Source organism: Scomber scombrus, chromosome 4 (assembly GCF_963691925.1).
Source record: "Scomber scombrus chromosome 4, fScoSco1.1, whole genome shotgun sequence".
NCBI classification, from domain to species: domain Eukaryota; kingdom Metazoa; phylum Chordata; class Actinopteri; order Scombriformes; family Scombridae; genus Scomber; species Scomber scombrus.
In genome coordinates, this window is record NC_084973.1 from 2,893,251 (window position 1) to 3,181,608 (window position 288,358).

Genomic DNA, 288,358 nt, shown 5'->3' on the forward strand with positions numbered 1-288,358 from the left:
TGTGGCACATCAATAAATAAAATATTGATCAAATCATACCATAAAGAAAAATATATGTGGGAAGATGGTTAGGAGGCATTTTACCATAAATCACTAGGGGGTTTCATATGTAATGTAATGGCCCAGATTTTATTTATTTAATTTAGTTTAATTTAAGTTAGTAAATCATTCTGCCCACCAATTTAATCTTTTCTACCATTATCAAATATCATAAAATGAAAAAAGTCCCTTTTAACCTTAGAAAAATATGTATCATCACTTAACACAAAACAGTAATCCTAACTAGTAGGCTACTATACATTTAGTTTTTATTATCACTCAAAGAAACAATCACAGAAATTATCACACAAAGAAAAAGTATGGATTTCTTTTTGCTCTCCTTAAAATTCTGCCCTTCTCCTTCTCAACCCATTCAAAAGAAGAAATTCTGAATGAGTTATTGGATTTTCAAGTGCTTTTGGCTGCAAGATGATAATTAAGCTAATGCATTCTTATTTTGGTGTCTGCCTCATTTCGGAAATAAGAGGCACAGAGCTGCTCTGTATATGAAAATGAAGTGGAGAAAATGTCCATCAGGTAAGCAGTTATAATTATAATTTATACTATTTTATTATAAGAATTTAGAGTCATTGGTTAATTATTATGTCTGTGGCAATACATTAGCAGATATCCACACTGTTTAATCATCCATTTGTCCTCGACTACATATCCGAATGTACACAAAAGCAACTTAGAACTGTTGTGGATAAAAGGATTTTTGCCTGTCAATTTCTTTCTTCACTCTGCACTCGTTAGTAAAATTGTATATGATGTAGAATGGTTGAACACTGATTACAAGAGAGCAGCATAAATAGCTTGTAGGTCTTTGAACTCTTCACTGGACTGGACTCTGCTGCCCCCTGGTGTAAGATAGATCAGGACATGCTTTCCTCCAATAAAGTGGCACACACTGTAGAGCGCTGTGGCCAAGTGTAACAAATTCAGCTTATGTTCCACTTCATTTATATATAAAAAAAGACATGTTTAGATAGCTTAGCTTTGTTAGGTCACCGTCTCCTCCAGGATTTTCTCCTCACAGTCAAAGACAGATTAGTGACTCTGCGGTACAGCTTTGGCAGTGTATTATTTTTTAAGTGAACAGGAGGAAATCAGAGCGTGTTATGTATGAGCGGAGCTGTGGTTGTCTGAAACGAGACAAAGACAGCCAGATTGCAGAACGGTTAGTTTTTGCCAGGAATCTTTTGGCCTCTAAAACACTCACTCGTGCGTGAAGTGTCTTGAATATGAAAAGGTTTAAGACAAAGAGAGAGCAATGAAAGTCAGGCAGGCATTACCATTTGTGGCTTTTGTCAAGGTGTGTAGCATTTGATCGTGTTCCACTCTTCTATTCTTTTGCTCTCAGCCATTGCAGCATCAGTGTACATCAGACCTTTCATAGCTGAGAAAAATATGAAACATCAAGCAGTGATTGATCATGATCAGTGTTGCGTGAATTATCTTCATCCTCTTTCATTTTTTCACTTTTTCAAGCCTTGGCTGCCACAGTTTTGATCAGGGGTCATGTGTCACCAGTCTGCGTCCCACCTTGTGTCTTTAACGTTCACAGATCCCCTGCATCGGTCCCTCCTGTGTATTCCTGTGTTTAAATGCATGGAAACCACCTGGGCTATAAACAGGACTTGTATTCTAGAATAGGCTCTCCGTCATCTTGAACAGGCGTGATGAGTCATTTGCCAGTTTAGAAAAACGCTTCTTTACTTTCTTGTAGAGACTTAGTGGTTTTAGAGCCAGGAGACACTTAACGTTTAAAGACTGTAAACAGTTAGCCAAGATCTAGCCAATGGTTTTAAAAAAAGCCTACCATCACCTTAATAACACGTTACATCTCATTTATATAATACAAATACAAAAACAAAAGTATGAAAGGAACAAGTTGTGGTTTTACGCAGGAACCTCTGCTAGCTGCCTGACAAAACCTCACAATGATGGAAAGAGTCCAGGAAGACCAGCTGTTCCACCACTTTAAGTCAGACTGAAATGTCTGTCAACTATTGATGGATAGATGATAAAGACATTCATGTTCACCTCATAAACCGTCATAACTCTGGTAAGTTCCTAAATTTTTCTTCTAGCACAAAACAATTTGTCCAATACTTTGGTTAATGACCGAATATCTATTGACATTTCCATTGGCGTAAGCTATACTTTGTGTTGAGTACTACTTACCATTATGCTAACTCTCCAAACTAAGATAGTCAACATGGTGAAAATGAACTAAAGGGAACATATTCTGCTTTTTGTGGTTTTCTCTTATTAATATACTATTATGAAGTCAGTCAAACATGGTCAAAGTTCTAAAACTTGAGGCTAGCATAGAGATGCTCCTGGAAAGTCAAAAACCAGGGCTTCAGCCTGCTCTGAATTCTTTCTTTGCAACATTTTGTTTTTCTACCAATGGCTATCCATTCCATAGCTTTGGTTGCTAAAGTTTTTCAATGTGTTGTTTGCTGTCCACTCTCTCATATTGAAGTTTTGGATTCCAGCTCGAACATGTACGGACATATTTGAGAAGTTTATATTTCAAGTACAGATGGAGGAAAAAGTAGTGAAAGTATATATACTACAGTTAGTTTCATAGTTTGCTGACGTAACCTCCCGAGGGGCAGCTTCCAAGAACTAACCAATCAGAACAAAGTGGGCTCATCAGGAAGGGGGCTTAAAGAGACAGGAGCTAAAACATCCTGTTTCAAACAGAAGCTGAACTGAGGGGTTGTGTAAAGGTATATGTGTACACGTAAGGATTGTTTGAACTGTAAATAATGCAGAGATATTTTAGTGTAGCCCCACATTAAAAATATATAGACCTTGAAATGTGCAAAATAAGTCCCCTTTAACATCAGTATGTTAGCATGCTGACAATTATCTCAAAACCTCGAAGATGACATGTAACATGTTATCTAATAAGCTTTCAAGGTGCTGGTTGGTAGATTTTTCTTTTTACCTTATGGCAGAACTGGGCTAGCTGTTGTTTCCAATTTCCCTCATTTGCAATGTTTATGCTAGACTAAACTAATTGTCTGTTGCTGTAGCTTCCTATTTAGTGTGCACAAATGAGCATGGTATTGATCTTCTTAGCTAACTCTCTTCTAAAATTTGCATACTCGCCCCATTATGTCTCATCCTCAAGTCCTGTCAGGTTACAACCAGGAACTGGACCTCTTCCAAGGAGAGTTTTTTTAATCCTCACCCAGTGCTGTCCTGCTGTAACCTCTCACTGCAGGAGTCTGATTTGTAGTTTACTTTTCTTCGAGACATCTGATGTGTTGCAGTGGTTTCATTCGAATGATTCTATGTCAAGCCCTGTGGTATACACATTGACTGCCTTCTTCCCCCCTGGGTTTTTCCTCTACTTCTGTTTTTTTTCTGTGTCTTTGTCAAAGCACTTCAGCAATTATTTATTGTCTGACTATGACAGTAAACTTTGTACAGTCTGTCTGTGGTGGACTAGGAAATGTCATAGAAGAGATCAGCCTATTCCAAACTGTGGCTGCCTTTTGTGTTCATGTTCTGTCAAGTCATGTTTTGACTATGCAGCCAGAATATATCTCATAGTTGAAGGAAATATTTCAAGGAGTTTTCAGAGGATCATTCATCTGCGTTGTTTTGAGACTCAAAAGAAATCTGCATGGCAGGGTTGAGTTAAAGCTCAAAGTTGATAATCCTTCACACAGTATGACAATGTAAGAAGTCCTCTCTCCTGAACTCACTCACAGCACTCTGTTTGGAGAGATGGGAGCTGGCTCAGACACCTCGATTGTTTGCTTTCATTACAGTTTTTGGAAGAAGATTAAAGCTGTTTCCATGGTTTCCCCTCAAAGTCCTCAAAAAAGGCCGGCTTCCAGCAGATCGACCAAATCGATGGCACATTTTGACAGATTCTTTTATGTGGATACAGATGATTTATACATCAAACTGCATTCATAACTTGGTAGTTCTGGAAAACAGGTTGATGTGTAGAATACAGATTCATGAGGGATACCACAATTTGATTTCACATTACAGTGCAATTGGATACTGAAAGAAGACAAGTCATTTACTACATTTTCATTATGATTCATGATGCCACAAAAATCAATCTAAAGGAGTCATTCCTCCACACTGTCCGCATTCATTTAATTGAAAAAGCAATGGTTCAGTCATAGATCTAAGTCAGGCATTAAACCCACAAAATGAAGCTTGGAGATTTATTCTTAACCTTGGGAACATTTGACTGTGGTAAAATATCCTAAATATAAGTTTTAGATACTGCATTTAGCTTCTTCTGGAGCTTTTCAATTGTTTTCTTCTGATGTCATCACATGACCACAGCACAAAACTTCACTTGCATGGGATAAGATACAAGATTATGACTCATCACGTGACCATAGACTGTACCTATGGTTCATATGGTGAGTGACCCCAAAAAAAAAGGTCATGGTAGAAAGCTTTAGGCAAAGAATCAACATGAAACAACACCTTCATACTGCAACAACCAGTTAAAGAAACAACTTGGACAATAATTGATCAAATTAAAGATGAATTCCACCGATTTTACACATCCAAGTGTGTTTACGGGAGTTGGGCAGTACTTGTATAAAGTCTGCTTTAGTTAGCTGTACAAAATCTAATAAACTGCCTCAGCATTGGTTGGGTATGAAGACAAGACGTTTGAAAATGAAACAAATTAGGGGCCGTGGGGTTAGAAAGAAGTGAGAGTACCGGACCTCCGTAGCCCGCTACTCATCTCTGCTGGAGGCTAACAGCTCCAGGCTACATTAGCTACTACTAGCATATTAACACACCAGAGGCTATAGAGTGGAGTTACTCAAATTGAGTTGCTTTTGACAAGGAGGAATAATGCAAGGAATACAAATGACATTATCTCAGGTTCTGCTGCCTCCACTTCATCATTTTTTTAAACCTAAATATGCGGAGTTTGCTTTTAGACAGTTCGGCAAAGTAACTCTGGATTCATAGAACGCAATGAAATCGCAATGAAATCTTGAGAAATGAAAATAAATGCAGTAACATTTATCAGCAACTTCCATTAACAATATGCACACTTTTGTATTGTATATGTATGCTTTTTCAAAAGATCTGATGTTATGAGTGTGTAGATTAGTGGTGCCCAACTGTTTCACCTGGTGACATTTAAAAAAAAAAAAAGATTGATGACTAATTCTGATTTTTTTGAACCTCACAAGTCATATCATTCTGAAACTAACATTTAAATGAAGTGAAAGCAGCATTGCTTACACAAAAGTCTCACTCGAAGGTTTCAGTGAATAAAAATATTTCTCTGAGCAGATACCTCATGCGGTGTTCATCGCAAAAACCTCAATATTTGTCCCAGTTACAGCTTTACTGCAGTAGGTAAAAGCTCTGATGCATCATGTACAGTAACGACAATCTCCCAGCTTTAATTTAACACATTTTTATTCTTATTAAGCGGAAAAGCAATCTTAAATATACTCTCAAATAAATATTTACATTCCAAACACACACAGATAGCAGCTTTTACATTCAGGTTGGAACATTTCAATCTTTAAGCCACTTGTTATCTGTGATGGTTGAACTGATTATTCATGGACGGGTTTGATGCAGTAAGCAGTTTTCAGAATTCCTTTCATTCATTTTCTTCTTGAAGCAACGGCTGAGGAAGAGAGAGAGAGTAGATAAGGATTATTTAAAGGGGTTATTATGAGACTCTTTAATTAAAATAAATCCTCTAATCTTCTTTAATTACATATCAGCTGCACTGATATCCTTACCGAGTAAGACATATCTTCAGGCCGTGAGTCCGGTCTCTGCCATTTAGAGTTGGACAGAATCTTCAGGACTATCAAGCCAAAGGCGACAATCAGAACTCCTAATGTATTTGCTAACAAAGCCTCAGGTGGAAGTTTAGAGTATGGCTGAGTTCCACTGCTGTCTCCTTTCCTATGGAAAAAAAAGAAGGTTTAGGTTTTAAAGAGGAATTATGCTTTTTTAAATTATTTTAAATTCATAAAAGTGACACAGATGGTACTCACAGAACAAAGAAGAGTTTCTCATTGATGCCAGAGATGCAGGCGGCAATGCTGAGCCACAGTATGCTGCCTCCCATCCACACATGGATAGGTTTCAGGAGCTTACGCAGCGATATTGGGGAGCAGGGAAGGAGGAAGCCAGCCATACCTACCGCCCACTGGTTGGACAAATGCATTGACATCCACAGATAGTGAACACAGAGACCTCAGAATAAATGCCATGAAGAAAAAAAAATGTAATTCCCACCTGCACTGACTAAATAACTTGTACCTGCATGGCGAAGAGAGCTACAGCAGCGATTCCGATCCAGCTGTGTAAGGAGTAGAGGTTGGGAATGTTTTTGGCGTTGTGGAAGTCGAACACAGCGCAGAGTCCCACCACTGACAGTATGAGAGAGAGCAGCATCAGAGCAGCATGCAGCAGCTTCCAGGGAAGTTTATTGTTACCCCAGGTCAGGGGGATGCGGTACACCACAGCTCCTGCAGGGAGAGACACATCACACAAAAAATGCTCATTTATTAACATATGATGAATGGTTATGGTTAATTGTGTATTTACAGATCACACCTGCTATTGCCCCAAGCATTAAAGCAACAATTTAAAAGACCTACCTTTTTAATCTGGCTTTAAATTGAACTTTATTTTATTTTTTCATTTGCCTTTTATTCTATGTTTTTGCCTGTTTTACCACTTGGCCTAATGTTTTTAGTCTATTTTTTTTAATTTTCTGATTGTTTCCCACCTTTTATGCATGCTTTTACTTCATCACATTTCCTCTTTAGTTGTTTATCTTTGTTTTCCATTCAGTACCCAACCTCACATTTTTGGTTTTACACACTTTATTTTATGGCGACTGATGATTTTATCATTCATTTATTTTATTTTATTTGGGTATTCTGAATTTTTACATTTTTATCCTACTTCTAGTGTTTCCTCACTGCAGATTCATGAGGATTATGACAGTGTTTCCTCAGTTCCTGCTTTCATTGAGTCATTATTTAGTCATCAATTATGTTTCTTCACTTCCTCATTCATTATTTTTTTTACTTACTATGAATGAAACATGCATACAAATCTGTTTGATGGACTGAATGTAATCTTTGCTAGTGGTATTATCAGTGTAATGACAAATGCTACAACATAATGTACTAGTAGTACATGTAAAGAAGAGCAGCTACGTCACTGGTCCACTGAGCAGTAGAGTACAGGGGCTGCTTAATTAGCCAGGATTCATAATAGAAGCAAGAGAAAAGTCTAAAAATGAAACATACATGTTCCTAATCCCTAATCTGTAAATCATCTCAGGTTAATTTTGTGACCCCTTGTGGGGGTCCTGAGTCCAATAAAGTCTAACTGACTTCATGGAAAACCTCCAAAAACTCTCATTATGAAATATCATACAAGTGATCAGTATGTTAAATTAGTTCAAAGCATGTTAAAATGGTTTCATAAGCTCACATATAATTATAATGTAAGTCTATGAGAATCCCTGTGCTTTTTAAATATTGCCAACATTTCATTTTATGTCATGTTGTGTGAGCAGTACATTTTAGACTAAGACGTTTGATGACCTCTGCCTACATTAAATTAAATTCACATACTTATTAACTTTTTACACCGTGTATGTCATGAGGTCGGTGTCACAGTCACATGATATACTGCTTCACACAAATGAGGCTAAGCATTAAGCTCCTACATCTATGACAAAGTATTACTGGTGGAATTTAAGGGAAGGGTTTAGTTCCTACTGTGTATTAAATGACAGTGTTCAAATGAATGCCTCCAAACACAGATGACTTTCATTACTACAATATAATGTCCAGTAAATGATATGCTATAGTGTAGGGATATTAATGTTGCTTCTTCATATGATCGCATTTCATATTTTAAATCCAAAAAAAATCTGTGACTACAATCACTGAGGTGTGGCACTTAAAGCAAAACAGTCACTCTGGACTTTACCTCACATTTATTCTATTACAATGATGCATCTAATTATACAGTAGGTCTCTACAAAACCCTCGGTATATAATTACCTTAATACAGTGTGACTCTCAGACAGAAGAACAGAAGTGAGAAACGGAAATGAAACTCTGCGGGATCCAAATTTAAAAAGAAATGCTCACCGATGCCGTACAGCACCACCAGACCCGTCACCATAAGGACCGGGTGCCAGTTGAACTGCAGGGCCGAGCCGTCCCACGCGAAGCCGTTACGCCACTGGCTGTTCCACAAACACACGCACACCACACAGGCCAGGCCCAGGCCCAGGCACAGCAGGTAGCACAAGTAGAAGCTCACGACGGACCTCATCCTGGAGAGACCTGCAGGCTAAGTCAATAAAAAGAGAACAAAATGAGAGAGAAACAAGGTGAGAGGGCAGGGGATTGGTTAGATAGAGATGGTGTCATGCTGCTGGCAGATTCCTCATTCAATGACTTGAGTTAGTCAGTGACCGGTAAGCACTTATTTGAGCATTTGCAGTGTGTAAATGTAAAATGTAGGGTAAATGTCAAGATTTATAGCCCTTTAAAAGCTCACCAAGTCAATGTTTGCTGTGTAATGAACCTTCTTGCTCACTCTGTGTAAACAGTGATATATAAGAGCAGCTGCCAACTACATAAAATTAAACTAAATTAAATGAATACTACAATACATTTAAAAAAAGAATATTCAAGCTTAAATTCCATTTAAAAAATCCCAACAAATGCTTTTAATCTTTACCTTCTACTTTACCTTTACTTCAGCATCATTGCTATAAGCTGGATATTAGATTAAACATGTGTTGTGGTGTGGTGTTGCGTGCCTTACCTCGTCCGCAGCTTCTCTAACACTGACAACACTTCCTGCTCTACACAACTTAACCCTGCATCGTGCAGGTGTTATCCATCGCCTGAACTCACAATCAACCCTCAGTCAATCTCTGTCTGCTACTCACTGTGTTGTTTGCTCTCACTTCGTCTTTCTTTTGTTCTGCCCGAGTCTCACTTCCACATTCGGCTGTGTTGAGGTGACCGAGGGGGAAGCAGTCAGAGGTGGAGGAACAGCTGGGTGATGAAGGGCCAATAACAGGCTGCATCTGCTGCCTATAGATAAGATAGAAAGTGAGAGAGGGACATATAGGGTGGATTAGGGTAATGTGGGAAACTTTTTACAATTCTGACTTGTTCACCATATTTACATATGAATAGACATTATATCAACATTTTATATCATTATGAAATCCCTGAGATGTTTGCTTATTTAATCAGAAGACAGTTTTTAGATATTGTACTGAAAAGGAAAATGGCACATATATTAATGTCCCTTGTGTCAAATCATTTCAGAATTTGTAGATTTTGAAATCTGAAACACTATTTTTCAGGCTTAGAAATACTTTGATTTATACAAAGCAGCCTTATCTGCTAAAGCTTTCTGATTCTGAACTCTCTGCTTGTTTTGTTTTTTTTGCTTTCTCATCAGAAAGGTTAAAAAAACTAGCAGCCTGTATGTTGTTCACATGTGTAATGTTACACAATATAACTTACAGTACACATATACTAGTTAGCTTTACAATAACTCAATAGAAAAGTGATAAATGCATTGGAGCTTAGTTGTCCCACATTATTTTAATCCACCCTAAGTGCATTTTTTGGTTGCTGTTGAGTAATTTTGGGCATCCAGCATCATTATCTTCTTCTGTCAAGCAAGCATAACAAACATATTAACTTTATAAAAATAAAAGTGGAGCTAGAACTCACTTTTTGTTTGTCCAACATGTGATTAAATAAGCAAATTAATGCTACAGGAAGAAGGTAGTTGCTTTGTGGTAGTGTAATTCATTTATCACAAAATAAAGGTGACGCATTCAGTATAACGCGACGTAAATTTACTTAATTAGCTATTTCAACTTCTATAACTACTTAGTCATTTACATTTAAACAATGTTTAAAGTGTGCCGAATTAAAGAGTGTCATTCCTAGTTTCCTTAAAAGTCTTCATTCATGTTGCAGAATGTGCGTATCTTCTCTCGAATTGAGGAAACTTTAAATGAGCGTTTTTTTCGAACGAAGTCTTGTCAAACTTTTGACCTTAGTTACGTATTTCTGCTAACGTATAATAAAACCCGATATTCTACGTGTTCGATAAGGTCGTGCAGTTCATTTACAAACATTAAACATATATAAAGACGACTAACACAATGTAGGGAAGAAACGCCGCGTTTAAAGTCACAGGTAAAATACCCAAATATCAGGAAGCAATATTTACCCATCTCATTTCCTTATTGAGAGCGCGTGGCTTTATGGGAAATGTAGTTTTCCTGGTTACTGGTTTCTCCCGTGCATAATTAACACCATATATGCATCATTCTATTATTCTACATTTGTACAATTGTATTATTCAAGATAATGAGCTTTATAATTTGATGCTATACCTCTAAGTTCTTCTAAAGCGATTTTCTTTAGCTCTGAACAGTCTAAATGATAAAAACCAGATGATAAAACTTTATTGATCAACGTGGAGAAATATGCAGCACTCAAAACTAAAGCTCGGCAAGGAAAATAAAAACAGAATGTAAGCACACAGATGCAATATTAAAACAAACAATAAAACAAGGGAAATAATGAAATAATACAACAATACAGCTATAAACTGGTTATGTGGCCGATAAACAAGCCTCAGGTTGTATAAACACATGAATACTGATGGAATGACTCAGAATACTTGCTTTGCCTGGCTGGCTGTGTGGTAGATCAGACTGTATGCTATGTGCTGTATGTGCTGTATATTATGTGTAATGCTGCAGGATAGCTGACCTGCACAGATCTGTAGTCTTTCAGCCCCACCTGGAGGCAGTGTTAGTCAGTATCTCATTTGCACTACTCTGTATTAAACAGTCTGTCTCATGCCTGTGATGTGAATTACCTTTTATATTGCTCTCAGAGCTTTCTACAAAGTGTCAAAGCTATAAACTTATGCTGAAGTGTGTTTAGTCATAAATGACAGCTTTTTGAAAAATAAATTCTAGGGTGTTACAATCACATTGTTTTTGGTGGATTACTTTTAAGAGGTCAAGAGTGGTACTGCAGCCTCGGTATAAAGGTGAAAAAAATACTCAATTGTTGTTCAGTGGATTCATAAAATAATTTTAGGAGGAAAAAATATCTCTTGGTAGTTTTTTAGGCACAAAGTTGGCACTGAAAATGTAATATAATGCAAAAAAAATTAAAAAATGTGATGGAACATGTGACTGCCCTCCTACAGCTAAAAATACCTATATTCATAAGGAGATGGACACCTGTTATTCTCTACCATGGTTAAGACTTTCATTCTTTATGTGATGTTTGGATTTACGGTGTCTATTGGAACCCTATGCAGTGTTATTTTATTTGTATGTAGCTTACATATGTGTGGAATGAAGCCCAACCTCAAGGTTTTGTTCTGTACAGCTAAAATTGCCTTTTAATGTTTATGAATGGCAATAGAGTTAAAAGAAGAAAAAAAAGAAAGAAACATCTAACATTAAAGCCCCCTATCATTTCAGTGTGTATTATGTTTAGTTGTGCCAAACAAATTTGCAATCAGTCACAAAACTAATTGCCACCTGTGGTCTTTGGGCACCCTGAGGGTCTCGGGCTGTTGGGGCAGTCGTCTGCTTTTCACAGTTCATAATCCAGCTTTAAATCTAAAAGCTGAATTATTCACTATGATATAATATTTCACCCAACTTCACCTAACTGTTAATATCATTCACTTGGTGTATTTTAGAGGCTGATAATTACACTTTAGTGTGATTATTTGGAATATTAAAAAACAAGCATTGTACTTCTATTAAAACTTACCTCTCCCCGATGGGCCATTGATTCATTTTTTAAAAGGGATTATTTTGGAAAGTGTGCATAAAAAAAGTGTATTTGAACAAATGTAATAACTAAGCTCATGAGTGCTTGAGAGGTACACTTTGGAGGTTTTAAGTAGCATTGGCTCTGCTCATGAAAAACAGCAACAAAAAAAGTAGGTTTTCAGTGCTTGCATTCATCACCTCTCTTACAGAATATCATGGGAGCACTTCTCACATTATTTCTGTGCCAATGCTGATATCATTAATCATCTCATTTGATGTATAGCAGGTGTGTGTGCAGGGTAGCTTCTGTTGTTCGAGTGTGGACGTTCACTAAGTTCACACTGCTTCACCTTCACACAAAATAATGCACGTACTGTACACCACAGTTCCACCACGTTTGTCCTGCACATATTCTTACCTCACATTCCTCTCTCGTGAACTCTGTGTCATTTTCCTCAGCATGTGCAGATGCAGCAGATGGTGCAAGCTTTCTGACTGCAAAGGAGCGTCTGAAATGCTCGATGATTTTTATCGTTGTCAACCACACTTTAGTTTCAACCACAAACATCAGGTTGAATCATTCATAGTTTGTCGGAGATAATTAGAATAATTCGCAAGAAAAGCCACAGAGGGGTTTATTGTAATCTGTAATCTGCTTCTGAATCACACGCCCTCTGCGATGTTCTCTAAAACAGACAAGAATAAAGCTGTTAGTGGTTGCAAGTCTCCTGCCCTTATATTATCAAAGTCTCTCACATCCTCTGACAGACTGCTTGAAAGGCTGTTTTCAAATGCTTCTCCCAGTCCACCCCTCAGAGTGAGCACCCTCAGCAGCAGCAGGGGAGATGAGGATGAGGATGAGGATGCTTGGGTGGAGAGGGCAGAGTTGGCCGGGGTGACACGGTGAGACGGCTCAGGGCTTTTGTTGGGGGAACATCTGAGGTTGTGTGATATATTCTCTTTGTTCCTTTTTTGGAATTTGTGTCACCGTTACGATCCTGGGATAGGTTTATGAAGACAGAGCTCGATGACAAGTGATGCACAGTCTTTGGACAGCTTTTTTATAACATAAAAAAAACAATAATAAAAGAAATGTGTGTGTGTTTTAAACCATATGTTTTGGATCAAATTCGACGTGTTTGGATATTTTATTAAATGAGGAAAATGACCTTTAATGACATTCTTTCACCCTGGAATTTGATGACTTTTTCTCAAGTTACCCAAAATACGTAAGAATGGAAACATTTTTTAAGATTTGAGATTTTCACACAAATGCTGTTTTGGTTCAAATAACCTGCAGGCTATTTACTGAAAAGATTTTTTAATCAAGAATAGGAAGGACGGGGACTTTCCAAACATTCTCACGGTTGCATATTTTTTCATTGAGACATGAGGACACAGGAGGAGGAAGAGGAGGAGGAGGAGGAGGAGGAGGAGGAGGAGGAAGAGGAGGACCATGACATTGCTTGTGTTTCCACGGCATTGCTGCTTTTTCTGCTTTTGACCTTTAAGGTATCAGATATAGTTGAAACAGTGAAAGAGTAAAACTGTGTATCATCACAGAGAGAGAGATACAGAGACGCTCAACTGAACCTGCTTCTGTCATGTCTACAAAATAAAATCTTATACAGTGTAGCCAAAATACTAGCCTGGCTGTACACTTGTTTCTCCTTTTACAAGTGATGTAAATCCTGCTCTTAACTTTAATTAAAGGGCAGATTCACAATTTTTCAAGTGAGTCTTAAACCAGCAGTCAGGTGTCCATATTAACAATGAAAGAGGTTTTCCTCTCTGTACTCATTCCTCCTGTTCATAATGACTATTAAAAGATCTCATTCTAATGTGATTTCAATGGAAGTGATGGAGGACTAAATCCACAGTGTGTCCACGCAGTCATTTAATAGTAGATGTGAAGCTTCTATTCATCTTCAGCAGTCTGAGTTAGTCATATCAAGTGATATCTGACACATTTACAGTCTTTTTAGCATCAAATTACGTCTGTGTGTTTCCCTGTTGAGCTGTGGTGGAAGTATAGTGACAAAAAGAGGAACTTTGGCACTAAAAACACTGTAACGTTGAAACATAGAAGACTTGATTTGACTCATTTGGACAACTGACGCTTCATATGCAGATACATTTTTTAAAAATACATTTTTTGCACAGGAGGAGGACTATTGATTTTCTCCCCTATTTATTTTAATTTTATTTATTTACATAGTCAAAAGAAATTCTAATAGTCAGTATGAACAGGAAGAATGATTACAACAAGAAAACTGCATCTGACTGTTGTTTTTAGACAGCCTTGAACAATTGTGAACATGTCCTTTAAGGGTTAATAAGCTATTAATGGTAAATAGGGTATTTAATTGTGGTTCAAAATGTGGTATATATATAGATCACCTATGAGTGGAAGTGTGGGCTGGGTGAAAAATGAGCCACTTTTTAGGCTACTATAAAGACACTGAAAGTGAACAGTGTGTAAATGGAAACTGTCTTTAAATCTGAATCCCAGTGTGTGTGCACTTATTAACAGGATGCATGAAGGTTTTGTGCAGAGCTACTGCAAAAAGGGTTTGGTTTCTGTTTTGACACCATTAACCATGCTGACTCATAGTGAGATCCCTTTTTGTAATTTACACATACAGTATGCATGCCAGCAGAGCGATGGTAAGACTGGGTGTGATTCTGTAGCAGGGCAGGTCAGGAAGCTCACCATCATTGCAGACTGGGCGCTGGGAAACCCCCCTCCCCCCAACCACACACACAAACACCCGTACCCCACCAAAACCGATATTCGGGGTTATTAGTAAGTGCAATGAACGATTCTGTCCTGCAGCAAATGAAAAGTCAAGACTCAAATCTGTGATGTCATACTGATCTACAGCACCGAGCTTCTCATTTTTTTTTGGCAGTGAATAGAAGGCTGACTTTGTGAATCGGAAATGAAATTATTAAATTATTGCCGGAAAAGTCATCCTGAATTCTGTCACGGTGACCTTTTCTACCTTCTTACAATTTATTCTCTGCCGCTGAGTTTTTACATCACAAATTCAGATTAAGGGGACAGGGCTAAATCTCCAGTTTCCGGCAAAGTGGGCGATATATATATTTTATACTCTCTCTCTCTCTCTCTCTCTCTGTCTCTCCTGGAGCTTCATATTTTAAGGCTACATTTCACTTTCTGCTGTCGTTTGAGTCATATAGCTCTGCTGGTACCGCAAAAGGCCAAGAAAAGTAAGATTAAATGCTTTTTTATTCCCTTTTTTAAGGCTGATTAACAGAGCTTGTGCTATGACTTGACAAGCTGTTTTATCTTCTTCTTACTTGGCCCGAATGGGGCGATCATCATTGAAAATCAGGCCCTATTCACTCCAAATTACACAGAAGAAATACCCAGCATCCTTTTTGGAACAGGGCTTAGATGAATGTTAAAGGAAGATCATTCTGGAGGATGTAATTTATTATTCTAGCGTGAACATAAATGCAACAGTTACAACAATTTGTTTTCAAACTGAAGCCTGTTGTTTTATAGGTGTTATGTGGTGGCAGTGGGTTGACTATGTGAAAGTGCTTACATCACCACTGGATGTCAATGTGATCCCAGAAGCCTTTTTTTGGTTCACCATCACCAACCCACTAGAGGTTTTGGGTGTCTGCCTTGGTGTTCCATGAAGCTCTTGGCAGCAGTAGAGAGTCAGTGGATCTGTTATCACAGAGTGGGGATGCATTCTCTGGAGTGGCAGCTGGGCTTTTTTGGGGTCTTACCAATAATCACAGGAAACGGCAATCAATTTAGTGAAGTGATGTTACAAAGAGTGGAAGTCAGACTCATACTGAAATCACATTATAAAGCTGCATTCAGTGAGTTTCTTCAGCACTTGGGGAGCACAACAAGCTGTGAAGGGATTATACAAACACACACATTTATATAAATACTATATAGTCATATTATCACCTTATATGTTGAGCTTCACCAAACTACCAAAAGATATCAGAGAAGCCAGCTGGCTAAATATTATTAAGAGAGTATTGTAATTTACTTGATTTTATACATTGTTTTTATTCTATTTTTTATTTTCAATCTTATATCACATTAATGTTTTTATTTATTTCCTTGTTTGTTCTATGCTCCTTTTATGTCCCTTTAATGTGAAGCACTTGGTATATGTAATTGCTGTTGTTATAAAGTACTTTGAGCTGCTAAAGGTGCTATACAAATAATATTTTTTATTAACGTTGTTTACAGTAGTACCTCATCCAGCAGACACAACCAAATTAGCATTCATTTAAAATTGTATTTCTATCCATCCAGTGAATTTTAAGTTCATTATTCTGATTTGGTCTCCTATAACTCCTAAAATAAAAAATAAAAAAGATATATATAATAAAATACCTTTATTTTCTGATAGCATTGGAATCTTTGACATTAGACATGTGCTGAAGGCTTCCTCCATTTGTTTCTCCATCTCCTTTTTTTTTTTTTTTTTTACAATATAAGCTTCATATTCATTTATATAGACAAAGGCTACACAGACGTCGAAGGGGACAAGAATAAACAATGAACTCTATATCACAACCAAACCATGACATCAACAAAGATTTAAATCAAGAAACTATTTACAACCAAACTAACTGTCAAACCATAAAAAACTCAACTTAAAGTCCCAAAATCATTCAAATGACCTGGATCCCAAAAAGGCCACGCTCAAGGGTAATAATACAAGCAGCCCAGAGAGGTATAACTCCAACTTCAAGTGTAGGAACTCTGTGGAGCAACTTTCTAATCATTATCATCCACAGCTGCCCTACATTCCAACACCATGAATCACACTGTGGTTTTTGGAATTAATGTAAAGTATAGGTATGAAGACTCTACTGTATGTCTTGGGATTGTATTTGACTTTAATAACATCTGTTTAAAATTTGAATGAAATATTTGAAGAGCAGAATTTCTTAGTAGTGGTTTTCTGGATGATTTCCTTCATGCTGAGTTTTCAATTTTGATTTGTGTTCTTCTTCACTAGGCTGATGGACGTTTCATACATTGTCTAAAGCTACCCCCCCCCCCTGTTTTAAAAATGAATAATAATTAGCGTCTGATGTGGTTTCCCCACAAAAAGTTCAACCATGTGGTTAAACATTTTTCAAATTACATCTGCTCTTCAAAAATACAACATCTGATATGTAAATAGTGTTCACTTCAAAAGTTGAACTGCTGGATGCAAATGTCTCCTACTTTACTTCTCGGTGTACAGTATGTGCACCAGAGGCTTCAAGTTGTGTAAGCAGTGTGTCTGGCTTCCAGACAAGCTGTGATGTCACAAATTATGCTCTTAGGTGCATCAAACTTAAACTCAGATCTAAGTTGAGCCCAGAGAAGTGTTCTCCCATCAGTAGATGAGCCTTTAGTGTCGAACTCTGCACGTTACATCAATCTGCACAGTGAAGCTCAAACATTCAAGTAAGAGAAAAAGAAATCATTTTTGAGTGGAGGGGGACTTTAAGAAATTCCCAAATTGTACTAGCCCCTATCCAATAAGTTCATACTGGATAAATGATGGTTTATGGGTCAATGATGGTTTTTTTGTGTCCATGTGGTTTAGTTTAAATTTAAAGGGTTAAAATGTGAAAATAAACGTATGAATAACTTGCACACATTCTTTTTTTGTGGACTCAGCATCAAATTTCTGCTTTTAATCCATTTTGAGAGAATATATTAGAGCAGTGGTCTCCAACCCTGCTCCTGGAGAGCTACTGCCCTGCATGTTTTAGGTATCTCCTCACTCTAACTCGTTATCAAGCAGCTGAGGCTCGTCAAAGGGCTTGATAACGAGTTGATTATTAGAATCAGGTGTGTTAGAGTGAGGAGATACCTAAAACATGCAGGGCAGTAGCTCTCCAGGAGCAGGGTTGGAGACCACTGTATTAGAGGATTATGGCAAAAATGTCTAAGTGGTGTAACCATAAAAAACTTTGTACCAAATAATTCAACTTGCTTAAAAACAGTAAATTGTCAATAAAACACCATATCAACTAGTTTGGCATGATCTTACATTATAACTTGTTATATTAAATAAAGGTAATGGAATACAATTGTTGTAAATATTACATTTCATCTGGTAACCATGGAGATCAGGAAACATTTACATGTTTTAAATGAAGTCATTATTAGTATAAGTCCACTTAAATACACTGTTGGTGATAAAATATGTAATATTTATCATTCTTTTGTGGTTACACCATTTGACATTTTCAGGAGCATTCAGTCTTACTTTTGGTAAAAAAATGGTGCAAATGTCATTTCAAATGATATAAAACCAACAAAAATACTAAATGTACATTTTAACAAACCTGATGCTGCTTTTAAAATGATTTTGTAAGATATTTTTGAATTGATAATCTTGCCAACCCTTATTTGTCACTGATGCATGAACTGTATATCAATAGATTTTCTGTCTAAGGCAGAAATGTTATACTGATTTCAATGTTCAAAGTCAAATATGTTTGTATTTCAAGTACACAGCCACTGAGCGGCCGAGCTGTCACATATTTAATACATGCCTTCCTTCAAATCACCTTTCCTGAGTGCTAATTTGGCTCGGTACACTCGATGACCGCGACGGAATGTTTAATATTGTTTGATGCATGATTTAGAAAGCTGATTTATTACAGCAGAGGTATCATTTAGCCCAGTGTTAGTGTGACACTTCTATTAAATCCTCATGCTTTGAGTATATACACACCGTGGGGCTAGTATCTGAAATGACGGACACGGCGATCCCATCAACATTCATAATCATGGTAATCTGAGAAAAAGATACTTGTCATGAGAGTAAATGAACAGCGGGTGCTGTAGCGTGCTATTCAACCTGCTGACTGAGGAATGAAGGAGAAAATAAGGCGGCAAACGGCAGAAATGATGGCCACATGTGGGGGAGGGAGGGTGACTCATTAATGTGTGGATGTAGAACTTATGTGTCTGTAACAACTACAACAACAGGAGCAATGAGTGATTCAGATAGAATGATGTTAATGATCCTTAACAAATCCTTTGGGCTGACCTCAAACACAAGAAGCATCCACCTATCAAGCTCGGCCGGTTACAAGAAGAGAAGCGCTGATGTCTGTGAGCTCAGCGGGATGCTGCATGTCCCCGACTGAGTCGCTGACACAACATGTGGCAGATGTTACAGAGGCCGAAGGTACACAGTCAGTACTCAACCCTTTTCTTTTGTTCTGAGCACTGATTGTGTTGCCCTGTGGTGATCTTATAGCCTGACTGTGCTACACTCCTGCTGGTAAATGACACTGTGGTCACCAGGAGGCAAATTCAGGGTTACAGTGGAACTACAGCAGGTGTCGCATCAATGAGAAACACGTCCTGTAATTGATAAAAAAAAAAGGTCAGAAGATTCCGATCATATCGCAACATCGCTGCTAGATAAAGATTGTTTGTACGGTCAAGAGTGAAGTCAACTTGTAAGCCTGATTCCTGTTAGTCAGTCATCATGCCTGCTATGACAAGGGGCAGCTTTTTCAGTTTCATTATTGTGGCATTCATCTTATGACCTTACAGCACATTAACTGGTTGCTAAGATTTCACATGAACTGTTAGTGGTTATAATCAGTATGACAGCAGCTGATTAACTAGGTAACCACAGAAGTTATCCCCCATTCAAATGAATTGACAGGAACTTTAATGTTGTCAGGGTTCTGTAGAGCAGCCGTAGACTAATACCTGAAACCACCTACGACATGGTGCAAACCAGTTTAGGTTACGAAAGCCAATTCAAATCCAATTCAAGGCTAGAAGCTCACGTTAGTGCCCAGTGTTGTCATTTCCTCACATCTCTGGATATTTTCTGAGGTGCAGTGTTTGAATAACTTAAAAGAAAAAAAAGAAAGCAATACAAGATAAAAGGAGGAAAATATTGACTTTATTAGTTTATCTTCGAAACACTCAAGTTTGTAGAAATTTGCCATTTATCAGACAATCTTCACATTTCATATTTCAGGACACTTTAACCTTCAATCAGTCTCTGAAGATCATCTCCAGATCAGATTTAAGATATAAAAATGATCTGACAATTGTATTTTTGAACTAAAAAGTCCAATTAACTGATTGATAATTAAAAATGTATCCCTTCTCCCTCACTGAAACATATAAATGTTCATTTCAAAAGTTACTTCAATGAAAAAGTTGTGTTTGTGCAGTGGAAGCTTCAAGTTTACTCATCACAATTGTAAAAGTTGCATATGATTAGCCTCCAAGCTAGCTGAGATGTCACAAATCATGCTCGCTGGTACATGTTTTAAACAGAAGGTTTAAGGCTTCAGCAGATGAATATGGTAACAGCTCAAACATCCAAGTGAAGAAACATTTTTGAGTGAACTTTAAAATCCCTGAATAACTCTACAGCCAGTTAGTTCTGATCTGCAGGTTAAAACAATTACAAAGGAAAAAGAAAAACAGAATAAAAATGAATAAAAAATAAATCAAAGTGACAGATAAGCAATGGATAAATATGTCAGCATATCATAAGTGCAGGCTCAACGTAACATACTGTAGTGATGAGCCTCTTTGTAAGACAGACAGTGTTACAGCATTAACAGCCATACACATCTGTATCAGACAGAACCATCTAAAGATGGAAGAGGGGTAGTGCATAAATATACTCTTTCCCTCTATACAAGTTAAAGAATCAGATCAAATGTAATGCTGTAGTGCATTCAATTGCATCTATTTTGTTTTTGTACACCTCCCAAGATGTCGATGTGATCATGATTACCTGATGCAACAATGACCAGAAGCACAACGCAAGAGAGGAGACAAGAACAAATGATTCTATTTTGATCAGGTGCTTCGAGCAAGCCCAACTGGAACATACTCAAAAAAACCTCCACTAAAAAGGTAAACAATACAGTCAGGCACTGTATTGAGATAAATTACTTTCACGGCTTTCCACCATAATAACTTAATAAACCTTTTAGTAATCCCATTGCTCTCTAGACATTTTGTTTCAAATGTTCTATTGACATTCATTCCTGAGGACAGAGTTTGAATAAATAAACAATGCACATCTTAAGGAAGGAATTTGCAGTGACGGTCTAATGAACATCACAGTTGCTATTTAAAACAATCAAACTGTCTTGGGCTCATATTTCAGTATAACGTAGTCTTGTCCACTTGATACACAAGACAATCAATACTTTTTAAAAATACTTTTCCAGCAACACTTAAATAGAACTGAAGGACATAAACCTCTTTCAGTCAGATAACAGAAAATAATATTCCTGCTATCATTCAAAGTGTGCTTCACGTCAAGCAGTCCTGCTTGTCCTCTAGCTTAACCAGCCAGGTTGGACATAGCAGGATCCTGCATCAACACTTTGAAACTGTACAGTACAGCAACACTCCTGCCCTGAAACAGCAGCACCAGTGCCAGCAAACAACAAAAACTAGTAGTTTTTTTTGTTTGTTTTTTTCCTCGGCTGAAGAGTTAGCTACTCACGCCGAGGCGTCACTATGGGCGGTAGGCTTGCTTGTACTCCAACCAGTATTTGATGGAGTGCAAGCTTTCAGCAGCCAGGACCTTCATGACATTCATGAGACAACATTAAATCATGTAGTCTCATTACTTTTTTTTCTTCCTTGAACAGGACAGATTCACTTTTAACGAAAAGATCATTATGAGTGGAAGCCTTGTGCATTCTTACGACCGCAGTAATTACATGTTGTGTAAGAATTGCGACTATGCGACAACATAGGTGGTCATCAGGTGACTATATATTGCCTGAAAACTGTTCAGACAATTCATTCTCACATTCTGTGTAATGGCCGTGTTGAATAGCACACTGCCTGATATGCTCAGCTGTTCTCCTTTGAGACAGATCAAGCAGTGCCTTCAGCAGGTCATTCAAACTGGCCTCTCTGCCCTTTTGTTCCATCCAAATGTTCAGCAATTCATGGATCCTGTCTGCGTATGGAAGGTACTCTTTGCTTTTGATAACGTTGTCGCTAATGCCGATGTAACGGAAGAATCTATTGTGGTAACAGATGTCCACTTCCTCAAAATATTCGAAACATTTCTGCAGAGACCCATCTGAAAAAAACCAAAAGATTATAGATGTTCATTAAAAGCTTCCAAAAACTGAAGGTGTGTCGACTGCTGTGTTTAAGTACAGGGTGTCACACTGATCCATGTGCATCAAGTATTCTTTTAAAAGAGGGAATAAAAATGAACACTTTACCGTTCACAGGAACAAGCTTGGGAAATGACTCCTATAACACAAAGAGAGAAACAATCATTAATATCCACAGAAGTCTGTTGAAACTCTTCACGAGCCACACCCACACCCACATCCCTGGTGAGTACAACACATCTCTGATTCAATTACTCGGCATGTCCAAAACCCACATGCAAGATTTCTTAAAATGAAAAGATGTATATCAGGTTTGAATGGAAAAAGAATATCAGAGCAACAAGAGTGCAAATAACATTCTCTGGTGATGTTAATCTTTAACAGGTACAACAGTGAACATGTGACTCATTGACCCACTCCCAACAACACAACTCTGACCAGCACAGACTAGTAACAAAGAAGCAGTTGATGTTTCAGATCTTACGTGTTGAAATACTACATTTCATGATGTAATAGACATAGGGTGGGACTTTTTTTGGTTCCGTAAACTGTAAAGACGGAAGCAGCTGCTACAGTTTATCTTCAGTAAGTCAGTGATTGGTCAATAACTACAAACACTGATTTCTGTGCAACAGAGGCAGGTGTAAAGCCTCAATTCACAGTCAACAGTAATTAAGTCATAAAGATAATATCACAATAAATTTGACACATGTCAGTGTTGGTCAGTAGTTTAGTGTAGTGAGTATGCATTCATGCACTTTGTCATATACATTCCAAAGTAGGAAACTGGAGGAAGGAAACAGACCAGAGGGTGGAGGGTGTCTGCGGTTAACACAGCAAAGCATGAATCAACACAACAAAGCAGCAGTGTAGGTCAGTAGTTCAGTGTAGAGAGTATGCATTCGTACACTTTATCACATAAGCTCCAAATTGGGAAACTGGAGGAAGGACACTGAGACCAGAGGGCAAAGGGTGCCTGTGGTTAACACAGCAAAGCATGAACCAACAGAAAAAAAAGCAGCAGTGAGCAGGTGAGAAGGGAAAAAAGCATGGATGGAAGCAAAGAAGGAGGTGCGGGTGTTGATGAGCTGTTGCTCTCACCCTCATGTCGGGCTGCCTGAGGAAGATCATGGGGCTGGCTTGGGGGGGAGATGCAAGGAGCGCAGAGGTGGCCTGGATGGCTATATTGTGCTGGGAGTTACTGGCAGAGCTGCAGCTGCTTTCGCACAACGCTTCACACTCATCCTCCACAGTGTCTGAGGATCTGGCTCTCACCAGAAAGCTGGGCATTCGGGTCTGTCCGTTTCTCCCTTCCTCAGTGTTACGCTGGAGACGATGAGAAACATGTTCAAACCTTCCAAACTGCCTTTACGCAATTAGTTACAGGCTGCTGTGTTCATCAGCTTTGAATAAAATCTATCTGGTAATTTTGTGGAAACTTAACTCTCTGCAATCAGCTTATTCTACTGCTCAGTGCTTGTTTTAAGTAATCCTACTGTAATGCCAAAAATATATGACTCACCTCTCCAGGTTTCAGCCCATCAGGTCGGGAGCTCTGAGAGTCTGAAGGCAGGATGTAAAGAGAGGATTACACAACCTTACAAAGTAGCTATTTAACAGCATTCATGTGACTTTAATTTACCTGAATGTGTAAATCAACACTGAATAACAAACAAAGGTGAAGGAAAATGCTGCTGTGCTGTGCTCTTTGGGTGCTAACATCTATTGGGTCCATTGGGTGTCAGACATACTTTCTAACATGCTTTCCAACAAGTGAAAACAGCACAGTTTTACACTTGATCTACATAATAATTACAGACACAGTTGTACATCATCTGCTGTTCCACCTGCTGCTGCGTGATCGTCAGCGGAGACAAATCTACGTCACACCTGACAACTTGCAAGCCAGTCAAACACGCTTCTGCTGCTGCACCTCCACAAAAACATGTAGCATGTTGGTAAAGCTGCCAACAACAAAACAGGACCAAACCTGCTGTGACATCACTGTTCATCCTGAACCATTCAGTCCACACCTTGTTTTCCTTTGATACACCCTGTGAATGAATTACAGCCAGACTGTAATTCATTCACATTGCTATTGAAGAAGATATATTTAAAAATGAGAACATCCCACCTGAACAACTTTAAAAGTCTGTCGTTTATTAGCTGAACCATGCTAGTCCTGTTAGCCACTATTTTGTAACTTGAGCCAGGTTAGTGAGATAACATTAGGATCACCTGAGTGCTTCTATCACTGAAGTGAGGCGAGGCCTGCTCTAATGTTCCTCGACATGAGCACAGTTTTTAAACTTTAAAGCTATAACAAGTAGTTGATTAATCATCTAATTGCTTAAGTCAGTTTATAACTAATTGTTGCTGTAAAATAGACAACCATTCCCTTGTTCCAACTTTGTGACAATTTGCTACTGTACTTTGTCTTGCGTGATAGTAAACTTATTATTTGTAGGTTTTGGAGTGTTGTTAAACAGGTCTGACACCCAGCTGTAATTGTCAATAAGGAAATACCATCACACCCACTGCAATGCATCACAAGATTCATGCTTGGTTCTAACTAATAGAGAGCAGTGGCGTTTCCAGCATTGCACAATCTAGTTCTGTTTTACCTTCACTTTCGTTTTACTGAGAAGAGAAAGAAATCTATCTTCTTTGACTGGCTTTAAACATTTACGGTTAGAAGACGTGTTTGTCTGTCTGTTGAGGTTTCTTTAAAAGGTTCCAGAGTTTATTATTATTATTAGTGTCAGTACCCAGAAAAGGTGCACAGGTATAATTCAGTGTCTTTACATTCTGCAATTGACAAGAATATCATTAGATTTAAAGATCAGGCCTCAGGATGACACTTAATTTCCTGCTATAAAGAAAGACGTTTCTTCATCCTTTAACAAGACAAGTATTTCCATACGGCACCAAATTTTAGTTGTCAGAGATGAAAATGTGTCATGTCTTACTGTGTATTTTAATTTCCTTTCTTTATATCTAATGCCAGGTATTCATTGTGTGTGCCAAATAGTTCAACTACGGCAACTTTTAAATGATTCATTTCAGTGTCCACTTACCTGATGCTTTATGCTTCTTATACAAAACTGCCACAACAACAGCTATTGCCACCACAATAAGTGATGCGCTGAGTGATGGCCAAAGCCAAGTGTTTCCTGATTGAAAAAGGAAAAGAAAAAAGACAACTATTAGCACCATATTATGGTAATTTTATATATAATAATGTGGTAATAAAAAGGCTGTAATTTGAACCAGTTTACAGTCTGTGTGACTCTTGCTACAGAGTATGTTTGCTATATATTTCAAAGATGCTTTCTTTCATTGTAGTTTGGGTGTACATTTGTTCAACCAATCACCCTGAAAATATAGAAGTTGTAGAATGTGTTTCTGTGCTGAACAGACCACAAGGTGCTTTTCTATAGGTAGTTCAGAGTATAATATATGAGCAACTATCTTAATCTCACTAGCGAAATGTGTGTTTCATTTTCTTTTTTTTGGTAATCATGTTTACAAAAATGATAAGAACGGATATAAATATGTGTGATCACGCATTGTCAAACTTTTATTATAAAGTTGTGTGTGTCTACTTTCAACCTTTAAACAAATATGGGATATATATATATTATTTTAGTGTAACTATAAGCCATGAATGTCTGTAAAGAGGATTGCTTGGAGCTTTTCAGGTGACATTAGCATCCACTGTCTGTTGTACTGTACCTGAGGGTGGGGGGGACTGGATTTTCTTGCACTCCGTGTTGGTTGTAGAGGTGCAGTTCCTCACTATCACTTCATCCTTTTCACATCTAGTGTAGAGGCGGGTGAAAAGATAAATTGAAAACATGAAGGACTTCAGATTAGAGGTTTTCTTAGGAACACTGTCCAATTGAAAAATAATTGCTGATAAAAAACTTTATCCTCCCATCAGTCACTTGAATGAAGGGAGCGTCAGGTGTTGTCTGTTTTTTTCTTCTTCTTAGACTCACCTTGAACACTTCTTGCAAACTTCACATGCTTGGTCATGGGCGCAAAATCTTCCCGCTTTGCATTCACATTCGGTATTCTGAGTTTGAATACACGGCCTTACAATTATCTGATCTGAGAAAGCAACATGAAAAAGACCTTGTTAAATCTTTTTTAATTTATGCTCAGAGCACTTTGAAAAAGGTTGAATATTGACTTTTTCTTCCAGTCGTTCTAATCCATCGTGTAAAGCCATAGAGCAGAATTACCTGGGCGACACTGTGCACACTTGAAACACTGTTTCAGGTCGTTGGAGTGCTCAGTGAACGTCCCATAGTCACATTCCCCACACTCCCCCATCTCCCCGTGCTTGGTGCAGGGTGATTTCATATGTGTACCTAATGCAGAAAAACAAAACATACGGTTACCCCCAAATCTCTTTCTGCACCTATTTAATTGAGCCTTCAACATTTAACTGAATGTGTCACTTAGATAAATAATAGCCAATCACAATGAAGCTCAACCTGTTTCATGGCTCTGGTGAAGGCTTTTCTGATTGGAGCTGGCGACAGAGCGTCACCCTCTGAGGTTTAACTCAAGTGTAGCTGCATGTGGCTTACCAGCTGGGCAGTTTAAACAGCAGATGTTGTTCAACGATGACATGTCTGTTCCGCAGGGCGCACCTCGCCGACTCCTGCTGCCACTCGAGTCATGACCAGACTGTGGAGACGCCCACGTGGATTTGAAGATGAAGATCAATGCAAGGAAAACCTTTGAAAAAAAAAAAACAACCAAAAAAAAAAACATGACAGCAGTTAAGACTCCGAACTGATTATATAGTTATTGTTTGCTCACTTTTTTGTAGTGGATTGGGAACTACATTGATAAGAGCAGAAAGCACTATTTTAATAACTGGTTAATGATTTTAGTAACTAAAGCAAAACAGACTAAAATATGCTCATTTTCTCTGACTTTGCTCTGGTGGATTTCCTGTTTTATAGACATTTATATAATATTGAACATTTTCTGATCAAATGATGAATGGAGCAAATGTTTGACAAACTAAACTCATAATGAAAATTGTTGCGGTTATCCTCTAAGGCTTTTTTTCCTTGAAGCAAAAATGACAGATTTTCTGGTTGAGCTTCTGTTTGCTGTTACATCAACAACGTTAGACTCCTCTGGGAAATTTTAACAGACTTTGTTCACAATAACAAACAATAATTAATTCAGAAAGTTATCAGCAGATTCATCAATAATGAGAATAATTGTTAGTTGCAGCACTAAACAATTAATTTTTGTTTCCTTTACTGTAAGTGTCTTTTTGCTTTTCATCTCTTTTCATAAATACATGGTTTCCACTTTATCTGATTAAGTTAAGTTAATACCACCAACATGAGACAGGCTAAAACAGTCTCCACTATTTAACATTATTTATTTTTATACATTATTATTAATGTAGTAGGCATGAGTTTCCCTCCCCATTCTGTTTTAATCCTTCATATTTGCTTATTTGATAGTTTATCTCTTTAATGGCAGTGTAACGTCCTTAACTAAATAGAAAAATTCCCCTCAACGGAAATGATTTACCAATAGGAATACTTATCTAATATTTATAATAACGCTAACGCCACAAAAAAAAAACCCCATATGAGTTTTTATGACCATGAGGTTAAACAATGATGCAACACTTCATAAGACTGTATCCGATCAATGGAATGCACTTCCGATCAGGCCATAAGTTTCAGCAGGTGGATGTGATCTGTTCGGACATGTCTAAAACTGTGATAGAGGCGGAATAAAGAAGATCAAGTTGATATTAAAAAAAGGCCATCTTAAACAAACAGACACAACAGCTACAGAGTAGTTCATGCTGTCACCTGTACACAATCACAGCTTATTCAAATACAGTCACTACCTGGCCTGGTTGACTGAGGAAATAACCAAATAAGGTATTAACCAGACTACTGTACACACCCATGGTTTACTGAACTTAACTCACCTCCAGATCACATGCAATGGCATCTCACCCCCCCACACACACACACTAAACCAATTACAAGCATTTTTTTTTAACCCTTATTATTACAGTACAAAGTCTTGCTTACATTGTGTTTAATAATAAACAAATACAAGTATTTCTCACATGTCACTCAAAGTAGCACATTAAAAATAACACTGACTGACACAATTAAACGACGTAGTAATACATAAAAAAAAACTTCACACACACAACTTCATACAACATATTGTAATTCTCTATGATTCACTTCGATAAAATAAAATGTACTTACTACTTTCCAAAGTGAGTTTATGAAAGAAAAAGTGATTGACAAGCAAATATCACTTTTAAACACCAAAGCAAAATATCACTTGTAAACACTGGAATATTAACTAAATTAATCAGTTAAAGTGGATTATTTCGGCGCCGAATTCAAGAAAGATTAGTAACAATTTAGAAAGTATTTTTTCCTCAGGAGTTTAGGACATGTACATGTTCTTATCTGTAACAGCAGCTTGAATTGACGCATTTTTAATTGGACTTTGGGATGACATATGAGGAAGGCGTGCGGTAGACTATGGAGTGTGAGTATAGACATAATATAGGTCGTTAAAGTTATTTTTCATTCAGTTAGAGTCTATTCACCCTGAGCACAACTTCTGAATAGAGGGACACAGTTTAAATGAGTGTTACTTTTTGGAAGCATAAGAGGAATTTCGCACCTGGGCTCAATGCGTGAGTAAGAGGGGGGGGGGGGCTGGTGGAAAAACAAGCTAGAAAATTCCAAGACTAATTATCGATATTAACCGAATACAACATAAATATAGCCTGTTTTAAATTCATTTAAAGAGGAAACTTTCCGTGTTTTAACGGGCGACTGAGAGTCATTGAAAGTTTCGAAGCGCTCCATGAATTATGGTTCCACGCAATTGTTTTTTCCGCTTTCAGGAAATGTCACAAACGTCTCTCAACAACTCAATTAGCTACTACCAATAATATTACAAATACAATAAAAAACAGCATAACACTTACCGTAAGACGTGAGAAGCTGCGCATCTTTTATAGAGTTATTTCTCCTCAAACTTCCACGACGTCTCATTCCAATATTTACGTTATGTTTTTTGACAAGCTCTCTCGCGCTGCTGTCCAGTAACGATCCACAGGTGTGATGATGGGTCTCGAGGTGACGTGACGTAGTTATATAGCGGCTGGGCGGGGTTTGAGTAGTAGCCTATCACAGAGCAGCCTTTACCACGATCACACAAAGCCACAAGTATTTAGTTCAAAGTAAAAGTTCTAGTAGAAGAATGTAAAGTTACTTGAGGCACTTTGAATGTGACAATCCAAAATATTACTAAAGTAGTTACAGACATTATCAACAATATTTACTGTAAGTAGGTGATAGAAAGTACATTTAATGCAGAAAAATATGGAAGACCACTACGATTAAAAAGAGGAATTATAAAAAAGGGATTTCAAAAAGCAACTTTAAAATAGTCATTTAAAACACCATTTAGAAAATACACTAATGAATTCCCAAATGAATAACTGAATTTCAAAATCAGTTTCAAAATGCATTTTGAAAAACAGAAATAAATAATTGAATTTCAAAATCAATTTCAAAATGCAGTTTTAAAAACAGAAATAAATAAATGAATGTGCAAACTGAAATAAAAGATACAACTTTTAATCAGGTGTTTAAAAGGACAATTCCGTTTTCTATTTGCATTTCAGTTTCCTTATTGCTTTACTAAATCCGATTCGAGAATAGATTTGCATAGTCTTCTCCCCTTTTCATTTTCAAATTCCGTGTCCCTTCTGGTCCTCCACGCACGCTTGGAAACTGCAATGCAAATTGGGGACATGGCCCTTTAAGTGATATACTATAACATATGTCATTATTAGACTGTTAGTCCTGATGCATCAATGTGTAATGTGCTGCTCCCATGGAGACAGTTTTTAAAAGGTTTCACAGTTGTTTTGATTCTTTCATAATGCACTTACTTGTAAGTGCTGCAAGACAAAATCCACAGTCATCCCTCTGTGCAAAAAATGTATTTAAAAATGTACCTGAACATAGTATGAAGCTTCAGCCGATGAATTTAAGAAGCCTGCACGAAACCTTCATGCATCCTGTTAATAAGTGCACACACACTGGGATTCAGATTTAAAGACAGTTTCCATTTTCAGCTTTCAAGTGTGTTCACTTTCAGTCTCTTCACAGTAGCATGCAATGTTTGTTTTTTTACCTAGCCCAGGCTTCCCCTCATAGCTGCCCTATATTGACTTATATAGCTACCACAAATAAATACCTTATTTGTCATAAATAAATAGCCTATTAACCCTTAAAAGACAGGTTCACAATTGTTCAATGCTGTCTTAAAACAGCAGTTAGAAGCACAAGTGAACACTGAAATAGGTTTTCTTGCTGTAATCATTCCTTCTATTCATACTGACTATTAGAAGCAAAATCCACAGTCCTCCTCCTATGCAAACATGGATTTAAAAGTTGATCTGAAACTAATATGAAGCTTCAGTTGTCCAAATGAGTCAAATAAAGTAGATATCTTTCAATGTTAGTGTTTTTAGTGCCAAAGTTCCTCTTTTTGTTACTATACTTCCACCACAGCTCAACAGGGAAACACACAGAGGTAATTTGATGCTAAAAAGACTGTAAATGTGTCAGATATCACTTGATATGACTAACTCAGACTGCTGAAGCTGAATAGAAGCTTCTGATCAACTTTAAAAGTCCCATCACTTGCATTGAAAGCACATTTGAAGGGGATCTTTTAATAGCCAGTATTACAGTGAGGAAAACCTTTTGCACTGTTGTTATAAGACAGACAGATAATTATGAACTTGCCCTTTAAGTACTTTATATGCAGTTAAGGAATAAAGTCCAGAAGATTCCAAACTAGGGTTCAAATTCCAGGTGGTCACAACATAGGGTCGTGAGATAATGGCATAAGAAAGTGAGAGAGAAATGGTATGTGTGTTCTTAAAAAATTGCCTTTTCCCTTTTTGTTTCAAAGCATTGCATTTTGTAAAAATGAAAGAAAGAAAGAAAAAAAGCATTGCATTTTGTTTTCAGACCACATGTTTTTTTTTATGTAGTCTGAAAACCATAGCTAGCAAATATCTGTAAGGTAGTGGAGAACAAATATTAAAAAAGTACAGTACTTGAGTAAATGTACTTAGTTACTTTCCATCACAGCCTGAACGCCAATTAAATAAAAATTAAACTTCCTGGAAAGTGGATTTTTTTTTTTTATGTTAATCTTCTAAATTGAGTTTTTTTTGGTAAACAAACTGTAGTTTTACAGGGTCCGTATTGTGTAAATGTTGGAAGACACACGATTGCTGCAAGTTAATGATGACTCAATACTGAGTCATATGAGAAAACACAAGCACACCCATAGCTGCACTAATAATAGAGAGATAGATCATGATAATAGATAACACAGTAGATCACAGAGGGGAGTTGCATTTTTTTTTTTGTCAATCACGGTATGTCAATTGTACAACTTTATTTTCATGATTTCTAATTGCTTTTTTCCACCTGCAGCTATTAACTATTCCTGGTCATACTGAGCTCTGAACTGCTCTTTGTATACTTTCTCCCATTTTCCCCTTGAGGTCTTTGGAGAGTTTTTTCTTCAGAGCTTGGGCTTGATCTTGAACTATTGATTTCTGGGTCCAAGTTTCAATTGGATCCAGTTGTGCCAAGTATATGGGTCAATGACGTATAAGGATTTAGAACAACTCAATTGTAGAATAATAAAAACAAGCATATCTAATGCAGTAGTTCAAACATTCAGAATGTTGTGTACCTGAAGCTCCATATTATACATTTGAAATTAAGTGATTTTAATGTTTTTTTTCAAGAATAATTGGCACTGGCCTTTAAAAAGAGTCATGTGGTGCGACCATGATTCATCTTGAAATAAATTAATTTACTTAACACGCTTCACATCTTTTCAGTTTCAGTAAAAAAGTGTTTGGAAACAAAGTATTTGCATTTTTTTTTTTTAATCTTTGTAAATTATCGTCTTTTATTTATATAAGACATTTCAAGATGAATCATGGTCGCACCAAATAACTTTTTTTTCAGGCCAGTGCCAATTAATCTTGAAAAACCACCATTAAAATCACTTTCAAATTGTAATATGAATTGTCAGGTACACAACATTCTGAATGTTTGAACTACTGCATTAGATATGCTTGTTTTTATTATTTAAAATTGAGTTGTTGAAAATCCTTATACGTCATTGACCCATATACTACATTCTGCATACTGGATGCCTCATTATTAAGTAGACTTCAGCACATACTATGTCATATATGTTATGCTCTTGTGCTCTGTGATACAACATCTGTAACTGTGACTGTAGTCATGTAGTTGTGAATAAAACAAAGTCGCCCCTGTAACATTATAAAGTGAATAAACAAGGGCCACAACAGCCTTTTCTCAAACATTATAACAATATACGTTACAATATTTGTTGCACTGATGCACTTTATAGTCACATTCATATTTATTTCTTTATCTTTGCACTAAATGTTACCTGATCTCTATTGTCTGATGTACTGTTGTTGTGTTTTATGTGCCTTGTAAGGTGTCCTTGAGTGCTTTGAAAGGCACCTTAAAATATAATGCATTATTATTATTATTATTATTATTATACGTTCATAGCTATTTACATAGTGATTGTAGCCCTGATGCAATAAAAGCAGCTGATGACTCATTGAAGCTTTTCTGAGAGGTAATATGTGTACACTAGAAATAGTCTAAATGTACTTTGTGGATAGGTTTGTTGACATTTTCAGAAAGGTGATAATACTTCTTGATGTTTATTATTGTAGTCATAGTGCATGGTGGAAGTGTACTGCAGGGATTTATGTTGAAAAGTGTTCTTAATTGTTGTCCACCCCATAAATACACATCACAGGGGAGGGGCGGCGGGGGGTTTTGGTTTTTGCCAACCAAAACTGAAAATGTATACGTTTCATAAGCATAGATTTTACTGCGCCCCCTCCCCACACACACACTCATTTGACACGGTCGATTGAGATATATTAGTAGACTGGCTGAAAAACTGTGTGGGACTCTGACACAGTATTAAATAGGCTTGAACCTATTTACACAGGGAACAGGGACTACTTTGTGTTTCTAGGTAAATACACATCTGAGTGGACAATAATGACCTGTGGAGTTCCCCAAGGCTCTATTCTGGGGGCTCTTCTTTTTAACATCTACTGTACATGTTTCCACAGGCTCAGATTATGGAAAACAACAAATTCTATGAGCATAATAAAGCACACACACACACACACACACACACACACACACACACACACACACACACACACACACACACACACACACACACACACACACACACACACACACACACACACACACACACACACACATTTACATAACAACATCACCAGAGGAATATGGTCCAGTACAAGCATTAAGTAAGTGCATTAAACAAATCAGTGATTGGATGTGTCAGAATTTCCTTTAATTAAAACAAAGACAAAAATGAAGTCATTGGAAGAACAATTAAAAGTCAGTAATCCACTTCAATCAGTAATATTAAAAAAACACAAACCAAGACAGAAATCTTGTATTCATGGTCTTAGACCTGAATTTCACAATATCAGGATTTAAAGATTAAATGGCTTTGGAAAAACGTGTTCATGTATTTATCTTCAATAGACTCGATTTGTAAAACGGTGTCTTTACAGGTCTCCCCAAGAAGCAGCTGACTCAGAACGCCACTGCTTTACTAAGACCAAGAAAGTGTCTCATATATACCTGTCTCGTTCTATTATAGCTTGTTTTTGTTTTCTGTTCTGTTGAATAGCTTAATTGTAATGAAATGCCAATTCATTGTGTATTTCTTTTACACTCTGTCTCTGTGCATCTTTGAATTGCTTTGCTGCTGAAATGTGCTTACATAAATAAACCTGCCTGCTTTGCCTCTCTGCTGTTCGGCCCTGCAGGATAATGGGTAGAACACACAGTTGCACGAAGCCTCTCATCATAAACTGCATGAAGTCAGCCATCATCACAGTTTTAAGCAAACCTCATTCTCTCGTGTGTGCCGGTTTAACATTATCTAATGAGCGGTTGTCTGCGGCTCACTGATATGAAGCCAAACAGGAAGGGGCGGGTCTAACAGAACATATTCGGAAGGGCAGTGGAATTACAGTATGTGCTGATGCAATCCGGAGAACACACAGGGTGAGCTGTAGTTAAAATGGTCCCACCTAATTGATGGTGGTTTGAATGATGTGTTTCGACTAAAAAAATTGGGTGACTGATGGTTTTACAGGCTGCTAGGCAGACTGAGAACTAGAGACAAGACGTATGGCACCACTGCAGGGACCATGAGCCTACTGGGCACTGCAGCTCATCAACATCCAATTCTACAGTTCACAATACAACAGTGCATTTCCAATTTTATGTCCATAATCAGTCTATGCTGCATGTGGGAGAATTTCTGCACCGTTTACCCCTGGAACTTGTGTTTTTGATGATAAGGCGAGGGGAGGAGGCTGAAACCTCTGAGCCACTTTTTCCAAGATAAGACATGAATTTTGCATTCGGACAGACTTTACTGCTTTCCGCTCATCTGTTGCACTGAGGTCAAGATCAATTCGAACGATACGGAAAATATATTTTTTTCTCCTTCTCTTTATAGGCTCCTCTGTGTGGACTGAAAGGAGGAAGGTTGTGTTTTGGTAGGTGTTGGGATTTTTTTTTTCACACGGTGCAAGGGGGGTACACCAATTAACAGACCACTCTCATTTGTATAAGAGACAACCACATGTGAAACCAAAATCCTATGTCTTCATATACACAGGAAACGAGAAAATATGACTAATGCCGGTGATTTTAAGACAGCAGAGCTCTTTGTCGGTTATGCTTTTCATCTCATGACAGATGCGGTATTAAACAACTGCACACAGAGTGATGCTGAATAGAGCTTAAGCATCTGTTTAAGGTGTCATGAAACATTTGTATTTTTTTTTACAGTGGGCAGCATCAAAGTGATGGAAGCTGCATGGAGGCTTAGAAAAATGAAACACACATAAATGCTCTCCTAAAGAATTCACCTCTAAATCTACTGGAATACTACTCTACAGTATATGTCCAAATAAAACATGACATTACATAAATATAAAAAAAAATACTTTGCATTATTGCTAGACTCAAGGACCTTTCATGAAGTGAATGAATGCAGTGCATTTTATTTAACCACAGAAGCTTCTCTGATAGCTCTGCTCTCTCACACACACACACCTAGAAGCTGCCCACGTACGAGCATGCTCTGATCTGCCTGACACTGAACAGGTTCGTCTGAGAATTCTGGGGGTTAAACGCTCGAGAGCGAGGGCGTGGTGCCTACTTGTCTGTGCAAAAACGCTAGAAAATGTTTTTATAATGAATTTAAAAATGAGTTTAGAGGAACCTTAGATGATGATATACACAGTCCTTCCAAATGGTTTAACACTGTTGCACTGATCAACAAGTGTTGTGTCTGTAATGCCCCAAACAAATGTATCCGTGCACCAGCAAAGGAAGAGAAGAAGAAGACATCAAGTTAATAAACATGGATGTAAAAAAAAATGCAGGATTTAAAATAAATTGGCTTTGGAAATGTTTGATTTATACCTCTAAAACCAATAGGGCTGAGTATTGTGCAAAAACATATGACACCAGTACCATTTCAGGTACCCTTAAAGTGATACTGATACCAATTGAGTATGAGATCCCTCTTCATTAAATGTTTTAGTGCCAGGTTGGCTCAGCTGCTGGTCTTCCCTCTTCAGTCACAGCCCATTGCGATGCTCTCCCAACCTCCGGTCCAGCTGTGTAGCACATCTTCACTTGTGCTCCTTTAACTTCAATGGTATTACAGTAAGTGCCCTCCACAGTGATTGTTCTCATGATAGTTCAACTTGCTGTATGTCAGTCCTGACTTATTCATGATTTTTTGCTTGATGTTTGATTTATTTAAATAGATTTTATTCAGTTCATTTGCATTTGTAAAATATAGTTTTGTGACAATTGATGAATATGAAAAATAAAATAGAGTGTAAGGTTGTATCATTCCTATCAGCATGCTGCTTGTGATATGACTCTATTCTGCCATTGTGTGTTTAATAAGGTATGGTATTTTGTCAGCGATGATGTAATGTTTCTCACAGTGCTGGAACAATGTGCTATAGAGCAATACTGAGTGTGATTTGAATAATACCACGTCACTCACATATTTGTACATTTGGTGGGATTAACAAGTTTGGTTTATTAATGTATTTACAGGAAATGGCAAATAGGTTAGTGTGATGAGATTGGAAATCACTTAAACCACAGACTTCAAAGGTTTTCACTTCTCAAGAACGGGTGGCAACAGTCATTGCTGTAATGATTAGGGTGGACGGTTTTTTACTGAGTCATAGTGAAAAAGCAGTGGCTTTTGATCCTCGGAAATTTAATGTTTAATTAATTCTTTAATTCCCCGACTCAGCATGATATATCAAACTTCAGCATAAATGTGGACACACATAAAGCGTGATGTCAAGTTCTTCTTCGCTAAGCTAGACGTAATTTTTGCAGCTAAACAATTGTTAAAAAAAAGAAAAAGTGCAAACAGCTGCTATCAGCTGGCATGACAGTTGACGATAATACAATTTGTTTTTTCTTTTAACAAATGTTTATTGAACCAAACGTACAGTAACATGTTATAATATTACAATGTAGCTAGTGTCCTGTCACTGTTGAGATATCAGCTAGGTCTTTTTTTATGAGCTGTGGCTGCTACTGTATGAATGTTACAAATGTGACATCAAGCTGATTCATCACAACACTGTTCTATATTGGCTTAAATGACAATAGCTTATCCAGCCAGCAGTTAGAACTACAACACAGTCATTCTTCTGCCCCATGTGTAAAGTCAATCAATAATGCCATGGTAGTTCATCTTGCTGTATCCTTAAATGCTGTCTCATTAAGCATACTGGAGCCTTTATCCTGTTGTTCCTGGGATGGAACCATCAACCTACCAGAATCAAGCCCACCTTAAACTATAATGAAGTTAAGATGCTTTGCTCAAGGAAACTCACTGTATGCAGCAACTTGAGGTTGTTATTCAGATTTTTGTTGGTGATATTAATCATAGACTTGATAATACTAGTAGAGACACTCCACCCACAGGACTAAAGCCAATGCTTTGTTTCCTCATCACTTTTGGAAAGGTATGTTATCTTGTCAGCAATGATGTCATGTTTCTCACAGTGCTGGAACAACGTGCTATAAAGCAGTACTGAGAAGTGTGACTTTCCTTTTTGAAGATGTATTTTTGGGGCTTTTTTTGACAGTGGGTGGCATAGGAGCCAACAGGAAACAGAGAGTGGAATGACCTACAGCAAAGCCTGTATGTGGCAAGTAACTTAACCCCTCAGGTGTCGAGTCACGCAGAGAAGTGTGATTTGAATAATAACACATCCCCCACAGGGTTTTCATGGATTAATAAGTTTAGTTTCGTTATGTATTTACGAAAAAGTAGGTTGAAAATCGTAAAAGTGAAATCACAGACTTCAAAGAAGATTTTTACGTTTCAAGAGTGGAACAGGTGCCAACATTCTGTAGCTGTAATGACTGGGGTGGACGGTTGTTTACTAAAGGAGGAGTATACTGGTGAAAAAGTAGGGGCTTTTGAGCCTTGCAAGTTCAATGTGGCCTTATTAAGTCTTAAAGTCCCCATTGAGTATAATATATATAACACCAGCATAAATACATACAAAAAGCATTATGTTTATTTCTTTTTCGCTCAGCTAAATATAGATATAGATATCATTTTGGCAGCTAAACAACTGCTAAAAAAATATTTATATTTAATTCATTCCTCTAATAAGTGTTGATGGTCATTTGGGTAGATTTTTGTCAATTATTACTCTTAAAGTCAGATTATTATATCAATATTTCACTAAGTTTATTATTACTCCTAAACCAATCGATTGGTCGACGGGCAAAAAGTGATGTTCATATAATATAGTAAACAAGCCAAGTTAGGCTTCTGAATGAATGCACGCTAACTAGGTTAACAACATAATACGTTTCTGGCACACTTTGTCATTAACAAGCGATATCTAGTTTAGGCAACATTTTTTTAGCCGACTTGAAATATCAAACAAAGGTCAGAGACTGATGTTATATTGTATTAAGTCGCTGTTTACATTTATGTAAACTCATCACGCAGAAGATAGCTCGGAGCCCGACAAGCCCGGTCAAGGCCTGTCTGTCTCTGGGCAGCTCTCCTGCTGCTGTCTCCATCTCAGACTCTGGATGACCCTGGTAGAACAGCTGTTTCCTGTGTAGCACTATCTCCTTTTCCTTCTTTCTGCAGTGCCTTTGGCGTGTCCAGTGCTTGTCAAACAAATGCTAATGTCGACCAAACGATGACCAATTGACCAGTGGACTATAGCCCTAGATTTAACAGTTATGTAGTCAGTTATGGGTTTATTGAAAGCATTTACATGTGCACTAGTATTCTGGTTATGATCTGGGTTATGGAGAATCCTGGTTATTCTTTGTGCATATGAAACCTGGACAAGGCCTTACCTCAGTTTTGAGAAAACTTGATATGCTACTTGGAGTATTCCAGTAGAAGCCAGTATACTGTCACATGTAAATGGGTTTCTGAACAGTCTTCGTTGGTATAGAACATAGAATCTGAGATGGTTAGAAATCAAGACACAACTCCACACAGATGTATTCCATGTAAACGCCATATGCACAATATGATCAAAACCAGTATAAGACTCATGACTGCATGTAAAAGCACTCAATGTTTCATGACTTTGCAGTTCTTACTGTGAAATTAGCATTTAACCCGTAGACTAGAGTCTAAATGAAGTTCCAGGGAGGTGGTTTTACTCACAGAAAGTATCAAGCATCGTAGACAGTTAATAGAAATAAAGAAGACAATCTTGTGGAAGGAGGTGCCACTCCTTTTATAGATATTTGTGTGTTTAGTGGCCTCGGGCTACAAACCCAACCTTTACTTAATAAGCCTTCAGTTGTACCGTACAGTTTTTTCTTCCTCATGTATGTGACGCCTCTCACAGAGTCTTCTACCGCCTAGCAGTACACACCCTGCAGTCCGGAAATTCAGCCTACGCTGTCCCACATTACTGATGCATTACTCACACTTCAGATGGATTAGTAAGTTTGTTTAGCGGAATTTAGAAAGGCTTCAGTCTTTCACATCAGGGAGTGAAAACCTTTTTGAACAGTCACTGTTTTGTTAAGACACATTTAAAATATTTAAAGTATTTGTATTTGTATATGGGGCCATTCTAACGAATTGGTGCAAAGTCAGGGTTGGAAAAATCCTGAACTTTTTTTTTTGATGTATGCAAATGATATAATATCTAAGGTTAATATCTAAGGTGTACATTTATAGTAATTGTACACTTAATCCTCACATTGTATTTTCAGAATGTTTTGGAATATTTTTCCTTTCCCAGAATGTGTCACTACCGAAACACACAACATATAGTATAATAAAAAGGGTTCTATTAATTATATTTTTTATCTTATGTCATTTTTTGCAATTTTATTAAAAAGTGTTCAGAGGTAAAACAATAACAATTCAAATTTTAACAATATTTTTAGTGTAATTTTTGAAATTCATTGGATTTTGAATCAGATTTTTCTTTTGTAAAGAGAATAAACTTGATCATACTGATTTCAAACTGAGGATAGCAGACACACATCTGACAGTAAATCTCAAAAGAACATGTAATTATACTTAGATGTCCAATTACACCTCACTGACCAGCTATTGGATAGTTTGGGTCTTGAGGAGGGTGGAAGTGAGGAGAGGTTTTTTCTACATAAAAAAAAAAAAGTAGACAGTTCAGGATCCCTTACAGGTTTATTTTAGTAGATTCTCCAAATAATAGACAGTTTAATAGATAGCTGATTTTAAAGCATGAAGTCACTACCAAAACAACCATGTCACAGCCCCCAAATTTCACCATATGTTTCGGTTGTGACAAAAAAAGATATTTTTGAGTCTATCTCACAGATGCTAGACAGCACATGGTTAGTTAGAACAGTTCTGAACAGCGGTACACAAATGAAAAATATATTTGATCAAATAAAAGTTTAATTGCAGAAAATGAGTGTTTGGTAGAGATGCTTCTTGAGGTTACACGCTGACTTTTTAGACTTTTGAACATTTACTTCAAAATGATGGAACCTATCTGCTCCACATGCAGCCGTGAAAAAGATGGGGGGGGGGGGGCAGACATACTTCCTGATCATGAATGTAGGGGTGTGGCTAAAATCAGTCTCAGTCCACGGACTCAAATGTTCAGTGTTTCGGTAGTGACATATAAAATTGGGGACGGCATTTTTTACATACAATTTCCTGAATCACAAATGATGTATTATTAATGACTTAAATGTATTTTTTTTTTAGACTTTACTTTCAAAAATATCAAAAAGATCTTTTGAGAAACAACAATGGAAAAATCTGCAAAAAATGATTTCATTATCATTTTCACTCATTGAAATGTAAAGGTTAGGGTTGGGGGTAAGCACCTAGAAATGATGATTTTATTACATTTACTGCTATCTCAAATATTATTTGGGGTTTCAATACATACTAGAAGGATCTTTTTAAACATCTGAGATTTATAAACTTACATGTTTTTTGGGGGACAGCAGTTTGCACTCGTTCGGTAGAATGGCCATATATAAATATTTGAATTATTTATTTTACTAACTTTAAAATTCTTCATAAAAATGCAAGTACACAAAAAGACTGTCAATTAAACAGAACCTGGCAGGTGTCATGAAGATAATGAAGTACTTTGTGCATGTTTGACATATGATGTTCTGTCACTTCCTACAGACATATTCAACCCTTTTCTCTCATTTTATTGAATTTGGGCTCACATTACACCAAGGCTGGATTCTCAACCGGGCAACATGGGTAACTGCCCCAGGGCTCCAGACTCCACAGGGGCCCAACTGCTAATATTGCCCCAGGTCCTCTAAATGGCCTGATTAGCACTCTGTAATCAGGCCATGAATTATACAGATGTTCTTAGAATTTGGATGCCGCAACTTTGCAAGCATTAACTATTAACCTGTGCACATTAATTATTACTATTTTACATTATTATTTAATTTTTTTTTGACACCTGCTGGACTCTGTAAAACATTTCTAAAGTTTGGAAGCGAGTGTAAAAAACGATCAATGTATTTATTTTATTTATTTTTTACCATTTTGAGATTTATACACATTTTAACCGCACAGTGCAAAACAACTAGCCTTTACCCAAGTTGAGATCTTTCAACTGTACATTTATTTCCAAAAGGCTGCATATACATTTGCAAATTCTACTGTACAGAAAACATCCAAAATGTCCATAATTATAGATACAATATACCACAAAGCTGCCCTGGCATTACCAAACATAGATGTTCAGCACTAGAAAAGCTCTGCAGCCTATTTCAATATTATAATCTTAAATACTTTTTCAACTAATACCTTTAAATGTATGTCAGTATCATTAATTGTTCTCTTTTTTTTTTTTTTTTTTGTCAATCCCCATCTGTACTTTACAACATTCACCATTTACAGTAGTTAAACAAGGCACGAGAATAGTGATATGAAGCCAAAGGCCATGCGTGAAGCGAAAAAAAGAGCATGGGACCGACCAACTCAGGTGACAGAAAAAATCATAGACACGACATGTGAACTTTTTTTTTTAAGCTCCTGAAACAGGTTTAGTCTTACACCAAAGCATTATACATAGTGAGAATACATCTGTGTGTGTGTGTGTGTGTGTGTGTGTGTATGAGCTCCACTCTTAAAAAACAGAATTTCACCTTTATGAGATACAGTAGACACAGCTGAAACACATTCCAAAATGAGGGTGAACATTGAGTGTGATGGGAAGGGGGGTGTGTGTTAGGGAGTGGGGGGGTGGGGGTGGGGGGGGGGGTGGGAGTGTACCGCACAGACAGGATGCTATCTATGCAACATAAGCCACCGCTAAGCGTTACAAAAGCACACATTTCCATTTTTTTTGACACTCTTTGCTTTGCAGGAATGATAAAAAAAGGAGAATCCAGTTAGTCACAATTAAAGAAACAATCATAATGGGAGGAGAGAGAAGAAGAAGAAGAAAAGAAGAAAAAAAAATTACCTTTCCCCCATTCTTGATAGGCCTGATATGAGGTCTATTCGACGGGTGTTAATGCTGGGTATCGGGTGATAAAACGTGGTGATGCGGCTCCCTGGCAGTGGCAGGAAATGATGTTTTACAGTTGCCTCCCTCTCTATCAGTCTGTGGAGGAAACTGCAACAAACTGTAATGCCACAGTTTGAAATCTCACTCTGCCACATTAAACAGCGACCGTGACTTTTTTTTTGTTCATGTTCATGTGTGAGAGTTCAGTTTAGACTCTCAGACTGGAGCCGATATCACATTATGAATCATTTATTCATACGACACTGGTTCGCTATTGGAAGTCCCTAAATCTCCCTAAAGCAGTGGATTTTTTTGGGAATTTTTCTAAGAGATGAAAATGATTCAATTTAAAAGATACTTGGCTTCAAGAGTTCACAATCACGACATTTAAGCAATTTTTAGCAGCTTCCATTTAAAAATATAATGTCGAGTGCCAAAAAAAATAAGTAGCTTCTAATTAAACTGTCCTCATTCATCAGGTGACACAGGAATATGGTGTTGAAATAAAAATTAAAAATCAGATAAATTACAGAGGTGTCTCTGAAATGACGACACAGTTATATCACCTTATTTGCATATAAGAACTTTTATGCAAATATGTCCAGAGCTATGTGGACCACTGGGGACGGGATAGGAGGAGATTCCCCCTCTCTTCTAACACAGATTCAGAAAATAATGCACAGAAAAGTTCAGAAAATTCACCCCCTGTCTATCCTCCTCTTACCCTCTGAGCTGGAAAATGAATACACACAAGGCGGGGGGCGGGGGGGGGGGGGGGGGCAGCCTTCACTTAAAATACAAATAAATTAGAATTGAACGTTACAAATCAAAGTTAAAAGGGCAGAAAAACAGATTTACAGTCCAGACAGATTCTTAAAAGAGAGGGTGGTGGATCCACAGCGTGTGACGTCTCGTCTCGCCTCGACCTGTTGTGATCGGTCGGCGCGTTCGACCGCTCGCTCGCTCGCTCGCTCGCTCTGTCGACTCGCCGACAGCCTCGTGACCTTCCAGCGCACCACGCCGCAGTGTGTTGTCCATCACTGGTCGTGTGTGTGTGTGTGTGCGCGTACACAGATATGTCTTAGCGGAGTCAGTTCTCCCTCACCGTCTCTTGCCTCTCATCCTGTATATTCAGGAGCAGAGTCTTCCGTCTCATGACTCGTTAGCTCGCCCGTTCCGCAGAGGCTTCCCGCTTGTATGCGATTGAAGTCGGATTCCGGCTCTTCCTGCTCCTTGGGGGAGATTTTGGAGTGGATTTTGCCAATCTCCTCCAGGGCGCTGGCTAGAGAGTCAAGGTCAGCAGTGTCCTGGTGGCGAGCCTCCCATAGGCTCAGTATGACCGCTGATGGACTCCGCTGCTTTGCGAAATAACCCAGGTTTCTGTAGAGGAGCATATGAAAGCTGGATTAATGAACAACGGGAGAAGAGGATTGAAAACAGGTGGAATGCTTCATGTTGACTTCAGATATTTACTGTATCGTTGTATTTATCCATCCTGTAGCAGATACGAGTCAAACACAAGCTGAGTCAGCATTGATTCATGTGCTCAGTTCATACATACAATTGAATACAACACCATATAAAAAAACCCTATAGGCCATGAAAATATAAGAACTATTGCTTTAACCAGGGGGGTTGGACCAGTTAAACCATTGCATTATAACGTATAAATAGTATATTATACATATTATAACTTCACTGTAGTAAACCATGTAGGGATCCCCTGTAAGAGATACTAATCAAATGTGTCCAAACCCACAGAGGCACATCTGTCCTTCACATCTGGATCATACTACATACAGAGTCAATTATCTTAAGTTTGACGTCCACAAGAAAGATAAAAAAGCCTTCACTGTGAATGCTGAGTGAAAATAAGTTAAAGAGGGAATATTTAGTGAATTTTATTGAAAAATTGGAATTAGTCTTCTGCAATGTTTCTACTTTGTAAAGTGATCCAGTGGGCAATTTGAACCCCCTGGTGGCAGGTCCATGTTTGACACCCCTGCTCTAAACATTTTAGAGTCTAACTGAAATCCCTTTTAGCAGTCAAGATAATGTCAACATGCTTTTTAAATATACTGATATAAGGTTTGTATTATTAGAATGAAGAGTCTCGTGGAATGCTCCTTTTAGTCTCAGGCAGCTGAAGGGCCGTTTCTGAGTTTGATTGACAGCAGTTAGCAGAGTGGTTAGAGTGCTGGTGTTACACTGCAGAGACACATTCATTTATTTATTTGTGTTTATGCTTTCACTGTTTCTAGCCTGATGAAGATCCTGTGAGGTTGAAACCATTTGGTGTTTAACATGCCTGAGGAAGGATTTCTATACAGACAATTTCCCCATCAGTTTGACACATCATGACATATATATTGATAAACTCACATTTACCATAAAACAGGAATATATCCATAGCTGTGGTGTTTTGTGTAGCAATTTAGCAGCACTTCTCCCTGCAGGAATATAAACTGTCAGAATCCACTTTGCTCTGTGACAGCACCGCTATCTTCTTACATAACACAAATGATATTGAAATGCTGCGATATGCTTTATTGTACTGTATAATTATGGTAGAGTTGTCATTATGTTATTTCAGAAAGGCTTAAACATTTTGATAATGAGATCTAAATAACCTTTACAACACAGATAAATAGAGTAGTTGTGTTTGAGAACACCAAAAATATAATTCTAGGGTTCTTAGGAGGTCAAAGGTGTCAATTACAGGGTCTGAGCCTCATATTTCACATGATGGTTCCATCATCTGCTCAAAAAAAAAAAAAAAACTATAATTATATCTATTTGAATTTACATTTAACCCTCCTGTTGCCTTCATGTTGAGCATACAAGTCTTGTCGGTTTTACATCATAAACCTTTAATTAACAGTTGTAAATTAAGTGTAACCTAATATCTCATCCATCAATGCAGGGTCACTATTTGGCAAGATGAAGGTATACTATACTACTGCATATTTATCCATCTAGGTTAAATAGATCAGATTTTGCTATTTTGTCACTTTGTGAGTCAGCAGACTAATTACTATTGTCTGATTGGCTGGTGGGTCGCTAACTCGGGACAGCTATGAACACCTTGCTTTTCATTTCTGAAAATAATACATTCATTTCTGTGTGTGTGAGAAATGACTGGGGTGGTCTGTGAACTGCTTGAACTGTGTGTGTCTCACGGTCGATACGTGAGACTTGAGACCCCTGATGTTACCCTTTTTTTTATAACAGCTTATTAATGATTTAGAAAGGTTCACAACCTGATTAACAAGCCAATTCTAAAGCATTCACAAAGCCTGTATAAGGGCAGACTTATTGTCCATGTGGGCCCCACATGAGTTAAATGTGTGCTACGTGGGTACTGAGTGGGCATGGGCTTGAACTGGGCAAATTCTGTGGGTCCCACATGGTTTCAGAAACATGGGCCCTGCATGTGGGAGCCCCATTTAAGGTCCATTCTGATCCCACTTATACCCCATATGGGCAAACATATGGGGTCTACATGGGTCTCACCCAGTTGGGTTCCACCTGAAACCCAGTCAGAACTCACTTGAATCCCATATTGGAAAAGACAGGTGGGGTCACCATGGAAACTGTGGACAAACCCACTTGGGATCCATATTTGGAGCCCAAATTGAACCCTTACGGGGCCCACATGGGCATGCTGGCTGGGCAGTATGTTTAATAGGCCTCATTTAAATGAAATTATACTTCCTTTTTGACCTGAGGACAAACTGGAGGGTTAAAATAATCCAAATTAGAGAATGTGCTGTATAAAGAAAGGTTAGTGTCCCACAACACTCTCATCATCTCTCCAGGCACATGTCAGTACTGAATCAATATTAACAAAACCCTTCCACCCAGATCCTTGTCACGTCACTATTGAAAATCCACCTTTTGTATTTGTCCATACCTGAAGATTAACTTAACACAGATTGTATTATCTTGCAGTAAGCGCTACCATCTGCTTCAACATGTAAGTAAAAAAAAACAAAAAAACATGACCTTTAAAGACTGTTAGAAATGTAATCAAGAATACATTTGCATCACAAATCTCGAGTAATTACTGAGAAACACATTTTTATTCTCAGGTGTGGGCCAAAAGGTAAAGAAAGAAGGGGAGCTTGTTGCCATGCCAATATGATGCCTTCATGTAACCATGTGGCTGTTAGTCCAGTTGGGGGCACTGTTTCACCACCGGCTTCCTTTTTGGTGCTCTTCAGGGAGAAATAACAAAACAAGCAACGTAAAAGGATGCAGCCATTGGTCACATCAGGCTCGGTTCAAAGCCGCCCCAAACTTGGAGAGGAAAGCTTATCTGGATAATTTGGAAATCCCGAAAGACTCTTAGATACCAGAGTCTCATGAATCATGCACTTAACGGGAGATTATAGGCGCCACAAGCTGACACCACGCAAATACAGAGAGGGGATGGAGTAAATATCACTATAGGCTTTCATTAGAAATTGCATATATCTATTAGATAGAGCAATGACATGTATGTTAGACTGACTAGTGTGTGCTGATAGACACAGACAGTAATGTTAGAGGTGTAAATGATATAATGGTCCTTCTTGTTCAAGAGGAAATTGCATATTAAAGCCAGTCGCTGTGTATATTATAAGCAGTGGCATTCAACAGAGAACACAATCACTTATGTGCTGTACGGTTAAATAATCAGTCCCGTCTCCCGCTGCTGAGAGAAGATGAAGAATAAAACATTAATATATAAATAAATAAAAGCACCTGGTAACGAGCCGCTGTATGAAGCTGCGTTCACCAGCTTAATAACACTCACAGGACTGTTATCATTCTCATCAGCGCGTGTTCACGGCGAGGCCATTAAAGAGGAAAAGGGGCGAACACTCACACTCACACTCACACACCACATGATCTCAGATACTGTAGGGTGACACACACACACACACACACACACACACATCTCACCGATCTAAGTGGAGTTTCTGGGCTAAGAGTTGCCAGTCCTTGCCCTTAGCGTTGGCAGTGTCGAAGGTGGCACAGATCCTCTGGCGGATGGACAGGGGGATTTTGAAGGCCTTGGGCCCCGTCTGGGTTGTGATGGTGCAGTCCGTCTGCATAAAAAATGGAATCGAATCCTTTTCAGTCTGGAAGAGAGGAGAGCAGAGATAGACTGATAGACTGTGATCAGACCAGGGGGAAAGGAAGGAGGGGAGGGGGGGGTCAGATAGGATTTTTTTTTACAAGTACAGCTTGGTGTTTGTTTTACACAGCTTGGAGAGCCAGATGGGTGGGGTTTATTTCCTGGGTCGGGAGAATTCAGACGAGTATGCTTATGGTTTAAAAAACATTAGTAGATATTCTGTTAATAAGAAAAATAGAGAAGTGGAGCCGGTAAAGGAATATCTTATCTTATCTCTATCCAAAATGATGACATCTCTCAAAATGACTCCAATACAAAATCTATGTATTGATTATCAGATGTGGATTTTAAATGTGATAAGCTTGAATCCATATCAGGTACAATTTTTCCAAAAAATGACAGTGTGGTTTAAATTCTCTTACTCCATTGGTCAGATCTACTTTAATCCAGCTCACTTATTGGCTAGCTTGGCAACCACGCCTCCAGCTTATGTATTGGTTTGAATTTCTGCCGTTTCTTTTGATTTTTAGACTAATTTGCTCTCAAACCAACACTCAAGATACTCTGAGTGAGATGAAAGAACAGGATTCAATATCAAAAGAACTTGAACCGACTGCATGCTTTGTCTCCTGTCAGTGTTGTGTTTAAAATATTCAAAATGTAAAGTTATCACTTAAAAGTCATATTTCCCATTTTTTTAATCTGGCAGTGATTTTTCTATCAGGCCTTTCATTATTCTACTTTACCACTTTGACCCTTTGAAGAACAGCACCCTGTTCCTGTTCTGTCCCAGTCTGACAGATCTTCCACTATATCCAACTGTGGCACCAACAGCTTCAGTGCAAACCACCCACATTTCCTGGATATCGCTCCAATATATCGTCTTTTTTTATCCTTTACTGTGTCTTCTTATTTTTATTTTGTCAGCGGGGAATGACTAATAACAAGACCGCCCCTAACTGGAAAGGTACGGTCCTCCATTTGACTTCAACTGAAGCACACACGCCTGACAAATTCAATCCTATGGTTCTAGTTTGAGTGCAGACACACACAGCTAACATCATCATTCTAGTGTGTGCCATCAGCCTGTTTTTATCACACTAAGAGACTACAAACTGCAGCACAGCACATCACATTTATCAATTAGCCACTGGAATGATGACATCACATCCTTTGTCAGGGATTAGTGCTGGACAGAAGGCTAATGTGCACTGTACAACCTTCTGAATATAATAAGCTGGGATGCAGAGGACAATGTAGTGGAAAACTGTAGCATAGCTTTATATTTTACTTGTACATATACTAAAACATGCCTAGCAAATACTGTAAATATTGTCTCTACAACAACAAAAAAAGGGATAACAAAGAGTTTAAATCTTGTTTTTTTTTGTCCCTTTAATTCATCATGGGTTGCTTTCAGGTTATGGAGCTGACAGCCGTCATCCAATCGCATTTGTCGAAAGGTCAACGGCAGCGTTGAAATTGACTGAACTTTGAGCACAGCCGCGAGACAAAGTCTGTGCAAGGTAGGATTTTTATCCTAAGTTTAAAGTACTGTTTGAAACGTGAAAAAAACTTTAAAAGGTCCCTCCAGCCATGTGCTGAATAATAATTTGTGTCAGAAATCTGTATATATATCAAATGTGAAAAAATTAGCTTCTGAAGCTGTTGTCATGTCATGGATCACGCTTGTATGTATACACCTTAAGCTGAGATTGAAGGTGAGTACACTAACGTTCTCCTTTCAGCTTTAATGTGAAAACTGTAGATCATTGGCTATATGATCACTCTTTTGTTTGTCATGAGCCACCGTACTTATGCACAGCCTAGCCTATCAGTGTGCTTGTAGCTCCATCTAGGTGTCTCTCTCGGTGTATGCATGTTGCAGGTTCATCCTCGGGGGAATTTTTTTTTTTTTAAATGAACGTTTTTTTGTTGTTGCTTGTGTGTGTGTGTGTGTGTGTGTGTGTGTGTGTGTGTGTGTGTGTGTGTGTGTGTGTGTGTGTGTAATAAAGTTGTATTAAATGTGAGTCCTTGCCTACGCACCTTATCAGTCTCTTAACACATCCACACAAAAAAAGTTTTTAAAAAAAGAAAAAAAAAGTAGGGCACGATTTACGCTACCTACGTTAGCGCGTATGTTGGGGTCAAATGCGTGACGGGAAGTTGACAACAGCAGCTAGCGGCTAGCGGCTAGCGTCAACAACATGGCTAAGGCTAAACGAGGCAAAATCTACCAATTTCACACTGAATGGTAGGAAGAATATTTTTTTTGTTTATTCTCATTCAAAGCCTGATTGTCTGATCTGTGTGTGCACATGCGTGTGTGTGTGTGTGTGTGTGTGAGAGAGAGAGAGAGAGAGAGAGAGAGAGAGAGAGGGTTTGTGCTACAGCGCCCTATGCATACTGGCAACCGTGTGAGAGGAATTTGTGTATGTGTGTGTGTGTGTGTGTGTTTGAGAGAGAGAGGAGGGAGGGTTTGTGATGTGATGTCAAGTGGTTGTGGGACAGTGTTGTGAGGTTAGTTACTGCAGGCTGGAAAACGATGTGTGTGGGTTTGGGATGTTCAAACTGGACTGGTAGATCTCGGGAGGCTTGCTACTTGAAAAAGTAGATCTTGGGTCAAAAAAGGTTGGGAGCCCCTGATCTAAGGGTTCATATTTAGACAATAATCATCTGTTTGAATGTGAAATTCTCAGTATATAAGAGCAACAGCATGTTTCATGTACTCCAGCGTGGGTGTTTATAAAATGCATTGTCCATCCAGTTCTCTGCATGCCCTGTTACCCTTCAGTAAGCTTGGCTATTTTTGTTTTTCTTTGCTGAAGCTAAATGGAGTTGAACGCATAATTATGGCACCAAACTATCTGAGAAGTAATGTAATGAAACCCTTTAGATTTGACATCACACACAGATGGAAAATGTGTCGATAACTGCCTTAAAATAACAGTTTATCACTCAAGTGAAGCACTGAAATGAATAGAACAACATTCATTCTACTACATAGTTTAAGATAGGAAGTAATACATGATATAGTGACAGTCCTAAACACACATGTATATCATCTCAGGAACTTCTGCATATTGCACATTTATATATTGCACATTTATTTACACAGAGATTGTTTACTGTATTAAGTGTTTTTTTCTTTTATCATAAAGATATATCTTATCTTATCTTATCTTAATGACTAATAGTGCAACATAGCTCTAAAACTACTGAGTTGAGGCTCTGCATGTGGGTTAGTGACGATAAGGGTTGGCAAGAAGATTCAAAAATAGCTTTAAAAAGCAGCATCAAGTTTATTAAAACGTACATTTAGTATTTTTGTTGGTTTTATGACATTTAAAATGACATTTGAAATGAGATTTGCACCATTTTTTTCTGAATTCTCCCAAAAATGTCAAATGGTGTAACCACAAAAGAATGATAAATATTAAATATTTTATCCACCTACAGTGTATCTAAGTGTACTTATACAAATAATCACTATATGACATGATACCCCAAGTTTAAATGTAATATTGAGATCAATTGTATTCCATTACCTTTATTTAATATAACAAGTTATAATGTAAGATCATGCCAAACTAGTTGATATGGTGTTTTATTGACAATTTACTGTTTTTAAGCAAGTTGAATTATTTGGTACAAAGTTTTTATGGTTACACCACTTAGACATTTTTGCCATAATCCTCTAATATATTCTCTCAAAATGGATTAAAAGCAGAAATTTGATGCTGGGTCCACAAAAAAAGAATGTGTGCAAGTTATTCATACGTTTATTTTTACATTTTAACCCCTTTAAATTTGAATAAATCACATAGACACAAAAAACCCAAATAACCCACAATGTAAAAGTCAGTGTAGAAGCCTCCAGTCTCCTCTACATAGCTGTGTCTATTGACTGTAGTGCCAAAATCAATATAGTGATGATCTGAATTCTACACACTGCTCCTTTAAACTCTTTTATTTCCAATTCATATGTACCGAACCCCGACTAATCGAGATATGATTCAATCAAACCTGACTGTAACACCTTCACCGTCAGTTTAAATAGTGCTGGTGGCCTTGAGGTAGGACAAGCACGTTTTTGTGACTGGTTGTGAAAAAGCAGTTGGGTAAAATCAATGAGTAACACTCCCTCCTGCCTTAACAACTACTGTCAAGGTGCTCTTGAGTGAGGATTTCTAACTCCTCGCTGCTCCAGTGGAGCTGCTCAGCGGCTGACAGAAGACTGCTGTTACGCCGGGGCAGCTCCCAGGTGTTAATGCATGTGAATACGAAGCAGGCTATTTGCTGGGACACGTGTCTCCCCGGATGAGTAAAAAGGTTAGAAAATACATATACGGTAAACACGGTGAACAGCTGGATCTGTGTTGTTTGTGCTCACAGCGTTTAGCATAAGAATTAAAATATGTGACTGTTTTTTTTGTTTTTTTGCTCTATTAATACACAATCCGAGCTCAGGAGAGCTGGCCCTGCTGTCAGCGGACGCACTCTGTGGAAGGTTACATAAAGGTTGTGCGAGAAAGTAAAACCCCCCCCCCCCACAGCTGCGGAGCCTCACCTCGGCCACCGACGTGTAGACCTGCAGGATCTGCTCGTGGCCTTTGACCTGGCGCACGCTGATTTTGCAGGAGAGCTGGGCGGTGGCAGGGCTGTATCTCTCCAGAGAGAAGGCACAGTGCAGGGGCTGCTGGTTGCTGCACCACACTTGGGGGAAGGAGAATTCCTGAGGATGAGGATGAGGAAGAAGAAGAAGAAGAGGGACATAAGCGACATACAGTAATAATAAGACACACGCAGCACTCTTAACATGGGCTTCAAATGAGATGATTCAGCTTCCTCTCCTGTTCTACATCTGGCCACGCTGTCACATGCGAAGCCAAACACACGAGGCGAGATAAAAGGTACGAGTTGGCTTTGAAGTCTCAGTGATTCCATGGCTTGATATATTTATGCATGGAAATAACTATTGTTGAGAAGAGAAAGAAGAAGAATTCTCTCCAGCTCCAATCCCTCTTACAGTAACTCTGGTAGCAGAAGCAGCTTGCGGGCAGAGTGGTGTAAGCAATATACTGTATGTGGGAATACAGGGAACAGGGAAAAAGATTGCCTTTGATGTTTAATTAATTTCCGGAGAGCAGGCACATCTGTAGGGAAACGTCCTTGACCTCTGCTAGACTCCGTCTCCGCCATATCTACATATTAAAAGTGACCTGTAAATGATTCTTAGTGAAGACCAGAGCATTAAAAGCACCGACCTGCTTGCCTACTGAAGACTTGACCCTTGTGGGTTTGATCTTTGCTGTCCGATGCAGCACACGGCAGCAGATAATGGAGTCGGGGGAGAGGCGGCGGCGGCGGTGTAGGGGAAGAAGGGGGGAGGAGGTGATGGACGTGGAAAGCTCGGATGCTCCTTAGCACTAAAAGCTGACTTGATGTATGGCACGCCGCTCGGCTATTATTCTACACCTGCTCCGCCGAAGCGGGTTTGCGGTGCCTGCCTGCCTCCCGAGGCCCTCATAAATAAGGCCGTGGAGAGGGGGGGGGGGGTGTCTTTAAAACAGCGAGCTTTCACCCTGCATTCAGATCTTTAAGCAACGACGGCGTACAGTGGGGACACAGCTCAGCTGCTCTGACAATGGCAACAACAGGTACGAAACAGCATTCACTGACTGTGGCGCCGTGCTCCATTTAACAGCCTACTCTTTGCATCTTAATGCTCCTGAAGAGAAAAACAAACACAAAGCTATTAATCTCTAGTCGCATCCATATTTATGATCCTCGACAAAGAAAATGTATGTGACAGCAGGATTTACACAGTTTTAAAGCACAGAAGGGTGCACACAAACACAATTATAAAGCAATAGCAGCTGAATGTCACAAGCTGAAGAGAAATTATTTTCATCAAACAAGGTTTAAACTGCCTCGTCCTCTTTGTAGAATATTCAACAGCATTGAATACCTAACATCGAGGCAGACAACCTTCAATGTTGTCGTTGCAGACTGAAATATTAAAGAGCATTTTCCGAGTGAACTATTAAAGGGGACCTATTAAGCGTTTCCTTATTTTCAGTCTTATATATAATGTTAGAATGTCGGATGTTCATATTAAACGAGGTAAAAGGTATGTAGTGAATGAAGTAATCCTTTTGAGAAAAAAAGCACAGACTTCAGACTTCTCTGAATGCTCGGTTCCCCGCACTTTTTCTACTTTCTTTATATGGTCATTTCACTGCTCTGCTCCGTTAACATTATGGCATTTTTCCCATTGTTTAGGGGTTAGTCACGCCGAGCCATGACTCTAGTGGAGCTGGCATGCTGTGAGTGTTTTTCCATTACACAGCAGGCCAGAGTAAAATAAGTAGTTTACCTGTTGGAGGTGTGCTGGTTGTCTGCAGCTCTTCATCAGACATCATCATCACTGTGTCTGGTTCTGTTTGTACTATCCCTCCCTGTATTATTTCTAACTGAGCTCCAAACTTCTCCATGTGCTGTTTTGTAGACTAGTTTTTAGTGCTGCTAATGAAGTTCTGCTAATTCATTTCCCGTAAATTCTACACAGTAAAAGTCTAACTGATCCAGTTAGCTGGCCAATCAGAAGAGAGTGGGCTCATTGTGAGGGGGGGGGCTTAAAGAGACAGGAGCTAAGACTGCCTGTTAAGAGACAGAGGCTGAACTGAGGGGCTGCATAAAGAGCCAGTATAGGATAAATAAGCAGTTTTTTGAACTTTGAATCATACAAAGCTACTCTGGTGGTTCCCAGAATATAAATATACAGCTGCAAATGAGCATAATAGGTGCCCTTTAAGCTACTTTGGCTGCAGTTTATTTCAACCTGTGCTCATTTTGACAAAGCAATCAGGTTCAATTCAGCAATGCAGCTGCAATTTAGACCCCCTGTTGAAGATAAGTCAAATAAGTTCACTTTCACACCGGCGGTTCAATTTATTTGGTCCAACTCAAGAGGTAAAAAAGAAACATTGTTGCCTTTTGTTTCTGGTGCAGTTTGTGGTCAACCTGACTTTTTCCATTCTAAACATATAGTTAACTATAGTTAATGATGGAATCCTGCATGGTCAGTACGACATAGTTTCTACATTTAATTCTAGCGACAGCACATTACATAGCACTTTAATGATTATTATATATATCTATGTTTTCCAAATGAGTTTAGAAATAACTGATTATAAGCATTATTATTACTAATAGACTGCAAACCCACCACAATGGCAGGTAGAGACAGGCTGAAAAAGAGACGTTTTGAACAGCAATATCACACAGGTATTACTCTGGGATCGGTATGTCACACACATGAACTACTTGACTTGATGCGCTCAAGTGTTGATGTGTTGCCATGGCTACCACATCTTCTGCATAAATGTATACATCACTTATACAGGTCACTTATTATAAGATGTTCTTTTTGAACAGTTCACAATCAGGAGGTGGATTTAAATCTATGCCATAATCATCTGTTACCACAAGAAGAGTCTGCTTGAAAGTGGCACAGAAAAAGCCTTGACATTTTCTTTGTGTTAATCTACATCTGAATATGCATCTTCAGGGCTGGTGGGATCATTGTCATCAACCTACTGGTACATAAAGTGGGAATATAATAGAAAATGCATTTCAGAATATTAACAGTAGCATTTTCTTGCAAGGCACCCTTCATAATGGTTTAAAAATGGTAGCTTATAGGTATATTAACATTAACAAATCATTTACTAACGCTTACAATGACTTCAAGGCCTAGTTTGACCCGGTGTGGACCCTGAGGAATGGAGGACATTCCCAAACATTGTCCTCATCTGTATAGACCAATGGACTCATTTCTATATAATGAAGATGTGTTGGATCTGATTATATTTGGGCATGGTTCAGTTATGACATTATCTTTGTTGCTTATTATAAGGCTAACCCTGGAGGACCAAAACTCCAGAATTGAAGGGAGCGTCAGGACAGAACATACACTGATTATTCTTTCATTCTCCTTGATCAAGTCTCAATAAACCTTTTCAGCATAAGACATCTTAGACTGCTGATGTATGGGCTGCAAATCTACAACACTACCTTAAAATGGTAATATGACATTAATAAAGACCCTCTAATTATAATAAATGAAGTGATGATCTGGAGGGCAATTGTCATGTGATTCTCTTAATGGAATTAACCTTGGTATTTGTAGTGTTGATTGTGTATGTGTGTGTGTGTATCTGTATGAATGTGTATATGATTAATGTACTTTGCATACTGAATGATGCTTTTGTGAATTGCTTCAAACTAATCTATAAAGTATTAGTAAATGATTGCCTGTTAATAAATCCTACAACTTTACAAGTCATATATAAAGAGCCAATCAGATGGTGGTACCAGATTAACATTACTGTAAAATACATCACATAATACACAAAGTATATAGTGCCAACTAGAGAATCATTGACTTGACCATAAAAAACAGGCACAAACATGTCACAGCCCTCTTCACACTGTTTGATTGATAAGTGAAACAGTGCGGAAACACCACAGTAATTATAATTAGTAAGTCATTGTTATTAGCTGCAAAAACGGTGTATTGCAAATTAGCACTTTCATATCCGATCTGTCTTTGTTAACTGCCGCTGTTACCTGACATGTGGTAAAGGGTTTGATGCTCCACAGGAAGTGGGGAACATCCTGGATGGACACCTGGAGGCTGAAGGTGTTCGCTCGGAAAGGCAACATCTTTGGCTCCTCGAGGAGCTGACCCCCTCTGATCTTCTCTGCGGCCACAACTCCCTGGAGAAGGAAAGGGAACAAAGAATAAAGGGGTTAGAAAAGAAGAAAAAAGGGGTCTGGAGAGAGAGAGAAAGGCAACAAAAGAGTAGAAGAGAGAGAAATGAGATGACTGCGAGAGGAAGCATATGAGAATCCTTCCCTACCTTTGCATATCAGCATGAACACCTGTTGCTAATCTGTCCCTCTGTCACATCCGCTAATTGACTCATCACAAATATTAACACAGAAACATGCCGCCAAGAAGGGACGTCGAGTCTCGTCGCTGAACAAATCGTACAACTCGTGCTCTCCATTAGCATCACATTTCCAGCCTCGACATGACAGATTGAAGCTTGAATTTAATGCCGTGGTAACGGGGTGCGTCGTGGGGGCAAACGCCTATCTCCTAAATTGAATTTGCGATGATGAAAGAGCACTTTGATTGTCGCTCGCAGGTATTCATCTGTCATCATTGTTCAGTGTCCCGGTGGGATGGTTCAGTGTCTGGCCCCCGTCTATCCTTAGCCATCTCAATCACAAAAGGAAAAAAAAGAAAGGGAACAGAGATGTAACTAATGCCAGACCACGCTGATTGATTCTGACTAGGTGTGCAGAAGCTCTTGTGTGTGGTAAGCACTTTTTCGCATGTGTTTGCAGAAAAGCGTGCCCGGGGCGTTATGCATATTGTCATTGCTGTAGGTGTGAAAACAATCAACTGCTGGCAAAATGATGATGAAAGGCGCTCATAGGAAAAAACAAATGTGACAGCCGGGAACCTGAAATATGGCATTCGTCCTCTACCATCTGCCTCTGTCTTTCAAAACTGTTAGACGCTGGGCAGAAGGACAACGTTTGGGTTTCTTTTTGGTTTTTTTCCCCATACAACGTAGCTTGGATGCCGATGCTGACTTTGTTGAAACTCATCTGAAACTGTCAAAATGCCATGATTGAAGATTTGTGAAGAATGTCACTGTGCCTGATCTGCTGTTTGACACGTCATATGATTGATTGATGTGTTTTACATTCATGTTTTACAGATAAGAGAATGCTGCAATGTCAATGGAGAATGTGAAATCCAACAAGAGAAATAAAAGTTGAAAAATATGCATAGACAACATGTGGCGGCTGGACTTATAGGGCTTTTTCTAGTCTTTTTACCACCCAAACTAACATTCACACACACATTCATACACCGTTGGCACAGCCCTTGGGAGTCATTTGGGGTTCAGTATCTTGCCCAAGGACACATCGACATGTAGACTGGAGGAGCCGGGAATCAAACCACCGATTTTCCAAATCGGTGGACGACTGCTCTACCAGATGGGAATCAAACCACCAATCTTCTGATTAGTGGATGACTCCCCTACATCGTCTCCAGTTGCAAATTCTCCTTAGACAACGTGTTGTAGGAATGAAGGGTTGGATTGGTTGAAACAGTATAAAAGATAAGCAGCTGCATTGAAAAATATGCAGTTCTTCAATAAAAAGTCAAATGCAAAGTGCATGACAATGTAAGGAGAGAAGTAACCATGACTCCCAAAGTCCATTTCAGGTAAGAAAAAGTTGAACTTCTGTCGGCAGCACCTCTAACAGTGGTGCGGAAGTTAAGAAATGAATTTGCTTCGTTGATTCTGTTAACAGATGAATCTGCTGGATGATTCATGCATTGTGCTCTGAAGGGTCTCCACCAGTAGAACTCAGTTAGTGAAAGTGCAGATGTTTGGGTGGATCGCAGTCAGAAATTGCACCCTTTAGCCTGCGTTAATGTGGAAGATATTCAGTCTCCTGTAGAGACAGGGTGGAGGTTTCTGTCATAACTTTATCTACTTCCAAAGGTGCATGGAGAAGGGGAAAAAAGTCTGAATGTAGTGGTGTGATGTTGTTTCGCCATATTATGAACAAGGGAGTGAAACCTTTTATTTAGAAGGGTAGCGTTTTTGCTGTCATGTTTTTCTTTATTCCTTTGTAGGAAATTGTGTAATTGTATAATTGTGAATGTTCATGCAAAATGTTTAATTTGCATTTTATTTATTTTTGCTTATGCTATAGTGCATAATACGCTCTTTGCGCTGTGATTTTTCCCAGAAAGAGCACAGAGAGCATGTATGAGAGAACCTGTGAACACCTGTGAATGTTTATTCTCCATAATGCAGGCGAATAAATGGTGTTGAGACCATTCAGGAGTGTGTCTCTGCCTACTCAATAACACAACGCAGAATTAGACCCACTGCATGAACATAGGCAAAGCTACGGCAACACTAGCATAGAAGAACAGACCGGCGCATTTTGGCTTACGGCCTTCATCAGGTTCAACATGAAACACATTAGAAGCAGTGTTTAAATAGAGTATTTAAAAGGCAGAAAAAAAAAACTATTACTACACACATATTGATATTCAGTCTCCAAAAATGAGTTAGAAACTGTTTACGACACAGGCTTTTGATGGCGATGGTAGATGATGATAGATCGTATTTTTAGAAAGTGCCTTCCATTTTCCAAACAGTTTCCCAAGAAGAGTTTCTCAAATGGTACCGTGGAACAAACCTTTTGGCACGTCAGGTTTGTCACATTTGACGTTTTCTGTAGAGTGTGACGGTTACCGATCTGCCGTTTGACGCATTATACACACAGTGATTTTGAAATGAGCGTAAGTATGAAATCCAGGAGGTAGAGCAGTTGTACTTTGCCATTGTACTCTAAAATCCTTCATTTTTGCTTCTCATTTGAAATAGATTGAGTGTTGATGATTGATGAGAGAATTCAGGACATTGTAGAAACGATCCTTTGTCAAGACTAAATTCTGAAGGTTGACGTTGACAATATCTGGTATACTGGAAGGCAATGTCTCCAAGCAGAATACTACGGTAATATCGGTGGAATTTTCAGGTAGGAGGATTGAATTCATTGTTTCTTCAATACAATCTGAAAAGCTATGACCTTGAAAATGGTGGAGGATCACTATTTCTATCCTTTCCTAAGCAGCCAGACTTTGCCTTTGTCTTTTCTGTCACAGCTGTCACAAAGAATTCACATTATTCTTTTTGCGATTTTCGTGTATTTTAAGATCTGAACTCGTGTTGCATCAATCTGAACGTGAAAAATTCTGAAAATTTGACTTTTTCAGAATTTATTTTTTTAACAGTCAAAAAGCGTAGTTCAGTATCAGTGAAAATATGTGAAAACTGTCACTCGTAACAATTTCTTAGTCTCCGCTGAAGAAAAATGCCTTCCTCGCACACTTTGTTTGTGTTGCATCCAGTCTGTGATTGACTTTGTGCCGGAGCTTGGAAAACACACAGCAGAGAGATGTGGCGCTAACAGACAGGAAACCCAAGGGACGCGCAAAAGTCTGGCATCTGCTCAGCAGGCTGGGAATTCATAAACCAAATCCAGAATGCATTTTTAAAGCCAGCTGCCGCCGACGGCTGCGACATGGCATAAAGGCGGTCGGGAGGCAGAGTCAGTCACGAGGCTCACGGTGCTCCTCTGTTAGTCTAGGCTCTCGAGGGACGACGAGAGGCTTGATTTCCCTGATGTTCGCTGATGAGATCTCAATGCTTAAAAACCCTATAGGTCGCTGAAGGATAATCAAGTCAAACAAGTAAAAAAAAAAGAAAGAAAGAAAGAATGATTGGTTAACATTTCAATGGCAGTGATTACAGTATGGCAGCTTTTGTCTCGGTCTATTAAAACCTCTGGAAGAGAGTGTGTCTGTGTCCCTACTGTCTGCACTGCAGTATTGTTTCACACGGGTAATGAATCTGCAATCACTCACATGCTTTAACTGGTAGACAGCACATGTTGAGGTCCCTGCTGCCTCAGTGAGCCCAGGCACACACACACACACACACACACACACACACACACACACACACACACACACACACACACACACACACACACACACACACACACACACACACACACACACACACACACACACAATGTTGAATCTAGGGCACAACAATATGTACTTCCTAATGGAGTGGAAATTGATAAAGTGAAACAGCGTGTCCTTGTATTTTTGTCAGTGACGTTAGCGATAGCAGAAATGGTGATGGACAGATGCAGCAAGATTGCTGAATCTGCTTGTTGGGAAGATCTCTAGCAACTCAAAAAATAATAGTAACATTAAAGTCGCTCATTTTAAATTAATTTAAAGAGTCGCAAAAATATTTTTCACTTATTTCCAGCAGTATCTAATCATGCAGATTGTCTCGGTTTTATTTTAAATTGGTACCTGAGATTTCTAACCCCATGTCATCACTATGGAGGTGAGTGGGATTTCATTATAGCTGCTAACAGGACACATATGCATACAGACTTCACTGCTGAACAGTTTTCATTGGAACTATCTACTGAAGAAATAGTAATAATATTCGTAGAATAGTAAAATGTTGATGGCCTCTGTAGATTATCCAGAGTGGACACCATGTATGGGTAAAGATGGTGCTTGTTTGAAACATCATCACAAACAAATTTCCATTCACTTAGGTTGCAACTGAATTCATTGGTCACTCTAAAATTGCCTGTAGGTGTGAATGTGAGTGTGAATGGTTGTTTGTCTGCTATATGTTAGCCCTGTGATGGACTGGTAACCTGTCCAAGGTATACCTTGCCCCTCAGCCAATGACAGCTGGGATTGGCTACACCCCCCCACAACCTTAGAGGATAAGCGGTATGGAACATGAATGAATATCTCAAAACTTGATCAATAAAACTAAAACTCTCTGCATGGTCAGATCCCTGAAGGTAAGAAAGAAAATATGCTTTTCATCATATTTGTGAATCGGTGACACAGCAACGACATATTATCACCTTTAAAAGTTTACATGGCATTAGCTAACAGTTGCTATAGCTTTATACATCCAGCAGTCATGTGGAGATATGTTCCTGATGTACAGAGAGTAAGTCTGATATTAACTCTCCTTGTAACTCTGTTTTGGTATGCACTAACTCCTCTGTAGCAGCTAGGATTTATTACAGCTGCCTAATGCTGTAAATAACACTGATGAGAGCCATGAGACTCAACCAAAACAGTACAGTTGCGGGAGGGCCTATTATGTTATCGATTTATCGCACAATAAAGTAATAATCTTACCTCAGTATTGCCACACTTCACATTAGCAGCTAAGGGCCTGATTTACTAAATGTTTATGTGTGTAGAAACGTGTGCAAACTTGACATCACCTGCAAAAAATGTGCAAGCTGATCTACTAACGCAGCGCACTGAGGTTTGCGTCTTTCAACTGTGCAAGATAGTACGCGCTGTCCATTTAGTACGTTTACCATAATGAATGTAATATGAGACGTTTCAACCCCAGTGTGTAAAATACAGGGAGGAGAAAATGCTAATATGTTATTTAGCACACGCATTGTGATTTACCAAACCTGAAGGTATTATTTCTGACGCTAACTGCGTCTATAAATAATACCTTTGAAGGGCAGGTATTAACCGGCTGTTACTATGGAGACGGAGGCACAATGACAGGATAGTAATAGAAGAGTTTTTCCACCTGTGTTAATATTTTTGGAGTGGAATATTTGTGGTTTTACTAACAGCATTGACTTTGTCACTAATACTCTCCCATATGTGGGTTTCTCTGGTAATATTAGTTGTTGTTATAACTCAGTATATTAGTTAACCTCTTCCACTAGAACCTGATCACATTTCATTCCAAACTCCATAAAGACACAAAACCCTCATTTAAATACTGCTGTCTCCACCCTGTTGCACCTGTTTTCATTCACGCAGTTATTCTTAGTAGATCACCTGCAAAACGCACGCAAACGGCACGCGCAATCTATTGCAACGTGCAAGCAATTTAGTACCCACTATTTGGGATCTTAGTAAATCAGGCCCTAAGAAGCTATTCATTTCACATTGGCTAAGGAAGTAGTGTCCTCCATTCCTCACTGTGCACATCCTGAGTGGAGACTGCAGAATCAAGCGGTGCCGCTTATATGAAATTAAAGGTAAATAACTCTGTCCTGGCCCATAATGGCAGTGTGTGTTTTTACAGAAGCATTGCGCCTACTCTCCAATCCCAGCCCAGAGCTTGTAGCTCTGTTTTGGTATCCACTAACTCCTCTGTAGCAACTGCCTGCTGTAAATAACACTGATGCTCTGAGACTCAACCAAAACAGTAAAGTTGTGGGCCAAACCAAAACAATGAGCTAAAAGATGCTAAAATGCTCCACAGATCTGAGGGGGGAAACTGCAGAACTGTGTGATAATTCTCTGTCGGGTTCATCACCACGAGCCACTCCTTTCCCATTACACCATCATCATTTAATCAATTGTTAATATACAACTATTTAGCAGAGCAGGTTTAAGTCTGTCCTGCAAGTGCTTGGCCATTAGCTGCAGGTTTTAAATTAAACTTTTAGCTCCATCTATATTTTATGGAGGCAGTGTGCCAAGCAGTACAGAGGGCAGTACATTCTGAAGACAAATTCTTCTGAGGCAAACTGTGCCTACATAAAATTACAGCTAACAAAGTAACTACTTATGAAAAATTCATTTCCAGGGTAAACAAATGAACTCAAGCAATGGCAAAATAAGTAAATAGTGTTCTCCACTTTGCATTCTTGATCACTTCAACAAGGGATCTATTATGAAGCTTTTGGGAAATGTAGTCTTGTAGACGTTCCACCTCGCCACCTAATTTTAAATTAAGCAGTCTAGCATTAAATTAGCTTTACCCTGTGAATGAAAAGGTTTATAAACTCAGACTGGGCTTTAGAACACCAAAGCATGTACATGTACCACTCAAGCCATTAATACTGGTTACATCCTCTTCATGAAAAATGAAAGTGTGAACATAATGCTGCCGGAAATGAACATGACTCATTATTTGTTGAATAAACCGAGCACCAAACACTCGACCGGTATCCCTCCCCCTACCTGAAAGGCGTGCGGCGTGTCGTCCACACAGTACACCCGCAGGCCGTAGCTCACGGAGCCGGCCTCCATGCTTCCAAACACAGCCAGCTTCAGCCTCTTGACGGCAGCCTGTGTCAGGGGTTCTCCCACCAGGGCGTACGAGCCCGGCTGGTCCAGCAGCAGGTGGCAGCTCGTGGAGTCCATTAGGCAGTAACAGGAAGTGGATTCATCCTCCACTGACATCACGTCCTACAACGAAGAACACAGGAGCTGTTTACCTCGGTGTTAATTACCATCGATAGATCATATCATATGATTTGTTATGTTGTTTTGTAATATTCACTATTTATTCAATTTCTAGCAGATATACAGCACAAATTCACTTCATACTTCATTTGAAGTCCCTGTTTTGCATTTATAAGCAGCATACAACGGTTTATAAATAAAGAAGAAGAAGAACGTTTTATTTCAGACACATCCATAGGTCCATATCAATAAAATAAACAGAACTCATGATAGAAAATTAATATAATAATACATCACAGCATCACAGATATACACAGGGTCATGACAACTGGTCGTGACAAATGTTTATTACACACTATAATGTTATAAGTAGATGTGTTTATTACATATATATACATATATATATATATATATATACATACATATATATATATATATATATTAATTGTACAGTATTTATTATCAATTGTAGCTTTTCCTATGAAGACATATTATCATTTATTATCTGTTTATACAGCAGCCTACACATATGGGGAGGAATCATAATTGTTTATATGCTGTTTATAATGATAAATAAGGGACTTGAAGTCTATAATCACATAAATGATCTGTCATTTTATGAATGCTTTTCCACCTTCACAAAGATTAATTTAACATTACTGAAAGGAGAAAATGACCATGTTTCAAGTTACTGAGTTAGGGCTTCAATTAAAAAAAAAAAGGCTGGTGCTACCTTCAATTAAATCTCTCTTATCACTAATCTTAACATCTTTAAAAGATATATTATATTCATTATACTTCAAACATAAAATGTGTTCAAATATTCCTTTATGAGTGTTCTGTCCACTGATGGTGAATGTGACATAAGAACATAAGCCAAGACACTGAGCACAGCAGCTTTATCAGGTTATTTGCAAAAAAAAGGGGCAAACATTCTGCATATATGCACACAATGAATGGTATAAATTAAGAAGAGTAATACCACCGGGATCTCCTATCAAATACAATATAGTACAATTATAATAATATAATTAACCAAAAGTACGTAGCGTTGAATCATCATGTAAATAGCCTATATATTTTCTTAGATACACAAATGATGAATACTATGCACAGCTTTATTCTGTATTAATTACACTAAGGGTAACTGATAATTACAAGGCACATTTTATATGTTATATGTGTTACTGTCACCTAAGAAAACACTTTACAGAATAACTCTTTTTTATTTTTTACTTCTAAAATGCAACAAAAAATTGCCCAACCTCACTTTCCATCCAACATTGTCCCATCTATTTGCTGAAATGTATGGAAATTCACTTCTGTAGAGGCCAATTGGCGCCACAAACTGATCAAAAACAGATAAAATTACCCAGTACAATTGACTTAAGCTCAAGTTGACATCTTCAAATGTCTTGTTTTGCCCAATTAACAGTCCGAAAAAACCCCTGAAATTATTGATTTACTTTCATAAAAGACAAAAGAAAAACAGCATCAAAAACTGAGAAGCTGGAACAGCTAATATTTGTTATTTTTCACTCGAGAAATGATAAGATGAGAGAGTTTTGGCTGAGCATGAGTTAAAATAAATGAGCTCAGCCTCACAGAAAAATGGGAGAGATTTGGATAAGAATACAAAAAAAAATGCATCTCAAGAGACTTCCTGTATAAATAAAAGTTTTAATAAATAAATAAATACATGGATCAATTAGGAAACAGCCTCCAACTAATCAGAATCCCTTGCATTAACGCCTTAAATATACTTACAGTAAATGTCTGTTAATGTATACTCAAACTAGCACCCGCAGTTTCTTTGCTGACGTCTATTATGGAAATAAATATTCATGCCCAGGGCTGCACTGATATCATAGAAAGCATGTAATTGAATGTTTTATGGATTGACTACAGCTACAGTGCTGTTGAATAACCGTGTACAGTAGGCAACGTTACACAGGTTAAAATTACAAAGCAAAAAATCAACATACAGTGTAAGCAGCCTCCTGAGAATGTACAGTAAGAACCATTTCCTACATGAGAGATGGTGTTAGTACATAGGAAAACACAAAATAGTCATTATGAACAGCACTGAGTGTTTTTATTTATGAGACGACAACAGCAGCTGTGAAACACTTCATTATTTCCAACTGGAATGAAGGCTTCTTTTTTTTTTAACATGCTATCCTTTTCCTTTCTATCATCAGATATTTAACAAAAGACATTACAGCAAACCCAGCAGGACGTGGGAGTACTCTTATAGCAATGGCAAGTAATGACACGCCCAAGGAAATACCCAAAAATACAATTGGTGATGACTCATGTTTGTGAAATGATAAACCACGTGATATCAGTTCTGCTTCAAAAGAAAACAAACGCTGCTAACCTACTGCCTTACTGTGTCTCATTATATTAACATGTGGTTTGACCTAATGATAAAATATTGCCACAACACAGAAATACAATAACGAATACTTTAAGGTGCAGTGTGTAGAAGTTAGTGGCATCTAGCATAACAGACTTGGCAGGAATAGGATATAATATTTATAGGTATGTTTTAATTAGTCTATACCTGAAAATAAGTATCGTTGTGTTTTTGTTATCTTAGAACAGGGGTCGGGAACCTTTTTTTCCTGGAGAGCCACTTTTTTTTTTTTTTAGAACCAAATTTAATCAAAAGACTGTAATGCGGGGTGGAATTGCGCAATTCATTTGCAGTCTGGACGCGGAGTGGTGTGGGTCGATACGTGCTTTCACTTCAGAGTCTCCAAAACACCAGCAAAGTCTCCAATAACACCACAAAAAGTCGCTATATTTGTCGTTATTCGCTTTTGAGAAAAAAAGTCGCTAAGAGGATTTGGAAAGTCGCCAGATTTAGCGAGAAAGTCGCCAGGTTGGCGACACTGTTCTTGTTGACGGAAATGGAGGGAAAGCTGTGATTTTGTTTGATGTTGTCACGGCAACGAGCCACGAATGTAACAATATTGTGCATGCTATGTTTACTGAATCAAATGAGGTGGAAAGTGAAACTAAATTTCTCAGATAGACCTACGTATTTGCCACGAAGCCTTGTCATTTTAATATAAGTAGTATTGACTGTTGTTTTAGCCTTCCTCTAGGCCTATGCTTAGCCCTTTATTTGCAAGTTGTTGTTTTTTTCGCCATTCCATTTCGTCCGAGAGCCCTGGCCGTCCAGCTAAAGAGCCACTGGTGGCTCGCCAGCCCCAGGTTCCTGACCCCTGTCTTAGAATGACCCTTTATATCTACATAGGGAGTGGGTGCTCTTCTATGGAGACTGCCATATTATTCTGCCATGTTTCTACAGTAGCCCAGAATGGACAAACGAAACACTGGCTCTAGAGAGGGACTTCGGCATTTTCCACAAGTTTTGGGGCCACGAAAGGTTCTCCTATGCACTAAGAAGCTCTGTAACCTCACTGCTAGCCACTAAACCAGGCATGTCCAAACTATTCCATAACGGGCCATGTGTTTGCAGGTTTTGTTCCAACCAATCGAGCACATGATTCGACCAATAAACTGTCTGAAGCCTAAGATCAGTAGATGAGTCAAGCCTGATTAGCTCCTGTTTGGTTGGAATGGAAACCTGCAGCCACATAAACCCTTTATGGAATAGTTTGGACATCCCTGTCCTACACATTTGGAATGGGTGGGGGAGGGGTATACAGTTAGTTGCACTCTGTAACCTTACTACTAGTCACTAAATCTACTCACTGGTCCTTTAAAACGTAAGTCTCATGATATTCCTGATGTCCAAAGTGCATTCTTGACTTCGGAAACAGCAGTTGAGAAAACAGTCTCACCACACGAATGAACTTAGAACCCTAGCGTTCAAGCCAACATGTATGAGAAGATGTTACAGCTACAGTTCTATGCCAACTGGGCAAATGTCAACCGCTGATGAAAACCATTTGATATGATCCAGAACATCTACTAAATGGATTGAATGAGATTGTTTCCTCAACTGTGTTTTTTTCTTACTGTCAACATAAAGAGACCAGAACCCTAACAAGTATTGTCCTGCTGCTGTAAATACTCACTAGATCCACAGATTCGTATTCATCTGCAGTTGAAAATAGTCCCCAACAAATGCACCGTTTCCTCCTGTGTGCTATAATCTACAATGACCAATTGTTGAGCTATTTTTATAACTAAGACAAAGAGTCTGCAGCAATGCTAGTGGCTCTGTGAGTCTGTACTGAAGCACAGTGGTGCATTGAGCTAGATGATAGTGTCATAACACAACCATGTCTACAATGACAATGCTAACATGCAGATGTTGAAATTGGTATGTTCACCATGTTCAACATCTTAGCTTTTGCAGGGTAGCATGATCATTTTTGTTAATTAGCACCTAACATTAAATACAAGTAAGACTAATGGGGATGTCATTAGTTTAAGTAGGGCTGGATTAGTATCCCTAGGGGCCCCTGGGCACTGTGTTACAACTGGTACTGTTCACTTTACGCTAGTTAATCATTTTCCCCACACACCCATTGATACGACCTAACCACACTGCAATGTAGCATGCTGACCAATCAACACTTGCCCAGCCATCAAACTGACAAATAAAACAGTCAATCATGAGGTCTATTTTTTTTAAATATCAAAAATACTCAAAAATATGTTTTTAAAAATATTTTTTACACATATAATGTAAAATGAGCTAAATCAATAATTGACACATGATTAGACCTTAGAAAATAGATTTTTCATTTAGCTGTCTGTAAGAAAAATAAAATGTACAGTAATATAACAGCCGCCTCATCTTTTGACATACTGACATGCATGCTGGGATGTAACAGCACAATGTAAGTACTTAGAGCAATGTTCCAGCTCAGTGAATAATGAATAATCTCGGCCTGGCTTGGCGTCGGACCAGAATTGTATGACAACTCATCAGAATATTAAAAAAAAACCCTTACAGAATAGTCTGAAGCCAAATACACTCCATACACTGGGCCCAATTTATTTTAATGTCTGCGAAAGCCATGTCCTACTCAATACCATGCAAGAAAAGAAGTGGGACATTTTACCACTTTGTTGGCAATGTTCATTTCAGGTGTAGATTCATTCTATAAATACTTCATATCGATGCATTTTGTATGTTTTCTGCCTACTCGTGAGCTCAGCTTAACACACTGTAATATGGCATTACTGCTATAGCTGTGTTACACTGTAGCTGGTAGCGATTAGGAGTCTTCTGTGGGTAGGGTGTATTTTAATGACAGCTGAAATGAGGGTGTTTTAATGGCATGAGCATTTGCAAGTATTAGGCATCTTCAAAATGCTCCCCTCTCTCTCTTTCTCCTTCTCTCTCTCTCTCTTTAGGTTAGCCTTCACTGGTAAGTCATTATTTCACACCAAGGAGCTTTGAGGATCTCTGCGCCCTTTTAATATTAGAGTGAAATCTCAAAGCGACATGAATCTTGTATTCATTCATATTCCCTCCGGTCTCCTTCCTTACTTGCCTTCCTTATTCACAACACTGGCACATCTTTGAGAAATTGCCCTCTAACACTGAAAAGAAACCTTTCTTTTTTTTCTCCGTCTTTTTTTTCCGGTCACACAATAGCAAAGCCAGAATGCTTATAAAAGACAAGGTTAGGTAAACATGAGCTTGAACTCAAAGCGAGAGGGGGGGGGGGGGGGGGGGGGAAACAAATTGACAAAGTGGTGACACCTCTGTAAGCAAACAAGACGGTCGGTAGAAGAGCTCTTCAAAACCACATTAATCTCTGACTCCGTGAATCTCAAGAGAGTCGACGTGGTTTCTAATCGGCAGCGGCGTCTCACACAGAGATTATTATGGAGGACAAGAGGGGACAAATGACCTGCGGCTCCTGTTCTTTCTTAATCGGGCAATCACCAATGTGAGATTTCATTACATTATCAAATACTAGTGAATGTTTCCTTAAATGGTACAGTACTAATAATCTGTCTAATAGTAATTTACCATTTTAACATTTATGCTAGAACTAGAATTTCTATTTTTTTTGACATAGCACTAACTGGTGGTGCAAACAGTAGCACCAGAATAAAGAAAACAGCCACAGTAGGTTTATTCTGATAGTAAATGATCCAATTGAAAGACCCCAAGAGTGTAACAGCTTCCAACTGTGAATGGATTGAAGAAATTGTATGTTTTTACTTTATTACTTTGGAAATAGTCCGAGTCATATAGAATGTCCTTTCATTTGGGCACATGAAATTTTAATTCTGAGTGGAGCATTTTCATGAATCGTCATTAAATCCTATCCAACAAAAAAGGACCACAGTGCACAGACACAATTTGCACAGAGTCCATTTGTGAGCAGGCAGGAGAGGGGGTGTATGGATGCTTGGTACATATTAGTATGTCCATGTATGTATATGAACATGTATCCATGTGTATATCTATATGGCACTAGTCCCCTGTTTGTATACTGGCATAATACATCCTCTGACCTTAAATATGTGTATCTGATGAACTAGTATTAGTTGCCTTTTTTTGTATGTTGTGTCTCTTGACTTTGTCCTTAGTTGTTGATGTTGTTGTTGTCAATTGCTTTTCTATGCTCTGCAATTCCAGCATCATTTTGTTATATAATGTCTAAAAATGCAAAAAAAGGGACTGTTTCTACAATGTTTGTTTAACCTCATTTGATTAATCAGCATTTTCATCTGATGTAATTGCTTTAAAATTAATCAATTTTTGCTTTATTATTGTCAGTATTTTATTTTCCTTTCTTTCTTTCTTTCTTTCTTTCTTTCTTTCTTTCTTTCTTTCTTTCTGTCTTTCTTGCTTTCTTTCTTTCCGTCTTTCTTGCTTTCTTTCTTTCTGTCTTCCTTTCCCCCCTCTCTTCCTTGGAGTGGCCTGTATGGCTGTCTGGTATTGGGGTACTGCATGTTGTTCAGTATTCAGAGACTGCATTCAAAAGCATTTGTGGTCAAAAATTGATAAACCAGTCATAGAATCACCAACATGGTCCTAAAAATGGAATCTAGTATTCCAATTCCAAGACCAAAATCTCAGCGTCTCCTCTGAGAATTGTGAATGTGACAGTTATTTAAAAAAAAAATAGACTTCTGACCCTGGGTTTGGATCTCGGTGCCTCGGGTTTGATGGTACCAAACATATCTCGCAGACGGAAAGCAGCAAATCAGCGTTATATACAAGCGGTGCACTGCATGCAAAGGCTGCTGCATGCTCTTGAATATTCTTTACAGCAGCCATCTCCGTCGTTTACAAAATCATTATTCAGGACAAAAGCAGACGATGTGAAGAACAGGCAAATCCAGCCGGTCTTTCCTCTAAATAACAAGCTCTTTTAAGCGCTGACAAGCACCACAACAGCCAGGGGGCAAACCTGCCGTATTCATTATTCTGACCCGTGTTCGGGCTTGCCAAAACTTTACGTCAGATTTACATTTACATTACCGCCTGACTGGATATTCTCTTCGTTATTCACTTCTCTTGTTATCATCTTGCTGGTTACTGCTAAAAAAAAAACACGAGCAAAATAATGCAAAGTGACGACAGAGATTGGGCTTGTTATGCCTTTTGGGTTTGGGGATTAAGCTCTCACGACTTTATTCAGACCAGCAACAAAAAAAAAGAATCTCCTTCAGTGGAGAAAGAAGAAAACAGCCTACATTGTTGGAATGAAAACACACAGACATAAAGAAGTGGAGGAATACAATGTGTCCCGCTCCGAAGCATCAGAGCGAGGCTAACAAGAAAGGCAAAATATTGGGTTAAAGTTCCATTGCTTGGTTGTGTTAAGTGTCTGTCGATAGTGCATTATGTGTGTATGTGTGTGTGGGGGGGGGTGGGTGATAGGGTTGGGGGTGCTGGAAGATGTGTGTGAAGGCAAATGGAGAGTCGTGGTCAGCAGAGAAACAATCTCCATGACTCTCCACCCGATTGCCTCATGTCTAAATCTACCGTGCCGTGTCTTCCCTGATCCACTAATCAATACTTCCCTTGTCTAACGGCTCCTCATACCCCCACCTCACTATTGTAACTGCCCCCTCCCCCCTTCCACTGACTGACAGCAGCCATGCCTCTTCCTGGCCATTACACGCTGTAATTGTTTCTTTATTTTCCTCCTGCCGCACCGGCGATCCTACCGTCGCGTGGCCTTATGTCACCCTCTGGACCCACAGAGGACATAAGGCCGGATCAATCATCTTGCCCACAAAGCTCCAGCAGTCTTTTATGGCTAACACATAATTCACAAGGCATGTGTCACACTGACTAACTGGGCCTTTTATCACATGGAACACATAGATAAAAGGTCAACCAGCAGAGGGAGAAAACAGAGTCAACAACCCATGGAAACTTCTGTCAAGGAACATGACTCTAACATCCATTTACAGAACTCATCGTACTGTACGGTTACTGTATCCAACGGTAAATATAAAAACAAACAGACAGAAAACAACAAATAAAACAACGGGTCAACCCCTGGGTAAATAATGACGTATCTTGATGTCATATTGTAGTCTTGTAGTTGAAATCGCAGCATCTAACAGCTACCAGCTGGACTGTCAGGCAGAAAATATTCTCAATCATGCCAGAATATAGATCATTATTCAAGACAATGTGATCAGACAAAACTTACATGAAGCTGGACACCTCTTATGTAAAAGCATACCATGCCTATAGTAAGATTTCATTGCATATCGTCCAACAAACCCGCAATTAAAATGGGTGTGGTGGGTTTAAAAAAAACCCAAACTAATCTTTGCTAGGGCTTGGTATCGGTACTCGATACCTTTAAGGTTTAGACTGAAATAAATCAATATCAAGTAGTATCGAAACATCTCCCATCAAACGATACCTACAATCAATCATTTTTTCACCCAGAGCTAGAAAATATGACTATTTGTATGGACCTGCTAACAGCCAATCAACGCAATTATTTTTTGATTTAATGTGATTGGCCAAATGCCACAGCAGCTACAACCTGTCTATGGTGGTGAATTTTCCGTTTAATGCTTCTTTTCACATGATGGGTATTGAATGAAGTACTCAACTGGTATTGGTAACACTTTAAAGATACTTGGATTGGTACTGGTATCATGTTTTTTTTAAAATGATATCCAGCCCTAATCTTTGCAGAGATAATAAAGACTTTCATATTTCAAATATCAACATTGGACATTCTCTAAGAAATGGCATTTGGGTTCGTTAAGCAACAAACTTGACTGAAATTATAGATATCAGCAATTAAAATGGCTGTGGTGGTTTAAAAAAGCTAATCTTTGCAGAAGTAATACTATAAATAAAGATTTTCCTGTTTCAAAAATTAACTTTAGACATTTCTTGAGAAATTGTAGTGGCAGAATACACAAACCTTAAAGACCGTGTAAAGTGAATTCAGACATTTTCTTCTAAACACATTAAATAGGTCATAAATGTATTTCTAAAAAAGGTGTAAAAAGCATTTCAACCATTTAGATTTGAATTGTGGAGCTAGGCTTCACAAACTGTGTTTCAAGATTTCTGTGTCTGGATTTAATGGGCGGGTCTGAAAATCTCCGCCGGGTTACGTAAACCGGCGATTACGTAACCGGTAACCAATAGCACGGTTACACACCGGAGCATAAACCCGCCCCTGCTGCTGTAGAGGTATAAATACATTCAGCGCACACTACTACTACTACTAAAGTCTACAGATAGCCAGTTAGCTGAGTTAGCCGCCGAGCTAACCGCCAAATTAGCCACCGAGCTAGCCACCGAGTTATCAGCTGAGTTAGCCACCGAGCTAGCAGCTGAGTTAGCCGCCGAGTTATCAGCTGAGTTAGCCACCGAGCTAGCAGCTGAGTTAGCCGCCGAGTTATCAACTGAGTTAGCCACCGAGCTAGCAGCTGAGTTAGCAGCAGAAAGCTCTCAGGCCTAGCGTCCATGTTTCTGGTAGAGGTGGTGACTTTGATTGACAGGTGACACTTGGTAGGGGGCGGGGTTTCAGCAAACTCGGCGGCCACTCCCACAGCGTTTGGGAGAAGAGAAATAGGCAGACTTTTACACAACTTTGAAGCCTAATTTCATATATTTGGCGATTTTTTTAATCATTCAAATTTTGCAGGGTGGTTAACAACACATTTTTCTGTGGTATGTCAAACTCAGAATACATATTCATTTTTACTTTACACGGTCCTTAAGCTGTAGTTGAAATTAAGTGAAAGGTCGGTGTTGTAACAAGGGATCTCTTATATGATTCTCAGATGAGAATAAAGGTGACACACTCTGTCTCTGGGATTTTTTAATGTGTGTTTTGAGTAGAATGATTAATCTGTTCATTTTTATGACTTGTGACAGTTGTGTGATACTAGCCTATAAAAGAAGTAGCCAAACTGAGAGAATTTGCTCTAAGTCGTGGACTCCCTAACTGGAGTGTGTGACTGATTGACCACTTGCAAGTGTATTATAGATCCAGAAATACATTCTTTTGTTTGTGAGTCTATCCTTACAGACATTTCCATCACAGAAATGGCATTTGGGTTCGTTAAGGAAGATGTACAACTCATGGAGTTCCTCATTAAACTGAATAGAATCAGTTAAAGCTGCATCTATCAGTTTTACAACCACTTGGGGGCAGCGTAACAAGCTGAAAACACAACATTCAAATATCACAGACTCATAAACTCAGTGGATATACACTAAGAAAACACAGAGTGGTGAGTCTGGCCACCTGATGAATATAAATCCACCAACTCCTCAGTTAAATATCTATATTTTTTCACTTCTAAATCCACTATGTTCCCCAGTTAGTTGCTAACTTTTTTATCTCTGCTGAGCAGCTAGCAGTATGAAATGCTTCACTGAAAACATCTGTCTATTGCTGCTGGATACAGAATTAATGAGAGCAGAGTTTACAGGCTTGTAAACCAAAACAACTATCCAAAAGAGACCCAAAAGAGACCAAAAAGAGGATAGACTATAGAGCTGAAGGAAACGGATATAAAAACTTTCTTTATCATTAGCATTACTCAGAAAAGTACAAAAAAAAAGTGAAAAGCACATTTGACAGGAGTGTTTTTAATGCTTTGCTCTGGTCAAAATAGGCCTGCAGCAGGTTGAGCATTTGCCATAGTTGCATGAGCTCATTAAGAACCAGACGGGCCCCGTTGTCTGAGATAAAACCTGAACTGATGGTAATGTGTGCGAGAGGTGCAAACACATTAGCAGCTGTTTCTTTATTTACCTCCTTTTTTATTTTTTATTTTCTTGGTTCACCAGGTTGTTAGATCCAGATGTTGCAGAGGTAAGATCAAGGTAATGTTGCACAGAGATGCACGCTATTCATAGGCATGTAAAACAAATGAGCTGGGGCAGTATAATAGTCATGTAACTGTAATTCCATTATTTTACCATTGACAGGTAGTTAGTGGATGGAATCTGGTCCTATTAAACAAATGATAGTTGGAAAATGAATGCTCCGTTATTGTTTATAGACCCAGAGCAGTGATTCTGGCCTTCAATTTGGCAGCACCTCAATAGTACTTATTCTTTCAGTTTTTATACTGCTTTGGGATGGTACTTGTCCTGTTGTTTAATGTGTATATAAAATCAATGCACCTGCAGAAACAGTGGAGTTTGGTAGGTTTTTCCTCCCTTCACTCCTGTTGGCATTTAACCAGACGAAAAGAATAGAGCCATCGGGGAGGGGAAAAAAGACAACAAAGGAAAGCCAAACGCCATGTCTGAGCCCAGCTAAGATCTTGATGAGCTGTACTGTACTTGACAGGTGTGGGTCCGCAGCTCTTACCTCCCATTTGCTGTCCTGGGTTCTCCTCTTGAGCTGGATGTTCCAGTTCTCGGCGTCCACCTCGGCGCAGTGAGCGATGGTCATGGCCACTGGGCAGAAGAGGTCCAAGCCTGGAGGACCGTATGTCACCTCTGGACCCAAGAGGATTTCACAGCCTTCAAGTGTTTGGACACTAAACACACCGTGACACACACACAAACACACCCACACACATATAGAGTGAATCAGACACAGTGTAAAAGATAGAAGAAAAGAAGTCCTGCAGAGAAAAACAGCTATAGTCTGCATTTAAATGGAGTTGTGCATCAGCAGAAAGAGTGTAATTGTGCCTTTTGATGCTTGTGCTTCTATAACTGCATTTTCTTTTCTTGCAGGTATGTAAGGAATTTCGTGACACTTAGTTATCTGAACAGCTGTCTTCTTACTTGAAACATAAATGAATATACAACAGGACTGTGTGGGCAAATTCCTTAATGAGTTCTGTGCTTTCATTATTTTTTTAATTTAACTAGCATGATCTAACATGATAATCTGTGATAAAAAATAAACTCTTAACACTAGCCACATTGTGCCTGGTGTTGTACATGGCAGCTTTTACCTTTCTGTAAGTACTGTTAAAATGACACGCTGTGATCTCCACATAACTTTCCATATTTAAGATTTTTCTAGCTATTATCTTGGAGCCATTATATGTGCTTAACACCTCTCTTAGAGCTGCTGCTGGTGCTGCTGCATGAAAAAAAACAACAAACTAATGAGAGGAGCTTATGAAAAGAGGTGGGCTGCAAACAAAACATGCCTGCAGGCTCGTGGTTCCGGGTTTGACTCACTCGCTGCGAGCGCTGTGGACTCTTGCTCCTCGAGTTCAAGTTATTGCTACACGGCACCGGGCTGCTGGAATGTGTTCCAGCGCAGGTGAAAAAGTCACTGCTATTTGCCGGGCGAGTTGGAGTGTGCTCATTAAAAGCGGCTTAGAACAAACAGGTCTCTGCGGTGAGTGGTGGCAGCAGCAGCAGCGGCGGCGGCGATTGGTTTTAAGAAAAAAAAAAGGGCAGTCGGGATCATGACAGAGAGCGACGCCTCAGCAAAAGCTCTCTAAGCTCATATCAGTCATCGGAGATCAGAGATCTGAGAGCGCTGATTTGTTAAGATTTTCCTCCACTGAATGAGAAGTGATATATGGCTGTGATGGGAGCAGTGGCTTTAGAGTACAATAGACTATGCAGTGACTTTAAACTAACAGGTAGAGATGTGTTTGAGGATTAATGTGCCTTTAAAGACAGCCTGCATACTAAAGGACAATTCAGGTTTATCATCATCTTGGTCTTATTTGAGTATTTTGGACGATCATCTCCATCAGTTGTGATAGGATTATACTCATCAGTGATGGTCGAAAGGGTGAGAAGCAGTATTTGGATATAAAGGGGTCTTCCTACCAACACTAACACCCCTCACTAAGAGGGGGCCAGGGGGGGGCTTTGGTTGCAATGTCGTAACTCACAGTATTGGCCAATCAAAGTACATTACAGGTAGAATTCTATACTATACTTCAATTTTGAGGGTTAAACTCTAGGATGGTGCTCCATTTACTCATTGTCAAGCTATAGCAGTGAGGCTCAAGGGATGGCAATGTCGGTTTGTTGGTTCATCCAGCACTCTGTTCCAGATTGATATAGCTCAATGACTATGAGGTAGATTGCTATGAAATTTTGTACAGATGCTCATTGTCCTCAGAGGATAATTTACTGACTTTTCCTCTAGCATCACCAGCAGGTCAAAGTTTTTCTTTGTCCAATACTTCAGTTCATGACCAATTACCTGTAAATATTAGCATGCTGATGTGCCCAAATTACAGCCTTGAAGAGCAGCTTGTGTGCATATAGACTCTTAGCTGTTGTAATTGTGGTTTAATGATGTGTGGCTTCTGGTAGAACTATTAGTGAGCATGCCTGAAATGCTGGTGATGCCAGCCTCAAAAATGATACTCCAGCTTTATTTCTTTCTTTTGACATCTGCCCCCTTAACTCTTGAAAACTTCTCTGCTTTTCATTAAGAAACATGTTATATAAGCACTCGACTATTACATTAGCTTATCTGAACTAAAAGCTGCTTCTGTCTCGAGGTGACATCTGCTCCAGACTTCCCAATTACTGCCTCAACATCTGACCTGGGGTGGAGGGGAAGGAGGTTGATATACTCATTTTCTTTAGCTATCAGGGCATGCAGGTATCACCTCATTACACAACCACCTCACCCCTTTATCCCTCTTCCCCCCCTGCGCCTCTTAGCTCACAGTTTTTTCTGTTATGTCAACAGCGGCTCTTGACTGGTCCGGAGAGAGCTCTCGATCCCTCGGCCAACAGCGCTGAGGCCTGATCACACATTTAATGCAAAGTGTAGGCAAGGAGCAGATTACCTGACCCTTAAGCCGCCTGCGGTTCATCCCGCAGGGTTCCGGCGGCAAACCTTAAAGCAGCGCCCGAGGCTACGACGGCTTTCTTTTTCTCAATGTCATCACGATTAAGGACTCTACACGGCAGCTTCTCGAGCCCCGGGACGAGGTGCATTATTTAAAGTGAGCAATGACTCACTCCTCCGGGGAACCGCGGAGCCGTGCAAAAGTGGCAGATTGGGCCCCGGAGAGGAGACGGCGGGCTTAATAAATGCACGCATTAGCACGCTCCATTAGCATCACCTTTATTTGCTTGTAGTCTCCCACCTGTTTGTCCCACTGTGCTTTTGTCCATTTTTAAGTTGATGCGGGTTCCTTATGTGCCGCACGGACGCATTAATCAAACGGGCATCTAGAGGTGAAGTTACGTGTATCGCCACCATCTTTAGTTCTCTTGCTTTTGATGGTTGGCAGCATCTCTCCTCTGCTTCCTTCTCCTTTTAAACTGCAATGTATTTACTGCTTTAGAAACTCAAGGACTGAATAAACGAATAAACTAATCAGCACAAGGTACTGCACCTTAATTGTTTTTATAACACCGTCATAATAAACTATTCAACTAACTTTCATACCACTTGATGTCTAGTCCCACGGCTTGGTGTACCACAAAACCACTTGACTGGTAAAAATGAGTGATATGTAACAAGGCTAATCACTTGAAACAACTCACCACACTATTTGGTCACTTATCATTGAGAGTCCTCCTTAGGTAACTATAAAAAGTCTGAAATCACCGAACAAGTCAAATAAATGCTGGAAGCACTCGTTCGAGGTGATATGTCTGCAATGTCAAGGTGGTATTGCGTGTTTGTCTTGTGTTGCTTTTTAGATTTGAAAGCTCAACGGGCAAAAAATACCTTTATTTATACATGGCTGCAATTAAACGGAATAAACTTCACTTCCAGTAGTGCTCAAACTCATTGAAGCACAAAGAGATTTTAAGTAGGTGATGAAGAAATGGCCGACAAATAGTCTGTTAGAACAGGGACCATGCAAGAATTGACTCATGTTATTTATCTTATGTGATTAGATGGATATTTAATGATGTACGTTCATTCTTGCCGGGCCTGGCGTCATCCCTTCTTCTTTAGAGTTCCACGATGGAAATAAACCTGTGGTCTTGTGTTATCAGGTGAAGCAGTATTATGTGTATTTTATGATATGTCAAATAAATCTATATCCAGTATGATCATAAAAATCAAATGTCAGGCAGTTACTGTTAAAGCCAATTTCTGGCTAATGTTGGACAACCAAATGATATATTTATTACTACTACTATTAATATTAATCATAGCAAAACATAAGTGTGTGTGAGCAAGCAGGAGTCTGAACACCAACCAGTCAATTGTTCTCTCCAGTGTCTGTTCTTGTTTTGATAAAGTCAATAAAGTACAGAGATGTGTGTGTGTGTGTGTGTGTGTGTGTGTGTGTGTGTGTGTACGGATGTTAGGTGAGTCATAGGTCTATTTCAGCTGAAAATGAAAAAGATGATGACCACACTGAAAATCAATGTCCAGTTTAATCCCTCTCCCTTTAAAACAAACTTTAACATTTCAACTTTTACAGTTGATATTACCTTCAAAATAAAGGGTGGAATGAAGGTTTTATTTTGAAAGGTGTGACCAAGTCAAAACCAAGACCGAGAGAAAGTTTGCCCTCGTATACATCTAATGGACAGAATAACATGAAATCTATTTCATTTATTCATTCTTGCCTCCCAAAGAAGAACTACTTACCTTACTTACGTATGTACTTATCACCCATTTACCTCAGTGATCCAATCTTAGTAAGGATTCTCATCCAGTCTCACAACAGGTCGAGAAATAGCAACGAAATTAAATCTATTTATTCGTGTCCATTTACGCAAATGTTCTATTTTTTTGTGTCGCTCGCACAACTTTCAAATATCCAAATCCAAATATCCATATCAGCTAATTAGCCATGACAAATATCTATAGTGATGTGTGCTTTCACTGTTCAAGCTCCCATTGCTGCCTAAATTAAATGTGTCAAAGTGTAAACATGTCTATTGTACTGTAATCCCAAATAAAAGTTGCTTTTCAAATAATGGCCATGTCTCAAATAGTAGTAGAGTCATATATAATGATATAATGAGAGGTCTTCCAAGAACAATGCTACATCACATACAGCAGGCAATGTGAATGCCACTGTGCTCATTGTACTGTAGACGGGTGAATCGAGATCAATCTGAGATCCTTCTTGATTTTGATGGAGAACTTTGACAGCTCTTATCTCTGATGTGTAATTTTACCTCGTAGGGGACACACATTTGGACGCTCTGGACTGTAACCCACGACTCACGAGCAATGTGTCCAACCACAGATGTGTGCTGTGAGGTCTACAGACGGCTTAAAGCAGGAGCTGCAACGGCTCTCCATCCAGAAAAACACATCAGCTGGGTCAGCCACTGTGTCCAGCGTGGACTTGTGACTAGAGGACGACTCATCCAAGCAGGGAGTCATATCACACCTACGCACCGGTGCACCTCTACTGACAACCATGTATTAGATGATCATTTTTAACCCCTCTAACTCTATAGAACTAATTCTACACAGCACTTTACAAAATAGATGACTCCTTTTTCTTCTGATTTATGGAATTAAAATGTGAAGACGAGGCAGCTAGACACCAATAAATAACCTACATTATTATGTCCCAAATGTTCAACTCGACCTCTTTTATAAAGCACACATAGAGAAACTAGTTTCATTATTAAAAGCAAGGCAAAGCTGTTCCTGCTTCAATAGGTTGACGGATTTGTCTCACAATGCAACGCGTTCTTAAAAACCTTGAAGGCAAAGGAAATATATCTGACCTAAGCAAAACTGTGCCTTCAAAAGATTTCTTTTTGAAAAGTTCGAGAGCACATCTGTAAAAAAGAAGAGCTTTAATGGGGCTCTATGAGGGTGCGGAGATGTCGGTAGGACAGGGGATTAGAGGGGGGGGGGCTGGACACAGCATATGGAAAGGATGCTCTGTTCTCTGCGTGTGCTCCGGACTGCCAGGATGTAGACAGTGATTGACAGCTGGCCAGATGACAAGCACAACAGACCACAGGGAGAAATGAGTGTCTACAGTAAACATCTTTCCACTCATACAGAGCGGTAGAGAAAGAAAAAAAAAAAAAGCACCTTGAAAAGCACCGCTGTGGCCAGAACCAAATACTGTCAGGTTGGAGCCTGAAAGATTTTGAAGTGTTTCAAAGATGGATAAACCAGTGGGAGACACCAGATGCTTTGCGCTGGCAGGTAGGAATCTATAACGGGAGATGAAGGTGGCTCTAGACCTTCTTGTAAAGATTTACAAAGGCATCATGGATTACACTTGCAATACATTGCAACAGAGGATTTGCCACGAAAGCAAGTGATTCATGGATGTAGTACACTGTATATATTCAAAGCCTGCATGTTGAGAACAAAGCAGAGCTGCTTTGCATTCTTTGAGGTCAGTAAAAACACATCATAATTCATTTAAGAGGGAAAACCGAGCGGCCACCGAGCTCAAAAACGGACGTGACAGGCGTAACTCTGTGTATCCACGGTTGCCACGCATCTCATTATTTCTTTGTTGTCGAGGCGATCCCCGATCCCTGTCATTTTCACTGCTAATATGTGTACGTTGTGGAGGTCTTCCTTTTTTCTTTTTGCGACTTTGTTGAAGCGGAGCGGTGTGAATAAATAGCGACACTTCAGAGGAAACTGGAAGGCCCTCATGGATCACCGCGGGGGAAGACCGTGCAAAACGCCCCCCGGAGAGAGGTTGAGTCCATCCAAGGGTCATTACATAGCTGTGATCAGAATACATAATGCCCGTACCGCCAAGATGAAAGGCCTCGGGAGACGTCTGCGACTTCCATTCCGCCGCGCGTGTGTCCATCACTCTCTACCCGCAGTGCCACATTGTTGACACCGAGCGGAGAACATAACTACATATTGACTCTCTGCAGAGTCGCGGGGATGAGAGAGAGAGAGAGAGAGAGATTGGAGGATTGGAGGTTTTGACTTTGCTTCCTACGAGTCAGTTGGCTAAATTAAGGACTCTATTGCCGAGCCCCCCCGGGGGTCCCCACGGCACCAGCTTGAGTTTCCGCCCCACAGCAAGCCGGGACATCAAAGCACAGACTACCACCTGTGAGAGGCTTCTGGAAATGAACACCCATATCGTGACACAGAGGACTCCTATAGGGGGAGAGAGAGATAGGCTGCAGAGCTGGCTGGACCCATCAGTCACACAAGCCTGGCAGTAAACACACAGAGATGCGGGGATGGTCACGGGGAGGGTCATACATACTGTATATACCCTCGGTTTGTCTTACCTGCACTGCTGCCCACCAATATATTTATGATTTATTTATTTATCCTTTGAGCATGATATGATGCTGCTGCACTGGAGCTGCCCACAGATTTACCTTGGCTTATATCCAAATATAATAGAAGCTGTGAGTCTTAGGGGTGTGAGGACCATAGTAAGGTGTCAAGAAATCATTTATGACTTGAGGCTCTGACTTTGGGAATGCATGACCAGTGTAAAATGTGTACATTTTCTATTGGGTAAAAAGGTATAGGCTGATATGTTTGACCAATCACAGATGATTTCAATAGATGATGTCTATCTTTGCTTTTTGAGATGAGCTGATGTCTCTCTGTGTGTATGCTGTCTTCTTATTGGACAGTAATAATTGTTTAATCTTTAACCAAGCAGTGTTTTGTGTATTATTTCATATTTGTTGATTATTAATCATGAATCATTTAACCTAAAAAAGCCCAAAATGTAACCAACTAGCAATGACTTTCATTACAAACTGATTTATTGAATCAATTTTACCATTGGTTTATGGTTTATGAATTGAGTAACTGTCTATATATATATTTCTATTTTTTCATACGTATATAATAAGTGAAGAAGATATCAGTACCATATAATACTGTTGTAATATGAGATAAATGACATTAACTCACAATATATGTTACAAAATGATACAAATTGAAAGTAAAGTTGAATAAAATGACATAATTCAATAGTGGTAATGTAAAAGAAATATTAGTTATTTATTTTATATTTTATATTATTTTAAAAACTGTCAAATATTTACTTAAAGGTCACTTTCAGTTTCATATTATACCGTCTTGCGGAGTTCTATCACACTTCTGCTGCCTTCATGAAATATATATTTGGGATAATCTTTAACAATGGAGGCTTGTTTTTTATTATATACACATATTTGGAATTGGTTAATCAAGCCAATTAGTATTACATATAAGCTATGCGACACAAAGACATTGTAAGAGACACACTTCCTGTCAGCAGCTGGAGATGAATGTTTGTTTAAAGGCTGATGGATCTCAGTGGTCAAGTCTACACATAACATTCTGTTAAACTGTGATGAAGGCTGGTGGTATGAGATAATATGTTATATATATACCACCACCAGTATGCCACAGCACACTACCATTTAACTAGAGGCCAGTGTAGTGAGAGAAAAACTTTTGAGACTTAAAAACACACATTTCACCGAAAGCTCAAAATTGTTGTGATGTCAAATAAATGGAAAGAGGCTGCATTTATATAACGCTTTTATCCAAAGCGCTTTACAATGTTTCTGCTGCTCACTCGCCCATTCACACACGCATTCATGGTGGTGATGCTACCATGCAGGGTGCTGGCACAACCGTCGGGAGCAATGTGGGGTTCAGTATCCTGCGTAGGGATGCTTTGGCATGTGGACGGGAGGAGTCGGGAATGTGCACGATCTGTCTCTGGGCATGCCTCGTCTACTATGTAGCATCGGTAGCCCAAAACAGCGTAACCTGCCTCTTCTTTCAGCTCCACAAGCCTTAAATTGTTATGACAGCTTTTCCTTTTCATCTATTTTATGTCTGGATCAGCCTGATAGTTTGGGATAGGTTAGTTGTGGATCTCTCTACGTTGTCCTCCAGCTCCCAAATTCAGGGTTCTGCACTCTCTAATCTGCGGAGAAATGGTTCAGGTCCATTTAGAAATGTCTTCATACCTATCCTTGTTGTCCACCTGTTGTTGCTTGGAGGTTTAGGCCAACTTAGCCATGCTGGTCGCCACATTAACCAGCTAAACCAAACGTGTTTGAGTCTTATTGTTTCTGGTCATTCGGTTGATTTTGGTCATTCCCGACTTTTAACAACATGTCACCGAAGTCCGGCGATTAAATCTGTGTCCACGAGGTACATTTAGAGCAAATCGTGAAATGCAGGGAGCCAATTTGGCATTTGCGCGTCGTTCATTGTAAAGTAGTGCACATGAAGCAGAGGCATTAGCAGTAGTAACGTAAGTAGATGACAGTGAGGAATAAGGTTTGTGGAAAAGTCGGATTAAGGATGCAAACTCTTAGAAACATTGCATTTAGGGCCTGATTTACTAAAGGTGTGCGTGTGTAAAAACGTGTCCAAACTGAGGTTTGCGTCTTTCAACTGTGCAAGATAGTACGTGCTGTCCATTTAGTAGTTTACCATAATGAATATTTAATATGAAACGTTTCAACCCCAGTGTGCAAAATACAGGGAGGAGAAAATGCTAATATGTTATTTAGGACACGCATTGTGATTTACCAAACCTGAAGGTATTATTTCTGACGCTAACTGCTAACTGCTAACTGCTAACTGCGTCTATAAATAATAACTTTGAAGGACAGGTATTAACCAGCTGCTCACTGGGCACAGATGACTTTTGTTACTATGGAGACGAGGAGACGGAGCCACAATGACAGAATACACACAGGACAGAGTTTTTCCACCTGTGTTAATATTTTACTGAGTGGAATATTTGTGGTTTTACTAACAGCATTGACTTCGTCACTAATACTCTCCATATGTTGTTTTTTCTGGTATTATTTGATTTGTTATAACTCAATATATTAGTTAACCTCTTCCACTAGAACCTGATCACATTTCATTTTGCTCTTGCAGCTTTCTGCTCGTCCAAACTCTCCATAAAGACACAAAACCCTCATTTAAATACTGCTGTCTCCACCCTGTTGCACCTGTTTTCATTTACACAGTAATTCTTAGTAGATCACCCGCAAAACACACGCAAACGAAACGCGCAATCTATTGCACCGTGCACGCAATTTAGCATCCACTATTTGGGATCTTAGTAAATCAGGCCCTATGTGTACTAAATGTGTTACTCTTTATCTTTCAAAGAGGCACTTAAATGTAACCAGGTTGATTCTCCTGGTGCTGCTTATGACTGGGATTAATCTGGAAATGGAGGTAGGTAAGTAAGGTGTCTTTCATTACGTTACTTATTACACTAGCCTACTTAAGTAAGTACGACTAGGCCTTCTACAGTGGAAGAGGGTGATGTTCCATAGCAGCTCACGTTTATTGCACTTCATTATAAATTGATTGGATGGTGATATACAGACTAATGACTGTGTAGGCCTGAAACAGTAAGTGTGAGAGCCGGTCTTCTACTTTTTTTGGTCGGCTTTTGTGCAAAAGTGGCACTCTACAACTGACGCTGAATACAATGTCTAAAACCCTCTGATAACACCTGTAGACTATGAACACCTTTATGTAACGAGTAGCAGTGTAGGCTCACCACGCGATACAATACCAATCACTGTTATCAGAAAAGCTTTCGCCTTCACTGCCAACAGAAATTTTTAGAGCATAATAGAACACTTATTTCTGTTCCTGCTGCTTCCCGACGCATAGATTGCACTTGACCATTATCTTCTTGTCCTTGTATAGCCAATGTCGAAAAAATGTAGAGTCTGACTCTGCGGCCATCAAACTTCAGGAACAGGAAGATAGTCTCGGGGGATTTTTTTTGCGATGTAGATTCATTCTTAATAACAAACATTAAGCACATCATTTCGTGTGCTAACGTGGATGCTGATGTAAGCTACTTGACATAGTGACTGCAATAATATTACTGAAATCCTATATGTAACACGTAATGTTGATGCACTACTGCTAAAAACAACATATTACTGCAATGGCATTACTTTTGCAACGTGTTACCCCAACACTGATTATTATTATTATTATCATATAAAGACAAATGGGGGATGAGTGACTAAGTAAACAAGTCGAAGAGAAAAGAAGATATTTAAGTACTTCGGAGGGAAATTGGACTGGAAAGAGAGGATTATTGTTATGCTTTCGTAAAGGTGAACAGCGGTAGATGGTAGATGGTGTTGCCAACACATGTTCCTGTCAACCGTAGGCATAAAGAAGTAGTGTTTTTTTGAAGTGGAAAGGAAGAAGAGGGACCCCGACTAGGCTGCGAGAGTCACCTCCACACATTGACATTATTTTTTAAAAGCTAACCTTCAGGGTCCTTGCATCATGTCAGCATGTTAATGTCTGCTTTCATTGACATGCGTGCATCAGTCCGATTTGGTCACTCTGATGAGTGTTTCAGATTTAAGATGGTTTAAACACTACTGTTGACTATTTTGACAATTTGCCTATGAATTATGGCAATTTCAGCCTAAAATAGTAAAACAAAAGTGTCAAAACATGTGATAGTTTACCATCTGAGTGAGACAGAAACACACTTGAGACTCACGTATGCCCACTTTCAGTCACGAAAATTAAAGTACGTCCATTTATAATGTTAAATAGTTCAATAATGACTACGTAAAGATTCATTTGTGTTAATAAAGGCATCCAATTACAGTATTTTAAGTCTATTTTATAAGTTAGTTTCTGAGGAAAAGTGTATTTCTTGCTCAGAAATGGATTTTTGAAGATTCATGGTTTTCACTGGACAGCCAAAAAAAAGCTTCAAAGTCATTTCATTTAATACACATTTCTTTGAGATCAGTGTGCTGGAATCTAATTCTAAAGTAATAAAGCCACCAGTGATGGAGCATATTCAACTTTAAGAAAGTGAACTGAGAGTGAAGTGAATGCTGCTGCTGCTGCTGCTGCTGCTGTTGTAATCAAAGTAACAGCGGATGGTAAATAATGAGACAGGGAACAGGACAGTGAGGACAAAGGATGGAGAGTCAGAGGAGATGGATGATAAGATAGAGGGAGACTGACAGACAGATAGATGCCTGAAATGATATTTGGATAAACTCTGGCCTCACCTTGCCTCTCCCTGATTGATCACCATGTACATCTCCCAGGACATATTTTCAGCCACGGCTCCGTGCGGCACCAGCAGACTGACCCCTGGAAAACACACAAATGTGTCAACAGCAACAACTCGGGCAGCCTGACAGCGGAGGGCAAAATAAGGGCTTACAGCGTGTAGTACATGCAGGGGTTATAGGAATATTTACGAGAGCTTCATTTTTCTTGATATCAAAGAATAAACTAAGTAGAACATATAGGGACCCCAGTAAGTATAAGTTATAGTATTTATCACAGGCAAATACTGAAAGTGAATAAATTATAGAGTGAAAGAGGATGTGACTAAACTATTTAGACAGCTCAGAGATGACAAATGTCAAAGCATTGTGTTTAAACATGAGCTTCTGAAAGCTTCTGAACTTTATTGGCTGTTAAGAGAATAACAGCATAATGTGACACAATGTTTTGTTTGTTTTGTTTGAACATTGAGCTTTGTTTGTCAGTCAAAACGGTTACAAATGACCATTATCATTTTGGCTAATGTTTAACCCTTACATATTGTTCATATTCTACATATTCAATACACGATCAAATCATAAGAAGCACCGAAACTGTTTTAACAAATGAAACACATGCATGTTGAGATGATGTAATGTCTAAGTTAGTTAGGAGGTAATCATTTAGTTTATTTAGGAGGTAATGATGCACATAGGAGTCTGCCAAAAATCCATTTGTCTTCTTCCTGTCTTTATTCATTAGGTGTATGTTCCTTAAAGTGGAACAGCATTCATTGTACACATCAAAGTCTGTCGTGATAAGCTTAGAATGTGGACTACACTGTTCGTTTGATGATGGGTTTTTTTTATTATTTACTTCATTTTATGTATTATTCATTTCCCCTACTCCTTTTTGTTGTTTTCATAGTTTCAGTCTTTCCATTTATTTTCTTTCTCTCCTTTCTGCTCTGTTGTATTGTTGTTCAGACACGGGTCAGACACACCCAAATCTCCTCTTACCTAACTGTCGGTGGCTCAATTGCATCGTGGGTAATGTAGGCACCAGGAAGAACACATGGAATAAAATAGACAATAGCTTTGATCCTGCTGCATCAGATTTTGATCCTTTTAAAAAAAAAAATACTTTACAGACATTGTGAGTACAACAATGTCATATGTGCATTGGTAAATATGTCATTTATTCTGTTAAGGTTCAAAATGATGCATAAGAATAAATAGATAATAAAATCCTACATCTTGCATCAAGCTCACTCTCAAGGAGGGGACTTCATATACTTCAATTTTGATTAAATAAGTTCTTACAAGTTTTGTGTATACTATGATTTGTATTTAGCAGATACTGTGAGCACATTTAAACTACATTTGACATTTCCAAGAGTGTGTGTGGTGTGGTCTGCTGAATTTTGACCAGCTCGCTGCAGTGATGTTTGCTCCCTGATCAGTCTGACCTTATAAATTCAGACATGACTTCAAGCCAATACATTCCCTCTTTAGTGATGTATCTCCATTTGTTGCCCTTTGCAATCAGGAGTTAAGAAACATTTCACAGAATATGTCTAAAACTGAGCGACCTAAAGAGACAAAATACAACAAACACATTTTGTCAAGGGAGTCTGGAAATGATCAAGAGTCTAGGGAGGGAGGGAGGAAGGAAGGAAGAAAGAAAGAAAGGAGGGAGAAAGGAAGGAGGGAAGGAAGGAAGGAAGGAAAGAAAGGAGGTAGGAATGAAGGGAGGAAAGGAAAGAGGGAAGGAAGGACGGAGGAAAGAAGGAAGGAAGGAAGGTAGGTAGAGAGGAAGAAAGAAGGAAAGGAGGGAGGGAGGAAGGAAGGAAGAAAGAAGGAAAGGAGGGAAGAAGGAAGGAAGGGAGGGAGGAAGAAGGAAGGAAGGGAGGGAGGAAGGAAGGAAGGGAGGGAGGAAGAAGAGCTTTTCTGAAAACTGAAAGAGTTTGGTGTCCTTTACTGAAAATGTGATACTATTTATATTATATAATAATATAAATATAATAACAAATTTCAACCTATTGAAGCTTCATGTGATAAGCCTGAATAGGAATATGGGTACAGAAAATAGATGGATGCTTTAGATTTAGTTGTCTGTTGGAAGAATTTAAACAATCTATTTATTCTGATCTCCCAACCAGCTGATTATACAACATCTTTCAAGAAGCGAGTGGAGATTTATCAACGGGGTGCCGCCATTGCTCGACGCTATTCATCTGCTGCTGTGTAAATAGAAAAGCATTCAGATCGAAGAGCAGGGAGCATATACAAAGATCTGCTTTACAAATAAAAAGGTTCAAAGGAGCATAGATGGCAGATGACAGATAAAGATGGCTTTTGGAAGCTCAATGGAAACTGGATACCAGCCACCTCTGAAATGTGCATTTTAACTAGTGAAAAACATGAAATAAATATTCTGTGTCACATGTTAGCGGAGGCTACTCCACGTTTGCTAGCTAAACGTTCTTCTTCTTTGCAGGTACATTGCTACGTTACTTTGTACATGACTGCCACGAACTGTCAATCACTGGATCAGCATTAAACTGTTGGCAAGAATGTGTATCATGTCGTCTGTGTCCAGTTTTGTATAAAAAATAAGCACTGAATACAGGCAAAACAGGGACTCCATCATCAAGACTCTATAGTGGTAAAAAACTTACTGGCTGTCATCACTAAATATGGCTAACACGGTTGTACAGCTGATATATCGGATAATATCAGAATCATACAATAAAAAAATGAGCAATGACTAGACAATTTTCCTTCATCGAGTCTTCCAGAAACGTCTTATGTAAGGTTTACGGCTTTCAGTGTTTCTGTAACTGCTTTGGTTTAATTGTAGATATAGTTATCAGATTGGTGTGTGCAGCTCTTTTACTGAATATGATGTTATCAAACTGAAAAAAACATCTTCATTTCCTTGGTATTTTGTCTAATTTCATGTACATTCTTAAATTGAAGGGCGCTGAGCTCTTTCACCTTTCCTTACTTACTCAGGGACCATTTCTTCAGTACTAAGTAGTTCCAATTAAAAATGTTCAAAGTGAGGTCTGTGGATTATCCAGAGAGCCGGATTACTATTTGTAGAAAAAGAGGATTTTTTTTTTTTTGCATGTCAATCCAATGCTTTGAACACCTCAAAAGATTATGTTCCACATCACTGCAATGGGATATAGGAGGCAGAAATCTGAAAAGCTGAGGAAATAAGACTTCACCAGGTGACAAAGAAAATCTCATTTTAGTTGTTTGTGTGAACTGGCCCTTTAAAACTTTCACGGCTGAGTTAAAAACTAGTTTGAACTGTATAAAATGTAAAGCTTGTTGCTATATTGGTTCCGTATCACTAAGGTGACCGCATAACTCTGGTAATCTACAGTGAAGTGCTGTGTATGGCTGGCTATTCAGTCTAATGAATAGCCGTCCCTGCACACAGTGTGCGTGTGAGTGCTGCACTTGACAGGAGTGACTCCTCCACTCATGCCCCCTCAGCCTGAAAGACGACCGCGGGAAGCTGATTTTTGCGTCGCCTCTCAACGCCGGCTGAGGGCCACCGCTACGTACATGAGGACCGCACAAGAGGCCTGTGAGTGCAACGGTTTGCACGGACTGTTGAACTCTTGACAACTGCAACGGTCCCTGCAAACTCCTCCATTTTTGTGTTGGCGGGACACGATGGCGGCGTGACCCCTGTTTCCTAGAGAGCGCCTTGCGAGGATGCAGAGAAACGACTGCCTGTCTTGGCAGCGTTGTTACGGATCCTACGGCTTTTCTTGGCAAGACGCACCCTGCGCAGCATCGGAGCGATAGGATTGGCCAGCCGTCTATGTCTGCTATTTCTTAACTGTCTGTGGTCTGATAAACAGTAAATCCATCATATTCAGTGCCTCATAACACCATTTTCCAAGCTACACACACTACAGCCTATATGCTCCACTCAAACTGTTAACTCATAGTCCTTCAAAATGAACGTTTCCCATCATTCAACCCCTATCACCCACTGAACATACAGTTAGGAAGAAGCAGCATGAACACCTGGCCAATCCTAGCCCTTGAAAGCTACACCTGGCATGTTTCGCCAAGAAAAGCAGCGGGATCCACAATAACGCTGCCTTGGCAAGAGCACTGATGGATCTTAGCAACGGCTTATGTGACGTGTAAGCAGTGGAGATGTATCAAAGTTCAAGAGGTATGATATTATAACAATATGTCTTCTAAATGAGGCCCGAACTGCACTATCACTATTATCACCAATTGAAATGTGTGAGTGAAATCACGCTAAAAACTAAGCATAAAAATGTTGCCATGTGCTGTATGTGTGTGTGTGTGTGGCAGAGTACAGCAGCTATAACATTCCATAGGTTATTAGTGCATATTCATTCATTATGTCAATTCTCCTTCAGTTTACAATCTGTGCTGTCCATCCATCTATCCACCATCTCACTGTCAGCAAGGCAAATTCTAACCCTTTCTAGAGGCTAAAAATATTTTTTTTAATTATGCATGTATGTATATAAATATGCATTCAGAGTGAGTCAATTTATCTTGCATTATATATCTAGGTATCTGAATAACCCAATCCACTTGGTATTAGGTCTGTCACGATAACTACTTTTGTAGGACGATATATTGTCTCAGAAATAATCGCGATAAATTATATTATTGTCATTTGAAGATCATTTCATAAATAGTCAAAAATAGTGGGGGCAGACACCTTTTGTTGTCGTCTTTTAGCATGGGATCCATGTTCAGAGCATGTAGAAGTTGGATGCCCTATCTAGCTTTAGGCCTGTCACAATAACTACTTTTGTTGGACGATATATTGTCTCAGAAAGAATCGCGATAAACAATATTATTGTCATTTGAAGATAATTTTATTGAGAAGAGAAAATCTACCACAAAGGCTGCTGATCAACTTTTACCGTTGTGCTATCGAGAGTGTGCTGACATACTGAGTAGCTGCCTGGTTTTTTTAACTGTACGAAGGCAGAACATGCAGCCATACAGAGAGTCATTAAAACAGCTGGAAAGATCATCGGGACTGAGTTGCCAAACATCACAACCATCTCAACCTCCCACTGCCTGCCGTTTTCACTCCGGATCATCAAGGACTGTTCTCACCCTGCTCACCCCCACCTGTTCCAACGTTCAGGTATGTAAGAGCGAGGACTTCCAGGATGACAAACAGTTTATTCCCACTAGCAATAATAAAACTCCTCAACAGCTCCACCATACCCCCCCAATACATAACTTGAACTGACCTGCTGGGGTGTTTACTTTAGCGGCAACATTTGCAGTCAGGTCTTGCACTTTTTTAAAATTTCTATTGCACTTTATTGAATTTAGTCCTGTATGGTGGCATTTATTTATTTAGTATTACACATTTCTTACTTTTATTACTTATTTTCTAGAGACGCTGTGCTGTCTTGTTCTTGTAACAATGACAAATAAAGCATTTTGAACTTTGAAATATTGTACGATAAGTCGATAACGTAATAATTGTGACAGGCCTTTCTACAACTTTACTGTTTCGGTTGAGTCTCATGGCTCTCATCAGTGTTATTCGCAGCTGTTATCAGAGAAAAAGGCTCTGATAAATCCAAGCTGCTACAGAGGAGTTAAAGGACACCGAAACGTAACTACGACAGGCCTACTTGGTTTCATTGTTTGGTCACATGACCTGCAGACTCAGCAGTGCTATAATAGTTTGTACATGCTGCAAAATATTTGGGAGATCTTAGACAAGGACGAGTAAGTGATATACTGTCAAGACATGAAATAAAGCCAAGTCATCTTACTCCCTCAGTCTTAGCATCTACATTATAGGGGGCTTTTGGAAACCAACATGCAGTACTTTAGGAAGTCTTCCTATTCCAATCGGCCTTTTTAAACTATAAACACACTGATGTGCAAATCCTACTCCACAGTATTTTATATTTTTGTCACTAGTCTAATAATGTCCAGCTAACATATTTGTTCTAAATTCTACATGTATTGAGCTATAGACCATTTTCTGATTCATGCTCTCTGATCTGATTTGGATCTTTTTAAAAAAAAAAATCTCCTTCCAGTGCAGAAAAAAAAACTTTTAGTGAGTCAACATAACCACAACAAAAACATTACTGTACTTTGTTGATGCAGACGCCGCAGAGTGTTTACAGTGAGCAGCATGGAAGTACAGAAAAATTGGTGTAAAAAGTGTTAGATGTTTGTTGTGTTGCGAAACTTTCTGGGGAGGCTACACATCATGCTAAACAGTGCTCGCTCATGACGGCTACGATAATGAGGAGCTACTGCAGCCTCTCATTACCGAATCCGAGAGTGTGTGTGTGTGTGTGTGTGTGCTGCTTTTCATTATCAACACAAAATGAGACTGTGGCGGTGTGTTTTCTGCTAACAATCTCAAGCCGGTGCCTTTATCTAACTCCTGTGAAGCTCACCGGTGTTTGGCACCACCAGGCGTCCTCCCGGGTGTCCGAACACACCGGTCGTCCTCTGCTGCTCTTTGCTGGCGCTGATTGGCCCGTTGAGGGTGAGCAGACCTTTCTTGCGTCTGTCCACGGAGCCGCAGTAGTCCCGGCTCAGGTCCCGCGGGAAGGTCTCGGCGGGTGCCTTGGCGTGGAACTCCGCCCGCTCGGCCACACCTAGTGAAACCATAAAGGAGCTCTGAACTTTGACCTTGATGTCTGGCAGGGGGTCAAAGAGCTCTTTGTCTGCGCTGTCCTGGAAGCAGAGGGGGGTGCTGTAAGTCCGTCCCACTGTTAAGTCCGGCTGCATAGAGGAGTTGAGAAGCAGCGGGTTGCCTACGGAGACGGAGATACACACACAGTCACACAGTCGCACCTAAAAAAAAGCCCGGTTCCCCTGAGACTCCCATTATGCGCCGAGCTCGTTTAATTACTGAATCAAAGAACCCAACCTCTGTGTTTCCTGCACAGCACTCACATGGGATTATGAAATTCACTGGTGTCCCACATACAAGAAAATAAGGTCAAAATTGCATTAGTTTCTCTTTTTCCCCCCCTTCTTCATTCTTTCTGATTTAGCATTGCAAAAGTTGAAATTGTAGGATAAACAGAACATGACAAATTCTTTTATTTTTCATGACGAGAAAGATTTTTAAAAAGCAGAGGCAGAAGAAAAGAGAAAATGTGTCAGTTTGCATGGATTAAACACTATCAGAGGATTTCAGTGTGCAGCACAGAACAGTACATTATGCTCAACAGAGTTGTTGTACACAAAGCAGACGTAGCACAGATTAAAACCATGTTTAATCTCCAGAATTAATACAAAGTCCAGGATGTCCCCAGGTAACATTAATCCGGTTCAAATCAGGTTCAAGCCCTCTTTTTTTTTTTGTTCATTACTCCTACTGAAATGTTATGCAGCTGACCAGTGAAGCTCCAGCACCAATTAAAACAACATGTCTGGGCAGGTGACCAGCGCATCAGAGGTAAGGGAGCACAACCTGGACAGAAGGTCCAGGGCTCGGAGCCACGGTCAGAGCGTTAGATTTAATTACCAAGCACACACAGCTTGATCTCCATAATCCATCTGCTGGAGTCAGCTCCTCTGGACACATGAGTTGTCCTCCTGAAGGACAGAGTGGGGGGGTTTGGATGGCAGGAGCGGTGAGGGCAGGAGGGGTCTAGGTGATTGCTCTGTAAATGAGGGGAGTCCTCCAGGTCTCTGTGTGGACCTAACAGCCTGTGGAGGAGGGTCTTCATCTGTGGCCATTAGACTGCGAGGACGCTTGCCAAACAGAGCGAGGAGCACGATGCATCGATCTGGCAGACTCAGACGTGCGGTGCCCCCGGAACGAGCCGTGCCAAGATAACGGCGAAGTCGCTGAGTCCTTGCTGCCCAGCTGTTGCCTGGCGAGGGGCGCGAGGCGGGAGGCTAATGTTGTTTTATTTTTAGGGAAATCGTTAATTACGTGATTGGTGATGAGTGTTTTGGGCTGTGTTAGCTTTGACTCGCTCTTCAGAACTCAACTTTTTCTCCGGTGTTTCACTCTCCCAACTGAATTCTTGTCATATTGAAATATGGAGACTAACCAGAAAATGTATTTACATTTTAGATGCTGTGCTGCAGCTTTTTCTACAGAGCGAATTACACTGAGCGCTGCTGCAAAATAATGATTATTTTCATTATTGATTAACCTGTCATATATTTTTTGATTAACTGATTAATCATGAAGTCTATTACAGTTTCCTCAACAATATTCATTATGCACAGAGCCACTGAAACACTAAACCTTTAAAAACATAATGCCGTGCTTACATAGAAAATGCAGAGTACTAAATCACATGTCCGTCACCTGATAGTAGCTCATTTGTATTCTTCATTACTAAACATATGGATCCTCGAATCATTGAATCACGTGCTACATCGCAAGCATTTTTCCACATTTTAGAAACATTTAACATATTATCTTGGTGAGCAGCATTGAAACATGACCGATGTTATTACTGTGATACATTTCAAAGTAAGAAGAAATGGAGAGATGAATGCAATTTTTCTCCAAAGCGTCTGTTACATTAGTGAAAGTGTGATTTATTATAATGTATTATAATCTTTAGTATTACATTATTACTGTACCTGACCACATTTTATATTAATTGACTTACCAGTGATTCAATTATTTCATTTATTATTTATTTTTATTTAGATTGGAGCTTTAAATTTAGAAAAACCCCACAAAAAAACACCTTATGGTAGATAAAACAAAGTTGTGACTCCACATTATTTCAAATGACTGCAACACATTTCCATAGTTTTCTCATTGCTATTTGTATAATCTTGAGGAAGTGATCACTGTGAGTCAAGGCTGCATATGTACCCTCAGGGGGCCCCTGGGCACTGGACCTCATGTCCCCCAAACAAGTTGTATTTTATTCTGATTGGATAACGCTGCTGTCAGGTGGAAAACTTGTAACTCCACTTCTGACAGTGACTTTAATAATCAACATCAAGAGAATGGGTCAAGCTTTGTGTCATATTTCTGTAGAGCCTGACAAAAAAAGCGAAAAAAACAAACAAAAGAACACACATTTTTGCATCATCATTGAGGGCCCCTTTCTGCTCAAGAGCCCCTGGGCGTTTGCCCAGATTGCCCATATGGTGGCTCCGGCCATGCTGTGATTCTGTTTGGATGAAAGTGAGAGTTACTGTTTGACTGAATGATATGATTTCATTGTGTGAAGTATTACAGTGCTTAATTTGATGCAGATGTTTTTAATTTTGTATGCCATGTTGTATTTTGAGGACAGAACTAGGAGTGTACCATTCTGGGTTGGGAGTGTTGCAAAGTGAAACTCTATGGTAAAAATAGAGCTGAAGCACTCAAGCAATAAAACACACTCAATTTAGAAAATGGTGCATTTTTAAAAAATGGCTTTTTCTTTGTCTGACCAGCAGTGTAAAAGCTAAATATATTCAGGTTATAATGATTTAAAATCTTCCCTTCTGAAGAGTATGATCCAACTACTTCTCTTAACAAATGACTTAAATGGTCCTATTCATTTCTAATGTCTATTCATTTCTTTCCCATTAATCTTGAATTGCTTTTATCTCCTTTAAATATGGTTAGTCTATTCTTGCTTTTTCGTACACTGAAATGTTTTTTACTCATCGAATTGTTTTTATTTGTTCTCTTTTATAAACTTGATAATTTGTGTATTTTGCTGCCTTGTGAAGCACTTTGTAACTTTATCATTATTATTATTGTTATGTAATCTACTAGTCGTCTGAGCTCTAACAGTGAGTATGTTACATTTCACAGTATTAGCATTGTCGCAAGGGATAGAACCTGTGACATTTCTGTTATTGCACGTGTACTCTATCTACTGGGTCACCATGCTCCATGATTACACCTGCATTATGAATGATACAAAGCAGGAGCAGATATGGTTCGCAATAACATTTTCTGATAATTGCTTCTATGACACTGTCCCATAAAAAAATGGATGCTCACTGGAAAATGAAAAGAAGCATTTTTCATCTCTAAACGGTGTAATAGTGACAGCGAACCTGCCGGCCACCGTGCAGATATACTCCACCTCCTCAGCCAGAGCTGCAGCCCGGTGGACATTACCCCTCTGCAGCTGACATTCGATCACTGCTAAATTTTCTCCCCTCCGGTCGAGTGGAGAATGATCTGATTATCGCTTGAGTGTGCATCTTTAAGAATGGCGCGGCGAAAATGGAATGGCAGTGGTGAGATGAGAGAAGTTAATGAAATGTACCTCAGGTTGAATACCTTGAGGGATAGGTTTGGAATTGGGCCTCTGATTAAAAATCACTCAGAGGTAGAAGTAATGTGGACAGACAGGGTCGGGTCCAAAGACTCATTCAGCACTCTCCCTTACAGCCATCCGAAATCATTAAAGAACTTCTTTAAGTGTTTAAGCTTTTTTTGAACCTCCTTTTTTTAAAGTGATTATAAGGCATGAAAATGCTACTTATTTGCACTTAAACACACACTTTAAGCGTGTTCCTCCCCCCTCAGAGGAAGTGTTTAATTTCCTGCTATGTTTATGAAAAAGGCGGCAAAATGTTAATGCAATCACGGCAGAAGTGGGCTCGTACATAATGCCTCGACAACTTGCTCCAAAACAAACTGGGGCTTCCAGAGGAGGGAAAAAGGAAGTGTTCCACATTTCATGGGGAGTACTCAGCCTGGCTGATAAGAGAGGAAAATGGAAAGGAGTGATTGTGGCCGGCGGAGGGCACAGCAGGCAGGCTGCGGGGAGAGCTGGCCTATTTAAATAGGATTGATGACCTGCTGAATGTGGACCCGGCTCATGCTCGTACCACCTCCCAAACTCACCCTTCCCGCTCCCCTCACATCCCTTCCAATCACGCCACTAGGGGCGGGGCTTCCCCGGGCTCCTAAACGGGCCTTGAGGGAGCAAATGGGAGCGCGGTGAGGGCTTCTCGCGGTGCTGTCACGGCGGTGGGCGAGGATGGATCACCCATCGCAGCGATGGCTATCACTTGCGCTAACCCAGAAGTGTCAGTGACAGTAATACGAATGCCTGTAGCGAGGCTGGCCGGGACAGCCGCAGTCACATACCCAACAGAAGTTATTGCTGTGCACAACAAAAATGGAATTGATGTTCACTGTTCCATACCCCTCGCATTTATCCAACAGAGGCTTAGGCCGGTGTAATCTGATGGAGGAGATTGGTTGCCTGACAGTCAAATGTGTGGTCCGTGGGGAGGGGTGGGGTGTAGTGGCACTGGCATCTATCGGAGATTGGTTATTGTGATGGAAATCTTGAGGTGGTTGATTTCAGAAGTATAAGGAGACCCTCAATGTCTTGGGCAAAAGAGCCTATTGACAATTAATCCATTAAGGAGACCCTGGGATGCACAACTCTGATGCACAAAGTTAACATTGTGAAATGTTACCCAAAGGAACGTCTAATTATCTCCTCTCCACATCCAGATAAGGATTGGTTTAGGAGGCAGCCTTGGCTTGAGTCATAACATAACAGAGACCTTATAGGCTTGCTTATAAGATTGTTTACTCGAGTGCTGGATCTCATAAGGGCAGACAGCTGGGTCCAAGAAGTGATATATGAATAGAAGAATGGGATGTTTTTATATATATATTTATGTGAATGAAAATTCTTTGGAAATGATCTCCTGCTCCCCCCTACGTTAAAAATAAAACCAGTTGAAACCAGTTTAAGTACCATTTTCGGGTTTGCAAACTCAACTCTCCACTTTTGCTCCTCTAGCTGCAAATCATGCCTTTCCTCCCTCCATATCAGATGGTGCTTTTTCATTATGGTCCAATCTTGGAGTTAAACAATTCATTTATATATTGAGAATATATTTGCTTCTTTTGCAACAACTTCAGGAACTGTTTTCTTTTCCTAAACAAAACTTTTTTTACCAACAAATTCGTAGTTTTGTTTCGCAACGTATATGCCCGGTTTCCTACCCTTATGGAAATTCCAGTCATTAAAGGTATGATCTCACATATTTACAGTCAATTTCTAACCTCATCCTCAACCTCTCTGAACGCTGTGAAGGCTCTTTAAGAGGAGGAATTGGGGGAGGGCATTTCAGATGAGGCATGGGTTAATCCAATGCAAGGTTGTACTGTACTCACTGGAGTACAGTTAGTCTTTCTAAAATGTATAATAAAATTGATCCATCTTGTGAAATGATGTGCTGCTTCACAATAACAGAGAAGCAGGTCTGTCCAAATAGAAGCACAGGTCCTCTTATATATCTTATGCTGCTCGATGCAAACAAATCCCATCAATCACCAGTGTGGCCCTGTCACAGAGGTCTTTGATGACACTGCCTTTTTGGCATTGTGGTCGTTGGCGTGTGTCGGCGCAAAGTTGATGGCGCTCTCTTGCTTTCTCTCTTACCTTGCCTGGTGGTCTTGAAGTTGAAAGACTGGAAACCCCCGGTGAGAGCCGAGGAATCGATGACGTCCACGCCATACTCGCTGTGGTTCTTTCTGTACAGCATGACGGCCACCACGAGGATGGCGACCGCGATGATGCCGGCTCCGAGGCCCGAGTACAGAGCCACGTCGTTGGATCCGTCCATACCTGAAGCACAGAAGAGAGACACACACAGGAACAGCAGCCTGTAAAATGTGTTCTTGGAAGATTTCTCCGCCAACTGGATCTTTTTTTTTTACTGGCTTTTTAAAAAGTTTTATTGATTGTTGTATTAATAAAGACCCAGAAACAGTGAGGAGGAGATGGAAGACATTGCAGTGGAGACAATATTGTTATTATGTAGACATCCAAGGGCAAACAAAGTCAAGAGTTACAATGTCTTATACTGAATACAGTATGAAAATGAAAAAAGAAAAGAAAGATGGGAAGTTGTAAGATGGAGCAGACCATCTGTCTTATCGCTCTATGCTACATTATGCACCACAGATAGGAATAAATGAACATGTCCAGCCGTTACTCTAAACTGTTACATATCACATTCAAGCTGCTAACATGGGAGGGTGATTAGCCTAAATGCCTTTAGACCCACTGGTCTATATCCAATAGCTATGATGGATATCTCACAGTGAAGGCAATCAGAGCCCATGTGGTGTAGCCGGTGGTCACCAGTTGTCGTAAGGACCAATCAGAGGCAAATTAATTTAGACTATTCCTACCAGGGTGATCGCTTGCCAGATACCAGCTTAATGCACTCTCAGCTCAATCATTCAAGCTATCCTTAAAGCCTGCGAAGAAGGCAGTAGGCATGACTTTTACACTAATGTGGAAAGGCTAATGAAAGCACTCAAGCTAGTACCTGACAATCACTTAGGCTGGCTAACTCTGGCAAGTGATTGAAAGCCGCCACAGGAATGCGAGGACAGCGCCGTAAATTGGTCAAATTAGCTCGTTTGCAGTGATTACAACCCATTAATCCTCCACAACATAGCACATGTTCACTTGTCCCAACCGATACATCTCTCGGCTCAAAAATGGAAACACAGCTGTGATGTCACGGTTGTCATAAAAGTCAGGGCACTGAATAATGACATGAATGCTTAATGAGCAATTGCCGGGTTAAAACAGGAGATGCTCAGATCAAGGTGAACTAAATGATGGTAATTCATGATGTTTCCAGAGTATGCGGTAAGAGAATGCAGAGGACTGTCACTCCTTTTTTTCCTCCCCCTGCTAACTTCTAACTTAGAATATGTCTTTTCTTGCCCCCAGAATTCAGGGCATTACTATTAGTGGCAGGTGGGGAAGTTGAAGATGAAAGAAATCCACAGAGGAAGACTCACTTTGAGGTTTAACGTCATGTAGCAGCTTTCGATCTGCAAAGACAGAGAGATAGAACGAGACAAAGAGGAGAGAAAGTGGTGATTAAAGTCGAAGCCTCTGTGAAGTGACTCAAGTGTGGTCTCAGATCCAACAGCCCTGAGTAGAGAGATGCTCTTCTGCTGACTGTGCTATAGATGATATACAGTATGTGATAATGGCCAGGCAGGCATCATTACTGTCCTCACATCACCATAGATAAAGGTGCTGAGGTGCAAACTGCTCAAAGGCTTGGAAATGCCTCTAAGTGGGGTAATTATCTCCTAACACAAGCCCAAAAATAGGTTTGATTTATTTGAGAAGGAGGAAGTCACTCACTTTTGACTACCAGACAACCAGAGGAACCAATTGAACACTGTAATCATATAGTAAATCATATTCTAGTAGGCCCAGTTGTGATGTTTTTCACCATTCTTTTGTTATAATTTTCCATAAACGATATTCCAACCCTGTATTGATGGTGGATTATATGATAATTAACATTACCAAGCTATATTACAAGCTTTAAAAAATACGATCAAATGATGCATTTAAATGTTGTAGAAGGGTTCTTTTTTTCCAGACAGGTCAGTTAAAGAAAATCAACTTATACCCCTTTTTGACCGACAAGTTTCAGGAGATAAGGAGCCACAGGATCTAAACTAAAGGGCAAAGCTAGGAAATAAAAGTCCCTTTTGTGGGTTCCTTAAAGAGTAACTACACACCCTAATTCAGCTATCTCCCCCCGTCCCAGTATATAAACATATGTAGCAGAGGACTGCAAGGCAACGACTGTAGGGAGTGAGGCCTCATGGCTACATAGTGTGTGACTCAGGAGGTAAGGGGACACCGACTGACCATCGACCAGCCATGAGTAGCTACTGTCAGACTCTTTTTGTCCACACTGGAAAACATTGAGCTTTGACCGTCACTAGAAGTACATTCATGACCTTTTGTAAAAACCAAGAGGCTCTCCAGTGTATGTTTGTCTGTGGGGGAGTGTCATCATGTAGCCATTAGGGTAAACATTCTTTTTTTTTAATATAAATTCCATGACACAGATAAGTCCAAAATGGTCCACTCCATGTCAGCGTTGGCCTTTGAAAGATTCAGGGCTGATTTAAAACAGCAGAAGGGTGTTGAGCCGTTTTCAACCCAATATGAATACTAGCATTTATGTGTTTCATCACAAATTCATTTTACAGCTGTTTAAGTTAGCAGTACCGTTTTAGTTAAATCTGTAGAACCATCGAGATTACGCAAGTTAATCTGATAATAGATTAGCAGCATTTGAGATGCGAGCAGGAACCTTTTCGGTGCAAGAAATGATGGCTAACTAACTACTTTTATTCGTATCAGCAGTGTTGTTACAAGCTAGGTTTCTGTAATTCCCAACAAAATGTAATTAAAAACAGAAAACTGTATTCATTGATTACAGAGGCATAGTTGACCACTTTTGCTGGTGAGTCATGTTTTAATATGTGTTAGGCCACCACTAATGATACTGTAGATGGCGCGCTAATGTAGCTACCGAGAGGACCAAGCTACTTCACAGTTTTAGAGCTTTTACTGTACATGATGAGTTTAAACCTAAAAATGATACGATGTACATCAAAGTTTGACTGGGAGATTAAAAAAACAGGGTGCTATATACCAGCTAGCCTGTTATGCTAAACGGCTAACTCATGGAAGTAGCGTTGATTAACCGCAGCTAATTCAGCAACAGAAGTGTTTGCTTGGAATAGCTGTTGAAACGAACATCACCTGACAAAATTTACATTAAGCAGCTTGTTAATCAAATCCATTAACATTCATGTACTATTAATGCATTCAATAACCCAAACTTCTTCCCCGGAGTTGTCCTGTGCTTTCTGGTCTCACAGGTAATCTGGGCCTGTAGACGTCCGGATGACAGATTCTAGTCCCAGACCTTCTAGCTTCAGTGTTGATTTTCAATGTGCTTCTCTCTTCTATTCTTCCTCTCTCTCTCCTCTCTACCCCAACCGGTCGAGGCAGATGGCCGCCCACTTTGAGCCTGGTTCTGAGGTTTCTTCCTTTTTTTCTTGCCACTGTCACCAAGTGCTTGCTCATGTGGGAATGTTGGGTCTCTTTAAAATGAAACCTGACGATGTGTAAAGTACCTCGAGATGACTTTTGTTGTGATTTGGCGCTATATAAATAAAGATTGATTGACTGATTGCTTGTGACATTAATAATTCCAGTTATATTTCAAGTGTATTCTCTTTAAAACTGCAATTTTGACATCCAACCATCATATTTCAGCTTATTAGTGTTAGTGATAACACTGGTGACTGTCGCATTCAGGTTTTTAAGTCATTGCATGTGCATGACCCGAACAGTGCAATGACATTTCATTCCAAACGTCAAGCATCAGTTGAAGAGTGAATATCTGCACTTTTTTTTACCCCTTGACAGATTCAGTGTGACATACAATATGTCAAGTGAGCAGAGAAATAGCGCTGACATTATCATGCAGGAGACATCTGTGTCAATCCACAGCGTGATCCCCCCCCCCCCCCCCCCCCGCCCCCGACAAACACCTCAAGTTCAAACATGCTTGTGATGACTTGCCATGTTAGAGTGTATATATGATGATGATGATGAATGATAGGAAAATGATGTGAATGATGGTGATGATGATGCCCTAGCAGGGAGAAAGGTCTTACTCTGGGTACACAGCCCATCTGTGCAGTTCTCGGTGGCCTCGCTGTTCCCTTCACACATCTTCCCTCGGTGTCTGGGTGTTGGGGAGTTGCATCCGCGACTCCGCTGCTTCTCGCATTGGTTGCTGCACACGGTCCATTCGCTCCATTCGTCCCAGCCTCCGTCAACTGCGGCACGAGGACATGTACACGTATGGACAGAGAGATTAACAGATACACTGCATGTGTCTGCAAACACAGAGAAAAGGCAAATAGAAAGACTAAGACCAAATCCTTTCACAGATGGAGGTGCACAGGAGGCAGCCAAGTTCAAAGGAAAGCCAAAGAAACACAACATTACAGCAAAGCCTCTAATAGTAAACACATATCTTACAGAAATACTTCAATTTATATATCAAATATCAAAAAACCTTTTTATGCAGGAAGATTTTTTCATATTAGCTCTTCTTCTTATTTTCTTTATGTTGTGTGTTCAATGTTATAATATCGTAGCACTTTGAGTTTCACTATGAATTAAAGGAGCAGTACAGACTAAATGCATTATTATTTATTAGTATGTGTTTAGAACAGAGCTGGAGTCTGGAAGTGATTAACCTAGCTTAGCATAAAGACAGCAGGCATGGGGAAACAGCTAGCAAGCTTTATTCAGTTTAAAAAAAAAAAAAAGAGCCTATATCAACACTTTTAAAGCTGTCTTATCCGCACAGTGTATCTTGGTTAAGCACGTGTCTAAATACAAATATAACAGGGCAACTGGTGCCTTTTCCGGATAAACAAGAAGTGATTTCAACACTAATATCAGCGTGTGGCTAAAATGCGAGCTGCCAGAGACCAAAACTTAAAAGCATTGAATTAGAGACAGGATTCAAAAGGATTATGTGGTTAGATATACTACATTATATGGATCATATGTACTGTGAAAAATAAGATTAATGGGTCTGTCACAATAATTATGTTATCGACTTATCATACAATTCTGTAATTATCAACATCATCATGTCTATATATGGACTTATCGTATGATACATGGACATAACCTTGATCATTTATGACCTCAGTATTGCCACACTTCACATTAGCAGCTAAGAGGCTATTCATGTCACACTGGCTAAGCAAGTAGTGTCCTCCATTCCTCACTGTGCACGTCCTGAGTGTGTTTTTACAGAAACATAGCGCCCACTCTCCAATCCGCTTGCATTATTATGTTATCATATTATCATTATATCAGTGGTATAAAATGATCTTCAAATGACAATAATATTGCTTATCGCGATTATTTCTGAGACACTATATCGTCCAACAACAGTAGATATCCCGACAGGCTTAAAGCTAAAGAGGGCATCCAACTCTAACTATTTCTACATGTTCTGAACATGGATCCCATCATCCAAAAACAAAAGCCCACTGTTCCAAAGTCCTTTACTCTAAAGTTACACTATCCCTATAGTTTTTTTCCCCTTTTGCATCTAAGTGTGCTTTGGTGTGCAAGTTATCATTTTATCCCAAACCATGATCTTTCTCTAACCTTAACCAAGTGTTTTCTGTGTCTTAACCAAACCAGACCTTAACCACAGCTTTGTCACACCATAAAACATCATTATTTTTTAACAAGCACGTCAAAATACACTAAGATATTAATGGCAAAAGGCGACAGAGGTAGTCTAATCATAATTCATGGCAGAGGTTATCAGACATTATGTTTACTACCTGACAAAACAGCTTTTTAAAAATATATTATTGAGGTCTTCTGCTACATTAAATCAGCAGTTAAGGCAAACAAGCAACATCATATTTATTCACTTTACATGGAGCTAAAATTAATACCAAATTATGTTAAATGCTTGCATTTAAATTATGTTAATGCAGATAAGAATGAGTTAGCATCTGTTTATGAGTCAGGAATGATCTTTTAGAAGGAGTATATGTTTACCGGTAACCCAGATCTGTTAAATTGAACAATATGTTAATGGAGTCTGAAAAGCAGTAAGGCCAGCAGTCACTGAACTTCAACAACTCCAGAGTGTGTGTTTTCACAGCCTTCGGAGCAGTGGGCTTTTGTTGTTGGAATAATGGGGCATTGGACTAATGGGCTTTCAGTCCAATGGGACATTTTTAGAACTATTGGGGTATTGGAATAATGGGCCGTTGGAGCAATGGGCAGTCCCCAATGCACCGAGCTGTTCTTAAAGAAATAGTTACGGCATGTGACTCCCTCTGTATAAAATAAAACACGTTCATTATCCAACTTTAGAAGTATTGGTAGCCACATGTTTCAACCTTATAAAAAGCCAGGCTAGATGTTACCTGAGATGATGTTATAAAATTATTTCCAATTTTCAAATATAAAACAGGTCTTATTATCCGTTACATGACTGCAGACTGTGTCGACTTTCAGTTTAATGCCGTACATCGAACTTGTTCTTCCTTAGTAGTCACACACATATTCAGAAGACACACACGGGACGAAGTGGCGTTCCAGCTTGAGAGACATTTTATCCTCATTAACCCCCCGGCCTGTTTATATAATGGGATTTGATGCAGGGCTATGAAACCAAGACAGAATGGTGGATGCTAATAGCGGGGATTCTTCCGTCATCTTATCAAGGAAGAACTCATCATGCTTAGCTTAACAAATATTGGGAGACCATATGGCGTCTGAAGATTTTTTTGGCAGCAGTTGCGATGCCCATAATACAGTTTTGTGGGTGGTGGAGAAGGTAATTTTCCTTTGTGATGTTCCAGGGGCCCTACCTACACACTACATTTGTTTGCGGTTTCGTCTCAGAAATGCAAACGATATGTTAGTATGTGGTAGAGAGAATACTGGCTCTTAGTTTGATCCCAGTTACTGGTATGTGCATGCATATCGTTTCTCCTGACAGTTCCCTTATGACTTGGGGCTCTGACTCCATCGAATGAGCTTTTCTATCTACTCGTAAACAAGAGATAAAGCCTGACTCACTATCACTACTGCAAAACTGCATCACTTTTAACATTCTATGGATGATTCAAGTCTTTAATATCTATACCTATATAAAAAAAAAAGAACATTTTTATTGCTGTTTATATTTTGTTATCGTGTTTTACGCCTTTATATGTATACTTTTTAAAGTATTTGTCTGTAATGGAGCCTCCCAGCCTTGTATAAGTCGACAATACACATCTTTCATACTGAAGTCATTGTTTTGCTGCTCATTGTATTATTCATGTCAAGTTTTTTTTGTATTTGTTTTGGTGACATTTTTGCAGCTTAGCAGACACTCATTTATAATTTTTGTTCCCTTTACTTTTATCAGTTGAGCCTATTTTTTGCTTGGTTGAACATAATTTCAAAGCAGGTTTGCTATGTTACATAAAATGACAATAATTAGTAAGCAAATGGACATTTATGGTATGTGCAAACTTGCAAAAAAGCCTTAATACTGTAGCTGTAATATGTAATGACTGCACCCCTTAGTAAGACCAGGCTGCCAATGCAGAGGCTTGAAGCCAAGATACACTCAATCCCATCACAAGATAAGTCTGTCTGCAGAGTCCATTGACTATTTTACAGGATCTCTGTTAGATACTGAGCCAAGATCTTAAAGATCTAAAGAGCCAAGCTGAGACAAAGACAAGTGAACACACTCCACTGTTTGGACCTGGATCTATTCCTGTGAAACTTTATCATGATGTCATAAGTGAAAGTCATTTAGTAGAAAATAAATCATCTATTGATCTGTATAAAACAGCTGGGTGTTATAATTTTTAGTAAATGTTACTCAAACCGGAATAATTAATTTGTTGGGGACTATTTTCAGCAGTGGATTAATACACGTTGCCTCAGCGAGTTGTTTCTGGCAGCAGGACAGTGTGTGTGGGATTGAGTGAAAATAAACTACAGTGTGCGTGTGTTCATGGTAATAAAGAAAAATGTCACCCAGTGCAACAGCGTGACTCATCGATGTTTTTAATAGTTTTTGGACAGAGGAGCTCTATGACACACAGGAATACGATATATTTGGCTTTGGATCCTTGCTAGTATCAATTCATTGTCGGCTTTGGTCTTTTTCAAAGGATTTGTTGAAAATAATAATAAAAAAAACCCCACAGAATCTCTCCAAACTTGTCCTTTGTGAGACTATGAAACTATGCCCACATGACGACTACTTTGTACTACAAATCCCGAGATACATGGCTTTGTCCTTCAACAGATGTGGACACTGCAGTCATATGACACTACAATCTGTCAGCAGTAGTGTAAAATAAAGATAATACACACACTTCTTCTTCAGACAGCATTATTTGGACACCTGACTGAGATGAACTGGTATTTTAACAAGAAACAGTTAACATGATACGTTGTGTTCATGCTCAGCTGTGACAAGCTAAAACTTATGGTGCCTAACATCTGTACTCCAAAGTTGGAATTTCTGAGTTTCCAGTGAGAAATTTCCACTGGAATGTCCAATGAAGTTGGATTTCCGACTCGGTACGTCGGAAGAACCTCACCAGCCCCGACCTCAAAATCCAAAAATGGCTGCCTTGTGCATCAACAGTGTGAAAGTTGTAGTGATATCCTGTTTCTTAGCAATTCTGTCTTATTTGTGTCTCAGTAAATTAGTCTTATACAACAGCACTGTCCAACTTTTGGTTGCGCAAAATACAGTGTAACGCATTTTTATCAACTGATATTGCTATTAATGGCTAACAATGGCTAAACCTGGCTAAAATTGGGTTTCTAACTTCTTGAACAGGTGTGATGTCATTACTAACTCCGACTTCCAACTTCTGAGGTAAATGGAATGCTGCTTTAGTGCAAATAGTAGCAACAGTAGAAAGGAGTCATAAAGTTAGTGAACTGACTCCTTAATTGTAGCAATAATGTATCTAATGTATCTTTAGTTATCTAACATTATCAACCGTAAGCTATTGGTCATACAAGATAAAATAAGGCTGTATCAACTAAACCCCTGACTGTGTCGAATTATGAAGTGAAGTATTACTAATGAATTCATCTTTCTATTTTTAGGCCAAAATTTCACTTAAAACTGTAAAAACTCTCATTTGACTTGTAATCACCCATCGTCCTCTTTGTACTGTTATTCTCAGAGGAAGACGTGAATGCAGCTGATAATTAATGAGGTGTAGATGCCATCACCGCCAATACACTTTGGGACTACACACTAAACAATCTGTATTGACCTAGTTTAAATCACCTGTTTTTCTCCGAGCACTTGACTCTCCACAGCATGAGATTCATTTCTATTAGTATTCTCTCCTCTCATCGCCACTTCTTGTTAAGTGGCTATCTGCCTCGTCATGGGTGCGGCCTCTGACCTCATCCATCCTCCTCGCTATCCTTGCACTCAGACCATCATTAAGGCAGTGCTCTGGGCTCTAGGCTTGTCAGAAGTGAACAGGCTTGTCAGTCAGCAGGTCAGACAGCCGGGTTCACGGTAGCCTACGCTTTGCTCCCGTCTGCATTTCCTTCCGTCCGACAAAGACACGATGACAGGGCGACACCTGCTTCCCCTCGTAAGTTCAGTCATTCCGCCATGCCTACAGGCCGCGGTGGCGGCACAGGTCGGCTTTTCTCCGCTCATGAAGTAGATTCTTACTCCTCTTCTTTTTGCGCTTAATTATTTTTTCGTGAGAACTCAGCACCGTAAACATAACCCACTCACCCACCCCTATAGCCATCCACATTAAAGGCTGACAGCTTTAATTAGCTGCGTGAGGCATTTAGTTTATGAAGTCAGACAACGCCTTTAAATTTCACTTTTTTTTTTTTTGGGGGGGGGGGGGGGGGGGGGGGGGTTGAGGGCTACAGGCCAGAAAACCAGACGTTACTGCACCTTGAAAAGCAAAAGCTGAGTCATTGTTATTGATCACCCACCTCATCAGAGTTTTTCCTGCAACAGAAATCCCAGCAGCTGACAGTGTCATTTTCTGTGCCGCCTTCATAAAAAGAGGCATGCCGCTCGCAATCTCAAGTATATATGTATACGCATGAATACAACGCTTGGATTTATTAATAGATATGCACATAAGAAAATGTAAGAAAATACTAAAATGACACCCACTCACTGATATATGGAAGGAAAGTTTAGCACATTATGAGTTAGAGCTAGACTGAAATATCTGTTATGTGGCTTGTACAGACAGTTTAAAGCTCATGGGGTTTATCAGTGATGAAGATCAAGTTACACAGTGTTTTAGCTTGACAATATATCATCAAATCATATATAAATTCATGTTAATTTGTCGTAGGTCAGCAATTAATGACTATTCATTCTGTATGTTTGTATTTAATGATTAGACTGTGTGCTGTGTTCATATGTTTTTTAGATGTTTTTATATCTTTTAGATATTTTTGGATCTTACAGGGATCTTCTTTTGGCACTTTTTGTACACATAGGGCCTGATTTACTAAGATCCCAAATAGTGGGTACTAAATTGCGTGCACGGTGCAATAGATTGCGCGTTTCGTTTGCGTGTGTTTTGCAGGTGATTTCAAGTTTGCACACGTTTCTACACACGCAGACCTTTAGTAAATCAGTGTTTTATTATTATCATATTCTTGTTTTATTAGTACAATTTTGAATTTTTCGGTATCTCAGTATTTTGGTAATTATTCATTCCTTCATTCATTTTCCATACTGCTTATACTAGAGGGTTGTGGGGAGGCTGGAGCCAATCCCAGCTGACATTGGGCAAGGGCGGGGTACACCTCCATCATAGGGCTAACATACAGTAGAGAACCAATCATTCACACTCACAAACAAATATATGGGCAATTTTTAGAGTGACCAATTACCTGTGTAGGAGGAAACTAGGGTACCTGGAGGGAACCCACGCAGGCACAGGGGGAACACGCAAACTCCACACAAAAAAGCCCCAGCTGGCTGGTGGATTCAAACCCAGAACCTTCTTGTTGTGAGGTGACAGTACTAACCACTCTACTACCATGCCCCTCTTTTAGTAATGATTTTATGTATTTATTATCTCTATTCAGACTTCTGAATGCAAAATATGGGTGCCTGTGGGCCAAAAAGATCAATATGCATTCTGGTAGATCATTTTAGACAACGGTACTTTGTAGGTACCTTTGTACTTTGTGTACTGCCCCAAAAGCTTTATGTGTATCTTGAAGGTCTAACAAACATGTTGAATGCATTTACTGCCTCATGAAACATTTCAAAACAAACAAACAAGTAAACAAGTATTTTGAAACCTGCATTGTCATCCACGTTTTCTAGAGCGCATCCTCAATAATGTGAAATTTGGGACAGGAAATTGTGTTGTGCACATGTACAGTATATGCACCCTTGGGCTTGTCAACAAGATTCAAGATCAAAACAGGATACTGTGGAACTTTTACTAAAGCTGTGACTCATTTCCATACAACTGTACATACTAATGCTAAGCATCTGTCATTGAAGTCAGTATGCATACTAAAATATGCTTAACTTTTGAGTGTGCTGTTGGACACTGTTGTTCCACAATGCAATACACAAAGGAAATAGGTGCGGTTTGCAGCTGCAAAAGAGACAATGAACTGCAAATGTTGGTGAAACAGCTACAAAAACATCTTTCATCATCTTTGTCTTTGTGATTCTAAAGTTGCAGTTTGATTGGAATTCAATGTTGCACGTATTGAATCATATATATTACATTATATAATGGTGAAGTAGCAGTGTTAGTACATACTGCATATAATCAATATTTAGTAAGGCGCTAAGGTACAGCGAGTGAAAGAGCCTGCAGAACCACGCTGAAATTGGTTGTTTATCAGTCTCCAAACTGAAAAGCAGCTATGTGGTAGAAAAGGAGTTTGTTTTCTTATGTCCTTTCCACTGGTAACAATGCAGCACTTTGTCTGGTCACATAATGACAGAAATAGATGTTCTAAGCACAGATGATGCACAAAGTCTGAGATGACTTTTCACAAACAAAACGAAGGGGAAGTCAAAGTTTTCCCGTTAGTAAGAGGAAACCTGGAAGATGAGAAAAAAAAAAACCTTTACATGATAAACCTTGAGCTATACCACTTCTGTCTTCTACTATTTGGAGTGCAATTTACTTGAAATTTCCAACATGAAAGTATATAGAAAAAACACATTGTGTTACAACTGCTGTTCTTCTTTTGGTATTGAATTTATGTTGCAAAACATGTCTTGATATATTATTATTAATATTTGATATGACATATGACAAAATAAAGTAACTGACTACGCTGTATGGTTGTCTTTTATGACAGTAAGAACTTCTTTGCCCTTTAAAAGCCAATTAAATAGCAGTTAAGAATAATTACAAAATCAAAACATAGCATGAATGTAACATCTTAAAATCCTCTTTTAACTTCATTTAGAAACTTTGAATATTATAAGTGTATTACTCCCTCCATCCGACTGTTTCTCTCTTCCTGTTGCATATCTCTCTATCATCTTTTCTGTCATTCTCTGTTGCCATCATCATTACAAAGTGAGTTGTATATGCAAATGAACAATATTTAACTTCCCTCCATGGTGCCAACACCAGGAGCTCCTCACTCATTTGCCACTTCAAGCTCAAAGTCCACCAGGTGGCGCAACACACGGTGGATGTTAGAGATCTGCACTAGACTACAAACTACATTTCCTCATTTTCTGTAGTGTTGCCTTCAAGGACGGTAATATGTGGGTCTCACAAAACACTCCACTTACCATGTTACGCCAGCGATAGGGAAAAGCAGACACTTAAATACCATACTACTAAATGTATACATGGAAGAAAACTAGTTTCATGATACAAGGCCGAACCAGTGCCCAGTGAAGATCATCAGGGAGATGTTTCTCTGCTTGCTTTGAACACACCACCAATAGATTCAGTGAGTCTGATTGGAGGGGACACACACAATGCATTCTGGTTGTTGTAGTATTGCACCTTAAGTGCAGCATGGGGAAATCTACAGCCATTTTTTTCAGTTTTCTCATGTCATGGGGCACCAATTTTTTCAAAAATAACTGCACGTCTGCTACATAGGTGATCTATTTTAAAGAAACCATCATATTCCCAGTGGGAAATTCTACCTTTAAACTAGACCTAACTGCCTGTCCCATATCTATGTCTTGGCAGTCTGAAAGCCTCCCAAATTGAACAAATTTTCATGAGAAAGACTCGTTGGATGACCTTGCTAACTTCCGAACGAGAGCCTCCAAGATTCCCAAGCACTTTGGGAAAGCAAGACAAGCACATACATGTGGAAAACACAGCATGGCATCATCAAATGGTGTAATAACACAGCAATTTCATGTCATTTCTACTCATTTTTTGCTTTTCCCATGTAATTTCAAGCCATTTAGGCAAAATCAGTTGCCAAAAGCAGCCTATAGTTATACAAAAAGCTGAAAGTAGCCTTCGTTCCTGGGTGCCAGTTGATGCAGGGGAAATTACAATCATCAGTCGACCTATAGTTATATTGAGGACTGGAAGCGAAGCATTTCAGATGACGTTAATACAGTGTGACTTTTCTTTCTTTTATAAAGGTGGTTTTGGCTTATTAAAAGTTGCTAAAGTAGCAGGAGAGCACTGTTCGGGAAATGTTTACCGTCATATTGGGTATTTTACTGCCATTAAACCAATTATAGAATTTTAGACATCATTTTAACCCAAATGATGGTCATTCCCTAAAGTGACTTTTGTGCCTAAATCTAATCATGGCAAATGCGTAGACATGACACGTGAAATGTCCTTACAGTGGTTTACTATTCATATGCGCCACCCCATGAGATCACGTTGGAAAAACACGCCAACGCAATGTGGTGACAATTTGCAAGACAGCTGATAAATTTACATTTTACCACTTCAACAACTTTTCCTAAAACTGTTCTTCCTCTGTCTTTGACTGACTTTCTCAAACACTTTCTGTGTATGCTAAGGATTTTGCCACCTTCTAGTCTGACACTTCCAGGGCAAACCTTTTGTTTGTATTCTCACACTATGGGCAGATTAGGCTGGTGAAAACTGTACAACAGATAAACTACTTACTTTTAAATTCTTCCCTCTCAACACGGAACGACAACTTTCACATACTGGAAATATGCTCGCACTTGATGATCACGCATGGATGAGAAAGCACACATTTAATTATACAGGTGAGAATGACACTGAATATAAAAATATCAAGTGTGACTGGTTCACAGATCTGATTTACCTCAAAGCCTCATCTTGCCACTGGGTTGAACCTATGATGACCAGTCTATGATTCAGCTGTTTTTTTCAAGGCAAAACTCCACAGAAAAACTAAAGTTTACATTTTGTGTGACTGGTACAACTCTCTCTTTTTAATACTACTTTGGAAGCCTTTAACTGGATCTACTGATCTCCTTTTTTCCACCTCTATCTCACAGTTGATGTGCAGCAGAAATGCACCACAGAGATAAGGTCTATTAAAGTGTAGAAAGAACCCATTTATATGTCAGGTTGTTGATATTAAACATATCTGATTCTGTCCTGATGGTTTCGATATGTCACAGATTTGAGATTTAGGTCTCTATACTGTACATATTTCAGGCAGAAATAACCTCACTGGTTAAATTAAACATCATTGCACAGAGCTAAAGGGCAACTGTTTTCTAGAGCAGTCTTCCTTCAATAAAAATGGCATTCATGTGCAACTAATTTAGCCTGTTCAGCATGTTCAATACTAACACAAAATGTTGACACTGCAAACTACTTAAGCAGACTGATGCTAGCATTTAGCTCAAAGCGCCACTCTACCTATAGCTGCTTTCGTCTCATGTTGCACTGGAATTTTGGGTTTTACAACTTGTAAATAGCGTTAATGCTAACATCTAAGTTGTAACTATGAGTGACACGTCTTTTCTGAAAGCTCCTATTTGACCAGGCACTTAGTAATACATAAGTCCCTGCCCTGCTGGAAAATACAGCTTGAGCTAACTGGTTTGACCAGTTTGAGCTAGGTTTTGATAGCTGGTAGCTGGACTAGTAGCTTAAACCATCTACTAGCTCAGAACTAGTAGCTGGTTTTGGTTAGGTTTTTGAAAGCAGGCAGTCCAGTTACAAGTAGTCAAAATCTAGCTCAAACTAGCAACTAGCTCAGAACTGTAAGCTGGTTGGAGCTAGGTTTTGCTAACTGGTAGTTCATCTTCCAGCTGTCAAAACTTAGCTCAAACTAGCTGAAGCCAGCTATTAGCTCAACATTGGTAGCTAGTTGGAGCTAGGTTTTGCTAACTGGTAGTCCATCTTCCAGCTGTCAAAAACCTAGCTCAAACTAGCTTAATCCATCTATTAGTTCAGAACTGGTAGCTAGTTGGCGCTAGGTTTTGACAGCTGGTAGTCCGCCTACCAGCTGCCAAAACCTAGCTCAAACCAGCTTGAACAAACTGACTCAGCAGGTAAATCTAGCAAGACCATCTAATGACCAGCTAAAGTTGGAAACTGGTTCTATTTGGATTTTACAACAAGGTGAAAACCAAGCAAACAGGGATGCTACATGACACTCACAATTCAATCAAAATGTAATAGACATAGTGCCACATTGTGAACACACAGCATTTTAAACCCTCTCTCAACCAACTGTCAAACAAGCATTGTTGTTTTCAATAGGGTCGTTTTTTTCTTCTGCCTATCATGATTTAATTACATCAATATGATTATTTCTATATCAGCTTTACCTTCAAGAAAATGGCTGTAAAATATAGCTATAATTCCATTTGGCAGACGTTAACGTTGATGGGCCTAGTTGAGACTGAATGTATAGCACTCACACTACAAGATAAGCCTTTCACTTTCGTTGTGAGAGCAAACCTCACCCTTCCAGTCAGAACAACACAGTCCCTCCCTGTTTGTTTCTTGTGAGGTGAAAACTCATTTCTCAGAGAAGTGCCTCGGCTCACCTTCCCCTCCTGAATCACACAGCGCACTGACTCACACCCCCCTGTCTCACCGCTGCTTCCTCCAGTCACTTCATTTTGCATCATAAATCCCCTCTCCTCTCCTTCTTTAAAAAAAAAAAACTTTTTATTTTCTTCCATGCAGCACTTCTCTCTGTGGCATGACCGCTCTCTGGTGTTGCAGGGATATTGTCAGGCCACTACGGATCTGTCCTTTGCCATCCTTATTATAGCTAGTGTGTAATGCTAATGAGGCAGTAGTTTAAGCTCATTGGAGTGATTTAAGTCACGGTGCATATCAGCAAGGGATGAATGTCTAATGTGTTAATGCGCGTGACATGCTGTGATGCCTTAAAAAACACCTGGCAGTACGGTATGCCGCCTGAAGACAAAGGAAAACAAAAAAAAAGAAGTGAAATAGAAGAATAAATAATTAAGAGCTTGTCATCCACTTATATCATCAGTAAATTACATGCCAGCATTGTTTTATCATCTTTGGCAGCCTGTCAAATTCCTTGAAATGTCACCTTAATCATTCTCAGTATTAATATTGACTTGTGACATGTTTAGAAAAGACAAACTTTTGCATCGATGCATCAGTGAGCTATTTTTATACAGAAGTTGAGGTGGTACAAACCTGGGCAGACAGCGTTGCAGGTGATCTTCTGCACAGACATGCCCTCGCAGAAAGCACCGCCGTTGAGAGGCGCCGGGTTAGTGCAGGTTCGAGATCGCTTCTGGACACCTCGCCCACACGGCACATTGCAGGGCGACCACTCGGTCCACAGGGACCAGCCGCCGTTCACTAAAGAAAGTTGGATAGAGTTAGAGAGAGCGAAAGGAAAGAGAGGTGGTGGTGGTGGTGAGAGAGAGGTGAGAGCATAACAACAACAACATATTACTTTTTACAGAACTCTGACATAGTTAAATACTCTAACAAGAGCCGGGGTTATTAATGATTATGCGGGCTCCGAGGCACTGCGAGGCAACAATGCATAACGGCTGAAACAGATTGAGCACAACGCCGATCTCGCCGTGGTGGATATACAGCTCCCTCTTTCCTAATTGCCAGTTCAATGTTCCTTGCTCTTGGATTAAGATAAAGGCGTGGAACTGTGTGAAAGCTAAGAAAACAGCCATTAAATGGAATTGCCATTTCTAAAGGCGACACTGACTCATACAGGCTGACAGGTTGGAGTCGACCACTTAGCGCTCTGACTGAGGCAGTTTACTCTATGATCTCTCTGTCTAACGTGTGTGTGGAAGCTGAATGTTTAGCAACCCTCTCAGAGCCAGTGAACCCGCATTTGCTGGAAGGCCTCTAGCAAATAAATACTTAATAAGCAACACTCCTTTTTAAATGAGATTAAGACACACAGTGGCTTATTTCCTTTCATAAAGTACACATTGATTTTAAATGAGAGGCAGTAAATTGAGTCTTTGAATAATACATTCGTCAGAATAAAGAGGAAACACAGCACTTCAGTGGAAAACATGGAGATGGGTCTCTTAATCGCTTGTGTAGGGATGCAGGACAACCCAAACAAATTGATCTGAAGTGGCATGTAAACAGTGTATCAGTTCAGAGTAACGGGTTATGAAAGGCAATAACAGGAGAAGAGAGCATAGCATACCAAACACTATAACGGTGGCTGTCACGCTACGCCTCTTGGCCACGATGTTGCTGGCCAGGCAGCTGTAGTTGCCCGAGTCAGAGAGACGAGCTTCGTTGATGATGAGGTTGTGGTCGGCACGGGTGTCGATGTTGTCGTCGGTCAGGGAGCTCAACAGCTCTTCGTTTTTCAGCCATTCCACCTGAACAAGACAAATAACAAGTAAAGATATGAGTGATATTTGCAACAAAATATCACATCTCCATTTAAACAAGAGAGAAACTCTAACATAATTCAGTTCAATTCAATTCAAAACCTGTTGTCTTCCCGTTGACCGTGGAACTTTTGTCCTCTTGGGTCAAAATTGACCCTGTTTGACTGTTTTTAAAGCATAAGGTATAAATGATCACCCAATTCTGTGTGCCAACTTCATTCCAACTTATTACCACAGGTTTTACACATACTGTTGGAAATTATGGTCAATAGGCCCCATTTAAATGACATTATTCCTCAATTTTGAGTTAACACCTATCGTCCTCCTGGGTCAAAATTGACTTGACACAATATCACAATTAAATACAAAATAAAATAAAATAAATAACAATAACAAACTAAATGTAGGATCATCGCTTTTTATATTTATAGTTATTTGCTTGATGTGCCCAAATGAAATTTTGGTGTCATGTGTGGACACACAAAGTGTCTCGACAAAATTTGTATTATTATTATTATTATTATTATAAATTATGTATTTATTTAAAGTCGCAGTGTGTAAGATTGAGTGCCATCTAGCGGTCATGTTGCAGATTGCAACAAACTGAACCTACAAAGGTCACAAAACGCCCTCTCTAGAGCCAGTGCTTAGTTTGTCAGTTCTGGGCTACTGTAGAAACATGGCAGTGCAACAGGATCGTTGGAAGAGGACCCGCTCCTTATGGAAATAGGTAATGAAAACACAATGATTCTTATTTTCAGGCGATTCTACACTAATTAAAACATACTTATGAATATAATAGTCCATTTCTACCAAGTCTGTTCTACTACATTGCCACTAAATTCTACACACTGCACCTTTAAAAGGAAAATACAGATAAATCAATACTTGTGTAAATGCTGTTAAGCCAGACAACTTATTTTAAACTGCACTTTTTTGGCAAGATGTTCCACAAACCAAGTTAAAAAGCAATACAGTCGCAAAAATCAAAACACAGTACAGTAAAATGTGGCAGCTACAGCAATAGCAACAAAATCAGCAAAAGAAGTAAAAGATCATTCTAGTTTATTACAACTCAGGGACTTATTTTCTCAGTTGTTGCCATCATTCTACACTAAGTAACCGCTGAGAACAGAAACACTGCTAGAAAGTCAGACAAAACTGGCTTCATTAAGAGTTACAAGTGAAAGTGAGCACAGCTGAAATGCTGGTAATAATCCCGACACTGCACTGGAAATCTGTCAAAGTTAAACCAGCAAGCCAGTCCGAACGCTGTGAAATAAAGAGTAGTAATATTGTTTGTGCTTTTGAATCTAGGCTTTTCAAAAGATAGTGTCAGGTGCATGTGGCCAAAATCACATTTTCATTAAAAAAAAAGATGCCCACATACTGACAGAAAAGTAGAAGTTGCAACATTGTAACATTAACTCATGTCTTTTTTGTCACATGAAAAAAAACAATATTTAATTTTTTCATCTTAAGAGCATTTTCTATTTTTTATCGGTCTTTTTATAAAACAACTGTGTGAATTGTGATGGACAAAAATAATAAAGGGTTGTAATGAACCAAAACCAAACCATAAACACATCGTGCATGAGTAGAAAGAAAATAACTAGCAATTAAAAAGCTGCAGCTGTAACACATGTGCTATTAAAGTCAGTATGAGTGTCAGTAGTAAGCAGCTGCTGAATCATCCCTGCATGCACGTGTCATGTATCCTGTATGGCAAGAGATGAGGGTCAAACTTGACAACTGGAGACACTTTCAAGCTACAGTAAATGATGGTTCTGGCATGCATCATTGTCAGTGAATGAGACACTGACTTCTGGATGATGTGAAGTGTTTGCAGATCACAGGTGAAGTCAAATTATACAGTGATGAAAGTAGACTATAATAACACTGTATATATAACTTTATAAGTGAAAGTACAGTATGTTCTCATTTTCAGTTCATATCATGTCCTCATTGTCAAATGACATATGATCAGTGTGCTTTTAGATTTTAGAGCCTCACAGCATGATTTAGTTTTACTCATAGTCTTATGACTAAAATGACATTTTAGTTAGATACATCAATATGGTTTTAGTCTAATTTCATTTGAATACATATTATCAGATTTGAGTTGACAACAGTAGATTAAGTCAAATAAAATCTGACAGTTAAGTTGAACTATAATCATTATTTCAATGCTTCTCTAGAATTTCCAGCTAATTTTCTATATACACTGATTTCCCTACAAACTCATTATAAGCCAGGTTTACATGGAAACTTTTTTTCATTCCGATTGAAGATTTCAACTGACTAACTGTTTACATGTGACGTGATCTATTCCGATCTGGTGTTTACACGTGCCACCGCATTTAATCAGAACGGACGTTTTGCAGCTGTGTGACATGCGCAGATTGATGTAGAGAGCGATCTGTCAACTGATTAGCGCAGTAGTTGCTGTTGTTGTGACACTTTTATTCAAGCGTGTACTTCTTCCATCTAAACATGCGATAATATTTAAGTCTCTTAGAGTTTGAATTAGAAACGAGCTCTCCGCCGTGGACCAGTTGCTCTGCTTGGAAGCCGCCATATCTACAAGTAAGGAAATGTCACTGCTCACATAGGCTACGTCAAGTCGGAGCATGTGCAGAAAGAACACAGCGAGACAACTTTCTGTTTCACCATTTACATGAAAAAAACATGTAAATGTGTTTATTCTGATAGAGGTGTTTACACGGAGCATTCTCATTCGGTTTGTGCTTCTAAACCGATTCTAATCGGAATATTAGGCTCCATGTAAACCCGGCTATAAACTCCTGGAAGAAACATCCATTTAATTGTTATTATGGAATGATGTCAAGGTTTGAATGTGCAGTACAGACACAGTTTTAACAGTTTGGATATGAAACATGTCTTTATTCATCTTAAAATCAAATACAAATAAAACCAAGACTTATATTAAAGAAACAAGACCATCTCAGACAATATCAACATAACATCGATGAGCATACTTTGATATACTTCACTGTCTACCATCATTAGAACAAAGTCCTCATTTTCAGTTGTTATGACCAGTAACCCTGTGTGTTCAACCCTCTTTGCAATGTTGTTCTTTGGAGTCAATTGTGTACTTAGAACTATGTATAAGAGCTGTTGAAAGTTGCCAGGATACACTAGTTTAACTGCACTCAGTGGTTTTTCGTGTGTATGATTGGGTCTAACACCATGAATACCTGAAAACCCCTAACCAGAACCCAAATTTGCAGCAACAATACAAATACAAGCAGGAGACACAAGAGATTTTTCAGGATTGAGGCTAGCATTCACCCTGCCATTGACATTTAAGCATACCGAAACCTCAACTTTTTCATATTTGGTTCTACTCCCCTTAAAACTACCCAGTCCCACTCACAAATGCTGGTTACCTGCACCCTACTGGTCCCACCCCGCTTGTAAAAACCGCCACTGCTAAAGCCATTAGGCAGTCCAAAAGCAGCACTATAACCAATTACCAGCAACAGAGAGGAAAACTAATTATGAATTACAAACTTAGTGACGCTTTACTGCCTCAACTCTGGTAAGAGAGCTGCATCGCTGCATTTGCAAATTACATTGGTAGTGTGGCAGAATGGGCCAGGCTGATGGATTTATAGGAAGCATGCAGACACCCTTTATAATAAACAACACTCAGGCTTGATGCAAATAGGAAGTGCCTGTAGGCATGCAAACACTGGGTAAATAGAAATGACACACAGACCCGAGGGATGATGGATTGCAGGTATATATTGACATGAATAAAATGATAATGAACATCATACCACAGTAATCATTTCTCACATTCTGCTATTTTTTTTTTCTCCACACCTATTTTTGTCCATTGCTCCACCGTTGGCAGCAGTGGGAATTTTCCTATTTTCCGGCGTACACGAGTACAGTACGATCACGGCGACTGAAGCCCGCGTTCCCCCCCCTCCTAGCCGCTCGCCTTGAAGAAAAACTTTGAAGCCGATCTTCAAAGGCTCCCAGATCCTTCTCGACAATTAAAAGATAGCCTTTAGCACGGGTTTCATCAGAGGTAAAGTGCTTTGCCTCGTCGGTAGGTAAGAAAATGTAGAGAGAGAGAGAGAGAGAAGACTGTAGGGGAGAGAGTCTAATTTCTCATGATTAAAGTAATCTGTCACTGAATGGGTGACACAAGTTCTGGCATCGCCCCATACCCCTAACAACCCAATGCCCCTGTCATCCCCCCTTCCACTCTTTATGTATTTATTTCAATTTTATCTTGGGAAATGTGAGACTTAAAAGAGGCAATTAACGTATGGCACAAACCAACCCTCGCTGTATTTGTGGCCACGCTACACATTAGTTGTCTGTCTGCCGCTAACAGCCCTTGGGTAATGATGAAAAGATTCACCAGGCAGAAGGGCAGAAGGGAAGAGAGAGTGAGATATACAAAGACAGACAGAGAGAGGGAGGAAAAGAGAGGGGGGGAAAAAGGGATGAAGGGACAAATACAAATTAGCCTGGCAAGTGTGTGGCAGAGGATGTGAGAAATGAATTGCCTAATTGGCACATTTGTTTCAATTAGGATGCGGTCATCAGTGTCAGGCTTGACGGAGGGGTTTCCAGGCGGGGGCCCCCCACACATCAGGCTTTCCTCCCTGTGATTTCATTACCCGGACCGCCCCTGAAGGTCACCTCCTCCAAGCCCTACACAACAGCCAGGTTCTCTCATCTACTTAAGAGTGAGTACACACACACACACACACACACACACACACACGCAGATACATACACACACACATACACACAGCTCATTCAGATGACATTTGCTGATGATTAGATGCTGAGAAATGTGTCGGCTGTGGGGCAATTAGAGGACAGAAGAGCAATGTAATGGGTGACTTCGCAGCCATCATCAAGACTTATGAGGAGAGCGTCGATCAAAACCTTGCCAGCTGACGCATTCCCCCCCCCCCCCCCCCCCCCCCCCGCCCCCGCTTGTGTGCCTCATCGCCCCCAAACTCGGGTCTAATGGTCATTTGATGTCAAGGTGACGCAGTGCAAACGGTGCACTTCAGCTCTGCGAGGTGAAGAATGCGTCTGCTGAGTCATGCTCAGGGTGTCACCATTTTTTGCATGATCTCTTCCTCCTTTGGGGGCGACTCTCTTTCTCTCTCTTTCATCCTCCCGTGGAGAAGCCGACGTGGGTGACAGAACTTTTTTCTTTTTTTTTTTAAATTGCCGAGTATCTCATCAACGCAATTACATGGATTAAGCGTCTCCGTTAGTCGTCCCCCGGGGGTGGGGGGGACCGGAGAGACACCGGTTGGGACCCCCCGTTGAGCGGCGTGTCAGAAAACGACAGAGCTAATCCACCCGGCGGATTCTCCCCCCCCCCCCCCGTAACCAATCGGCAGCACATGTGAAGGCGCGCACATACACAGATGCCGGCAGACGCTTTGAACTCAGCGTGGCGCGGTGTGTTCATACGAACGGCGAGCCTGACAGCAGCAGGTAGAGTCAGGCAGGGGAGCTATCTGCAGCTCAGCTGTGCTCTCCCGCTCTGGAGGTTAATCAGAAAAGATACGGGGAGAACACAAAGTGGGCCTGCGTTGCCCATCCGCCTCCCCTGTTGCTTTCCAAATGCCACCTCTCCTCCCCTCCGAGCTATGTGGCACTGCATTACTATTCCACCCCGATCTGTCTTATCTTAATGCAATAAATAGAGGGAGCTCCCGGCTTCGGCCTAGGAATGGGGGAAGAGCGTGTGTGTCTCTGTGTGTGTGTGTGTGTAATTGCTTGGCTTAATAATGAAGCTCATCATCTGCTCTCTTGGAGACTTTCCTTGACCTATGAGGAAAATAACAAAGCGGGGTTTCGGAAAAGTAGGAGAAACAAGTGCCAAGGAAAGGCAGGAGGCGGGACGGGAGTTAAATGCTAACTTGTTTTGGAGTAGCGTCGCGATGTCTTGCGAAGCTCAACAGAGAACATCTTGTATCAAAGCGCAGAAGCATTTAGTTGATTCCCTTTTGTGCCACAGCCCGAGCCGTCTACCTGAGCTACTGTAGATCAAGGGGATTCATCTCGGATTAAAGGCTTTCATTCAGGGAAGTTGAAACTGGCTGTTCATTTCACATTTTCTCCCAGAGTAACCGCTCAAAAGAAACTCATTATACAGGGTTTCTCATGGACTCCTTTCTCGCCGAGTTAAAAGATCTGCTCGGCATTCACAACACCCCCCCCACCCCCCCCACCCCCTCTGATATCTGTCAAGTAAAAGTGAGGGATTGGTTTTTGGATCAGAAGCACCGAAACCAAATTACAAATAAGCCGCTCCTAAGTTCTATTAACAACTGGGAAATTACAGTTGATGGTGTTTGGGTATGATGCATGAAAGCTTTTTTTTTTTTGGGGGGTAGGAAAACACTTGAGAATTTGCATGTTGTAGTTCACACTCTCACACAATGCTCACACTTCTGTATCCTAAATTTGGATTCACAGGAAACACCCACCAAGTGTTTTTCTGTTGATTATCTGTTGAAGATGTCTGAGTATTGAGGTTATAATCTGACAGTCTGCCAAACTAATTGAAGAAAACTGTTTTGAATATCTGTAATGACTACTTCACTGTCACTCGGTAATGTTGTCAATGGAAACTTCTGGAACTTTTGACACCGTTCCAACTCCGGAAAGATGTGAAACTGTGTAGGTCGACTAAACATATTGTTATTGTTTCAATATGCTGTCGAACCATACGGAGGTGGACATATATAATTGGTTGACCCTCTAGTCTAGTCAGCTAGCCTGACACAAGATGCTTTGGGCAGTTTTATATATTTACACCAACAACCAAAGTACAACTTTAATGCTTTTTTTCCCCGAATGACACTATACATTGAACTGGTTTGAATCTACATAAAACTGCATTATACAGCAGCTGTAACTTCATTAACACTGGATTGCTCAGAATCAAACCTCATAAGCTCAAAGATATTAAGAGACAGAGAGAGAAAGCGAGTGAGGACTTACCCCCGACTCTCTGAAGACGCTAATAACCCTCTTTTCTAATTACATGTGGCAATTTGGACTGTTTTTTTGCAACAGGGCTCATTTGCATAGAAAGTGGCCAATTTTGCACCAAATGTATGAATATGATCTAATCTACATACATGCAAATGGATGATGCTATTTGCTTGGAAGCACAGTTTGTGGTAAATTTGACAATTCGCAGGCTCTTTGTGAATTGCACGCTATCTTTTTGTATCTCTTGCACCAGTTTAGCCGCTCCAAAGCTGTGCAATACTTTTGTGGATTTGGCCTGTAATGTCTTAAGTCATTACATGTGCTTTTTCTGTCTCTGTTACATCACATTAGTCTATCAGTAGGACCTTTTCCTTGGTGTTTGGTCTCCATTAGTCAGTCATGGAAATCATATTTGGCCCTTTTACAGTTCTTGAATTTAGGATCTATTTAATTAGGTGGAATATTGCTTCTATTGTTCTTCTGCTCTCTTAAACGTATCATGTCAATAAAGATCATTCATTTCAGTTTACACAGATGGCTTCCGGTTCGATAACATTTAAATGGGAGTTATGTGAATGCATTAATCTCTCCACATAAAGAGATTTTTGTTCTCGTGGAACACATCTGCAGAGTAACGAGAGTAGTTGTGTGTTTCATACTTGCCTGTTCAAGACACATATTTACAGTATATTTCATACATGAGAAAAATATCATCCACCCACATTAAAATAATTAGAAGCAAGTGTAGCTGCATTTGTGGACCTGGTGTCACATACCCCTGATAATGTAAGGGATGGCTGTTCTGCTGATGTATCATATGGTAAAGTTGAAACTGAGTCAGTGACAGAAAATGATGACGGTGCTGTTGAAAATCTGCCAGAACTAATTGAGCTGAAAATAGCAGTGGTATTGTTGAAATTGGAACATATATTTCATATACCGGCAAAAGTAGTAGATTAGTTATAGTAGGAGTTGCATTTTTTTGTTAAGTTCAGCTGGTGTGCCTGTCACAGAGGGTACAGTTTTTTAGAAATGTTCAAAAGCCATAACCTTCATATTGGTCAGGCTATTGAAGGTTCTTGAAAAACTTGACAATTCTGTGTGTTTCTGACCCTGTGGCTAACATTTTTGGTAATTGCAGCCCTCTTTCTACGTCTTATAAAAGAAAACTATACAAGCTACTTTTTTGGGTTGTGGAGCCTGCTGAGAATATTTATGTGTAGACCAAGGGAGGTCATTTTATTACAGGAATTACTGAGTCAAAAGGGATTTGTATGGTGATAAGCTGGTTTACATGTCTTTTTGTGATGGTGAACATTATAAAACAAATAGCTTTCTAGCTATTGAGGAGTTGAGGAATTCCATAAAAATGTTATATTGATGATTTTGAGGTTTGTAATCCACTTGGGACCTCATGCAAAAAAACATAAGCTTTGTAGTGTATATTTGGTCTTATTCTGCCCTCTCATCCATTTACTTGGTTGTTAAAAAAGAAGATCTGAGTATATTTGGATTTGAAAAAGTGTTCAGATTCAGATTCCGTTTTATTTATCCCCAAGGGGCAATTCAGTTTCTACAAGCCCAACCTCACATAAACAAACAGTAATCAACAACATTTGTTCCTACACAACAATATCAGAGGAGGTGATAAATGACCAGTGGAGAAATAAAATACAATACTACACAATACTATACTAATACAGCTGAATAAAGAACAGCTGAGTAAAGTGCTTGAGAATATTGCACAAGAGTGTTGCTCTGAATAGAGTAAAGTGCAAAGTGCAAGTGTATATATATATATATATATATATATAAAAGCCCTAGGGGTTAGTGCAAAGGACTGTGCCAGGCACCAAGGAAAAGAAAAAAGATCCCCTGGATCCCCTTTTGAAAGATCTGGTAATTTTGGTCAGTTGAACGAGTTGCATAATAGCTGACAACGTAGGATCCTATAGGCTAGCCGGGTTTGTAGATGGAGGTTTATCTGGTGAATACATCTGTAGATATCTGTGGCACAGCTAATAAATCAGAAATTCAGTCACTGATTGAGTGTTTTTGAGTGTAGAACGTGGGAAGTTCATGAAGCCCATTTGAAGCGTGCACGGAAAACAGTAGCTGCGTGCTAAGTTAAGAGTTAAACAGGATTGTGTTTTGAGTAAGAATAATACCCATTTTTATACCACTGCAGGCTACCCTCCAGATGTAGCAAATCATCTATTGGAGGGCTTAATACATGTGGAGTTTTCTCATTGTTTCTCTCTTTTGATCTAAAAAGTATTTCACTTAGTAAAACGTAACAGTTTGTTCTTACATTTTTTAGTACAAATGGGGAGATAAAATGAATCATCTTCACGCAATACCATCGAGTAAATAAAACATCAGTGGACATGAACATTGGTCTCTGCCTCTATTTTCTTTCTCCCGAGGATAAACCTACATGACATGTATTTTACGGATCTAAAGGACATAGTGGAGCTTGTCGTAGCCCTTGTCCATTCTAATGAGTCAATTTCATATCTTGAGTGGAAAATCAGTGAACATCGGCAGAGATACCGAGAGTTTTTTCTAAACAACTCTCTTCTCCATAAAATCCTTATTTGGAGCTTTACCCTGTTCTGATTGGCCTCTGTAGACCTCTTGTAGACAATGAGATTTGAGGCAAAACACAGTTTCTTTAAACATATTGCTCCCCATAACAACTGTTTAAATGACATATCCCAAACTTATCATAACACATTAGCTCATGATTGTGTGTGTTTTTTTGTTTTTACCGTTTAGGTTTTACAAAATGGCCCAGCCCATAAAAGTGAAGATCGTCGTTGGTGAATATGATGCCAGGAAGCAGGGATACTGGACTCCATAGAGGAACTGTGCCAACCAATAAAGAGTTTTGGATTGCAACAATATCAAGATGCTGTCCAAGGTCCAACAGATTGCTTAATAATCTCATTGGTTGGCAAAGATAAAACAGAGCCCACCTCATCCTTAGGTCTTCAAAGTCCCTTGTTTCAGCAATGAGGCCAAACTGTAACCGAAAAGGACAATGCTGACTGTATTGTAGTGGAACTCATCTCAACTCACTTTAAAAAAAAAAGAAGATTTAATTCAAACTCTACCCAACTGACAATGATCTGGATTATGTTGCAGAAGCTCTTGTGAAAGAGAATCCTTGACTAAGGGAGCTGGGATCCTTCAATGGCTGTTACAGGTGGAAGATTAGCCTTAAGTATAAAATGGCCAACATCGGGGCCGAACTAAGAGGCCTGGGATGTTTGGATGTGACGATAAATTCACTAAAGATCAAGGTCCAAGACAAATGTCTGGCAGGGTTGAATGTGAAAAAGCCAAGAAGGGCAAAAGCCAATTACTGTCTACAGCATCCAAACCACTGACAGTCTGGAAAAGGAGAAAATAGCACTGCTTTTTTTCAGACATTAAGAAAAGAGACAATGGAGAAGACTGTATCATACAGAAGACAAGAAGTTCAAGGACAGCACTTATAGCATATGGCCAGCACTGTTCACTCAGAAACAGAAGCATAAGAAGCAAAGCCTGTATGTGCTCAGGTTTTCTGTATGTTTTTCAGATTTCTAAGGAGTCCATGCACATATCTACATTCTTTGTTGGACTCGACTGGTACACTCCCCACATGGCAGAGATTTTTCAGTGCAATGGTGGAAGACAAATCAGACATCACACAGTGGCCATCTCCAAGGTTTGTATTAAAATGGGTGGACCTATGCTTATAAAATACCTCCAATGCTTTGTCATGACAATTGCACAATTCTCTATACATACGGCAGGCAAAACTTCACGTGGTGAACTTGTTGGTCAGAATAAAAAAAAAAACACCTCCTGTGTTTGTATGGTTGCCTGGTTTCACGTGTGATTCTGTTGAGATCTTGTATAGATGTTGAGTACTTGCCTTTCGGGCTCTTCAGACCAAAGTATTGTCTACCATACGATAACTATGATCACAACAACACAACAACTCAAAACTTGCAGTTTGCTTTTAAGACCGTGAAGTTCTTTTTTTCAAACTGCTGCCTAAAATCCTGAATGTCTACCTGAAGAAACACCATGAGAAACTTGTGAATGAATATATGATGAGTTACATAAACTAGGTGTGACAAAGTAGCTTGTTGAGCAGTCGGAGAAAGGACAAATTTACCTCCTTGATTAAGTTCACAGCTGAAATTAAAGAAATATAAATATGATATATCGAACAGCAAAAAACCTGCACGACTAAAACACCTTGAGCTTTGTCTTTCTTCATCTACTTGTTCTCAAATTTCTGTGAGGTCTGAAACTAGAGACGTACAATTTGCTAAAGATATCAGTTTTAAATGTCTTAAACAATATGATTAACCATTTTAATATGATTTGTATAGAGCTGAGCCAGCTGAACACAGCATTAAGATAAAATAAGTCTTCATTAATGGCAAGATGAGACATTCAGGACCATACTGTTGACATTTGAACATGTTTAAGGGATGTACGAGATAACACATTAAATAGCTGAAATCAAAAATGTATCCACGTATTTATCTCTCTCCAAAAAACAGCTCTTTTGATCATATCGTCGGTGCCTTGATGAGCTAATGAGTCTGCAGCTATCACCAGCAGCAGCAGCAGTAGTATACTGTACGTGTTAGCAGCTGTGTTTGGGTGTTGAAATCTGACAAAATGTTGGATCGTCATATTAATAGCTAGTTTTTTTTTATAGATACAGCTGTCCAAAGTCTTAGCTGGCTCTTTAGGAAACTACAGGTGGGCTTTAACATGGTTCTTGGGTAATGGCAGGCCAGATTTATACAGTGTTCTTTATGTGATTGACTGATCCGTATTTTCTCATAGCTGCTAAATTCTGAAGCTCTTTTATAGCGATAATTGGTCTCTGTGCTTTCAATGCTGACTGGGATACACACTGGAATTTGTACTTCTTTTGTCTAGACTCAGAAAATATATTTATTGTCATATTTTACTGCACAGAACACAGACACTGAGAACAACACTTCCACGGAGCAAACTGTGATGGGATTGTATGTCACACAGAAAGAGCCTGGAGATGACCCAGAGGACATCGGTGTCCTGATTGAAGGTATGGAGGTCCTCGGTGGTTTGGGGAACATTGCAATTGCCTGTGCTCTATTATTTGGACTGATATACTATTTGAATCAAAGCTACCCACCAGAGCTCAAATGTTTCTGAAGTCGTACAGAAGATTCTTCTAAAACTGGATGGGCAGAGATAGTGACTAAGGCACAGTTCCTAAAAAGAAAACAAGATTCTGCAATGAACAAACTTCAAGAAGACTGATAGAAGCCTGATATTTGTCCACATCGCTAGAATACAGTTTTATGTGTGTGTTTAACTTTGAAAATTCAAAATTAGAAGTCATAAAAATGTTCAAAAGGGGTGTTCAAAGGGGTAGAGTAGACCCAGAGCTGTGAGTTTTGAACAAACACTTCCACACTGATTGTACTACAAGAAAAAGTGTGTCTGGAGTAGTTGAAAACACACTTTTCAACTACTCCAATTCAAAAATTGTTGCTGTGAGTGGAGCAGTCACACTCGCAATGCACAATGAATGCCTCTCTTCAAATGTAAAATAATACAAATACATTATTAACGCTTATAGCCTCCTTAAAATTGAGTTTTTTTTGTATTAATAAAGATTTTTTTTGACATTATCAGAGTATCGCAAAAATGGTACAAACAACATTACAGTAGTTTTTTCTACTTCTGATTTATTTTTTTTATGTCTTTGCAATACACATTGTGTAAAGTGTAATAATTCAGTGTTTAAAATGCATATTGTTTCAGTCATGTTTTCATTATGGGCCAAGCATATTTTGTAGGTTCAAACATCTATTCATTGAATTTTTGTATATGTGTTAAAGAAGTTAAAATGTTGCACTTGGAATTTTAAAACTGAATTCATGCACAGACCCTGGAAGACATTTAAAAAAAAAGTTGAATGTTGAATGTTGAGTGCACACATTTCCATTATTTGTATACTTAGTTTCCTTGAAGCCACTTGCTAAGCATTTAAATGTGAATGCAGCATTCTTAAATGCATGATTGGTTTAATTGGTGCTTTTAAGTTCCTTACTGTTTTACTTTGTAATTAAGTTAAAAATGACAATATGCCAATTAGTAACTGGTATGTTGTGCAGATGTGTGAAAAAGACATACAGAGATAATGATGGTAAAGATCTGCTGTGCTGTTCTATCCACAGGTGGTCAGAGTGTCTCCAGTTTCATAATCCTTCTCAACTGAGTGAACATTGTCTCCTAGATGCATTGATGTGGGTGGAGCTGCTTTAAATGTATGTTATTCACTCGACTCATTTAAGCCTTCTCTTTGTTTCTTTGCTTTGAAATTTGCATCAATCATCCATCAGAATAGTGCCGCTGCTATTTGGACTGTTGGTTTCCATTCTCAGGTGGTATGAGGGTAAATTAAGGCTTGTTGGTTGGTGCTAATATATTAGTTCATGCAGGACACTGAAGTAATACGTCCCAGATGTAATCAGCTGAAAGCCACTGATTTAATCAGCATACCTTATCAGTCACACACCAATCACAGCCATTCTCACAACAAGGCAGTCCATTTAAATATGACTCCCTCCTACACTGATCCTTGCTACATGAGTGCAGTCGCTCACACTGCTGCTGGCAAAGCTTTGCCTCCATCACCCCAGCCTCCACCTTTCTGGTTCAGGGCCCAAACACGACTCAAATGTCAATCTGGAATTCACGTCTTGCCTTAGGCCCAATCTGCTTTAAGGGTTTTTTGCATTGCGCTCCCTGTTTTAGCTTAGCATGCTGCTGGCTAATCCAGGGAGCATCTTAGGGCGCACTCACACTAGGGCCAGTTGTTCCGTACCGTGCTGAAGCACGGATGTCCCCCCTCCCCTGTCCCCCGCTGGCCTGCACTCACATTATCCCAACCGTACTGTACTCAAGCACGGTTGCCTCCAACACATTGTGCAAAAACATATAGACAGTTTACTCTCATAAAACATGCACAGGTGTGTTAGCGTGCTGTGCGCCAGTTAAACATCATACAGCCGATCAATTAACACAACGCACTATGATTAAAAAGTGCAAGCTTGTTCTTCTGAGTCATGCCTGTGTAGTATGCAGTACTAGATACTAGTGTAAAAAAGACTCTAGTAAAAGCAGACGTCCTGATTCATCTCTTTATGCCAGTAAAAGTAAGACTTAGTTTAATGACTTAGAAGTCGCCAAATGACTTTAACGAATTTGGTTAGTTTATATAATGCAGATTTGTAAAATATTACTTTTATGAAGGTCACAGTCACAGATAATAAACTTAGCATTTCATAATTGTGGTAGCAGCGGTGCAGCAGATGTAATGAAGTCCACGCAGCACGCTGGATGCAAACTAATATTAAGCCTATAGCCTATTCATTATAATGTCCATGGACATAAATTGAGTTCTTTTGCCTTAATAATGATAAAATAATACACAAAAAATGGTCGGATTGGGAACCCATATATGCATAATGTCTCCACGTTGCATTGAGTGTTGCTTGAAATGAACAGGGCTCAGCTAGTGTTGCCTTTTAAAAATTCCAATACCAGTACCAATCCAAGTATCCTTAAAGTGATACCGATACCAGCTGAATACTTCATTTCATAGCCATTACACATTTTGTACACTTGCTTTTATCTGGTATAACAGGCGTGTAGTGTAGACACACTTTAGAACGTGCAGGTGGCATCTTGGCTGCTGAACTGATAATCATATGTCAATAAATTTTAAAAAAACGCTTCTTGGCTGTGAGCAAGTCCGTACAAATAGTCATATTTTCTAGCTCTGGGTGCAATAAGGAATGACCGCAGGTATTTGGTATCAATTTATTTCGGTCGATCCCTTAAAGGTAATAAGTACCGATACGTAGCCCTAGACGAGAATGTTCCAGACTGAACTAAAGGGACGTTTAGCATGAGTTGGTTAAAGGGGAGAAAGCTAAGATGAACGGGAGTCTTGGCATGTTTTATATTAAAGCTAAATATTAAATCAAATATAAAATGGTTTTGTGTGTTTGGTCTTTTTTTTTAATGTTAGTGGATCTTTGGTAAGTGAATTAAAAGTGATGAAAACAACACTAACTGAAACAACACAACTCACATGACCATAACAGACATAATTATTGCACTAGTTCATACAACATGACCGAATTTAGTCGAATTAAAGTGTAAACAAAACTTAAATGAATTTGACTAGGTACAAACATTTGAATTCAATAAAAGGCAAATGAAATAAATGTACGTTTTAACAAGAAGTTTCACCTACAAAACAATGTGGTGTTCAAATAACACGATTAAGATAGATTATACTGTACTTGATTATGTGTATATGTGTATATGTATATGATGCTGAGAGGAAGTGTGGGTTTGTGACTGTCAGAGTAAAGCATTCTTCTATTGTTATCTGTTTTACTAGTTAATAAACACTGGACACCACAGAGGTAAGTGTAGCATTGGTGTTTTTCTTGAACATGTTTTTGAGTCCAGCTCTCTGAATAACAACCTCTGTCAATCCAGCCTCCAAAGATGCCGTCTCGTGCTTCAAAAAATGGCAAATTTCACATGCTCTCACATCCGCTAGAACGGTCACATTTAGTGCAGGAGTGATTTTTGGGGGACCTGTGACTTAAAAGATACCGCAGGGAGACAGCTAAAGAGGTGTGTGGCTGACAGGTGTGCAGTAGGTATGGCCACTTACAAGAATAGCTAAAGCAGATTTTCCTGTCTTTTTTTTTAAGAGATCTAAAAACACAATTCTCCTATAGTACAAACCTGTCAGTCCAGTTCAGGTGTCTCTGAGTGAGTTGTACTTTTATCCCTTTGAATGTTGGATTTTACAGTGATTTTACAATTCTACTGTCATGTAAATATGTTGCATGTGTGTATCATTTGCCTAATGAAACCCTCCTGTTGTCTTCCTGTTGACCGTGTCTTGATGATAGAAGTATTAATAAAAGCTTCTTAATAAAGGTTTTCCCATAAACATGAATGACTTTGTTGGTAGATTACTGTGGTTTAACGTTTAATATGTACACATTTGTAGCTGCTGCTTTTTTGACTTTTATATTTTTATATTATATTTTTTCTTTTTTTCTGCCTTTTATATTGACGCTTTTACTTTGTAGCACTTCATTTGATTTACTTCAAATGTAAAGTGCGTTAAAAATAAAATGAATTATTATAATGCTTTTTATAATATAACCCTAAGCCTAACCCATTATTCTTATTATTATAATGAACAAAAAGGGAACAGTTGTTCCTGTGGTCAGTTCTTCTGACTTCATAGAATGAATTAAATTGGTGTTGCTTCATCATCTCCTATGTATACTATAGAAATATTCATTCCTACTGTATGTTGGCATTTAACACGGCAATCTCAAGTTTCTATTTTTACACTCGTCATTATAATTGTATATTGTAGGAACAATAGAAAGACTTCATCTAACCCCAGTGTCAACTACAGAAAGGCAAGTGCTGATCATTTCATACTCAGTTTATATCATGACTGACTCTAACAAAATGGCTATAAGAATAGAGAAGTATTGAAATATATGTAACGCAGCACTTCCCCTCCTGCAAACAAAGATGCTCAGAGTGGAGGAGAGATTCCTGCTAAGTGTGAGACTTGCTTAAATAAACTGTCGTTACCACACGATACGAAATGATTTCACTCTGAGTGGCCGGAGACTCGTTAGCTCTCCTCGGCATCCTCGCTGACGAAGGCGATTTTTCTAAAACACGAACCTTCGGAAGCACTGTGTTTACGTCGCTCTCTAAACCGCAGGCTCCACTAGTATTGGACCTGCTCTGTGTTTGGCTACAGTACAAACATCCATCCTGCAGCAGCACTCTGAAACCTCACACTACCACACTCGATGATGCCATCTCAATATTTTATGGGCGAGGTGTGCTGAAATCGACTGGGGCCGAAGATATCTTGCCCTGCGCTCTCTACATTATTCACTCCCATCTCTTGTGGCTGGGCTCATTTGTGTTGACAAAGGACTAGATGGGAGGTTGTGATTCGGTCTGTACTGCTAAGATTCAACTATTTTTATCCCCGCTGAGGATTCTTTGGCGCTGGAATGACATCAGTCCTCCATTTCAACGTTCAATCATTTATACAGCGCGGGGGCCGCGGGTTGACCTCCAGCTAAATCTGTTCCCCTGCACACATCAATTACACATCCATTGTTCATGTTGATTATCACCGGGACAGATATGGAATGAGACCGTCTGAACCCTGGCGAGAGGTGCGCTGTGACATTTTTTGACAGAGACATTTAAATGTTAGATGTGTCCCACAAGCCAGTCTTGCAGGTTGATCAGATGTGAGAAAACATCTGTTCTAAGTCTCACTGGGAGCCATTGTTTAAGTCGCCACAGGAAATGCTAAAAGCAAACAGAACAACAGCTCAGAATTAAACTGCTCTTTAGCGGATAAACAAGGTTAAATAATCAATCTAAGAGCAATATTACATCCGTAGAAATTCCACATAGATCTTTATACATGTGAATATGTTGCGTGTTTTTAATATCCAAGCTATCCCTACTGTATGTTTCAGGGTTGTAATGCAAGGTTAGTATCTGTATCTGTATCTGTTTATTAATTGTGTAATCTACTTCATTTCCTGCATTTAATATTTTACCACTGCCATTTATATTCCTTATAAATATATAAATCCATATATCCATATAAATCCAATCCAATACAACAGCTCTGTCATCAATTCTATTTTTTGAAGTCAGGGATACATTTTCAGTTTTTGTTAAAATTGTCAAAAAGGTGATAATTGTACTATATGTTTATTACTGAGGTTGTACTAAGTGGGGTGCATTATATTGACTGGTGTTCCTAATATTTTGCCCCCCCTTACGTATGATAATGGAGTTGACAAAATATTAGGAACATCAGTCATATAATGCACCCTAACACACCACCGTCACCCACTATGACCTCAATAATAAACACAAGGTAGAATTATTACATTCTTAAACAAAAACTGAAAATGTATAAACTTCATGAATGTAGAATTAATAGCAGAGCTGTTGTTTTGCATTGAATTAGATTGCAGAAGTGTACCTGATAAAGAGGCAAGTGAGTGTATGTAAAAAAAAAAAAAAAAAAAAAGTATGTTTATTTACTAGCTGCCAGCAAAAAAAACATATGCTATGTACCTGAACTCATCTAATAATAAAACATATGTAAACCCAATCTTCAAAACACATTAAAAAAACCTAAGCCCAAACTGAATAAATAAGTGCTGTGCAACTGCTGTCAGTCCCAGTGGAAATTAAAGGTGGAAATAAAACAAGGAAGGTTGAATTGCACTGGGTCACATTTCAGAAATTAGAAGTCATATAAAATAATGAAAGGAAGCCTCAATGAATCCAAAGCTGGTCTAAAGTGTCTATGAAACTAAGAAAGAAAGATTAAGAAAATTTGAAAGATATTGACAAAAAAAAAAAACGGGGTCATAATAGCATGAAGCTCTGTTGTACTTTTAAAGAGATTGTGGCTGCAGTGGGAGGATAAAAATACATTTATCTTGTTTGAAAAGTCTATTTGATAAATGACAAAAATCTGACCTCCTTTGGACTATTTGCACGCGCTTGAGACGGTCCCTATTTCAGCTGGTCAGTTTCTACAATATAACTGCAAAAAATGAGATTTTACTCATCAATACTCATTATCTCTGAATATCCAAATAATGTATTCATATTTGGGTACACCCGGGTTTATTTGAACAAAAAAACAATGTACACATCATCCAGCTGCTCCAGAGCCATTCTTATGAAACAGCTGTCACAGGTTAATCTCTAGGTGCCACCATTAGCAGAGACTCCAGTCTGCGGTGCTATTTCATACGCTTCAGTGATAAACCACACAATTACACTGAATAATTACCAAATCAAATGTAAGCTTCAGTTTCATGTCTCCCCCTCGATCCATATGCATATCTCTGTCTCATTTGCTCACATGAGTGTGTGCTTTCTAGTTCTTCTCACTCCCTCTCTCTCTCTCTCTCTCTCTCTATCTCTTTCTTTCTTTCTCTCTCATTTCAAATAGTCTGTAAAATGATTCATCGAATTTATTACACTTTGTTGCAAGACTGCACGATGTAGATTTGGATTCGCTTAGATATGATAGTGCGTCTAGATCTAGCATGCTTACGATATTGTGCGCTGTATATTTTACAGTGAACAAGAAAACAAAGAATGAGAGAACATTCATTTTCAACTCTGATTGAGACACCTCTGGTTGAGAGAGGGGTCATGTAGATCACAAAGTCAGTCTTTATGAGGCAATATTCTGGTTTCAGATACCTGGATAAGCCCTTATCCTAATTTTGAGACACCCAAATATACTATGTAGAGAACAGAGATAACAAGATACTTTGTCATGCTTACATCACTCAATGTGTCCCAAGGACATGCATGAGGCTGGGCTTAAGTTGCCTTAGCAACAGCCCATTCCCTCTTTGGCTGGTTGACCCTTTGGAGTTAAATAAATAAATAATTTAATGTTTTATTTTTGCTGTTGTGGTTGTATAAATACAAGTATCCTACGATTGCTGTGTCATCTAAACTTTAATTATAACGTGATGCAAACATAGACTGTATACAGTATAAAATGGACGTAACTGACGTAATCTGTGACGTCACCCATTGGTTTGTGGACTGCTGCTTGGAAGCAAATAGTTTCGGATCTGAGCAGCGCCATCTTGAAAATTTCCAGTGCATGCCGGGCAAAAAAAACCCACGGATTCTACTTATATGGGCATCAGGAGGAGCATGAGGCGCCCTCCTGAACCTGTGAACCAATCAACCTGTCAATCACGACGTAGCCACGCCCTAATGCATACCCTGCTTTATCGTCACATATAAAATCAGGGAGGCCAAAATTCCACAAATGAACATCATACTGCATTGAAGAAGGCTTTAAACTAGCGATTGAGACCATAAACACATTTTGAAAACGTTTACTGAGGTTAGAAATCAAGTGAGAAGTTGGTGAATTCTCCATTGACTTGTATAGAGACGGAAGTCCTTTTGACACCAAAACGGTCGCCCCCTGGTGGCCTTTTGATAGAATGCAGTTTTAAGTTACTGCCGCGTTCGCATCATTTCAGAGGACCAGAACTCCCCGCCTGGATGCAAAGCAGTGCCTTATGCCCCTGGTCATGTGACGCTGTAGCCTTCAAAAGGACACAGGGTGAGTCTTTTATAGAAAATAACAAATGGTGTAACCAAGGAGATGCCCTGTGAATAAAAATCCCCACATATGCTTCTGAATAATACACAGCTTGTCATGGTTGCATCACATTGCACAATATTACCTTATGTTATGCTATCACATGTTGGCTAACACATATGCAGCAGTCTACATCGCTCCTCAGATACAACCGTTACATTAAGGGTTAGAGTAGAGCAGCCCCTCAAGATGTCTGTGCACGTCCCTGATGTGTCTTATTATGTGTTTGGGTGCATCCGCAACTGGATTTATGGAATAGTTCACTATTAAAACACAGAACATGATGCAGGTGTTTACATGCTGAAATGAAGGTGAAAGTTTGACCTTGGCAATGCAGTGTCTGAGGGGTGGGTTATAGGGATACCTTCCTCTACCACGATTTTAGGTGATTTTATATAGTAAAAATATAATATTATTAATATATCAATTAAGAAAACTGATTATGGATAAAATAACCACACAGGAATGTCTATTTCAAGGCAAATCCAGCAACTTAAAGCCCTTACAGAAGACATTCAATTTTTATTTTAAGTTATGTCCAGCAGAGCAGTAAATGCAGCAGAGTCCCTGCAGTCAAAAAAACTAAATCTCTGTTCATCCTCCACTGACGAGGTAACTCATCAAAGACAAACCTTTGATCGCTGCAGACGATCAGAAACCTGGATGATATTAGTGGCATGTATACAAGCAGATGGTTATTAAAACTGGGATACTGGCGCATGTGTTAATGAACTCAACAGTAAAGCAAGAAGTGACTTCAGACTATAAAAGGAAGAAAAAAACCCAAGTGTGGTATCTTTGATGGTGTGATGTAATCCACGTTCACTGGTGTGTGTGTGTGTGTGTGTGTGTGTTGATGCTCTAACCAACAGACACAGTGATGAGACTCTCTTTCATGATTTTCATGTCTTCAACCGACATACTGATGGACCAAACCACAGAATCCAGTAAATAAAGAGCAACATTAAAACACTTCAACTTCAAAACACTAATTGGACCTTTCACTTTGTGGTCTGACCCACTTTTCAGATGTTTCTAACAGTGTGAACTCACGAGACTCGAGAGGCTAATGGTGATGTAAAGTGAAATTGAAAATCTCTGACTGTTCAATGTCTTTCTTTTTTTCCTTTCATCTGATATTTTACACGATGTGTCATTGCACGCAATGAAATGAAACCTCTTTGTCTCAAGTGGAACCAGCACTTTTCTCCTCTAAATGTTTATGTGTACTTTTCCTGCTACAGTGTCTAACACAACTATATCAATCTCTTAAAGGTCAGAGAAAGCAGAGCGGGAGCAGGAATCGACCGAGAGAGTGTTCCTCTCGTAGATCTTCTCTGCTCGGTGGGAGTATAAGCTTCTCGTCTTTCGCGAGAGGAAGAACGAGGAAGCGCCGGTCTTACCTCCGCTACGGGCACTCCCTCCGGAGGGCGACAGTGCAGAACGATCATCCCATTGATTGGCACCTCCTTCCCCTGGGGGTCCTGCTCAAAGTTTTTCCTCAGGTCTGTGTGGGGAGATAAGAGGCAGCTGTCAGGTGTCAAGTGTTACGGTCAGTCTGGCCTCAATCTTCCTTTCCTGCCTCTGCACGGCACAACCTTCAAAACCCGCTATAACCTGTGTGGGATAGAGAGGATCCTACGATCCTGTGCTTGGTAATCTGTTGACAAGGTGGTTTGGAGGATACTCTGGATACAACCTGGGCATTCAATGTGAGTACACTAGTGACAGATCCTGCTCTGTTCATTTTCAGATACCTTTTTGATACCTTAGAGCGCCGAAAGGGTTTCATGTACCAGAGGATCTAAGGGATCTGAATACAGGAAGAAAACAGTCAATACCGCAGTTCAGCTGGCAGGTAGGTAAGTGCAAAGTAAGTGCAAACCCGATGATTCAGATATCACATCACCGTCTGCACAGGCATATTTTTACTTTCTTCAAAGACTTTGCTAAAGACGCTTTAATCAAAGACTGTTTGCTGGTTTGTACCTTCGTTTTGAAAAATACTTCTTCTGGTTTTCAGATAACCTTTTACACCCTTTTTATACCAAGTTTACCAGCCATCATTAGGATAATACCAGGCTGTTGTCTTGGACTGTCTAAAGTGGGTCCCATATTCTCTGTCTTCTTCTGGCTTTCAGTTAACCTTTTACACCCTTTGGCAGCAATATTGGTCCTTAGCTCTTAGGACAAGAAATCTAATAGTGGCTGAGAAGTGATCATAACAGAGACTTAATTCTCCAAAGGGCAGTTTATTAAACCATCCATGTGTCAGGGAAGGCCTTTCCATTGTGATAAAGCTACAACCTTGTCACAACAGATAAAAAACACATTGGTTATGTAAAGTAGCAATGCTTTTTATACCTTAGTTCTGCTTGAACTATCAAGTTTAGATGGGAAAGATGATGAAGCTTACCAGCTGTGTTTGTCATAATAATATCAGGCAGTTGTCTTGAACTGTCTAAAGTGGGTCCCACATTCTCTGTCTCCTTCTGGCTTTCAGATAACCTTTTACACCCTTTGGCAGCCATACTGGTCCTTAGTTCTTGAACAGCAAATCGAATAGTATCTGAGAATTGATTATTTCACCATTGATTCATCTGATTCAGCGTCTGCTAAGATAAAAGCAAAGGCTGTTCTCACAGTATCCTGACCAAAAACATAATAAAAAAGCTCCAGTTGCCTCTTCGTTTGTTAAGGGTTAAATCATCTAGACAGACATTGTAAATAATTCGTCAGACAGCTTTGTTGACTTGTCGTTCCGCATCATCACAATACCACACGGACCTCCAGGGGGGGAAAATCAAAAGTTTTCTGCGGTGACTGACAGCCAGGCATGATGTACTTCGCTGCACTTGAAGGCTTCATCTTTAATCTTTTTTCATCTGCTCTGGTGCTCACAAAGTTGGATGTAAGCGGCAATCAGACCGATTTTATAGCTTGTTAATTCAGTCAAGACTCATGAATCGCTGTCACTTAATCCTGGCCCAGTTTGTCAGTTTGTGTGGAAGTGGACCGAGATCTCAGTTAAGCTGCTTTGTCAATGTAAAGAAAGAATCAAACATTCCCAATAGGCTGAATGAACTGACCTCAATGGACAAAGCAAGCAAATCTGTCTTGGTTTAAACATATTCCATTTGCACAATTTAATACATATAAGACTCATCTTACCTGCACCACATTGGTAGATTTGATTAGCCTGTTAGCTAGTTGTTAAAAACATATGAAGGCTAAAGATAAAATAATCTAATCCAGTTGAATTTGGAAACACTTCGGCAATGAGCTTTCACATTGTCCTTGCCTATATACAGTATTACCAAACATGGCCACTAGTGGTTTTATGGGATCAAAACTCAAGAAAAAACATTTAAATAAGATTTGAAGAGCATAAAATGTGCCGTTTGATGAATCTGATGAAGGACAAAAGCCAAAATTAGTGATGGCAGAGGTGTTTTCTTACTCACATGCAATGCGGACCGTAGCCTTCCGACTCTTGGAGGTGCCCAAGTGGCTCCAGGCCACGCAGAGGCACCAGAAGTCCTCTGGGCCGTGGAAATCCTCCACCTGCTGACGGGACACGTTGATCATCACCTCGCGCACCTTCAGCCCTGGTTTGACAGAAAAGATAAGATAGTTAGCAAGCAGGAAAAGTTTATTGATGTAGCTCCTTTCACAGACAGTCACAAAGTGCTAAAGTACAATCAAATAAAATCGAGAGAGTTAAAACATGAAATACCTCAAACTACCTAAATGCCTGTCTAAACATAGGGGTTTTTAGGTCCTTTTTAAATGAGTCCACAGTATCCAGGTATCCGTTTTCTTAGATAAAAGAGTCAGTCAGTGCCCTAACATGAGTATCAAAACTCACGGGTTGGTCAAATATCTCACTAAGATTACGAAGACACGACCGAGAGGACGTGGATAAGGCACCAAGGTTTTGCCTGATAACTGGGTGGAGATTATCAGGACCGAAATAGCCACAATATGTAGAGAGAGAATATGTTTCAAGCCTTACAGGAAAAGTTCTGCTGCCTGTTAGTGTAACAGGATTCCGGTTGAGTTCGGACTGTTTGTGGTCAAGTTCAGGTTGGTAAGATAATAAAAAAGGGCAGTTTATTAAATAATCAGCGTTTCAGGGAAGGCCTTTGCATTATGAAAACACTATAACCTTGCAACAAAAGATTAAAAACCACAGCAGTTATGTAAAGTTGGCAATGCTTTTCTTTAGTTCTTTTTGAACTGTCAAGTTAAGATTGGGAAAGATGATCGAGTCTACCAGCTGTGTTTATCAGGATATTAGGTAGTTGTCCTGAAACTGTCTAAAGTGGGTCCCGCATTGTCAGACTTTGAAAACCCCTCAGTCTAATGTATATTAATGATGATGCAAGATCAGTTATTTTTCTATTCCTGAGAAAAAGTCTTTTGTGGGATCAAGGCGAGCACATCACATTGTTTAAGACAGTAACAACAAAAACATAGCCTGGTTATGCATATGTTTCTTAAGAAGGAGTTGACACACTTCCCTGAATCAGTGCATTCTCTACCTCTCCGCTCAGCATTGGGAGCATCACTAAGGAAATTGGCAGAATCACACTCCCTCAGGGGGCCTCTACTGTATATCTCAAGCGCTCAATGCTGCTAACAAGAGGGAAGCTAAATCAGCTGTGGCAGAATTAGCATTAATAATTTGGACTGCGCTTAACCGCTTCAAACGGCATATGTAGGCCTGCTGTGGAAGCGACACCGAGACAATACACCGCATTATCAAACACAAAAAGGCAACATGTTGCACAACGCTCTCATTATTGCATGCATTAAAGGAGAGCGGAATCATTTTTTTAAAAAGCGCTCTCGATTTATAAAAAAAAAATCCTCTTAGGCAACACGCTGCAAGCCCCCCTAGTTGAAAATGTTCGTCACCCTGTCATATAGCTTCAGATCGGTATACAGCACCCATTTTTTAATCTGAGTCATCGGCTTAGAGTCTGTCACATGTGTTTTCTCACAGCCTTCGCAGCCTGCAGGTCTTATACCCACAGCTGGATTAAAGGCGAGAGATGTGCAATGTGCTCAGGACTGGAAAAGACCAATATATATATATATATACCATCCCCCCCCCCCCAACACACCAACACCCCTGACTCTTCTGGCTTCTTGTGTATCCACTCTGATAAATAACACTTTAATCTGACTCGCTCTTACTAAAGTCAAACAGCCTCATACTGCGGCTGCACAGCTTGCGAAGTGCCTAGCGGACCTCTGAATGAATACCAATTAAACCCGAGTGAATAGAAGCGCACGATGAATCCAGGCTGGCATCCGCCGTAACATTAAGAAACGGAGAACATTTAGTGGTGGCCGGTATCCACAATAGGAAAGTGAGACTCTTCCTTTTTGTCGAACTGTACTGTGTTGAGAAGTTGTGTCTGATTAAGATTAAATAAGGATGAAATAAATACAGATACAAATTAGGCCGTTTGTCACAATATGGTGCACTGCACTAGTCTAAATCATGATTGGCAGGCCCCCCTTTATGTTCATAAAGAGGAATAAACAAAACAGCATCTCTATGGCTGGTGCTTCCTCATCGCAGCCCCTGTAGAGAGCGAGACACAAACATAATTCATAATTTCTCAAGAAGCGGCGGAGTGTTGGCAAGTGACAGTACGCGTGTGAGAAGAGAGACAGCAGAGAAAATAATGACTAATGACTTTCCATGATCCCCTAAAAAGTGTGAGTTTTTAGAAGGAGGGGTAAAAAAAAAAAAAAAAAGAGAGCGAGAACAACGACAGACAGACAGACTGACGGTAAGAGAGAGAGAGAGAGAAAGGGTGGAGGTAAGCTTTCACGACACATTTCCTGGAGCCCAGAGCGGCGTCGACAGGTGGTTCGCCTGAGAGACGGAGATGAGCGTTGCCACTGTGTCATCTGTCAACCCTATTTGTTTATAGGCAGAATTCCGTTGACAGGGCTCATTAGAGTAAACCACTTGATCTGTTCTCCTCCCCGAACCTCTCCTCGGCTCCTCAACAGTTTCCTGCGTCACTTGATAAATCTATCTAAAAACGGCTGAATCATTCAGAGAGAGAGAGACTGGCAAAATGGCTGAAATAAGAAGCAGAGTTTGTTAATTCTGAGAGCCAGAGAGGAATAGAGAGTGTCACTACTGCTGCTGAGGCTTTGCTATAGTCTAGCTTATTAACTTGGACGCGAATGTGCATGACAAGCACTTCATTAAAGCGCTGCATTAGGTTGGTTTCTGTGTTAAAGGGTTTTTAACTTGGTTTCAATTCAGCAGAAAACTTTTGGACGCAGCCATCTCGCCACATATTTCATATATTTCCTCAGGTTCTCTGCCTCTTAACCTTCCAATAAAAGTAAAATGGGAGTGGAATGGTGTGTCATAGATCAATATTAGACTTTTCAGAAAATGGCAATATCTGCCCAATGTACTGGCAAACCCAAAATACTGCTCCACCGGCTGTGAAACACAAAGAAATAGGAGGTCGGGATTAGACTTTGCTATGACCTCATTTTAAAGGGTGATGTTTGATTTAAATATCCGTTGAAATGTAATTACAGTAAGTCACAAAATAAAGGCTTACATTAACCATTTGAACCTCTTTTACTCTTGTCGTTTCCAGGCTTATAGCAGAGTCACTCCATATATTAGCCTCCCTGGTGTTTGCTTTGACTTGTGTACTTATTGGGTCAAAACTGTAATTACCAAAAAAGAATAAACATATACTGCATCACATTAATCCTCTCCAGGGGGAGGGAATTTTTAGTACTCAACTCACAATGTTGGTAATGCAGTTTGACTGCAATGCATGAATTGTACTGGAGGGAACCCAGAGCCAGGACCAGTTTGGTTATGGATGGTTCACATGCACAGAGTTTCATTTTGGTGCATTATGTTTATGTTTATTTCCAGATAAGATATTTCCACATAAAAGAAAAACATACATAAGATAAGAAAAGAAATGCATGCAGAATTTTTTGGAGGTTAAGAAAAGAAAACAATAGAAGATAGAAGGGTTTGTCAGGTGGTCCTCCTATGATGACACATACAACATAAAGAAATACAGACACATACATACAAAAGCTAAACAAAAACAGTGAGAGCGGTTATGATGTTGCATTACTTAATTGTTCCAGAATGAAGAGTGCGGTCAATTTCTTTTCTTTTCAATGTTTCTCAATGAAAAGTTAGAAAAAGTTGGATATTATTGGCTGGCCTTGTATTGTAAATATGGATTTGGAAGTTGAAGTGAAATACATTTTGAAAACAAACATTGTATGATTAATGTAAACATCAGTAGTAGTAGTTGTAGTAGTGGGATTTATTTCAGTTGTTATTAACAATTTCCCAAAAATAAAGCAAATATAAATAAAGACAAAATAACAAGGCACTAAATCAAAAGGAAAACAAAGCACATTATATGAATGTTTAATTACAGTTTACTAAGTAACAGTGCCTCAACTGAAATGTCTTCAGGGTCCTAGAAGCCTTCACCTAGCTCCACCCCTGGAGGGCACTTAAAGTAGTTTGTAACATAACACCAATTCACAATGTTCAATTTGTATTTATTTTTTGAGGTGTTATATCAAAATTAAAATGTTGTTTTTAGCATCAAACTAGCTAGCTATTTTCCCAAGCCCTTCTAAAAAACATTCTCCTACATGACCTGATGTAGGTGTCTGCATGACAACGTTGCTCCATATAAACCAATATAAAGCTGCTAGCCTGCCTAGCCGGCCCCAGTTAACATAGCCTATTTGAAGATATTAATAAGCTAATAGTACAGAAATTGATTTGATGACTAATTCAAAGCCATCTTTGATAATAACCACTCATTGTTTATTTCAAGTCAAGGATCTCTTTATGCTTGCATGCAAGTGCAATTTCTGTTAAATGAATTTCTTTAATGTTTTCAAATCAATTAGTAAAGTGGAAAGGACAACTGTAGTCAAAGTGTCTCTATGGATTCTTCAATAAACTACATTCATCTTCTCATTTCTACTACTATGAAGAATTAGCAGGACCTGAGGCTTGTGAGTCACAGTTAGATTATGTTGGTAGACAGTTATCTTCGTGGCTTTGTTTACCCACAGGTTTTTTTTACATGCATAACACTGGTACTGAGAAACAATATTTCGGGCAACAATTCATGACAAAACGCATCAATAGAAAACAACCACCTGCCACCATTCATGAAAAGCAATAATGTTGAATTCATAAGTGGCACAGGTTTGAAGAGTGTGTGTGAGCAAATCCATCCAGCCAGCTGGATAACATGGAAATAGCTTTGTGGCACAGATCCCTGATATATACTTTTTGGCTAAAAATACATATTTTCTAACAGTTCAAATGGCAAGTAACTTAAAATTCAGCAAATAGAACCCAAAAATCTAAATACTGAAATGAATGTGACACAATCACCAACAGTGACTCTGCACAAAATATTGTTTTTTCCCCTTATTCCAACAAAGACAATATTCCTAATAAGCTGTTTACATGGTAAATGAAAATGAATATTCCTCTAATATACTCGTATACATGCGGGAGTTTCTTAGGGATTCAATTTGTTCCCGTGGGAACCAGAATCATAAGATCTCCACAGGCAGTGAAGTAAACCAGCGAGGTGAAAAATGTTAGTGAACTGCTGGCTGATGTTTATAAGTAGTATTGATATGATTGATATTACAATTGTATAGTTACAGGCACATCCAGTACCTATTATGTCCCATGATATTTACTACACTGTTGAGTGTTCTTGGTGCATCACACCGAATCATCAACATCAGTCCCACAAGGTGACCTCACACTCTGTGCACTGTTATTGGCTGGGGGCTACATACCCACTGCCCAGACGTTGATGCCCAGAAGTGTCCTGTACACAACAAAAAGAAATAATAAAAGTAGACATAGACACCACTTCTGGTAAATAATTGAGATTACTTTTGTATGAATCTATATGTTATTTTTTAGGAAAATTCTGAATAGTATACAAGCAGCTAGTTCCCGCTCTGAAAAGTGAAGCCAATGCCTACATTTCCTTCTCTCTAATGGCCAGCAGGGGTCGTCTCCACTGGCTCCAAAAATAAGTCAGATTGTATAGAAGTCTATGAGAAAATGACCCTACAGTACTTCTCACTTAATTTATTACCTCAGTAAACAGTTTCCTAATGAGTTTATGGTCTCAATCACTGGTATAAGGTGGTCTTCAGTACAGCATGATGTTTATATTTAGTAAATTGTTGTTCCATTTAATTTAAATGTGATGATACAGCAGGTATGCTTTAGAGCGTGGCTACATTGTGATTAAAAAGTCGCTACCACAGCTACAACTTTGATTAGGCAATGTAACCATGTACTGTATAGGCATAGCTGCCACTATTTCAATATGTTTTCAGTTCATGAAAGTGAATTTTTAAAGTTCGGTAACCTAAAAAAGACTTGTTCAGCATCTGGTTGTACTAAAGGATCCTCTAAGGAGTTGGATGTTCAGTTTTTCTGGTAAGTATATTGTGTTTTTATGGTTTTCAGGCTGTTTTTACTTAGTGAAAATTGGTATTTGCATTATCACATTTAACCATAGACTTTAAATGCTCATTGTTTATTTCAACTCAAGGATCTCTTTATGCTTGCATGCAAGTGCAATTTCTGTTAAATTAATTTCTTTAATGTTATCAAATCAATTAGTTAAGTGGAAAGGACAACTGTAGTCAAAGTGTCTCTATGGATTCTTCAATAAACTACATTCATCTTCTCTTCTTCTTCTTCTTCTCATTTCTACTACTATGAAGAATTATCAGGACCTGAGGCTTGTGAGTCACAGTTAGATTATGTTGGTAGACAGTTATCTTCGTGGCTTTGTTTACCCACAGGTTTTTACATGCATAACACTGGTACTGAGAAACAATATTTCGGGCAACATTTCATGACAAAACGCATCAATAGAAAACAACCACCTGCCACCATTCATGAAAAGCAATAATGTTGAATTCATAAGTGGCACAGGTTTGAAGAGTGTGTGTGAGCAAATCCATCCAGCCAGCTGGATAACATGGAAATAGCTTTGTGGCACAGATCCCTGATATATACTTTTTGGCTAAAAAATACATATTTTCTAACAGTTCAAATGGCAAGTAACTTAAAATTCAGCACATAGAACCCAAAAATCTAAATATTGAAATGAATGTGACACAATCACCAACAGTGACTCTGCACAAAATAGTATTTTTTTCCCTTATTCCAACAAAGACAATATTCCTAATAAGCTGTTTACATGGTAAATGAAAATGAATATTCCTCTAATATACTCGTTTACATGCGGGAGTTTCTTAGGGTTTCAATTTGTTCCCGTGGGAACCAGAATCATAAGATCTCCACAGGCAGTGAAGTAAACCAGCGAGGTGAAAAATGTTAGTGAACTGCTGGCTGATGTTTATAAGTAATATTGATATGATTGATATTACAAATGTATAGTTACAGGCACATCCAGTACCTATTATGTCCCATGATATTTACTACACTGTTGAGTGTTCTTGGTGCATCACACCGAATCATCAACATCAGTCCCACAAGGTGACCTCACACTCTGTGCACTGTTATTGGCTGGGGGCTACATACCCACTGCCTAGACGTTGATGCCCAGTAGTGTCCTGTACACAACAAAAAGAAATAATAAAAGTAGACATAGACACCACTTCTAGTAAATAATTGAGATTACTTTTGTAATAATCTATATGTTGTTTTTTAGGAAAATTCTGAATAGTATACAAGCAGCTAGTTCCCGCTCTGAAAAGTGAATCCAATGCCTACATTTCCTTCTCTCTAATGGCCAGCAGGGGTCGTCTCCACTGGCTCCAAAAATAAGTCAGATTGTATAGAAGTCTATGAGAAAATGACCCTACAGTACTTCTCACTTAATGTATTACCTCAGTAAACAGTTTCCTAATGAGTTTATGGTCTCAATCACTGGTATAAGGTGGTCTTCAGTACAGCATGATGTTTATATTTAGTAAATTGTTGTTCCATTTAATTTAAATGTGATGATACAGCAGGTATGCTTTAGGGCGTGGCTAAATTGTGATTAACAAGTCGCTACCACAGCTACAACTTTGATTAGGCAATGTAACCATGTACTGTATAGGCATAGCTGCCACTATTTCAATATGTTTTCAGTTCATGAAAGTTAATTTTTAAAGTTCGGTAACCTAAAAAAGACTTGTTCAGCATCTGGTTGTACTAAAGGATCCTCTAAGGAGTTGGATGTTCAGTTTTTCTGGTAAGTATATTGTGTTTTCATGGTTTTCAGGCTGTTTTTCCTTAGTGAAAATTGGTATTTGCATTATCACATTTAACCATAGACTTTAAATGCACTATGGTAACAAAGATAGCAGCTAAAATTAGGATCACATCCGGCTCCAAAAATGTAAAGATGGCAACAGTCAATATGTCAAACTCGAGGCTTCAAAACATGAGTCCACAAACCAATGGTCAAACTTGGTCGCCTGGCTTATTACAGTTGAGGTAAAATACCACAACTGGAGATTCTCAATGCTGTTTGTATAATGTACTGACGCATGTGTCCAGTTGCTCTTATGCAGCATAGCTACTGTATATTGTGTTTAGCAGTGTGCACCATGCATGAAATACAAGTGGACCCTCAAAAGCATGAATTAACTTGAATCCTAGTCATTGTCTCTTAATAATATTGTACTGATGATACTGTGATTGTTTAGTGAGACTCCTCGTGTCCAACAGAAATAAAACGTACTAAATGTAAGCACCCTACACTATTCAGTAGCCTATGTGTAGGTGCCTTTAGTTCTATTATCATGACTTGGGTCCCTTTTTATTGGTTGGCAAGGGATAGGTGGGGTTTGATGTGGAGGTTTGATTTAACCTTCAGCTTTTGGCTTGCATGCCTTCGAAGCAGGGTGTGAAATTGCTGACCACTTTCCAGCCAACTGCACATATATTATGACAGTAGCCGGTGAGTTGGTGTGTTCGACAGATACAAACCATCGATCAGAGCCTCCTTTCTACTCTATAAACCTGTCTGGTTGATTTCAAAGAAAAGTCAGAAGGAAGCAGATGTTATTTTTTTTATTCACCTGCCACTGTGGATCGCAGTGGATACATAAGTTCTTCTCCTGACATAGCCTGTGGTTATAGCAGTCAGAGAATCAAAGATACAAATATTCACCATTTGTGGTCAAATTGAGAGGCTTCCCACTACCATGGCAACCATAGAAAATGAACATGTACCTCACATGATCTAAAAATCACAGTTATGTGTTAAACAGGTTCTTACTACCATGTTTCTCTGATAAATACCAACTTTTCCTTGTATCCTTCTTAATGCCTTTCAGAGGCTGTACAGATCCCCATTACTGATCCAAACAACAGTCAATGGACAGGTGATCTTATCTCCACTAGTTGTGGTTGTGTGCTGCATGCTAATAAAGCTAATCTAACTGAAATTGCAACTGTTTTATTTATCAAGACCTTGACATATTGCTGCATGTGTTTCTTCTTTGATTTATAAGACCTACTGTAGCAGCACTCCAATTACGCCCATCCACTTAAAATGACATCATTTATAAAAACCTACATGCTGAAGTAGGAAGCATTTTTGATTTACTTGATTTTGAATGCATTCATGTTTGAAAGGTTACCATATTTTGAAAGCAGCAATGTAGCTAACCTGCAGACCTACAGCATTCAAACAGCTGATACAGCTGTGTCAATTGGTGGCAGCAATACAACCAATTAAACCCCTAAAATCAAACAAAGAAACACCACCAGTGTTTTACCTCAACAGTGACCCGCTGAACCGTGATTTAATTTTTAATGGAAGATAAATTGAATCCAACACCAGGTCCTACAGCGGATACAAGAGGCAACACCTGCTTTCTCTACACAAAGCAATGAATAGATAATCCACTTAATCTGTAATTAAAAAATGACATCTTCTTTCAAAACAAGGTTAAATTCAAATAAAAGAGATGCTCTGTTTACAAGGTAGTCAAAAGAAAAAAGAATACAAACAGAAATAATTAAAGGCCATCTCCATACAGAAAGTGCCTCTGGTGACATAAGGCAAAAAGAAAATGAACTCTGGTTATCCGTGTTTTTAAAGTCAAGTGTTAGCATAATGGATTTATTTTCATCTAAATGATACACATTTATACGAATTAAAATGAATGCTGGTAATGAAAGTAATGAAACTCTGCTACTTTCCAACTAAAAGCCAGAAAACTGCAAACAGGATTTAAACATACACTAAAATAGTATCTCATATTTCATGTTTATATTTAACATAATTCACTGTATCACAACTTTTGAGACAGTAGTTAGCTTAGTTTTTTTGTTGTTGTTTAAATTGTTGCGAAATGGGCACCATTGAAAGTATGCCAAATTAGCCATTAGCGGTTCCTGACAACTTTCACTGGAGAACTTTGATACTGACAAAATGTTAAAAGTATGATAATCCTCAACGAAGTCTTAGAATTATAAAAGGGATCTTTGAAGTGGATTTATGGACATTTATTTGTGATGGACGTTAGAAATGATAATATCCTTGGAAAGTGTAAGTCACATTGAATCAAAAAATCTGTTTATCATGTGTGTGTATTCAGATGTGACTGAGTGATGACTCTGAGAAGGAATATGAATTGCAAATTGCAGCAATCTGGTGTTAAAGATACCTTAATTGCCTCTAATAGCGCAGTACCTGTTCAAAACAGGCCTGTTTAGAATGGGCCGATTGCTTATTAGAAGAACCATATGTGTCGGTAACAACTGACACATAGATAGGGAATCATACATTAAATGGTTTAACAGAAACTTCAGTGAGACTAAACTGAGGTTGAACCTTAGAAGCAGTTTAATTCTGCTGTCAGTCAAACATGTCTGCTCTCCTACTGGCTACTTTTGCTTCCTCTGCCTAGTTTTGTGTTTCCTCTGTGTGTCTTTGTCTCACACAGCAAGTTCAAGCCCCACCCTACTGTGCTATGATGATGTTTATATCAAACAGCCCCCTACTGCACTTAGACATGGAGCTTGTTTATTCAAACCGTATTAACATTAAACGTAACACCCAATTTGACACTGCACATCCTTGGGTCCCCAGCAATATAGCTGCCAAGCGTTGAGTTAATAAGATGAACGGTTCCCCAGATATGTGAATATATGTGACTTCAACGCCAAGTTTTGTTCACAGTACACAGTTCAATAGTAGAGCGTAAGTTTCAAGTCATTATCCCATCTCCAACCACAAGGTGGGTGGCAATGGCAGAGTAGCAATATTGTTTATGAGGTATTTTTTTTATAGATTTCTTGAGAACAGCTCATCCAAACAACTTCAAACTCCACACTGCACTTCCTTCAGTCCTCAGCAATACACCTGCCAAGTGCGAAGTCGACCAGATAAACGCTTGTTGAGATACTTAAAGGGAACACAGACGTACAGATAGAGGTTCTTTCCATTACAGTTAGATGAGCTGTGTGTCACTGCTGTACCTCCGGCTCATAACTGTGGTGATTAGCGGCTAAAACACAATAAATAACCTCCTGTTATTTTTTACAACACCGGCATACACCTGTCTCTTTCACCCCAGGCAGTACCTTGGCCTCCTGTTTGTCCTACACAACCCTCTTTCAACTCCTGCATCCCCTTGGGGAGGCGCGTCTCACAGGTTGAAAGCCTCTGCACTATATGAACCGCTCCTTTCACTAGAGGGAATGTAACATTTTATGAAGCACAGTAAAGCATGCTGTAGTTTGATCCCTCCATATTATACTCTAGACGCTGCTCTTTTTGCACAGCGAGGTCCATCTGTTGGCTTGTTTAAAGGATCACCTAACTTTTTTTTTACAAAGTAGGTCTTATTTGGTAGTTTTTCCCATCATCATGAGTTGTTATGTCTTGCTCACCAAAGTAATTGTTGTGGTCTTGCGGTGGACATCACTACAATTAAGTCCAATGTGGTGAGAAACACCTCAGTGATTAACTGTGAAGGAACAATAATGTGCACCGTATCTAGGGCTGAGTATCGGTACTCAATACCTTTAAGGTATCAACCGAAATAAACCGATACCAAGTAGTATTGTAACATCTCCCGTCACACGATACCTGCAATAGGTCCTTTTTGTACCCAGAGCTAGAAAATATGACTATTTGTATGTATTTGCTCAAAGCCAATCAACACAGACTGAATCTTTATTATTAATTCCACAGTTGTAGCATCATGATGATATGCTGATGATAGTCCATGGGGTATCTAAACTATTGTTGAATAAGACAGCTGGTCTCAGTTTTTCCGTCTGTCACAAGGCTGACACATGCAGAGAGAAAATAATTCACACTTAACATTAATTCATACCTACCGCCAATTTAGAGCAGGCAATTCACCTAAGCTGCATGTCTACGGTTGTTGAGAGGAAACCCGAGCCGGTGGGGGGGGGGGGGGGGGGGGGGGGGGGGAGAGCATGCCAACTACCGCGTTTGTGTCATGAACAAAGGAGGTGGTTGCTTCATGCGTGCGCACAACAACAGCTGAGAAGCAAACAGTCCTTGTACTTAGATTGTTCATGAAAATGTAATTCTGTACATGTGAACCATGTAAAAAAAAAAACTGGCCTTATCTCTGGGTGCTCTGGGCTTAACCCCAGATTTTGTCAACTCTTAGATCCGCCCCTGTATTGGACCATGATTGGGCTCCGATCTATTCGTGATGTCACGTAATGTATTTTAAGATCAGGTGGATAAGGTCGGTTTCAGTTCAGTATAAATAAACATGTTGGGTCTCACGATACAAGACACTTTGGGCTGTTTTCTGTATTAAACCAAGATCATGATCCTTGACCAACTGCTGCCAGAGCCTGAATTTAATCATCAACAAGTGGATATTGTACTGCAAGAGTAGATATTTTGCTGGAACACAAATGAAATAAAAATCCTGGAAAATGTATTTGTTGTTGCGATATAGTTGTATATAAATGTTATTTCTACAACAGAAGGTTGATAAAGAATGTAACCAAGAAATGAGACAGATCAGTCTTTTTGGTATTGATCTCTTATGTTAACATTTATACAGTTATAACCACAATCATCAGTGGTACCACTTTTATGGATACTTTAGGTTCCAGCTTTAGATTTAAAGCCATTGTGTGACATTTTCTTTTCTTTTTCTAAAATCAAGTGATTTAAAGGTGTGGTCAGCAATTCTAATCCTATACTTTTTGTCAAATTCCGCCATATCAGCCAGCCAGCCCTGTTGTTAGGGTCGTTGCCTTGGCAATGCATGTCGATCGAGCACTGAAGGGAGGGGAATGGCTGTTTAGTTCAACAAGTTCAATTTATTTTACTCCTATTTCAAGTGTTTGTTGCAATCAAATTCTCTCCAATAGGTTTTGTATCCTGCAGTGCTAAGGTTCACCGGAAGCTTTTCACCTGACACTAAAAAAACAACAGGAAAGTTTTAATCTAAAACACCTTTTTATCTGAGACTTTATCTGTTAATAAAGTTTTCTAAGGACAAATCATCCATGTTCATGCCTCATCTCCGCTTTTAGCTAATGTGCTTCATCAGTGGAAAATATCTTGATACTGACAGGCCTGTCTGACAAAGGCTAATAATAACTAATAATCATTCTGTTTCATCTGTCTTGCCCGTGTGCTTGCTTGCACTGAGCCACCCACGAGCTGTAAGAGCCACAGCAGAATTCATAACTTAAGACACTGCACTCTGGATCTCAAAACAGCATTAGTACATTAGCGTCATCCTCCATGAGGGTCTCATTATGTCCACTCCAGCTCTCCAAATGAGGCTGGTTTCTACAGCAGGACTTAATGCTGATAGAAGAATCCTGCAGGTACCGTTCTGAAAAACTCTGCTTGCTGCTCAGTAACCCAAGCACTTAAGGTACTGAGGCTTTGTTTAAAATGAATCCCCAAATTAGCCACTGTTTCACTCTGCCCACATTCATATTGCATGCCAGCAAAACTGGCTCGCACACAGGAACCCTCGAAAACATGAACGCGCATGTGCACACAGCCATTAGAGTCTATTTGGACTATCTTTTTGGGGGGAGGGATATTGATAGCGCACCATTTTTTTTCCTTTTTCTCCCAGAAAAGTGAAACTTTTATCTCCCAAGTCCATTAGGCTCCGTGCCCACGTCTTCACTCTGTAATCAGACAGTCCCAACCCACAGCCACGTCTCCTCGAAATGATACCCGGTTTCAAGATGCAAAACGGGAAATCAAGCCCGACCGACCCAAAACATACTGCTAACGAGTGACACGTCTTGCAATGTTATGAGCCGGCGAAAACAAAAGTGACACTATATACAGCCACTGTGGGAAACATCAGCAATTACAACTACAGTGGCTCATAAAAAAAGAACAGTTGTTTTCTATTTTCTGTGTGTTTTCGGAGTATTTTCTCTGTAAGTGCATTCAGTCGTGGTGTGCGGAGCTGTTTCAGGTTGCATCTAAAACATGTCTCACTTCACCAGATTGAGCACAATAATGCTTATCATTAAGACTGCATTTTTTTGTATTTCAGAGCAACATTTGTCTATATTAGATCTTTATTAGCTTCAGTTTCCCCACAAGTGCAAGTCATTCTGTTGTTATGCAGTGATGCAGCACCGCTAAATGAGCAGGGAGGAAAACAGTGAACCTGTGGGGGCATCGGGGGTGATTGGGCTTCAACGAGGTTGTGCCCCTACTGTCTACAACGGGATCGTCAGGATCGCATCTCTGATTTATGCGTATGACGTGGTTTTGCTCGCTACAGCAGATCATGACCTCCTGTGCACATTGGAGCAGTTTCCAGCTGAGTTTGAAGTGGCAGGGTTAGCACCTCCAACACTACGTCCACACTGTACAGGTTACATTTGTAAAAATCTCTTTTTTTCTCTGTCTTCCAGACTAAAATGCTGTTTTGCTGTCTCCCCCCAAAAAACTTTTAGCTTAGAGCTTTTACAAAACACTCTCCACACGATGTAAATCTTAAAAGATGAAGTGTGTACATGGGAAGATTAGCTTTTGCAAAACAATAACTTAAGCTGTCCAGTGAGGGTATATCAATATTACTAAACATAGAAACATGGGACTCTACAGGGTAATGCACCAATCCTATAGCTTTATGTTATAGATACCATTATTTAAATTTTGGCTAAAAATAACAAATAAAAAACACCCCTGAGCCTCAGCCACCATTGCTATGTAGAAGAAGGCAATCAGAGGTGCAAATCAGAAAGGTAATTCATTCAAAATGCTTCATTGTTGAAGTTACAAATACAACGCTGCAACGTAGGAGCTGAATGAACTCAATAGTGACCCAGAAATTCAACCTGAACTGATTCAAAACTGTAATTTTAATCAAAGTTTTCTCAACACCATAATCAAGCTTCCACCGGTCATTAGAGGCGCACATGACAGAAACTAAAGTTGACGTGAAAAGAGCCTCATGATAACCTTTGTTGTGATTTGGCACTATCAAAATAAAATTGAATTGATCAAAAGCTGCGTGATTGGATAGTTCTTTCCTAAATGCACTTTGGGAATTGTAGTTAACATCTACCCCAAAGATGTTATATTTGCAGTCGTGTACTTTTGACTCTCAATCAAAGAACCAGATGTCACAGTTGTTTGTCCTTTGTAATCATAAGTTTCATGTTGGTGGTGTTGTAGACACGTAACCTTGTCTATGAGGAAATGATTGGGATTTTTACTTCCATAACCAGGGGTGCCTGGAATAGTCACCACACACACACACACACACACACTACAGATTAAACATAGACATCTGGCTAAAGAAGCAAATAACAAGCATGGTTAGTAATATATTAAAGGGACAATGAAAGTGGGGACCCTGCCTCACTGTCCCAAACTATGTGTTCATCTCTACATTGTTAACTATCCAATAAAGGTAAAAGTGCACAAAAAAATGAACCTTCCACTCCTCCACTTTCCTGCAGAAATCATGAAGCACTGAGCGACTCCTGAAGTTGTTCTGCATTCTCACTTTCACTGCTTAGTCTAGCTGAGCAGCTTCCCAAGGGTCAAAATTGGATATAAAAACACTAGTGCATGCATCGATACTCCTGTGACGGCTCAGGTATTAAACCTGAATCTGCTGACTCATCAGCAGTGACAAAGGGCTCCTTTCTCTATCGTAAAAAAGAAAGAAAAGAAAGAAAGAAAAAAAACCTTTACAGCCTTTAGTCCACAACCCCTTGCAGCAAACATGCGGTGCGGCTAAATATAATCATCTCTAGGAAAAGAGAAGTTATAACCCGTCCATTCCCCCCCAGGAGTCTATAGCGGTGGTAAAGTCGGGGGTGTGTATATATGTGTGTGAGGTGTATTGTCCGGGCCACATTCGGTTAACAACCCCATTAACTGGCTCACAAAGCAACCCCGGGGCAACGATAACATCAATCCCGGCTTTAGAGGCCATTACGCTTCAGCCCGAGATATACGCGCCGCGGTGGGAAAGTGAGGTGAGGCGGCAGCGGCGGCAGAGTAGCTGGAAGGGTGGCAAGGTGTCACCGCCCGTTTGTCAAGCCCAACCCTCTGTCCGCCCGGCAACCCCAGCTTGACCACACACACACACACACACACACACAGTGATAACACTTGAACAAGCCTCCCCTCGGCAGGTGAGGACTAAGGCCGTTTATCTGCTTTAGTCAGGCCTTCATACACTCACGCACGCACGCACGCACGCACGCACACACGCAAACACGCAAACACGCACACACACACACACACACACACACACCAACCAATACATTGACTTCATATTTATATCTTCTAAACTATGCAAAGACACACACTGTAAACACCAATACATACAATACACCATAGATACGTGGCCCAACGCACATGCATAAATACGTGCAAACACGCACACCCCATCACAAACACGTCACACGTCTGCAAATCACACGTCGGCCGCACACACTCTACACACCAACGCTACCTCATTATGTGCACATGCGAACATGGAATATCAATACAAACAGTACAAAAAGCAAATTATGCACATACCCAGATGGCTGATCTACACACATAACACACATTAACTCACGCAAACACATAGCCCACATGACCATATGAATACAAAAACACACACACACACACTCAATCACATACCACCAACACACACACTTGATATGACTTCTGCAAGCGTATAAAGACGAGAGCTCTGTCCGCTCGCTGCTCACCGATGATAACATTCACACTTTACAGATGCTGGAAAGAAAGGTCAATGATTTTTTTCCTCACTCTCTTTCCTACTGCTCCATGAGTAACTATTGAACAATGTGCTTCTAAACAGAAACATGTTTGTGTGCAACTCAAAGTGCTTAATAGCCAGATTCCTCCAAGGGAGGCTTAACTGCCTCAATTAAAATCACATAAAGAAGAACGTGCGAGTCCTAATAGCATAAACACGTCTCCTCTTATAGAACAAACAAGGATAAAGAGTTCCCCCCTGATAGAGCCAGGTGGATGCTGATTTCCTCTTGCGCTCCCAAGTTGGAGGCAGTAATCACGATTAGGGTAGCGCCAAGAGAGGCGGCGCCGATGAGTGACGGCTCCCCACGCCGTCCCAGACATATGGGAGGGAGGGGACCGGTTTACATCCAGCACCCGGGGGATCAGTCGGCTCTCTCGACGGGCTCCCCGCCTGAGCATCTCCCAGATTTGGTGAGACAGGGAGGTTTTCATGGCAACCCCGCACAAGGAAGCGCTGAGGGCTCCTCTCCACAATAGGAAGTAGGACGGAGTTTACTTCAGGGGATGGAGATGAGAAAAACCCACCTACACTAAGTTTACTAATCTTCTGAGGCTGATATGAATGTTAATCATGTGAAAGTCTTTCTTTTTCACTGGAGTGAGAAACATTGGAATGAACTTTGTGAGGGTTTGATATTAAGGATTTATTCACTTTTACCTTGCTGAGTGTTGATAAGAAAGTGAAATTCTAGCGTTTTATATTATACATAATCAGCATCATTGTTTTGATCTTTTTTTTTTTTTTTTTTAAATCACTAAGCAACAGATCTTCCATTGTCAGTATTCTGCTTTACTGAATTTATTACTGAATTTTGACCTTCTGCACATTTTGGCCAACGCTGCAGTAAATACCCACAAGAGACCTCTGCTACTTTTATTAGAAAATAAGTTAGATGAATTCTGCTCTCATTTACATAAAGTTAAAATCTACTTCTTACTGTTCTCACATTGCAAGTTTATCCCATGTCACCTGCTATCCAACAATGCCTTGAGAAGCAAATCACAAGTGCAAGTAGAACCTTTCCCCATTCAGAACAATTGCAAACCAATTGGGACACATCACACCTCACTATGTCCAGCTTTACATACAGGATACGATTTGAACACAGCATTACTGTACTACTGTGATATCCAACCAGTATGACCATGTTTCCACTGCAGAAAGCAGTAACTGTAGAATGACCCTGAAAAATCTCTACACATTCTCCAGCAGATTTCATTTTTCGTGATCATCATGGGGACACTTGAACTCCCCAATGAATTCCAGACTAATGAAATTCTTCGGCTGCACCTCCTTATGGCAGGGTGAAGCAGATTCCATTACAGGCTTTACAGACTGACACACCAAAAGCAGTTGAGTCAAATCCTAATCCCATATTGGTCTAAGCCTTGGTAATATTCTCTTCATACTGTATAGCTCCCTTTATATTTCCATCATTCTCATGTCTCAGATATATATCAGAGGAGTTATAAGTAGAGTAAAAGGCCTGACAGGGAAAAAAACAGACAACTGTACAAACTATAACTTGTCCAAACAGCCCTCTGGTGACTTGTATCATACGCATCATGAATACTCTGAATGTGAGTTCAATGAAAGCAAACGCCAAACTTTCCAAATATCAGAAAAGTAACAACCGGGTTTTGCTGTTCATCAGAAAGCACTTGTGTTTGTCATATTGTGTTGATTTATTATTATCAAGCCAGAAAACATAAAAGATGTGAACTAAAAAATATTCAAATGCAGCAGCAACAGTGAATGGCTAATCACATGTAGTAGAGACAGCTGAAACATTTCTGGCACCATGATCGCATTAATGTGATGTTGGTACTCTTTTGACCCCTGCCATACATGGCAGTTTAATGGTTTCCTTTGACACCCAGAACCCAAAAAGTACTCATAAAAAAGTAGCTAGGTGCCATGTAAGCTAAAATATAGACTAAAATAATAGGTCATAGGTAATATAACTACATTTTAGGCCATCTGCAAAACCAGGGCCATGACATTAGTTAACTCATTTCAGTTGATACTGTACTTTAGTGGCACAAATCTTGACTAATCAAATAATTTACAACCAATTGACCAATAAACTAGCCCGACTGATATACCTACTATTACCGATTTTAGCTTATCGCAGATATAGATATTGGTATCAGAGTAAATCTCAGCTGATAAGTAACTTAAGGAAAAGAATTGCAGAACAGAAATGCTAAATATAGGTTTGAGATAGTTTATAAAGAGTGTCCCCACATACTTTTCACCCCAAATAGCATTGACAAGTTAATCATTGACATGCTAGTGGCACGTCTATAAGGTCGGTGCTAGGTCAACAACTTTGGTCAAACATGACATATTGGGTAGACTGTCATGAAATTTGATCAAGACATTCTTCTCTCCCTTAAGATGAAGTGGAATAAGTTTGGCAATACCTTAACTTTTCCTGTAGGCCCATCATCAGGTCAAAGTTTTAAATTATCCAATACTTGGTTGACCAGCAAAACTAACTATATTGCCATCAGTCTCAGTTGTACTTTGTTTGGTGCAAATCTAAAAAGGATGGTTGTTTGTTTGTTTAAAAAATGAATGGTGGCTGTTATATCATTATGAGATTTTTTTTTTACTATCAAATATCAATATCAGTATCGGCTTTAATATTCCAGTATCAGTCAGTCTATGTGTGACCCAGGGCTGTCGTGGTCCCAAAAGGCGTGGGACATGTAGATGGCTTTTAATTCAGCCTTTTTGACACCACTGGTGGACACTTTACAATACCTCATTATGTTGGCCATCAACTGAGTTTTCGTCATTATTTATTGGACAATGAATTTCCATCACAATTTAAATTACAACTTCGATATGAAACTTTCAGCTTCAAGCCTGCATAAAACCTTCTGGGGACATTGTATCTAATTTCCCCATTGCCGGTCAGCTTTTATATGTCAGTACTTCTTAGTTAGCATGAAAATAGGTGGATGGAATCTTTTTAATGAGAAGAAGGAATTTACTTGAAACTTCATCAGAATATTCTCATAATTGCATTGAGCTGCTTCGAGTGTTGCTGGGCAAGTAGCCCCTGAGAATAAAGGAAGTTATCTTGATGATTATTTCTGTCTCTGTATCTGAGCTTTCTCACTGCTTTGTTCAGCTACAGTAATATGTCTAAGTGACCTGGTGAGAAATCAATCTCTAAGAAAGAGCCCAACTAAATCTTCCCTGTGGTCTGCAGGGTGTGCAAGTGTTGAAATTCAGGTTAATGTGCTAAGATTGGTAAAAACAGAATAGTCCAGTCTTAAAGGAAACATCCACCCTACTGTCCTCTTACACTGTTATCATCAATCTGTAATACTGTTGAGTGCATTTCAGAGGTATTTTGTGGTGAAGTGTCTTAAATGCTCCCGCTTCTGTCATTCTACATCGTCTAATTGTACTTTACTTCTCCATCTCTAGGAATCCATTTCAACAAGAGGAGTGAGCTTGTTTCCTTCAGTCTCAGAAGGGTTTGTGAGCAAATAAATGTATTGTAGCTCACACTCACAGCCACTTTGTGAACACTTGGGCGTGTCTGCAGCCTGGCCCTTGCTCAAAATGCCAATTGCCTTGTGGCTGTATTGCATTCTGGTCCAGTGAGGCTGCTGTGGGTGGAGGGAAAGGTATCTCTTTTTCTCCTATGATGGATTCCTCCCTGTATGATTGTTGAACGTTGGTCCAAAATGTCTAGAAAGGAGGCACTGGGAGAATCACAATGAAACCTAAAGTTTATAATCAAACAAGAAAGATTTAGGTGGATGTGTACTTTAGTATCTAATGGCATTCAGGCAAATGTGACATTTAAATGAACTTGCTTAGATTTCATCTGCAAACAGCTGCTAACAAGGTTTAATCGTTTTTAGAATGTTTAAAAGATGGGACTAGAATAATCTATAAAAACATCCAATCGATATCCATGCATGCATTGCTTGATTGCCTGTACTCAGATGTTGTACATTAGATAGCACAGAAATATAAAGTCCCCCCTAAGGGTCTGCTGCTGGGGAGCTCAAGGGCATTGTCAGCTTTATCAGCGCCTAGTGATTCATCAGGCTAGTTGGTAAATAAGAGATCCTATCAGATGCTCCTGATGGCATCGAAAGGCCCATGTCCTAATCAATAACATTCCAATTCTTTACTGATCTCCTCTGATTAGCTGGACTAATCCAATACACAATGTTGCTGTCTATTACTGAGTCAGGACAAAGACTTCCCGTTAAGACCGCTCTTATCTGTGGTTTTGCGTTTACCACTGAGGCAGTCTATGCCAGGGGCTGCGGAGAGGACATCCTCACGCTCTTCTAAATGCTAATCCACTTGGGTCAGCTGATAGTAAGGAGATTTCACCTGGCCTGGCAGTGCCAGAGGCAGTTGAGTGCAGTGATTGTAGTGAGAGGTAACCGGCCGGTGCACAGAGACAGTAGAGTTTGAGGTAAAAATGGATTGTAATTTTTCAACTCCCCTCAATGGGACCGTAAGATAGTGGAGTGTCATGGATAATGAACCAGGTTAAGAAAAGGAGGGGTGGGGGGCCTGTCAGTCAGTAACGAACAGCGACAGCAGCAGGCACTTACTGATGTGGGAATGCTGATGAACAAGCCAAGGCTAATTTAAGTTAATGAATATGAAATATGCATCAAATTTCCCTTTCAAAATGATCTGCATGAGCATAACTGATGGAAGAGGAAATGAATCTGCATTAACTAGTCAGCGTTAAGTTTCTAAAGGCTGATTATATGATGGATGTGGTTCTCAAATGGTCATGTTACACATATTAGTCCTTAGACCCCTGAATTATACAGTCCACAGTTTAGGTACAGCAGATAACTATTAGTCTTTTTAAGGACCACTTAAATTAGATAATCTCTCTGAATTCAACTTGAATTGCATTAAAGCCTCTGTGTGAAGGTTTAACAATGTGTGACTTTGGTGCCCCAAGTGGTAGTGTTGGAAAAGACACTCTAGAGCAGTGTTATCCAACCCTGCTCCTGGAGAGCTACTGCCCTGTTTGTTGTAGGTATCTCCCCACTGTAACACACCGGATTCTAATAATTAACTCATTATCAAGCAGCTGAAGCTTGTCAAAGGATTTGACAAGTTAATTATTAGAATCAGGTGTGTTAGAGTGGATAGAGCAGGGTTCAATAGAGACCACTGCTCTAGAGGACAGCAGCACACATCCCCAACATAGACATAGACAGCACCAATTTTCACCAGGGTGGTCTCTACAAACAAAACTTTGTGACATCAGAATAATCTGAAAGATTATATAATCACATTGAAAAAAATATACACACAGGGGCTTTAAATTACTCATAATCATAATCCCACTATGTGAGTGTGTGTCCATCACATCAGTTGAACAGTTGTTGATTTGAAATGACACTGAAGGGGATTGTTCTATGTTTTCTCACACATCACGTCAACAGGTGTCCCTCTGCAACTATTTCACATTGTGTAACAGACCTGAACTATCTGATTTTCTGTGGCTCGAGGCTAATTATGTATGGTGATTGAAAACAAAATGCAAATTTGCTCAGAATAAAAAGCACTGTAAGCACTCAGTAATTTCACTAACAGTCATATGCCCTTATGTTATACACACCGACGACACAAAAATATCTACTCATTACGTGGTATGAAAGCTTTAAAGTGTTCATCCCTCCTCTTTTCCCTCAGCTGGTCAGGTTTATGCCCCAGCTCCTGTCACTCATCTTAGGGAGCTATCCATCTTAAAACAGCATCCAGCCTGAGGTTAATGTAACAGGCAGCTTTTGCTGTGGCTTCCCAACAATTTCTGATGATGTCAGTTCACCAATAGCCATGCCTGTGGTCATTTAAAAAGAAGAGTCCCACCCTTAGGCAAGCCTCTGATTCACCATGTATCTCCCCGAAGAGGTTTTTCACTCTTTCACTTTATCCAAAGGACAGATACATGGTATTGGGATATTGTCTTCTACTCATACTTTCACCTAAATAGATACCTATTACTATAGTATTTAGTGTTAAACCCTGTGTGAACATCTATAGGAATCATTATTGAGCACGAGACACTGTCATCACGGTTCAGTTTTTGTCCCATTCTACTTCGGCTTTATTTATGTACACACCGATAATCCTGTAATAATGTCATTAAACCTTCATCATCTAACAATAGACCTTTTTCATTGCAGCCATTGTACCATAGCAAGGGAATCACAGGTGTATATTAACAATGTCTCTGTTCCATTAAGTGTTACAGTGAGGCGGTATGCAAAATACATGGCCTTGAGGAACTGGTATACCTACCTAAATAGAATACGGCAATTATTAATGTTATGAATTAGACCAACGTTCCACTTGCCAAGACAGAGTAAAATGTCTACTGTGACTGCACAGAATGTCCATTGTATTTAGTCTAAACTCCTGAGTTTCATGTAGTACTATAGAGTCAATTTACAGACTGTCCACTGGGAACATGTTCGATGTACTGTGCTGAAAGAGAAGGACTCAAAGCTCAGTTTAATTACAGTATTTACACAAGGATAGCCACAAGGGGCATCACAGTAGTATCTAAAAAAAATAAACTGCAAGCTGATACAGATTATTGGTACACAGAACAAGCAGTTTATTAACTTGATAACACCACAGCATGAGCACACAAAGTGCTGACGACCAACCATGCTACCTCACATACTGTACGTCACAGTGTAGCTGCTTATTCTAGCTCTCTGCTTGGTTACACAGTGTGCCCATCTACTTGTATTACCCACTACCTTGACGTCTCCTCTTCAGAATTTGCTCCCTCTGGATCACAGGGTTATAAAAAAACTATAACTCTTTACTCTAGATTTGTGACATGACTATAGAACTCACACCTTAAGGCAACATAGGCATCATAAACATTTGCTAACTTAAAGCGACTGGCAGGTTCAGTAATCACCAGTTTCCACTTTACCTCTTTAGCAGGATATTACATTACACTTTCATATCCTGTCTTACAACAGGTTTACACTCTCTACCAAACCTTGTCTCTATCGGACCCTCTGGTGTGTTTTCTATAAAGTCCATTACTTTCACTCAGTCTCTGACAAGAGCTCTGGTGCTGTGTTTCCGTTCCTATTGCTAGTGCTCGCTTTCATAATCTCTGTGTTCGCTGTTGCTACTCCTGGTGGCACAAGTTGTACATGTCGCCTGTTCCTTCTCAACTCTCCTCCCTCTCAGTGAGTCCACTTGGTATGTTCGCTGAGTACAGGTCTACCGGATGACAGATGCTGGTACTTTCCATGCCTTGTGCTCAGCCAACTTTAACAGAACTTGATCTCCCGGTTGTAACAGTGGCAAGTCCTTTACTGCGTATCTCCCATTCAAGTACAATGCTTGTTGCTGCTTAGCCTCTGCATCTGATGAGGTCTTTACTAGGCCACTTAGTGATTCCTTTTGAGTCGAGGGACTGTGGTTCTGATCCCTGTCTCATGAGCAGTTCAGCAGGGCTTAACACCAGTAGAGGTCATTGTTGTTGCTTGTAGCACATTAATGCTAATGGTGGATGTGCTTTGCAGTTTGAACAGCATGTTCTGCATGTCCATTAACCTGAAGGTTGTGGGGACTGGACGTGATATGCACAGTGTCATAGTGTCTGCAAAAGTCTTTTCAGGTCTCACTGGTGTACTGTGGAACATTATCACTGACTATTGGGTCAGGAAGGCCAAATCTTGCAGATGTGGACTTAAACTAGTCTGTTATTTGGCAAGTGCAAGATTTCCAAGTAAGGTGAGTAATAGTCTGATATCACAATATAGTGCTTGACTTAATACTCACATATGTCCGTGGCTATCTTTTGCCCTGGTCATTCAGGCAGAGGTGTGGGTTGTAGTGGCTCTTTGCACTGTGTATGCTTGTTTTTGTGGCAGAGGTGGAAGAGGAACAGCGTGGAAACATCTTTTTCCACACTGTTTAATATCAGCGGATATTTTAGGCCACCACAGTTTCCGTTGCACGTTCTCTACATTTTGACAGGCTTCAATGTCCATCATGTATGCACGCGCTCCAGTATTTCCTGTCTCATTGACTGTGGAATTACAATGTGACAGCCTAGAACGATAAGGCCCTCACATGTTGACAGGGAATCTTTCACTGTGTAGGAGTGTTTTTTTGCACTGTTTATGATGCTACTCACTTTTTCAGAATATCCATCACTGATCAGCTACTGGACACTTGTTAGCTGCTCATCCCTCTGGGTAGCAGACCTTATCATGTCCAGTTTGTGCTGTGATATTGGCCAACTGTGGGTGACCGCATTAATGTGACAAGCAATGATTGTTTCTGTGGTGTTGCCTGGGTGACCAGGCATCAGCAATGACCAGTGTTTTCCCTGGTGCATATTCTGGCTTGGCATTGAACCGCATCAGCCACATCGGTACTCTTTGACATGGCACTGGTACCATATCCAAATCCATACTGGTTATCAGTAGCACCAGAGGCTCAAGATGTGTGATAAGTTGGAATCTGTCAATGCCTACCAGGTACTCTTGGAATCTCTCAGAGACCCATACGCCTACTAAACATTCTCTCTCAATTTGTGCATACCTGGTTTCTGTGTTTGTCAGTGTCCTGGAAGACTCAAACAGTTGTCTGTCTTTGTGGGTCATACTGAGCCAAGATGGGTGAGGTGATAAGGGCTTGAGTCACTAAAAACCTAAAACTGAACCGTGGTAAATGATGCCACTTGTGCTATAAGACAAGAATGCAGGAGAGCTAAACGCAGATGGGGAAAAACGAGATGCAGGCGTCATTGGCTCCCTGTACAATTTAACATTGGTTTTAAGATTTTACAGTTTAAGCCCCCACACTCTGGAACAAACTGCCTTTCCATGTTAGGCTGGCCCCCACACTGCCTGTTTTTTAAATCCCCGTCTTTCTTTGGCTTTTAACTCAGTATTAGAGTTGTCTTTTGTCTGTTACAGTAGTCTGTATGCGTTTACTGTGTTGTACAGCACTGTGGTCAACTGCTGTTGTTTTTAAATGTGTATAAATAAATTTGACTTGACTTGACATTCAGTGGTATCTGCAAAAAGCCTGAAGCTGTATCCAGATACATGAAGACCATGGAACCTGACAGCTTGGCCAATGTTTCCTCTGTTGTTGGTAGTTGATACCTCTTTCTTTTGATTCCTCATTTCAGTCTGTAGGATGCATGACTTTCTCATGTCCTGCTCCTCCATTAGCTGCAACTCAGTTTGGACTTTAGCGAGACGTGCTAGAGGGGCTCTTCTGGCTCAGTGTACAGCTCCCTCTCTTTAGTGGATCTTGACTGGGTCTGTTAAGATGTTAAGAGTCCCCTGATGTGTTGCCCTAACCTGTTTTACTCTTTTTAAAATTCCCATCTCTACCGCTGTCTGTCTCCTCTAGACACTTTTGCTATCTGTATGTTAAAGACACAGCCATTTATCACATTATCTTCTGTAACATGGAAACAGGAATATTAATAGAACCATCTTCATGTCAGTAATTCAGATTAATGCCTTAGTGGACTTGGACATAATCAGATTATTAAGTACATCTGCTTTGTGTTTGCTATTGTCAGAACCATGTAAGAACCAGAGAGACTGACTTGTCTATAAAGCTGGTGATGTTTAAGTTGGGACATTCTAGACTGTGTCTGAAACCTGATCAAATATCGTTGAAAAAACAGTGATATAGTGCTTTTTTTAAGGCTGCACAAATCTATCATTTTATCATGACAATGGATTAATTGATAATGGGTAATGTGGAAGGAGTCTCACACAGTCATGAACCCACAGAGAATGATTACCAGACTGCTATTACACATCACTCTACGGATTGGCTCAACTTTACTGATCTGTTTGGTTTTCCATCAGGCAACAGTAGTACATAGTACCTGGTACCTTTTTTTGGTATAATCTCTGTTGAGGTTCCAAGAGAGCTGAGCTGAGCTCTCTTTCTCTCTTGCTAGTGCTCTCAGCTCACTCCTACTCCCTCTCTCTCTCTTTTCTCCAGTCTTTCTTAAAACAAGTCTGGAAGCTGACAGCAAAGCCTAACTTTACTTTTAACATTATCAAACAAAGAGAAATGTCCTCCCCTTGTCCTTAACTAGCCCTAAATCAATACTATTATACAGTATTTCCATGTTTATGAATGACGTGGCACACAAGTTGATGCAGCTGTGCTGAGTGTGTTTGACCAATCAGTGACAGTCGGGTAATATCTACAGTGGTCAATGAAATCCAGAAAAAAGTACCTGGTACCAAAAGAGAGTTGAGTAAAGTCAAGATGAGTTGGTACTGTGGTGGAAACATTAGCATAGTCCGTAACTCTACTGTTTTTGTTCACTCTCACTTCTCTAATTAGTTCTCTGTGGCAGGCAGCTGTCTTCAGCTCAAACAAACCTACTTTATATTACCTGACCAGCAAAAAAACAGCACATTGACAAAGTTGGTGACAAGCGAGTGAACAAAGTGGAGCATTTATAGCAGATACTCCAAAGCAGAGCTAAAGGACTTACATTTGTTGGATGGAAAAACCCATTCAAAATTCATTTTAGTTTTTAAAATAAGCAACTTTATTTACACTCTGGAATTAGATTTTGGTCATTTCTTAAAGCTAGGGTACAAATTGCTCGTTAAAACACATGAAATGTTTATCTGTGACAAACTTAAATATATTGTGACAGTTGCACAAGAGATTATTACCATAGCGACTGGTCACTAGACAGACTAATAGTACTCATACTAGACTAAGTATGACAGTTCAGCAAAACCTCTGAATGTAATTAATTGAGAGGATGTGTTTTACTATTCATGAATTCAATATTTGCAAGAGGAAGACTTTGGAAGATTTGTTAAAAAAAGTTGACATATTTAAAGTCTACTCATTTTAATTCTGAAGACTGAAATGTCCAGTTTTACTGTTGGTTTGTTAATGCATCAGTTGTGTTCTTGAGGCAAAGCAGACTCTTGATACAGTGTCTCACAACTCTTTGTCAAATCCAGCTTGCCTCCTGCTGGATGTTGATGTGACGTGTGAAGTGAGTTGGCGTATAGCGTCAAGCGAACTTTCTCTTGTACTTTTCCTCTTTATACAAAACAGCAAACAACTGAAGTTCCAAATTTCATTTTGCCATTATCAAGCTCACAACGTCACAGCACAGCAATCACACTATAATGAACTTCCAGAAGCAATTAAAGCCTCTTTCCTGTGGAGGGACCTTCATGAATACAAGAAAGACAGCTTTCTCACAGCCTGTAATCACAGAGCATTCAAGCCGAGGTGTCACATTGGTTTTTGTTGTTTGCCAAAAAATCCCTTCAGGAGGCATCAGTCAGGTCCACTAATCAGCACGATTCCACCTGACAAAACTAATGGTACTTAATTGGTATGGCACACCACTGCTTCCCTCACACTTCATATCAGAACATAAACTAGAATTCAAGTATGAGCTGTACATGTATTGGCTGTAGACGATGTTGGAACAGTATTCACACAGTATTTTAAGGTTTCCAGCTGGTCTATCCTGAGGGTCCACACATCTCCTAAGTGAGTCATAGTCCAAATGTACAATTATGTAACACCGACTCAAATTAATTTTCTGAACATGAAAACAAAACATAAACAGAGTGCAACAAGGGCTTAAACCAACAGAATAAAGAATTCCAAAAGGAAGCGCAATTTAGGCTTATAAACCATCACTAAAAGCACTGCAACAACATTTGGAACTGAATTGGGTTTACTGAGGCTTTTAAAAACCCTTTAATTCACACAGGATAACATTTAATATGCCTAATAAGAGGAACAACAGGCCAATAAAGCAGGAGCTCTGCTGAGACAAATAAAGAGAGGGAAAGTAATATTCAAGCGATGCTGGCTTGTTGTGGAAGGTCTCTATTAATCGGTAAAACAAAGTTTAAAGGGGTACTCAAGTGATTTAGGATTGCACTTATGAAACATTTGTCAAAATTGAAGCAGCAGAGGAAGAGAGACATCTGGACTTTTAGTCGTTAAACTCCAAAAGTACTGGATCCTACTTTACCATGATGCGACTGGAAAGGGTCTTCTATCAGACCCTTCCTATTAATGATTGCTTACTTCTTTCAAACCCCACATGTCCAGATTTTCATAGGGGTGTAACGGTACACAAAATTCACAGTTTGGTGTCCATCTTGGTTTTGGGGTCATGGTTTGGAGAAAAAAAAAGTAGAAAATTATGTTTTGGTCCTTTATTTTGAAAAAGGTAAACATCCAATAATGGCTCATTGGCCAAAACTATTACTGCAACAGTTCAGTTGTTCTGCAGTGGAAACAGAAGACAATCTTTGTTTTTTTTTTGTAGGGTAGAATGAATACACATTAATGCCACACTTGAAATGTCTCATTGCAGTTAGCATAGTATTGACCACTCCTTCATCTCTCCTCTCTCACTTTCACAGGTTATCAATCTGGGTGATAGAGGCATCTGTATTTTGGTGTGTTGTTATTAAGTTAATGTATCATGTGTTTTCAACATACATTTAGTTTCATTTGATGGATTATAGTGTGCTACTCCCATAGGATTCAATAGAATTGGCACCAAGCAGAACACTGGGGCGTTACTATTATGTCATAATGACTCCTTCCTTCTTCTATAGTTTCCTCAACTGGGACTGTTTCACTACAGAGATAATAGTGTAATCTTTTAATAACAGTGCTGCACTTGGTCAGGGTCTCTCATTTGTCAGTCTGACTGAAGCAACACAAGAGGGTAACCAAGGTGATTTTACTATCTTAGCATACATGTATGAGTATGCAACAGCTAAGTGGTGCAAAGACAAAATGTTTCAGAAACTGGCACTCTAGAATGATTGTTCTGAATGAGGATTATTAAACTATTTCAACAGTAATAGTTTGGGTCACAGCTTATTCTTCGCACAACTGCATGCACCAAATTGTCACGGTGTGGACATGACGATGAATACATGTCCTATTACACTCCTAGTTTTTAACATAGACTTACTGTTAAAAATTAAAGCCTAAACCGAGATAACAATGATAATACCTGTCACAGTAACTGCTTTAATTGGACGATATATTGTCTTGCGATAATAATCGCGAAAAACGATATTATTGTCATTTGAAGATCATTTTATACCACTGATATAACATAAAAGCATACAAATGCAAGGGAGGCAAGAGGTGGGATTGGAGAGTGGGCGCTACATTTCTGTAAAAACACAGACTGTCATTATGGTTGGGGACACAGTGAGGAATGGAGGACACTACTTGTTTAGCCAATGTGACATGAATAGCCTCTTAGCTGCTAATGTGAAGTGTGGCAATATTGAGGTAATAAAATGATCAATGCCATGAGCATACAATAAGCCCATATACAGGCATGATGATGCTGATAATTACTCCTTGTGATGACTACACTGAACTTAATGTGTTCAACCAGAGAGCTCCCATCAAGAGTTTTGTTTTCGTAAAAACCCTGAAAACCTATTAAATGAATCAGCTTCTTACCATGAAGGCTGATAAGACATTTTTTCAGACATATTTTCTGATAAAGTGAAAGATTTCTTTCTGAAGTGGGCAGAACTCATCTAGAAAAAACTCAAACTGAATCAAAATTTTATGACAGTCATTTTTTTTTGCTCATGTTCCAGCTCGGTCAATCAAATATGCTCAAATCATACCCACACAGTTTTGGTGATAGAGAGTGTATTCAAATGTTAAACAGTTAATACATAGTACCATGATTTTAGAATTTGACCAAAATGTGCTTTTGACTTGCAAACCAGTACTAATTAAATGTGTCAGTGTCAAGTTTTTCCATTTCAGTGCCAAATCAAAGGTTTCCCCTCTCAGAATTTAAATGAAACTTTCCATCTTCCACCGACACTAATGAAATTCTTTCAGGGGAAGCTCTTGAAGGTAGTATGACCCATGACATCTACTCCACGGTATTGAACTCTAAGGTGTCTGCCCTTCAATTCATTTTAAAATGTTATTTAACAATTGAATGATCAAATCAAACTATTTAGCTTTGGTCAGGAAGGAACTATTGGTGTCGATCCCAGAGAAGCTTTTGAAAATTAGGTTTTTTTTCTTCACATTTGAGTGTGTGAGTGACGACTCATGTGAAACTAACTGAAATTTTGCTGATGTGGCACCCCTTCATCCAGGACTGCAAGCAGCTTAAAATAAGCACATACTGCACATATTGCTCGACCCAGCTACGATTACTGAAGCCGCTCTGCATTTGTTGGCTTTTAGGCTTAAACCATCTGAGGCCACACTGATATTCTTATTGAAGGTCAGTCTAAGTAGCCCCGGTCAGGACTGAAACCACCTACATGCAGTGAGGCGCTACATTAATGCACAAGAAAAAGATCTTTTCTGTATCTTCACCGAGAGATGAGAAAACGAAAACTTCGGGGTTAAAGGCCACAGGCTTTGATTCTGTGTTTGATTCGAATGAATAATACATCTTATTGCCTATTGCTGCTAATGTCTGTGTTAACAGAGGAAACAGGTCTGTGATATAGACATACCTGCAACCTAACTACTGCTTTCCTCTTTCACTCTCTTTCATTTTCTAAATTCAACAATCATTTAAAATTGACAAAATGTTCTGAAACTCATGTAACATCATTCACTTTTTTTTTTAGAGGACACTTTCTAAATGTAAAATAACTGGCTGCTTGGTGTATAGCAATATGTCTTATCCTATGAAAACATGGCTGTATGTTAACTATATGTATCATAAAGCTGACACAATAATAAGTGTATAATATAATATAATATAATATAAGAATGGTCTTATACAGCATACGTGTACAGTGACATAAGGTTTTTTTTTTAAATCAGTGTCACTCTGATACAAAGCTCCATCAAACTGTACAAGCTGTAAAACATCAACTGAATATTCATCTGCTTTTGACCATGGTGTACTTTTTGCAGCGTGTACTCCTCTGGCAGTGCTGACGTTTGCTGTGACAATAGCCAAGGACAGTGCGTGTGACAGCTCAGACACACTGAGCTCCAAATTTCACCCTTTGCTTTTTACTTCCGTATCTCTGCACTCTTAAGTCCAACTGCTCAGAATAATCGCAACATTTTCACTCCAGCTGAAACATTTCCATGCTGAGTTATTGAGCCTTTGCCCCAATTCACACTGTCCAGTTTAAATCATCACTTGTTTTCATCTTTCCATTAATACCCCTTTTTTAAAGGCATATTTGTATTTTTTTAAGGGGGGGGGGGGTTGTATGAGGTGATTATACATAGTCAGTGTATCACCTGCAGTGGATTTGGGTCAGCAGCCTCCCAGTTTGGAGAATTATGGAAGCTGAGTAAAAAAAATCAATATCAGTTTAAAAGTACACTATATTTACAATATTTTCACTTTCTGTGGCACTACATTCTCTCAACTGGACAACTTCCGTATTTCTACAATATGAAAGAGGCGCATTGTATTACAACTCTCAGATCAGTTGTTTGGGTCAGAAAGTGCTGCGGCAGGCATTGATCTTTGTGGTGTGCCTTTATTTAGGTGAGTAACATACACTTTACTGCTGTCCCCGTCCACAACAGTACAGTACTCCAGGCTGCTTCTCCAGACCCAAATCTACTGCAGCTAATATACTGATATATACCTAGAAGTCCTCATGCCACCAAAGTATTCATTTAATAATACGTTTTCATGCACCACCACTGAGACGAAACATTCAACTCATTTGTTTGAAGAGCTTCACTCAAATCAAATTTAAACATTTGAGCTTCAACTTATTTTGTTATTCTTTGGTTTATAGATTTAAATCTACTGGAAAAACTTTTATAAAAAGGCCTTGAAAACCTATTTTCTATATTTTGTTATTTCACATGAGAGATTTCTTTATTTGTGCTTCATCCTTGGTTTTGTAAATCTTATATAATGTCACATATACAGTACCTTTAGCAGCAATTGAATCAAAATGTTATGACAGTTGTGGGGTTGTGTACTTATGTTGCCAGCCTGATAAAAACAGTCATAATAAAGCACTTTGAGTTTTTGAATGTTTAACAATCTAAAAGTAACAATTTGAACTTTTGAAAGATAAAAACTTTTGCTTGTGAGATCAGAAACCAAGTTTTAAGGGGCTTTAAACCAGTCGGATTCACTTGGACGAATATTACCATTGGTACCGTGATTTTAGAGTTTCACCAAAGTGTGCTCTTGTTAGGCATAAAACCTTTTTTTTCTTTTCTGAACTCTAACTTTGACTTTTGAGCATTTAGTAATGAACATAAGAGAAATCTTTAAGATTTGAATTCACATATTCAGGGACTTTCTGAGAGAAGTGGACTGAATCCTTTCCTTCCTACTAGAAATGTTTGGCTTTGCTGTTTAAAGGCTTTTTGACAACACCCATCTGAAAGCACTGCTTTACTGTCTCAAGGTTTGCGTTTCCATTTTCCAAAAGGCCGAGTTTATTTTACATGTAACCCTAAAGTTATTCCAGCCAGTGCAATCACCAGCTACAATAAGATCACAAAGCTTTATCTCACCGGTGTTGAGATCCTTATACTCTTGGGAGATGTGCTCGTTCTGGTGCACCCACTCCCCGTTGCATTTGAAGAAGATCTGTAAGGCCGGTGCAGCTCGACAACGCAGCTTAATGGGATTGCTCTTCACAATGTAGGCGTCCTCCGGCTCCTGGATGAAGTGCGGCAGGGTTCCCTGTGCAGAGGGTAGGGTATCTGTCTGAGAGTCCCCTGTGGCACCTGCAAAAAAAACAACACCTGGGTTACTTCATGGTTTCTAAATGTCTCTTTTAAGGTGGAATGACATATCAGAACAACAGCTTCTTTAACAGAAACAATAGCACGCTTTTGAGTTTTAATTTGGACAAGCAATTTAGCAGGAAAAGACTTGCGCTTTTTGTTTTACTAACAACAGTATAATGGCGTCTGCTTGCAAATTGAACATAATTGCTCAGTGGACGATGTTTTCAACTCCCCATCTAACAAGAGCTAACTTATTCTGGAAAGGCGAAGTATACACAGAGCACCATTCTTCCTCCATCCTCTTCTGAGCAATTTGCCAATGAATGAAACCAGAGTGGACCAAGTGGAGAGAGAAATAGGAGGTGACTGATTAGCCATTTGACTGTGGAGTGTGAATGCATCTTATCTCTAGCTGGCAAGGCTCACATTTTCCACAAAAAAAAAGCCTGCCACCGTCTTTAACAACAACCACTCACAGCAGGTTAGCCCTTCTGCATTCAGTCTGGCGTGCCCCCCCGTGCAGTTCACACATCTGCTGTTCACGGTGGCAGCTCATCGATCTAAGCGCAAGTTTCGGAAACACCGATCCGAGAGACTGTGAGAGCGTGACCCCTTGTGAGGTGTGGGGCGTATGATTTTTTTTTTTTTGTTTGTTTGAAGGTAGGTCTCGGTTTACATGGCATCCTGAGCTCGTTTCCTTTGAGTAAAGAGAGAGAGCTCAGCAGGATGGCACAATAAGGAACAGGATGTTTGTGCTTTTGCCATCCCAGGGATCCTTCTCAGAATTATACCTCAGTCCCATCAAGGCAGCTCCAGCTAAGCTATTCAATGTCGTAAAAGCCCATGAAAGCTATTATGCCTGACCATCAAATCCAATTCTGTCGCCTGAAATCGAATCGGCCCTCTCACCACCTCTCTCAATCAATGTTGTCCTTGTTAAATGGGTAAATGAATGGATGCAGGTGTAAAGAGAGGGCCACACATAAAACAAATCCGGGCAGGGAGGACGCTGAATGAACAAGAATAATATGCTGACATTACCTACTGTAGGACATCTAGATGTCTTTATCATATTGCTGCTGCACAAGCTTCCTTTAGCTATTCACAGCACTATTTCACCTCGTTCCCTTTGTGCTCAACGCTTCCTGTAATAACGAACAAACGCAAGGCAGTAAAAGCGCTGCAACAAAGTCCTTCATTATTAGTAGTAGTAATATTGATGTATTTTACTGAATGTGTCCTTTTTATTTTTATGTAAGTGTATGTGTGCAAAAAACATAATGAAGTGTATTTAAAAAGTAATTTACATGATATTTTAATGCATGAAAATGTGTGAAATCATTTAATTACTCTTATCTGTGCAGATGTACTCAGGCCAGTGCACATCTGTCAGATTATTAATCCATGTTGTTTTACTACATTCACAGCCGATCACATATTCATACACAGCATTTAAAAAAAAAAACAACTAAAGAATATGCTGCGAAGAAATCAATGTGGAGATGATTTCCTAATGTTTGAAAATTACAGGCAGCACTGCAATTTGAGCCAGAGGAAGTCTTTCTTTGTCCACATATCACCACATGTGGAGGCAAGCCGTCACACAGACTACCGCAGACAAAGATGCTGTCTTCATCTCAGCTCTTTGCTCTATAAACGACACATCCTCTGCATCAAATAGAGCCCGTTTTCTTCATCTTTTTTATTGTGACACCGGGCAGCTAATTATTATTCTCAAACTGTTGGATTTTCAAAGAAACGTTCTGTGGTCTAACCCGGTGAGACCTGCGCCGTGTCGACACATACGGTATCTGTTGGGAGAGCTATTTCAGAAAAGAACATCGCCGCTCCCCCGTCTGCACATTGTGCTGTGTCTCCTGCAAACTTCGGAGGCGTTCTCCAAAAAAAGAGCAAAGATGTTCTCGCTGAGCTCATTAAAACACATTATCTTCTAACAACATATAAATATATAAGTGAACATTTCTCATTAGTGATGTGGATAAATAATGGCTACTATTACTATAACGCAATTTCTACAGAACAATGAGCATTAAATCTACATTTAAAACAACCCTGTGAAGTGTAAGGAGGATCATTTGGTGGTTGATTACAAAAGTCATCACACGGTGGTCCCTGTCTTTTTGTGTGCTTTTTTTTGTTATATATTTAACTGAAGTGCTGAAAACGTCTCAGTGGATTAACCTTTGTGTCATCCTCCCGGGTCAAACTGACCCCGTCTGTTTTGACTGTTCCTTCTTTCCTCCCTTCCTTCCTCCCTCCCTCCTTCTTTCCTTCATTTCCTTCCTCCCTTCCTCCTCCTCTCTACCTTGCTCCCTTCCTTCTTTCCTCTGTCCTTATTTCCTTCCTTTCTCCCTCCCTCCCTCTTTCCGTCCTCACTCCTACCTTCCTTCCTTCCTTCCTTCTTTCCTCCGTCCTTCCTCCCTTCCTTCTTTTCTTTCCTTCCTTCCTCCTTTCCTTCCTTCTTCCTCCTTTCCTTCCTTCCTCTCGCCCTTCCTTCTTTTCTTTCCTTCCTCCCTCCCTCCCTCCTTTCCTCCCTTCCTTCCTCCCTCCTTTCCTTCCTTCTTCCTCCCCTCCTTTCTTCCTTCCTTCCTCCCTCCTTTCCTTACTTCTTCCTCCCTTTCATCCTTCCTTCCTTGACTCGAGGACAACAGGAGGGTTAAGAAAGTTATGACCTTTTGACACAGACAAGTAACCTGGCAATATTTTAATTGTATTCCACTATTCTGCTTCAGGTCATGTCATCTGTAATCTGCTTTAACTTGTACATTAAATACACTCAGCTACATTTAATGCTTTTCTATAGTATTTTGTAGGGATTCATCATTTTCTATCTGGGGAACAGAAGCACACTATCCCAGGAATCCCATGAACTGGACTTGTTTTTAAGGTATCTGGATAGATAGATACTTTATTGTCATTGCACATAAGATACAGTAACATATATATTGTGCTTATTCCCAGAGTGTGTGTGTGTGTTTGTGTGTGTGAGAGAGAGAGAGTGAGCGTGTGTGTGATCAGAGGAGTTCAGGGGGGGTTCAACAGTTTGTCGAGATTATCTCACCCAGCCTTATACAGCAGGTAGTCTCCACATGATGAAGAGTCCTAAAGGTAGACCACAGAACCTTAACTTGCTCCTGATGTTCAGGCAGGTGAATGTGTGTGTGTGAGACTCATTATAAAGCCCTATACATGTTGTTCATTTACCATTTCTTAGGTACATTATTTTCACTTCATCAAAATAAATGTCAGGGGTCATCAGGTGATTGACACAACAGCATCACTTTGTTTAAAGGGGTAGCTTTGTGTCAATTGAATTCCTATTCTGAAACCAAAAAAACGGAAAATGAAAACCAAGCTTTTAAAAAAAAATTCTCAATTTGAAAAAAAAAAAGAAAAAGGATAAAGCATCTTACGACTTTCGATTTATAGAAAAAGGCTCAAAATCTTGTTTTTTCAATCACGAGTTTGATTTTTCTTGCTAAGGAGACGTTTATCTAAGCTTAATATGAACCATACACCTTCAACATCATTATCAACAGCTACAACATTGACAGTTCAGTCATACATAGTCTATAAATAAGCATAGAAAGTGTGAGACAACAGTGGTCTGACTACAATATTTGGGATAATATCCTGACTATTTTATCCAACTTAATATTCATTTCATTTCTCAAATGATGAACTTTTACAGCTCCAGCATGAATTGGCTGTAAAATGATCACACATCCTGTAATAATATATCACATCCACTAAGCTGTTAACAGTAACACAATCTGTAGCCAAATGAATAATCAAAGCTTAGGTCTACAACAGCACATATCAAGGATTCTACCTACCTTTTATTTGGATTGTGTTATCTAACCAGTGATGCAAAGAAGAGATTATATAGAAATAAATTAATTACACTGGATTAACAAACTTGATACTATTTCACTGTGTGTGTGTGTGTGTGCTAAGCATTAAGCTAGGGGTGTGAAATACACCCCTTGTTGCTGACATGGATTTTTTTGACCCTGACCCTGAATCAAGACTCCCTATATAAAAATCTTTAAAAAGGTAACAACACAGATTCCTGTTTCCCAGACAAAATTGAATGGCAAACGCCTCCAATTTCCATTTTTAAAATGTTGCTACAAACATTGATAATTTTTTTTTAAAAGTCCCATTTTTCATCTTTTGATTTCAGTTTCAAAAATAGGAAATTGATTGAGACGAAGGAACAAGGTTTCCAGTTTTGGAGTGACATGTTCACTGACAGTTCTCTACACCGCAATCATCAAAACTCCAGATAGAAGATCTTTTGGAAGATGTGGTGAGAAGAGTTCCAGCTGCTTGTGTCGATCCATGTTTTTTTTAATTCAATTTGTCATCCATGCATATATGTAAAAACATCAAGCCTAAAGCATTTTCACTCGTGCTGTGTCCTGTGTACAAACGGATGCCCTGTGTATAAAGCTGTATAAGAAAATCAGCTGTTTTAAATGAATTTAAAAACCTTGTGAATTGTGAATCTCTGCTCTGACAAGCTTAAAAAAAAGATTAGATTCATATGTTAATTTCTACCATTATACTTAAGACTTTCAAACCTCAGAGGTTTACTGTATATTCAGCAGTCATTTTGATGGAGAATTTTTCTTTGGCAAAAAAATCTTTCTATTTTGCCTTTAATGTTAATGAATGTCAGAGTCACAGGCATAAATTCCAGTTCTGACCGCGGCTCGTGAAAACGGCTTTTACTGCTTTCACAAATTCATATAGAAGCTTGCTAATAAAATTGAAATTGTTCAAGCAAAAAGAAACACTGCTTCAACACAATTTAAAGTGCTAACACATTTAATGGTTAGGGCATGTAATCCTCCTCCATCCAGCACCTTCCTCGCCAGTGAGCATCCGTACCCTAATCAGCTAATTGCTCTTATGATGAATAAAAATAGTGCGACGTTGGCGAGCCCGGAGAAGCCTCTTTTTCTTTTTTTTCCCCCCACATTGCACACTAACTAATGATGTGCCATGTCCTTTTCTCTTAATGTTTCAACATTCAGCACATTCAAAGGTAGGAGATAATTGGAACAAGGTGACAATCCACGCTCCATAAACCTGGAGCTGTAGCGTTTGGCTGCTCCACTCGTGATGGATGCTCATAAATATCAACCTTAATGAAGGAAATGACTACGGCGCCAATAAGTCACTTATTTCCTCATTACGCTGGTTAATTTTAACACCGCCTCTAAAACGCTCCCTCACCCTATCTGTTGCCAGTCACAGGTTTCCACCTGACTTAACATGAAGCTGAGTGCAGTGGACCTGCAGCTGATAAATGCCCTGGGTATCACTCTGCATACAGGGACACAAGCGACATGGTGGCGGTGCTGTCGACTCAGGCTGGCTGACAATGCCTCGGAGCCAGGGGACCATGTAGAACAAAAAAACAGATTCAAATCAACAGCCCTTCAGAATCATGCCAGGGCAATAAGGGTTGAGATAGAACAGGCTTTAATGACAGCGTGTGCAGTCTTGTAGCTTTAAAAGAGCAGCTTTGGAATTATATATATGGAATATTGTCTGCTAAACCTTTTCTTTAACAAACAAGCTCTGTTTGTGGTCCCTTAAGGCTGCAATGCCCATTACAACCCACGATACATAGTTGTGGGACTATAAAGAACCTGATTTGGCTGATTTTGTGCTGGAGCAAAGGTCACAGTATTCTTAGTAGCGTGACAATCAGCCAATCTCCCAGCAATCACCGTTTTGAAGCCTATTGGAAATGACAAGGCATTTCAAATGTGAGCTACTGTACTGCTCACACTACAGTCAGTTTGTGTTCAAACTCCTCAAACTGTGTTGTCATGTCAGTGTGGCAACCTACACGAATAATCTCTGACAAGGTGTACTGATTATGAGATGTGTGGCTGGTGTGAATACCTGCCATAGTTTCTTGTAGCACTCTTAATGGATACTGACCAGACATTTACTCAAGGTGTTCCAGCTACTACGTCATCTTGTTTTTTTTAGCTACAATGAAATTAAACATTTTTGTCAACTGCTGTATCCTTTGGGACAGCTCAAACTAGACAACCCACACACTCTTGGATTTAGGGGAAACGTTTTGTCTCAGATGTTCAAAATGGAAAGAGCATGTCCTTTAAGGATGATGAATGTTCTGAGATTTTGGGCTGATGGTGGCACTAAAAATGACAGGTCAGGAGTTCACCGAAAACATTAGGGTCCATCATAAAGGCACTATAGAAATAAACAGTCAGATTGTTACCATGGTTACCATTACCTGCTTGGTATCGAACATTTAATGTTAGCATTTAGAACAGAGAAGTGCTGTGCTGACCATGGCACAAAGTCACTGAAATCATGAGGGATCCTTTGAGGACTGTGTAAAAAGAATCAAACAGCTGGTTGTTGAGATATCTATCTATCTCTGGAACACAACACTGGGCAAATGGTTTGACTAATTGATATTCAGACCTTTTTGTACCACCACTAACAAGGTAAAAATGAAGTTTTTTGCATTCCTGCATGTTTTAGAAGTGTTAAACCAGGACAATGGGGATTAGATTGGTTTCAAAAAGCAGATTTAATCTTTGCAAATAACTACACAGGAAGGTGTTTCCGATTTCTAAAAATGACACTGGTGGGTAAGAAGTAGGCGACTGGGCAAGAAGTCAAGCCAATGTGATTTGGAAACCATCCCTTTCAAAGGTTAATGATGTCAAAAAAAGGTCACTGGTGTATTAACTGGCACTGGGGATGGCTCAAAAATACAATCCTTTCTTGCCATTAGTTTGACAGCTTGCCTCAGCATCAGCCCTCTGAAAAACTTGAAATGGACACTGGGAGAGAAGGGTTCCTAAAAGATCAAGCTGACAGCACTATCCGCTTCTCCTCGCCGTGCTTCTTGACTGAGTCGGACATTACTATTTCACACAGCCGCTCCACAGCCAAAGTCCTTTAAAACCACACATTCTTCCTCTCACAATCCACCAAGATCACTAGGGACTTCTCATGGATTTTTTTTTTTACAGGAGCTGAGATAGGCTTGAGGGTAAGGATGAGGAGCGTCAGCAGTGTGAGTATTGGCTTTAACATGGTGAGCACCCTCTCAGTTTTTCAGCAGGAGTCCTCGTCATTTGAAAGGCAGAGAGTCAGGAGATGTCAGACTAATCCTTGACACTGAAGGAGAAAAGTATAGAGAAGAGTGGCTGAACAAAAAATGCAGAAAAGGCTCTGCATACTGCAGGACCGGGAGACCGCTGAGTGAACCCTAGAATATAGGTGCTGGAGACACTGAGAGGACAGAAGCTCTGGTGAAAACACACACCAAAACACACGCAACCCCATTACTGGTGGGTAAATCCTCTGACATTCACTCTCATGCTAACCTTAACATGAACTCCCAGTTAAATCAGATTTGAAACCTCTAAGGACACCAGCAGGTTCGCTGTGTATACTCTGTGCCAACTACTTTCTGAAGCATTACACATATTTTTAGATACTTTTTCCTACTTTGCAGACATCCTCTAGTTTCAGTTTATTCCAGTAGGAATGTCTTGCTTGACATAGGCACAGTAATTCCTGAATTTGGTTACATTTACATATCATTGCATAATCAGTTGTAGGCAGGAAAAAGACTAAACTGCTGCATTCAAGTACATGGGGGAATTGGCAACGTTTGAGACTTGAGTTTCCGAAGTCACACCGCCACACTTCATGACATATCTTTTAAACTTATTAAGTGCATTTATATTAGCGGTTTCTTAGTTTTGATCAGAATTTTGGAGTATCCACATCGGGTATTGTGCATGTGTGCATCATATCCTGGTTTTAGATGCCTGAATAAGCTCATATCTCAGTTTCGGGAAACCTGGATATTCTACCTGGAACACTCTTGCTAGAAACTTTGATGACTGTACAAATAAAAATAACCCTTTTCAAAATGAGGGTCATCAATGTTCACTATTTGGTCCATTATCATTTCATCATAATTTTGTCAAAAGCAAACACAAACCTATCCAGTCTGAGTGAAAACACACACACACACACACACACACAGGCATATGTGTGTGCATACAAGCATGACATATTTATGTACAGCACCAGGCACACTTGCACAAGGACAGCAGAGCAAAGCAGCTGCTCTCACTGAGTAATTGAGAAGAAAATAACTCTTAGAGCAGTGAGAGATTTTCAATTTTTTTCATTTGCCGGGTGGTCCGTCAAACACGGGCTCAGGGAGGGATTGGACCTTTTTGCGGATGATGACTCAATGTGTGCAGCCTCACTTCATGAAAGGGGAGCTACATTGTTTACAGATACACATTTTGTAACATGACATTGTCAAGCAATATTCCTTGCTCCATCCCCCCCTCCCCCTCCCTGTACGCTCCCCGGTAAAGCCTCTTACATGGTCTGTAATCAATTTTAAAAGGTTGAATGCTATGCAAAGCAATTACACGGCACATGTGTCCACTTTCAGGCAGCTAGCGGGGCTGCAGTTTGAGAGGTGGGCTCCCCAGTGATTACAGAGCATAGATCTGGAGCTGTGTCAGTTATAGGTTGTTTCTGTTAGATCCTCCTGTTACACCAGAGGCCCAAGCAGCCTTACAGGCCTGATTGACTGAGACAGCCTCTGACAGTTATTGACAGGCTTGTGCACTTCCCAGAAAGGGCAACAGGGAGAGAGAGAGAGAGTGAGAGTGAAAGAGAGAGAGGGAGAAGGAGGAAGCACATCCCCAATGTTAGGGCTGCTCAAATATCCTGCTTCTGTTTAGCTTCCAAGTGGGATGTTTTCCTTTATATTATATATAAGATGTTAGATGTTACTTATGGACCGATGGGTCAATATTGGCTATTTTTAAATATCAAATTATATATCTGCCACTAACCAATTCTTCAATGACCCTCCAAAAAAAGCATGAAACGTGACTCTGTTTATTGGTTTACAGCAACTTTTACACACCCTAAAATCTAGAAATGCTTGACATTATACTCTACTGTGTAATCAGCCACACTGACTGGTAGCCTACCCAATGACACAACTTCTGAACACATAAAATGAATTACGACCATTTTCTAAGGTGGCCCCTGAGGGACAAAGCACACACAAGATTAAAAGCACAAACATTATTCTGCTTTTCTTTGTCTTACGTGATAGTAAACTGAGTATCTTTGGGTTCTGGACCGTGGGGTCGGACAAAACAAGCATTTTAAAGATGTCACCTTGGGTTTTAGGACATTGTGTCTATGTCTGTATCCTTCACTATTTTTGGACAGTTCGTAGACCACTCCATCATTAGTTGCAGTCTCGAAATGTTTGAGCGTGTCTAAGCTCCAGATTAAAAGTGAGGACACAGAAGACAGACAATTTATAAATAAATTACCTCTAATTTAAGTTGACTGTAGACTACATCATATTTCTTTATGCATTTATACCATCTTACTGTGTGTTAACCCTCTTGTTGTCCTCAGGTCAAATTAGACCCTCAAGGACAACAGGCCTTAACTAAAACATGAGGTATATTTTCATTTAAAAGAGGCCTGTCGACCATCATTTCCCAAATAATATTTGTAAAATTTGTGGTATTAAGTTGGAATGACGTTGGCTAAAAAGGTTTAACACAGAATTGGGTGATCATTTATACCTTATGCTTTGCAGCGCTGTTGTGAAACGCAAGTCATCTTCTTTGACGTTGCCTGGGAAACTCTTGGTAGCATAGTTCCTCTAAGGAATAGGGCAGTGCATAATGTGTGTGTGTGTGTAGCGAGTGTGTGGTTGAGTGAGTGGCAGAAAGGTGACGGTGAATGTGAGCGGAGTAGACGAAAAGGTTAGCAGTAAGTTTTCAATCTGGCAGTAAATGTACAGTAAAGTGTGTCAGTTAATAAAAGCTGCAGCTTCTCAAGACCAAGAAATCTCTCGTCTATCGTTTCCTTAACTGCTGAAAAAGTGAAGGTGGTTAGCTTAGAAGTTAGTAAAAAATGGGTGAGCCAAACCTGACCAGGATCACTTAAAGTGGACTGACCTTTAAGGTGGACCAAGTATTGTCATTTAAGTGTCAATCTCAACTGCTCTTAAACAAAGAATGGTGAAATGTGCGGCTGCCTTGGGGACACACTGTAAATCATAGAATATTTCCATAAAAGGAGTACCCAAATCTCATAATTGTGTAGCTTTTCCATCAGTCACACTCTCTCCTGTCAGGTTCTCGGGTCACAATGATTTTCTCTGACAGTTTCTTATCATCTGTGACCGCCAGTCCTTTGGCTGCCTGACAGATGATTTGGTTCCTGGTTTGTTTTTGCAGTAAAGATGTCTGGAGAAGCTTTCAACTCAATTTTACTTGTTAGGAATTAATTTCCACCGTGGCAGAAAAATATGTAACACAAGCTGACTCAAATAGGTTGAACTGAACTTTATAAAGGGGGTGACTGACTGTAAAAGATTGCACTTTAAATGGACTTGAAGAAACTTGTTAGCCTAGAAACAGTAAGGCCACAAATAACCCATAATGCACTTTCCAAAATTGTGACAACACTGTGTTAGGGTTAGAGAAAGAAATCATTTGGGTTAAATTTAACACTTGAAACATGGTTTACCTTCCCTAGAGTTACAAAAGGTTCACCACCATGGCAACAGTATACACCACAACATCACGTTTAAAAAAAAAAAGTCCTAACACTCGTGATTGAAAACAGAACGTGATCAGTGGAAACAACGGGAAGTCCACTATCTTCAAAGTCCACTATCTGTGTAGCCTTCCACCTAACGTACTTCCTCCTGACAAGGCCATAATCATCTTATAAACTGACTTTATAGTGACATCGCCTGAACTGCGTCACTTCCCCAAGTCATAATAACTACGGCCACTAGATGGCAGAAATGTAACTATACGATATTTTTGCTGTTCTGAATCTTAGCCTAACCCTAACCCTAACCCATATCTTTCGGGGTTTTATTTGTGAGGACAGGCTGGATATTTAAGATACTGTTTTGGTCGTACAAGAACAAGATCCCTTATATCCATGTATTAAAACATAAAAAAATACTTGGAACAATAACGTTTGTCTGACATGTTTTTTTCTGCCAATTACCACTTTATAATCCTTTAAACAGCATGTACTCCTTCCTCCTCATTAAAAATTCCACAATATATGAATATGCTAATATTGTTCTTTTCAGATGTTTAAATGCTGGACACAGGATGTCTCCTTCTTCACTAAAAAGTCCATTCATTATGTTTCTAGACCACGATTAGCTCCAGGCTAGTTGTGATCCTCAGAGGTCTGCCCTTATAAAGTCTGATTTTCAGTTAGCCTAAAGAAAATTTCCACTTTCAGCAGATAAAAGTGAAAACAGCACAAATTCTGCACATACACCAGTCTGTACAGTGAAGCTCGAACATCCAAGTAGACTAACAAGAAGAAAAAAACATTTTTGAGTGGAGGGGGAATTTGAATTCCATTGACAGTCCATCTCCCAATTGGAACTGAATGGAGAAAAAAGGGTAATGAGACTAACAGTAAAATAAAAATGTGTCCCAGTAAGAAGAGAACACGTGACTGCAGTCACTGCTGAATAAACACTTTGTTAGAAAAGACGAAGATCTTTGAGAGCAGATTTACTGAAGCTGATTGTGCAGCATTTTTACAGTGGTAAGTGGACATTCGCAATTTTCCTGGAAGCTAGAGTGGTCTACCATTAACTAAGCCATTAACAGTCAACCATCACTTGCTGGAAATGCTGGCGTTCAACCAGCCTCCAATATTAACCATCAATATTTGAAAAAAAAAAAAAAAAGACCAGAAAACAACACAATTAGTCAAGTATGAGAGGATCCTGGACCAGTTTGAGCTACATTCAAACCTGGAATGTAGACAATCTCTGAATCTCCACATATTCTACCTGTCAACACCCCCTGTCAGCTTTTATTCGAGCTCAGCGTATTTCCCACGTCAACACATTACAGGCGAAAACCTGTGAAAGCCTGGAAGATCACAGACTGTTGAATGTGCTCTGCGTTTTGCATGAGACAAGGAGAGAAATGTCCCCCTGTTGACGTGCTTCCAGGTGTTGTCTTCAGTCTATAAGCCATTTCAATCATCCTCTGTGAGCAGGCTCCATCGCTCTGTGCAGCTGCTAGAGATACTGTTGGCATCAGCAGCTCAGTAAGGTGTTGATTAGCACATTAGAAAAAAAACAAATCTCAGTGACTGAAAGGCAGAATTAGTGCCAACCCTGCTAAGCTGCAAAAAAACAAAAAAACAAGAAAAAAACACCTTACTTATTTTGCCAACAAATTGTTGCAGCGTGTAACTAATATCCACAGAGAAACAATTGCACTCTCAAAAGATGATTACCGCTGTATATACAATGCAGTTTGGCATGTTACTTTATTTCCCCAGGTGCTTGCCCCTAAAAAAAGAGATAAAAAGTTTCTCTATTAGCATTACAGTTCACTGAGAAATGGCTTGTTAGCATTGTTAGCAGTCATAATGGATGCCGATGGTTTTACCAGTGAGCCGCGGGCTCATCAGCATTACATTTGGGTCTCATGTATAAACATGAAGAGTCTTCTGTCCTAATCCTCTCAATACTGTTGAATCAATCCAGCCTTTATTAGACTTCAAGCCACTGTAGCAGCACTGTTGCCGGAAATACTGATGACACTGATTTACATATTACTAATAAATCTATCACCACCATGGATTGTCTTGTAGCTGAGCTAACCTTGCTTTTATGCAGGCTATCACAGGCTCATCAGATTAAAATGTAATCCAGCGGCATAAGAAAACCTGAGATAGAAGGGCGTAGATAGAGGAGATGTCAGGTTGTTTGAATCTTAAGACACCTTAAAGCTTTAAAAGAGCACATTTTGTTGTGTCATGGTATAAAACAAATGGAATTCATTTTACGCTCTAATGTCCTCTGTTTGATGAGCCGAGACATTTGAAGACCGTTTAGTCGTGAATTTAATTTGCCTCTGGTAATTTCTCTTAGTGACACGATAATCAAAGGCTTCAAATGTGTTTCAGAGAAGGTAGATTTTATGCTTTATCTGCAAAGGGCAAAAAAAAACTGTGCACACACAAAGTATTTGGGCAGTGACACATTTTTATGTCATGTTGGCTCTGTGTAGCAGCACAAATGAAACCAAATGGCTGCTTTAATTTGCAGTTGCTACATCCACATCAGATCAACAGTGTAGAAACTATATCCAATTCCTGTCTTCCTTAGTGATGCTCTGCCAGCCCTGTACAGCAGCCAGTTTCACTTCTTGCTTTCTTTTTTACTTCAGTCTGGTCCTCAGGATGTGAATCACATGATAAATGGGTTAACTGCCAGATGACTAACTTGGGTGGTCAAGATCATTCAAAGGCTTTCCGGTTTTGACCGAAATTTGTCCGAAGCCACCAGTACCAAACATGTTTGTTCAGATTTGTACTTGTCTTTACTTTTTCTTCACTCTTGCCAGTTTTAGATAAAACCCTTGTTTGAAGAAGAAATTTGAAGTAGTAGTTTGACATTTGATTGATTTCACTTCGATGTTTGTGTATTAAGAATGGAACAAGAGCCAGGACACAATTAGCTTAGCTTACAATACATTGTGGAAACCAGGAAAACCAGCAAGTCTAGCTCACTCTCAAGTAAAAGAAAATACTCAAACCCACATCTGTTAAGCTTATTATTTAAAACAGAAACAGACATGACATAACCACAAGTTGATTATTACGAAAAGCTATGTACTGACAATGAGTCTGGTGAAGAAATAGTCCAAGCACATACTGACCATTACAAGCATTTGTACAAATTAAAGAAATTAGTATAAAAATGAGCTTCTAAGAGGTATTGTACCAGTACAAGTACCAAGAAAGGCTAACAAACCTACAGACCTCATTGTCCTAAAATATGAAAGATGACTTCATGCTACCAGACCTCCTCCTACATCACCTATTCAGATATTTCTGTTCCTTCTGATTTTGTGCTCATTTACGAGTTGGAAAATGAAGCAAACCAAGATACCCTCATAGACAGGATTAATAACGGCAACATCTTTCTGTTCCAGAGCAAGAAAGATGGATGACATGAATGACAACCTGGCACAAAATTGGGAAAAGCTTGTATAAATTTTAGTTAAATAACCACCTATCTACATATACAGCATATGGCTAATTTGGTCTAATTATTAGTCTAAAAAAATCATTTAGGACTACAATGCTCACCCAAAATGGAAAAATAACCCTAACCCTAACCCCATGCTAAGCAAATACGTACCATAATTAACAGTCAGTGTTCTTCTAGATATAGTGTCTTTTTAAGCCTGTGTGAACTGGCTATTTGGAGTGTGTGACATTTGAATAAGAATCGCCATAAATAAAATATCACAGAGACAGTATCTCCCTAGACGGAGACAGTTGTACGTCGTTTGAAAATGCGAAAAGGTCTGCAACCTCTTCGGAGTGGAACGTGTCTGGTCGACTGAAAGGCTTTGATCACTCTTTCAGCGCTGGCAAATGCCTTAAGCGTTACCTGTGCGTCTGCAGGCACATTTAAATTGAAAGGCCAGAAACTAATTACCAACTGCGACTGCCTGACAAAGCTCCAATTCCAACTCATTTTCCCTGTCAAACAGAGAGCGAGGGGGTGGATGCTGGTACTTGTCAAACTCAAGACTCTACTCTGCATAAACCAGACTCCCCCCCCCCCCCCCCCCCCCCAGCTCTTCAAACTCTAACTCTGTCCAGCTTGCTGCTTTCTCCCGATGTGAGAAAAGTGCACAGCAGTCGTGAGGTAAATTGAATCTCAAAAGACGATGGCCATACGGTTCGGGCTGATTTATTTACAAGCTGGCTGATGGGGGCCACAGAGGGCCCACAGTGGGATTCAGGGGAAATGGCCTCTAAACCCGAGCTGAGGCGCCTCTGATAAATCTTATTTAACACTCTGCTTTATACTGGGGAGGAAAACTCAAGGTGCTTCCACTGCAGTTGTACTCACACAATCACAGATACAGACAGAGCCCAGATAGTTTCTATGCATTAATGCAACCCTCTGGCTCTGCTGAATTTTTATTTTCCACAGTGGCACAAAATACCAATCGTAATTTGAGCGTGCTGTATTGTAGTCTACACAAGATTCAGTTTTTCAGGGTCACTGGGCTTCAGCCTATTGTAAACATTCACAGGGTGGAAACCTGCCAATCCTGAAAGGTCTATCATATTGTTAATGTCTCCAATGCACATTTCATGCAGTTTAATACTTTGGATTGTAGAAGAAAACCCACAAAGTCTCACACATAAAAAGAAATAAAATCCTTGACCTTTTTGGCTCTAATATAACAGAACTAACTGCCACATAACAATAAAGTAAGCCTAAGTAACTATTGCTGAATTGCAGCCACTTTAACCACAGACAGCAATTACAGGATAATAGTAAATGCTAAAATGTCATTCGCTCCACTTGTTCTGGACCAAAGATAAAAAATTATACATTGTTGCCTGTTTTGTATTCACACTTACTTATCAGAGTCACATGACAAGATGCTTTCGGTTATGGTCATGCTTCATGATCACTGCGGTATCAACCAATGGGGGAACTTCACAAAGTTTATTCTGGTGACTGACAGCCAGTAATACTGAGCCTAACTGTGCCTTATACTTCGTTATGTGCTGTATTCATGGGAAATAACAAACCCTTTCTCAACAGTATGCTGTTGTTCACTATCCTCAGATAAGAATAAAGATTTTTCTTTTATCATTTAATATTTATGTGGTGTGGCTGCTGGCATGTAGTGTGTTTTAATACCCACACCTAACCAACCCATTATGAGAGCCAATCTGCACCATCAAACCCACAAAATAAACATTAATCAACCAATCTAACCTGATCTGCAAACCACCAACTTTATTTACCAATCATGTTAACTAAACACTGTTAGGTTTGGTGAGCTGTGGCCAGGGAACAACACACTGTGGCTGGGGAGCAACATGCTGTGGTTTTGTTGTACACAGCTAGCCACCATCCACTGGACATTACAAACATTCATTTATTGGCAATAAAAAATATTATTATGCGTAAATTGCTTCACGATTCTCACATACAGCCCCCTAAAGTATTGGGTATCTTTTGAGTTCATACTAAAGTCACACATCTGCTATTATGAAAATCATGTGGTTTGTCCAGTTTGCTTTGGCACTAGAAATAAATTGCACCAGATTTGTCTGTGAAGCATATCGAGACCTTGTCAAATGTTCTCAGTTCAGTTTATTGTTCTAAAGTGAAGTTCCATATCTAACCCAAGTAGTAGTAGTACGTGGAGAAGTCTCAGCAATGTGTGATATACATCACTGACCAACTAAAGATTGCTAACATTAACTAACATTACCCACCATACACTTCTGCTCATAAGTATGCCTGTAGCATAACCACTGACTGAATTGAATTGAGTGTTGTGTCATTTTAAGAAGAACAATTTGGTATTTCTGTTTTTCAATAGTTACATAGTCTCACTTCAATGTGGACATAATTGATTAAACGTATAGGTTAAAGAGATCACAGGGCATGACTAGAGAAGGCTCTTAAGCAGCACAGAAACCATCCATGTTTCATTCAAGTCGAGATCAGCAACAGAAATGTACTGTTGGACCCATTGCGCTGTCACATCTGGAAGTAAATCATAAGAAACTGGTAACTTTGCCATATACACATCTGGCCAAAATGAAACAAAATCTTAATTTGCTGCAGAGAGCCAATATGCCAATCTCACTGCAACGAAGCATTCCGTCTTTCAGCTGTCAGCTCTGTCCCATTGATCTATGAATATATCATTTAATTGATTGGGTGGTTTGCTCGAGGCCCCCTTGTTAATATTTCACTTGACCTCTCACCAAATTGGAGTTTATCATCTTTGACAGATGATTTCAGCGTGTGAAGGAATGCTGGATGTGAAATGAAAGCTGTTGCACCCCTCTCCATTTCATTAAAAATGCAACACAGAACCTGTCGGAGGTGAGGCGTAATGGGAGGAAGCCGGCACCTGGATCCTCAATAGGTCCTATTCATATAGGTTACTACACCGCTTTTTCTAGGAAACCTCATATTTTCCAGGCTTTATCACCAGGGGTTAGCACATCTCTCTCCTGGAGAATATAATTACGATCCAAATGGAAGAGGCCTTTGCATACAGAATAATCACATTTCATTGGCCTTTATATGAACAAAGAATATATATGGTATGTAATGTACTGTATATGTAGTCTTTAATATGTATGCACATGTATATTGCATTATGTAACAAGTGTGAATGTATGATATATAGTGCATTCACGTACGTGTAAATGATATGTTATCATGCAATATGTTGGACGAATTATCATGTAATATATAAGCCATGTTCTTCCATATCTATTAAAATGTGGATCTTCATTACCATCCATTATGAGCAACATCACATTATAATATATAATTTGTAAAAATTAGATCATATCATGAGAAGGCAGGAGAAGGAAGGAGAACTGATAGGCCTGTGGTGAAGTGTTCCCCCCCCAGCAGGGATGGGATGGTTACAAGCGGGTAGATATTATCTCCTCTGACACCCATTGTGTAGTCTACTCCCTCTGCAGAGGCACAGGCCTGGAAGCATTGTTGGAATTGATTTAGTGAACGGGGCCCCAATCTTTGGACACTTTGCTGCTATTGACTGCAGCCTTAAATCAGAAATTCGAACAGAACTCAGTCGGGGATTTAATTAAAACTCAAAAGAGGGAATGACTGACATTGCGGACAGGGTAGTTGCGAGAAATCAATTGTGCGATGCAAATGAGTTTCAAATCCCCCCTTTGCCTTCTGCTTCCATTATTTATTCATCTTTTTTTTTCTCCCTCCTCTACAGCTCCTCCGCTGCATTCTTAACTGGGGGCACAGCTCTATCTTTATTCAGCAGTTAAGACGATAAGCAAATGTTTTTGAGCTCATTACTAAAATGTGTGCCACTACGATTGGACTGCCACCCTGTTCTCATGTCATTCAAAAAAAAGCCTGCTGTAGATCCAATTACTGCTAATATGAAAGAGATCTTTAAAAGAAAAATCCACCGTTAAACACTTCTTCTTCTAGACAATAGCTATTGTTTATGTATGGTGTGTTTCTAGGTCCATTTTTGCTCCTTGCTGGTCTATTTTTATTTTATTTTCGTAGATAAACAGACAAATGTAAATGAGACGTCAACACTTTTCCAGCGCAGCTACAGCTCAGTTTGACAGCGGAACATAATTCAGCTATCTCAAATATCAACAGCAGACGTCAACGTTTGATCTCAGCCTCTCAGAATGAAAGCAGCGGGTTCTATCTAGAGTTTGCATCAATATTAGAAAAATCATACAGGGAGAAATTCATACTAGAACGATATGCCTAGAGGAAGAGGGGGGCTGTTCCTATTTCTTACTACTCCAATTACTTTCTCACATTGGAAACCAGTAACTGAAAAAGAAGTAGACGAGGCAGGCTGAGGAAAAGTAAGCAAACCCAAACGGCACAATTACTGTCGCCCTGGCAACGCCGAACCACAGTTTTTGCTTAGCTTATTATGGTCAAGGCTGAATAGGCGTATTACTCGGGAGAGACGTAATTTCAGCTAGGCTTTACAGAGACAGAATAGATGATTGACAGTTCTCTTCTCTGGCTTTTGACCGTGAAAGTCAAATAATGTGGCAGCTTATCTGAAAACATTGCTACGTTTTTTCTAAATGATCCACAAAAATACGATTTTGAGGAAATTGGAGGCAATAATCTGTCTTGCTTTTGCAGAATATTGCTTCATTCTGTAAGTTCTACTTATTGAGGTTCAGCAGTTGTTTCAGGCAATGGGCAATGTCATATTTTAAAGCTGGAGTGTAGGACATTTGTCTCCCCCTTCTGGCAGTGTGAGTAATCACACAAACACTGTCAATACATACTTAAGCCATAGGCTCAAGTGTAGGCGATTCTGTTACTTCTTTTGTGGCATTAAAGTGATGAATAAATCGTTTTCAGAGTCACAGAACCCCCACAAAATTGTTTCATTATCAAAAATTGGATCTATTCTTTGCAATAACATATGGAAAATCTAGAACAATTAAACAAAAGTATTTTATCCCAATTAAAGATAGCAGAGAGCTAACCGGAAGGTGCCAGTTCTCTGCCCATATATACCCCTGATTTGTATTTTTGTATACACAAAAGATAAATGATTGTGACTTATTCTGACTCCACAGTTCCCCTCAGCTCTACAGTGTGTCTTTTAGCTCCTTGTTTTGGTTGGATATTTTTCACAAGAGTTGGTGGAGACGAAAACAAAGCTAACAGAATAATGAAATATTGGACTTTAAAAGTAATGCTAATGCTGCCCCCAAGTGGCCAAAAGAATTAACAAATGCAGCTTTAAATGTTATAAATATAAGTAATAAATATAATAAATATAAGTGATACTGTGCTGTGCCACTGCAATCGTTATAGACTTTTTCAGTGTTACAATGACATTAATTACACTTAAATTACTGAAGTGAAAAAAGGATTTCTGATTGGCTACCACTTGAGCTGACATCAAAGAATATTCCCGCCCCTGTGCAACACACAACAGCTGTCCAATCAGAGCTCCCGCTGCTGATTTGTGGGTTGGCTCTTGGTTCATTTTTAGATTGCACACTTTACATACATCTTTAAAGCAGATTTTAAATTGAATACTAAAAAGGAACATTTTTAATTAATTGTGTAATTCCCTTTTAAAATGCAGTCATTAATTCATAATTTAAAGAATGAATAAAGAATACTCCTGAGCCATGAACTCTGAGGGACATCTCCTCTTCGACAGAAAGATTGTGTTATATGTGCTGTTTGTTAATGATGAGCTGTATGATGAATGTAGAACAAAAAAGCAGTGAAACAACGCAAAAGAGAAATAAAATAAATAATTGAGTGGAAAATGTAATGATTGTAATGTTCCTTAATGTGTCATTTGAATGAAAATATCATTAATCAATTTATAATTGCTTTTTTGTTAAATGTAAAATTAAATGAGTGTGATTATCATTTTTATGAAAACATTCCCGCTGACTCAGTCCAGACCTCATATGTGTCAGGCTCGATTCATTTTCTCATGCTGAATAAATTCATTATTTCATGCTCAAAAGAGTCAGAAGATATAGTCGTTACTGTCCATGTCAAATGAAAAACTGCTGTAAAATAATAGTGTCATATAAAAAAAACACATTAAATATCACTTTAAACATCAGTCACTGTTTCTTCTCAGAGCTCAGTCGGTGTCCTGTCTTGTCCATGTTGCCGTGGCGCTGTGGAGCCAAATATGACTATAATTGAGCGAGGTTACTGCTGGTGGCACATTTCTAGCTAAATGGTCATTATGATAAATATGTGGGGAAAGTTCTTTTCATTGCTATTACCATGCAGATTTCTACTGAATAATGTCCAGTGAAAAGGGCCAGCCTTGACCTGTGTCACCTTCCCGGCAGCTAATAGTGCGTAATCATTGATAATTGGCAGCCAGCAGCATTTACAAAAGGGCCAGTGATTAATGCTAATTAAGAATGGAAAATGTGTGTGTGGCGTGTGTGTGTGTTGGCGTGTGCGTGTGCATGTGAATACTTGTGCATCTGACCGTGCTCGTTCTCCAAGCCTCATAGCAGCAGCTGAGTTCAGTCAAACCAACAGGCCTGCTGCAATCAAATATGCCGTTTCAAATCTGGCTGCAGCACTGCCTGCTTAAACGCTGCTCCTGCATCACACGTGAAATAAGAAAGAAAAGCTGACAGAGAGAGAAAGGGAGAAAGAGAGGGAGAGAGAGAGAGAGAGAGAGAGAGAGAGAGAGAGAGAGACAGGACTGGTCTCTGAGCGCCCTGATCTCTCCCGTGGATCTGTTGATGTCTCCACTCTCCGGTGGAAAAGGGAGGGGGGGGGGGGGGGGGGGAGTGCCGAGTCAGCATGGAATTGAATGACAGACACGGAGACAGAGTGAAATGTGGTAAAGAGTGTCTGGGAGTGCATCTCAGAGAGGAGAAAACAGGCAGGCTTTTTTTTGTTGTTGTGCCACAGCTGTCAAAGAAAGGAGATGTGAAGAGCAGTTTTATTTGCAGTTTGCTTTTTCTGCTCCTGTTACTGACCCCACAATTAGGACTGTATGATATGAAAGCACTTCTGAAAATGCCAATACAGCCATACAATACATCAAAAGAAAGGCACAAGGTGTGTTATGACCCTTAACTGACCCTGTTATATCATGGAGTATGTTTATATGCGTACTGGTATCCCTGTTATAAGCCTTATCATGTCTTTGAACATAGAATATGATGTTTCCAGAGTAACCTGGTCATCCATTATAGCACTATCATTTTATAATTCATGACTGTCTCTTAAAGATTGTCATTTCTACTAGTCACCGTCATTTTAATACCACTAGAATAAGAAGTTGGCACTATAAACACTATGAGATGATGCCATAGCATTAATGTCATGGTAGCTAGATGTTTGTATTAGACTATTGTGGACACTATTGGAAAACAATGAGTAGGGCAGTTTTATTGCAATACTGGATTTTTAAAAGATTTTTGCATCAATATGAAGAATGTCCACTATTGAAGATGCCGGATTTGATCAAATATAATAAAAATCTCATTTACTATGGTAGAGGGCTTAGTCCATTCCACCACTATCCACTGTTATGGTGTCTCCATCTTGTCACCAGTAGAAAACCCCCCCCCCAATAAACTCTTAACATGCTCAATTCAACCAAAATCATTTTCTTTTTCACTGTATTGTTTGTTTTTTTCAGGCTGAATATGACAAACCTGTGCAGATGGCAGACAGTGAGGAGGAACAGGTGTTTGCATGCAGCAGAATAACTCATTATTTATGATTGTGTCAAAACCAGAAGAAGTGCTTATCCTTATCTGGGTTTCTGTAACAAAGGATGCATTTAGATGTACAGTCACATAAAGAGGATAATATAATCCTGATGATCATCTGGATATTAGCGTGCATGTGGAAGTCTACATTTTACAACCTTGTCGCCTAACAAATATGTTCACTTTGAACTCATTTACATCTTCAAATAACTTATTCTGTTGAAACAGTAACAAATTATTCCAAAGAGCAAACATTCCGTCTACGATTATATATAATACAGACAAGCAAAAGCAAATCCTCACATCTGAGCATTTGCTTCAAAATACCATCCATTTTCAAACAATGACCAGTTCATTTATATGTCAAGTATTACTTTCTTTTTCCCTAAATGATCTGTTTCTGGCAACTAAAGCACTCAAACAATCACAACCACAAATCTTACACCCTTTTAATAGTTAGTAAAAAAGTAAGTAAATAAAGGTTCATCTATAAAGCAATTTTTCAAAATAAAAGTAACAAAGTGCTTCACAATAAGATTTAAAAATTAGACCAAAATCACCAGCTGTTGAAGCTCTTGACAGCAGGGTGTCGTATTAGCAGTGTATTACACTTACGGGATTAAATATTTGAAAATTATTGCACACTAAGCCTCAAAAGCAAACTGTAATGTAATGTATACATGTATTTTATTGCATTGTGATTATTTGTATATGATGAAATTAACTTTTAACATTTGTCTGCTGTGAAATTGAACTACTTGAAAAGTGGTGTTATCATTTTTTGTTTTGGTTAGCATTAGGGTTAGGTATCAGTACTCAATACCTTTAAAGGTATCAACCGAAATAAATTGATACCAAGTAGTATGGAAACGTCTCCCATCACACGATACCTGCAATAAATCCTTTTTACACCCAGAGATAGAAAATATGACTATTTGTATGGATTTGGTCACAGCCAATCAACACAAGCGTTAAATATTAATAATTTGAAGACTTTCAAAATGCATTTGTGTAAAAATCAAATCATTTAAATGTGGAGGAGTGATGGCACTTTATGCTTCTATTCACATGATGGGTATTGGAATGGGAATGAAGTACTCAATTGGTATCAGTATCACTTTAAGGGTACTTGGATTGATACTGTTAGTGTAATTTTTTAAATCATACCCAGCTAGCACATCATTATTAAATGTCAGTTTAAAGTGTTTGTCCGTCTTTTTATTGAAGGATTGCAGATGATGCTTCTGCACTACACTTCCAAGAGTTCATTTGAATCAGCCATGGGTTGAATCATGACTGTTACATCAGCAACAGACACAAAGAAGAAAAACTTTAAACCGACTCTAAGCCGAACCTGTTTTTTGTGCAGCTACCTTCTTTACTTAACATGCACAGGATGTCATTAATCTGAGAACTCATTCGCTTCAGTAAATCTCAAACAGCTGTGGCTGTTAATTTGCAAATATAATATTGGGGCGAGCAGATTTCCGCATCATGCCACTGCAGTCCACATTTAGCCGATGTGTTTTGAAGAGAACAAATCACCACTGTCCCTGTTGCTATGGAAAATGCAATTGTCTTTACTGTGCTGCACATAAGTATTAAATATGACTGTGATTCTGCATCATAATCTTTTGTTTTTAGTGCTTCAAAGCTTCTATACCTGAACTTCCTCTGCACAATGTCCATCTTTTTTCTTCCATTTGTCATCATTGACCTTCACGCCAGGTCAGCTTACTACTTAATGTCATGGAGATTGGCAGGCGTGCTGTGATGAACAATTGGTGTTGAAAAACTGTCTTAAATCAGTTTAAGAGGAGAATAAGTTTTCTCTACCATGACAGACAAAGATGTTCTCAAGACAGGCCTTTAAAAGACCTTAATAAAAATATGCTCGCCTCATGTTGCTGTGGATAGCTTTGCCAAAGGTTTTACTCCATTTCACTGACACTTAACAAGAGCCAGAGGATCCCACTTATTCAACATAACCTCTCCACTGGGAGCCTCATTATCTTCCATAGAGAAGCTGCTGAAAGGCTATGGAGACAGATAAGGTATGAAGAAAAGACAGGTTTCTGGTCTGACAGAGTTAAAGCTGTCAAACCAGGAATTCTGTATGTTTCACGGACTGGATTTAAAAAAACATACCGTACCTATATAACCTAAATAAGTATTAAGAGTTGATGTAGATGCAATTAGAGCAGCGGTGTCCTCTCTAACTGTTACAGATTTAATTAAAGATTTCTACATCTCAACCAGACAAAGCTTGGGCCAATATCAACAACTTAGCGATTCTGCGAGTGTCCAAAAACTAGCCTTTGGTCGACGGAACTGAAGAAACGAGAAAGTCTACACCGACGTTTGGCACAGTGAGTCTTGTCTCAGCCCCGTGGAGCTTGTTTGAAGTAGCTACTGATGTGCTGTTATTTATGCAGAGCGAGACCACAGAGGCCACAAGCGGAGCGCTGTGTGACCCACATTCGGCAGACTTGAAAGTGCTGCTCATTGCCAAGTTTAACAGAGGGCAAAAGTACACAGAGGGCACGGCTGTTTCATCTAGGCTGCCCGGCCTTATGCGGACGCGCCGTTAAAATACAGAGCATCTAAATGTTTAATGAAAAGAACGGGAAATAAACCAAAATATGCCATATGTAGTTTTCATGGGTCATTGTTAAATTTTGGTGACATTGTTGGTGCTAAAGGGACATTGTGTATCTCTATACAGGATACGGAAACATTTACAAATATTATATTGGTTTGTGCCAGAGTTAACATTTAAATGACCCGGATATGACAGGCATTACCAAAAATCAGTGTTGGCTGAGATTTACCTACTCCACCTTTATTCTACCTGTTTGAATTTAGAATAATGATTTTTAATTAATCATCTAGGGGGAAAAGGGCTGTTTTTTTAACTGATTAATTTGATGTCTTTATTAGTCTTTCAGACACCAGTGTGGAGTTTTTGCACTGTTCAGCCTGGAGATTAACAGTCAATCAGAGAGTGGGTCCAGTGTTGTAACAACTCTTTGCTTGGATCTCCTGTTCATAAGTTTTGCTGTAGCGTTTCTTTATTGTCTGCTCAGTAATGGCAGTGATCACTGCTCCTACTAACTACCCAGTTCATCATTTTATTGCCGGCAAAGCTCAGTTGGTGCTGCCACAGTGTGAAATGCATTTCCTGTGGGGACCGTCCTCATCAGGCAGACGACAGCGCTGGGTATAGAAACACGGAAAATTAATTACATTTACATTTTCTGGAAAAAGTGACCTGTTGTTGTCATGGAAATAATAATAATGATAATGTCTCTTGGTAGCAAGGCAGGCATTGCTGTCTGCAAACTGCATCCTACTGACAGCAGTGTTTGTTTCTTGTAACCATAAAACAGTTTACAGACAATATATTTGCTCATTTAGGATTTAAATGTTTCACAGGAGCGTGAAAGACCAATTTCAATTCATGTTGTTAACTAATAATGATATAAAGAAAATAAGGGGTAAACAAGTGCAGCTAAATGCTAACATTAGCATGCTAAGATGCTGATGTTTAGCAGGTTTGAAATGTTTATTTTAGCTTGTTTGGCAAGCTTACATTTTCTGCAAATTAGATTGAAACATTAAGTACAGATTAAGTTAATGGAAATGTCATTAACTTTTCAGCTTATTTGGCATGGATGTATTACAAGAGCTGGATATCGGACCAAAAATGAAATACCGCAAATGGCCACCGGGAAACATTTGGATGCAAGACTGAGCAGTGGCGCCTTATCCAACTCTTGTAATACATCCATGTTATCTGGTCATAAACAAAATTTAAATCAAATATATATATTTGAGGCCCCAGTGTACGTTATAGTAACAATTCTCCGGGAACCTTCAACGTCCCCAGAGACCTTTCATAGCAATCCATCCAAACACTGCAAACCAATTTGAATTAGAAATCTGATTAGAGTTGTTGAGATATTGCAGTCTGGACCAAAACTGCAGACCACCATTGCCATCTCTACAGCCCCGCAACAAATGTGGCTAAAAACACACCAAAAGTTAAAGACCCCATCAAGACATGTTGTAAGACATGAAAAAATACAATCATTTGTGTCTGAGATGCTCTAAACACCAACAAAAAGCTCAGTTACCTCACTAAAAATTATAACATCCACTCTTTCTCCCACACTAAAAAATCCAGAATATATGAATATAAAAAAATCATTTCAAAAGTTCAACTGCTGGATACAAGTTGTCTCCACGATTGCTTCCAAACTAGATGTGATATCACAACTTTCTCAATCGAGCAATGAATGTGAAAACAGCCTTCTAGTGTCAAAATCGGCACATACATCATCCTGTACAGTGAAGCTCAAACATTCAACTGAAGAAACAAAAAAAGGAAGACACATTCATGATAGACTAGAACGAATAGGAAGCCCCGAGAAAACAACTCACCCCATCTACAATGTTCTATGCTGTACAGCGCAGAGCTGGTTAAAGCAGCGGGGGGAAACGAACAGGTGTGCATCATATTTTATTGAATACAAGATCAAGCACAACATGTGAGGATGTTTCTCTCTGTCTGCTCTTTCATGATAAGTTTCTTCCCTCCGAAACCAACCTGGGATGTTCCTTCTCTGCAAGGACACCAGTATTGAATCAGAATCCTTGGATTTGATATTTAGCTCCAGTTTTTAGAATTTGGAACATAAGATATTAAACATCAAGGGGTTTGTTACACAATTTAATTTTTATGTATCATATAAATATAGTGACATTTGATAATTGTCTTCAGAGAGAGAAAGTGAATATAAAAACTGAAGTGGTCGCAAAGAGAAGCAAAACGTATTTTTTCCTCATATAAAAATGCATATTTTAGATGAAAGTCTGAACTGTTCTCTTCATCTGGTCTTTTTCCAAAGGGGCCAGGGAGTCACCTAAACAACTGTTGTGCTCAGTGTTGTGTTGACAGCACAAACCACACTCGATTTTCCTCCCCGTACGTCAGAAGCCAATGCTGGCTGGCAGTCAGAAGGGAATTAATTACACACTCACAGATTCACAGTTCTGACTGCAAACACAATGAGTTCAACACAAACAAACACTGGTCAGCATTCATCCTCGCAGATGAATAAAACAACACCAGTCATTATCTACGCCTCTCATCTCTCCTTTTGTCTCAGTTGCTCCACTTTGCCCAGAATTCGCTGACAGTCTTTATTGCGCCGTTCAATATCATAGACAAAATGCATCCGATTTCTTTCTCTCCACGATCCTACCGCCACAAGACGCTCAACTCTCATTTAACACGCTCCCCCGCTAATGAATAAATACATTATACATCAGTGTAATGTGAAGAATTTTCTCTCTGAAAAGCACACATTGAAATGAATCCTCCTCTGTCAGGTTTTGTCCATGAAATAACCTAAATACTTGTTGATGATCAAACAAAAATGCTGCTGTGTGATTGTACGCCATTGTCGCGCAATCCCAAAAAAAAACGAGAATGATTATAGTCTTGCATTCATTTGGTACTCTTGTAGGCTGAAACACATAAAGCTCCATTGTGGAAAGGCAAAATGAATATCATTGAATACCATTAGATCTCTTCTAATTTCACTTTGCTCGTCTCGCTTGGAAAAGCAGGGCCTTTGTATTCTGCTGAGTTAACAATACGCCATCAGTTACGATCCTTTTCATAGCCATCTACCTTCACATTTAGTGAGTTAGTAAGAAAATCCACACAGTGTGCATCATCTGAATATTAACAAAGTGGCCATACAGACCCTAGCTATGTCGATTAGTGTGTAAAATGCCACCACAAAAAGAGTTGTTTCCATGCCAAAAAAGGCATAACACATGTTTTTGATTGCAAAAATGTCGTGGATTTAAAAGTACAGTAATCAACATTGGAACTAATAAATAGGTATACTAAAAAATGAATTATCACCCAACTCTGCAGTTCCGCTAAACTTAATGATGTCTTTTAGCATGTTTTTTTTGTATTGTTTTGGTTTCGTGGCCCACGGCTCTACAAAGTCAGTCAACTACCTGGTGAACGTAGGGAAGCATTTAGCAGTTAAATAGCACCATGTCTTTAAAGAGTTGATGGAGACTGAATAAAGGAGAGTGAATATTGGACTTCAATTTGTCATGTGCCTAAACACACAAGTTCAAATATGAATGCTGATATGTCACTGTTGTGGCTACAGTTGTTTCTGCTGACCCCAAGCCTTAACTTAATTGTTAGCTTTTTCCCTCCCATTTTGCATTTTACTTTGTCTTGTAGCAAATTTAGACAATATCTTGACTGGCCTACCTGTGTTAGATGGATTTCAGTTTGCTATGTATGAACTCTATCCTGTTACAAGTACAGTTAACTTCAATAGCATTAATTAGTGGTGGGCGATATGGCAAAAATATCCTATCATGATTTTTTTTCAAGCAGGTTCATGATCCATAATCTTTGAATCATTCACAATCTAATATTATCATATCACACACTCCTTGCACAACATGGATATTCACAAACACACGCACACACACACATAGAGCCAAACACCTGTTTTGTAAATCCTTCCCTTATGCCATCCCGAGTGCTCATACAGTGGGTCATGGTAAGTGATTTGGATGACAATGAATCAGTGTCTGGTCAGACTCACCAGACAGTCAAAAGTTTCAGCCCATGCAGCTGCAGAGCCGCCTCACGCTGCCTTCAGACATACAGATACAAAGAGGCAGGTTGTTTCTTGCTTCTGGCACCAAATGAGCTGTTATTGACGTTGTCGTTATAAGTAAGAGCAAGTAGGCGTCTCTTTTTTTTTTTTTTTTAAACTTGTGTTTAACAAGTGTAATTTGAACCATTTACTTATTTTTTGCTTTGCAGTATAGTCATTTGTAATCTATTGATGTGTAATACAACAAAGATGCTCAAGCTGGCAAGATCGATTGCATGGCAGTCCTTTATCTCCGCTGAAAGCCCCAGCCTGGCTTAGTGCATTTATTTTGTAGGCTCATAAAAAGCTAGAAGAAGACTGGCGCTGGTTAAGGTGTTACTAGTTCTTGCCCCCTCTCAACTCCTCTGTGAGGCGCAACAGGGTGCATTCCTGCTTCTCTTAATCCGTTCAGCCGGCTCCTCAATTTACAGTAAGTGGCTTTGTGTATCTGTCTCGATGTACCATCACTCTATTAGGCTACACTTGCAGGCTTAGTTAGAGGGAGCATCCATTAAGCCTCAAAATGCAAACCCGGAGGTCTGTGCAATTCTACTCTTTCAGTTTAGATACACTAGATAAAGTACAAGCAATACTAAATAATCAATTCTTGCTTTTTATATTACTTACTTTCATTAACTATACCTTCAATAATTAAGCAAGCTACTATATGTTTCATGCATAGTAGTTAGGAGAAAAATAAAGAGTGACAAGTAACACTATTAACACACTCTCCCTCGACTGCATGCTGTCAGGAAAGTGTGGAAGGGGCAGAATCAGAGACGGTTGTGTTTTTTTCCAGGAGAGCAGGGCCTGTGATCCTTGAGCTGAAGGAGCTTTGCTCTCCCCGGACACACTTCCTGCACACGCAGCAATACTGGGGAACTCAAGCCTGATTGGAGAGGACAGGCTGGTCCAGTATGCCAGCAGAGTGTTCGGGGTTCGGCATATGCGACGGCACCCTGGCAGGGACATCAGTCCACTGGGCTCTGATTGGCAGCAGGAGACAGCATGGCTCACTAGCAGCACACCTGATGACAGCGAGGTTCAGCCAGATAAGGCTGTCTTGATGCTGCCTACATGACAGCCAGCCATAATCATACATTCTTCTGAAAATGCAGCCTGTACCCTAGGTGTATCTACATGAGGCTGAGGAAATCACTCTTCAGCTGAAAATGGCTTTCTCTAGATCAGTGCAGTGATGGACGGCAGAGCGGGCCAGACAACCTGGCGGACAAATAGCTTGCGCTTGCATGCATCTCCACCGTAGAGGACTTGTGTCAAAAGCAATGCTTGACACCCCGGCTTTGAAGCCTAATGGCATTAGGGTTGTGAGCAGACAGCTGGTTAGAGAGCAGTGCATGGAGCCTAGAGTGCATTATTAAGTGTAATGAATGTCAGTGTACCGAGCTCATCCGACACATCAGGTGCCAATTATAGAGGTGGGCCCTGATTTGGTTCTAAACTCAATGCACCGAGGAGGAGCTCCTTTGGCCTAACTGACATCTGCCTCATTAACTCGGAGAAACAGGAGGAGAAAACTAGCGACCATCCTCGCCTCCAGGCCTTCATGGGCTCTCACAGGGGCATAGGGACACACATTCTTCCAACTGCGTCTCTACTGAGCTCACTCCTTACCTATTATTGATGAGGTGGAGGGTGAATGGAATATGAATGGGAGTGACATTTGGAGGCGATTAGATACTCTTGTGCACCATAGCTGGAGTGTTTGGCAGGGCAGTTCATTCATTAGTCAACACTGAATAGTGCTTCAAATCTTCACGCATAAAGAGGTAAATAAAGCATTCATGGATATCATTGCCTCAGGCAGCCGGAGCAAACACTATTGATTTTTTCTGGAGTGTTCTAAAATAATGGTCACAGATGTGTCAAGACATTCATCAAACCGTCTCTATGAGCCAAATCCTCAATGCAGTAAAAGGCCAATATGCTGTTCTGTTCTCTCAGAGTAATCAGAAATCTGTGCCAGTGTTAGCGGTGACAGTTTAGCTACTTGGTACAGTATACTCTCAACCGATTACACACACTCTGCAACCCCACAAGCACCAGCATTTTCTTTCACTAAAAAACAGTGTGCAGTTTTCTGAAAGCACCAATATTCTCAGGTAGAGATTATATCATGAGTAGACTAGACACACAGTAGATTGGACACTCTAAATTTAAGATCAGGTGTCAATATACTATTGTCAACCATGCGAAAATTCTCTTAGAGCTGAAGAATATTGCACCAGCAGATTTATAAGTCCCTCAAGTCTGTCTCAAACCAATAAGCCTCAAGGTAGATGTTGTCTACTCTTTCGATAATATGTAATGTACTCACCACTATAAAGCAGATTCTCCCAAGGCACCACCAACTGTATCGCTATATATTCTTGGTTGGTTTGATGGCGCTGATTATTAGGCCAATACATCACAGAGAACAACAACAACAACAACAACAGAGCAGCAGGAGGAGGAGAAGGAGAGGGTGGAGACGGTTACCGTGGGGAGTTTTTAGAACTGTCCACTCCAAGCTTTATTGGAGGAAGTATAACAGGTCAGCTGAGAGGCGATAGTGTGACCTCAGCTCAACGCGAGGGAATACGGACAGGAAAGAGACAGTTACCGCTTTAATGGTGGAATCTATGCATTGCTTCTGATGTGCACTCCCGTGATCAAATAACTCCATGTCAACAAGGGAATGGAGAGGGAAGTGAGTGAGGGGGGAGTTGGGAGGGTGGAGCATTAGACTGGAGAGCCGCAGATGGTTTGGCAGTGATTTTTACTTAGCTGTTGTGTTTCGACAAGTCAGAGGTCTCCACAGCGGAATATCGCCCACAGGGTGCCTTTGGCAATCAAAGTAACATCACACCGTGCGTGTTTGACAGAATAAAGATGAGGTAAATCTGCTGTTTTTTTTCTGAAATGTGATTTGAACAGTTTCTCATTCTGTTGGTTGGAGCTCTGAGCTAAAATAACGCAAAATCCCAAATATCTGAGAATTTTCTTTCTTTGTGATGATGCCATAACTTTGAGAACTTTGATCTTAAATATAAAGAAAAACATTTCATTTCTTTGCACAACCCAAACTTCAGCTGTAGTGAAATGTAACACGAACAACACTATTAAGGAGGGCTTACTCACCTAATTGACGAATCGGTGGATGATGACACAGAGCCGAGCACATAGCAAAGAAAGGAGAAAAAAAAACATGTCAGTAACATTAGTAAAACATCGTAGCGTCAAGGCTGACAAATTACTGCCAATTTAAAAATGTGTTGTATGATCTAATTAAGGTTTTGAGCCTCAGGCACTAAAATAGTGCATCCAGGACTAGGACGTTGTACTCTTGCACTCAAATGTAACAAGCAACCCTTTGAAAGCCCTTGTTGCTCCATCCTGCCCAGTCTGCTGTAACATTTGTACCATCAGCACTCAGCCGTGGTGTGACAAGGCCTCTGGAGGTCTACGAACGCTGCCTCTGTGCTGCTGTCCTAATTAGAAGGCTTCACCTGCCCAGCAGGGGATGGACTCAAAGGTCCTCCATCTGTCAGACCTGTACACTGCCACTGTCATATCACTTTTCTGAAATGGCTGCTGAGGCCAACAGCGACTGCCTAAAAGTCTTGTGTTTCAGTGGCTATCACAGCTTGCTTGAAATGTTTGCCGTACTATAAAAGGCCGCTGCTCTCGCTCCTTCGAGGAAGACACATGCAATGTAAATACTGCATGTCAGAAAACTCTCGAGCATTCTGCACTACCAGCAAACTGAAGGACTGAGGGCAGAGGGTGGAAATCTCAACAGGGATGATAGAAAACACTCTACACAGGTTTGTGGGGCAAGGATGTGGAAAAGCTTGATATGTGTAAACTACGTCGGCCTCCAGGGGTGCCTTGTTTTGTTCATTTTCTTCTCAAACTCTGCCTATGAAATATCCATCTGGTCAAGCTAGCAGCCAGCACATCGCCCACCTTCAAATTCCTAGATCTAAGAAGTTTATTTTGTAAGTGGCATTGAGGCCAGTCCAGTTTGGATGGGGGACTTTGAGTGGGTCTCCGGTCACGACATAGCAGGGGGAGTTTGCTCCCAAGTGCCCCGTTGGACAGTCCTGGCTGGTGACACATTGATGTATGAGCTCCAGTTTTTGCTCCCTCTCCCCCTCAGCACAGAGAAGCAGGTGTGCTGATCAGTGCTACTTGATCTGTCAGTCGGATGGATAAAAATAGCCTTGGAGATTGAGCTGGGAGCAGGACTCGCCTAACTCTTCAGTGGAAACTCAATTGACTTTGAAAGGCTCCTAGAATGTTCTTGACCACGGTAAATCAGCAAAGGCTTCTCAAGGTCGAACGTCTTAAATGAGGCTTTACAGTTATCTGTTGAGGAGAGTGGAGAAGGCTTGTCTTACCATTCGTATCTGTTCGCTTGAAATGAGGAGCTCACTGCCAGTAATACCACATCACCATATTAATCTTGAGTGCAAGGAAAAAATGTACTTATTTCCTGAAAGGAAGTTCCACTACTCCGGTATAATTAATCTCCTCTGCTGTATCACAAACAGAATTATAAGTAGTGTTGTAAATATAATAGAAGAAATGGGGAAAAACTTGCTGTCCAATTTACTTGATTCAATCAAACTGCAAAGCCAGGCTACCATCCAGATTAATGCAAGCTTCCTGGCTTTTTTCCATCCTGGTCATTTACTGTCAGATTTACTTGGCATATCCTGGGCTATCCTCTCCTGCTGTAGGCTCTAAAAAAAAATGCATAACTTTGCAAGTTTTCTCTGAAGTTCCTGATCAAGAGAGAGATTGAGGGCAGACACTATAAGATGGGGGCAAAGCTGCAGCATCAGCAGCTTTCATTGTGGGGAGGCTGAAGAGGCTCTGCTAGTTGTTTGAACAGCATGCAGCTATTACACCACATGGAAGCTTAGAGTAATTAAATGTGCTCTGTTCCCCTTCATGTTCCTTTCTCTCTTCTCGCCACGTATTAAATCTGCACAGATAGGTTTAAAGAAGAGTTAATGTCAGTGTTTGCTCAAACCTTTTTTGGGCAAATGCAGCAGAAGAGTATTATCCACTTGTCTAACCCTACAGTTAAAGCAGGGCTGATAAAAAAAAAAAAAAAAAAACACCTACGTGAATACGCATGTTGGTATGGCTGCATGATTAAGTCCTCCATTATGTCCTCAAGTGAATTAGTTATGTTGTAGTTACGTTCCCTTTGACTGGGTTCACTTTTAATGAGCAATTCTCCATTTCATTTCCACTTGACACATTCCTATCTAACTTTGTCAAAGGTACAAAACGAGGTGCTAAGAAGACGCTTGTCTAATTAGCTAGCCACTTGTGGTGTCCCAAACGGCAAACCGCCATTTCAAATATCGAAGCTATTATTATGATCACTCTCACCATTAACATAACAGCAAGGCAATGGGCCATTTAATGTGGATTCATGAGTAAACACCTTTCAAAGCATTTTTAAATCACAGTGAGATATAGGCTCAGCAGGTGGTTAGGTTATATGTTAGACTGGTATTTGTAAAGCATATAAATGAGATATCTGGCTGTTTTATGCATATGTTAATCTGATAAATGAGAACAGTGGTCACTACACTGCTAAGACTTCTCACTAAATGAAGCATTAAGTGTCTCAAACTTAAAGTGCTGACTCACTAAGTCCCCCGAGTGATTCATTCATAACTTGAAAGGCCACACTGATCCCAGATCAGCACTTCAACTCGGAAAAAAAGACAAATATGCTCATATCCCATCTAAGAGGGAGATTAGCAGCATTAGCAATAGACCCTAAAATAGTGCAGAGGAGACAGTTGTCTGTTTCCTGTTTGAGAAGAATATGTAAAAGAAAAAACTGTCACGGGTGTCAAGAGTGAAATGTCTGGGTTTGTGAGGATTAAAAAAACACCAGAGTTACCTTCGGGCAAGAGGTCCCAGCATTGAGAAAGAAGGATTAATTATGTGCACATGTAAGAGAGTCAGGACATCGTTTTAAGAACGAAAATCTAGCCAAGAGGAGTGACATGAATTGGCTGACAGAAGCTTGTTACACCCCCACCAGTCCTTGTGTATTTATATCTGGTACAATGTCTTCATGGTTGTAATGTGCTGTTACAAGGAAAGATCTTTCATTGAATATGTCTTGTTTCATCACTATCCTTTGTTCATACCCTGGGAATATTTGGGAAGAATATACAGACCAACGCTGGCATGGAAACATTTCTCACAGAAGTAGGAATTAACTATGAGTAAATAATACCACGAAGCAAGCCAAAAGCTATACTACATTGAGGGCACGAGAGCCCTCCCTCCGTTCAACAATACATGACAAGTGGGAATGAAGATGGCACCGAAATGGAGAGCACTTAATCTCCAAAGTGTTCTGAATGAAGTCAGGGCTTTTGTCGTTTGGCTTTTTTGGGAAGACATTACGTAAATCATGTCCAATAGCTCCCTGTGTATTGGAAAATACCCCTTCTGCTGCTTGTTCAGACTATGCAAAGTAAGTCGACATGTAGCAGCTGCATGACTGGTCCCGTTTTAAAGATGGTTGGGGGAAAGGGGTCGAGGGGAATATTTTACACGCATCATCTGAATTACTGTCGGGGGAGTCAGCACAGAGGACAGGAAAATCTGAAGGACGCCTGCTGTAATCTCCGCAGAAAATAAATAAACCAAGCATGGCCGTTTAATTGCCGCCTCCGACTTGGCCTCCCCGTGGTCTTTGGGGAGCAGAGCTGCCGCAGAGCTGGATGGTCATCAGAGTAAAAAAGAATAAGAGGGAGGAAAAGAGAGGGAGGAGGCTGTCATGGTGACTCAACGGCTTAAAATTTAACCTGGCTGGTCCAACACCCCAATTCCAGTTCGTACATAAGTGATTCATAGCTGTAATTTTGCCTTTTTTTTGTCATCAAGGGCATCTCTGTCTGCTCAGGATTCAGCGGATAGAGATCTTGGGAGCCCCGACGCTTTGATGAAAGACTGATGTTGCAACGGAGGCCGACCCTCTGTGGAGAGGGCGTTGAATGAAACGATAACAGATGAGATATTGATTCAGCCCTGATTACAGCCACACAGATGAATGTCAAAATATTGTCACCATCTCATTCTTCATTATATCATCACTGCAGGGACAAAAGGACGGCCAGAAGCACATTAATTCCACTGGGAGAAATCCCAAGCAATGGTTTTCATGTCAAGGTTAGCTAAAGTGACTTTACTGTACATGACGATAGACTCGGTATCAGATTCAATTAACTGGAATATGTTCGCACAACGGCAAGGCCCTGTAGTGAAATGGATAGAGACATTTCTGGGGTTATAGGTTCAGTTTCCTCAGGGAGCAGCACACTAAAAATGTAGACGCTTTCACCATGTGCTTTTAGAACTTGTATAAAAGCCTCAGCTAAATAGCAGATGTCATATATTACACCATTTTTCTATTCAGATCTCACTGTGGAACAAATGTCTGCAGATATCGTATATCTGTAGCTGTCATGTCATGGGAATGTCCATGTATTATTTCCTTTGCTAGAGTTGCTTTTTCTCTAGCTGCTATTGTACCGTTGCTGTGCCACATTCTGTTTACAAACCAAAGCCCTGGGATTGAGAACAATGAGTATGGATACCTCATGAGAGATATGTAACAGAGCTCACAGTCCACGCTTAATACAAGCACACAAAAACAGGTCATTTATTGAAAGACAATAGGAGCACTTCTGACCAGTTATAGAGAAGAAGAAGAAGCCTCAAAATATGAGACAAAATACACTAGGGAATGCAAAACCACAAACATATTTGTTTTTAGATGTGAGGGTAATGTGAGCATGGTGAAAGGACATCAGAAAAAAAATACTTTTTAACATTTTTGTTAGAAAAATGATGGATCTAGACAGTAGGAGATTGGTGAGTACTTTGGGTTAGGGTCTAGGCTTAGGATAGTACGTATGGGAACCAGTGGGCTCCTGTTAGGGTTAGGGGTTAGGATTACGGTTAGGTGCAACAGGACCTCACATATGCAAGACCAACCTTATACCCAAACAAGAACATGGCTATTGGATGATTGTGCAAAAACCCAGGTTATGTCCAATGACAAAAAATGTCACTTTCTACAATCTCTGCACAGGGCAACTATCATGTGGTTAAGGTAAGAGAAAGTTCAGCTTTGCCAAATAAATAACGGGCAAGATATGGCAACTGAATTGGGGAAAAAGTGTGATTATTGTTCATTGAGGCACAAATGATTTTGTGGATGTTCGGTAGGACACAAAATGTAGTCTCACGAACGTCTGCCATGCTTCATATCCATTTACCACACTGGCATCCACATCACTGCCCAAGTACATACAGGGCACACCATTCCCTGCATTAGTACTGAACGCTGGCACTGAATGTAGCACTGCATCATTAGGTTCGAATCATTAGGTTCAGAAACATCCAATATGGACGTAATCCCTACTGGATAAGACTTGCCATGTACAAAACGATTGGATATTCTCTGTCAAACATAGAATACATAGAATGCATTTTTGCACTGAAACTAAAAGCTTTTGCAATAATATGTTAATAGATTTCTCTATTCATCATGATGGGTTGAACTGTCAGACAGAAGGGCAATCAACTAGAAATAATTTGTATATCGTCACAGTCTTGGAACTTAAATAACAATCACAAAAACTCATTTTCTCCCCTGTAATATTAAGGATGAGGTGATTGCTGGCCTCATTAGGTATTCATTGCTTCTAATGTCCGAACATCTGGTCAGTGACCACCAGTGATCCTTGCATAACTACAGCTGCCCATATCACCCTCACAACTGAAAGATCCATTCAAGCTGAAGTCCAGCAGCCTGCTGGGTTTCTCTTCTAGCAGGTCTGAATCTTTCAGCTGATCATCAGCTATTCAAGGTAGCCAGACCTCCTACCTCCAGTTGAAGTAGTGGAAATCAGAGGAATCACACACCGGAAATTACTTCAATCTGTATGATAATTTGAGACTGTCATCTGAGATTTGGTGTATTGGTCCAGTTCAGTGGCAAGAAAGTGTCAAATCTGTTGCTGATTAATCAACATGATACAGTCAAAGTAATGTCATTATGGTGCAGCAACCTTTCGCGAAAAGCACTCTATGGAATAAATGTTACTTTTAAAGAAATCAAAATCTGATTTCTTTTTTCAGTGCACAGAAGAATCATACCTCAGGACTCTGTGTTAGAAGCCAGGCAGTTTTAGAGAGCCTTTAAGTTCTGTGGTATAATACATGGATCATATCTGAAGTGAGCTGTGATACTATTTCAAAGAATCCTAAAGTTTAGAAAGCCAATTGTGTGGTAAGAAAAAAAAAAACTGCCCAAAAAGATCCAAATTCTGAAATGCCTTGAAGCAAAGAAGTCACGAAGACAGAGCAAAGATGTGAGTGCTGTACACCCCGGCACATCTGCACAAATCTCGTCAAAAGCACCTGAGAGCAGGAGGATTTTAGGAAACAAGAAAAGCCCATTTGGACTATCACAGTGCAGCGCTTAGAGGTTTTCAAAGTCTGCTCATGAGAAGGTTGCATGTTGCCTGTGAATGAAACTTTAATTATCTTGATGCCTTCACATTCCTCGGCAACTAACCCCCCCCTCACCCCATCCATCGGGAGCCACAGGAAGGCAGGTTAATAGGGGTGCATGTTTGACTGCCAAGTAAATCTGTGGGGTAAGAAATCAAAATCCTTGTTTCGAAATATGCTTTTTCAAGAGAAAGACAGTGCAAAGGATACTTCAAAAGAACCAGAAATGAATTAAAACTGTATTCGACATGAGTCCTAAGGTAGTTAGTGGTTTAAAATCACTTATATATGGTACTATACCCATAATACCTTCCTTAATAGCTAATAACAATAGGCGGTTTAAAGGGTAATTCTGGTTTTGTGCAATTTGGGTCTCATTTGTGTGGTTTTGTGTATAATATTGCAGTCATTAATATAATTTCTGGGCTCTGGGAACATGAGAATATCATTATAACAAAGTTACCCATTGGGCAAGAAACACAAGTAGTGTTGCCAGATTATGTAGACCCCTACATTTTGATGTACAACTGAAAGCGAGGGCATGTGTTGCCAATAATGTGTCTTTGCACAGGAAAATGGTGTATGCACAATAACCACACTAAGAAATGATATTGTAATGGATGTTTACACAATTTGGGTAATCAGTTTTACTGATTTCCTTTGTTTTCTTTTTTCATTCAAATAATTTAACTCAATAATCCTAACCTAAGGTCCCTCTTACTGTTCTTTTCCTGCGGCTTTCAACCACATCTCACAGTTTTTGGTAGTGGATGTAGCAGCCAACTCCTGAGAGTTTGAGCATTTTAGCAATCAAAGGAATAAATGCAAAATCCACTAATCCACTTTCTGGCAGAGAGTTTGATGAGAGGATCGATACCACTCTCATGTCTAAATATGGAGCTTGAGCCAGTGGGCAAGTACCTTAGCTTAGCATGAAGACTGGAAGAAGGGTGGAAACAGCTAGTCTGGCTCTATGCTAAGATAAGATAATTGCCCACTGACACATGCTCCGTTTTTCGGATAAAGATGTGGGAGTGCTCCTTTTTTTGCATACAGATCTGAGAAATCAAATCAATTTGTAAAAAGCTTGAATTAACTTTTAACAAGGGACCATATTTCTGTGTGAAAAAAGCTGTCCTTATGTCAGCAGTTCCTACAACAGAAACGACCTCTAAAAATTGCAATGCAGCATAAAGACAAAGCCAATCAAAGCATTAAACTGAGAATGTGTGAAGGTGTAAACATTAAAGTAGCGATTCAAATTCACATTTTAAGGTTTGTGAAGATCACAAACATTGTGTTTTGACACAACTCCTATTGTATGGTTTTTTTGTTGTTGTTGTATTTACACTATAGCATCCCTCACTGTGAGTGTATGAATTTTATTCATGACTTTCATTAAGCTCAGCTCTGGCAACCGCTTTTACTCCATGTGCAGCACTTGCTGTTATGAATGGCTGTGTTGCACTTTCTGTCACTGTTGCCTTGAGCTTGGCTTCCCAAATACCCTCTCCTCTGCATTCCCTGCTATATCATGTCCAGCTCGGCTGCACAAAGCATATCCAATGGTAATTAAGGTAGACAATTAGATTCAGCCAGCCGCGATCCCGGTCCTGGTGACTTAATAAGTATAGACAATTATCTGAAATTAATATGATAGATGCCATTGTCTTCTGCTGCTCTGCTCTGTCAGATCTTGGCAGGGCTTCAGGTTATTATTACCGAGTAGGCTCCCACTGTATTAGTTTGAATAATGACACTCTCCATGCGGCTGTTGCCGTTTCATCACAGAGAATGTGATTATTAGTTAGAGGTGCTACGTTCCCAGTTAAACACTCTCAGCACTCACCACAGGGGCCAAGGTTGATGGAATCCATGCAAAACTCTGAAGCAGCAGGTGATATGTGCTTCGGTGAAGAAAAAGTAAAAGAATTGAGAAAAACAAGACTTTTTTTCCCTCTACTATGCAGTTTCCTCTTTGGAGATAGATACTTGAGGATTTTGCAGAACACCGTGCTGCTTCTTCAAGTAGCTTAAATCTCAGAGGAAATCACCTCCACAAGTGCGATTATACATTCAGGTTCAGCTTTTGAGGAGCAATTTGCACTACAGAATTCACTGTTTTCTAGCGGCTTTAGCTTTTGACACCTGTTGTCACACTGTGGTTTTACCATCTGGCACCCAATAACATTTGAAGAGCTATTCCTTGAGGACGGCAACAAAGGTACTGAGGGACATATTGTTGCAGCTGCCTCGGTCTTATAATGAGTGCTGTCAGGGATTTGCAGCACTGAACTTTTGCGCCCTGATCTGTGGCAGGTCAGCGTCGAGTTCATATCAATAATTCATCTCGCAGCTCAACTCCCTTCCCTGTTATGAAACAAATCTTGTTAGGAAGTCCTGCCAACACTGTCTCCATCTCACTACTCGACTTTATTTGTAACTCTCCCCCGCTCAAACTCGGAAGGAGGTGGTGAGAGACGGGAGGAGGGGTCTGGGAAAGATGAGCAGAGTTCATCTACATGAAGCATTTGTTTGGCAAGCGAGGAAAGGAAGGAAGCTCGAATCTGCTTTGTGATCTGAAGAATGGAGTCTCCTGATAATGCCCTTACTTCCCCTCCAAGGGCTGGAAGAGATGAGTTCATGAAAAGCAGATAGACTGTGGCCCTTGCTCTTTATCCTCGCAGTATGGCTCCTATACAGCCTTCCTCTGGTTTATTGTGAAACAACCTGGAGCTGTCAGAGGCTCAGTAGAGATCCAGGGGAGAAGAGGGCAGGGAAGTGGAACGCCGTACAGGATGGGCTGCTCTGATAAGATCCAGGGAGACTCCTCCCCCCCCCCCCCCCCTTCACATCCCCCTTCGCTGGCAACGGGCGACAGTAACCTTTCCTGTCAAAGAAAGTTGCTAAAAGCAGCAGGGGGATTTGGAGGCATTATGTTTGACTTCTTTCAAATTAACACCATTTTTTTTTTCTCTTTTCGGGTGTTGTTGTCTTCTCCTGGCTCTGCTTATCAAGGTGGTCACAATCAATCAATTCCTTGTGAATAATTACACGCCTGGGGATACTGAGCGCATGATAAACATTCTGTAAACACTTTGCATAACGCTCAGGTATTCATAAAAGCTCCAAAAAAGGAAGAAGTTAAGACGGGAACAAATCAAATGCACCACTTGACACCTCTTCTGCGAGACTTCAAACGTCTCAGGCCTTGATCACACTGCTCAGGTTTAAACGAGATACATCCACCAGAGCAAACCAGGTCTAACAGTTCCTCTTATATTAGCGCGCTAATGAGGTCCCAGTGTGATACTTTTTAATGAAACCATCCAGGAGGCCAATTGTCCATAACTAATTATCATATGCTAATTGCGCGCCAAAGTGCAGAAAGAGGACTGATTTTGTTTGTCTGCTTCTCTCGTTTCTTCTTCTCTCTGTGTGCGTGCATCGTATCAAAAGTGCTTAATGATTGTAATTATGGATAAAAGATGGTGCAACTCAAATGTTTCTTTAATATGATTACCACTGCACTGGCTATATATAAGGATGGATCTGCATGTGGGTGTGTTTAAATTGGAAGTGTACAAAATGTTAACATCCAGCTAATAATAACCTTTTAGGTGAACCAGTGAAAAACAATACGTTTGACGGTTCTCCAGTCAAACTGAGGTGTGATTATTATTTCTATCACAGCGTCTCACCCTGTCTGAGGTGGTCTTGATAAGCCGCGTGTAACAAATTCTTCTTGCAGTATTGTACATTATCCTCATTTGCCACCCTTGGCTTCCCGAAGTATGAAATAAGGTGAAGAAGAAACCTCCCATAGATCCCACTGATCTGAGAAAGAATGAACCCTGATGAATAGCACTATATCGAATTACACTCAAGTAAAAGAAAACATTGGGTGGCACCTGGCAGTGGACCATATTGGTTCAGTTCTGGTTCACTGTGCCAGAAAATGGGACAGGGACCACAAACAAATACAAATAACTGCTATTGCTTTAGAGATTGTGGCTGACCAGCTCTGCAAACTGAATATAGCAACAGGCTTTGGTTCAGTGCGCAACACAAAGGGGATGGTTCTGCTGGAAACATGTGGGGAAAAGCTGCTATCTAGTGAGAAATACAACATCAAGATAGGCCTTATCGTGGCGCTGGGGTGGAGATAATCAAAATGGGATTGGTATTGTGTCAAAGGGATGCTTGACAGGCTAACCAAACTGCACAGACCAATCGGTAGTATCGCCTGGCACCCATTTGTCTATGGTCCATGTCATCTTGTGTGAAAATCCATACCAACCCCACTACTCTGTCTAAGCATATACACATGTCCGGATTCTATTTTGCTCATTTAGGTGGTCATTAGGCTTATGTCTATTAGCCATGGACGATGAAGCCGGGAGGTAGGACAGAGGTATCGTGCTGGATCCCCATTAGCTCATTTGTGTAGGGTCATTAGACAGAGTGCAGTGAGAGCCACACCAGTTGTTTGCTGCATAGCAATGCACGTCGCAGGAGAACCGGGGTCGACTCCGGTGGCTGATAGGTTTTCCACACTCTGTGATTGGGGATATTTCAATGTTAATGATTATGGTGCACAGCAATTCTTGCGAAAAGCCATTAGAACAGTCAGGCAGTGCTCGCTTGAATTCTTAGTTATCTCCAATGAACAATTTCCTGCAGTTACTCCAGACAATGATTTTTGAAAGGTTTCTTCCTAGGTTGTTGAACAATGTGAAGTCATCGGATAATGTCAGAGACTGAACTAATGGCCATGTCTGATTTGAAGCTTTTCTATCGAGAAGCAAGACGGCTCCTCTGTGTATCTGTAAGGAGTGTGACAGCTCATTAAATCAGAGGAGTCAACACGTAGTACATCACTGCTCAATTACATTACTAGAGATGTATGTGAATTAGCTTATACCGCAGTAAAAATGCATTAAGCTAAAAATAGAATGGGACTTGCGAAAGTGTCGTGGATATTTTGGAAAACTAATGACCCGTGCTGACTCCAATGAGCATGCTGAGAAATATTGTCAGTGTTCTTTTTCCCTACAGCAATATAGTCTTGTACGGGTTTGATGAATGGCAGCTTTTCATTGGCAATCTATCATGTCATGTCAATACATTCCAGGAAAGAAAATATGTTTATGTTCAGAGTGCTATGTGTAATGGAGTTGTTCAACGAAAGGACAGTCTGTTGTCTGTTGAGGAACGCAGTGGTGAACCGTAATGAGTTCTCCACCTCTTGAACCTGAGGGAAGCAGCATCCACGGTTTACATATCTCTACTTCCAGTATTGCGGTAGCTGTACCCGCACCTCCATCTAGACCCACTGATATGGAGCTTCGGCTTCTGAGAACATATTGACTGGCCAATCTGTGAGAAAGGTAGAATTTCAAACAGGTTCCTGAGAACCCGAGGCTAAAATCATCCATCACCGTTGGCTGCTTCAAATGCAGACATCAAAAAAAGCTACCTTATGGATTGATCTTGGTGATCATATAATGGATTTTGCCAGTGCCAGAGTGACGGCTGTAATGGGTTTCTATGCCGTCTGCCTATCGGAAGTCTGTCAGTTGCACCGGCTCTCCACAGAGCGCTCTATACATTTGCCGGAGGCTCCTTATACCTGCTCTTGGGGGACCATATACTAAATTGACTTCAGAAGCACTCAAGGTAACAAGAGAACGAAAAAAAGCAATTCCTGTAGGCAGGTAAATACAACATCTTGACTTTTTTTTTTTTTTTTTAATTTACCTCCACTTTTACAGATGATGTTATGTAAATGTTGTGCTTTGCTCAATGTTTACAGCACAAACTCTACATCCTCCCAACTCTCCACAGAAAAATGACGATATCTAATCATTTATTCCCAATTTGATATTGAATGCTCACCGAGTGAACGGAAGATAACTGCAGGCTGTTTTTTTGCATTATAGTGAATTAGTCACATGTGAATCAAATTAAGCAAATGGAGCACATGACAGAATTATGTGAACGGCGGTCTTGAGATGGAACAATTTCCTTTGCAACTCTGATGACTGATTTTCCAGTTAAGTGAACGACTGGTGCATTTGTCCTGTTCACTGACAGTAACTCGTCATTTGCAGCACTTAATCTAGCCGAGGACAGAGTGCAGCTTTCAATTAACTCGTCAAATAAGCCGAGTGACATCATGCGCTTGGCTCTCTCTCTCTCTCTCTCTCTCTCTCTCTCCTTAAAAACTGAAACTGCAAATTATGTTTCAAACCACAACGGCAGGGCACAGTAGGTGTTTATCTCAGGGAAGAATTCACTACCTATCTTTTTTTGGGTGGACAGGATATGTTTTGTGCATCAAATGTTTCATTTGCAACTGTGGAACATGGAGTTTTTCAGGCCATAAAATCACAGCTAAATTCAAGAAACTAATCCTCAGTGCAGTCTCACATCCCAGTGGGAATTTTACTAGATATTTTCCCTCTGTGACTAATTGCATCAATCATGTACCTGGAGGAGACAGTGCAGCTGATTACGGCACACAGAGTCCCAGCAGACAGCTCTGCGAAGTCCAGCTGGACTGCGAAACTGGCCGGCAGGCTAGAAACAAGGAGCATCGCCTCCTTTTCGTAACAGCTCGCATCCTCCTCTGTCAACCAATCAGCTTGACCTTGACTTGGCAGCGGAGAGGTTCATCTCTCACCTTGAGATGGATAGCAGCACCTGAAATCTGCAGATGGCTGTGTCCTCAGCGCACAGACGAAACCTGCCTTATCAACAGCCCTGGCGTCAATGTGTCAAGGCCATATTGTTGCACGGCTGCCAGCCACTAGTCACATTTGGCTGGCGGGGAAGGTGGGGTGGGGGGGGTGAGCAATAAGGTCTTGGCCTGAGGAATATAATAAGAGATGAACTAAATAAATAAATGGAGGTGCTGGGATATTAATATTGCCAGGAGTCAGTGTTATAGGCTGGCTTACTCACATACAGCACAGCGGAGCCACAATTAGATCCACTCATCTGCTTTGCCTCCGCTCTGTATGGGCACAGAGCAATCAGCAGCACCTGCTGTGACGAACACGAAGGCTAACATAGTTTCAACTAATGCCTGAGACTTTATTTGAAAAAGTTCTTCAGTCAACTGTCTGCTGCAAGATGAATCCAAGTTGTGATACATTAATATGAGATGGCTGCTGCTGCAAGCCAGCCTGCTACACACTTACAGCAAATAAACCTCTGTCTAGATTTTATTGCACTCTTGCTTTAATCAAGGGACGCTTTTAAAACCTTGCCAACAAAATATTGCTTTAAATATTGATAGTAGTATGACAGGATTGTTTTTCCATCAAGAAATAAAAAGGTGTTATTTATTTATTTCCTGGCAGGCTGCCTGGCCTTAACATCTGGGATTTTAACTAAATTAGAACATGTAACACAACGGCCCCATGTGTATGAGCTCAAATCAGAGTCAAAAAGATGTGTTCCGAGTCAACACATCTACGGCTGAATGGCTAAATAGGACAGATGAGAACAACACACACGCTCAACGTGTCAGTTATTATCGGAGTCGACACAAGACAGCCTCGAGTGATCTGGGGAGGAGGTTTTCCTAAAAAGTTGAAATCCCACAACCACACACAACCACTGTCTGATTCAGAGTACTTTTATCCATGTGCCATCTACTACTGTCAAGAGCTTGGATTCAGGCTTATGCTGTGCTGTCAAGTAGGTCTGACAGGCTGACTGACAGCCAAAGTAACAGAAACTTGCTTTTCACAAGTGATGTGCAGGTACTTACAAGGGTTAAACTGATATGACTTTTTTCTATTTTTCTTCCTTTCTTTCTTTTTTTTCTCTTGTCATGAGGTTGGCTGATAGAGTTTTCGAATATCCAATTTTGTTCAGCTTTTCAATACCCTTCCATCCAACTGCTTTCAGGCCGAAATGTGTTAATTTAGTACAAACGTCATGGGGTATTCAAACTCTCAGTTTGAAACCAAGGATAATAATAATTGCCTGGATAAAAATATCAATACTAGTGTCATGTTATCATTTTTTTTCCCAAACCAACATCTATTCTCAAAATCTTCCATATTGATCTTTGGAAAGTGTGGATTTCTTTTGTTCTTTCTTTTCTCATTGGTGTACATGATACATTGTTTCAGCATTGACACTGAGATGTATGCATGTGCAGTAGTAATGGTAAGGCAAATGAACTCAAACGCATCATGCTATGACTTTGATGAACACCAGCGAGGGGGGTGCACTTCATCAATTTATCAAACGATCAAAGCAGGCCCCATTAGTCGCCTACCAACACCTGAAAATGAATCCTGCCTGTTCTAGTGGATGATAAACTGGGTGCACCCCCTTCACCAGAGCACAAGATATATAACATAACACCTGCCTGTAAACATGCACTCAATGCGGCTACTGTCACAGATAATGTCATCTGGATGCTAGAAGAGGGTGTTCAGTTATGCGAGGCAGCTTTTGAGTGGGTGTATGCTTTTTATCCTGGTGCTGGTTAAAAGTTTAATATTTAATGTTAGCTGTATAGCTGTGAACATAGCAGTATAACTGTGTATGTACAGTTTTGGCTATTTGTCGGTGAATAAATGCCATGACTTCTCAAGACCCAAGCCAAGTTCCTGTGTCTTGCTTGCCACCTGCTCATTAAAGTGAAGGAACGGAGCATAAATGAGCTACACCGTTGCCCACTGGCACCTGTGACCAGGTGGACTGACCTTTAAGGTGGACAGCTATTCTCATTTTAGTGACAACCTCAGCTGCTTCTAAACAGAGAACTAAGAAATGTCTGGCTGGGGAGCTTCTCGTGAGTTTCCACCACCACCTCCTATCCCAATATATATCACAGAAAAGAAAGATAATGCAATGTTATTTTCTACCCATTTGGTGCAGCCTTAGTGTACACCTCCTGAAATCAGCAGCAGATGTTTTTTGTACATTTTTGGACTCAAGAACAACACAGAAAAAAAGAACTGGACAAAAGTAAAGGTTATCTGCAACCTGTGCAGTTTGGTGGTGAAATGCAGCAAACCGCAAATCTCAAACCTTTGAGATAATTGTCCTAAAGTTGCCAAACAGTCATCTCAAATAGCACTGCAGGATGAGAAAACATTTACATGACAGCTGCAATCTACTGCACAATACTCAGAATAGTGTAGTTTTGTGTGGGTAAAGAATATGCTGAATATGTTTCTGCCTCTTTATATTTTACCTTGCTGAAGAACAAACAACATACATACAGGAAAACTTATTTATACCTCAAATGCAAAAATTTGTTGTAAACCCACACGTACATAGGTGTGACAAAATAAACTGAACTCAATGCCCACTTACTCATTTTGTCTAAAGCTTTTCAGCTGCATTAACCCGTATTCTCCATTACAGCTATGCAAATGTGCAATGTTGTTAAAACTTGGAATTAAAGCTAGAAAGTTGGCCTTGGGTTAAAGGAATAGTCCAACATTTTAGAAATATTCATATTTGCTTTCTGTTCAAGTGTTTAGAAGATCTCAAAGGTGCAGTGTGTAGAATTTAGTGGCATCTAGCTGAAATGACTTTTCAGAAATGGAATATAATACCCATAATTATGTTTTAATTAGTGTTTAATCACCTGGAAATAGGAATTGTTGTGTTTTTATTACCTCACAATGAGCCCTTTATATCTATATCTAAATTGAAGTCCACAACACCACAGCTCCCAGTACCTCTCACTCCCACTAATAAGACTAAAGCCATCCTTACTGTTTAATCCCAGGATTATTTTTGATCACTTCACCATTACAAAGCTACTGTTGTGTCCATTTTGAATTTCCCCTTCAGGGGGGTTCAGTAAAGTTTGCCTTACCTTACCAACACCTGTAAAGCTCATAATACATACATAATATGGTATATGCAATACAAAGCTGGGAGAATAGAACAGAATAGGTGAACAGGGTGGTCCTTACCAAAAACAATAATAATAATAATAATAATAAATACCCATTTTTAATGCTGGATTACTAGCTGGGCAGACTAGGCCATTACCTTTGGATCCACCTGATCCCTAAAGCACCCCAAGCCCCAGGTTTATAGTATGGTATTTGGTTTGTAGTAATTCCATTACCTGTTATATTGTTTATGGGAATATACACTACAACATCATATCAACAACTGACATAATAAAGGCCATAAGGTAGATGCTTCTTTATCACCTAATCTAGAGTCCCTGTCTTAAAGAAAGGCCTTGTGAAAATCGAATTTTAAGACATCATTATTTTAGTTTTAGGGGGGTTGGGTTAATACAGGCCTGGAGCGCCTATGTGGGTCAATCAAGCCCGTGCCCACAATCATCCACATTTGCATGTAATTTGAGCAATTCGGCAAAAAGGGCTTCCCATAGACAACCGCTGTGGTATTGACGAATCCATTGAGCTAAATCATATCCATCATGTCAGAACTGGATGACCTGCTGGTGTTGACTTGATTTATCGGTAAATACATCAGCCCAACCCTGATAGGCAATGCAAGACTAAGAATAAGACAAACAGCACATCATGGAGCTCGGGCTGCCTGCTGTCCTTTGGAAGAGTAAACGATGAGGTCTGTAAAAACCAACTCTCTATGGTCCCAAAAAAAATGACTGAAGGATGAACCATCACTGGGCAACACAAGCTGTTGAAGCAGTGCCATTAGAGTAATAATCTCCCAATGCAGGACCTTCTGGTGCTTTTGACACCTCCTCTTCCTCATTATCCCCTCACTGATTTTCTCTGGTGGTGGTCCACGGAGTCCACATCCTTCTCACTAAATTGGAGACTTGGGACATTGCTGAGCCAATTCAGCTTTGATGTTTCATTTTAAAAAAGAGCCAAAGAGGAAGTGACATCCCAGTGGAGAATATTATGCTAATCTAGAAAATGTTAATTAGGCCCAAAGGGTTAATTTCTTCTGCTTTATCAACTCTATACTTTAATCTGTCACACAGTTAAAGTCCTTACTGGAGAATGCTTAGAAATAATCAGTGTTACAAATTCTGAAACATTACTTTTCCTTCCTTTTAGCTAAAAGTTTCCTTAATCCTCCTTCTTTGAAATGTAATTGGTACAATCCCACCAGCCAAGTAGCTCTCTCATCAAGCCAAAAAATAATATAATCTTCTTTGACTTATCACATAAACTCAACAACATCTTGTAGAAAGACTTTCTGTATACTGCACAGTGGATTATTTTCCTATACAAATCACTAGATTAAGAAAAGATGGGGTCATGTGTTATCTCTAAAAACGATATATGTATAATATTTGATATATATGATGGAAATTAAAATAGATTCACACACTAACAACTTAATTACATTTCACTCATTGAAATCTCTACTGAGATGCAGCAAACAATGCCAAAATGGATGATAATTACTTTAATACCAAGGGTGCTATTCTTACCTCGCAAATTCTGTCTGTACACGGGGAAATAATGAATGAAACTCTCTTCTGCACAATGTCAGTGGCAAACAAGCATGTACCGGCAAAGTCATGGGGGGCACGTTTGCGTGTGAAGCGCTTGATTTGATATACAGCATCGAGGGCGACTTTGCCTCGCAGCTCGTTTGAAGAAAACCAATGAGTGCTTTCAGACAAAACGTATCGTCCCCCGCAGGCTTGTTCATTCACCTGCACATTAGCCACAAAGCCAGTGTCTCCCTTCTTGCCGTTTCATTAGCATTAACCCGCCCCCCCCCCAAGCCTCAGGGATACAGGAGCAACATCCGAGAGCGCGGCTACTTTTTTTTTGAGACACGGGAAAAGAATGAACGGCTCACACTACTCACACTGAGTGATGAACAATGTCCTGACATGGCAGGTAACGGTTATGTATCGCCCTTCTTCCAATATGTGACACATTGAAATGATAGGCGTTACGGTGGGGAGTGATGGATTCTGCAGTGCAGCGGGAGGCTTATGTGCAAAGGTTGAATTGTAGAGTAGGAATTCATCTCAAGGTTGGTCGAAAAGTAAAATTAAACGGGTGTGGAGCTTGACTGCTTCAAGGTGATGCTCACATTAATTCATTTCCCAAGGTCTTGTTTTGTGTTAAATGGCACCGTCTACAAAGGCAGAATTAAAGGGCAAATTATTATTTGGAGTAGAAACTTCTTTGAATTCCAGCTGAATTTGTAGTATGTGTTGTTGTATCTTCACTTCAAATCAAAGAAGCACATTCCTATTATAACAGCAAGTTTAACACATTCTAAAAAATGTGATCAGATACTGTTTTACACACCAACATACAGCACATATGACCAAGGCTGCAGCCAATAACACTGATTTTGTAAATATCTTTTCATATTCGAAGCACTCAGGGGGGATATAAAGGAGGACAACGGAATTCAGTGACAGGATTTGTGCAGCAATAAAAGAGAAGGTCAACTGCGTTATAATACCAAATTATTTCACATGGCCGATGAAAACGAAATTCCCTCTCTTATTGGATCGAAGTGATTCACACCGGCGCTAGAGCATGTGCAGAAACGGTTATACATTACAGCCTATTAGAGGAGATGATTGGAAAGAAACAACATAAAGAAAGAAAGAAGATGAAACCAGAGAATATACAGAGTGGGAGGGTCAAAGCTGCCATATCGGTCATCACTGAACCTATCTGAGCTATGAGAAGACCCGGCTCACCCAACAAACATCTCCCACGTCTAAATCAAGACACAGAGTGCGCTTTCATCTGGATGAAAGGGAAAATGACTGAGGGAACCAAACAGGCCTTTTTTCACCACTGCTGCCTAACACTATAATATGGTTAAGTGGACATAATTTGCACCTGTCTCTTCCTGTCAATTTCTAAAGAGGGATGGAGCTGCACTCAGGCAGAGAAAGAAGCATCGTTGCACGGCTTATAGTTAGGACCCCCCGCTACCACCACCACTACCACCACTCAGTACGCAGCACTCAGCGGTAGCTCACACTGTAATTCTTGGGGGGGGGTGTAGAAGTTGAAGGAATTTATTTGCGTCCAACGGCAACAGAGGGGAAAACCAGCTCTTGCAAATGCTGTTCATTTAATGTCACTTGCTACTTTTCAGCCTAATTGCTCGACTTGCCTGGTTTTTACATGCCCATCCTCAGATCCAAGAAGAACATCTATTTAGACATCATCACTGAAGAAATAATACTCATTTCCATACCTGCAGGCGGTGTGGATTTGACCCAACAGCTCACAAAGATGCTGTAATATTACTGTTAACCTCCACTGTAAGGATTGGACGCTAGCCTCTGTGCTTTTTTTAGGTACAGAGATCCCTATCTCTCTAATTGATTTTCCCTGATTCTTTAGATGCAGAGCCAGGAACAGTGTAGCACAGAAAGGCAGCTGATAGTTAATTAGCAGTAACTGTTCCTGGATTAGTGATAAAAGCTAAGGAACCATTTAGGCAAAATACATAAGCCAATATGCAGAGTGCAATCCATTAACCAAGTAATGCAACATAGAGGAGTATTTGCTCTTGTAGTCTTTATCTTGACAATTAAACCCCTTGAATTGTCTGGAATATCCCAAAAAGAACTGTAGATTTTCTGCCCACAGTGTAACATCAGCTGTTAATTATGTGTGTCAATGTCCACAGTGCAAAAAGTGAGATTATTTTTGTATGTCCACCAATACTTAATTTCCACCATCCATTTAATTAATTCTAGAATTGCAAAAAGTTCCAATTTTGTTTGTTTACACAGCAATTTTCTTGCAGATTGGAGTTTTAGGTATCCAAATATTTCTGCTGCTGTAGAGGCAGAATTAATCTATTTAATTTAGTTCAACCTCAACAGGCGCAGTCAAAAGCGCAGCTGTTTAAGAACGAGTCAGCAAAATGGAAGACTTGAGCTGCACAGTTGGTTCTATGGGCAAACATGCAAATATAAATATATATAGAACCAAACAGTGTAGTAAGTAAAGCAAATGCATCCCTATTATTCAATTAGGGGGAGAAAAGTTATACTTTTGTTACCCCACTTCTTGTGGTTTTACATATCATTATAATGTCTCGTAATCAGGTGATTATACCGTTTTCGAGCAGCCTTTATCAATGATCATTTCACTGTTTTCAGCACTCTTTTTCTCCTTTTTTACAGTAAGAAGTTAAATTAGAGTTTTGTGTTTTTGTTTCAATTTCTTTTCTGTTAGGGAAGTCTAGGGTCTGGGGCTAGCTGATTTTGTTATGTTGTTATTTTGGGCAATGCTCATCTCTGAAGTGAAGCAACAATAAACTTCTACATTATAACCTCTGGTGGATGTTGGGTTGGCCATTGTTGGGACTGAGAGGAGCACGGGGCTCTAAGCATTCGATGGTGTCCAGGTTTGCCCTAGACTAATGACATAACACAATTTGGGGGCTTGTCCGGGATGAACCCGGGACCTTTCGCAGCCCAAGCGAGACTCATACCCCTAATCAAGTAATAAAAAAATTCACACATTTTTGGAATGCCCTTTGAGTTTGTTCAGTCCAACCTGTTCCCATTCCCAAATTATAAAATACCAACACTTTGTCACGCCCTTTGGTGCCTGATACAGGAATACAAAGTGCTCTTTCATGTCTGTATGAGACTTTCAACTAACTCTAATGTGAACCCATCTGCATCAAACGCCTGGAACAACTACTCCTGACGTCCATTCACTCTAATATTAACCCAACCGCTATAGCGCTATAAGTCTTTGACGCATTTCCCTCATTGTCAACTCCCATTTTAACGTTTGTTTTTAATGATATCTTTAACATTTATCGTTAAGACGAAAGTGTCCTTGATAACTCAACAATACATCAATGTTATGGCCATCAGTTTTAATTATTTCTCCTTCAACTTTGAGACAGAGGTTTTTTACATTAGCCTACCCATGATCCTCAACCACAGTTACTATGGGGATTACCTATTTTAAAACATAACCAGTCGCCCATGTCAAGGACCATGGCATTTATGAACCTGTAAGGTCTTCATGTTAAAATTAAAGGCAGTTTTTCAGTTTTTTCCCAAGGTCACCTCCTGTATAGCTGCTGATTACTTTCTAGCTTCTCTAACTCCCTAATCTGTCAATAAGGATTTCTTTCAGGAGTCTTTCTGTAAAAATGTTCCTGGGGTGCATTATCCAAATTAAATTTAAGCGAGTATTAGACTAGAGTATGAGACAGATCAGTCTCTAAACAGTTCACACTCATGGATATTGAGACAATCTCCCAGCTTTCGTTGTTAAAAGTGGGTGGCCCTTCATTTTGGGGCATAGACATGCGGTTTACTATGGAGGAGAATAGGAGGAGAGCATAATTTCCTGTAAGGTGTCTCCTTGACAAAAAGGGATGTAGGTTTATTCGTGGCTGTTCTCGCCACTGTTTAGGTGACTATGCATTCAGAAATCCCCACACTTCAGCAGGCAGAAATCTCTGGTTGCCTGGTATCATGAGACTACCAATCACAAAACTATAGCGCCCATGAGGTTATAGCAATGACATCATGAGAGCATAAATATGTTTGTCCCTTTTCCATGACAACCGTCAATGTTGTAAATGCACTTATATAGAGCCTTTCTAGTCATTCACCCATTCACACAACACAATGATGGTGGCAAGCTACCATGCAGGGTCCTGGCACAGCCATCGGGAGAAATTTGGGGTTCAGTATCTTGTCCAAGGACACTTCAACATATGGACTGAAGGAGCTGGGGACTGAACCACTGATCTACCTCCTGAGCCACAGCCACTGCAACCTTTCTGTAATCCCTGCTGCCTGAAAACCGTACATTCCATTAGTCTTCCCTGACAATTCCTATACCTCACCAATAAACTGTTCAATGTTTTGGGGTCTCAGGGAAATTGTGCTCATTAAGGACTAATAAAAACAAAAATATTAAATAAAGAAAAATCAACCATCCAAGTCAGGAAAGATAAAATGTACTACACAACATACTATTGAGCAAGTTTATGTAAAAGAGCTAGATTAGTTTATTTGCAGTATCACAAATATATTTTGAATGAGGTTTTCTAGAACCGTGAATTTTGTTTACACTTTGACTTCCTTCCTTCCTTCCCTTTCATAATGGATGACTCAGCAATAAATCATTTATATCCAATACCTGCATTTAGTGCCAATTCAGGAAGTAAAGTGTTTGTATAGTGTTGATAAAAGTAAGATACTGCATTTCCCTTTGACTCGTTCTGGAGACCTGGGTTCATGCCCCTTCTCAGACCAGCAGTTAGCATTAGCACTTTATTAATATTTAACCATGACCAAGATCCCTAACCTAGATAAGTCTAATGGCCTAGCCCTTTTTTTCTCTTTGTAACAACAGCACTAAGGTTAATAATAGCTGTGGTCTCTATAATCTCTTGAATTTTCCATTGGTCTTTGCCATATTCAGCCACAAAAACTGAAATTTTTAAACTCCCTTTGATGCCCACTGAGGTTCATATCCAAACAGCTCTGTCAAACCCATTCAGTGTTAGCGCTCAAATGGCTGAAAGATGTCAACACTGACAGATGTGAACCCAGGGGTTTCATTCCCATTGGGACACATATGCTAAAATGGTACGCACTGGCATTCAGAGTTCAGAGCACGAGTCTGTATTAAATGGCTTATGCAAACTAATGACAATAATGGTGAACTAAATTTGCACTGCAGGAACAAGATTCAGCCTCATTTTTCTTCACTGGCAGGGTGCAGTCTGCAGAGAGCAATGGGAGCAGTGAGCAACCACAGCCCACTTTAACAAACCACAAATACCATTAGAGAAACATTGCTCTCATCATTCAGATCCCAACCCATTGCCTGAGTGATGACAGGCCTTACACTGGAGTGACTAGTGCACAACCAGGTGGATTACAGTCTGCTGTAAAGCAAGTTCACTGCTGTCTTCATCTATAAAAAATTATATTAAAATGGTACTCAACAACACTGAGTTAGACCAAACTCCGGAAATAACTGTTCGAAAACATTTCATCATGTTCTCCTTGGCTTGTGGACAACAAATGGCAAAGATACAGAGAGCACAGTAATAAATCCATGTCATTTATCATAGCACCGAGGGAATATTTCAAATCATTTAAATCTAAGGTCAAAAGGTTCTGCTACATCTTCCCATCACTGCCTCTATCTGTCTCTCCGGTAAGAGAAAAGGGAGCATAATAAAGCGGCCAATGCACAGGAGGAATATTAGACTAATGAAAAGCTCTTTCCTGGCTTGGCTGCCGGCCCATCTTGTGTACCGCCGTGAGTCTACCATTTCACAGCATGGAGCTGTGAAATGGAATTCCGTTGGCAAAACAATAAAGCGACTCCCTCCTCCCCACACGAGTGTGCGTCATGCACTTTAGCTCCACGAAAAAAAAGCAGTGGTAAACAATGATGACTCAAAAGGAAGTGCAAATGTTAATATTGAATATGCATATACAGTAGAGTCACTCAGTTGTAAGTAGCTCATTTCTGTATGGCACAGTATATTTTTTCTGTTTTCCTGACAGAGGAGTGCAGTCTTTATGTGCTTACATGGTGTTCCTGCAGCATCTTGGCTTTTTACAATGACATAAAGGGCAGTGGGCACGGGCAGCAGGTCCTGGAACATCATGACATTGCGGATGATGGGAAAGGTGGTAAGTGGTAGGATTGCCTATTTTTGTGTGTGAGGGTTTAATAGTAACATTACCTAACTGGCTGAGGTTGTTTCATGTTAGGGTTAGGGTTTGATAGTAGCTACATTTACAATAAATGACATGAGTTACTAAGGTCCCCTTTTGACCAAATAGTTCCAAGAACTACGAATCCCAAGGAACTAAACTCAAGAATTCATTTTGTGCATTCTTATGTGAATCTCAACATATCTGAAGAACAGTATGTTTATTTATTTTCACTTTCTCCTGTAGTGGGGCTACTTTGCAGACAACATCTAGGGCAAAGAAAGTTCATTTAGTTCTTTGTTTCTGTGGAGAAGAGGAAGGTAGAGTTCCTATCTAAAGAGATTCCTGGTTCCTGCAAAAAATGTTGTGGTGAAAAAGGGTAAAGTAGCTGATTGATAGATTACTCAATCATCAAGAAATTATTCTGCAACAATTTTAATAATCAACCAATAGTTTAAGTCATTTTTCAGTCAAAAATGCCAAACATGTTGTGGCTCCAGATTGTAGAATGTAGGGTTTAGCTACTTGGGTTTTAGAACTGTTGGTCAGACATGCGCTCCAACAAATCTTAATGTCCATTTCCATTATTTTCTTTTCATTATTTTCTCATATTTTATTACATTTAACAATAAATGGCATTTGGGTGCACTTCACATAGTTGAAAGCAAGTACATACAGGAGAAGCCATGGCAATTCAGAATGACCACTGTGTCGGTCACTTAACCGTGTCATGCCTTTGATAATAACCTCTTTAGAGAGGTACGAAATCTCAAAGAAGCTCAGAACTGTGTCAAAAACTAGTCCTGGCATGCTCTCTACATTTGAAGCATGTGAGTAACTGCAGCTGCTGTGAGATAAGTGACTGCACTCTATAATCTGACCATCTATGAAAAGTCATGTCATACTGATGTACAATGCAGCTGTCCAATCTTCCAGCTGAGATGTGCAACCTCAGTGGTAAAAACCACCAGGCTTGCAGTCCTTATGTTTATAATAGTTTCTTGTCGGGGGGAAAGCATTGGCATGGTAATGCATCATGTCTTACGCTATGTATGCCATTTCAGATCTCGGCAGTGCAGCCTTGGCACTTCTGCTGTTTTATTAGGAATTATCTGCAGTCGATTAATAAATGTCGTACTGGCTGAGTCCCACAGGACGAGGGCCAGAGAAGCACGCCCTGATAATGGAGGGGTATCCATCATGTCTGCCAGTCAGGACACTGTAACTGCCACTGCCACCCAGACTCATGATGTGCTTGAGCACAGCAACAGTGGCTAATAAGGATGGCACTGTGAACACCTGGAGATGATCTGATGATAAATGTGAGAGGCGCTTTGATTACTTTGCCCATTAGGTTGCACAAACATTAAATGAATCATTGTTTGTGCCTTGAAAATCTGATTATGTAGCTCAGTACAATTACCATTTTATGATTTACTCTAACTCTAATCCCACAGTAACATTATAGAAAAACACTTTAGGAGCTGCCAAGCTCCTAAATTTAGGCTTCCAAGTGAGCTTTCAGACATGCACATCCATTTTGCGCAGGGTTTGTTAGAGGAATCGCAAAGGCTAATAGATGACAAGTATCCATCCCAATGGAAGATTTCACAACAAGAAAAATGGGGCAATTTGCAGTACCAGCTCAACATCCATCCTCAACAGGCATACATTTAGATATTTAAATCTAGAACTGAAATTTATAAGTATAAAAAAAAATTTTCCGCCGCAAATGAATTCAGTCCAAATCATCCAAAACTCTCAAAGGATGATGGTAAAGCGAGCTGTTTTTCTGACATGTCATGAATAAAAAAGGCCTGTGGGCTCTTAACGGCCTGTGGCCTACTGCAAAAACAGAAAGCTCAGCGCTCGTTTTCCCCCAGTGCTCCAGTAATAGGCCAGTGGAAATAAATGTAATCACTGCACTTTGTTCTCCCCAGTGATATCATTTCTTCTTATTACTTTTCACCCCCTCCGCCTCTCAGGCCACCATCAGAATCTCATTTGATCGTATTTACATGCGCTCTGGCTTCAAACCCTGGTGATGCTAAAAAGCAATTACTACTTCAAGTTGCCGTCTGCCAAAGAGAGCCAGACAAGATGTCCTTGCCAAACTGCAGAGGATTCCTACCCGGTCTGCAGCTGACATTTAAGCTCTTGTCTCCTCCTGTAAGCATAGTTCAGTACATTTCGAAGCAAAGAACTGATTATGACAAACATGGCCTTTAAAGGAGGCCTCTGACCAGGGACAATCCCAACAAAGTAACATTTATCAGCGTTTAATACCAGAGCCGCTCAAAGCCAAGCAACAGAGGGACATGCCATTTATCAAATCATAACATCATCTAAAATCTCACTGACTTATCTGCACGGGAACCTGAAAGTCAAACCTGTAAATTCTGACGAAAGGACAGACCTATATAGCCTTCAAATTAAATCTCCCCTGAAAGTTTTAAAGGTTCACAAATTATACACACATCATGTTCGGGTTACTCTTCATTGAGAGTACTCTTCTGGCCTCTGAAAACAGCTGTATAAAGGTGTTTGAAAGACATCTGCATTAACCCTGCCCTAAGGAGGGAAGGTGTAATCAGACACTACTGAGCCAGTGTGATTCAGTGTTTTTGGAGCTTTTCCCATACTAGAAAGTAAAAGTCAGCATGAATAAGACCCTGCTGCTTTAACCTTCTTTTTATTTTTTATTTTTTTTAATAATTCACTCAAGTAGGGCTGCGTGATTCATCGAAATGATCACAACCTTGATTCAAGCCCCAAAATCTCATTTGATGTAATTCTGCCATGTTTGTACTAGTGGGGATCCAAAAAGAACACACTTAATCTCCCTGAGCTGCATCGACAAATGACAAGTGCATGTTATTCCACGTGACAAACTGTGCACAGACAGAGGGGATGCAAGACATCCATGTAGATATATCTACATGTGTGGGAAAGAAGGAGCTTTTTAGAAATGAAAACCCATCCATGGTTAAGAAGAACAAATACATTTATCTTACCCCTGTTCTAATAAAAACACAGTTTGTCCTGTAAAAAGTTATGTGGTCAAGACATAAGTGACGAAGTGTCAAAAGCACCTCCCTTACTTTGCAACCAAAAGTAACACATGGTCGCCTGACCATTCAAACATTCACATCTGAAGCCTGCGGGCTATAACTTATTACCCCTCACATACTGCTCAGGGTCAAATTTGACCCATTTTTACACTCCAGAGCTGTAAAAACACTCTAAATACCTTTTCATTTTAGCCTGACATTTGTCGACTTCTTCTAATGTGACCCAGAATATACAAAAAAGCAGGGTAGAGTGTTTGACCCATATTTATTCACACACACACACACACACACACACACACACACACACACACACACACACACACATACACGCACGCGCACACACACACACACACAACACACACTCACACTCTCTCTCTCTCTCCCTCTCTCTGTCTGTGTAGACATTTTGACTCAGCAACTGAATGAACCTCCAACACTTTGATGAGTCAAACAGGAGAGGAACTTAGTTCATGCTCTTGTACTTTGGTTTGATCTAGACTTTGATAGCAATGTCAGTGAAATAGTTGACAGACTGCACAGATATCTAAAATCATAATAATACAGTCAATAAACTTGAACTAGACACAGAAAACTGAGGCATCTTTTCCTTATCAGGTATCATGAATCAATACAAGTTTTCTCCAATGGGTGGATGACTGCAGAGCACAAATGAGCCAGCTGCACACACACACACAGTCGTTGCCATGGTAGTTAACGACTGCTGAGCATGAAAAACAGCATGCACAGACAGCAGGCAGAGTCCGGATTGAATGGAAGAGGAACAGGTTGCACATGTGTGTCCGCAGATCAAGTATAAAACATAGCCAGACCAAATTACACACATCTATAGATGAGACTTGTTGCTACATTTTGACGTTTGAATGGAGTCTGTAACTGAAAGTATGCAGGAATAATATATATATTTTGAAAAGCCTGAAAAATCCCACATTTAACAGCAAATTGTGCACTTCCTGTTGGATTTAGGTCAGGCGTGTCAGTGTGTGATTTGTAGGTCTTGATAAGACAAAAAAATTAGTTTTGGTTTGATCTTTCTACGACATTCCTATCAGGCGTAGCGGCCGTTTTACTGTTTCTAGGTGGCGCTAGAGAGTACAACGTTGTTTGTTTATCCATTTTATCGAATTTTTCTACAGACCTGATGTGCGTCCCAAATTTGGTGAGTTTTGGAGCAGGTTTAGGGGGTCAAATTAAGGCTCAAAGAGACGGTAGAATAATAATAAATGACACAAATACAATAGGGTCCTTGCCTCCAGGCGAGGACTCCTCTGGAGTCCTCGCCCTCTTGCCTTTCAGCTCACTCCCTAAAAAGTGTAAGAGTAGACAACACACTTAGCTGATTATTATTAAATTCAGTGTTTCATGCTGTGTATCACCAGTAGCTAATGATTGTACATGTGCTTGTACTGTGCATAAACACAAAAATGGACTGCAATAAATATATCTTTGTTTAAAAAACCATCTTGTGTCCCTAAGAGACCCCCAACCTATTGGAATGACAATGCTATTGTTGGAGTGCCACTTTAAATCTACACTATAGGAGCTTTCTATGTATTCATTCTCAGGTATGGCAAACATTATCAGAAGGAAGAAGAAAACAGAGGTTGAAGTTGTCTCCAGTGACCAGTGACATTATGTCGTTCTCTCCAGTAACCGACTCGTTTCATCACTTCTACAAGTTACATTCCGATTAATACAACAGTGAACCAAACCATGAAAGCATGATGATGTAAGCTTTTGTAACTGCTGGCGGCTGATGCAACCCGTGCTGCTACAGAGGACGCGACCAAAAAGTTGGTCAAAACCCATAATTATATTTCCCCTAATGCAATGCGTGCTTGTCCATACCATTAAATGTAAACTCTTAAGCAACCCTGCTCCCCCATTGATTGTGTTGCTTTGCAAATGGAGATTCAATTACGCTGTTCTTCCAAGTGAACGCAGAGCGAACGACATAGAACTATCAATAGTACGTTGCTCGGGGGACAGATGCAGCGAAGGATAAGCGAGAAAAGCTGGACCTCCCTCGCTGTGCACTCGTTGTTAAATTACCCAAGGTTAGTGCAGCGTACTAAAGACGGCTAAAGCAATTAGTTTTCCACCAGTTGGTCAATTGTCAGAGTCTGCAGGCAGAGGAACTATTGTGTATACAGTGCTGTTTTAAACCAGATGGCAGCAAACAAGAATCACGTTTAAGCATGGGCAGTCATGCTCAACACAGTTTATGGAGTTGTTTTTTTGTAACATTATTGTATTGTATTATATGTATTGTATGAATGTACCAGTTCTCTCATCTATGCTTTGAGATTTGGTGAACACACACATCTAAACCCTTCTGCACAACTATATGTACTTGTTACAGTGCAAGTTAGGATAAAAGAGCAAAACTCCCATCTTTATCATCACTAGAAGAGCAATAAAAGAGGCTACTCCAATCAATGCTGCTTTTACAATAAGTGCAGCAGTGTATTTTATAGCACTTTATGTGTCTTAAGCAGAAGCAGCTCATGGGGATTAGAAGAAATGACACGGGTTTAAGGTTTTATACTTTAGATTTTATGTAATCCATTATGCCTCTTAATTCTCGCCTGGATATTTGTCTTATTATTTTTTACTTGCGCCTTTTTTTTTTGCTTTTCTTCGATGAGAGACAAGTGTTTCTCTATTCCTGTCCTCCCCTGTGGTGGGGAGAGGCAGAACTAAATGTGGAACATTCCGGATGACACTGAAGTGCATCAAAAATGTCTAAAATGATTTTTCGAAAACCTTTTTGTCTGCAATTACCATTCTGCTTTCCATAGAGCCCTGAGGGCCACCCATTACTCAAGGACTTCAGGTAGTGATGGGCTCCAGGAATTTATTCCACGTATGCAGCACGCATCCATCTAGTCAGAGTGCCTCACTATGAATGCTGGGACTTTTCTACAGAAAACCACTAGTGACATTTAGTGATTGTTCTTTTACTTCGTGGTGTTTCTCCACCACATTCAGGTTCTGTTTACCTACTGAATAACCACCTGGTGCACAAACATCTCTGTGTTTATTCCAACTGGATCTGACAACTCCCATAATTGATTTTGCATTAATTAGGCATTTTTCCAAATTCATATTGCAAAAAAAAAAAAAAAACCTTGATAGAGTTTGTAAATAAGTGCCATTGCTTATTAATCATGTTAAAATGTTCATTACATAAAAGCACCTTCCATTTCCGTTCTCACACTGCTGCCAGAGCGTATGCCTGACCTGCTGGCGGGTGACTTTAAAAGCTTTTTAGTGTTGGGAGGTGATTTCTGTAACTTTGCAGGGGATCTTTGACTTGCAGAGCAGATATGGATTTCACATGCTCTGAGTATAGAGAGGCTGCCCAAAAGAGAGGACTCTTATCTCAGTGTGTGTTCCTCTGCTGAGAACATGACATTAAACTGCCATTCTCAAAAGCCAAGTGAAGCTCTTGTTACTTATGCGTCAGTTGTCAGATATTAACCATCTGCAGGCAAATTTTAGATTATGCTGTTCAGCCGTTTTTGTTATTTTGTATTTATTTTAAAAGGTTATAGGCTAATGAATGTGTTATTAATTAAGTAATTTATTGGGTAAAAACATCAACCATTAGTTTTCACCATTGCAAATGTGTTTCTTTGTTTCATATCATTTTTGACCCATTGCATCCCTTGCTGCTTTTGCTCAGTTTTAACTCCCTTTATTTACAGGCTTATTACCACAGGCTTAATGTAGGGCTGCAAATAACTTACTATTTTCATTACTGATCAATCTGCTGAATTTTTTTTTTTTCAATTTAACACTTTCAGTTTTTAATCACATAAGATAAAGAAAAAGACACAAATTCCTCACATGTAAGATGCTGGACCCAACAAATATTTGGCATTTAAAAAATACTAAAACAATTATGTCATCATCAAAATGGTCAGTGATTATTTTTCTGCTGATCGACTGATTGATTCATTGTTGCAACTCTGGCCTGCTGCAGGTTTTAGTCATCCAAATAAATAAAGGGGAACATCAGCGTTCAAATTGGAGAGGAACCATGTGGACAGGACATCTGAGCCTCACTAAAAAAGTGAAAAAGTGAATTTAATTATATTGTGGAAGCAAAAAAAGACTATTTCTTATAGATGATGTCACACCAGTTGTTACCGATTTGCTTTGTCTTATGAGGTGAATGTATTCTACTATTTTCCAAACCAGGATCCCGTGATGCTTTGAGTGTTGTAAACAAAAGGTATAATTGCTACCAGGAAGACAATGAGCTGTCTCCACGTTAAGACAGCTGTAGTTGTTAAATGAATCTGCACAGTGGACAGTTAAAGACGTTTGCACTGTAACCAATAACCTCAATAAGTTTTGATCCAGAGGAAAACACCTAAAAAAAATGATGATAATTGTGTAATTGTTACAGTTTTTTGTAACTTCCATCTACTTATCGCAGTCTTCATTAGTGACCTGAGCTTGCTTGGCTTTATTAGTAAAACACACTCTTAAAAGGATTTGTTTTGTTCAGTCTTTCAAATGCAGATATTCATGGTTCATGGTTGTAAGACATACACACCATAATTCAATAAAGGGTGCATTCATTAGATACTGTGTGTGCAGGTACAGGTCTGTCCTTCTACTTTTCAATCAGCATGCTCTCTGCCAGCGCAACACACAGCACGTGTCAAATGTGATGGCCGGAGGAAATCTCTTTATAAAGCACTTCAAAGTACTTTCCGAAAGACGGGGAAGCCTGACTGCCATCATGACCGCACACTGGTTATCGCCGAGCATCCAATTAGCAAAAGAACATCTTCAGACAGCATTCATCTGGACGGCATTTTATGTCATAAACTGCAGGAAGAGGCCCTCTGAATCATACGGACACCAGCAACTGGCTGACGATCCCCAACAGGCAGCAGCTTTGGGCCAGGGATAGAGTGCACGCCACATTGTTTCATAACTGCTATTAATTCAATCTAACATTAGTGCAGCTTAAAAAGAAACAAAACAGCAACGAAAGAACCTTTTTCCCGGGATGCTGTGTGGGCACATGCTGCGGCAAATCAGCAAAGATACAATGTGGCCCACAAGGTTGAGATGAGTACATGTTGGTTTACATGAGAGGGTTGAGTAATCCGCAGTGGTGCTGACCCTGGAGAACTCTGAGATTGTATCAAAAGCCAAAATGAGTTTCAAAAGAGAAGATTTCAAGCATAAAAAGCAGGCAGTAGGAGGATGCCTCAGGCAGAAGAGGAACTGACGTGTTTAATAGCCGCTACCTGCCAAGACAAAGCATTGCAGAGCACAGCGGAATATTCATATTCTAAATGCTTTACCAGGTCACAAGTCAAACTGTCAGGATCTATAAGTCAACAGAGAAGCAGTGAAATAGCAGAACTCATTAAAACACAGTAAAAAAAAAAAAACATGTTCAATAGGTGCAACTCAAAGATTAATGCACGAGTCAGCAATGCATAAAGTAACAAATAACTAAATTGTTGTTAACCATCAGTGGAAGGTTGGAAGGAGAACACATACCATGTGTTTCATCACCTTCTAGCAAAGAAATTCGGAGGAAATAGTAGCAGCTGTCTGCTATCATCAAAACATGGCTACCTCATTTTGCTGTCCAGAAGTCTATCTTGAAATATGCCGAAGCCCATCACCACACGCTGTAAACTAATGCCTGATGTCTCTGCCGTGCCGGTGACAGGCTTTAAATGTATTTTCATATTACCCTCCATTTCACAGTGGCCACGACTGTTCCGATCATTTGTCAATCCAGGTTGATGCTTGTGGTGAGTAATGTTATATGAGAAACATGGCTCATGTGACTAGTGAGCGAAGAGACTGTCAAAAAGCAGATAGACCATAAAACAGGAAGTCGGTCAAGAAGGTGCCTTTGAGGAGGAAAGCAAAGCCGGACACTTTCTAGGATATTAAAAATGCATGTATAGCATTTTAGAGCACCCATATACCATTGTCTAATTTATTGCTGTGCTTTTGTGTGGGACCATAATAAAAACAAGGGTGGAAACGGATTGGTAGCTTCCATCTCACACCGGCAGCATTCTTTCACAAAACTACAATTCTCATCAATAGTGTTGCTTGTCTCCCTGTTTCTCCTTCACTGTTAAGTTTTTCTCACCAAAGTTTCCACTGTATTGTAACTCGGTAGTACTTATATTTGTTCATAATAAAATAAGCATCATTAGTGATCAATTGACCCACTCAACCTCACATTTCTACACCACCTAACCTTTTAGATTTAGTCAAGAAACATCTACCTGCACTAGGTCTTGATTAGTTAGATTGAGGGCACAATGAAAACCAAGAAATCCATCAAGAACAGTAGATAATTGGGTGGATCAAGACAGGAATGATGATGATCAGAAGAATGGTTATCGCTTGCTTATTTGAAATTGTACTGTATTTATTCTTCTAGGCCAACTTCAAGCTCAAACAAATACATATAAATGAAATAGCCTTACAACACATCACAATCGGGTTAAACAATGTTAAAGCTGAGGGTCTCTATTCTCAATACTCACAAGGCCATCTTCAAAGTCTCACAAATGCAACTAAGCACAAACATTGTGCATGAATGAAACAACCTCACAACTAACCTTAAAACCTATTATTGGGAATCTCGATCAAATTTCAGAGCGACAAAGCAACAGAGTGTCACCGTAACCATAGTAACTCATTCTCATTCCTTGCTTGCATGTTCATCAAGCATGGTGTTGCAACCTGGGCCCACCCTCTTGTACAAATAGCTTATCCTAAATGACTGGGAGAAAATATATGTTCTAATCTAGGAAATTCTAGGATACGAGGAAAATGAAGAAAAAGCAGGTCATTCCATTGAGTTGTTTAAACCCATTACCAAACATAATCCAGAACATTGGTGCATAGTCGTGATTACAGCAGATTCAAACAAATAAATTCATATGTCTCCTTGTACTCTTTAAACAACTGTTCAACAAAACAGACTTTGCACCCAAATGCCTACAGTCCATCAATGTATTAGTGACAGAGACAGCAGATTTAATTTAAAATCTTTAACAGGCACTGACAGACATCCGCTCCAGAGACATCTGTAACAGTGAATTCCGGGAGATGCTGGCAATGATGAATCAGATTATGGGAGATAACGATATTGACGGTTGGGATATATCTTTGTCCGCTTGCTCATGAAAGCTCCCAAGTCAACTTAAGCAAGTATAGTTACTGCCTCACTGGGGAAAATCTACAAGGGTCAGGGAGTGACAATGGCTTCCGAGCTGTATTAAACCGACTGACAGACTGCCAGCTTAATGAACTCAATGCCAGGTTCCACAATGACTCATATGGCTTGATCAAATTAGCAGCCATTCTGTTGGCGACCTCCCGTGACAGCAGCTTGATGGACGTGACAAAAAGTCTGACTGATACAGGAAAGCTTCTCCATATCAGAGTGACAGAGTCGGACCTTTCAGTGTTTCTCCAGCACACCACAAGTTAAAAGTTGTATTATTGTGATGGACATATACAGCGAGGATGTCATCCCTCATGTTCATTGCCTTTTTAAAACACTGATTACTTCACCAATGACATTATGTACAGCTGAGCATGTCTTCTCATTAAGCATTAAGAGAATAACAATATCGACATATTCATAAGCAAACCCTGCCGACTGGTTCTATAGGGGGAAACACTGACAGATGCGAGATGAGAAACAGATGAGACATGCTGACAACAGTAATGACATAGTATATGATAAGGAATATGATTTTTTTCTCCCTCTCTTTCCTTGCAGCCTATTTTCTCCATTTGTGTGTTCAAGAATGTTATTAATGTTAGCCTAAACTATGGCAAAGCCTTGACAGCAATGGTTTAAGAAAATCCATCAACTACTGATCTTATTTTCAAACTAGTCACTGTTTTTTGATGGATGCCATGTGTTGTTGTATGGGCATGATATTCTGAGACTCAGTTAAAGTTTAGGGTTTCGGTTATTGAGATTGTGGGTGTGTGTGTGTGTGTGGGAGGTGAGTGGGTGGACAGATGTTTAGAGCGTGTGAGTGTGGTTCATAAATAGGATAATATGTTTCATTTTCGCACAATTTGAGCAATATGCCTGCATTTGCCGCTTGTAATAAATACAAACTGTTGTGGATAAATAATGCATTATCATGGCATTGGAAATTTGAAAACTGTCATAATCAACAAGACATGCGAGTCGGCTTCCACAGTCTGGTAGACTGGTAGTCTCTGTTTTACCGGAGACTACCAGTTGGAAACCGTCAAAGGAAGGCAAACATTATAAACTTTCAAATAAAATGTAATTTAAAAGCCCAGCAAAATTTACTTTGGCTCGTCCAAATTCTGAAATTCTGGTTTAAGGGTTAAGCCAGTGTAGAACACATTGTCAGTGACGACTCCTAGAAGCTCCAACTGACTCTCTCTCAAATGTAAGTCAATTACTTTTTGTCAACGAGTCAGTTGCACAAAAACAGTTCTTTGAGCAGGCAAGGCAGTTTGTGCTACAAAGCCTTTCAAGCGATGACCTATGTCCACACATTCTTCTGCTTGAGGGACATGACTCACACATTTATGACATGGAGTTTTTAAATCTAATGAAGATAACAATGTCTATATATTCGGTCTACCATTGCACACCACACATGACCTGCAACTAGCAGACAGGGACCTCTTCAAATGTCTCAGGCATTACTGGAGGCTGGAGGGGAGGGACATCCCCAGGGAGTGTGGGGTAAAAGGCTAGAGATAACCTTATTTTTGGCAGTCTTTCAAAAAGGCCTCGATCACTGCGACCCCTTCAAATGCCATGCAGGTTTTCAGGGCAGTGGGATCTACCCATTAAACCCTGCCCACATCGACACTTCCCTCTTTGCGGCAAGTGAAAGAATGGAGAGAGTGCATTAAGAGAGACCTTCAAGTGACCCAACAACCCATGACCCTCTGCAGCATCATTTGCATGCAGTTGTGGACATTGTAGATGCCCAGCATCACATAGCCAACTGGCAGTTCCCCAGGATGCTCTACCACCTCTGGCACATGAGGTTGAGATGGAGACAGCAGTGGTAGGCCTATAGGTCATGGAAGAAGCAGCAGTTTCATCTAAGGACTTGGTCCAAATTCCAATCCAAGAGAGACCGACCACCACTCGGAAGAGATCAAAACTGCCATCCATGAACTTCACAAGCAATGAATATTTTGCCAAGAGAAAAAGGCTAAAGCCAAATCCCAAGGAGAAGAAGAAGGAGGAGTCATGCACCATCTGCCACCATGTATATGGGGACAGACATGATCCCAAAATGCAGAAGAGTGCCTTTCCTGTGTGGTCTGCATTGGTATCACGAAACATATGCAGAAGATAGATGATGGCGGGTCTCTCAGCCGCAAGGACTGTCTGTTCCCCAAGTAGCCCAAATCTTAATAGAATGGAGAAATTTAATAAATAACTGAATGAATGATACGTTAATCTAATTGTTGCTTAAATTTGAGTTGATTTTTAAAAATTATAAAAATATGTTTTATTAACAAAGTAGATCCATTAATCCAGTGTAGGGAAGTATTTTAATATTGTGTTTCTTTACTTAGTTTAGTTTTTCATGAAAAAGTATAATTATTTTTTATATCTTTGAATGAATTAATGACATTTCTATGAATAATGTACATTTTCTTATTCAGCTTTCTGTCCTCGTAATTTTTTCTTAATGCTTTTTAAATAGTTTAGTTTAAATCGTGATTTACGGAGCACCCTCATAACCGAATGGTTACAGCGTATGCCATACTGCCACAACGTCCCTGGTGTGAGGCTGGCAAGGGACCTTTGTTGCATGTCATACCCATTCCTCTCTCTCCCCTTGTTTCCTGTCAGCCTCTCTGCCACCAACTGCCCAATAAATGCAAAAAATAATAAATATATTAAAAAAAAAGCCTAATACAAGAATCCCAGATTATATAATGATCTGTCCTATATTATCAAATTTAGGCAGAATGTTCTTGTTTATTTTTGGTACAAGGGACACTTTTACATGAGGTATGTGTCCTTTGGGAATGATACCTACATTATTTCTTTTGGTGTGGTGGGAAAAAAAACTTTCAGAAAGGTATAAGGTGTTAGAGAGATATCAGATTAAGTTGCAGAAATCAAAGTTGCAAATAACATCTCCAATTACTCAAATTCACCTGCATGAAGTGTACGAGCCAAACTTCACTCATAAAACATGTCAATACAGAATTCAGTGAGTATTATTTTTCAGCTGCAGGGGATCATGAGAAGAGACTCTGCACACCTGTTTGTCTTTTTGTTTTTTATATGCATAATAATGTGATGCTTTTTCCATCCAAAGCCAGCAGTCTGCCACCTGTATCAGCTGTCACTAAATCGCACGCTCAAACTCTGAACATGTGCCAAACCAATCACTGCAGCGCTGATCATAGAGTCTGACAAACCTGAACATTAAAACTGTAAAGATACCATAAGCATATAAATACCATAAACATATATTAACTATGTGAGCTGCATTACTTTAAAACTAGCCTTTCCTCCTCACCAGTCTGTGCAAAACTATCCACCACTTTATTAAAATCCAGGACTAATTGTTCACTCTGAGCGGAAAGGAATGTTTCCTTATTGAATAATCATTTCCACCCACTACTTTCACAACTTATGCCATCTGTGGCACAAAAACATCTCTTTGAAACCCATATTTTCATTAGTCCCTTAATCTGATGTACATCCTATTGAAACAGGATGCCAGAGTTGGAAATAAGATAATTCAAGATATCAGTTTAACAAAAATGTGTAATGATGTTATTGGTTGAACTTTTGATCCATGCCTACGTGTGCAGTATGAGGTTTCATTTCAAGACGTTTTTTTTCCTTCTTCTTTAGGGAGTGGAAGTCTTAATTTCCCAGTGGGAACTTTAATACACCATCAACACTGAAATAGTAGTTATCAGTGTAAACAGTGGTTCTTAATCGTTCTTGGAACATATACATACACTGTTTATGTCTAAAAGGTATTGTGATAATGAAGTTTTGGTTTTATAATGTATAAGTCTATGGAGTACCTTTGAAATAAGACAGCTCTTGTGTTAAAGGATTATACAATACTAAATTTACACTCTGATGTCCAGTTAGTAGGATAACATGGCTGGTTGATGATCATCACACCATTTCTTCTGTTTCATCAAGTAAATGAAAATGTCATCCAATTGAAAACCTCATCCACCATGATCAATTAACTGATTAAAAAGAGGAGATTGAAATACATTACCAAGATTTGACAAAAATATTTAAACAATCCAGGCCTCCTGTATTAATTGAAATGTGATGACTTTAGTGAGTGTGGTATTTGAAATCACTTTCACCAAAGGCCCACACACAGTTAAGATAAGTCACTTTGGCACCTTTAGCATGTTTTCACTTACTGATGTTCCCACATTTGGATTATCTGTCAGATTACAGAAACGTTGAGATTACAACGTTTAATCCTTGATTTACAACTGCCCAATGTGCATGTCATTGCCGTAGCAACAACTATGTTCAACTCATGTCATTAGAACAGCCCACAGTATGGAACATATGCTGATCTGCAACTGGTGCTTTGATTGGGCCGGTCAGTATTTCTATCTTTAGATTTACAGATTTTCTTCAGTCTAAATGTATTTGTTTCTCTGCCCACACCATACTTATTATGTGAAACTACTCTCCAGAAAACTGAAAAGTTTGAACTAAAAATCCACAACTTTCCTAAGAAGTGAACGCACTTTTCCGAATGTGCAACGTTTTGATCAGGAGCCAAATTTAGGTCAGTCAGACTACCAGTTAAAAACCCCCACAGTGCATCTCTGTGGCGCTCGCTCCCAGGCTTCACTCTGCGGGATAATCCATGTGTGACAAATACTGTTTTGCGAGCAATATTTCAGCTACGATTAGACTCAGTTAGTCGAGTAATTATTTGCAGATCAGATTGGAGTTTTCTAAGCAGCTTGATGCTCGTTTGTGTTCAAATGTATGTGGTGCTTACATGAGTCTAATGTGTGTTTGATAATCTGTGAGTGACAAAGCATATTTGCAGGTGAATCTAGAGGCATGTTAGAAGCTGCTATTTAGAGGTTTTTACATACTCTGCACTTGTTAAAGAAAGCAGTTTTTCAAAGTAACTTTTATATGATTGTATCGTCACTTTTGGATATCTATTGTGTGAAATCTACAGTGGAGGAATTAGTTTTTTCATGTATTTAACTAGTCATTTTAAAATGTAGCATTTATTTTATTAAGTACTATGTGCATTAAAGCATATCTGTTATTAATATGTTTACTCACCCACACATTGTAATTCATAAAGATTTAAAAGCATGACGACAAGAGAAGAGAAAAGAAGAATATTCCCACCTCACGTAACAACTCTCTGCCTGTGATGCTTCTTTCTGATTGTTCTGAGCGTCTCTGAGCATCCACCTGCTGTTTAACAAGGTGTATGAGCCCACAAGCGCTGTAAAAAAATGCAAATACGAGCAAGACAAAACATCACGCAGGCGAGGTGACACAGAGCTGGCCTGTTTTTTTCTGTTGAACAGGTACGTGCCGGTCGGTGAATCTCTAGCGCGGTGCTCTCCTAACTGTGCTCAGACGGCCGGCGTATTCGTGTCTTGTCGAGTTAAGAAGATAAGAAGGACAAGTTGTTTTAACAAGCCACGGGCAGTAGAAATACTACTCGGTACAACCAGTAAACAGCAGGTTTGAGATGTATCGACAAATCATTTATGATTGCGAATACATCATTTATGGCTACAACTGACTATTATTTCATTATGGATTCATCTGATGATTCTTACAACTAATTAATTTATTGTGTTGTCTACAAACTGTGCCAATTATAATTTCCTAGAGCTGAAGGGAACATACTCAAATTGCTAATTTTATCTGACTAGTAGTCTGAAACCAAGAGATTGAGATCATGACAAACAAAGCATAACGCATAAAGACTCTGACTGACGATTAATCAATTATCAGAATAGGTCAATTCTGTTGTCAGGTCCAGCTTCTTCCAACTCAGAACCATCTCCAACATTACCCTCCAACCTAGAAAGAATAATTCATGCATTGTAAAAACACCCCAAATATCTTTTACTAAATTTCCTGAAGTGGCCCAAAATGCACAAAAATATTTTAAAATATTATAGGTGCTACGATTTCTTTTTATGATGTAGCAGTGAAGACTGATGGCTCTAATGGTTATACAATAAACCCCACAGCTCCGTAAAGTTTTTTGTCATTTTCTCTTTCAATAAACCCTAATCCTAAATAATAAATAACAATCATAAATTAAGATTATATAGCGCCTTTCACGAACCCAAGGACGCTTTGAAGAGAAAAAAAAATCAAACAAAACAGATCAAAACAAAACTAAGCACAGGAGGAGGACGAGAAATATTCATTGAAAATGAAGGATTTTAATTCAGACTTGAATGTGGAAAAGGAAGGGCAGTCGCGGAGGGATTGAGGGAGAGAATTCATGAGTTTGGGGGCCATGGCACTGAAGTACCGGCCTCCCAAGGTGGACAGTTAATTTCAATCATTATTATATATGTCTTAGGTAAAATAGGACATGATACTGTGTGATAGTAGCTGTTTTTTCTCCAAAAATGAGTGGTGTAAAAGCTAAAAAATACACTCACTCGCTCTCTCTGTCTCTCTGAAACATGAATTAAGGTTTAATAACCATATCTGTTAATCTGTTTTATTTGTTATCTGATTTCTTTAGGTTTTAAATTTGTGCTTAAATTTTGTTGTATTTTAATTTTGATCCTTTTAAGCTTGCATGTGCATACATATGCCTGCCTTTGTGAAGCAACTTTGGTGCAATACTGTTTGCTTTTTAAAGTGCTATATAGATAAAAATGAATTTGAAACTTGATGGTGTAAGAGCAGGGAAACAATGTTCAGTCACCAAATATCAAGATTATCACTCTATGCCTCTCACTGATATGTGGAAAGATGAAAATCTCCTATCAAACCCCTTTTTCTGGCTTTTTTCTGCAGAATCTATGTGTGTCAACCAACGGTCACAAGCAGCGTAGTCCAATGACTAACATGTGCCCACCAGCGAGGCCGAGAGGTGCTCCAGGTAGGACAGGACACAGCCAGCTGAGACTGTTGCTAGGGCAGTCCATTCATCACAACTTGTCCTTCAGCGCTGTTCTGTCCCAGTAGGTCCGCTGCCTGCACCATGGATCAACAGAGGACATGTTTGAACAGCTAACCCAAGGCCATGAGAGCAGGTACAGCAACAACGGAGAACCATTGGGGGTCTGCTTATCAAAGGCCATATATCAGGTGTCCAAGAAAAATACCTGTGATCTATGTTTTTTTTTCTTTATTTGGGCAGGATATTCTACATGTACTGGCTTTTGAGTGAAGCCGGCAGCTCACGTTGCCGGGTTACCGACACCGCCTGCGTTCTTAGTAAAATAAAATCCTGACCTTCACACACTTTTGTCTCCGCGCTCTCTGATTTACTACGCTCCAAAACTGGCCTTAAACGTAACAAGTCAATAACAGCAGAGCCCTTTGCAAATGATCACATCAAGCATGCTGCGGCAAAAAAAAAAAAAAAAAACTGAAAAGGCAAAGCAGAAGTAAAAAAAAAAAAGAAGAAAAAAAGATTGCACAATGAAAACAATAAGTTCAAAGGTGCGGAATGACACTCATTTACCTCGCTGTCAATGGAGGGACTATGAGAGATTCACTAAGAAACTCCAGTCATTCAAAAGGCCATTTACTTGAGATCGGCTGACATAGATTCCAACCATGACCCATACATCAACGGGACATGTTTTTCGATAACAATATTGAATTCTCTCCCACTTGATAAGCGATGAGGCCTCGCCTTTCACTCCGCTCCCATTCTATATAGGTTCAGACCCAGATGCTATCAAAATGCCCAGCAATGTGTTATAAATAAGAACGCGCACCGATCTGTGTGGGTTTCCTAATTACAATGTGTGTGGCACATAAACACACACACACACACACACACACACACACACACACACACACACACACACACACACACACACACACACACACACAAACACACAGAATAGGCCTTATGGCTGTTTGGAGGATTGCTAAATAGGATGCTATCATAAAGCGGCCTTGTAAAAAGCTCATCTGGTGCTCACCATCTGTAAACACAGATATGAAAGAAGTTCACCAAGACAACCTGACACCTCTAAATGTGGAGGATGTCGCCACGGCATTCAGTCAGCAGCAAAGGCCGAAAGAATGTGAGAAAACACACATTAGCTTTTTCAGTAAGGACTGTGTGTGTGTGTGTGTGTGTTCGTGCTCAGTGCTCGAGAGTAATTGCGCCACAGTGCGAGTGTGATTAATTACAGTTTTGCAGCAGTAAATATGTGTTTATTTAGAGCACATGTATGAATCTTCAAACACTACATAAATGAAGATGATGTTCAATTAATAGCTATGAATATTTAAGCATGGCTGTGTATATCATTTTATTACTTATGTGTGTGTGTGTGTGTGTGTGTGTGTGTTGAGGTGGCTGCAGAAATCAAGTCATCACCCGCATAGAGATAGAATTTTTCTTTTTTCCTACATGGTTGTTATTTCTATACACACTACTCCTCTATTATTTATGATGTATGAATATTCCACGGATATTTACATTTTAATATATTTTGCTGTTGTTCTGACCTGCACTGCACTTAATATCACAAGCTGCTTATGATTGTGTCATTGCTATACTTTACCAATATGGACTAAATGCCTACAGTTAATAAATATTGAATGAAAATATGAATAAAGATGTCTGTTAAGCTTATCAGTGAGATAACACAGCTCGTCTCCAGTTCTGTTTTTTTTTTTTTTTTGAAAGGCAGATGTAGATTACCCTTTTCTTTTCTTTTTTTTAACATTATACAGAACAGTGAGTCCTCTCTCCCCTCTGCCTACCACGGTTAGATCCCAAGTGTTTTTCACCCTCAGGGAGTTCTTTCACAAGTACTAAAAAACCACAAAAAAAGAATCCTGGAAAGAAGAAGAAGAAGAAGAAGAAGAAGCTGTGTCCACATGTATCACTCTGGGCCAGTACAAAGATTGCAATATTTAAAAAGAAGCCCCACTCGGCTACAGTCTAGACAGGACTGTGGAATGAAGACGTGTGGCTCTAAGAGCACAACTGATTGAATCTCCTGACTGAGATGGATGAACAGTATCTGCAGCTTTGTTACATGATTTAGCACCGTGACTAAGGGGGGGGGGGGGGGGCTTTCTCACCCTGTTCTGATTGCCGTCCCCTCGGATTATATAGTGATGGAAGCCCCGGCGTTCATCCGGGACAGATAAAGCCATGGTGAAATTGTCAGTATTTGGTGCTGTTTGTAATTATTACAGGATCATTACCAATGCAGTGGCTGAAATATCTCTGCTTTCATTTTCTGTGGAGCAACTCTCCTTTTTTATTATCAATCAATCAGATTTCCTTCTCTTTTCTTTAGTAATTGATTCATCATTTTCTTTATAAAAGTGCAGTGAAAATAGAGAAAAAAGCCAAAGTTACGTCTTTAAATATTATGACAATTCATTCGTTACACGATTTTCGACTTCTGCTGCAGCTTTTCAACTGCATGTCATAATTTTCCATCTGCCGAGGAAGACTGAGAGATGAGGTTGAAAGGTCTAGTAAATAGTTGTCTATTCAATTTGCAGTGACACAAAACAGAAAAGCGGTAAAAATGTTTATTGTTCTTGCTTAATATATGACTTTTTAATTCATGTGTTACCATAATAGCTCCCTAATATAAGTCAATCGGCCAATCTTTATTTATATAGCACCAAATAACAACAAAAGTCATCTCAAGGCACTTTACACATGGAGCAAGTCTAGAACATACTGTTTAATTTAGTTGAGAGAGCACAAAGAATGTAAGTTAGTGAAATGCATTGATAGTGCATGAATGTAAATGATAGTCTGTTGATTAACTCATCAATTAATGTACTTATCACATCAGCTCTACACTTGTGTCACAGTTTTCTTTGTACAAACCGGTGTAGGTAAATGTGGTCTTTTTATTATCAATTCATTCTTCAGTCTGATATTATGTTCATGTTAGATGTTTGGGTTGTTATTTTGCTACACCAGCTAACATCATCGTGACCAATCAGTAGCGACCGAAGTATTTGTTCCGTGATGATTTACAGATTTTGTTAAAACCCGACTGGTGTTTAACTTAAAGGTGGGTAAAGGAAACAACGCGGATAAAAGCCTTGAGAGTGAACCAAAGAATTAAAGGACAAGCGTGTAGAATTTAGTGGCACCTAGTGGTGAAGTCGCAGATTGCAACCAACTGAATACCCCTTCACTTCCAAATGTGACCACAAAATTCACGAAAAATGTGAATGGACAGTGTTTGGTTTGTCTCTTCTTTGCTACTATAGAAACATGGCAGAATAACATGGCTGACTCTTTAGACGAGGACTGGCTCTCTATGTGGTTATAAAGCTCATTCTAAGCTAACAAAAATCATTCTTATTTTCAGCTGATTATACACTTATTAAAAAATACTTCTGAATATTATATATCATTTCTGCCAAGTCTGTTCCGCTCGATGCTACTAAATTCTACCCACTGCACCTTTAAAACCAAAACACTGAGCTGAAAGACGATAAAACACTGTAGAACTGAGTAGATTCAGAGAGATCAATTCAATTCCCTTTACAGCTTTAAATTCTATATATTTCTGACATTACACATTGTCATTTGCTCCATTTTTGATATTAAAATATTGATTAGTGCAGCTTAAATGTTTTTATATGACATCATATTATAATAATATGTATTAGAGTTGTTATTTCTGCCATTTTCTGGCTCGGGTACATGAAGATGACAGTGAATATGTCAGGTCTTGATGACACACAGTCACCAGGAAAAAGTTGAACATCTAAATATCATTCAGCCACAGAGCGGATAGGAGGACCCAGCGAGCTGTGGGGCTGATCGCTGACTACATTAAGCCTCTTAGGCAGCGCCCTTGATGAATCCACTCATTGAAATGTGAAGGTAATAGTCTTGACATAGCGAAGACATAACTCACAGATTGTACCTGCAACATTCTCCCAATGGCAGCAATCCCCAAAGTAGGAGCTGGTCCAATATGAAAAAGGACTTTGCTTTTATTACCATCATCATTACCGTATATCATTTCTGAATGTACAGCCATTTGGTTTCATTTAAATGTAAATCTGGGCACTGAACTGCGCACGTTGTCACCCACGGCAGCCTGACTATGATGATTCATTCTGGGATCGGCAGGGAAAATATAAGAGCCCCCTTTACTTTCTCTGAGGGAAAATAACAGATTTGACCTTTGTCTGTTTTCATGAAAGCCCTGTACGCAGCAAAAATAAAGAAAAAAAACCTTGAGATTTTTTATTTATTAGTATTTCCTGGAAACAAAAGTAGCCAACGGTTTTGTCGTTTTGTAACATCCTTTGTATTGTACTGTCTTTTTTTCTTTTTTGCCTAACCTGAAGAAAAGAACAGAAAAGTGCAATCTGCAGCAGAGGGTCAAGGGTGAAACTGAAGCCGGGGGGAGAATTGACGGGTCCATATGTCGAATGAGGTGCTAGTGACAGAAAACAGACAGATAGGGAATCACAGGCTGCTACTGCCAGTACACACACAACTGTGCATGTGTGGAGTTCACATTTATAAAACCAGGTGACGGACCACGTGAGAATCGCGCTCTCTCTCTCTCTCTCTCTCTCTCTCTCTCTCTCTCTCTTTCTCTCTCTCTCTCTCTCTCTCTCTCTCCAGGAGACAAACATTAGCAGCTAATCCCGTAACATACTTGTGTAATCATATATAGCGTTAAAGGGGAAACTTGCATATGTTGAATGCTTGCAAATGAACTCCTTCAACAATCCTCAATCAAACATCAGATAATCTTCTTTCTCATCATTGTTGTTACTCTATACACACACACACACACACACACACACACACACACACACACACACACTCCCTTGCTAAATCACACATCAAATAAATTAATCATCAAGTCCCAAATAAATACGCCTGTGTGTGTCGGATGGAATTAACAAGAAACTCATCAAAAGCCAGGTTATGAGAGATCTAACATATGAGTGCATTCAGATTGCATTTCTAAAGCTTTAGTAGGAGATGAAGACATGATGATAGCTGATAATTGATCTATAAGGAAGATATATTTAACATCGAAGCTCAGGAAAGCTGGAACTTGAAATTCTGATGCGTGGTTTGAATGGTGCAACACGGCTTTAAAAGCCTTTTAACGTTTCCCCATGGGCCATGCCGTGCTCACGAGGAGACCTCTTTCCTGACCCCCTCGCGTGAGTCTCACTCCCAGCCGACGGGGCCAGCGAACATAACCATTGATCCTTAAGGCTTAAAATCTCGCTGAGTGCGAGCTAGCTTTTGCTGTCAAGTCCCGCGGAGCCCGGGCCCGCTGCTGTGTTTTTCTAACCGCTCGGTTCACGGAGTCGACCTTGCAGGCGCGGGGAAGAGGGGGGGGGGGGGGGGGGGGGGGGGGGGGGGGGGGGGGGGGGGGGGGGGGTGTCCGTGTGACACCTGTCGTTACATTTGAGACCTTTGAGGTTGATGTGACACGTGGGGAAATGGCAACACGGAAGGCGTTGCGGCTGTACGCGGAGAGCCAGAGACGGAGACGGTGGCAAATGTCACTTGATTCCTGCAGATGGAAGGAAGGCATCAAAAAAAAAAAAGTAAAAGATTTTAAGTGCATCTGTGCTATTGGAGGGGTTACATCAACAGAGCAAAGTGCCAGCCTCTTTAATTGAGGAACCGCAGATTTGGCTTGTTAAATTCAAATTACATTCTCCTCTCTATCCACAGAGGAAGTGACAACAACAAAAAAATGAGATTTAAACTGTCTCCTAACAGCACAGGAAGCCAGCTCCACCACTGTCACATCTTTTATTATGATTTAATGGTTAAAAAATCATCAGTGGAGAGCGCTGGGTTCGGTTTACTGATGCCACCTTCAATGGTTTTGGGACATTTTGGAGTCGGACAATTTAAAACTCTGACATTTGAGGGTGGTAATTGTGTCATTTACGCTACTGAGCAAATGTTAGGTGGCATAAAAACAGTTTAAAAACACATATTGTGCACGCCCGCTTGTTCGACCGGCCCTTTTTATCTACTGCTTGAACATTTGTGGTCAACCTGGAGGTCACAAGAGAAATCTGAGGTGTTACAAGAAGATTCAATGGATAGAAGAGAAGAGGAAACGCACTCAATTTGCTTATTTGTCCTCTTATAATTAGTTGTATGTGTTAAAATGTGGATTATATTAACTTTTTCAGCCCTGTAAAACTTATTCAAATGAAAACAGAACTTCTTACAGCTCATAAATACATAAAACCTGTTGTGAATAGTAGAATTGTTTTAGCTATTATAAGGGTCACAATCCAAATGAACAAAGACCTCTTACCTGAACACAAACCTGCCTTGTAGAATGATACTAAAACTCTGTAACGATTATGTTAAACTCACAATTTCCTCACAATTCAAAACCATGAAACGAAAAAACTAGATTTTGCTGTCGGGCAGATTTCACCTACAAACAGCTGGAATCTTCCTCTGCAAACTAACACGCTCGTCTTCGACCTCAATCTATTACTGCACGCAAGATCAGCACCACGGGGCTGCCACACGGTGTGTTCAGAGCCAACCTGCCTCCAAAAAAAAGGGAGGGGGGGGGGAGTAATATCAAACCAGAATCAAACACCACACTCGTCTATAATCTGCATCAACAACTGGTCTGTGCTGCAGCCCTGTGCAGGCTACTTGTGATATGCAGCCCTGCCAGCAATATAAAGGATGTTTCAAATCACAAAATCAACTCAGACTCAACCGGATGACTGAGAGGCAAACATACTGCTGTGGAGCTGTGTGCTTATGCTGGAATTTACATGAAAAACAGGTGAGTTTTAATTCCTGAGCTACAGAAAAGTCCCTCCACTGAATATTTACATCCATTTTCTCATGATTTCTCCCCCTGGATACGCTTCTCTGATAAAAGATAACTAACACAACATCCAACTGGGCCATTAATCGACCACCACCCAGCACAGCCACTACACACTATTTTCACCTGCAACATATGTATAAAACATGTGCTTCATCTTTCTGTGAAACACTGACACACACACACTGATGGCTTTCAATCAATAATCAAAATATACCTCAAAAGCAAAGGCACCCTATTGAAATCCTGCCTTCCCACCCCTTTCAAAATAAATCATTTTTAGGAGTGGTGCTCCTATTTTGTGCCTGAATTCAACAGAATTGCCTGTCCCTGCGCCCTGCTGGGGCTCTGAAAGGCACAAACAAGCCTTCTATTCTTTCTATTCCCTTCTTTTTTCCTCCCCATCCACCACATGCAACCGGGGAGGAGATGGTTTTAGAATGAAGACAGACGTTCACAGATGCAGTACAGTAACTCTTGGGGGGGGGGGGGGAATGCGTTGACATGCCTGTTGCTCAGGCGTGCCTCCTATTACAGCTGCCTGATTCAGCGCGAGCACTGAAGATTGCAACAACAAATGAGTGGGAAACGGGACAATTAACATCGATTTGATGAAGAGGAGGTGTGAAAAAGATAAACAGTGCGGGAACTTGACAGTGTTACGGGTGGCTTGATGAATCAATATCAGAGGCTCTGCTGCGCAATGGGAGAGAGGAAGCTCAAACTGTGCCACTAAGTCCGAGGATGAATCAAAAAGCAGCGTTTAAATAAATATATAATCTGCACATTTTACATTCTAACACCCTCCAAAAACATGAAACATCTTTCAAAATAAAGCGTAAAAAGCGGTGCGTAATCGACCGCGAGGATGGCACAAAATAAGGGGAGAAAAAAAGCGTTTTAAAAAAACACCCAAAGTAACCATGCATGCTCACGGACGCGTATCTTACCTTTACAGATCACGGATACTGTGCAATAAATTAGGAGCAGGAGGCCCATGGTGGAGAGGTAACGTCCTTTAGTCAGTGCGCCCATAACCGCGGCAGAGCTGTCCACGCTGGTCCGCTATAGAGGTGACTGTGCTCCGGATCTCTGCTGCTGCTGCCTCCTCTCGCTCTCTCCTCCTCCTCCTCCTCCAAGCTCCGATCGCGCAAGTTCCTCCTGTAAACCCCGGGAAGGGAGAGTTTGTCGGTGCGGTGGCAGAAGAAGAAGATGAAGAAGAAGAAGAAAAGAGAGGAGTGGATGGCTCACGGGCTGCACTGTTGCTCGAAAAGGAAGAAGCATCTTCACTTCACTTTTGCTGTGCGTGTGTGCGCAGCGGGGGAGACGTGCGCTCCGAGTTACCCCCCTTTTTTTCCAGGCTTCATCATCCCGGAGCTGCCGAGCGCTAACCAATGACAGAGAGAGAGAGAGGGGGAGAGAGAGAGAGAGAGAGAGAGAGGAGGAGATCGAGGGGTAGGCTATACGTAGGCCTAATCACTTCCAACTGTAATGCAGCAGACACAAGTCCAACACGGTCACATTTGAGAATATTAACCCAAAGTAGAATCTCTATTATGGTTAAAATGTATAAACCTGCTGATCATGATCAAGAGTGGAGTAGTGACACAACACATGCAGCCAGAATGATAAATGATGACTTCCTCTGGCTCAGGATACTCCTGACTGCCAAGCATATTTCTAAAAAAAAACAAAAAAAAACGCTGGCATCCTTCTTCTGTTATACAGTCATAATTAAAGACTACACTATCTCATTTGGGGCCCAAGAATAAGCCTGGAACTCTATTTGTTACTGTCACAAAACAAATCAGAAGAAATTGGATAATTACTGAAAAAAAGATGTTGGAAAGATGTTCTGCTGCTGGAGGAGAATGAGGGCGAAGCTGGAGAGAGCTGGGAAGTGGGAATGTATGCCCTCCCGGGTCAAAATTGACCTGGTCTGGTTTGACTGTTTATAAAGCATAAGGTATAAATGATCACCCAATTCTGTGTTAGACCTTTTCAACCAACTTCATTCCAATTTATTACCGCAGGTTTTACACATATTTCTGGAAGTTATAGTCAATAGGCCTGATGAAATTATACCTTGTTTTGTCAAAATTGACCCAAGAGGATAACAGGAGGGTTAAAAACTCAAAGAGAAGCTGAATCTGAACTCTGACTTGACTGTGCAGACAAGAGTGAAGCATGCTAGCTCATTGTTAACCAGGAGAGGTGTAAATATATGAACATATATGACTTAACATACATCCCAAATCAATCTCATTGAGATTAACGAAACACCATTCAGGTTATTTAAGAAAAACGTTCAGAATCTAATTTCTTTGTTGGAGGTGAGGTTTCACTGTCTAACTGATGGACTCTTCAGGTAGAGGACAAAAAGAGGTGACCCAAGGTCCTCCAGCTGAAGGAGGGTCCATGAAACCAGAACAATGTATTCTTTGCAGCTTGTAGTGAAGGTTTAATGCCGCTGATGATTCCTGTTGCTCACTGAAGTCATTGTTTTCCCCCATCTGTCATCTGCCGTTTAATTTGTCTACATTTATTACACATTTGAAAGTTGAATAATTACAACAGAGAGAGAGCGAGAGCGGCTTACAGCACTTTTCTCATGTGGCGAATGTGCAATTATAACACATATGTGCAGTTAGGAACAATTCCCTGGCAAGATGCACGCGTGTGTATCACTTTTAATGTCTTTGTTTCATATTCATTGGAGGGAAAGCTGAATGTAGCTCCCTTTAAGGAAATAAATACACATATTAATAAATGTTGCAGCCAGCATTCTCCAAGTCTTTTGTATGGTGTTCCATGACTATAACTGCAAATAAACACGTTCAATAAGCCAAAACTTTATTATCAATAACTCTGCTGCTGATGTGTGGAGTATTTCTGACAAGTTTCTTTTCCATCTAGCAAAGCTCAGGGTGTTTCATCAAGAAGTTCTTGACCTGATTTTGTGTTGCAGATATTCTGCATTCAATTATGCTTTTTTCGCTCTCGCCTGACACAGATGTGATGTTCTGTAATCAGTGTGACCAGCAGAATGGCTTCAAATATCAATTTATGGATATGCGCTAAAACACACACACACACACACATAAAACTGAACACTGAGGAACCTTCAGCACACTGAAACTGGAATTTTGAGGCGTTTCCATGACAATAAGAACATCATAATCTTGATTAATTTATCAACTTAACTCATATTAATGGCAGCCATACTGAGATGATTAAATACTAAATATACTAAATGCTGAAATAATTAAAAGCAAAAACAGGGTTTCAAAAGGTTTTCCTGTGATTGAAGTGTCAAAAAAAAATATATTTATATGCCTCAGACATCTTTGTAACATCAATTTATTTGCATTCATACTGGATACTGCCTACATCCTTGAATGAACAATCGGCCAAAAGAATGATCAAGAAATCAATCACATATTTATTAAAAATGAAGCCTGCATGTAGCCTTGGATTAATCTGTGGACTGAATATTTCTGACCCAGTCAGAAGTGTCCTGACTGTTATTGTTCTCCATCAAAAGCTGCAACTGCCAATGTGAATTTTTTTTGAAGTTTGCACTTTGCTTTGAGTGCTCAGGTTTGCTAAAGTTATGCACAAGGCTCTAATGAGAGATATTCAGACACTCAAGAGTTTTCAGGAGTGTGATTTGTCTTTACCTTCATAAAAGAAAAATAATCAAAAGCAAATAAAATCTAAACGAAGTATATCAGGTTTTTTATAAGGTTTGAAGGACAGGTTCGCAATTCTTTAAACAACCAAATTAACATTGAAACATTTTTTTTTCTTGCTGTAATTATTCCTCCTATTTATACTGACTATTAGAAGATCCCTTAATAATGCACTTACAGTGTAAGAAATGGAGGACAAAAAGCCACAGTCCTAATATGAAGCGTCAGTTGTCCAAATGAGTCAAATCAAGATATCTTTCAACATTACAGTCTTTTAAGTGTTTAAGTAACTTTTTGTTACTATACTTCCACCACAGCTCAACAGGGAAACACATAGAGGGAATTTGATGCTAAAAAGACTGTAAATGTGTCAGATATCACTTGATATGACTAACTCAGACTGCTGAAGCTGAATAGAAGCTTCACATCTACTTTTAAATGACTGTGTGGACACACTGTGGATTTTGTCCTCCATCACTTCCATTGAAATCACATTAGAAGGAGATCTTTTAATAGTCAGTATGAACAGGAGGAATGATTACTGTGAGGAAAACCTGTTTCACTGTTCATATGGACACCTGACTGCTGCTTTAAGATACACCTGAAAAAGTGTTAATCTGCCCTTTAAAGCATAAATCCAAACATTGTGTGACTTCAGTATGTTTTTCTATAGTAGGCACCCAAATCAATTCCAAGCTTAGTTTAAACTAGTTACATCTGAATGACATTTTTATTCAAAATACTGCAATATAGTACCAGGACAAACCAACTCTACCTTACTATACAAACACGATGCTGCTCCTTATTACTATATCTTCTACATGGATCATCGGCTGGTGAGAATGCTGATTTTTTTTCTGAGGGAGTGTGAAGCTTTAGCCTCAGTCTTTTAGCATTACGGCATGTACAGTATGTAGCAATCTTGTGTGTATTATGTGTACATATAAGAGTTCTTCTTTTTTTAAACAAATCATCTAGAAACAGCTTCCATTTAATTCAGGGGACGCGTTGTCCACCAGGATCCGACCTTCCTGCAATTCCAATTTTGAAATACATATTTTAATGAAAAATTGTTCTCGTTATTGTGGTGTGTGTGTATGAATATCAAATGTTACTCTAACATAAATCATACATGATTACAGAAACGTGTGATGACTAATGAGTAACTGCTGCCTACAGTCTTTATGCAAAAGGGCATAGTTATCTATGCCTGGCAGCAGTGTGCATGCATGTATGTCCTGGTGGCACCTGATTGGTTGACACCGCACGCCGAAAATAACTGCATAACCCAAGCAATTTTCTATTAGGTAACATTTAGCCCCTGAAGGCAGGTAAAGTGTATATGGAATGTTTTGGTACAGTGCTGATGATTGCAAAGTGAAAACCAAAAGATACTTTTTTAAACTTTTAGAAACCAGCGGCATAGCCCCACCTAGTGGACAGTCACACCACACCAAGACTCAAATTAAATTGAAATTAAATAAATTATTCAATTGAAATGAAACATATGGTTTAAAATGTGTTCAACAGGAGAGGACACATGAAGACACATTTGGCCATGGTAAGTTAAAAAAAAAGAGAAAGAAAAATAAAACTAGATTACGAGACACAAACTTGAATATTCTTAAATTATAAATTCATACCTTTTATGAAAACAACTGTCTGAGATTTAAGTCACAAATCTATGAGGAAAAAGTGGGTTCAAATCATCTGTTTCTTTGTTGTTTTTTTTGTTTGTAAAGGAACCACATTGCTTAACTTTGCAAGGTTGGATCAATCTAATTACACCACATATGCTTTCCAAGTATTGGAATCAGATTTAACAATAACAGAAGTATCACCATATTATTATTAAGCATCTGAACTTTGCAGAAGGCCTATTCAGAATAAAATACAATACATACTGATTTGGATTAGATAATAGTTTTAGTGCATCAGGAACTGCAACACAATGGACAGATGCAAGGATATCACTTTTTACATCTACGGGCAATTCAAATAGGATTTGTGGTACAGCAGGACACAATACGACAGATCATTAAATGAATCGATCCTCAAGGTGTGGAGCTTTAAAGAGTGCAGAGTCTTAGGTGCTGGCAGTACAACACTAAAGGGCTTAATGCTCTTTGGCGCATGGACTCCTATGACAGATTGAAGCCATATGGTATAGGGAATTAATGGATGCATGGATGGTTTCAGTCATTTTGTTGTATGGATGGGAGCTTGCACAACAAGCAACGACCTTAAGGTTGTATTCATGCTTGGTTGCATGTCCAGAGAAGATTTGTGTTGACTGTGGCACTGAAAATGGATATGTCACCAACATCCAAATGTTTCTGAAGAGAAATAACAGTAACACTTTCAGCAAATACTGTTTTATTTATGAGTGCGGTATGGGAAATAAAGGCATTGAATCCAGGTGTGAAATACTAAGAAAACTGTGTGTTCAGTTCCCGATGAACATGAACCCTCCAAGGGAATGGTCACTTCTCTAGAGACCAGTTCTGCTTCCTCAACTTTACTCAGGTACCAATAATAGTCCAATCATAGTAATATGATGGTAATATTAATTCTCTGAAAGTCTGTTTTCCTGTACCATACTCTTTGCTTAGAGTACCTTAATCCTTAACAGGTCCAGGTCAAACATTAGTCTAATCAGTCCGAGCCTATGGGCAAAGTCGAGCGTAATGTTAAAGTACCCTATGGCCTGAACTATGAGTGATGCCGTTATACAACACTAAATATAGGCTACACGCCATCTCAAGTGTAATAGTGGTGGGCCTGTAATGTATTTTCTTGCAGAAAGAAGTGGATGAATCGGTGCGAACATGATCGGACCCACAAGATCCGACCCGGGCCAGTCTAAGATGTGCATGGAGGTCATCCTCAGTCCTCATGTACGCAGTCCCACAGGTGTACTGTGCTGAGGACAAGCTCAAAACAGTGGACCTTGAGGGTGGTTGCGTGCAAGGACGAGTGCACACCCATGAGTCAGTTCCCTTGTGATGAGCTTGTTCTCACGCTCTGTGTACTACTAATGCAGGAGAATGGATGGGATGCTCCCACATATGCTTTTGATGCTGCAGACCTGTATGCCTAACCTAGAACAGTGATATTGCAAAATATCTAAAGATAAGCTTTTTTCATCCCCATTTATCAGCTACTCTGTTGCAGTCCTATTATTACATGGTGTTACTGGTGGTGTAATGTATAATAATGTAAACAGGGTTAGGTTATATCAATGCATTTAAAGCCTACACACCAGTTCATTTTCACTGAACTGTGCTGAGTCCTGATACAGAGACAAGACATTAACAATGGTTATGAAATCATTGTAATGTTCTGAATGTATAGCAGAGGCATTATAAGAGATGTGACAGCAAACCATGGGTATAATAGTCAGTGTTGGAAAGTAGTTAACTATGTTTACTTTAATTAGTTTAACTATATATTGCAGTCATTGAGTGATATTACATATTTCCCTAGAAATTTAGCATTTTCCTGATTCTGCCTCAACAACTGCAACTTATCCCCTCCTAAAAGACACCCATCAGTATGCGTGAGTGAGGTTAAATCAAACACATCCACACGTCTGTCTCAGTTCAGTTATTGTTCCATGTAACTATGAAATTTCAGACTCAGATTGTGATCATTTTCCATAAAGTAGTCAACATTTACTGATCATTCAAAATTCATTTTTTGAAAGTAGTACCAAGCAGTTTCTTAGAAGAAGAAAAAACTAAACACAGCTACCGTAGCTTGAGTATTACACATTCATTTATAATAGAATATACATAACTTTCCTCAAGCAAATGGGTAAAAAATATATAAGTGCAGTTACGCTGAGCTGCGCATTTGAGCTGTTATCCTCCTCAGCAACAAATGTATACATATTTCAAAAAGGTAAAGAACATTCTGCTGAACACAGCAAAGCTTCACAGTCATATGTGCTTTCAGCATTAGACCAGGACAAATGTCAGTCAGAAACAAAGTAGGGACTCCTGGTATGAACAGTATCTTTACCTTGATCAGTACTTTTATCTTTAAAACATGATATATTGAATAGGTACATTAAACATTAAATGGGCGGTCCACCCAACACATTTAATGTTTGAGTGAAACATTAAATGTGTTTCCCAGGTAAGAGGGGGAAAAAACTATTTCCCTCTTACCTGGAGTGCTAGCTATCCATCCAAATTTTCAAAGGTTATATTGGCGATATCGTTTATAGAGATGTCTGCAATCAGACCAATACAATGAAGCTCAATGGGCCTTCTTTTGTGGTACTCAAAGGAATCATGACGCAGTTCCTCAAGATAATCCACAAACCTCATTGTAGACAGTTTCATTAAGAACCATTATGGTAGGTGTATTTTGGTAGAAAATACATTCCCAATGCAACTGTCCACAACGAGGTCTAGGAATTATTGTGAGTACGCGTGACTTCTTGAAATAGACGGTGCTGTTGAGTTTTTCAAGTGTAATTTTGTTGTGTTTTGAGCTCCACAAAAGGAAGTTAATTCAACACATTGTATTAGGCGATGTCGAAAATCACATATAAACTATGTGGATGGATACAGGCCATGGACACGCCAAGGTTTTTGTGTTTTGGGCGAACTGCTCATTTTAACTGAGATTAAAACTTAAGAGTATAAAAATATAAAATGTTGTTTTGCTAAGTGAAAAACTTTTAAGTGCTTCAAAGTGAAGCTGAATTTTTCAACAGTAAATTCTTAGAAATGACAGCTCCATCAATTATTTCAATGTGTCCATATATGAATGTTTTAATGCATTCATACATATGACATTAATTTTATTTGATAAATCTTTTTTTTTGTAGCAGGGTTATCCTTTACTCTTTAGGATTTGACTTGCGGTAGTATCAGAGGAAAACAATGTAGCAGATAGAGCAGAATGCCATTTAAATAACCATCTTTGACCAAAACCTAGACTTTTTTTCAGTGAAGAAAAAACACAGTACTGTGATATATTCAGAAAACATAAAATAGCAGGAATCACATTCTCAGCCAGTAGAAATATATAATTAAGTATCTTATTAACGACATGAGCAACATAATTTAAACAGTCTTTAGTTTTTATTAGCCACAAAAAACATTAATCTCAAACTGAGAAGAGATAATTTATGCCAAATTTAACTGTTGGCTCATTTCCATCTGCTATCCCTTGGCAAGAACACACAGAACATTCACCAGATACTAATACTATTTATTTACATGCAACAATTTTACAAATATAAAAATAAAGATCAACATATAAACATTCATCCAGTACAACTATCAAATTACAATTTAAATCTGAATCACAAACAAATTAAAGCTGACATGACTGGATGCTCAATATCCTTTTTTTGCCTCATGGGGAAAATAATCAAAGTGTGCAAGTTTGAAGCTCAGCTGGAAGCATATTCCAACGTTTGATGGCCATAAATCACAGAGCTTCATTATGCTCACGATGATTGTACTTCCACCAATCACTCAGGTGTAATGCATTTGGTTTATCACTCGTGGCCATTCATTTTAATGACTGGATCATGGAGAAAGCCTGGATGTAACTGTGGCAGGACAATCAATTAGCAACTACAACTGCTGAGGCTGGCTGGGACACCTTTTAATAAAGCCTACACCCTTCAATGTGCCTCTCTTTAAAGGTGCATTGTGGAGTTTTCTAGTAAACAAACAGAAATCATGTTTACGCTAACCTTGAGGTTCAACAAATGTGTTCAATGTATGTATGTTTTATTTGCATCTATTGTTGCTTGTTTGCGACCTACTTCTTTACCTTTGCTATGTTTTTAATTTCCTTTCTTGTAACAGCCACATGTCCTTGTGCATGATACAAACACAATACGGAGCAACTCATAAAAACATTTTTTCATAACACGAGTATAGGTCAAAAACCTAACCTTAACCTCTCTTGAAGGCACAAAGTCTTTTGAAAAACTATATTGAGTTTCAAGAGAAAAGTTTCAGTTTCTCACATTACAATATACTCTATTATAATATTTAAAAGGATTTTATTGGCCCATAGAGAGATTTAACACCACTGATATTATTCCTGCATCAGGATTAAAACTCAGTGTGTTACAACAATACAAGTGTAGCCACAGTCATAAAGAAAAAAAATTTGAGCTAATTTCTTTTGTTAATATTGAATATTTACTTTCTAACTCTGTTGGTTGGCCGTGCTGCTGTGATGCCTGCAGAGGCTGGGGATCCCTAAACTAGAAACAATAAAAAGAAATATTAGGCTACAGTAAAATATAATTATACAAGCAATATCAGGATTCCCACCTGGTGAACTGCTGCTGGCATTATTAAAAACATTCACGTAATCTGCAATATGAAACAGAGATAATAGGGCCAAATTTAATTTACCTGATAATTGATACACTGTCGGTAGAGTGCAAGATGATTCCCCGGGTGTGCATAGAGTCAATGGGCTGTTTCTGGAGCAGGCGGTGGAGGATGAGGACATGTGGCATGATGGAACGAATCCAGGAAGAGGCTCAAATATCTGACCTTCAGCGGTGTAAAATTCCCCAGCTTATTTCTCACTACTCTGATCAAACTCATATGAGTCTCAGATGCTTGCAAAACACTAGGTTGGTCGCAACACCACTGTGGAAATGACATCTTATTGCACTTGGACTGGTGTTGCTGTGCCAACACTGTAGCAGAAAAAACATGATTCATTTGGCTGATCTTGCTTGCTGAGTGATGATACTACAGATACAAGGAGAGAGAAAACCAGAAGCTCTATCTGCATTTTAAACATTTCTCATACATGAATAGTGTGATGAAGTTTCTCTGAAACACAGTATTTTACCATTCTATTTCTAGAAGGTCTATCTCACACAGGTGTTTCCATTTATTTTGTCTGGTTAGATCTCTGCATGTATGTACAGTATGTATGTACAAACATGTCCCATTGGCTGTGTGCAAGTCTATACACAAAGGATTGAAGTACTGATACCCAGCCCTAGTACAAACTGAGATTAATTGACACCTTTCACAATCTGCTGTCAGTTTAGTTGCAGCACAGGTTGCATGCACATAAGTATCAGCATTGCTTTGCCCAGTGTCAAATTAATTACACCGTTTCTAGGGTGCAAGGCCTTTAAAGGATAGACTGGCGATATGTATCCTATTAACATGTTTTTTCTTTACTGCTAAAGTCTGATACATCTTATTCTCCTATATCATACAGCTCAAGTGTTGATCAGAAACCTTAGAGACGTTTTTTCTTGTCACAGCAGGAAAAACCCAGGTGGAACTACTTGGCTGAGCTCTACTTAGTTGTTCCAGGAAGTCCTGTCAGTGAGCCATCATTTAAATACAAGGCTCTGGAACTGGCTGAACTAAATGTGTTTCTGAATTTTTTGGGATAAATGTGGCGGAAGCTGGAGCTTGTGCATGGTGCAGCATACACACTTTGTGCATGCAGTTGCATACCTTTACAGTGTTGTGCGTTTAAGTGGGGGAAAAAATCACGATTTGACAGATGCAACTGTCCCTAAAGATTTGATTTATACTGAGATGGCACAAAACAAAAGCTATGGTAAACAATAGTGTTAGGCCTGGGATGATATGCTTATCTCCCAATACGATAACGTCAGGATATTTGGGTGCCGATTCAATTTGCAATTGATTCTCGATTCAAAACCAATTCTCGATTGAATGATAGGCGGCACTATTTACAATCACTTGCTCCAGTATACTGTATGCCAAATTATTGACTGGTGTCCTCATTCCGCTGAAATACAATATGAAACAGAACTGGCAGATAAGATTAATGGACTTCAGCCTTTTCATATTTATTTTAACTGCATCAATTAGTGAATGTATTCATTTGAAAGCATCTTACAGTCTAGTGCCTGTATGAGAATAACTAAATGAGTTGGAGCCTGAGTGCTTTGCTGTGTTATTATTAACATCATGTCTCTAACAGTGGAAAGCAGCCTATCAGTAATATTGCCAATAATACACATAAAGATTTTACATATTATAGGTTTTGACATGCAGATTATAGTTTGACTGCCTTCTCAACTTTGGACTTCAAGATGAACTTCCAAGATGTTATAGCACCTGTATACAGTATTATATGCACAGTTAGCAGTATGAGCTATGTCTGAAAGTTATATTAATATATATGTGGATATGTGTGTGTGTAAGTGTGTGTGTGTGTGTGTGTTCAGATATATTCAGCAAAAGAAGAATTTATAAGCCAAGAAGTGTTTCCTATCTGCTGCTCATGCACATTTTGACCACGCAGTGTATTGACCCTCCAGACAGCAGTGCTGCATATGCAGCTGCTGTTTTACTGTGGCCCTGAATGCATGACTTGTTCTCTATTTTGTACCATCTGACATTAGTCTACATCACATTATCACTGGTTTAATTATTATAATTTTGATGCAATATTTCCATCACACTTAACACTAACAGCTGCATAAACAAACTAAAGAGAGAAAGGGTTAGGGTTAGGGCTATAATAAAGCCATAGATAGTGCAGAGTCCTCTCTGTGGTTGGTATTGCTACTGCCCCTCTGCTGTCTGCCTCCACCTCCTGCTCTCCTTCCTGTATTGATCCAATGGAAAAAGTTACCTTTAAAAGTACATATCGCCTGTTTCCCTTTGTTCTAACATTTCCCAATTTAATGGTGATGTACCGGTACATGATATGAAACAAAAGGTCATACCTCCAAAAATATCACTCATTGATAATTCATTAAAGAACGGCATGGCTGAATTGATTCTGATTTCTTGGAGGGCTTTTGATGTACAGTACATAACAAAAGCTGTAGCCTTGTCTTAAAGAAAATCTAGTTTCATCATCTAATCCTCTCAGCTTTACCGGCCTGCTTCCCCTCATCTGAGGCTTATCCCCCTGCTTCTATTACACTTTGCCAGAATGACAGCTCCATGCAGAAATACATGGGTGGTGGTATATAGATACACCAGACAGAAAGTTAACATACATCAGATATCGTCTTTCAATCTGCAACCAGCGAAAACAAGTTCTAAACACACACTGACATATAATCAGCTTATACAATTATTATGGTGAATGTGTTAACAAACTGTTGCTTATTTCCACATCCAGCAGACATGAAGCTACATTAACATTCATTTGAAGTAGTTTCTCATGTTGACTCTTTTTTATCTCTGGTGTGGACAACTTTGGTGTTTATACATTCCCTGCCCAGCAACAGTGGGTTTATACCATGTACTGTAATATAATATTGGACGTAGCCACCGTGATGTCACCAATTGGTTTGTGGACTCCTGTTTCAAAGCCTTGAGTTTGCAATTTGACTGTCGCCATCTTAGATTTTTGGAGCCAGAAGTGACCATATTTGGACAAGAGGGTGGAGTTGACCCTAACGCTAGCTGCTAGCTTGGTAAGCGCGGTGCATTTACAGTTTATGGTTAACTGTGCTAATGTTAGTTATAATTCTTCACTAGCAAAAAACATAATATACTTCTCAGAAAAGCTGTACATCACACCCCTTCCAGGGTCTTTCCTTACAACCAGACGCTGAACAAGACATTTTTAGGCAACCGAAATGTATAATTAACTTTCATGAAATGAAAACACACTGAAATAGCTATGCTTATACTGTGAATCTGGGGTTACACCATGGTTACATTACCTAACCGATGCTTTCACCATAGTAGTGACTTGTCGCCAATCACAATGTAGCCATGTCCTAAAGCATACCCTGCTATATTGTCTATTTTACTCTAAATGGAAATATAATTATGCAAAATGAACATCATGCTGTGTTGAAGAAGATGTGAAACTAGTGATTGTTACTGTACACTCATTATGTTTACTGAGATAACAAATCAAGTGAGAACTAGGGTCATTTTTTATGACTTCCATACAGTCCATACAGCTTCTTTTTGGAGCCAGTGGAGTTGACCCCTGCTGGTCATTAGAGAAACAGCAGGTTGAAGACCCTTCCACACTGGCTTTACTTTTCAGACCCAGCACTAGCTGCTTAGTTTATACTATATACTTAAGAAAAACTGCAGCTGTCTGCTGCTGCTAGACGTAATTTTGATGAGACATTACAGCCTACAAAGTCAATTTACTTTACTTTAAGTATACCAGTATGTAGTCAGTCACTACAGCATCTTTATGATATAATAACACATATTAACGTTACACTGTGTATATGTTCATTTTACTTTCATCAGCTCACTAGCAAACAAGCAAACTCTAGATAAAAAAGATTGTTGGGGGAGTAAGGGATCGTTACCCTAACCCTTAGAAAGTTGCAGAGGAAAAAGATTTTTCTGTAAAGTTTTTTTTTAAGGTGTAATATAACTTGATCACATTCATACACAAGGGGGTTGAAAATAAGACCTTATTTCTTCTTTCTCCACATTTTCATATCACAATTTGAGAGATTACACTACCTGACCCTTTTGGAAAAGTCGCTGCATTTTTTAAAAGGTGTCTCATTTCCTGCTTTAGAATTTCATGATTGGCTTTGAGTTCAAACTGTGGTGCAAAAAGGCCAGTGATTTAAAATGTGTGTGGATGGAGCCACAGTACTTTTATTTTGCTGTTATTATTCTGTATATTGCAGAAAATCGAACACATTTAATACTTACATTCACTGTGGTAAATGGCTAAATAGCTGCATTTATATGGCACAATGGCACTTTTGTCCAAAGCAGCTTTACAATTTGCCTCTCAATCACACACACATACACTCAGAAACACATGCACAAATACACACCCACACCAGGACTTAAGCATCTTGCCAAAGGACACTTGGACATGTGGGCAGGTGGACCTTGGGATTAAACCTTACGACTAGTGCACTCTGCTTCCTGAGCCTCAGCAGTGAATATTGTGTTGGTTGCTCAATCAGAGTGCTGTGCTTTCCAGATTGCCTGTGTGTTGCATGTCAGCTCTGATTGTGAGTATTACATAATGTTTGATTAGTGCCACGCTGTTACCATACTGTTGATTTTGTTCTTGCATGACAGACTATGAAATTGTGGTCACTGAGACAGAGGATTGCTTCACTCCAAACACAGAATATTCCAATAAACAGTGTCTTCCATGTATTAAACTTGAGGTTAGTGGTTTATAATGTGGATCACATCAAACCACTAAATCAAATCTGGATGTTAAAATACATTACTAATCAACCAAGCCAATGAAATAGCAAATTTGTCCTTACAGTAATGTACAAAGCCACACTGTCATACCACCACCACACCATTTACTGTATTTGGGCCAGTGGCCAACAGAAGCCCCGGGGTGTGAGAAGAGCAGCTTTATCAAAAACCTATCCTTTATATTCATTAAGGGTCCTACCGAGCATGCACAGTGTCCTGGGTATGAAGTAACTGAGCTGTAACAGAGACGGAGCAGGGACAGTTTGGACAGAACAACAATGAAACACTCCAACATTTACATTTTCGGACATTCATTCATTCATTTTCCATACCACTTATCCTCTAGAGCAGGGGTGTCAAACTCATTTTAGTTCAGGGGCCACATACTCCTAATTTGATCTCAAGTGGGCCAGATCGGTAAGAACATTGCATAACAACCTATAATAATATAGAATACATATTATAATTTTACTATAATAAACCATTTAGGGATACCTTGGTAAAAAATACTGATAAAATGTGTCCAAGCCCACTGAGGAAAAGTGTGACTAGAAATGTGATTCAGATTTAAAGAACAGTTATCTCAAGTTAGACGTCTACGGGAAGATTAGAAGCCGTGGCTGTGAATGTCAAGTGAAATTAAGTGAGAACAGCAGTGCATTTTATTAAAGACTGGATTTACTTTTCTGCAATTTTTACACTTTGCAACGTTATCCAGTGGGCCAGATTAGACCTCTTGGTGGGCCGGTTCTGGCTTGCGGGCCGTAGGTTTGACACTCCTATTCTAGAGGGTCGCGGGGGAGCTGGAGTCAATCTCAGCTGACATTGGGTGAGAGGCGGGTTATACCCTGGATAGATAGCCAGTCAATCACAGGACTAACATGTAGTATAGAGACAGACAACCATTCAAACTCACATTCACACTTACAGGCAATTTAAAGCAACCAATTCATCTAACTTGCATGTTTTTGGTTTGTGGGTGGAAGTCGGAGTACACGGAGAGAACATGCAAACACGCAAAATGATTCATTCATTTCTGTCTGATATGAAAATCAAAACTTTCTGGACATTATTTAATTAATCACACCTAACATCAAAACTGCACTCCAGACATATCTTAAGAGACAGAAAAATACTGCTTTGAATAATAATTTGTCTAAAGCTGAAACACACTAGTATGGTCTTTTTAAGGGGAAGTGTCAAACTCAATCCAAGCCTGTCAAAATTACTTGTGACATCAATTAAGAACCTCCGCTTGGTTTTGAAGACTAGAAAATGTAAAAAAGAAAGTCTGTGTTACAAACTAGGAGCTTGAAAGATGTGGGTGTGTACCAGGCAGGGAGAGGTTAACATAAGAAGCTACTAAGTTGCATTTTAGGAGGTACAGTCTAGTGTGTTTGGAGCGGTACTACACCAGCAACTTAAAATCCTCTGCTGCATCAATTTTAAACGTTTAAAAATCTATTTCTTCCAACAACCTTAAGGAAGTGCAATATCATAGGGTACTCTTTTAATGTTATAACCAATTTGTTCTGGTTTGTTAATTGTTTTTTTTAATATTATCTTTTGGTCATTTTTTTGCCTTTTATTGAAAGTAGATGGCATAGAGGCCGACAGGGAGAGAGAGAGGAATGAAATGCAACAAAGGTCCCTTGCCGGAGTCGAACCAGGGACGCTGCGCTTACATGGCATGTGCTGAAGCCACTCAGCTAATAAAATGCTCCATGAGATTAAAATTTAAACACGAGGAAGAAAAAAGATGAAAGATACAAAATTAGACATAAGAAAGAAGACATGTTAAAGCAGGAAGCTCACCAAAGCTGAGACTGTACTGAACATCTTTAACTTCATTAGAGGTGTGTCATGTGACTTTCCTCTGCTTCATACTATAGCAGCCTTTATAACACTGGCTGTACATCTGCTCAGCATGCTTGAATTGTATTTAGATTAACAAGACGGCTATATGCCCTGCTGGAGTGCTTCATGTCAGGGCTGCCTTCATGCTTATACACCATATAACAAAATGCATGAAGAAAGCACAGAGTGGAATGCCACTGGTCTTTTGATTCTGTTTGCCTAACGTGGCAACATACAGTCAAAAGAATGCAATTGATTTACCCTGTATGCAAGGACCTTTCAATTATTTCTGTACCCATGCTGCTCTTGCCTGCACTGCTTGAAGTGTGCTCTTCCAAGCATGGTATGAATGACACTACTTACTGTATTCTTATTACTGCTCGCTGCCTTTCTGGTGGAGGAGGGTATGGAGCGATGCCATTTATCATGCTAGACATGAGGCTGGGTTTTTATCAAACACATTTTCTCCTACAGGGAGTTCACAGTGCATGTCTTCGATGCATTTTCAAATTTATTGGACATCTTTATTTATATATATTTTTACCGAGAGGAACCTAGCCCGGAAACTCCTTCCACAGGAGTCACTGTCCTCGTCACTTTGGTGTCAAAAAGTATTGAGTACTTCGTAATGTGGAATATCCTGTGGGGATGAAACCTTAATTTCTTCAAGGGGACATGCTGAAAATCCATAAACAAACCAGCAGTGAGAGTGGTTGATAGTTGGACTGCCTGAAGGCTTCGACTATTGGAGGATTACTGTAGGTGGCCCCAGGAGATTCTGTAACAGATGAGGTAAGTCTTGCATGCATGCAGATGTGACACGTGCTATGCTTATAGGTTTTCAATGAGAGGTAGACCATGCAAATCCTGGGCTTAGTAGGGACGGTGCCTAACAGGGAAATGTATCACTTCACTCCAGCTGTCTAACAGATGGACTGTATTATATGTAAAATTATTTAGACTGGAAAGAAGGTAAAGATGAATTATTACCTGTGATTTCTGATTTAGAAGAATATTTAGACTGCTTTGTTATTTTGTTAAGCAAGAATAACGTTTATTAGCCAGAATTTCTTAAGCATCGACGCACTTGGTAGATCTCTACTACTTGGTTGTCAGAACCAGACTTTTTCAGGTGACTACCAGGAAGTTTAACGGCAGAAAAATCTCTTGGCAGGTTTTTGGTGGAGATTTTGACGTGAAACATATTTTTTGTCAGCATCAGCAGCTTCATGACGATACCACGATACCCATTGGATAGTTAGAGATGTGTTTCAATGTCATGTTACGTGTGGCTGTCTTAAATGTGGATGTAGCTGCTGTAAACCAAGCAATTTCTGTTAAGGATCAATACAGTATCCATCTATCTATCTATCTATCTATCTATCTATCTATCTATCTATCTATCTATCTATCTATCTATCTATCTATCTATCTATCTATCTATAGCTTATGGGACCATTCAGCGGTTATGTAAAAGCAGAGAAAGAGAAATTCGGACTATTTTGTAATTGTGAAGTTTTGTAGGAATTTATGGTTCCAAAGGGAATTATTAGGAAGGTCTGATGATTATCATAGTGTTGGGTGCTATGATTGAAATATGTGTGTTTAGATTCAATATTTATTTGCACTTTATACTATAAATTAATTGCACTAGTTGTATTAGGTTTTTGTGTCTACCCCTGCCCAGGGACTACAGATTAGAATTAGCTACCAGCATAATGTAGCACAATACATCTCTTCCATAATGAAGTTAATGTTTTATGTATGTGGTCCCAGACAAATAAATATAATAAACTAAACTTGACTTACCTTTGTTTGTGAACATGTCCAATGAGTCAGATGAAGTGTCTACTTCTTGCTTCCAGTTTTTACCAAAACTGTTGTTATTGCCATGAAATGAACGATTCCTGAAAAACATACAAACAAAAAAATTACAAATCTCAGATTATTTCATTGTATATTTGTTGAAATGATTTTGTCACTATTATGTTTTCGACATTTTTAGATTTTTTCAATGAAAATATAGTGATTAAAAACCTGGGAGATACTGCTAAAACTGAAAATGATCATAATTTAAAATGTTTTAAATCAGTGTTTGTGATTAGCATTTATTTTTTGAGATGTTTGCGGCCATGGAAAGTCCTGGAAAGAGAAGGGGCTGGAGGGAGTATTCAGTTGGTTGCAATCTGTAACTTCACCACTAAATGCCACTCAATTCTACACACTGGTCCTTTAAGGGAGCTGTTGTTAACCACCTCACTCTGATCGGTGATGGTGCAACCTATGTGTCCTGATTGAAGTGTGTAAGGAACATTGAGATTTGTTGTGTGAAGCAGTCTTAAGCTGCGTTCACACCAAAAGCGTCTGACGCGAATTGAGCAGCAAGTCTACATAGAAAATGAATGTAAATGGCGCAATAACACGCAATTTTATATCAGGCGGCGCGAATGAAACGAATGAATGAATGAATGAATTAACTTTTCAGGCGACATCGCGCCACGACATCCAATCAGCGGCGAGTTTCTCCCGACGTCACAAGAGCGAATTAAGCGATGATCCAAAAATTGATATTTATGATCAAGCGCCGCGATAGAAGCGATTCAATCGATTTTTTCGCGTCAGACGCTTTTGGTGTGAATGCAGCTTTAGAATCATAGAAAACACTTTCTCTTCTTTCAAAAGTCACAACAATAGATTCCAATTTTAGTTATTGCTGTTTTGGAACCTTTTTAAACTAATTTTATTTTGGTTTTTTTCTGTTGATTTTACCAAATTTGTTTTTGTCTTCTATTGCATACTTTTTCATATATCCAGTTATTGCACTTGTTTTTCATATTTGGCTTGTTTTGCTTCTTCTTAGTTTATTTGTCAGTTTGATTTAAAATAGTACTTCCTTTTATTGTTGTAGTAGAAAGTAGGAAGACTAGCCAATGGGGATCCAAATAAAGAATAAAAAGTTTTAAAAAATAAAGTTTTAAGTAGTTAAAGTCTAATCTATTTCTACAATGACTACAATGCGCTCTAATGATTAATGTATGTATGACAAGTCAACTGTTTAATTCTATTTATTCATCCATTAAAATTAAATAAAAATTTAAAAATCAGATTTACTGCCAACTGTTTTTCTGTTCACCAGTGAGACACAGAGTGAACATAAACAATATAAATCCCCTGGCAGACTCTGAAAAAAATGATGCTCAGCTCCTCTGAGAGTTGTCGAACACATCCAAGGACTGAAGCTGAAGACTCATAGATTCCTGTCTGCTTGGCCTTACTCGGTCTCTAAAACAATTTGGCCTTGTTGGCTCTGTGTTTTGCCTTTGAACTACAGGTGCTCATCCTCGAGGTCTGCTGGATGCCTCGGCACATTATTCTTCCTTAAAATGTACGACAACCTACTGCGGATGAAAAAAAAATGAGAAGAAGGGGGGATGTCATTTATCATGATCAGGATTGCAGCTTTGACTAGCGCCATGTGGAGGCATAGGCGTTATATGGGGGACATTTTTCAGCAGGGAGGTGGTACTCCATGTTCATAGGAGCTGAGGTGAAAGTGGATGATTTGGGATGTGTTTTGACTGTTTAGAGGGGGGTTATCGTGTCAGATACGGGTGTAATTTCAGACATGTCACCATCAATGACATGTCATCGCCAGTTTTAGGTTGCTGGATTTAGACGCTCTCCGTGGAGCTGATCTGAAAGTGCAACAGGAACTGACTGAAACGTTAAAGGAGCAAGTCAGAATTTTATTGCCCCTGAAATGAAAAGTCAATAAAAATATGTCTTTACTGTTTGTGTCAACTACAGGCCACAGTAATTTTAAAGGGCTGTGAGTTGTATTGATTTCTTTCGAAGTCTTAATGGCCCCAATGACACCTATAGAGGTGGATAAAGGTGACAGAGGAGTTGTTGTAATGCCTCTTTAAATACAAAGCTGGTCCAGAAAAACACGATTGAGCTGCCAGTTTTTACAATGACGAATATCATAAGTCAGGTTAACTTTGACAGGTGTGTGAAGAAATAACCACAATCCAAGTTTACATTTGTTATTAAGTTTGCAATTAACTTCTTAATTATTTCATAAGGATGATTTTTTTTTTTTTTACTCTTCAGACTACTTTCCTCAGAATTTGACCCTGCCCTGACTTGGTGCAGTGAAATACAACACACGTGTAAGATGGCACAGACTGAAATGTTACCTACATGTCCAGCAATACATTAACTCATATAGCTCTTTCCTTCTTTTTAGTGACTAATCCCAAAGTTGTTTACAAGCTAGTCAGATTTGGTAGTCACTTAAGCATAGCGGTTAGCAATGGCTTCTCACTCTCCTGCTCTCTCACTCAGTGTGTCTTGTTTTGAACTATTCTTGTCTCCTTTAGTGATAATGGGAGTATACATGTAGTTTATTTGTTGGTTGGAGGCAAGGCTCAGTGACTTTAGCTGCTGCTAGCCTCAGTAGCCAGTGCAAACTGACTAGCTGAACTCCTACTCTCCTCCCAACAGTTTAATTCTATTGAACACCTATTGAACCTTGTATTGTTGTTGTTCTATTGAGGAAAATTATACTAAGATAATTATTGTTATTGTTTTATCAACCAGCCCTAAATCAGGGAAAACTCATTGTTTTCACTAAACCGATTCTGAGCCTAACTCCTAACTCTTAGCCCTGCTATAGAAAACTCTGAGTTTTGGTTTACAGTTGATCAGTGTTTGTTCGAGGAGTCATTTTCATGCTGTGAACAAAATCAACTGGGTTGGGATATGCACTGTGGTTGTTTTCATTTGTAAAATTTAGTTTGTAACTGAAAATGTAACATTGCGGTCTGAGCCATCTTACAATCTGACACTGCACACATTTTTCTATTAAAAAATTTATTTTGTTGAGGCAATTTACTGCCCCATGTGTTTAGTCAAAGCTTAATAAATACATTTAAAATGCAATGTATAGCTTAATATACAGTGAGATTCCCCCACTTAATCAACCATTAAGGAAATTCTAGTCTGGTAAATGATGACTTAATGGCCTACACTGAATACAAGTTCATTGTGTTTCCTACTGACTCTTTTCCTTGCTCTGACTTAGGTTCTGTCATAGCTGCTGTGTTTTTTGAAGATTAAAACATTCACATGACGTACATTAATATTTCTAACTCCACTGAATTGGAATGGGGGCTCTGCCTTTTATTTACTTGTTGTAGTACTGGCGCTCCATTGATGGTGGTGTTTTAATTTTACCTCGCATGAGCTTAACTCAGGGTGAACATCAAGTCTGATCAGCTGTTCTGGAGCCAAAAACAGTTTCCCATCTCAGCGTTCATTGACTCAGAGTAAGGCTCAGAGTTTGATAAATCTTTTGAAATAGACCCATAAAAAAGAAACCCACTGAGAGCAATGTGAAGCAGCATTTAGTCTGCCATAGTGTTTCATTACAACATAAAAATACCTGTGATGGTAAATGCACACCAAGTTCTAAGACATGTCACCTACGGGACATTTACAGCTTATTAAAAGCTGATCATTATGTTTTAAATCAATCAAGCATCTCCCTCCCCAGATAAACCATTACTTTCTTTCTGTTTGTGCTGAAATAAGATTTGAAGCTGTGGTCTATAAACTCAGCAGCACAGCGACATCTAGTGGGGCTCTAGTGGAATATATCTGTATTACTTGCAGTTTAAAAACTCCTTATTTAACTAATACTGAAGCTCCTCAGTTCACCCTCTGTCTGAAACAGGCCATGTTAGGGCCTGTCTCTTTAAGGCCCCCCTCCCGATGAGCCCACTCTGCTCTGATCTGTTAGCTTCCGGAAGATGCCCTTCAAGAGACTTCTGGCAGCTTAGGCTGTTACCTTTTCTTGTCCTTTACTAAAAATGTCAACTTCCTAAATACATCTTTACATGTTCTAGCTAGAAACCTGATCCAATATTTGCAAACAACATGGAAAAACCTTAGCAACAAAGGTTTGTTTTCATTTTTTTTTGGTTTAACGCTAGCTGTTGCCTGTGGCTGCAGTGTAGCCGGTCTGGACGTGAAAATTCTGATGCGTCTGTGCGTCAGCATAGAACTTCAACATATAGAATGGGGCCCATAGACGATTCTACGATCTCTCTGCTTTGTCAGATCGCGATCGATCTAATATTGTCATATCGCACAGCCCTACATTCACCTTTGGTTTTAGAGCTTTAACCATGTTTAACACTGATATCATAACCCCATATAAATAACAGAAAACCAGTAAAAAGTATGATAGAGAACCATTCAACATACAACACTGCTCATTTGCTACATAGGACATCTTCACAAAGCCTTAATCCCGTTTGACAGTCGTCTTGATACTAAAGTGTCAGATTGAAAGAAAACGTGGGTAATGCGTCTCAGTAACAGATACACCCATTGTCTCACTGTCAGGAGGAACTCACACAACCAATTTGTTTGTCTGATGTTGAAAGCCAAAATGAACTGGGCTGACAGGCTTTCACTGGATTAGCAATGACAGCAGTTCCTTTAACTCTCTCTTCCACAAGTACGTATAAACAATATGGTGGCAATGCCGTGTGGCTTCAGCTCTACTGTACAACTGCAAGCAGATACCTGAAATCTGAATTGCTCTAGAGATGACCCACCTCAGAGTGTCTTTGCTTATTCTATCTACTTATTTTTTATTAGAACAAAACATCAGATTGCAAAACAATTCAGCCAACACACTAACATATTCCAAACATGATGCCATATTCAAGATAGTGTGCCCCTGGTTTGACTCTCGGTGGGGATACGGGACACACAGCAGGTCCTGCCAGCAGCTGAGTGTCCAAAGCACAGATGCACTGATACACATGCATACGCATACACACATGGAGCTCAACAAGGTAGACAGCTCACTCTTTCACCCTCACCCTATAACTCTCTCTTATGCCAATTATGCTAAACTATGCCACTAGCTTTTTCCAGGATTGTCCAGACACTACATTGTACTGTGTGTATGATTGTATGTGATTGTATGGGCTAAGAAACAACCAGACCAAATGACATGACTGCACTAACATTCTCAGTAACACATGGGTGTATATACAGTGCTTATACTTAAATGAATATACACTTCAAATAGGATGTGAACACCACAATAAATAAATTCTAAGGACATTTCAGGTCACTGTCTATCATTAAGATTTAATATTTTTAAAGGTATAGTCCTTAAAGCTGGAAAATCAATATTTCTACATTAACAATATAGTGATAAGTTTTACTTATCTTTTTACTAAAACATTTTGCTTATCTGTCTTTTATAGGTTATCCTTTTAACTTTTTTTTAATTTTTTGCTCTGTAGCACTTTGAGATTGCTGAAATGTAAAGTGCAATACAAATAAAAAATGGTAGTATTATTATTATTATTTTTATTATAATCCCACAGAGATTATTTCTTTATCACACAACTAAACGGAGCAGTTCATCTCAACACTACACATCATTTTAGCTTATTTTTTAGCTCGTTCTGTTGGTTTTAAAGTCTGCATCTTTATGGTTAGGTTCAGTCCTTAAGGCTCTCATCAGCTTTGTTTCCAGCTCAGGCTAGGTATCGGTACCCGATTCCTTTTATCGACTGAAATAAATCTATACCAAGTAGTATCGAAATATCTCCCATCAAACGATACCTGCAATCGACCCTTTTTGCACCCAGAGCTAGAAAATATGACTATTTGTATGGACTTGCTCACAGCTAATCAACGCAAGCCTTCTTCGTTTTAATGCCATGTGTGATTGGCCCACTGACATAGCAGCTACAACCCGTCTGTGGTGATGAAGTCGCAGTGTGGCTACACTGCAAGCCTGTTACACCGGATAAAACCAAATACACAAAATGTGTAATGTGTATTGAATGAAGTAATCAACTGGTATCAGCATCACTTTAAGGGTATTTGGATTGGTACTGGTATATATGTGTTAGGGTTAGGGTTATTTTTTTAATACCCAGCCCTATTTCCAGCTGATGCAGGCAGATGTCTTAAGTGAAAAAACTACCTGTGTGCTACCTGCTCAGCACCAAACAGAAAATTAGCGAGTAGCTGGTGAACATGGTAGAGCATTTAAGGAGACATTTCCCTCAGGAGTCAGCAGTGACCAAGTCAGAGTAAAAAGAGAGTGAATATTGGGCTTAAACTATTTTCAGACCAAATGCGATGAACGCGACAAAATCGCGCAACAAATGACAATCTGTCGCGCTATCACTAGAGTTTCGACGCGTGACCATAATGTAAAATTGGCGTCATCGCGCGTGTAGCGATCCTGCCCATTTTCACTAGATAACAACAACATTGCTTCTTCAATCATCAACCATGGCTGAGATCACTTACTCTTTTCCCTCATATGTGTCCCTGAGGCTCCTGAGGCTTTTCCATTTCCTGCGACACACATCAACTGACAAAAACACATGTAAATTAACAGTTGAATCTATGCCGGGAGAGTCAGCTGTTTATTTTTTCTTCTTCTTCTTCTGTTTAATGGCGGTTGGCAAACAACGAATTGGTGCATTACCGCCACCCTGTTTGTTTTTTTTCTTCTTCAAAACTTTATAAGGGAAAGCCAGCTGGGCTATACGTCATGACGTAAGTGACGTCGGGAGAATCTCAGCGCTGATAGGCTATCGCGGCACAGCGTCACGCAATGTCGCCGCAAAAGTTAACATTTTTCAACTCGAGCGATGGACGCCATTTTTCGCGTCATCGCGAGCGATTTTTCGCGGCATCGTGTGTATCGCGTCTAATCGCATTGACTTAACATGTAAACTTGTCACGCGTCATTGCGCTTGTTCTATAACAAGGGGCCAGCAGGGGGAAGCAAAATAGGCCATAAGATGTCCACTCCGTAAGCAAATGAAACAATACCTATACACATGTACCTGTTTACAGCACAGCCAATAAAAAGATAGGCTGAGAGGACTTATCACCTTACATAATTTAAATAAAGAAAACTGAAGTAGACACATGGTAATAATAAACTCATGCCATTTTCTGCTTTACATGAAATGCACGTTTGCAGTTTGAAATGGATAGACGGACTTCATTGGGCAATTACACAAGGCAAATACACCAAAAAGGCTGATATATATATAGTCTAAAAATAACAGTATAAAAAAGGATACATAAAATAAAATATAATGAAACTCTTTACCTGTTTGTTAAATTTACAGAATCTCTACAGTAAGTTCAATCATCACACTACAGGACATAATGTGATATGGTCTTGTACACGAGATACTTTGATCCCAATTACTTGCCAATACCTCTGAGTGTCCTAATCCAAACCAGGTCTGAGATATTACCCAGAGAGCAGCATCTGCTTAAGATGAACATTGTTCCTAGAGCGACTCTCCTGATCTCTGTTACACCACTTGAACTTTTCCAGCAATACTTCAAGGAGATAAATTGTCTTCTGTGCTTTTTGTGAGGAGATAAGAAAGCATGAATTTGTCTTTAAAAAAATTAGCTATGCCTTGAAATAAGGGTGGATGTGGCCTCCCTGATGTGTATCTTTAATATTTCTCTCACAGTGGCAGATACCCATTATCATAGTCACATGAAAAATAACATGAAGGAGGGAGTTTGGGATGACTAATAGATGACAGGGGCTGAAAACAAACTATGAAATATGTAAGTCGCTTCCTTGCGCTATCATGCTAAGTACAAAAGGAAGATAGTCAAACCTCAAACTCACTTTTAATTAAAGCACTTTACAAGCAACTTATTATTAATGAACCTTCTTGGCCACTAAGCAATCAACCCATATCCACAAGCCTTGGGTAGAAGTCTTGTAAATGTTGCTTGGCAGCATTAATGCGGCACAGAGCAGGGGCATCTTGTAAGAAATGGAGATATCACAGCAGTTAATGAGCTTCAAATGCAGTTTGGCTTCAGTGATTAAACATTTTTGCACTATTTACAGCTGAAAGTTATGCTGATGCGTGGCTAAATAAGGATATCGAATTGGGATCAGAAAATTGGGGAATGGTCTCAGCTTGTGGGGGCAGTTGAGTATCTTCCTCTCTAGGGATCCTTGAGGCTTTAAGGAACAATGGGATGTGGGTTTATCTTTCACCACAGATCAATGGCATGTGGGACGCTGACAAACTATTTCTCAAACTGGGATCATCATTGTGTTTAGAGGCTATATTTGTGCCTTTTTTTATTTAGCCAGTGCTGGATTGACTATGTAAAAAGGGTCATTTTAATTATGTTAGGTGTGTTTTTTTAATAGCAAACAATTACAATGGAATGGAATGTCCTCAGACATATACAGTAGTTTTGATTTTATAATGACATTCTTAAATATTTTTACCAGATTTTTTGCCTGTAGTCTAATACAATGGAGGTATATGGAATTTAGATTGTGCTGCTCACCACACTGGAAACTTAAACTTAGCCCCTTAACATCCGCAACATAATTTCCCCTTCAAAATTCTAAGTAAAGTTGTAATCCCTAAAATTTAAGCCCTGGATGATGTGATGCAACCTGTGGTTACTGTAGTATCAGTAAGTGGGGTTTAATACAACAGTAAATGGCTACTGTTTCAGTGTGAACAGCTACTGGTGTATCAGTGTTCTGCCCAACCAAACTCATGTTGTGTTAACATGACAGTCAATCAATAATCTCTGCAACTAATATCTGATTTGTAGTTTTCCTACATAACGGGCCACAATATTTTTATTCCCAGTGTGGCGAAACTCATGACCCGTCCTACTCGGCCTCTGATTAGCTTATCCTAATATTCTTACCCTAACCAATCTCACTTCTCATGCCTAAACATAACCAACCCCACCAATGTACTAGCCAATCAGTGGTAGAGTTAGTCAGGTCATGGAGTTTAAAAAAAAAAAAAAATAGGTGTCATTTCCCTGCAAGTGTGTGTGCACAGCATAGGAAATAAATGTTCCAATAGCATTGGTTACCTTGGTTACCTTGCTGATGAGTTGGAGATATGCAGCCCAGGCCATGACACACTTAATGTAACAGGTCACCGTGACTGATCCTCCATGGTCCATACCCCCCTGCAAAAATTAAAAACGATCCAATAAAGAAAAATTGTATTTTTGACTAATTGTCACGGTCAGTGGTAAGCACGGTGACACATAACTAACGGTGAACAGTTTCACTACTGGAACCTAGACTTGCATCGCTGTAACATACAGGACTACAGTAGACCCAACATTTTCTCATAAGAGTGCCACTTTTCTGCAAATAATCAAAATCAACCAGAAAGACATTCTAGTTACCAGTGTTCAGAATTTGCATGTGAACACGGTAATTCAATGGAGACAGGATTGACTGATCATTTTAAGGATTTTGGCTTTGTGTTGGTGTCTGTCTCCTTTTTTCCCGCTTCCACTGTTTTGTCAGTTTGATTCAACCAAATTATTTATTTTCCATTACAGCTTTTACGAGCAGCCTCAGGCCAGTTCTGTGCTCTCACTAATTAGAACTAACATTCATATGTGGTCAAAATATATTTTATTTAATTCAATCAAGGATTCCACAGACAGCACATCTTAAACCAGAACTATTCTTGATGAAGACCTAAATCCTTACAGAGAAACTGGCCCATTAAGAATTGCTTTAATAATTAGCTAGACATTGTTTATTACCTATTTTAACCTTGCTCCTGACTAAGCTTTGATAAACATCTTACCAACAACTTTCGGACCTGGGCTTAACTCCAACTCAGCTGTAATTGATTGACTATTGTTGTTCTCTATATATAAATCTAAGTGAACTGGGCATTAGTCAAACCTGCATTCATTGATTTTGTTTTTGGCCACTTGTAGGCAGCGCAACAAGCTGAGAACACAACATTGACATCATCGCTTCGTAAATACAACATGGCAAACATGTAAGCAAACAGATACCTATTTACAAATCAAGCATTAAATGAGCAACGCTAGCTTTCATTTGTAGTCCTGTTTGTAGCCAATAATTAGGGATGCACCGAAATGAAAATTCTTGGCCGAAACCGAAAACCGAAAATGAGGAAACCAAGGCCGAAAACCGAAACACGGAAAGAAATTATTATGCCATTTATTAGTACCATTGCATTTATGGCTATGACTGTGTACTAACCTCACTAAAATCAAGGCATTGCAATTCAAAGAATAAATCAATTACAAAAGTATGAAAATATTTATTTAGCAATGACATTACAACAATGCACAATATAAAATTAAATTAAGTTAAAAAATCACTTAGTGTTACACTTGGTGGAGGGTTGCGATCGGTGTCGGTCTAATAAGCAGCAACACAGAGCTATAAGCACGCTTTACTCTCACACGCACTGCATTTATAGTCACACATACACACACACCTTCTACTGTGCTGTGTGCTTCTCCATCTCTAAGCGGGTCCTCTGCATCCATCGCGGCCCGGATCATTTCTGGTGCGCGCTGCTTTAATCCCACATCCAGGTAATGATCTTTATAACGCGGATCAAGTACAGTCGCGATGAAGTGCAGAGAATCCAAATAGATCTCAGTGAAACGTGTGCTCACAGACTCTAAGAGTGTACTACACTTTAGTAATGCAATTAAAGGAATAACGTCTGCTACAGATGCATCAGAGGAGCTGATCTCTTTAGTTAGCTGTTTCGGCCGTGTTGTTTCGGTGATAAAAGTATTTCGTCCGAAAACCGAAAATGCGCTTTTGGGCCATTTTCGGCCGAATATTTTCGGTGGCCGAATTTTCGGTGCATCCCTACCAATAATCATTCTCATCTTAGCTTTTTAATGGTCACCGCCATCTCCTGAGCAAAATAGTCGGCTCCTTAGTTGCTAAGTACTCCACTATGTTCATCAGCTAGTTGCAAATGTGCACCAAACACCAGAATTTTCTCGCTGCTCATTGTGGTTCAAATTAGGTTGATGAGAATATTAAGAATGAATCAGAACAGTAAAGTTCCCTTATCATAATTGTGACCCCTTTAACATGACTTTTATATTTTTTCTCTTGCGTTTCAAATTGTTCTTTGTAATTGTTTTTTTTTTCCTTCATCATTTTTGTTCCTTTTCTTTATTTTGTCATTGGTCTAATTGTTCTGTCTTATTATCAGCTTGTCAATCAACTGTAAAGCACTTTGAACTATATTAACCTGTACGTGCTATATAAATAAAGTTTGATGGATCCATTGCCCATACAAAAAAAATGGATTACTACAGCTTTACAAAGTCCTTTCCTTTTAACCAAAGGTTAAAACACCCCAAAGAAATGTGTGCAGGTTCCTGCAGTGTCACAATCTTTTGGTAATACTAGTCCCTCAATTGGATTAAATCCTATTTGACAGAAAAAAATTGATTATTTATTGAATTAGAACAAACAGCAATGGATTACCGTGTTCAGCGCCAGTTCAAACTCTTCAAATGTACCTCATGCTGGTAGAGTGAAAAACTTATTGTCAAGATGATGTGGTTTACACTGAGGGCTTTTTATTGAACAGGTGTCAAGTGTGAAAAGGCCTGAAAGGCTCTGTGACTAAGTACCTACATAACTACTGAGCAGTTTTCCTGTCTGATGGTTTCATTGTACACTCTAACAGGGCTGAATCACAGTTTGTGTTGCAGCTCATATTTCTCTTGAATTCATCTGAAGTCCCCCCGGGTAGAACTGTGTGTCACGTTTGTTTATATACCTGCCTTTAGTGGATTTATGATCAAAATTATCAATACTAAATACTCTTCGTGTCAAGCCAAGACGAAAAACTAATTAGATTTTTGCTCCGAAAGGCGCTCGCCGAAAAGACGCCTGACTGCTGTGTGCAAAATGCTGACATGATGAAGCCAATCAGCTCATCTCTGTAGCCAAGCTGTGAGAGTAGAAAGCAGAAAACGCTGCGGTGGTTTCTTGCAAACCGGAACCTGTCTACAAACACCATCGATGCCTTTTATCCTCTGCGTTTGGCAGGTACATAGACAAGGCACATCCTCCAAGGTAAACCTTTGTTAGGAAAATGAGAAGTAGGAATTCGATTACTAATCACAACTGCACTGTTAAAGCAGTCATTTACCTCAAGTTTGTTACTAATAAAGGATCTACCTGCCAGGAGGGCCCACGATTTAGAAACTGAACTTTTTATTATTTTCCATTTGCCTCTGTGATTCTTCAACAGAGAGAAATCATTACTACACACTAAGTTTCAAGCAGCAAATGTGATAAACTACAGTTCCTACAGTAGTTCCAAGCTATAAAACACTACAATAAACTTTGATTAAGCAGAACCTTTCTTATATTGTTTACAAAGCGGTTTAAAGAATAAAATAACTACAAATAAAAATGCAAAAATGCTGAGGTACACAAGATTAAAAAGATAAAACGGTACCCAGGGTAAGAAGAGATAGAAACAGAAATGAGGTAAGCAAAGTTAACCAAGGTGAAATGACTAACCCTAACCTTAAAGAAAAAGGATAATAAAATCATTACAGAAAGACTGAAAGAATCAGTGAATGGCTTATGGAATGAGTCTGTAAGGCAAAATTAGATAAATGTCAGCAAATGATATTTTGAGGGGTGTACCAATATAGCTGAGCTTCTATCCTAAGGAAGATCAGAAATGGCTCGTGTATTGTTTTGGACCACATAGATGAACAGTCTTCTTTATCATTTCAGTATGAGAAGTAGAAGAAACTAAAAGCTTCAGACGTGACATCCCATGACTCTTAGCAATAAAAGACCAACAAAGGTGCTTGTCCTTGTAAGCACATTAATATAGTTTAAATTGTTCTGTTCCAAACATAAGATTACAGTAATTTTCCACATAATAACATAGTGGTTGTTGTAAATGCATCCTCCTTGGCCAAGGTAATGGCCCCGCTGAATACCTGAATAAGGTATTTTACTGGGTCTAAAAGAGCCGTAGCCTCATTTGGCAAGGTCGCACTTTGCTGCCAGTGTTTGGGCTTCCATTTTATGATCATTTGTCTTTTACCATGGCAAAGAAAAGAAAAGCACTGCGAGTACCTAATGTCTCGCTTTCAACAGGCATTGTGGAGTATGTCACTGAGTCATGTTTCCATTCAAATGCTGTAGGTGTAGCGGTGGCTCTATTTTTTTTTTTTGTTTAGAGGCGACTTCCTGTAGTCCTTTCTCTTGTTTTGCTATTTACTCTTAGGAAAGAACTAACTGTAGTGAAGAGACTGCCGTGATGAAGGGGATTAGCTGTATTTACGCTCCCAGATGTTTGTCTGGAAGTGAGTAATCACCAATGAGCGTACTCCAAGATGCCAATCCTGAGGGGAGGTAAGCCCGAGACGGGGGAGGATCTCAGCGTTCGGAAAAAGAAAAACAAAAAGCAGGGGAGACTTTGATGGGATTAGAGTCAAGAGACAAACACCAGGAAGAAAAAGCAGAGAGGCTTTATCTTTGCCGTTTCTCTGAGACCACAGAGCTTGCTTTGTACACCTGGTAATTTGTTGATATAAAAACCACATCTTTGGCAAGTAATTATAGCCCTTCCATCACATTCCTACAGACTGCTCCCCATCTCCGTTAGCTTAAAAACTCTTCAGGGGATTGTAGTCAGAATGTATTTAAATTCTATTAACCCAAATCACGCATCAGGGCTTGAACAAAACTGTTTTCATGCAAGGAGTGGGTGAAAAAAAGGAGCTAAATAAATAATTACACACCTAAATGCCAAAGCCTATCAGTACTGGTGAGTTAAGCCCGACTCGCTCTGATCCAAATCCATTTAGACACCTGTCAGTTAGTTCTCTGGATTCCAAAAACAGAGGAGGGCCGGAGAGAAGAAAAACAGGCAGCGGTGATATAGAGTCCCCGCTGTGTTGGTGATATTCTATTCTGCTGGGCCTCCAACTCCATCACTACGATGGAGATTACAGCTCTTTATAGGGAGCCGGATCTTAGGACTCCTTTGCTTTCCAAAAACGACTCATTGTTCTGTTCTCTATAAGGATAAGGATACAGTAAGATTTGGATATCATGCCAATAGAATTTCATTTTGTATGTGTGGACTAGGTTTAGCAGCACTAAATTACTCATATTGCAAGACCTAATTATCTGCATTGTAAACATTGCACACATTGACACCATATCCCTCTGCTTTGTTAGCAAATTTACCATTTTGGATTTATTCTCTGTATGAAATGCGTTATGTTAATAAAGTTGCCTTGAATGCAATTTATGCAACGCTTACTATTAGAAAACTTTTTATAGGCACACATTTTAAAAAAAAACTTTACAATGAACTTTAATGCAAAACCGATTTTAGTGTGACTCAGATAATGATCTGAATAACATTTCACATGAGGGCATTTTTAAGAGTAAATGGTAAATAGACTGTACTTATATACAGCTTTTCTAGTCTTTTTGACCACTCTCCCCTTCACACACATTCATACACTGATGACACATGGTGCCAACCTGCTCATCAGATGGAAGCTAACCATTCACACACATTTATATACCGTTGGCACAGCAACGGGAGCAATATGCCCAAGGACGCATCGACATGTGTGAATGGAGGAACCGTCGATCTTCCGGCTCTACCTCCTGAGCCACAGCCGCCCCTATAACATTACTACTACTTAGCAAACAGGCCCATACTGCAGGTAACTCAGGAACAATATTTTGAGTATTATAAAAAAAAAATAGAGCAAAATGCAATGTACAATAAAATACAGAAACATATATAGATACTACTTAGTAGAAACCCTGCAATGCATTGTCCTGTGGTGTGTACACATGAGCTGCTTTGACAACAACAGATGAGCTCCTGGCCTGTGAGCTTCATCAGCTCCCTAAATGTGGCCTGCCAAGCTGATTGGCCTGGAGTGTGAGGCCAGTGTTAAAAAGACAAAAACACAGGGCAGCTACAGCCCCCGCACAACTGTGTAGACACCCCCCCCCCCCCTTCTCTATTGCTGATGATATAATCTTCGGCCTTGCACTTGATTGGTTGCAATGCATGGGCTGTGCATGGCCAAGCAGTGTGATGAAAAGATCATCCTATTATTCATCTCTCTGTCTTGTATTATACTACAAAAAAAGAAAGAGAAAAAAAGGGAAAGAGTCGGCTCTCAGACGGGTGCCGGCACCCGTCGTTCACTTAAAGGAGCCGGCTCATAGAGTCGACTCGTTCGCGACCGACACATCACTACCCAGCTGTCTCTCTTTGATGATCTGAGCCCCCCAGCTGGGATGACCACCAGGCTGCTGTTATCAAAGCCATCTGATGTCTCGGCGCAGTCGGGACTATAGAGAGCCTACGTGTCTTTTTGTGAATATGTCCCTTCAGTCGTCATTCAAATGAGATGTGTGTGTGTGTGTGTGTGTGTGTGTGTGTGTGTGTGTGTGTGTGTGTGTGTGTGTGTGTGTGTGTGTGTGTGTGGGGCATGCTAATTATTTCCATTCATCTGG

General features: G+C 39.5%; 3 protein-coding genes across 6 annotated transcripts; all 3 read right to left on the reverse strand.

Annotated features, from left to right (window-relative positions):
* Positions 1 to 5,463: 5,463 nt before the first annotated feature.
* Positions 5,464 to 10,341, reverse strand: LOC133978974 (lysosomal membrane ascorbate-dependent ferrireductase CYB561A3). Of its 3 annotated transcripts, none has more exons than XM_062417359.1 (7): positions 10,318 to 10,341; positions 9,008 to 9,155; positions 8,196 to 8,400; positions 6,340 to 6,548; positions 6,072 to 6,226; positions 5,811 to 5,979; positions 5,464 to 5,692 (listed from the first exon to the last, which is right to left on the reverse strand). In XM_062417359.1, exons 2-7 carry the CDS (start codon positions 9,146 to 9,148, stop codon positions 5,666 to 5,668), a joined length of 906 nt encoding a protein of 301 aa, XP_062273343.1. In that variant the 5' UTR covers positions 9,149 to 9,155; positions 10,318 to 10,341; the 3' UTR covers positions 5,464 to 5,665. The 3 variants fall into 3 exon arrangements, with proteins under 3 accessions (XP_062273343.1, XP_062273342.1, XP_062273344.1); XM_062417358.1 differs by lacking the exon at positions 10,318 to 10,341 and adding an exon at positions 9,810 to 10,276; XM_062417360.1 differs by lacking the exon at positions 10,318 to 10,341 and having other exon boundaries at positions 8,881 to 9,017.
* A 9,553-nt stretch (positions 10,342 to 19,894) lies between these two features.
* hdr (hematopoietic death receptor) lies at positions 19,895 to 29,163 on the reverse strand. Of its 2 annotated transcripts, XM_062417766.1 has the most exons (10): positions 29,049 to 29,163; positions 26,635 to 26,785; positions 26,284 to 26,412; positions 26,038 to 26,149; positions 25,772 to 25,857; positions 25,114 to 25,209; positions 23,559 to 23,599; positions 23,312 to 23,362; positions 22,145 to 22,175; positions 19,895 to 21,996 (listed from the first exon to the last, which is right to left on the reverse strand). In XM_062417766.1, exons 1-10 carry the CDS (start codon positions 29,070 to 29,072, stop codon positions 21,677 to 21,679), a joined length of 1,041 nt encoding a protein of 346 aa, XP_062273750.1. In that variant the 5' UTR covers positions 29,073 to 29,163; the 3' UTR covers positions 19,895 to 21,676. The 2 variants fall into 2 exon arrangements, with proteins under 2 accessions (XP_062273750.1, XP_062273751.1); XM_062417767.1 differs by lacking the exon at positions 23,312 to 23,362.
* A 13,923-nt stretch (positions 29,164 to 43,086) lies between these two features.
* On the reverse strand, positions 43,087 to 219,031 carry unc5db (unc-5 netrin receptor Db). Its single transcript, XM_062417029.1, has 19 exons — positions 218,925 to 219,031; positions 217,747 to 217,811; positions 203,594 to 203,893; positions 174,025 to 174,240; positions 140,613 to 140,756; positions 138,552 to 138,655; positions 116,624 to 116,804; positions 115,627 to 115,794; positions 103,114 to 103,278; positions 100,411 to 100,443; positions 99,032 to 99,217; positions 93,080 to 93,442; positions 86,640 to 86,724; positions 75,091 to 75,262; positions 63,098 to 63,325; positions 56,062 to 56,211; positions 51,998 to 52,162; positions 47,253 to 47,431; positions 43,087 to 43,685 (listed from the first exon to the last, which is right to left on the reverse strand). Exons 1-19 carry the CDS (start codon positions 219,029 to 219,031, stop codon positions 43,424 to 43,426), a joined length of 3,273 nt encoding a protein of 1,090 aa, XP_062273013.1. The 3' UTR covers positions 43,087 to 43,423.
* Positions 219,032 to 288,358: the final 69,327 nt, after the last annotated feature.

What these genes read in the sequence shown, in the direction of transcription:
- LOC133978974 (XM_062417359.1), bottom strand. Translation starts at nt 9,148, where the DNA reads ATGCAGCCTGTTATTGGCCCTTCATCACCCAGCTGTTCCTCCACCTCT. An exon ending in AAGTGAGAGCAAACAACACA is followed by an intron (nt 8,401 to 9,007) that starts GTGAGTAGCAGA and finishes TTATTGACTTAG; the next exon opens with CCTGCAGGTCTCTCCAGGAT. An exon ending in GAGAAACTCTTCTTTGTTCT is followed by an intron (nt 5,980 to 6,071) that starts GTGAGTACCATC and finishes TTTTTTCCATAG; the next exon opens with GAAAGGAGACAGCAGTGGAA.
- hdr (XM_062417766.1), bottom strand. Translation starts at nt 29,072, where the DNA reads ATGCGCAGCTTCTCACGTCTTACG. An exon ending in CTGTTTAAACTGCCCAGCTG is followed by an intron (nt 26,413 to 26,634) that starts GTAAGCCACATG and finishes TTTCTGCATTAG; the next exon opens with GTACACATATGAAATCACCC. An exon ending in CCCGAATGCCCAGCTTTCTG is followed by an intron (nt 22,176 to 23,311) that starts GTGAGAGCCAGA and finishes TTTGTGTTATAG; the next exon opens with GAGTCATTTCCCAAGCTTGT.
- unc5db (XM_062417029.1), bottom strand. Translation starts at nt 219,031, where the DNA reads ATGCTCCTTGTTTCTAGCCTGCCGGCCAGTTTCGCAGTCCAGCTGGAC. An exon ending in ACATGACGTTAAACCTCAAA is followed by an intron (nt 99,218 to 100,410) that starts GTGAGTCTTCCT and finishes TCTGTGCTTCAG; the next exon opens with GTATGGACGGATCCAACGAC. An exon ending in CTTCAAGACCACCAGGCAAG is followed by an intron (nt 93,443 to 99,031) that starts GTAAGAGAGAAA and finishes CCGTCTCCGTAG; the next exon opens with GCAACCCGCTGCTTCTCAAC.